Source organism: Schistocerca piceifrons, chromosome 2 (genome assembly GCF_021461385.2).
Source record: "Schistocerca piceifrons isolate TAMUIC-IGC-003096 chromosome 2, iqSchPice1.1, whole genome shotgun sequence".
Taxonomy (NCBI): domain Eukaryota; kingdom Metazoa; phylum Arthropoda; class Insecta; order Orthoptera; family Acrididae; genus Schistocerca; species Schistocerca piceifrons.
This window is the reverse complement of record NC_060139.1, coordinates 579,210,229-579,498,586: the sequence shown is the minus strand read 5'-3', so window position 1 is coordinate 579,498,586 and position 288,358 is coordinate 579,210,229. Positions and strand designations below refer to the sequence as shown.

Below are 288,358 nucleotides of genomic sequence, written 5' to 3'. Positions count from 1 at the left end.
CCTAGTAAATGCGCGCGACTAACTGAAGATTAAGGCTCAAAGTTGCAGACAGCGACATAGCGGTCCACTCCCGGAGCCGGTAGAAAAATCGTATTAAACGCTCTATTTTCTACGAAACCCTAAAATGTTAAATTCACGTGTGTCACAGAATTGAGTAGTGTCTCTAATCATCTCAAATGGTTCAAATGGCTCTAAGCACTATGGGACTTAAAAAATGGCTCTGAGCACTATGGGACTTAACATCCGAGGTCATCAGTCCCCTAGAACTTAGAACTACTGAAACCTAACTAACCTAAGGACATCACACACATTCATGCCAGAGGCAGGATTCGAACCTCCGAACGTAGCGGTCGCGTAGTTCCAGACTGAAGCGCCTAGAACCGCTCGGCCACCCCGGTCGGCAATAAGTACCAATTTCAAAGTGTGTACCTCCTACAAACATCATGTAATAATTCTTAAATTCGTGTATGGTATAGATTTCTGTAATGTCTATCTGAATGTGACAAATCTCTTTTTAAATTTAACTGCGGACAGAGTTACATTTTTCGTACAGCCGACATTTACGTGACCGGAAAAGATTCCTACCTGGGATTGGGTGGGGACGGTATCTTATCCCGTCGAGGTGTCAACACACTGGGCGCCGACAATAGGAGACTCCCATTGGTGAAATTGTGGTAGGAGCATAACAGTTCTCTAGCTGTCAATTACGAACTACTCTTTAAACCAGACTATATTCGAAACAGGGACTACTCTTCTACACAGTTGTGCTGACTTTTGGACATTGCTGCAAATCGGGATGGCGGATCGGGATTTGTATGAGGTATCCCTCGTTTTGAGAGGAGATTGAAAACAACGATTGTCCTGCAGCTCATCGAACGTTGTTCACCGATTACTCTACTGTCTTACAGTTTTAGCTTTTGAGTAGCATAGCTCTGAATTTTTCTACGAGCATTGCTTGTTGCATTAAACAAGCAGTCGTAGTGAAATGAGAGGTTAGATGTCACAACGTCTGTAGCAGGGCAGCACATGCGCAGCGCAGCCTGGCGTAGCGTGGGCGGCGGCCGGGCTGTTCCCCACAGCTGACGCCGCATATTAGGTGAGCCGCAGTTGCCTTCTCCAGGGGAAAGAAGCATTGCACTGCGGCAGGGTGCACCACTCGAAAGACTTACAAAGGCAAAGTTGTTTGGCGGTGATAAAGGATAAATATACTGACGGGAAAAAATCGCAACACCAAGAAGGTGCTGTGCGACATAAACGAAAGTTGGTAAGCGCGTTTCTATTCAGATTTTGCGCCAGTTGCATAATAGTGACACCAGTGGCGCCACTATGAGGATGCAAATCAGGTTTCCTTTAAATACATGTGGCAAAGATCGTGAGCATTAATTACATTCAAACTGGACATGACGAGTTGATGTTAGCTCACAATGCCTTTAAGGCGACAAAGATGCTATTATGCACACCTCACTGAGTTTGAACGATTCGTGTAAGAGGACTACGAGAAGCTGGATGTTCCTTCTGCGATACTGCAGAAAGATTTGGCGGGAATGTAGCCACTGTACATGACTGCAATGGTCATAAGAATGTACGGTCGCAAGAAGACCGGTCTCCGAACGACGACGAGGCACTACCGATAGGGAAGACCATCGTTTTCGGCGTGTGTCTCTGGCGCATCGTACTGCATCCGCAACAGCAAATTGAGCACCAGTTGGGACCACAGCGACACAACGAATTGTCACAACTCTGTTACTTCAGGGACAGATGCAAGCCAGACGCCCAGTAGATTTTATTCCACTTATCCCAAACGACTGTCATTTGTGACGTCAATGGTGTGAAATGGTCTGGTTCAAATGGCTCTGAGCACTATGCGACTTAACTTCTGAGGTCATCAGTCGCCTAGAACTTAGAACTAATTAAACCTAACTAACCTAAGGACATCACACACATCCATGCCCGAGACAGGATTCGAACCTGTGACCGTAGCTGTCGCTCGGCTCCAAACTGTAGCGCCTGGAACCGCACGGCCACTCCGGCCGGCGGGTTATGGTCTGGAGTGCGATTTCGTATGACAGCAGAGCCACCCTCGTGGTTATTCCACGCACCCTGAATTTTAAATTGTACATCTATGTGGGGATTCGGCCTGTTGTGCTGCCTTTCATGAGCATCAATCTAGTGGGAACATGCCGGCAAGCTAAGTTCGCCTACATAACTGTCACATCATTCTAAACGAGTGCTAGCATTCGTGGCCGGCAGGGAACAACTACTTGAAACGAGTTTGATAATTGTTGACTGCGAGTTTAAGTGCATGCAAGTTCTCGATAGCCCGCGGCAAAATTAAGACCTTTAGTCGCTACCTTTTAAATTACATTTTGATTTCCCATGGGCCATGCCCGGAGCGAGCGTTCGCGAAGTGTGGCGGACAAGCCTACCAGTATGACGTCACAAGTTCTTGTTGGCCCCCCAGAAAGCATTAACCGTCCCTCTGTTGACGAACAAGTCCAACAGTCATGGAACCCTATCCCACAAACTAACATTCGACATTTATACAACACAATGCATGTATGTTTGCATGCTTGGATCCAACATTCTGCCGTTTACACCGGTTATTAATGTACCAGATTTTTACATTTGGAATGGCGAATCTCGCGCTTTCATTAACCTGTGACCTTGCATTGTTAATCACTTAAATATCTTAGCTAGACAAATTTATTCCCAAAATTTCATTGCACTACATTACTTATCTTTTCGAGTTGCGATTTTTTTTTTCTTTCAGTGTATATAGAAAGACAGGGAAACTAACTCTTATTATCAGGCGGAAATGTTTTCCTTGTATGTTGTAAAGGTAATTCTTTACTGAGTGTTACCTTTCAGGGCCAATGGTAACACGATAACACGCTACCCATATGAATAATATTTTGGCAGCTTGCCTTCGCAATCAAATTTTATTACATTAAAATTGATTGAAACGATATTTATGAAATCAGTTACTGTCAAGCTTAATATAATTGTTAGTTTAACATGGCCATATTGAGATGAAAGTCTGATTCTCTGAAATTTTTGACGTTATTAATTAGACATTGGGAACGACTAAATATTTTTCTGCATTTTATTTCGATGGCTGATCTTATCGTCATTGTCAGGAACTGCCGCCTATTCCACTAGTCTGCTTTGACCCACAATGTCATCAAAGGGGCTGGCACAATCAACTCATCGAAATCCAATATGCGTAAAATTCGCCCCATAGCGAGAATTTTAGCTATTCTCATGACATCACAGTCGTTGCCTCCGCCAGTTCACAACCAGCTTTCAACCTAATCTATACGTTGCGCTACGCTATGTGTCACACAAATTACATTCCAGAAAATAATAGAAACGAAAACAAATATTTTGTATACTGCTCTATATGAAGGGGCAAGGCACATAATTATGTTTTTGGTCAAAGGCTACATCCGACAGTACGCTGAACCGGTTGAATGTGTGAAACGTGAGGTACTGGTGGCTCGAGTAGCTGTTTATATCTTAGTTCGATGCCTGACTCCTCATACGCCCTTTGTTGCACACTTATTTTTTAGCCGCCTCACTGGCGTTCTGTGAATTGTTCAGTCTCTTGGCGTGTCTGAATCTGAACGATCGCATGACTCGCAAGACCAAAATAAAATGAGAATGAGGCATAATTTATTCTGAAATTGAAATCGCTGTGCCCTATTTTTTAAGCTTTCCGAGTTTGACAGAACTCCTTAATTACGCTGACCTATAAACATGGAGCTTGGGATACCAGTAAATCGTAGTTAATCTCACGATAACAATTCACGCAGCCTTTTCGACTGCTAATTCGCATTGGTTCAGTGATTTGTCTGTGGGTAGAAGAAATACTGAGAAAAAATTTTAAAAAAATTCCTCGGCATGCCAAGTTTCACATCGGTAAATTTTAATGAAGAATTTTTGTCTTCCACGAAACGACCATCTGTCGCAAAACACATTAACGACTACTCCAAAGTGTACATTGTAGAATAATTAGAGCCACCATAACGCAATCTAAAGCTGATAAAAAATTCTGATATACACCTAATAGCCGGTATGTCCACCTTTGCCACCGATAACAGCGCAGACACGTCGTGGAGTGGAAGTAACGAGGCCATGGTCGGTCGCTGGAGAGAGTTGGCATCACACCTGTACACACAAGTCACCTAACTCCCATAAATACTGAATGAGATCTGATGCCGCGTTCAATCACATCCCAGATGTGTTCGATCGGGTTCAGATCTGACGAGTAGGGGGGCAAGCAGATCAATTGGAACTAGCCACAGTTTTCCTCGAGCCACTCCATCGCACTCCTGGCCTTGGGCTAAGGCGCATTATCTTGTTCAAAAATGCCACTGTCGTCGGGAAACAATTGTCATGAAGTGGTGTAAGATACCCCTTGGCCGTCACGGTGCATTTCACCAGCTCCACTGGACCCATCAATGCCCACCTGAAGGTTCCGAGAGCATAATGGAGACATCGGCAGCTTCTCTCCATCGCCCAGAACACGTGTCAAGGAGCTGTTGCCTTGGAAGACAACGGATTCGCGCCCTCCCATCGGCATGATGAAGAAGGTGAAACGTCCCCTTAGAAAAATTATGAATTACTGTGGTGGTAAACTTCTGTGTTATTTGATACAAAGACAGCTGAGTAAAACTGAACGTACTCAGACAGTTCTCTCTTTACTTATTCTGATCATCACTAAACTGACACAATTTTATTTTATTTATTTATTTTTTATTTTTTTTAGCGCAACGCAATCAATCCCTACAAAAGAATGGCGCTGACTAACAATAACCTATACCTTTTATGAATGATTTACCTCACAAAAATCTTTGTTACTCGAACTACTGCAATACAGCGAGCGCCAATACTGCCAGCTAAATAAAAGATTCTAACTACTGAAGGCACTACCTACTGATAGGCATAGTTAGCAAATGAAAGATTTTGATAGAGAACAAACAATGTATTTACCTTAATAGCGTTCAAAAGTCATTATATATAATTTTGTGACATCCAGTTAAACGAATTTCCTTTTTCTGACGGACACACGTCCAGACGCTCAAAACTCTGGGACCTCTCTCTCTCCACATCCACCACTGCTGGCGGCTCACCTTCAACTGCCCAACGCTATGCGCTGTTCACATCCAACTGTCCAACAATACGCAAGTGAATATTCCAACTATGAGTCCAACCAGCCACAGACTACACACAGCTCGTCAGTGATTTTGATACAGAGCGCTACGTGGCGTTACCAACATAAAACCTAAACAGCCTACTTACAAGGGTACCGATATTCCTCAGACTGCGAATCGCTCTACCATTGCGCCAAATTCCAGCGCCGATGGTCACGTGTCCATTTCAGTGGTAGTTACCGCTGTCGTGATGTTAACATTGGCACACGCTCGAGTCGTTGCCTGCAGAGGCCCATCGTTCGGAGTGTTCGGTGCACTGTGTGTTCATACACACTTGTTCTGTGCCCAGCATTAAAGTCTGACCTTAGTTACGCCACAGTTCGCCGCCTGCCCTGTTTTACCAGTCTTCCCAGTCTAAGACGTCCCACAAGGACGGCCGCCCAATCCGACGACGTCTGGACGTGATTCTGAAGACACTAACCATAGCACCCCTCGAATACCCAACAAGTCGTGCAGTTTCCGAGATGCTTCTGCCGATCCTTCGGCCCATCACAATCTGCTGTCGGTCAAACTCGTAGAGCCAGCGTTCTCCTTTCCATACACGGGGAGCACGCTCTCTGATACTGTACACACCTTACGTGTGTCTGAGTAGCTGTCACTCCTCGCCAGGTGACGCTGCTACCGCCTGGGCTGGGTTATATTGGCGGCAGGTCAGTGGTCATAATATTCTGGCTGATCAGTGTATATCAATGCGTCTGGATTTAAGTGTAACAGGCTTTTCAGAGAAAGAGGAATATATTTCTGTAGTGTGTGAGGCGTCAGGCAAATCCAACACCTTCCATGAGAACCCTGACATGATAAGCAAATCCGGCAGTATGTCACGTAGCTCCAAATAAATCCTGAGATTAAATTAACCAAAGTAATACGATCAACGAGTGAGCAAATGGAATACCACAGACCAACACAAGAACGCCTAAATGCATGTCATACCTTCCCACCGTGAAACAGACGCAGTTCTGAGGGGAGAAACGAGAACAGAAGCCGAGAGCAGAACCGTGTTCAGCTAGAAGGCCCTACGATAAGGGACGGACACCCACGTCACCAGCCGACTGCCAAGATCACCCCCAGCCAATGTTAAAAGATAGAGCCCTCCAGCCCATGTTAAAAGATAGAGCCCTCCAGAAGAACAGTATAGATCTTACGATAACACTAAAAGGGCCACACCAGCTGCAAGTTTTAGGGTGAGACTTTTTCGCGTCTCTGTTACGTTGCAAACGTTAAAAACATTTCCCCACCACGAAAAGTATAACGTTTCTCACTGGACAGGCAGAATTTTATAGGCGGAGCTTAAGGTTAACATTGAGACCGTGATTTGTCAGTTGAAAACACAGCCAGAGAGCTTTTTTAAACCAACTTCGGTAAATTGTAATAAGGAGAAGTTAGAGAGAGTTGCTTCCGAGACGGCGAGATGTGAGGAGCTGCGCCGCCCACCGCCCCCTGACGCTGCCTAAACACCAACGAGGTAATGAACGCACACGATGCCGCATTTTTGAGTGCATAAGGCTTCACTCAGAACTGCAGAAGTCTCATCTGTTACATCCCCTTTTTACGTAATACTAGTGTCGATCGTCAATTACAGCTCATGGTATTCACATTTGCTACATAAGTTAAAATCTGAAACGTGATGATTTTTCTGTTATATAATTATTGAGAAGCCACATCAGCCACTGCAATTTACGACAAGTTAGATAAGTAATTAAAGATAATTGAGGGTTACTGTAGACCATTTTGATAGTTTTCTCTTTTATGAAACTTAATTTAAACCTAGATTATAGATGTGATGCATAGGTTATCCTTCGATCCATTGTAGAACTTGGAAACCCATTCAGGGAATATTCGTCCACATTTCTGTTGAACGCAGTTGGTTTTTATCATCCCGTATTAAAATATTTCCTTTCATCAATAGCGCAATTTATAAACAATGTTTTGTGAGTAGAATAAAAATTCCAATGGTAAACTGAACTGCTTTTTCGACGTTATTTTACCAGCTAACTAAAAATAGGAAAGCCTTGAACCCCTTCCACTAAATTTAGTTAGTATTAAGATTCTAGCTAACTAAAAATAGGAAAGCCTTGAACCCCTTCCACTACATTTAGTTAGTATTAAGATTCTTTTACAGGGAGTGCAGTGGAGCTGACGCTGAAATCATTAAGTATTTGATTATATCGTCGCTAGTCTCAATGAACTCTTCTGAACTGTACATGTCATGTGTGATCTGGCGTCTCCTTACCAGCAACAGGTCCCAGGTTCAAACTAGTCAATTCCCTAAAAAACACGCTCAGAGCGTCGTTGCGCGAAAGTGGTAGGGAGACACGACTTAGAACTAACAGACACCATGCAGAATGTTAGAAGTGGTTACGTTTAATGAGAAATCTAAATACAGAAACCAATGAACTGACTTTTTATCGAAAATGAGACGTTTACACAACTAGCGATCTTCAAAACACTGCTATTTACAAGTTTCGCAGTGCCCAGTCAGTCCATAATGCGTTTATATAGAAACAAGAGTTGTTTCAAACCAGTAAAGGTCAACATTTGAGGAAAGGTGTATATCTAAATTAAAAATAAAATTTGGTGTTTTAAGCTAAGTTCGAACATGTGAACGAAGTTGGCTCAGCTATATTTTAAACCTCTGGGAAACTATGATACGAGATTCGTATCATTGCAAATTTCTGGCAAAATTTTGTGGTAGAGCTGATGGCCGAAAAAAACATGGAAATTAATGAGAATGTTTTCTGTTACAGATCTGTCATTTGCATTTATGTGAATGAGACCGCGGGCTCAGATGTAAAATTTCCTAGTTCGTTACGGCAGAGACTCCGATGAGGCCACTGATAACGGTGGACTACGCACAACTGACATAATGTAAGGAGAACAGAAGACTGAAAGAAGGAAGATGTCAGAATTGTTTCAATGTCTCATCTGATACTTTTATGAGTGATCTTTGTCAAAAAAAAAAAAAAAAATGGCTCTGAGCACTATGGGACTTCTGAGGTCATCAGTTCCCTAGAACTTAGAACTACTTAATCCTAACTAACCTGACATCACACACACCCATGCCCGAGGCAGGATTCGGGGCTGCGAACGTAGCGGTCGCGCGGTTCCAGACTGTAGCGCCTAGAACCGCTCGGCCACCCCGGCCGGCTGATCTTTGTCAGTTATTGGTTAGAGCTACATATCAACTTTTTGACTGAATTTTTTGTACATCACAATATTTTTATTGTTACTCCATTTACTTGTTCTTTCGAAAGTGTCGACTTTTTAGGCCACATGGTGACCGGGAGGAATAGAACTTTTCGCACTTCACAAGCAATAGAAACTCGACCTAACATATTCTCAAGAAAATCATATTGAACCTTGTGCGTTGTTACGGCACAATCAAGCTTCACAAGGAGACAGGGTAATTTCTGGAAGTGTGTGAAGTAGTATTTTGCCTAATCAGATTACACGCTAAAGTACGAACTTCAGAAGGGAACCTCCTCTAATAACGCCGTCGTCGGTGGGATATTAAGCCGTAATTTTCCTTCCTTCATGATGGGAAGTGCGATTTAGAAACACGTGCCTGAACCAATTACCGTTCTAATTCACCTATCGCCCACTTGACTTGCCACAAAGTCGCTATACACCTATGAAGTCTCGGCTAATTCTTAACTGTAAGGCAAGGTGCTCTATCGCGAGATAAATCAAGTTCCTTCACAAGTATTAATTGCTTTTGTAACAGTGCTCTGCTCTGTACAGCAACAGAAACTTTGTACATTAAGCTCAATCAAGAAGACAAGCTGCATCTCATTTTAATAGCGGAACTACATTGAGAAATAAGTGCAGCACTACACGCGAACAGAGTTACTGGTGGGAGCCTGATCTGCATTCTGTAGAGCCACCATTCGACTTTAGTTATCTACTTTTATGAACTGGGATTCCTCCTCGCAGTCAGATGAAGCCTTCAACTAAATAGGGTAAACGATCCTTTCTGCTTGCTATAGGATAGAGGCGTTGCCATTCTCATACATTTTCTTCATGTCTGTTCGCTTAAGATGTGAGACACTCTTCAGAGACTGCATAGGATTATTTACAACTTAATTCACAAAACTCATCTAGAGTTGATTCAGAAGTCTAGAAATCAGGTTACATTCCAGAATATGCATTCTATCAACATATTTGTTAATAAAGTGTGTTGCTTTTTGCCTGCACAGCTATTTACACTTGAACTGTAGTTTACTACGGTGCAGGAAGTAGTACATTTGTTTGCATCCTTCATTTTCGATAGACTGTCAAAAAGAACATTACCGTCAAGTCTTTCCTTCATCCACAACTTATATTAAATGAGATTATGCCTCATAGTGTGGCGTACCCCTCTCCCCCACCCCTACCCTGGCCACACACACACACACACACACACACACACACACACATATTTACGCCATATGGTCTCAGAAGGTTGACATTAATACATAACGACACGTAGAGCAAATCCAGACAAATTGGTCTCACTTCATAGACGGTGTCCCTCCTAAGAGTCATTAGGCCCGTTTCCTCTGGTGTATCGAAGATATTTGCAATTTAATTTTTATGCAATGCTCGGTGTCGACGGAAAGCATCTGTTTGTTTCCCGTCACAAGCAAAACTATTTTTAAAGTAGAATTTTACGTGCCCATTCGATAGATCGTCCCCAAGTTAGCCTAGTGGGCCATTTTTTTCTACAGTTATAAAAATAAAACACGAAGAATAATCAGTTCTCCAGCACCGACTGAACAGCGGTGCCGCATGGCGGTAGCACTCGGCATGGGCCAGCAAGGTGTTGTCACTGTAGGGGTACTGGCTACTGAGGACTACTCTATTGAATGCACACGTCAAATTCCGCTGTAGAAGTAATTTTTTTTTTCCAACGGGAAAGAATCTGACGCTTTCCGTTGACATTGGGCATCGCATGATATACGTGATAAGCAATGTTTATTTCGGCTGACCCCAGTTACACATTGCAAAAACGGATCTGCGAAAATCGGATGAAACATCAGAAAAATGCATTGACGACTTTTAACAGGGACTCCCACGCTGTACTTCCACAAGCAAATCGCTTGTACGAACACCACTCCTGTGTCTTAACCAGTGCGCCAAGTCACTGAATTTGGGATGTGACAACTTTTAGAGCACGGAGGATACGCAACGTGTATCAAAATCTCAATCGACGAAATTTCATGCGGTTGACAAAGTTCGAAAGCGGACCACTTGTGAAATGTACAATGCGGTTCTATAGATGGATTTTGAAGACTAAGGAATGAGAATCAGTGAGGACGTGTCGAAAATATTGACAAGCAGAAGAGAGAAAAAGATGCAACATCTGTTAAGATATAAAGGAATAACTTTCATGTTGCTGCAGGGAACAAAAATTGCAGGGGAAGACAGATTGGAGTACAACCAACAAATAATTGAGGACACTGGGTGCTAGTGCTACTCTGAGATGAAGAGGTTGGCACAGGGACGGAATTCGGGGCGGGCCGTGTCAATCCGGACAGTAGATTGATGACTCAGAAAAGAAGTGGTTGCTAGTACGGTGATATCGTCCGCCGCATTGGACGTTCAGACCAGACTGGGCGTGTAGGGGCCTGTCAACGTATGAGACGAACAGTTTCCAATTTCTCTAGGCACATTCGTCTGAGGACAGCAGTTCACACAGCTTGGCTTCCCACCGTCGTAGCGACAAGTGCAGATATTATTACGTGACCCAATCCACGCACACGACAGACACGCACATGGTGGACGGATATTTGGTGTTGTGTCACTACGTGCTTTATCACTGGCACCCAGTTACTAGTGCTTCTAGTGTCCCCGTTTGCTGCGCTTGCGTGCGATGTGCTCGAACAAGGTTATCTCTGTCATGTTTGACATATGATGACCACTGTCCCTGAACGTATGAGTTAGAAACACGACATACAGTTCCTAATGTTGGTGCTTCGGCCCAAGCTACCACTGAATGCAACAGGAAGTTACTCCTTGTTTTGACACGATGGTCGGCGACGTTTGTAAGAATATGGAAGGATACAGAACTGTAGATCATCTTTCGCAGTCTAGGTTAGGTGCAAAGTAATAGTTTGTGAGTTGGCGAACGAGTGTCACATCACGCGCTTGTTATGAATGGACTCAGGTGAGTGAGTTTTGCCCGTTTGCAAATAACGACATTTGTAAGAAAATGAAAGGAGACAGAACTGCAGGACATCTTTCGCAGCTTGAATGTTGTTTGTTAGGTTGCACCCTTCATCCACTGAAGATGCAATCGAAAAGGATGCTACCGCCTCATTGAAGTGTAATTTTACGCTGTAAACTGCTCATTTCCCGTGGTATTTTGACAATCGATTAGTATTTATAGCGTGCGAAAAGTGACGGAGCGTGACAAAGCGGCAAGTAAGTGATTGATCGTCTTGCAGGTGGCACTCTGCTCTTACCCCGCAGCGTTCGTGTTGCGAAGCGTCTACTCGACGGCGCGTGACCTTTACGTCAGCTCGGCTTGCCTCGTGCCTCAGTACACAGGAGGGACGATAAGCTGCTAGCGTAATTTACTAGGGAAGGGGGCTCTTGGCGGCCACAGTACAGCCCTTAAAATTAGAACTCGTTACTGAGGTAAGACTAAGAACGGAGTTCCACGGCGCCGGCCGGAGTGGCCGAGCGGTTAAAAGCGCCACAGTCTGGAACCGCGCGACCGCTACGGTCGCAGGTTCGAATCCTGCCTCGGGCATGGATGTGTGTGATGTCCTTAGGTTAGTTAGGTTTAAGTAGTACTAAGTTCTAGGGGACTGATGACCACAGCAGTTAAGTCCCATAGTGCTCAGAGCCATTTTTTTTTTTGGAGTTCCACGAATGTGTAATTATCTTGATGTTTATGTGAATACTTGCGGATGCATATATGACTTTGACGTTCAAGGTAGGTTAATATAGTGGTTTGATCCAAACGATAGTTGACACTGATTTTGATCCGTGGCGTAAAGTTGTGGCTTGTAACGCAGCTCAATGTCTAGGTTAGGTGCAACGTGACAGACTGTGAGTTGGCGAACGAATGTCAGGTTATGCGATTATTATGCCACATATTTTGCAGTGGAATGACTTTAGATGAGTGATTTATGTCCTTTTGGAAAGAGCGACATATGGGTCAGACCGGAAAAGAATGATTGTTCAAATCTTCATTTTGAAAGTATTTTATTTTTTAGTACAATCACACACAATTTAAACAAAAGATTACCGATTACGGGTGCATCGGCAAAATTCAGATCATAAGACGGATGCAGTAGTTTTCTCCAGCAACTGAGAAAGCCACATGGTCAAGTGGAGTCAACTACTGCAGGGTCAACTACTGCATCCGTCTTATAATCTGAATATTATTGGCGACGGCCGAATCAGGTAATCTCTTATTGATATTGCGTGTGATTGTGGCGGGAAATAAACGATTTTCAAAACAAGCGTGGTTTATGTCCATTTTAATGACGTCATCACCCAAAGCTGACGGGTGGTATCTGTAATTCGATAATTCCGGTAAAAGTGAGCCAGGTTGTGTTCTCATCAACAATAATTAAGTTCCTCTACTTGAGCCCCAGTTTCATTGACGGTTAATAATATCAATTTCCAGCGTTTGAAGAGACGAGACTGCTACAGTAGAAATTTTCTGTAACACTGTGGATGCCTTGGGCAGATGGAGGGAATATTTTGAAGAGTTGCTCAATGTAGGTGAAAATACGATCAGTAATGTTTCAGATTTCGAGGTAGAATGGGATAGGAATGATGATGGAAACAGGATCACATTTGAGGAAGTGGAAAAAATGGTCAATAGATTGCAGTGCAATAAAGCGGCTGGGGTGGATGAAATTAAGTCGGAACTCATCAAATACAGTGGAAAGTCAGGTCTTAAATGGCTACACAGGATAATTGAAATGGCCTGGGAGTCGGGTCAGGTTCCATCAGACTGGACAAAAGCAGTAATCACACCAATCTTTAAACATGGAAACAGAAAAGATTGTAACAACTACAGAGGTATCTCTTTAATCAGCGTTGTGGGTAAAATCTTCACAGGTATTGTTGAAAGGAAAGTGCGAGTATTAGTTGAGGACCAATTGGATGAAAATCAGTGTGGGTTTAGGCCTCTTAGAGGTTGTCAGGACTGGATCTTTAGCTTATGGCAAATAATGGAGAAGTCTTATGAGTGGAACAGGGAATTGTATCTATGCTTTATAGATCTAGAAAAGGCATATGACCGGGTTCCTAGGAGGAAGTTATTGTCTGTTCTACAAGATTATGGAATAGGAGGCAAACTTTTGCAAGCAATTAAAGGTCTTTACATGGATAGTCAGGCAGCAGTTAGAGTTGACGGTAAATTGAGTTCATGGTTCAGAGTAGTTTCAGGGATAAGACAAGGCTGCAACCTGTCTCCACTGTTTTTCATATTATTTATGGATCATATGTTGAAAACAATAGACTGGCTGGGTGAGATTAAGATATGTGAACACAAAATAAGCAGTCTTGCATATGCGGATGACTTAGTTGTGATGGCAGATTCGATTGAAAGTTGGCAAAGTAATATTTCAGAGCTAGATCAGAAATGTAAGGACTATGGTATGAAGATTAGCATCTCCAAAACGAAAGTAATGTCAGTGGGAAAGAAATATAAACGGATTGAGTGCCAAATAGGAGGAACAAAGTTAGAACAGGTGGACGGTTTCAAGTACTTAGGATGCATATTCTCACAGGATGGCAACATAGTGAAAGAACTGAAAGCGAGGTGTAGCAAAGCTAATGCAGTGAGCGCTCAGCTACGATCTACTCTCTTCTGCAAGAAGGAAGTCAGTACCAAGACTAAGTTATCTGTGCACCGTTCGATCTTTCGACCAACTTTGTTGTATGGGAGCGAAAGCTGGGTGGATTCAGGTTACCTTATCAACAAGGTTGAGGTTACAGATATGAAAGTAGCTAGGATGATTGCAGGTACTAGTAGATGGGAACAATGGCAGGAGGGTGTCCACAATGAGGAAATCAGAGAAAAACTGGGAATGAACTCTATAGATGTAGCAGTCAGGGCTAACAGGCTTAGATGGTGGGGTCATGTTACACGCATGGGAGAAGCAAGGTTACCCAAGAGACTCATGGATTCAGCAGTAGAGGGTAGGAGGAGTCGGGGCAGGCCGAGGAGATGGAACCTGGATTCGGTTAAGAATGATTTTGAAGTAATAGGTTTAACATCAGAAGAGGCACCAATGTTAGCACTGAATAGGGGATCATGGAGGAACTGTATAAGGGGGGCTATGCTCCAGACTGAACGCTGAAAGGCATAATCAGTCTTAAATGATGATGATGATGATGACTTCGAGAAAGATCTAAAGTGCAGAAATCAACGAAAAATCTGCGAAAATTTTTTTTCAGTGAACTTTACACAATGAGCCAGAGAAAACGACGCACCACGAAGGAACGATCTAAATGGGACGGTAGATCGATAGTGAAGTACATGTACAGACAAACAATTGATTATAATTTTAGAAAAAACTGGATAACTGATTCATGAGAAAGAAATTCACAAATTGACCATTTCAATAACGCGTTGAGCCCTGATTACCAGCGGAGACGTGTCCGGAGACACTCAAGGCAGCGTTGGGATACCAACCCGACTGTTTTGTCCACCATACACTCCTTTATGGGTGGTCTGGGGTGCTACTTATTTTGATAGCAGGACGCCTTTGGTTGTCATCCGCGGCACCCTTACAGCGCAATAGTGCGTCGACGATATTCTACGTCCAGTATTGCTGCCCTTCACCACGAGCCATGCTGGGCTTACATTTCAGCAAGACAGTTTCTACTGCTTGTCTTCGTGCTTGCCAAACCCTACATTGACCATCAAGGTCACCGTTACCAAATCGAAATTTTGAAGATCTAAAGCGCCGATTGGACAGGATTTCGCAAGATATTCATGCAGGATATCAAGGGCCAGAGTTGTACAAACGCTTTATTGACTTACTCAATTGGCCCCTCCCGCCGGAGGTTCGAGTCCTCCCTCGGGCACGGGCGTGTGTGTTGTTCTTAGCATAGGTTAGTTTAACTGAGTTTAAGTAGTGTGTGAGTATAGGGACCGATGATCTCAGCAGTTTGGTCCCTTAAGAACTCACACACATTTGAAAATTTTTTGAACTTGCTCAATTTGTGAAACTCTTTCCTTGAATCAATCATCCAGTTTGTCTGGCATTTTAATCGTCTGTTAGTCAGTCTATATACATCACATATATCGAATTCCGTCTCATTCGGATAATTCCTTCGCGTTGTATCTTTTTTGTCCTAGAGTATTTTAAACGAAATAGACGAATCATTTGGCAAATAAATAATAAACAGGAATGCCAGGAATGCCAAAGACTCGTCTACCATGCAATTTCATTCATTTTCGGTTATGAGACTCAAATGAAGATTATGAAAATGAATTAACTCTTCGAACTTCTACGTCTTATTATGTAGTCGTGCATATGCTGCATGCTTCTTCGATTTGTTTCATTTTTACATTTTTCAGCGTTCTGTAAAAACAGAAGTCTCAAGGAACGAAATAACAACTAAGTTGGATAAATATAGTGAAAGTCCGAGGATACGCCAGAGTACCACTCAATCAATAGCACGAGAAACTGCAAGAAACTTTCAAGAAAATTACTCCAGTGAAATTTAATGCAGCTCTTCACCAGAATGCGTTCAGTGTATTAATTGCTGCACCACCTCACTTGGTATTTTTCGCTACTAGGCAGCTATAAATCACTGAATATATCTCATTGGCATCTGGTGGAAAAAGTAGTATAATTCCACATAAAAAATACGAAGTTGGTACCTAATTCTCGGTGACTAACAATGTTGCGAGGATGCATTGTTATTTGTTTGACGAGCCCCTGGTCACTGTTCATCTAGGCGAAACAAGATTTCAAAATATTTGACGGGTGAAAGTCATTTGAGGGAAAAAGTTATGTGCCTCACAATGTATATGTAACTATCAGATTCGCCCTGTCATATACACAATTCAAAACTCAAAACACTGAAGATAGAATTACTCTTGTTCGTTTCAAGGCAAGCAATATACGTGCGAGCCTAAGATATGAGGTTCATTTCATGTTTCTAATCTAATTTTAATATCAGTTAATGTTCAGCAGAATGATATAAAATAGTAATAATAAATTCTTGCAATAGAAATATTATTCTTCAGTGTGATTGCGTCAGTTTTCCTGGAACTGGTTGTCAAGTTGCTTCTAGTACTGTGTCTGCATACGGGGATTAGAACAGCAGATTTAGGCTTAGTGCGCTGTGGAAGTACTTCTGAGAGGTCCAGACGTAAAGGAAACGGGCTGCTGGCGTGTTACCGATGAATTTGTTAGCGCTATATTCCATTACTCCATTCCACAAGCCATAGCTCTGCCTGTTGCGAAGAGACTTATTATTATTTCAACATAGGAATCACACAGCGAACCGGTTGCAAATAACTGTTTGGTACACTGACGTAGGTTTCGGCACCTCTAAGGATGTCTTCATCAGAAAGAAATTTTGAGAAACAGTATAAGATAATACATAGAAAATTAAATATGACAAAAAGCATTAACCAAGAAGACGATTGTCATGACGTAGAAAGAACGTTGCGAGAAAGCAATGGTCAGAATTAAGAGCGGATATGCTCGAGACAAAAAAAAATCGAATAAAATATGTTCCAGCCTCTGGCATGTGCGCCTAGCTAGGAATAACATCAAACTGACCGGCCTACTGCCACGAAAACAATACAAATTGTACCGCCTATCGGGCACGGACAGTGACAAGTACCCATTTCAAACATTAGAGCAGAAATAATTAAAAAAGAAAGTGAATTTTAAAAACAAAGTACAAAGGCAGAAAGATTAATGTATTTTTGACATACACAGTCGTCAAGAAGATGAAGTACAACTAAGAACCATCTATTAGGCTTTACAGAAATTACTATTACGTTAAGGACAGAACAATATAGAAAAAATAAACAAACAGCGGTACAATCCAAAAAATATCTGCATAAAGTAACTTTAGTAGCGGTATACATCTATGAGATTCGAAGAAAATGGTCTTTCTGAACCTCAGGCAGGAAAATATAGCAAAAAATAGAGGAATCAAAATTCTGGGAGTAGTGGGTTAGAGCCATTGAAAAAATTTTTGTTACCTAATTGTAACTATTCATTGAGAATGATGCCATCGTTCTTAGAAATATGCTTGAAAATCTTCAGCTATTCGAGTACGTAGAGTCTATTACCTTTCTTTTCTCTACGTAAAATGGAAATTTCTTCAACGCTTTTCGGGTTGTGACAGGAAATTAACCGATGATCAGCAAAAGTGGAATTGTATACATTAGTGCCTCTTTTTCCCAATAAATTTTCCTTTTATCTGACACTAATATATTTCCTGTTTGTCGTATATGGTGAATGTACACGTATCGTAAGTGATTTTATGCACTCCTGAATTATGTATAGGTGCGACTGTGGGTTTGAGATTGTGAATGAGATTTTTTGGCAGGTTACTGTCAGTGGAAAAGTTAGCTTGGCATCCATATTTTTTAATTAGACGAAGATGAATTTTGTACGAAATAGGGCCTAAAAATGGAATCGAGAAAACATTTTTGTACTCGTTACTGTCAGGTTACTTTAGCGTCAGCAGCTTTAATTTTGAATATCTTGTCAACTAACGTGGGATCGCAGTCGTTATAAACTGCAGTAGTTTTTATTATTTTCATCTCATTCTGGGATTTTATTAATGACGGGTTAGTTAACTATAAGAAATATATTGTAAAAAGACACAAGGAGAAACTGACTAATCTTAAGAGCATTTTACCTGTAAAAAAGCCTGTTAGTAGTTTTCAAAAGTCTGAGCATAAATTTTTCAATAGAATTGTGAATAAGACTGAAATAGTTTTTTTTACGCCAGAAGAAACTACCGTATTGGAAAAAGGACAAATACAGTGCATTGCATAACCTATCAGACAAAAATGTTGTAGAAAGTATGATTTCAGATCTTAAAACAGGCTCTGATAGCGTCAAAACAGATTGTCCTCGACAAACGAGGGTGGCTTATGATGCATGTAGTATTCTTGAGAAACATGCAGTTAAAAGCTTCTGTCAATGTGACTGTGAAAATAAATTTATTAAAAATATTGATATAAAAGTGAAAGAAAAGAATGCCCTTGTAACGAAATCTGACAAAGGGAATGCTGTGATTGTTGCATTCAGAACGAATCCGTGTCTAAAACATTAAGTTTTTGAGGAGACTCATGTTTCGGAGCTAGATGAGGAGCCGCCCCTATGATACAAAAAACAGCGCTACGCATTTGCGTAAACCGTTTCATAAAAAAAACAGGTTAGTATTGGTATTAATATGTGAATCCAAAGGCCCCAAATTGGGATACCTATTTAAAGTACATAAAATTCGCCGTCCGATACGCCCGATGGTGAATAGTATGAACAGTGCATATCATGAGTTAGCAAGGTTTCTTTACGAAAAAATAAAACATATGCTTTGTTTTTCGAAATAACTATTCTGTCGTCAGTAATCAGAATGTAGTCAGTAAAATCAAAGATCTGCAGCGTGATCAGGATACTAAATTGCTTTCATTAGATATTACGTACCGGTTCAAACAGCCATTGACAATGTTGGAAAAACCTATGTACTTTTAAAAAATATATTTCTGATGAGCAAATCATTGACTTAATTCGTTTGCTAAAAATAGTAGTGAAATACAACTACTTTCTTTTCAATGGCAAACTATACCATGAGCCTGACGGCCTGGCCATGGGAATGCCACTGGCATGCATATTGGACGATATTTTCATTAATTCAATGGAAGAGAAATTCAATAATTTTTCAGCTGCGGATTCTCCGGACGTAGACATTTGGATTATATATAGTGGTTCCCGGGAAGGAATTCAGCACTTATTTGAAATTTTTAATAGTCTTCATGTAAAAATCAGCTTCAAAAATGGTTCAAATGGCTCTGAGCACTATGAGACTTAACATATGAGGTCATCAGTCCCCTAGAATTTAGAACTACTTAAACCTAACTAGCCTAAGGACATCACACACATCCATACCCGAGGCAGGATTCGAACCTGCCACCCTAGCGGTCGTGCGGTTCCAGACTGAAGCGCCTAGAACCGCTCGGTCTCACCGGCTGGCAATCAGCTTCACTTGTGAATTAGAAAATAACGATAGTCAGCTAATTACTTGAACCTCAGTATTGCTATTGACAACGACAGACTTACTTTCGCCATTTTTCGAAAAGCCACTAATACAGACCTGCCCGCTAGTTCAGTGGATCCTCATTCCCATAAAAAAAGCATTTTTCCATTCATCGTGAAGTTTCTGTACCTTTGTCATCTGACAAGTTTAATGGAGAAATGAATATAACAAAAACTACTGCAGTTCATAACGCGTATTATCCTGCGTTAGTTGACAAGATCTTCAAAATTAGAACTGACGCTAAATTGACCACTGCAGGCATCAGTGCTGTTACTGACACCAACGAGTACAAAAATGTTTCCTCATTCCATTTTTAGGCCCTATTTCGTACTAAATTCGTAGTATTCTAATCGAAAAATATGGATGCCAAGTTAAATTTTCCACTGACAATAACTTGCAAAAAAATCTCATTCACAATCTCAGGTCCAGGTTGCTTCTACACACAGTTTAGGAGTGTATAAAATCTCTTGTGATACGTCTCCATTTATTATTTATTACAATCTGGGAGATCTATTAATGTAAGGTAAAAGGAACATTTATTAGGAAAAAGAGGCACTAATGTATACAACTCCACTTTTGCTGGCCATCGGTTAATTTTCGGTCACATTCCGAAAAGCGTTGAAAAAATTTCCATTTTACGTAGAGAAAAGAAAGGTAGTATGTTCGACGTACTCGAATCGCTGGAAATTTTCAAGCATATTTCTAAGAACGATGGCCTCATCCTCAATGAACAGTTACAATTCCGTAACAAAAACTTTTTCTATGGTTCTAATCTACCACTCGCAGAATTTAGATTCCTTTATTTTTTACTATATTTTCCTGCTGTGGTTCAGAAACATTTTCTTCGAATCTCATATATGTGTACTACTAAAGTTACCTTCATGCATATATTTTTGGGACGGTACAGCTGTTTGTATAAGTTTTATATATTATTCTGTCCTCAACGTAATAGTAATATCTGTAAAGCGTAATAGATGGCTCTTAGTTATACTTCATCTCCTTGGTTATTGTGCGTTTCAAACACGCATTAAGCTCTCTCCCTTTGTAGTTTGTTTATCAAATTAAATTTTTTCTTCAATTATTTCTGTCATAATTTTTCAAACGAGCAATGTCGTGGTCTGTGCCCGATAGGCGACGCAACATGTGTTGTTTTCGTGGCACTGGGCCGATCAATCCGATGTTCCTACCTAGGCACACGTGCCAAAGGGTGGAACATATTTCATTTTATCTTTTTGACCTGAGCATATTCACTCTTAATTCGGGCCATTGTTTCCCCGCAGTGCAATTTTACGTAAGCAAGCTCTGTGCGTCATGACAATCGTCATTTTGGTTAATGCTTTTTGTCATACTTGATTTACTATGTATTATCTTATAGGGTTTCTCAAAATTTCAAAATGATGAAGACATCCTTAGAGTTGTCGAAACCTAGGTCCACGTACCAAACAGTTATTTGCAACCGGTTCGCTGCGTTATTCCTATGTTGAAACTTATATACGGTTGCTGAGAAACAGCTATGTTTAAAACTGTACTTATTTTTTTTCCCTGTTGAATATCTCCCCCTTTGCTGCAGTATTGGTCGTGAGTGGATACATTATTCGCGTGCATGTAGTTGTATTTTCTGTATAATGGATACAATTCCTGTTTTTAGAACAAACAAGAATACGACTATACGCCCATTCATACTTATTAAATCGTCAGAAATATGGTGTCGGTTGCTAGTGACGCACATTTTCTCCTTTCTGTGAATGGAGCTGTGTCATTGCATTCTTCACTTACTATTTCGTTATCATGCTGTTTCGTATGGTAATTTGAGTTTCACATTGTTCGTGAAACGAGTGATGCAGTCAGATGAGCGTGGTAGCGGTGGGTTGCCGAATATCATTGCTCACGTCTGCAATGCAGGCATAGAGAAGCAAAGTCGGACTGACAATTGTCATCCTTGGTGCTCCGTTACCGTTGCGTATGTCGTGACAAAATGTTAACGACGCTGCTGTCACTGCTACCAGATTAAAATGTGAGTCTCTGGAGTGTAGGTACGCTATTCAATTTTCGCGGCAGTTGCACCACTGGTAACCTGACATTTTAGCTAGTCATTAACTGCCGTACACATGACAGATGTGGGCCTGGCCTCTACAACGAGGATGTTCGTATTTCGTCATTCGTGTTAACGATCCCCCTGTCTAGCAACAAGCAGGAATTATGTGACGTTACCCGCATCAGCTTAGGCCTATGGACAACTAATTTTCGCTTTATGTCAAAATTTTCAGTGTAAATTAATGTAGCTATTAGAAATACAGGGTGTAACGGGTATGAATTCAGGTATTTTTATATGTGGTACCTTAATGCCGGCCGGAGTGGCAGAGCGGTTCTAGGCGCTTCAGTCTGGAACCGCGCGACCGATACGGTCGCAGGTTCGAATCCTGCCTCGGGCATGGATGTGTGTGATGTCCTTAGGTTAGTTAGGTTTAAGTAGTTCTAGGGGACTGATGACCTCAGATATTAAATCCCATAGTGCTGAGAGCCATTTGAACCATTTTTTTAGGCTCCGGGCGTCGTTAATAATTGTACGGTAGGATTTGTGTGGAGTAGGGTCTGGTCTCAGGCAGGAGCAGTGGCTGTACGGGTGTGGGATTATTTTACCAAAACGTTTATTAATAGCAAAAATACTTTGCACAAACGAATTATAAGAGCAGAATGTTAAACGATAATGACAAATCAATGGTATATTACCCAGAGCTAGTACTTGTACACATTGGGCATCAAATAATCGCAAAATAAATTTAAGATTCTGTACCATCAACTTTATTTTAGATACAGACCTAGTGACACTTAAAGGAGCCATCAAACGAGGATAACAAATACAGAATAAAATATTCTCACTGTCAGCCCAGAGACGTTACACTCGGGCCCCAGCTCGTCATAGTAGAGTAAATGAATCAAATTAGAATAAGGTGTACCTCTGCTAGACAGCACCTTCACTAACTACTCGCTACTACTACAATCAACCATGCTACGAATGCACCTCTGCTATGAACAACAGTGTTCACTAAAAATTCAGAGTTAACAGGTGCTGTATATACAATATGTATTACTCTCTCAGCGTTACAAACAATGTACAGAACTCTCGTTTTGAGGAAAGTTAACATATATCAGTGGCGTGTGAAGAAACACCATAGAAGACAGAGAATTTTGCTCTTACGGCCGCGCCTTGTAATACGATAATAGTAATGAACCGTTGCACTCAAAACACATACACACTATCTTTCCCTGTACTCAGTACTCGCCGTACACAGCTCTGAATTTGACCACTTATTAACTGACATAGTATCACTGCAGGCCAGTGCATCACAATCCTACTGCCCCGCTTTTACAGTATTAGTAAAACTAGTCTTCTGCGTATCCTGCCATTCTCTCTTACTAGGGAAAGACACCGACTGCCTTTCTGGTCGACGATGTCCACAACTGCCCCACGTGCCCATTGGTTCATGAAACTGCGCGGCTGCAGGGGATCCCAGCTGACTCCGTCTTGGTTGCTGGATACAGTCCGCGCAAGCAAGCGCAAAATGCATGGTGGGCCGAGCATAGCCGAGCAGGATGCGATGCACGTACCAGCTATGGCGGCCGAGCATAGAAGCCATGATCGAATCCTAAGTAATATTTGTCTCCGCCCGCCCGGTTGGCCGTGCGGTCTAACGCACGGCTTTCCGGGCGGGAAGGAGCGCCTGGTCCCCGGCACTAATCCGCCCGGCGGATTTGTGTCGAGGTCCGGTGAACCGGCCAGTCGGTGGATGGTTTTTAGGCGGTTTTCCATCTGCCTCGGCGAATGCGGGCTGGTTCCCCTTATTCCGCCTCAGTTACACTATGTCGGCGATTGCTGCGCAAAGAAGTTCTCCACGTACGCGTACACCACCATTACTCTACCACGCAAACATAGGGGCTACACTCGTCTGGTGTGAGACGTTCCCTGGGGGGTCCACCGGGGGCCGAACCGCACAATAACCCTGGGTTCGGTGTGGGGTGGCGGATGGGTGAAGTGGACTGCGGTAGTCGTCGTGGGGTTGTGGACCACTGCGGCTGCGGCGGGGAAGGAGCCTCCCCGTCGTTTCTACAATACAATAAAGTATTTGATTCCACATACATTTAACATGTCTTTATCTGTGCGCAAATAGAGCCAGCTCAGGTTTGTCTGTCTATAGCAATGTAGCGTGAGGTAGCCAGTGTTATAAGAAAAGAACTGAAACCATTGCGTACACATGGAAACCGATGTGTGGAATAAATTTCTATCGGTTGTAGACGAAAACAGCAACTCCAATGATTACACACCGTGCGGAAACTGGTCTACATTATTTTGTTTCGAGTCGGGAACGAATCATTTAAAGAAACACAGTTTTCAGAAATCTCACACTGACACAGCTCCTTCAGGGATGCAGGCAGCAATAAAAAGTAGTATAACAACAAATGTGTTCCAATGTACGGTAAAGGTGTAAGACCCTTTAATGCTGTTTGTGGTGAAGGTTTAACTGAACTAGGTCAAGAATTAATAGATCTAGGTGCACGTTATGTAGCAATTAGCGTTTCAGATTTAATGCCACATCCCTCTAATATAAATAAATCAAGAACAAGATGCTGCAATTTGAAACGAATAATATCTTCTGTTACTGTGGAAGTTTTAATAAAAGTGAAAATTGAGAAAAGCTATTGCTGTAAATGTTATTCGTATATTTTCCTTACGAAGACAATCATGTCCTAGATTTCAAGGATAGTATTTACTTGATGTGTACATACTTTCCTATTAATGACAGACAGGATAAATCTTCAGTTTTAAAACGAGTTATCTTTTTTCTGTGATTCTACTTAAACATCAAATTATTTTCTACGTGCTGTGTGGTGTTAACTGTCTCACGTAACGGTTCCTGGAAACGTTTCTTTTGTATTAGAAAAGAGAGAAACACACACACGCGCAACACACACACACACACACACACACACACACACACACACACACACACACACACACAGAGAGAGAGAGAGAGAGAGAGAGGGAGAGAGAGAGAGAGAGAGAGAGAGAGAGAGAGAGAGAACAGGCATTGGTTTTGTGCAGCACATTGGAGTGAAGCGAGACAAGTTGAAACTTTTATCGAGGACCGGTCATGCTCGGATATGCGCATATCCGGAGTCCGGACAACAGACATGGGCGAGTGCGTGACCTATGAGAGTCATGTAGGACCGGCTACTGGATGCTCGGACCTCCTTCGAGTGGTAGTCAGTCAAACACAGAGCTGTGCAGCACTCTACAGATGACCACCAACCAAATCCGTCTTTCCCGCATTGCAGTGTTCTTGCTGCTCCAACAGCGGTACAATATGATCCTTTAGGCCCGTCACGTCCTTCCAAAACGAGTAGAGCCAATTTCCCGTACCAGGCCCAGCCATTAAGACCTCTGCTTGGCGCAGACGCTCTTGTAGTGGTCGCAGCATCTTCTCTTCCACGTTCCAACACCTGCAGACCAACAACCTCGGCTGTCGCCCCGAGCTTTTATCTTATATCGCTTACCGGTGACGGTACAGGTAACAGGGAAGGGAAGCACTTGTCTCTTCAAAAAATATAGCCCTATGATAAGAAGATGAAATGGGAGATATGATACTGCGTGAAGAGTTTGACAGAGCACTGAAAGACCTGAGTCGAAACAAGGCCCCCGGAGTAGACAATATTCCATTGGAACTACTGACGGCCGTGGGAGAGCCAGTCCTGACAAAACTCTACCATCTGGTGAGCAAGATGTATGAAACAGGCGAAATACCCTCAGACTTCAAGAAGAATATAATAATTCCAATCCCAAAGAAAGCAGGTGTTGACAGATGTGAAAATTACCGAACTATCAGCTTAATAAGTCACAGCTGCAAAATACTAACACGAATTCTTTACAGACGAATGGAAAAACTAGTAGAAGCCAACCTCGGGGAAGATCAGTTTGGATTCCGTAGAAACACTGGAACACGTGAGGCAATACTGACCTTACGACTTATCTTAGAAGAAAGATTAAGGAAAGGCAAACCTACGTTTCTAGCATTTGTAGACTTAGAGAAAGCTTTTGACAGTGTTGACTGGAATACTCTCTTTCAAATTCTAAAGGTGGTAGGGGTAAAATACAGGGAGCGAAAGGCTATTTACAATTTGTACAGAAACCAGATGGCAGTTATAAGAGTCGAGGGACATGAAAGGAAAGCAGTGGTTGGGAAGGGAGTAAGACAGGGTTGTAGCCTCTCCCCGATGTTGTTCAATATGTATATTGAGCAAGCAGTAAAGGAAACAAAAGAAAAATTCGGAGTAGGTATTAAAATTCATGGAGAAGAAATAAAAACTTTGAGGTTCGCCGATGACATTGTAATTCTGTCAGAGACAGCAAAGGACTTGGAAGAGCAGTTGAATGGAATGGACAGTGTCTTGAAAGGAGGATATAAGATGAACATCAACAAAAGCAAAACAAGGATAATGGAATGTAGTCTAATTAAGTCGGGTGATGCGGAGGGAATTAGATTAGGAAATGAGGCACTTAAAGTAGTAAAGGAGTTTTGCTATTTGGGGAGCAAAATAACTGATGATGGTCGAAGTAGAGAGGATATAAAATGTAGGCTGGCAATGGCAAGGAAAGCGTTTCTGAAGAAGAGAAATTTGTTAACATCCAGTATTGATTTAAGTGTCAGGAAGTCATTTCTGAAAGTATTCGTATGGAGTGTAGCCATGTATGGAAGTGAAACATGGACGATAAATAGTTTGGACAAGAAGAGAATAGAAGCTTTCGAAATGTGGTGCTACAGAAGAATGCTGAAGATTAGATGGGTAGATCACATAACTAATGAGGAAGTATTGAATAGGATTGGGGAGAAGAGAAGTTTGTGGCACAACTTGACCAGAAGAAGGGATCGGTTGGTAGGACATGTTCTGAGGCATCAAGGGATCACCAATTTAGTATTGGAGGGCAGCGTGGAGGGTAAAAATCGTAGAGGGAGACCAAGAGATGAATACACTAAGCAGATTCAGAAGGATGTAGGTTGCAGTAGGTACTGGGAGATGAAAAAGCTTGCACAGGATAGAGTAGCATGGAAAGCTGCATCAAACCAGTCTCAGGACTGAAGACCACAACAACAACAACATGATAAATGATGTCGTAAGCCTGCACCACACAGTGATCTTTTCAGGACGAAGTGCTACTGGCTGATTTGCGTGTGGATTTTCAGTTACCCATATTTGACAATTCTGTGTGCTGATATATCCTGTCAGATGGAAGTGGGGTTTGTCTGTCCACAAAATCTTCCACGGCCAATCATTGTCCACTTTCATGTGAGCAAGAAATTCTAAAGCTAGGGTCTCTCTCGCTGGCAGGTCAACAGGAAGCAACTCGTGCACATGGGTAATTTTGAATGTATAGCAAAGAAGGATGTTTCGTAGGATTTTACGCACCGTGTTCACACGTATGTCCAATGTTCGGGCCATTCTCCGTGCGCTACAGTTTGCACACCACCACTCGTCTCCTGCTGCACTGCTGTGGCCGCTGCTCCCACTGACGTCGAATCAATTCGCTTCCTCCCTCTACCAGGTTGCACACCAAAAGAACCCGTCTTTTCGAATTTCCGAATTATTTTCTCCAAACCCACGGCAGTAATCTGACTAACGCCTTCAGTGTCCGGAACTTCTGCAGAGCGACGTGTGCGCAGTCATCATTCCAGTTATATAGCTTTCCATGCAGAGCTCGATCCTGCATTGAGACAGTCATGGCGAACGTTGCCGACGCGAAAGTAGGAAAAACCGTGTACCTTGCATGTTTATACCAACTTCAATGGGTCGTGCGCATAACAGATGTTTTCATTTACGTTCAAAAATGGTTCAAATGGCTCTGAGCACTATGAGACTTAACTTCTGAGGTCATCAGTCACCTAGAACTTAGAACTAATTAAACCTAACTAACCTAAGGACATCACACACATTCATGCCCGAGGCAGGATTCGAACCTGCGACCGTAGCGGTCGCTCGGCTCCAGACTATAGCGCCTAGAACCAAACGGCCACTCCGGCCGGCTTTTCATTTACATATTCTGAGACATACAGCGCCATCTACTGATCAATTTGCACACTATTGTTTTCTTCTGGAATACGTTTTCTCCCTTCTCCGATAATATTCCGTTGAAATTCGACGTCATTCTGACCAGTGGTGTTATTTCTAAACCGTTTTAAAGTTTAACTTTAATTGTAATCACTCAGTATTTAACAAGTGATGCGCTATACAAATTACCAAACTGGGATCGTGATATACGTTACTCATTAACTGCACATTGGCAATGGATACAGAATTCTTAAATCCTGTAACACGAAAATGGCTATAAATTTCGCAATCGCGTGAACTGCACTGGATCCCGGTAATTATTCGTCGAAACAGAAAAATGGTTTGTAGGAAGAAGCGTTCTCTGAATGTCCACTTCCTTCGTATTGACCGTTACTCGTGACTCAATGGTCTTCTAAACAAACCACTCATGCAAATGAACGAAAGTGCTTATAAATGTCTGACTTGCTTATATCTGAACACTGAAACATCAATAAAAATATAGTCACTGAAAGAAAAAGCATTAAACAGCCTAACAACGCGCTAAGTTAAGAATGTGAGCATCGTCAGAGCACAAAATCTGTACTAGAACGGGTCTACCTATGTCTCACCTGATCCCTGGCCTTCAAGTTCCTCTCCAGGCGATTTCCACGCCACTCGCCGCTCGTGGCTGTGAAGCGAGATGTTCCACCAAGAAGTTTCCAGTGCCCTTACCAACTTTGCGTGAAAACAGCCGTTATCTACACACCGAACGAGCTGTACAGGTTGTCCAGGCGCTAATAATTTAGGATTGGCAAAGCTATGTTAGCGGACCCGCTATCTTTCACTCAAAGAACAAAAAATACATGATTTCCCCAGATAAACAAGGGACTGAAAGTAGAAACGAACATTTATGAACGCTGTCATTCACTCTAATTGACTTACAGAATGCGGAAGAACAGGAGTTACGCTGAAACACATTGACACACTTGTACTTCCTCGAGGTCTGCTTCAGACACCATAAATCAATGAAGAGCAGGAATGACATATGTTACGTATCTCGAAAGGGATATAATGGAAACATTTCACTGCAACCTTAGATCAATCGGCAGCAGGGAGGAAGGATTATGTATTTTGAAACAAAAAAAATGAACTTTGTTGGATGCAAAAACAAAACAATAACCAAAATATAAGCAATCCTTTGGAAAGCATCTTTAAAACTAAAATCTTCTGCTGAGTGGAATGCAGTACGTCGTTGCTGCATCGCGTGCATCGTAACAGGCTTGGATCCTCCTTGGCATGCTGTTCAGGTGATCGACATACAGCTCAAGCATGAAAGATTCAACTGGGCGCAAGTACGCTCATTTTGGTTCGTTTGAACAGAGACCTCAGGCCATTCCATTCATTTTCTTCCTGCCTCCTGGAAGAAAGTGTTCCCAAAGTTAGCGTCTTGTGCTCCTCTCCTCAAGGACGAGCCTATCGCCGAAATGTTGACTTTTGTGCTGCAAGATAGAGTGAACAATCCTGCCCCGATAATGCATAGGCCTCATTGCCCTCGGTATGCGTCCGACATCCGATATTAAAGTACGACTGACCGACCTACCTCATGAATCCGTATTACAGCCGTCGGAGACCCTCGTATTTGACGATCATTAGTCGTCAGACAAACCCTGCTGTCACTGCTGGAGAGAATCCAACGCCACTGATCTAGGTTACATCCAGATGTTCCCTTGCCCATATTCTTGACGAAACGCGGTATTGGAATATGTTCTGTGAACTGATATTCGTAAGGGAAGCTGTCAAGGCCAACCTAAAATGTTCGCATTTAAAGGGTTTTGTACTGGTTCGTAATGACGAGTGACATCGCTGTGGTTCGGTGGGCTACTTCCCGTGTTGAGATCCCATGTAGTCGTGTCGATGTGCGCAGGCCAGAGCTTAAAACAGTCCTTCGAATCATTCTAACAAATGGTTCAGATGGCTCTGAGCACTATGGGACTTAACATATGAGGTTATCAGTCCCCTATAACTTAGATTTACTTAAACCTAACTAACCTAAGGACATCAGACACATCCATGCCCGAGGGAGGATTCGAACCTGCGATCGTAGCGGTGGCGCGGTGGCGCGGTTCCAGACCGTAGCGCCTAGAACCACTCGGCCACCCCGGCCGGCTTCATTCTAACAGACTGAAAGGTCTGGAATTCGCGTTGTCCCGATCGGTGTTGGAGACAGTCTTTGCTCTGCTGAATTACACTATAACGCTGGTTTCCGTTTACCTCCATTAAGCAGGTGGCTGTGCATAGCGATTTCCTTTTGCTGAAAGGAAAGTGAGGAAAGGATAAATGATAAAAAAAGAAAAACCAAGAGGCTGGCGCAAAACGCATTATGAGCTAGAAGGAACAATAAAAATTAGCTGTTGTGTATAATACGATGGTGGATCTAAATTTATATAGCATAAATGACAATATAATCAAGTGGCCACCAAATTTCGTTATTTTATAGTGTGTTAGTCGCGAGGGATTAACTCGACATGTGGAATTCTGTAATCATCAATCAAATCGGCGATCGAGGACCCTGTAGATCATGCACCGACCTCACAATGCTGTTCCATAGATGGCGATCTTGTGCACTGTGGATCTGGTTGTCACGGACTCCCAGTTGGCAAAGTCTTTCTGTAGCTCATCTTCCCACCGCTTCCTGGGTCTTCCAATTGGAAGGGTATCATCAGATCTTCCCATAAGTACGGCTTTTGCCCGAGAGGTGACTGGTCTCCTAGCAATGTGGCCTGGCAAGCTTATTCTCCGCACGGGACTCTGTAATAAAAGAAGAAATTAAATTTGTTGTCTAGTTCAAAACCAATAAATCTGCAGTTGTATACTCGCCCTGTAACTTTATTCAAGCATACAAAAAGCAGGAACAAGAAAAGTAAATAAACATCATTACGTGTGTTGTGTACATAGTTCCACGTAGTCAGTGCTTACACAACTTTCCCACTAGAGCGCGCCCCGCTAAGCACAAGAGCGTCTCCGCACTACGAGATGGCGCTGCCTTAGAGATGGACCAAATTCTGCTTCCGCCGACCCGCGTATTAATATGTAACGCAGCCAATGAGATTGCTGCTAATGTAGAACCTTTTCTCCTTGCGGATCACACTCGCGCAGTGATACCTGAAAGCGCGAGGTATTATAACGAATGTACAGACCTCCGATCAGTCAGTCTCCATTTGTCTGCACCAGTCTGTACCAGTCTGCATTAGTCTGCACCAGTCTGCATTTGTCTGCACTAGTCTGTACCAGTCTATAGTCAAGTTTCAGTCTGCGCCTAATAAGATTATGATATTCCTGTACATAGCCATGAAAAGAAATGTATAGACACTTTGTCAAGTATCAGAGATATGTGAGAATAAGATTAACGTACCAAGACCAAAGGAACTTCAGATTGTCAATTGTAAATAGCATCCAGAATCAAGTTACGTAATGTCTATGTTTTTTATTATTTTAATAAATTTGTGTGAAAATTAATCAAGTTCTGTTTAAAGTTGGTCACCGTCAATCTGCTACTCTAAGCATGCAAGTGGCATTTCTATCGTCTGACCTAACGGCAGAAGATAAACACGCCACGATAAGACCGAGAGACATATTGCTGACACTCGCCTACTTCGTTAGAGCAACAAGTCAAATAATCTGATGGTGTGTGTACCGAAGGTCTTACAGTACGCACACCACAACGTGGCCTTTAGTATAGTTATCACAAGCGTATTTTGTATATTGTTATTTAAGTACGTAACCAGAGAGAGACGCCCTCAGTCACTCGAACCAACCAGGCAAATGGCTTTATATTCAAAACAAAGCAGTCCCGAACACGCATAAATCAACTGTCAGCGCCTGCTGCGGTTCTCTGTCAGTCAGAACAAAGCACATTTATGGGTTCGCGCGCACGCCGCACAGTGGGGGTTTGCGAATCTGCCCACATCAGAATTTAAATTACTTATTACGTGGGAAATCTGAATTTACAGGAAATGGCTAATTCACTAAATGTGCGGGATAGTGTGTGGCTATTTTACAAACTGACAGAAAAATTGTAGGGAAGGATGCGGAGCAAACACTACATTAATATATCAGCACTTTTCGGCAGTTTGATCTGAGGCAATATTGCAAGTGGAACAACATTTTATTTTAAACAGCAACCTATACACAACTTTTGAAATTGAAAACGTGATCCTATTTAACAGGTCTTTTCAGAAATCTCCGCTCTGACTGCAACTCACCTCGTTGCGAGATTCCAAGTTAAGCCTTCCTCACACGATACGGGGCAGCTAACGTTGTGACGTGTACGCGGACGGGACTTTCGACCTCACGAGAGACGGCGCCGTCGGCACGCGAGATGGGTTGGTTAACACGATTTGCACTCTCAGAGCTCTTCAGCGGACGTTGCCGGCTTAATCTGGCTCACAAACCACACAGTTTCCTTACGAAAACTGACGCGCGTAAAATAGCTGCGTTAACTCTGCTAGCGGTTGTCGAACAACAGTGGACAAAACTACGAAGAAGATACTAGATTCGTCGACGGCTTGAACAGTGACCTGCTGATACAGAAACACTGCATAATGCAGTACAACGATGTGAGGTGCTTACTGTTAGAAGTTATTCGTTAATTCGACTGAATTTGCGTCCCATTTCGGTTTTCAATTGAATATAAGCTCATGCTCAAAAATTAAGGATGGTGCTGATACATGGTGAAACAACGCTCTGGTGGGCGGTTTGCGTGTTTAAATCACTTCTGGGTATGACCATGCGGTGCATTTGACCTGCGGACGTCGCACGGTGGCGCTGACAGCAGTCCCCATATGCAGAGGTGTGGTTCAAATGGTTCAAATGGCTCTGAGTACTATGGGACTCAACTTCTAAGGCCATTAGTCCCCTAGAACTTAGAACTAGTTAAACCTAACTAACCTAAGGATATCACACACATCCATGCCCGGGACAGGATTCGAACCTGCGACCGAAGCGGTCTCGCGGTTCCAGACTGCAGCGCCTAGAACCACACGGCCACTTCGGCCGGCTGCAGAGGTGTGTTGGTGCATGTTAAAGTACGGTGAAGTCAGTAAATGTGCAGACGTTTTCAGACATGCTAATGATGACTGTGTGTTGAAAATGGCTCAAAGAAAACATACTGATGACGTTATGAGGGGTAGAATACTCGAGCGACTGGAGGCTGGTCAAACACAGCAGGTCGTAGCACGGCCCCTCCGTGTGCCACAAAGTGTGATCTCAAGATTACGGCAACGATTCCAGCAGACAGGAAAGGTGTCCAGACGCTACAGTACGGGACGTCCACAGTGTACAACACCAGAAGAAGACCGATCGATATCTCATCATCAGTGCCCGCAGACGGCCGCGGAGTACTGCAGGTAGCATTGCTCGGGACCTTACCGCAGAGCTGGAACAGTTGTCTCCAGACACACAGCCTACAGAAGATTGAACAGACATGGTTTATTCGGCCGGAGACCTGCAAGGTGCAGTCCACTGACCCCTGGTCACAGGAGAGCCGGTAAAGTCTGGTGTCAAGAACACAGTACATGGTTATTGGAGCAGTGCTCCCAGATCATGTTCACGGACAAGTCCTGGTATAGTCTGAACAGTGATTCTCACCGGGTTTTCATCTGGCGTGAACCAGGAACCAGATACCAACCCCTTAATGTCCTTGAAAGCGACATGTATGGAGGTCGTGGTTTGATTGTATGGGGTGGTATTATGATTGGTGCACGTACACCCCTACATGTCTTTGACAGAGGAACTGTAACAGGTCAGGTGTATAGGGACGTCATTTTCCACCAGTATGTCCGCCTTTTCAGGGGTGCAGTGGGTCCCACCTTCCTCCTCATGGATGATAACGCACGGCCCCACCGAACTGCCATCGTGGAGGAGAACCTAGAAACAGAAGATAGGGGAATGGAGTGGTCTGCCTGTACTCGAGACCTAAACCCCATCGAGCAATTCTGGGATGCTCTCGGTCGACGTGTCGCTGCACGTCTTCAAACCTCTACAACACTTTAGGAGCTCCGACAGACACTGGTGCAAGAATGGGAGGCAATACCCCAACAGTTGCTCGACCACCTGATCCAGAGTATGCCAACCCGTTGCGCAGCCTGTGTACGTGTGCGCGGTGATCATATCCCATATTGATGTCGGGGTACATCCGCAGGAAACAGTGGCATTTTGAAGCATATGTGTTTCGGGACGGTTTTCTCAACTTATCACCAATACCATGGACTTACAGATCTGTGTCGTGTGTGTTCCCTATGTGCCTATGCTGTTAGTGACAGTTTTGTGTAGTGCCACGTTGTGTTGCACCACATTTTGCAGTTATTATTAATTTATGAGCATGACTATAGTTAAGGTATAGCGTCTAATGTGCCAACGCCCTTGGCGCAGTGCTAATATCGGTTCCTGTCAGAGCACCGAAATTAAGCGCTGTCGTACTTGGCTAGCACTTGGGTGGGTCACCTTGCAGGTCTGCCTAGTACTGTTGACAAGCGGGGTGCACTCAGCCCTTGTGACGCCAGGTGGGGAGCTACGTGACTGATAACTGGCGACACCGGTCACAAAAACTGACAACGGCCGGGAGAGTGGGGGGCTGACCACACGCCCCTCCGTATCCACATCTGGTGACGGCATCGGCTGAGGATGACACGCTGGTCGGTCGGTACCGCTGGGTCTTCAAGGCCTGTTCAGTCGGTGTTAGTTTGTTTTTATAGCGACTAATATTAGTTTGTGCATTCATAGTATCCATATTCTCGATGTTGTCTTGACTATCAATACAATACAATAATGTGCTTCTTCACTAAGCTTTAAAGATCGAGATCCGTTTTGTAATTTCATTCGAATGGAAGAGAAGGTTTTTTTGAAGCTGCTCACCATAACTGAGAAAGATATTTACTGGCAAGACAGAAACATGAGCTAGTCCATAAACCCACAGACATCTACATCTACATCTACATTTATACTCCGCAAGCCACCCAACGGTGTGTGGCGGAGGGCACTTTACGTGCCAATGTCATTACCTCCCTTTCCTGTTCCAGTCGCGTATGGTTTGCGGGAAGAACGACTGTCTGAATGCCTCCGTGCGCGCTCTAATCTCTCTAATTTTACATTCGTGATCTCCTCGGGAGGTATAAGTAGGGGGAAGCAATATATTCGATACCTCATCCAGAAACGCACCCTCTCGAAACCTGGCGAGCAAGCTACACCGCGATGCAGAGCGCCTCTCTTGCAGAGTCTGCCACTTGAGTTTATTAAACATCTCCGTAACGCTATCACGGTTACCAAATAACCCAGTGACGAAACGCGCCGCTCTTCTTTGGATCTTCTCTATCTCCTCCGTCAAACCGATCTGGTACGGATCCCACACTGACGAGCAATACTCAAGTATAGGTCGAACGAGTATTTTGTAAGCCACCTCCTTTGTTGATGGACTACATTTTCTAAGCACTCTCCCAATGAATCTCAACCTGGTACCCGCCTTACCAACAATTAATTTTATATGATCATTCCACTTCAAATCGTTCCGCACGCATACTCCCAGATATTTTACAGAAGTAACTGCTACCAGTGTTTGTTCCGCTATCATATAATCATACAATAAAGGGTCCTTCTTTCTATGTATTCGCAATACATTACATTTGTCTATGTTAAGGGACAGTTGCCACTCCCTGCACCAAGTGCCTATCCGCTGCAGATCTTCCTGTATTTCGCTACAATTTTCTAATGCTGCAACTTCTCTGTATACTACAGCATCATCCGCGAAAAGCCGCATGGAACTTCCGACACTATCTACTAGGTCACTTATATATATTGTGAAAAGCAATGGTCCCATAACACTCCCCTGTGGCACGCCAGAGGTTACTTTAACGTCTGTAGACGTCTCTCCATTGATAACAACATGCTGTGTTCTGTTTGCTAAAAACTCTTCAATCCAGCCACACAGCTGGTCTGATATTCCGTAGGCTCTTACTTTGTTTATCAGGCGACAGTGAGGAACTGTATCGAACGCCTTCCGGAAGTCAAGAAAAATAGCATCTACCTGGGAGCCTGTATCTAATATTTTCTGGGTTTCATGAACAAATAAAGCGAGTTGGGTCTCACACGATCGCTGTTTCCGGAATCCATGTTGATTCCTACAGAGTAGGTTCTGGGTTTCCAAAAACGACATGATAATCGAGCAAAAAACATGTTCTAAAATTCTACAACAGATCGACGTCGTGATATAGGTCTATAGTTTTGCGCATCTGCTCGACGACCCTTCTTGAAGACTGGGACTACCTGTGCTCTTTTCCAATCATTTGGAACCCTCCGTTCCTCTAGAGACTTGCGGTACACGGCTGTTAAGAGGGGGGGAAGTTCTTTCGCGTACTCTGTGTAGAATCGAATTGGTATCCCGTCAGGTCGAGTGGACTTTCCTCTATTGAGTGATTGCAGTTGCTTTTCTATTCCTTGGACACTTATTTCGATGTCAGCCATTTTTTCGTTTGTGCGAGGATTTAGAGAAGGAACTGCAGTGCGGTCTTCCTCTGTGAAACAGCTTTGGAAAAAGGTGTTTAGTATTTCAGCTTTACGCGTGTCATCCTCTGTTTCAATGCCATCATCATCCCGGAGTGTATGGATATGCTGTTTCGAGCCACTTACTGATTTAACGTAAGACCAGAACTTCCTAGGATTTTCTGTCAAGTCGGTACAAAGAATTTTACTTTCGAATTCACTGAATGCTTCACGCATAGCCCTCCTTACGCTAACTTTGACATCGTTTAGCTTCTGTTTGTCTGAGAGGTTTTGGCTGCGTTTAAACTTGGAATGAAGCTCTCTTTGCTTTCGCAGTAAACTTTGTTGTTGTACCACGGTGGGTTTTTCCCGTCCCTCACAGTTTTACTCAGCACGTACCTGTCTAAAACGCATTTTACGATTGCCTTGAACTTTTTCCATAAACACTCAACATTGTCAGTGTCGGAACAGAAATTTTCGTTTTGATCTGTTAGGTAGTCTGAAATCTGCCTTCTATTACTCTTGCTAAACAGATAAACCTTCCTCCCTTTTTTTATATTCCTATTAACTTCCATATTCAGGGATGCTGCAACGGCCTTATGATCACTGATTCCCTGTTCTGCACTTACAGAGTCGAAAAGTTCGGGTCTGTTTGTTATCAGTAGGTCCAAGATGTTATCTCCACGAGTCGGTTCTCTGTTTCATTACTCGAGGTAATTTTCGGATAGTGCACTCAGTATAATGTCACTCGATGCTCTGTCCCTACCACCCGTCCTAAACATCTGAGTGTCCCAGTCTATATCTGGTAAATTGAAATCTCCACCTAAGACTATAACATGCTGAGAAAATTTATGTGAAATGTATTCCAAATTTTCTCTCAGTTGTTCTGCCACTAATGCTGCTGAGTCGGGAGGTCGGTAAAAGGAGCCAATTATTAACCTAGCTCGGTTGTTGAGTGTAACCTCCACCCATAATAATTCACAGGAACTATCCACTTCTACTTCACTACAGGATAAACTACTACTAACAGCGATGAACACTCCACCACCGGTTGCATGCAATCTATCCTTTCTAAACACCGTCTGTACCTTTGTAAAAATTTCGGCAGAATTTATCTCTGGCTTCAGCCAGCTGTCTGTACCTATAACGATTTCAGCTTCGGTGCTTTCTATCAGTGCTTGAAGTTCCGGTACTTCACCAACGCAGCTTCGACAGTTTACAATTACAATACCGATTGCTGCTTGGTCCCCGCATGTCCTGACTTTGCCCCGCACCCGTTGAGGCTGTTGCCCTTTCTGTACTTGCCCAAGGCCATCTAACCTAAAAAACCGCACAGCCCACGCCACACAACCCCTGCTACCCGTGTAGCCGCTTGTTGCGTGTAGTGGACTCCTGACCTATCCAGCGGAACCCGAAACCCCACCACCCTATGGCGCAAGTCGAGTAATCTGCAGCCCACTCGGTCGCAGAACCGTCTCAGCCTCTGATTCAGACCCTCCACTCGGCTCTATACCAAAGGTCCGCAGTCAGTCCCGTCGACGATGCTGCAGATGGTGAGCTCTGCTTTCATCCCGCTAGCGAGACTGGCAGTCTTCACCAAATCAGATAGCCGCCGGAAGCCAGAGAGGATTTCCTCCGATCCATAGCGACACACATCATTGGTGCCGACATGAGCGACCACCTGCAGATGGGTGCACCCTGTACCCTTCATGGCATCTGGAAGGACTCTTTCCACATCTGGAATGACTCCCCCCGGTATGCAGACGGAGTGCACATTGGTTTTCTTCCCCTTTCTTGCTGCCATTTCCCTAAGGGGCCCCATTACGCGCCTGACGTTGGAGCTCCCAACTACCACTAAGCCCACCCTCTGCGACCGCCCGGATCTTGCAGACTGAGGGGCAACCTCTGGAACAGGACAAGCAGCCATGTCAGGCCGAAGATCAGTATCAGCCTGAGACAGAGCCTGAAACCGGTTCGTCAGACAAACTGGAGAGGCCTTCCGTTCAGCCCTCCGGAATGTCTTTCGCCCCCTGCCACACCTTGAAACGACCTCCCACTCTACCACAGGTGAGGGATCAGCCTCAATGCGGGCAGTATCCCGGGCAACCACAGTCGTAGTCCGATCGGGGGATGCGTGGGACGAGCTGGCCGTCCCCGAGAAGCCCCCATCCGGACCCCCACAGTGATGCCCATTGGCAACAGCCTCAAGCTGTGTGACCGAAGCCAACACTGCCTTAAGCTGGGAGCGAAGGGATGCCAACTCAGCCTACATCCGAACACAGCAGTTGCAGTCCCTATCCATGCTAAAAACTGTTTTGCAAAGAACGTCTGAACTAATCTACAGAGAGCGCAAACAAATCGACAAAATTTAAAGTATTATTAAAATACAAGACTGCCTAGTAAATGCAGTAATGCTGCTACTTGCGCACTGCTGACACTGCTCGGCGGCGGACATGTATATATATATTCATTGGTATCCACAATTAAAACAAGAAACCGCTGTTTCCCCGTCCTGTGTTTAATTCACGATATAATCACACAAACTGTGAACAGACATTCGTACGGTCGTGTTCTGCACGGAAGATGGCATTTCGGTCAACGGAAAACCACGCCAACAACGACGTCAGGGCATCTATCAAACGGGGTAGTGTTTGTCGGATAGTGCCACATCCACAGTCGCTGTGTACATGGTCATAGCCTGCGCAGTATGGCACAGAGAAGACGCCTACTAGACTCTCTGCGAAGGAGGGTCATAGGAAGAATGGAAGCAGAACAGTCGTAAACTTAACGTGAGCTGTTCTGTTGTTTCTCGGATGTGGCGACAGTTAATAAAGATCGAAATCGTTCCCCGAAGACCAGCGCAGGGCCGACCACGTGTGACATCAGGAAGCGAGGACCATTATTTGGCTTTAAGGGCACGACGTTACGACCTTAGTAATGCGTAGCAACTGGCATCGGATCTCGCGGCATCCACTGGACGTGTTGTGTCGAGGCAAACGTATAGAGGAGGCTTCGACAGAGTGGACTTTATTGTCGGAGACTTGCTGTATGTGTGTCTCTTACGCGTCTTCACAGTAGGGAATGTATAGAGTGGAGTCGTCAAGATGCCACCTATACAGTTGATGAGTGGGGCATTAATCTTTTCACAGACGACTCCCGATTTGGTCTGGAGATTGATTCTCAATATTCGCATCTGAAGGAAATGTGGTAAACGATTTTGAGACCAAAACATTGTGGGAAGAGACCGATATCCAGGAGGATCGCTAATAATGTAGGCAGGGGTTATGTTCTCTACTCGAACACCTCTTCATGAAGTTGTATGGGTAATGTGACAAGGTCTTGGGACTCTAAGAACGGTTCTTGCGTCGTGCTATGCGACCAGACTTCGTATCGATGGAAGATGATTCTCGACCTCATAGAGCACGTGTAGTTGTTGCCAGAGATGGTCATACCCAACAGTGAACACATTAACCAACTGTCGGAAAGTGTGTTCAAATCTGTTAAGTTGGAAGAAACAAAGAACATTTTCGTCTATTGTTCTGCATGTTGCAGTTGTTTACGTTCTGTATTCTTTGCATTATTTCTGCTTTGCTTTCACCTGCTTATACTATTTTGTGTCAAAATAAAGGCAAACTTTGCAAAATTTCCTTTTGTTGCTTTAATTTTGCGCACCAGTGTATATAGTTTCAAAATAGCAGCAATTTACAGTGTGTAACTTGTGTTTACTTTCAGACAGACTGGCAATTCCGTACTAATCCCCCATCGGATCTCCAGGCGCGTACTGTCATTGGGGACGTGATCATTAGAAAAAGATTGAATAATCAACGTTCTACGAGTCGGGTCAATTGTCAGAAGTTTGAACACGGTAGGGAAGCCAGAAAATATGTAAAGGAACCAAGAGGGAACAATAAGACTGGAAGACGAAGTGCTCGGATTAAAAAGGGTGTAAGAGATAGATGCAGTCTCTCGCCCCTAGTGTTCAATCTATACACTGAAGAAGCAATGACAAAAATAAAAGAAAGTTTCAGGAGTGTGATTTCAATTCAAGGTGAATGGATATCAGTGATAAGATACGCTGATGACATTGCTATCCTTAGTGAAATTTAAGAATTACAGGATCTGTTGAATGGAATGAACAGACTAATAAGTATAGAATAAGATTTGCGAGGTGATGAGAAGTAGCAGATATGAGAACAGCGAGAAACTTAACATGAGTAATGGTGATAACGATGTAAATGAAGTTACGGAATTCTGCTGGCTCTAAGCACTATGGGACTTAACATCTGAGGTCATCAGTCCCCTAGGCTTAAAACTGCTTAAACCTAACTAACCTAAGGACATCACACACGTCCATGCCCGAGGCAAGATTCGAAACTGCGACAGTAGTAGCAGCGCAATTCCGGACTGAAGCGCCTAGAACCGCTGTCACAGCGGTCGGCGGAATTCTGCTGCCTCTGCTGCAAAATAACCCACAACGGGTGGAGCAAGGAGGATACAAAAAGCGGACAGCACAGGCAAAAATTGCATTCCCGGAAAAGAGAAGTCTACTGGTATCAAACATAGTCCTTAATTTGGTGATGAAATTTCTGAGAATGCACGTTTGGAGTACAGCACTGTATGGTAGTGAAACATGGACTATGGGATAATCAGAGCAGAAGAGAATCGAAGAATTTGAGATGTGATGCTGAAGAAGAATGTTGAAAATTAGGTGGACTGATAAAGTAAGGAATGAGGTGGTTCTCTGCAGAATCGGCAAGGAAAGGAATCTATAGAAAACACTAACAAGAACAAGGCACAGGATGATAGAACATCTGTTAAGACACCAGGGAATGACTTGCGTGGCTCTAGAGGGAACGGAAGCGCGTAAACGCTGTAGAGGACGACAGAGATTGGAATGCATTCAGTGAATAACTGAGAACGTAAGATGCAAATGTTACTCAGATGAGATGAAAAGGTTGTCACAGGAGAGGTATTCGTTGCGGGCTAATCAGAAGACTGATGACCAAAGCTCCTTTACAAGCACTTAAATTTCTTGGCAGGAAATGTAGCAAAGCTGCTAAATACAATCCTGGAAATGGAAAAAAGAACACATTGACACCGGTGTGTCAGACCCACCATACTTGCTCCGGACACTGCGAGAGGGCTGTACAAGCAATGATCACACGCACGGCACAGCGGACACACCAGGAACCGCGGTGTTGGCCGTCGAATGGCGCTAGCTGCGCAGCATTTGTGCACCGCCGCCGTCAGTGTCAGCCAGTTTGCCGTGGCATACGGAGCTCCATCGCAGTCTTTAACACTGGTAGCATGCCGCGACAGCGTGGACGTGAACCGTATGTGCAGTTGACGGACTTTGAGCGAGGGCATATAGTGGGCATGCGGGAGGCCGGGTGGACGTACCGCCGAATTGCTCAACACGTGGGGCGTGAGGTCTCCACAGTACATCGATGTTGTCGCCAGTGGTCGGCGGAAGGTGCACGTGCCCGTCGACCTGGGACCGGACCGCAGCGACGCACGGATGCACGCCAAGACCGTAGGATCCTACGCAGTGCCGTAGGGGACCGCACCGCCACATCCCAGCAAATTAGGGACACTGTTGCTCCTGGGGTATCGGCGAGGACCATTCGCAACCGTCTCCATGAAGCTGGGCTACGGTCCCGCACTCCGTTAGGCCGTCTTCCGCTCACGCCCCAACATCGTGCAGCCCGCCTCTAGTGGTGTCGCGACAGGCGTGAATGGAGGGACGAATGGAGACGTGTCGTCTTCAGCGATGAGAGTCGCTTCTGCCTTGGTGCCAATGATGGTCGTATGCGTGTTTGGCGCCATGCAGGTGAGCGCCACAATCAGGACTGCATACGACCGAGGCACACAGGGCCAACACCCGGCATCATGGTGTGGGGAGCGATCTTCTACACTGGCCGTACACCACTGGTGATCGTCGAGGGGACACTGAATAGTGCACGGTACATCCAAACCGTCATCGAACCCATCGTTCTACCATTCTTAGACCGGCAAGGGAACTTGCTGTTCCAACAGGACAATGCACGTCCGCATGTATCCCGTGCCACCCAACGTGCTCTAGAAGGTGTAAGTCAACTACCCTGGCCAGCAAGATCTCCGGATCTGTCCCCCATTGAGCATGTTTGGGACTGGATGAAGCGTCGTCTCACGCGGTCTGCACGTCCAGCATGAACGCTGGTCCAACTGAGGCGCCAGGTGGAAATGGCATGGCAAGCCGTTCCACAGGACTACATCCAGCATCTCTACGATCGTCTCCATGGGAGAATAGCAGCCTGCATTGCTGCGAAAGGTGGATATACACTGTACTAGTGCCGACATTGTGCATGCTCTGTTGCCTGTGTCTATGTGCCTGTGGTTCTGTCAGTGTGATCATGTGATGTATCTGACCCCAGGAATGTGTCAATAAAGTTTCCCCTTCCTGGGACAATGAATTCACGGTGTTCTTATTTCAATTTCCAGGAGTGTAGATTACGTACGACGCTCTCCTACGAAATACTTTTCGGTAGTGCTAGATCTGAACAAAAATGAAATAAACAGAGTAATTTAGTCGTTCGTAACTGTTATTTGTGCCTTGTAATAAGTGACCTAACTGGTAAACTCTTCAAAAAGAACCTTATAATTCAGGACTGTTGCAACAAACACTTAGGCTACGCAGCTACGTTATTAACACGGTAAGCATCCTGACAATGTGTTGCAGCTCACCTTGTTTAGTGGGAAGTACCGCTCTTCTGGATATCGGGCACAGAAGAATGAATTAAGCGTCACTGCGAGTATTTTGAAACAGGTCGTAATTTACAGGCCGCATGCGTGTGGTCGATTAGTGCCTCGTGCAATGTAGAAGTGCTGAGCACAGCCACAAAGAGCTACCGTCAGCAACACTCCAGGAGACCCTGCTCAGCGCGTGCAACTAACAGGACGCAGATATCGATTGCCCGCAGGCAGGATGCAAGCTGCATATTGCGTATTGTTGATTGAAGGAGTGTGCTACCTGTGAGTTGTGCAATAACGGTCTAATACCCAGAAAAACTACACACTTAGGCGTAGAGCTGTTGTGCATCACAACTTCCACAGAAAAATACTTCATAACAGATATTACACTCCGCCAAACAATGTACGCGATGACCATAGACTCGTTCTGAACACAACCTCTGCTGTGTAGTTTTGCAGTTTCTTCACCGTGTCTTTGTTTCATTACTCTAGAAAGATGTGGAGGAGAACACAAATTGCAAAGTAAAAGAGAGCGAGAGGGAGAGAGAGAGAGAGACGGAGAGAGAGACGAAACTGTGAGATGGGTCATGCCGTGTATCCATTCGGTCTAAGCACTGATCACGAAACGCAAAGGCACGAGATCGAGTCCCAATTCGGCTCGCAGTTTCAAGTTGTCAGGAAACTTGATAAAACTAGGTACACAATGGTAACTTAATAGCTTTTATGAAAATTTACTAAATAAAAAAATTTAAAAAAGCTACAAGTATCAAATTTCCTCTTTCCCTCTTAAAATAACAGAATTATTGTGAAACGTTCCTTGTTTCCTCAGTCCCGTAAAGCGGCTAGTTTATTACAAAATTCTTCTGATGACAATTTTTCTGTACAATCACAGTTTTCACGTTCACGTGTACTCAGTTAATAGGAATAGCAATATTCATTTAATACCTTACTTGCCGTTCACATCTTTCACATTAATACACAACACACGTTTGAAATCAAGGATGTTTACAATCTTGTGTAGATATCGTTTGCAGAATTCCTCGTGCCGTGGACAGCCATCAACTGATAGGTCCTGTACCTTCTGACAGTTGAATGGATATATACACATCTCGTGCAAGACTATTCACCCATTGGGGTTGGAGGTACTCGTTCCTTGGCTATGGATTGCACGCTTGCACTGGAGTTGTCCTCAATTCACTGCAACACAATTTCCCGCAAACTAAATAGTTCGCACAATGTAAGGTCTACCAGTTTCCCGTGGGTCTGGTCGAAGGAATCTTGTTTTATGAAGAAGGCCATCGAAACACGTTAGACATGTGCATCACCTCTTCAATTGTGAAGCTTTTATTTTTAAAATCGCCGCCGGTTTCTGGTAAAAAAAATGTCCGTCATTATGAGCAAGTAATCGTGCTCTGCGACTCCGAGTGCCACGAGGTTACGCAGAGCAGAGGCGGCGACCACGGAGTGCTGGTCGGACGTTATCGGAGAGGAAACGGAAAGTTCGTTGCTGTTTTAATAGACAATGCCGCAAATATGCTGGCTGCAGGCAACATTTTACTCCAGTGATGTCGGTATGTCGCCATAGTTCAGCTGTATCATTTTAAATTCCATCACGAACGCTGTGGCAATGTATCTTGGTAGCTTCTTAAAGAACGTGGAAACTATACTGGAAGTAATTGCATGTACCAAAGTGCAGTTCTACAAGACCGTCCTGCTAGTGGATGAGACACGGCATAAACTGGAAGAGGGTTACTGAAATGAAATGATCGTATGACATCTATTGGCCGGGATATCTACATCTACATCTACATACATACTCCACACTCCACCATACGGTGCATGGCGGAGGGTACCTCGTACCACAACTAGCATCTTTAGCATCTTCTCTCCCTGCTCCACTCCCAAACAGAATGAGGGAAAAATGACTGCCTGTATGCCTCTGTACGAGCCCTAATCTCTCTTATCTTATCTTTGTGGTCTTTCCGCGAAATGTAAGTTGGCGGCAGCAAACTTGTACTGCAGTTATCCTCAAATGCTGGTTCTCTAAATTTCCTCAGTAGCGATTCACGAAAAGAACGCCTCCTTTCCTCTAGAGACTCCCACCCGAGTTCCTGAACCATTTCCGTAACACTCGCGTGATGATCAAACCTACCAGTAACAAATCTAGCAGCCCGCCTCTGAATTGCTTCCATGTCCTCCCTCAATCCGACCTGATAGGGATCCCAAACGCTCGAGCAGTACTCAAGAATAGGTCGTATTAGTGTTTTATAAGCGGTCTCCTTTACAGATGAACCACGTCTTCTCAAAATTCTACCAATGAACCGAAGACGACTATCCACTTTCCCCACAACTGCCATTACATGCTTGTCCCACTTCATATCGATCTGCAATGTTACACCCAAATATTTAATCGACGTGACTGTATCAAGCGCTACACCACTAATGGAGTATTCAAACATTACGAACCCCTTCGGGGTTCGGCCGCCGTATTGCAAGTCGTTTTAGTTGACGCCACTTCGGTGACATGCATGTCAGTGATGATGAAGATGATGATGAAAGACACACAACACCCAGTCACATGCTGGGAATCGAACCCGGCCCACTTGTGTGGTAGGCGGTAACGCTACCGCTGCGCTACGGAGGCGGACAGAGGCTTACTGAAACTATGTACGACGCTATAACGCCAACAGAAGCGCAAATAAAATTTTGTCTGAAGTACATCTTTTTACGGAGATTTTAGCTAACGTAGACTAGATGCAAGGGTGCACGAGAGTAGAATATTTTCTACAGAAGACGAATCACATGCAAAAGCCACCGTGAAAAGTAGTAAAGAATTTAAGTGGAAAACTATCCACGTAGTGGAAAACCTTCCGGACCGACGGAGTAAGAGAGGAACTCTCTCTGCAAATGAGAAAAGTCAAGCAACGGCATATGTAGCAACACTACGTATTTCGCTTTAGCTTGATCCCGGAAATATTGCGGAATTTCGAGTTGGTGCTGCTTCCTCTTCGTACGCTTGCCTGTTGGGCCATCGAGCTGGTGCGGAGGACCGTTCACGAAGCAACGTTAGCGCCGTTCGGCATCCAGGATTTTAAATGTACCACCAGCATTATCGGCGGAAGAACGCAACAGGTCCGCTCATTGTCTGATTCTCACAAAATTTGGAAACAAGTTATCTGCAAAGAGGATCGAAAAACTGATGTCACTGCAGTTGGATCTCAGGTGTAATTTTGATGGAGCAGATATACAAGAGCCCCCAGAAAATTCTTCCATCGACTAAAGATTCAGTGTAATGACCTATGTACTGCAAACTCAATCAATAGCTTTGTGAATTTATTTGTCATATCAAGTGATCTCCAAATTCAAGCTCTGGGGAAGTACTATTATGTTTTGTTCGATGCAGTAATATATTTTAATATAAGTAAATTTTGTTGCCTTGCAAAAAGGAAGTAAGCCTTTTAAATAACAATATTGGATTAAAAATAGCAGCTTTACACAATAACTGTGAATTATGAGCTTGAAATACGGAACAATCTCCAGAAGTAATTATTTTTGATACATTTTTCACAGTCTATACTATTGTGCCATTGAAATCCGTTATTAAACTGTTTTAAATCAGCTCCTTATTTTAAACGATTGTTACTGAACTGTTTTAAACCAACGGTGTATCTCCATCACAGACTGACAGCTTAGTAAGTTACGCTTAGGACATCTGACATGCAAACACGAGAGTGGTGTCAGTTACAGAAGGCTTGCACTAAGCCGCGAGCCACACGGGCTTCTTCATTCATCGGAAAGCTTCCTATGTAACCATGTTTTCCTCATTTTGCGGACCAGGAACCTCCTCAGTAGGAATAAACACAGATTCATCTAACATTGAACCTGTGGACCTGTTTGTCCATGTGATCAGGAAGGCAGTAGGTAGCGACGATCAGGATGATTCCTTGTTCGGAAGACGCTGGATACTGCTCCATTCTATCACGTAGTGACCAAAATACGGGCTTACCATAAATAGGAGAAGCGTAGTGATTGGACAGAGAACTTCCTACCAGATAGAACGAAGCATGTCATTGTTAACGAAGCGATATTCGTCATATCTGCAAATTTGTGCTATTCAGGTGTGTTGCTGGGTTTCATTACAGTGGGTTTTCAATAAGTAATGCAACACATTTTCATTCTGAAAGCAGGCTGGATTTATACTGGATTCCAATAGATGATATTATTCCCCACTTTTGGCTACAAAAACCTGGTTTTCAACATAATCTCCATTCGACTGCCTTACGCCTGTATGCCCTCATGGTACCACTCTATAGGGTCGACGTCAGAGCCAACGTCCTGCTGCATCAATAACCTCCCCATTATCCCTCGAAATACATCCTTAATGAGGCAAACTGATGTCGAAAGGTGTGAGATCCGGTCTGTGGGATGGATCAGAAGGAACAATCCAGGGAAACATTGTAACTTCCTTTCGCGTATGCAAACCTGTGTGAGGCCTTGGGCTGTCTTGCAGAGGAAGAAGTTCGTTTCCATTCTTGTGGTGAACACTCTGGAGTCGTTTCTTCAATCGCCTGAGGGCAGCGCTGTAAACTTCCGAGTTGATCGTTGCACCACTAGAGAGGACGTCAGTTACCCCTTCAGAGTCCTAGAAGACTGTCGTCATGACTTCACCAGCTGAGGATGACGCTTTTTTCTTCGGAAGAGAAGTGGCGTGGCGCCAGTCCATGGACTGATATGCTATTTCTGGTAGATGAGTAACTGGATAGGTGAACCTATTTGTGGGAGCTACAGCGCTTCATTTCGAAAATGGTGACCATCGACTGGTTTACATGTAAATGGTTTCTTCCTTTCGCGGTGAGATAACTGATCTACAGTAACGCGCAAACAGTTCCGCACAGATGGTCCTCTGTCGCTCTCCATGGTCTTAGGCGGGCCCACACACCTCTGAATACCCCAAATGGTGGACTAGTCTCTCAGCACTACTAATAGAGACGTCTACTTGCGTAGCGAGATGTCTGAGTGTGATCCGTCGATAACGTCGAATGAGTCCTCAGACACTCTGAAAGCTCCTATGTGGTTCTCTGCTTGGAACGCAGCCATTTTGAAGGCTGTGCGTAGTGTAGTCACCTACCAGAACTTCATGAAACCACAGAGGCTGAAGCGGGAATATTCCGCGATGTCCCACAGCAAATTCCGCATTCGATATTGGCTGAGAAAGAATAATGTGTTGCATTAATGGACTGCCCCTCTAACTGCTTACATATGTTGCACCGGTGTAAAGACACCTTTGATGTTTTCCAATATGCTACATGAGTACGAGTGTTCAGGTGCTGCGCTACGCTACGGCTGACCCGTGTGACAGAACACGTGTTCTGCAGGTGCGTCGCTGGTGTACGTGACGCCCGCCGAGGTGACGGCGGCGCTGCCGCTGGACCTGGCAGCGGAGTCGCGGCTGCCGCTGACGCTGTTGCGGCTGCGGGCTCTGCCTGCCGACGGCTCCGCGGCCGCGCGTTTCCGGGCCAACAGCTCGCTGCCCTCCTGGCTGCAGCTCGACTCCAACTCTGGCCGCCTCTACCTGGTAGCCGCTCCCCAGTTCGCAACACCAGGTTTGTAATAACGACTATGGTTTTCGAAATATACCTCTCTTCTAGTTAGTCCCCTGGAGATGTGTACCTCTTTTGTTTTTTCTTTTCATTTTTTTTAAAATTACTGTCTGATTCAGCCTTGGGCCGTACAAACTGTTTTACTACCGATTACTTCCTCTTAAGAAGTCATGATCACATGTTCTGTTCAAAAAGAAAGAAAAAGGGGGAAAGTAAAATACCAACCTCGATATCTCGTAGTAGCAGTTGCATGCAAGACCTCAATTATTTGTAGGATATATTACGATCCTTGTCTTCAATTAGATTTTTACCTGTTCCATCAAGCACAATGGAAGTTATTATTTGATATCTTAACAAAGGTCCTGTCATCCTGCCCATTTTTCCTGCCAGTGTTCCCCAGCTTTTCCTCTCTGTGCTGTGTTCAATTTACATTAGGCTTTGGATTCACTTTACATTGTGCTTTGGTTATATTATTCTATTCAGATTACTTACTTACTTGAGTGGTCAGCGCAACAGACTGTCAATCCTAAGGGCCCGGATTCGATTCCCGGCTGGGTCGAAGATTTTCTCTGCTCAGGGACTGGGTGTTGTGTTGTCCTAATCATCATCATTTCATCCCCATCGACGCGCAAGTCGCCGAACTGGCGTCAAATCGAAAGACTTGCACTGGGCGAACGGTCTACCCGACGGGAGGCCCTAGTCACATGACTTACTTACTTCAGTTAATCGCAAGGACAACAAAATGAATTAATTCAAAAAGCAAATACAGAAAAAGAAACACGGAAGTAATCAGAAAAGGACCACAGAAACAAATGCTCAGGCTCTGTAGTGTTAGGTGCGTAAATAGGCCACCCAGAGGAAGCGAACCTTGAGTTGAAAAATTTGTTACATTAAACAAATAGAAAATTAATTAAGGATGCAAACCGACGAAATCAAAACGTTAAAACTCCGCCTCCATCAAAAGATTCTTGTTGTGGAAGCAACCAGCTACAAGCATTCACTGAATGCTAACACAGACTGCCTGACATCAGCTTTACACAAGACCTTGCAACAGCGTGGACAGAAATTCCTGAAAGAAACACATAAAATAAAACAATTGCCACACATGAAATGATTCAACAAGCCACTGAGACACCATGGATCACCTTTATAAAGAAAACTCACCAGAGCTCGGGACCATATGTGCATTTTGACCGACAAATGGATTAATAATTAACATCATTACGTGTGATAAAACACGTGACTGCCCAAACGCGCAGGGAGTAGCACGACCTTAAAAAATTAACAAATGAAGCCTTAAACTACACTGGCGAGGATAGTAAAGACTCAATCTAAAATTTTAAATAGCTGTACTAACTGTAGTCGTTCTGTTCCCAAACAATTACGAGTGGGCACAGTTCTGAATTAAATGAGCCAGAAGATGCTATAAAATAGTAGCAGACTAATCAAGAAATACGCGGTTTGGCACTGCTACTTTACGATTTCAAAAAGAAGAATACAATTTTGCAAAACTAGTACCATTGCACAACAAGGTGCCGCAACGTCACACGGAAGCGAGTTGCTAAACCCTAACACTGACGATCTTAAGGCAGAGCACCACTTTCAAGCAGTTATCTCACTGCGAAAGGAAGAAACCATTTACATGTAAACCAGTCGATGGTCACCATTTTCGAAATGAAGCGCTGTAGCTTCCACAAATAGGTTCACCTATCCAGTTACTCATCTACTGTGAGTGCTCGACAACCGAGAAGACAGTATTTAGGAGACGCCTCGACTTATCCAAACTGAACCCCCCTTCTCTTTTTACTTTAGACTGTGAACGCCACCGCATGCCGCGGCTATACCGGCTGGTGCCTTCTAAACTTCAGTGTGGCAATGCATAAGCAACATACTACGTCCCAGTGCAAGCGCTGTACCGCTGCGGGCCTGGTACGATTACATGAACTCAAAATGAAAGCACTGAAGAAGCCTAACACTTAAGCGAAGGCACAAGGCAGAGCGCGGCGGTGGACTAACTCTGCTCCTGCCCCCGTTCCAACTTCAACCATTGACGGTACGATTCGCCAGGTTCCTGGCCGACAGCGATAACATTCATCCACGAGGTGGAAGCAAACCTTTGGGGTCAAGTACGGGCTGGGTCACTCTCCTCATCTAATTTTCAGCACCCATCTATAACACCACATCTCAAATGCTTCGATTGTCATCTTTTCCGGGCTTTCCACAGACCATGATTCATTTCTATACGATGTTGTGCTCCCCAAAATTTCTCAGAAATTTCTTACTCAAATTAAGGCCAATGTTTGATGCTAATGGACTTCCCATGATTAAGAGCGCCCTCTTCACCTATGCTAGCTGGCTTTTTATGTCCTCTGTGCTCCGTCCGTCGCATATCTTTTGCTTCACTTTGATTACTTCGAGGTCCACAATTCCGACGTTAAATTCCGCAATCTCATCTCTGCCTCTCATAAGGATTTTCTTCTTTCTTCAGGTTCATCTAAATCCATAATCTGTCCTCATTAGTACAGATTATAGCATTCAGCAGGTCCTGTAATTCACCCTCAAGCTCGTTGAGGACAGTATTGGCATCTGCGAATCTTATCATCGATATCCTTTCACTCTGAATTGTAATCCCTCTCATGGACATTTCTTTAATTTCCGTTATTGTGTTCTTGAAGAATAGGCTAAACGATAGGACGAAAGACTACATCCATACTCTGAGCGCTTCGTTCTTGGTATTAAATTCTTACTTTTCTGTCTTCTTGTATATATTGTACCTTACTCTCCTTTCCCTATTGTCTACACCTATTTTTCAAAGAATTTATAACATATTGTACCATTTTACACTGTCGAACGCTGTTTCTATGTCAACAAATCCTATGAACGAGTCTTTATTTTTCTCAATCTTTCTTCGATTATCAATCACAACGTCAGAAATGATCTCTGGTGCCTTCACCTTTCCTAAAGCCAAGCTGGTCGTCATCTAACAGATCCATATTTCTCTTTCCACTCTTCTGTATATTATTCTTGCCAGAAACTTTGATGCATAAGATGTTATGCTCATTCTGTAAAAGATGTCTTACTTATGTGCCCTTGGTAGCTGCGGGATCGTGTTATCGTTCCGAATGTCTAAGACACGTCTCCATTCTCACAACTAAAATAGTCCATTCGTTGCAATTTCCTTAATGATTCCAGTAATTCTGAAGAAACGTTATCCACGCCTGCGGCCTCATTTTACTCCAAGTCTTCCAAAGGTCTGTTAAAATTTGGATCGCCTATCTCGACTCGCATTTCTTCTTTTGTCACGTCAGACAGTTCCTCCTCCTGTTCTTCGTAGTGCTCATCAGTATACTCTTTTCATCTATTCGCTCTCTCTCCTGCGGTAAACAGAGGGAGTCTTCACGCACTTTCAATGTTGACGCTCGTTTATCGAACGTTGTTTCGCCTTTTCTGTATGCCAAATCAATCCTTCCTACGACCATTTAGTTTTTGGTTTCTTCACGTTTTTCCAGCAGCCTTTTCAACTTAGATTCCTTATACTTCCTAATTATTTCGTCTGTCACTGACATACACTGCTATTCTGTTATTTTTTCATGAACATATTTGTACTCCTTTCTTTAGCCAATAAACTGAAGTTTTTTGTTACTGAAGATTTATTCGCAGTTAGCTTTCTTGTGCCCATATTTGTCTGTCCAGTTATTGTACTGGACCTGTTTAGAGATGTCCAGTCCTTTTCATCTGAACTGCCTACTTCGGGATTCATTATTACAGTATCTGGAAAGTTAGAGATCTTCAGATGCACCTTACCATTTCTCAGTACTTCAGTATCCCACTTCTTTCTGAAGTGGCCCACGCGAAATTCCACGTAGAAGTAGTAAATCCAAGGTAGACAATGAAAAGCAAGTTTATTGAAATGAACACAAAACTTCAATCTCCTTCTTCGGAACGCAAAGGCACAACACCAGAAATAGTTCACAATTAACAGGATGAGATATGTAAGCCCAGTGGACTGCAATCCACTGAAAACTGAACCGCAATTTTTAGAGTAAGTACTGGTTCACGAGCAACTGTCTCTAATTACACAAACACTGCACGGGCCAAATACCAAAGTCCCAGAAGTCTGCTGCTGTAGAGGCCAGGCGGAGATCCCAGGCATCAGACAACAGGTTGCGGGAGGATTTCAGGAGACCTTGTGAGGAGGAACTGCGGCAGTAATAGATGTAAAGCCCAGACAGCTAAACTACGGAGAACTACCTCACCATAGCCGCACACGCTCCTGAATACTGCCGAGGCACCAGGATAGGGTAAGGCCTGTTTCCGAGCACGTCATCCTGTGGAAGCGATTAGGTCTGCATTGAATACACCCTCTTTGAGTGATGCCATTGCTGCCTGTCGGCGAGATGTGTTCTCAGAGCTGTAGTAGCGGCCCCAAAACTTTTCGCGTAGGCCACCAATTGTGTAGTGTTGTTATGCTGGAGGACTATGAGCCATGACAAAGCATCCCACCTGCATCTCAGAAGAGAGACACATCTCTTGGTGTCGTGGGGAATCTGAGAACCTGGGGAGCTGGTGTCGATAGGCATAATAGTGGGTACCTGGCTCACTGGAAGGCAGTTGGAAACCTGCAGGCCCCATGTGTGAGGCAGCTAGCGGTCATGGTTCACTCTCCTGGGTGTTGTAGGGACTAAATATGGAACAGAAGATTTTGAGAGTTCTGTATGGCAGCCATCGCTCTGCAAGGGCCCACCTGGTTGATGAGCCTTCTACAGGCTGTTGGACTTGGATTATCGCTTTGCCCAACGGTGATGGCGACCCCTGGGAAAACAAGTACCCAGATTCCAACCTGAAGACTATTGCGTTGGTTCAAACGCTGTGTGTGTGTGTGTGTGTTCAGATCGTGATGTCGGAGCAAGTTTGCTAGTTCAGTTTTAAAAGTGTAGGCGAACCTATCTGCCAGTCATTTGGAATTGAGAGGAAATATGCCGTATGTGCCAAAGGTATGCCGTTCTTTTACAACAACTGCAAAATTGTGTTGACGTGAACTGAGGGCCATTACCTCCCCCAATGTTTTGTGGGAGCCCTTCAATTGAGAAGATGCGAGATAAGGATCCTTTTGTTGATAACAGGGAGTACCTGAAATGTACTGAAAACTTCTGCTGGGATCTATCACATTCAGTCAAGAGCTGTCCAGAAAAGGCCCTGCAAAATCTAGATTAATGCAAGACTATGGGAATGATATGTCAGGTCAAGAAAAATAACCAACAGACTGGTGGTGCCTTCTTGATTTGACATGTCAGTCACACCACAACCATGTGTTCTATATCTTCGTCGATGTGCCTCCAAAAATGATGTTGGCAGGGCATCAATTTGGTGAGAACCATGCCCCAGTCACCCTCATGAAGTAATTTCATGATGCAGCCTTGCAGCACTGGTGTTTGTGTCATCTCCTTGCAGCAAGAGGTGCCACTGAGAGTGATTTTTTATGCCAGCAGTACCAATAGACCTGAACATCCAGATGTTAAAATGTCTTGCCATCCACTGGCCAAACATACTTCACCAATCGTATGAGTTTCTTGGAGGACCAGCCCTTCCAGCAGGCGATGACTGCAGTGTCAGTGGGTAAAAAAAAATGGTTCAAATGGCTCTGAGCACTATGGGACTTACCATCTGAGGTCATCGGTCCCCTAGAACGTAGAACTACTTAAACCTAACTAACCTAAGGACATCACACACATCCATGCCCGAGGCAGGATTCGAACCTGCGACCGTAGCAGTCGCGCGGTTCCGGACTACAGCGCCTAGAACCGCATGGCCACCGCGGCCGGCTCAGTGGGTAAGATGGACACTACTTCCTCTCGTTGTGTGTCAGTATGAAAGCAAACTTCAGGAGCCATATAAAACTTGTGGTCTTATCCCACTTAAAGATGTGACAGGATGTCTCCATTGAAATACAGGGCTGTGAACAGATAATGAATGTCATAGTAATACTCCGAGATGAGCAGTGCCCTTCCATGTAGGGATTGGCATCTCCTGATTGGAATATTAGCACGGGCATAGGTCTGTGGAAAGAGGCTTACGATACGTTAACAGGATAAATCGCCATCTGTACATATAATCGTGAAATTTCTTCAATGCAAAAATGAAATCTAATATTTCCTTTTCGGTCCGACTGTAATTTCACTGTTCCTGCCTTAGCAATCTCAGAAGCAAATGGAATTGACGTTCAGCTCTGCCGACTTTGTGAGTAAGAATGGTCCCCAAGCCACAGTCAGATGCATCTGCGTCGCTATCAGGCACTTGGAAGGGTCATATGCCGTGAGGCACATTGGGCAGAGAAGAGTCGATTTGAGATATCGGAAAGCCTTGTCGCAAGTGGAGGCCCATTGCTGCTTAAGATTCTTGTGGAGCTGATGTAGTGGTTTGGTGATAGATGCCACGTGAGAAGCAAGTGTTCTATAATAGTGTAGTTGACCTAACAAGGATTTGAGTTGTTTGGCATCTGTAGGAGATGGTCGGCTTTGTACATCATTGATATGATGCAGATTGGATGATATTCCTGATGCAATGAATTCATGTTCCAGATATTCCAATGGCAACATTAAGAAACAACAACGTTCTTCATTGCATTTAAAATTAGCCCATTAGGGCACGCTGAACAAAGATTCCAAATTGATGGCTAGATCCTGTAAATTTTTGCCACTGTCAATGGAATGTGAATGGAATGTCCGATGTGAGGTGTTCCAGATAGCATTGGAATATGGCCAATATGCTGGCAATGTCGAAGGGCAGACAATTGTACCGAAAAAGGCTTAACTGCGTGCTGATGGCCAGGATGCAATGGGAGCTGCAAGTAAGCATCCCGTAAGTCAATATTTGCAAAAACTTTGCCTTTGGCAAGATATGCCATGATATCCACCTCTTTAGGAATATTGTATGCACCGATGACGGACTAGTGATTGATATTTGACTTAAAATCTCCATAAACACTTCTTCTTTCTCTTCTTCTTCTTCTTCTTGGGTTACGGCTTCTGTAAGACCACGAGTAGCCCCTTCGTGGACTGTATTTTCCTCTTCTTCTCCCCGAACCTCTTCCTTCTTTCTCTTCTTCTCTCCCGCTCTTCTTCCGAGCTCTTCAGTGTCCTTTTCTCCTGTCGGCTCCGCTAGTGACATTCTAATCTTTCCGTGTATTCTTCTCTGTCGTTGATCTCCGGCATATTGGTCGGTGTATATTTGTTCCTCCTATTTTCCTTTCCTTTGACCGTGATCCCCAATTCCAGTCAGTCCTTCCGAAGTTCAACAACCCACTTGGTTCCTGTCTTTCCCCTTGTCCTCCGTGTTGTTTTCCACTCTCTCTTCGTCATTCTGTCCATTTCCATCCTAATTACATGTCCAGCAAACCTTGCCCTTTTGAGTCTGATTTCCACGGATATTGTTCTCCATTTTCCGGTACAGTTCATCCCTAGGTCTTCGTATCCATCTGTCTCCACCTCTTTTTGGACCTAGTATTTTTCTCAGTATTTTTCTCTCTTCTTTCTCTAGTTGTTCTGCCCAATTTTTTCCTAGTGTCATCTTCTCAGCAGCATATAATACTGCAGTCCTCACCGTTGCCTTATAGCTTATCTTTGCATGTGTGGATATATCATTTTTATTGTATATCTCTCTCGTTACACAGCAGGCTGATCTCATCTTCTTTATCCTCTCCGTTATTCCCTCCTTGCTCCTGTTCCTTCCTGTTATGAGTTCTCCCAGGTATTTAAATCTGTCCACCATTTGCACAGTGCCTTCCAGTGTTTCCCAGTCTGCAGTGGTATTTAATGTCTTTGTCTTCTTATAGGCGATCCTCAGTCTCACCTTTATGGCTACCTTACTTAAGTTGTCGATTTGTGCTTTTGCGTCTTCTTCCGTCTCACTATTTCTATGTCGTCTGCAAAGGCTAGGCAGTCCACTTGAGCCCTATTGTCCTTTTTGTGCCCCACATTGGTCTTTGGTATTCCCATTTCCTCGTTTATTGCTCTCCACTGCCTTATCACTTCGTCCAGTGCTATACTGAACAACAATGGTGACAATCTATATCCCTGTTTAACACCAGTCTTGATCTCAAATTCTTCTGACAGTGCTCCTCTGAATCTCACCCTTGCTTTTGTGTCTATCAGAATTTCTTTTATAAGTTCTCATGTAGCTCCGTCTAATCCTCTGTTCATCAGGGTCCTAACAAGAGTCTGTCTGTCGATGGAGTCATATGCCTTTGTAAAGTCCACGAAGGTTATTGCTGGCTTTTTGTTTTTTAAGGTCCTATGCTCTATCAGTTGCTTCAGGATAAATATCTGTTCTATACATCCTTTTCCCTTCCTGAATCCCGCTTGGTAGTCGCCAACTGTACTTTCTACCTGTTCTTCTACTCTCTTGAGCAAGAGTTTTGACAGCAACTTGTATCCGACCTCTAGTAGCGATATACCTCTGTAGTTGTTTGCATCTCTCTCGTCTCCATAAACCCTCTGTGATCCCTCCGATTTTTCAATGGTCCCAGTAGGTATGGCCCTCTGACTGCTTGTAACGGGTGCCAGAGTTCCTTTCTCCTGTAGGTATTGCAGCTCAAGGTCAAGCTTGTAACACAGAGCAATGGGAACATTCTATGCTTTAAAAAATCTTTGGTTCACCAAAGGTAATAAAGAGACATGTGCTTCAAAATCTGTGACGCCGATTGATGGACGCAATATATTTGAGGTGTATTTTGAACGAAGGTCCACAGGTAGAAGCTTGGCACTAATGGTAGAATGCAGTTTGTTCGAGGGCATAGAACAGATCCAAACACACAATTTTCGTGGTCCACATTGTCGACCATGAGGAGGTGAAATGAGAGGGAAACTGCTTGATACTGGACCCGAACTCTGAACTGACCCTTTACCACCATGGTGTCGTTACAATAGATTTACAGCTGCTTAGAAGAAGGTTATAGTGAAGGGGAGCCCTTGTGGCAATATGTCTCCCAATAGACGATAGTGATTGAAGATCCAGTATCAAACTGAAAAACAACTGGGGTGGTGCTGATTTTAACTTTCAATTTTAATAACCTACAAGAGACCCGGAGGCAGGTCTAGACAAGGAGCACATCAGGAGTGTAGATGCAGATAACATCGTCCGAATCAGAATTCCTTTAGTCTAGTCAGGTATAACTGACAATCTTTATAGACTATCGGTACGCTTCAGTTTTGAGTCCGTTTTTACCACAGTCTGTGAATTTTGCCCTACGGAAGTAGCACTGTTGGCGCTGATGTGTTACAAAACAGTTATCACATGAAGGTTATTGGAGAGAGGTAGCTGCTCGGTGCACCATCCAACCATTATGTCTTTACCAGAGGTGGTCTTGGCCAGCGAAGTAGGCCAACTTGAGACGGGGCTGTGTCTGGTCAGGCGAGTTGGGCAGGTGCCAAGCACCTGCAATGGATCCTGCACTGCTGCCGATGAGGAGAAGGTATGTAGCTAAAGACAGGCCATTCCGGAGTCCTTCATCTGGAGAGTGAATGAGGATCATAGTCCTAACCAGCGATTCAGCCTAAGATTGTTTGCATTCACGATTAAAACACTGGAAACGGAAATCCCTAAGAAGGCCTTCCAAAAGGACTATCCACTCCCTACATTACTTTTTTTGTTTATTGCAGCTGAAAAGCTGTAGGCAGTAGCAACAAGCACTTGGGCATAAAAATAGCCCAGCAAACGAAATTTTAGCACTAGCCAAAGCGTGAAGTTCGACGTCAGGATTGAGCTAATGCAAGAGATGATAGATTTCTGCCCCTCTTAGGAGGGGAATAAAGTACCCGCCGCTAGGCATCTCGTGGAATCTCGTTGGTGATGAACAGGGCAGGCGACGTAGCTGGCATACGGCTCCAATTTTCTGTCGAACTCCTGGAATCCCTCTACCAGTAAGTCAATATGAGACGAAGGTGTGGAGATCTGTGGTAGAGTGGCGGTGATAGTTGCCGTTTTCTCTGATATCAACTTCTCAGCCTGTTCTATGTCTCAAATAAGTATATTAATACCGCAGTGGTCACGTCCATAGATGTAGATATACTACAATGAAGAGAAAATGTTAGTCTGTCAAAAGCTTGGAAAATGAACATGAAACTTTAATTCTTCTTCTTGAGAGCGTAATTACACAACACAAGAAATAATTCACAATAAAGTCCCTGCCTTTGAAGTGGGTGAGATACGCAACACTAGTAGACTGTCAGCCACTGAAAACTGCATCACAATTAGTAAACCTAAAGTATTGGTTCACGAAGAAGTGATCGTTTAAATGAAACATCCTTGCAGATTAAAACTGTGTGCCGGACCGAGACAAGAACTCGAGACCTGTGCCTTTCGAGGACAGGTCCACTACCGACTGAACTACGCAAGCACGACCGACGATCCCTCCTCACAGCTCCTCTTTCCCCAGTATCTCGTCTCCTGCCTTCCAAACTTCACTGAAGTTCTCCTGTGATCCTTGCAGAACTAGCACTCCTGGATGAAAGGATATGGGGAGACATTGCTTAACCACAGCCTGGGGGATGTTTCGAAAATGAAATTTTCATTCTGCAGCGGAGCGTGCGCTGATATGAAACTTCCTGGCAGATAAAAACAGTGTGCTAGACCGAGACTCGAACTAGGGATCTTTGACTTTCAAGAGCAAGTGCTCTACCTCCTTTCTTTCAGGAGTGCTAGTTCTAAAAGGTTCGTAGGAGAGCTTCTGTAAAATTTGGAAGGTAGGAGACGAGATACTGGCAGAAATGGAGCTATGGGGACGGGTCGTGAGTCGTGCTTGGGTAGCTCCATTGGTAGAGGATTGCCCGCAAAAGGCAAGGGTCCCGAGTTTTAATCTGCCAGGAAGTTTCATATCAGCACACATTCCCTGCAGAGTGAAACTTTCATTCTGATTGTTTCTAATTATACGAACATTGTGACGGGTCAAAATATCAAATACCAAGAGATCCGTGCTGTAGAAGCCAATCTGACGACGACCACGACGACGATGATGATGATCAATATTTAGTTTGTGGGGCGCTCAACTGCGCGGTCATCAGGGCCTTCCGAGTCCTGTCATAGCTCTTTGATGATTGCTGGCGGCTCCATTGCGTTGGAGGTGGAGATCCCAGGCAAGTAGCCTGGCGTCAGATGGCTGGTCAGGAGAGCTTCTGATTTAGGAACCGCGGTAAGAGTTGGCTGCAAAGCCCGTCGAGAACTCACCCGTTACAGTCGCGCGCCGACCTAGATACTGTGGAACAGCCAGGATACGGCGGATCTGTTTCCGAATACGTGATCCTGCGGAAGCGAGTATGTCCGCACTGACTGTCACTCTTGAAACGATGCCGCTACCGCCTGTCGGCGAGGCGTGCGCTCAGAACTGCTGCGGTGGTGTTCGCTGTTGTAGCCCCTGCAAATTTTGCCTTAGGCCACCCGTGGTGCAGCGTTGTTATGCTGGAGGGCTATGAGCCGCGGGACAGCACTTACCACCTTTATTCTTTCCTCCGATTCTCTTAAACTGTAGTCTACTATCTAGTAAAGAACTTGGAGGAAACTAGATTACAAATCAAACTAACTTCTATACACGACATCTGTGAAATTATGAGGTAGCACGTCCTTCAACACAGGGAGCGAAAGGCTGTCTACAACTTGTACAGAACCCAGATTACAGTTATTGGTGTTGGATATGAATGGCAATCAGTAGTCGAGAAGAGATTGAGACAGGGTTGTAGCCTATTCCCGGCTTGTATATTGAGAAAGATGTGAAAGAAACTAAAGAGAAATTTGGAAAGGTAATCAAAAGAATTTAAAACAATGAGATTTGTTGACAACTCTAATTCTATCAGAGAACAAGGAAGAGCAGTTGGATGGAGTGGATAGTGTCTTAAAGGGTTTAGAGAAGCAACATCAACAAAATTAAAACAAGTATGTAGTCGAATTAAGTCAGATGGTGAAGGAATAAGTTTAGGATATGATACACTAAAAGGATTTCTCAAGTTTTTTTTATTTGGCCAGAGAAATACATGGCGATGGCCGCAGTAGAGGTGATGTAAAATAATAAAAAGGCATTTCTGAAACAGAGAAACAGGGAAATGCCGGCTCAAGCGCCTATGCACAGTCGGTTGAGCCGTCATTTTAACACTGACTGTAACCACGACCTCTTAGACTTTGTATCCATTATGGGTAGAAGCAAAGGGAAAGTTTTGATACCGAGCATCAGTTTATTGTGTTTCTGGAGTGTAGCCTTCTGAAGAAAAAAAAAGATGTTTAACTTTTAAACTACGCAACAGGAGAATGCCGAAAAGTAGAAAGTTGACTAGATAACTGATAAGGTACCAAATCTAAATGGGGAGAAAAGTAATTTGTGGCACAGCTTAACTAAACGAAAGTAGATACTGAGATATCAAGGAACTGTCAATTTGGAAATGTGGGGATAAATATTGTAGAGTGTGATGAAAGTTTGAGTACAGTTAGCATGCTCAGATGGATGTAGGTTGCAGTAGTTATGTGGAGACGAAAACTTTTGCACAGGACAGACCATCGTGGAGAGGTGCATCAGATCAGTCTTCGGACTAATGACCACAACTACAGCATACACACTTACATGCACTTGAATATTTTACAAGGCAGTTCGTCAGCTAAACAGCCGAGGGGAGATAGAGACATTGAACATACCTAAGCTCTGTTTGTTGGGACTACACTTAACAGCGAAATAGTATAAAGCTGGTATATCTTAAATCGCAAAGCAAATGTAAGGTTAAAAACTTGGAACGTAGGTATTAATCACACAGCTTTTGGATCTATTTAAAAAAATGCTGACATGAAGTAGGATGTGTAAACCATTTGGACATCTGTCATCGAGTTCTTAAAGCACACAATTTGAATACTGTTCTACTCCCCAATGAATTAGGAGCCCAAGAAAGGTAGCAGGAAGCGAACCGCTATATCAAAGTGGCCTGCATGCGCTTACCACGCTTTACGTCACAAAGCAACATATCTAAAAGAGAGTAACTGCGGTAACACATGAGTTACGCGAACAGTCATTTATTTTAAAAATCTAGATTAAAATATACTCAGCTTTTGCGTTGTGAGAAGGCGCTGATGTAGAGTTCGGAGCACAATCTAACCAACACAATAGATGATAACTAACTGATCTACAAGGGGCAGCCAAATGAGAACTAGACAGATGGAAAAAAGTAAGTAAACTGTTTATTATTTCAAAAGATATCGTCGTACCTGTAAATGCACTTATCCCACAGTGAGTCAAGACGGTGAGTGCGTTCATGGAAAGGTGTCTGCGGTTGCCTACAGAACCATTATTGCGCAGAGGCATGCCCCTCATCGTCCGAAGCGAAGCGACGGCCACGAGTGTCTTGAGGGCTCCAAAAACATGGGAAGAGATCGGGATTGTAGGGAGAGCGTGGGAAGGCTCACATGTTGCCAAGATTGTTTCGACTACGCTGCAGAAATTTCGCTGGGAATCCCATGCACGTCCTTCATACGGTCCAGATACCTTCCCAGCTGATTTCCACGTTTTTGGAGCCCTGGTGAAAGACTTTCGTGGCAGACTGTTTACTTCGGGCAAATGGGCGTATACCTGGGTACGATATTATTCTTTAGCTAATCGCAAATGTTTTTGCATGAAGCATTGACCGCCTTATCTCACAGTGGGATAAACTGATTAACAGTTATACCGATTGTTGTTGAAATAGTGAAGAGTGTACTTACTTTTATTCTATCTGTCTCGCGTTCATTTTACTGCCCCTTAACATTGAAGTTCCGTCTGGATTGCAATAAGAGTGTTCCAGTTCAGTCTCTCACTAGATAAACACTGTCATTTCGTCTGATCTTTAACATTTGGCGTTAACTGTCCGATGACGGGAACTGGTTGGCACCTTTAGGTAACTTGCTGGCAACTGCTAAAGGGAACTGTCCGACAACTGTTGGAAGCTGAAAGCAAATATAGTTAACGAGAACTTGTCGATAGATGGAAATGGCCGAGTGTAGGCGTGCAGCTTCTTAAATATTGTGCTAAGCCTATTAATGTGCAACTGCGGTCTGCTTGGAGCATGCATCAGATAGTTCCTGAATTCGGCGCTCTCTGTGGTGACAGACGTAACTATTGCGGAATGAAGAGTCTATATTGATGTCTCATAGCGGAAGCATATATGCGCCATCTGGAAAGCGACTGACCATACTATGTGTGGCGCCGCACTGAGAGTGGTTGGAGTGTGGTGCTGTGTACCTACCCGTCTGGAATGTGTGTATGAATTCATAAGGGACCAAACTGCTGAGGTCTTACAAACAACTTAAACTAACTTCTGCTAAGAACAACACACACACCCATGCCCGAGGTAGGACTCGAACCTCCAGCCGGAGGAGCCGCGCAATCCGTGACATGGCGCCTCAAACCGCTCAGCCACTCAGCGCGACTCCTACAGCGTCTGGCTTAAACACAGCAGAAACACTTTAAGCTGACAAATTAACTTCAGGAAAGCGGTAAAGCAAAATAAAAAAGTATTTGCAACCGAATCTGAAGCTTATACTGAAATTCACTACTGGCCATTAAAATTGATACACCAAGAAGAAATGCAGATGATAAATGGGTATTCATTGGACAAAAATATATTATACTAGAACTGACATGTGATTACATTTTCACGCAATTTGGGTGCATAGATCTTGAGAAATCGGTACCCAGAACAACCACCTCTGGCCGTAATAACTGCCTTGATACGCCTGGGCATTGAGTCAAACAGAGCTTGGATGGCGTGTACAGGTAAAGCTGACCATGCAGCTTCAACACGATACCACAGTTCATCAAGGGTAGTGACTGGCGTATTATGACGAGCCAGTTGCTCGGCCACCATTGACCAGACGTTTTCAGTTGTTGAGAGATCTGGAGAATGTGCTGGCCAGGGCAACAGTCGAACATTTTCTGTATCCAGAAAGGCCCGTACAGGGCCTGCAACACGCGGTCGTGCATTATCCTGCTGAAATGTAGGGTTTCGCAGGAATCGAATGAAGGATAGAGCCAAGGGTCGTAACACATTTGAAATGTAACGTCCACTGTCCAAAGTGCAGTCAATGCGAACAAGAGGTGACCGAGACGTGTAACGAGTGGCACCCCATACCATCACGCCGGGTGATACGCCAGTATGGCGATGACGAATACACGCTTCCAATGTGCGTGCACCGCGATGTCGCCAAACACGGATGCGACCATCAAGATGCTGTAAACAGAACCTGGATTCATCCGAAAAAAATGACGTTTTACCATTCGTGCACCCAGGTTCGTCGTTGAGTACACCATCGCAGGCGCTCCTGTCTGTGATGCAGCGTCAAGGGTAACCGCAGCCATGGTCTCCGAGCTGATAGTCCATGCTGCTGCAAACGTCGTCGAACTGTTCGTGCAGATGGTTGTTGTCTTGCAAACGTCCCCATCTGTTGACTCAGGGATCGAGACGTGGCTGCACGATCCATTACAGCCATGCGGATACGATGCCTGTCATCTCGACTGCTAGTGATACGAGGCCGTTGGGATCCAGCACGGCATTCCGTATTACCCTCCTGAACCCACCGATTCCATATTCTGCTAACAGTCATTGGATCTTGACCAACGCGAGCAGCAATGTCGCGTTACGATAAACGGCAATCGCGATAGGCTACAATCCGACCTTTATCAAAGCCGGAAACGTGATGGTACGCATTTCTCCTCCTTACACGAGGCATCACAACAACGTTTCACCAGGCACCGCCGGTCAAATGCTGTTTGTGTATGAGAAATCGGTTGGAAACTTTCCTCATGTCAGCACGTTGTAGGTGTCGCCACCGGCGCCAACCTTGTGTGAATGCTCTGAAAAGCTAATCATTTGCATATCATACCATCTTCTTCCTGTCGGTTAAATTTCGCCTCTGTAGCACGTCATCTTCGTGGTGCAGCAATTTTAAAGGCCAGTGGTTTATTTGGGTGTCTCCCCGTTGTGTCGTCAGACACATTTTCTCTGGAGTTTCGGCAGATACTTGCAATTTCGTTTTTCTAACGTCTAGCTGGTGTCAGCCCAAACAAATTCTGTTCATCATGTCTTTTATACGACGCTCTACGTCGACGGAATGCTCCGGTTTATTTCCCGTTACAAACAAAATGATTCTTAAATCGGAATTTTAGTCTAATCAGACATTCATTTCACAGATATGTATTAACAGGAACAGTAAAACAAAGAATAATCAGTTCCCCAGCAGCGACCGAGCAGCGCTTCTGCGTGGCGGTGGCAGTCAGTGCGGGCCAGGGCGGGTCTGCTGGCGTACTCGATATTCCTGGTGTTTTACTGTCCATGTTAATGCACGTTGTTAAAGCGAATATTGCACTAGACTAATCTGGGACCGCTCTGTCGAATAGGCACGTAAAATGCCGCTTTTAAAAATAAAACAAACGGAAGCTTCCCATCGACGCTGGGTGTCGTATAAAAACATTATGAGCAGAATTTGTTTGGTCTGACACCAGCTAGAAGTTGGAAAAACGAAATTGCAAGTATCAGCCGAACCAGAAGAGAACATTCGCCTGTCGACTCTTAAGACAGAAACCCTGTATATTAAAGCCACTGAAAAATAACAACTATGAATAAAATAACACTCTAAGAGCTTGAAATTTTCTCTAATACACAAAATTTGTTAAATGCACCAAGCAATTTCACCAAAGCCTCTATCGAAGTGTTTTCTGACCAGTTATGATATCCGAATATTTTTGTCTTTTTATTTGTACCTTCATTTTACGCCAGCTTCAAGTCCTTTATCAGTAGCATGATGTAACAGTTGTTTTGCAGTTAGTATCGTTATGTGAAGACACGTCAACGCTAGCTACTAATATGCTACTCGCGTATCGTGCCTGCAGGTGATCATCTGTCTTGCATCTAGTATACGTCTGGCTGACTCAGACCAGTAGTTACGTAATTTTTTACTAGGTTTCATTCTGAGAACGGTTCGTATCATTGGTTTATATTGTTAATAATTTTTAATTTTCTATTTTCTATTTAAGCGTTGCACTGTTTCAGTCCCATTAGAGATCAAATCCGCTTTCACTGCGAGCGCCTATCCTGGGTTGGTTTGCTGACTAGTTAGCATGTAACGTTTTCAAGTACGTATGATTGTATATAACAGTTTGATTTGCAGTCATTTTCCTAGTATTTTACTAACCCGTTTTTCTTTCCTTTTAAACATTTCATTCGATGATGACTTGTCAAGAAGTCGAAATCAATGGTTACACTTTTTGAGACACGGGGCGGAGAACTGCAATAAAAGAATTTAGTTTCACGGCAGTCTCTATGTTCCGCTGCGTTTATGTGTCTTTTCTGTTCCATTTTCTCATACTTTTTTTGATTGCAACTTTCTTTCAACGCCTAGTACAATACAGAAACAGAAGTCGTCTAGGAATGAAATAAATAGGAAGTGCAGAGTAGCTAGTGTGAAATGGCTTCATGAAAAACGTGAGGAAATCGAAAAAGAAGTGATCGACAGAAGGACTGACAGCGTATAGGTCAAAACAACCTTCGGTGAAACTAAAAGCAAAGGTCTTAACGTTAAGATTGCAAAGGAAGTCCACTGTTAAATGCAGAGGAGAGAGAGGATAGGTGGAAAGAGTACATCGAGGGTCTTTACGAGGGGGGAGGACTTACCTGATGATGTGACAGAAGAAGAAACAGTAGTCGATAGAGAAGAGATAGGGGATCCAGTATTAGAATCAAAATTTAGAAGAGCTTTGTAAGACTTTAAGTAAAAATTAAATAAGGCAGAATGAATTGATAATATTCCATAGGAAATTCTAAAATCATTTGTTTAAGTGGCAACAAGAGGATTATTCACGTTGGTGCGTAGAGCGTATGATACTGGCGATATACCATTTTACTTTCTGAAAAACATCGTGCACAGAATTCCGAAGATTACAAGAGCTAGCACCCAAGTTACAGACAAGACTAACTTACAGAAGAATGGAAAAGAAAACTGAGAATGTGTCAGACGACGATATTTGGCTTTAGTAAAGGTAAAGGCACCAGAGGCAATTCTGACGTTGGAATTGATTATGGAAACAAGACTGAAGAAAAATCAAGACGCATTCATAGGATTTGCCGACCTGAAAAAAGCGTTCTATAGTGTAAAATGGTGCGAGAAGTTCGAAAGACTGAGAAAAATAGGGGTAAGCTCTAGGAAAAGACTAATAGTACACATTGTGTACAAGAACCAACAAAGAACAATAAAACTTTAAGACCAAGAACGATGTGTACGGGTTACAAAGTGTAATTCAGGGATGTAGCATTTCGCCCCTGCTGTTCGATCTATACGTCGAAGAAACACCGATGTAACTAAAAGAAAGGTTCAACAATGGGATTAAAATGAAAAGTGAAAGGATATCAGTGTTAAAATTCGCTGATGATATTGGTAACGTCAGTGAAAGTAAAAAAGGATTGCAGGATCTACTGAATGGAATGAACAGTCTAATGAGTACAGAGTATGGGTTGAGAGTGAATCGAAGAACTAGAGTAACAAGAAGTAGCAAAAACAGCGAGAAATTTAAAATTGGTGATCCGAAGTAGATAAATTTAAGGAATTCTGCTAACTAGCAGCAAAATAGCCTACGACGGACGGAGCAAGGAGGATATAAAAGACAAAATAGCACTGCTAAAAAGGGCATTCCTGGCCAAGGGAAGTCTGCTAGTATCAAACATTTCTTCATTTGAGGAAGAAATTTCTTAGAACGTACGTTTGGAGCACAGCCTTATATGGCAGGGAGACATGGGCTGTGGGAAAACAGGAACAGAAGTGAATAGCAACGTTTGAGATGTCGTGCTACAGACGAATGTTAAAAATTATGGGGACTGATAAGGTTAGGAATGAAGAGGTTTCTCCGTAAAATCGGCGAGAAGGAACATATGGAAAACAGAAGAGAAGACGGGGCAGGGTGATAGGACATCTGGTAAGGCATCAGGGAATAACTTCAATGGTACTAGAAGGAACAGCAGACGTAAAAGCAGAAGAGGAAGACAGAGATTGGAACACATCCAGCAAACAATTGAGGACGTGGATTGCAATAGCTATTCAGAGATGAAAAGGTAGAGGAATTCGTGGCGGTCTACATCAAACCAGTCAGAAGACTGATAAGAAAAGAACCAGTGGCATAAAATTATTGTCTAAGCTGATTGCGTTTCACAAAAGATAATTATATATGTAGCAAGATACAAATATAGCATGCTTCTGCACTCCTGCCTTTGCTCCTTCCCCCACAAAAGACACGTGTTTCTAGGAGCATATAATATATGATAATGTGTACGCAAGGGACGGGGGAAGCTGGTGGAGCTCTGTGGCATGATTTATTAGACTGTGCTCTATGCTACCTGTACTCCGACCAATCCAGTCCGTAAGCACTAGTCCGGGGAGGACTAGATGAGTCGTTCTAGTACCCTACAGAAAACAAGGAATACACATTCCAGCTGCAGAGCTGATTCTATACCGACTATCAATAGCGAGCAAACCAGAGAAGCCTCAGACAACGATACCCAGTCTGCAATAGGGAAGACATTAAAAAGGGTAGCAAAGTCTGGATGACCAGAAAGAAATTTGATGAGACCGTCACCGTTCACTCACAGTGTAGACAAGTAAGGCCACAGATTACCTCGGAAGGTACCTCAAGCAAATTACGGGCGATGAAATTCTATACAAGAACGCCAAGGATTTGGAGAATAGTTGAAAACCGCAAAAGAGTTGTACATGATATGAAAATGTGATATATGCCCGTAAAATATGACATAATTTTTTGATAAAATACCAACAAGCAATAACTGATCCAGTACCAACTACAAAAATTGCTGACATCTCTTCACTAGTATCCATGAAAAACTTCGTTTTCAATATTCACGACAGACCGATTCTTGAGTAGTGCTCGCCATTCTTGAAACTCAAGACAGCCGTATAGATGCTGGAGACAGTCAGCGAAAAACTGCGTGGCTGATCAGGCGCTTCTGGAGTCAGCGCGAAATTGTCTCAGAAATGCTTCGGAAAACGCTCGTTTGTGGTTGCTCTTAGGACCTTTCTTACTTTCTCACACATACATGTCGTTTATCGACTATGACGGTAAGACTGAAGATACGCAGACTCGTATGAAGATATCGTGATGGCTATTATTCCCGTCTAGTATCCGCAAATGAAATGAGAAGAGACAAATGGTATTGTATACACACTAACAAGACGACCACACCTACTCTTTATCACCGATTCGTTCAAATTTATAGTATATGTAGGATTTGGACAGAAATGAAAATGACAAAAGAGCTTCGTGGAGGGTGGCGCAGAGGAAAGAGTACAGAGCGGTAATCCGAAGGTCGTGGGTTCGAGTCTATATGCGGAAACTTTGTTTTTAGTTTTCGAGAGTAACACTCCATTTTTTTTATATTCATCTCGATCGTCAATTTCTTCGCACAAAATTGACTCATCGTCCCACTCAAACATGCAATCCGATAAAAGTTCCACTCTGCGACTTAACTTCTGAGGTCATCAGTCGCCTAGAACTCAGAACTAATTAAACCTAACTAACCTAAGGACATCACACACATCCATGCCCGAGGCAGGATTCGAACCTGCGACCGTAGCGGTCGCTCGGTTCCAGACTCGTGTATTTAACTTCCAATTTCGATGTGTTCTTCAGTTATTACAGCGGAACCTTCTGATGCGATCAGATCGCTTTCGGCCAAAAGATGTAAAATACCGGGTGATCAAAAAGTCAGTATAAATTTGAAAACTGAATAAATCACGGAATAATGTAGATAGAGAGGTACACATTGACACACATGCTTGGAATGACATGGGGTTTTATTAGAACCAAAAAAATACAAAAGTTCAAAAAATGTCCGACAGATGGCGCTCCATCTGTTCAGAATAGCAATAATTAGCATAACAAAGTAAGACAAAGCAAAGATGATGTTTTTTACAGGAAATAATCAATATGTCCACCATCATTCCTCAACAATAGCTGTAGTCGAGGAATAATGTTGTGAACAACACTGTAAAGCATGTCCGGAGTTATGGTGAGGCATTGGCGTCGGATGTCGTCTTTCAGCATCCCTAGAGATGTCGGTCGATCACGATGAACTTGCGACTTCAGGTAACCCCAAAACCAATAATCGCACGGACTGAGGTCTGGGGACCTGGGAGGCCAATCATGACGAAAGTGGCGGCTGAGATCACGATCATCACCAAACGACACGCGTAAGAGATCTTTCACGCCTCTAGCAATATGGGGTGTTTTTTCTTTGTTCTAATAAAACCCCATGTCATTCCAAGCATGTGTGTCAATTTTTACCTCTCTATCTACCCCATGAACCATGGACCTTGCCGTTGGTGGGGAGGCTTGCGTGCCTCAGCGATACAGATAGCCGTACCGTAGGTGCAACCACAACGGAGGGGTATCTGTTGAGAGGCCAGACAAACGTGTGGTTCCTGAAGAGGGGCAGCAGCCTTTTCAGTAGTTGCAAGGGCAACAGTCTGGATGATTGACTGATCTGGCCTTGTAACAATAACCAAAACGGCCTTGCTGTGCTGGTACTGCGAACGGCTGAAAGCAAGGGGAAACTACAGCTGTAATTTTTCCCGAGGGCATGCAGCTTTACTGTATGATTACATGATGATGGCGTCCTCTTGGGTAAAATATTCCGGAGGTAAAATAGTCCCCCATTCGGATCTCCGGGCGGGGACTACTCAGGAGGATGTTGTTATCAGGAGAAAGAAAACTGGCATTCTACGGATCGGAGCGTGGAATGTCAGATCCCTTAATCGGGCAGGTAGGTTAGAAAATTTAAAAAGGGAAATGGATAGGTTGAAGTTAGATATAGTGGGAATTAGTGAAGTTCGGTGGCAGGAGGAACAAGACTTCTGGTCAGGTGACTACAGGGTTATAAACACAAAATCAAATAGGGGTAATGCAGGAGTAGGTTTAATAATGAATAGGAAAATAGGAATGCGGGTAAGCTACTACAAACAGCATAGTGAACGCATTATTGTGGCCAAGATAGATACGAAGCCCACACCTACTACAGTAGTACAAGTTTATATGCCAACTAGCTCTGCAGATGACGAAGAAATTGAAGAAATGTATGATGAAATAAAAGAAATTATTCAGATTGTGAAGGGAGACGAAAATTTAATAGTCATGGGTGACTGGAATTCGAGTGTAGGAAAAGGGAGAGAAGGAAACATAGTAGGTGAATATGGATTGGGGGACAGAAATGAAAGAGGAAGCCGCCTGGTAGAATTTTGCACAGAGCACAACATAATCATAACTAACACTTGGTTTAAGAATCATGAAAGAAGGTTGTATACATGGAAGAACCCTGGAGATACTAAAAGGTATCAGATTATATAATGGTAAGACAGAGATTTAGGAACCAGGTTTTAAATTGTAAGACATTTCCAGGGGCAGATATGGACTCTGACCACAATCTATTGGTTATGACCTGTAGATTAAAACTGAAGAAACTGCAAAAAGGTGGGAATTTAAGGAGATGGGACCTGGATAAACTAAAAGAACCAGAGGTTGTACAGAGATTCAGGGAGAGCATAAGGGAGCAATTGACAGGAATGGGGGAAATAAATACAGTAGAAGAAGAATGGGTAGCTTTGAGGGATGAAGTAGTGAAGGCAGCAGAGGATCAAGTAGGTATAAAGACGAGGGCTAGTAGAAATCCTTGGGTAACAGAAGAAATATTGAATTTAATTGATGAAAGGAGAAAATATAAAAATGCAGTAAGTGAAACAGGCAAAAAGGAATACAAACGTCTCAAAAATGAGATCGACAGGAAGTGCAAAATGGCTAAGCAGGAATGGCTAGAGGACAAATGTAAGGATGTAGAGGCCTATCTCACTAGGGGTAAGATAGATACCGCCTACAGGAAAATTAAAGAGACCTTTGGAGATAAGAGAACGACTTGTATGAATATCAAGAGTTCAGATGGAAACCCAGTTCTAAGCAAAGAAGGGAAAGCAGAAAGGTGGAAGGAGTATATAGAGGGTCTATACAAGGGCGATGTACTTGAGGACAATATTATGGAAATGGAAAAGGATGTAGATGAAGATGAAATTGGAGATACGATACTGCGTGAAGAGTTTGACAGAGCACTGAAAGACCTGAGTCGAAACAAGGCCTCCGGAGTAGACAATATTCCATTGGAACTACTGACGGCCGTGGGAGAGCCAGTCCTGACAAAACTCTACCATCTGGTGAGCAAGATGTATGAAACAGGCGAAATACCCTCAGACTTCAAGAAGAATATAATAATTCCAATCCCAAAGAAAGCAGGTGTTGACAGATGTGAAAATTACCGAACTATCAGCTTAATAAGTCACAGCTGCAAAATACTAACACGAATTCTTTACAGACGAATGGAAAAACTAGTAGAAGCCAACCTCGGGGAAGATCAGTTTGGATTCCGTAGAAACACTGGAACACGTGAGGCAATACTGACCTTACGACTTATCTTAGAAGAAAGATTAAGGAAAGGCAAACCTACGTTTCTAGCATTTGTAGACTTAGAGAAAGCTTTTGACAATGTTGACGGGAATACTCTCTTTCAAATTCTAAAGGTGGCAGGGGTAAAATACAGGGAGCGAAAGGCTATTTACAATTTGTACAGAAACCAGATGGCAGTTATAAGAGTCGAGGGACATGAAAGGGAAGCAGTGGTTGGGAAGGGAGTAAGACAGGGTTGTAGCCTGTCCCCGATGTTGTTCAATCTGTATATTGAGCAAGCAGTAAAGGAAACAAAAGAAAAATTCGGAGTAGGTATTAAAATTCATGGAGAAGAAATAAAAACTTTGAGGTTCGCCGATGACATTGTAATTCTGTCAGAGACAGCAAAGGACTTGGAAGAGCAGTTGAATGGAATGGACAGTGTCTTGAAAGGAGGATATAAGATGAACATCAACAAAAGCAAAACAAGGATAATGGAATGTAGTCTAATTAAGTCGGGTGATGCTGAGGGAATTAGATTAGGAAATGAGGCACTTAAAGTAGTAAAGGAGTTTTGCTATTTGGGGAGCAAAATAACTGATGATGGTCGAAGTAGAGAGGATATAAAATGTAGGCTGGCAATGGCAAGGAAAGCGTTTCTGAAGAAGAGAAATTTGTTAACATCCAGTATTGATTTAAGTGTCAGGAAGTCATTTCTGAAAGTATTCGTATGGAGTGTAGCCATGTATGGAAGTGAAACATGGACGATAAATAGTTTGGACAAGAAGAGAATAGAAGCTTTCGAAATGTGGTGCTACAGAAGAATGCTGAAGATTAGATGGGTAGATCACATAACTAATGAGGAAGTATTGAATAGGATTGGGGAGAAGAGAAGTTTGTGGCACAACTTGACCAGAAGAAGGGATCGGTTGGTAGGACATGTTCTGAGGCATCAAGGGATCACCAATTTAGTATTGGAGGGCAGCGTGGAGGGTAAAAGTCGTAGGGGGAGACCAAGAGATGAATACACTAAGCAGATTCAGAAGGATGTAGGTTGCAGTAGGTATTGGGAGATGAAAAAGCTTGCACAGGATAGAGTAGCATGGAGAGCTGCATCAAACCAGTCTCAGGACTGAAGACCACAACAACAAAACATATCTACATTATTCCGTGTTTAATTAAGTTTTCAAATTTATACTGACTTTTTGATCACCCGGTATAATCCAGCGCCATTTTCAGTCGTCGCTTGGCTGTGTTAGCATTTCTGTTCTTTTTTCGATGTTCCATGTGCATCAATATTTGTACTTGTACACTCAGACATTTTCGGTCGACACAATATTTTCGACTACATTGTCACTGTGTTCTCTTAGTATTCTCGAAAAGTTCACGTTACTCCGTCGAGAACTAGCAATCGAAAGACCAACTCCAACGTCCGATAGTTCGTGCAGCTGCCGGGAACTGCTCGAAGATCAAAATGAAACTAGCGGAATACGCATGTAAGCTTTAATTACAACCATTCGTTGAAAGTTGCTTCCAGAGTAAGACGCGAACGCTGTAAATACAAACCTTTCTTGGAAATTTATTTGCAATTCCAAATTTCCCTTTGCCTCTCCTTTACATGGACATCATGAAAATACTAATAAATACAAAATAGTGAGCGTTATTTCGGTTTATTTGCATTGAAAGTAATGTAAAAAATGACAAAAATTTCCGCTTACGTACGCGACTCCACGACCCTTGAATCACCGTTCCGAACTCTTTCCACTTCCAGCCGCTGCCTGGAAATTGCGTCTCCCGCCAGCGTTATTAAACCCTTGACCATCTGAAGCTCCCACTTCTTTCACTTTCATTTCTGGCTTAGCCTGCACATACCGTTAATTTAGACAAAATCGGTGATGAGCAGTAGGCGCAGTCACCTTTTAAGTCTCTGTAACGCGGCTGGTGGGAGCTATTTACAAATCGAAAGACGTCGACCAATATTGTTTGCTTTGTGGTTGTTGCCAACATTAATTGGCAGACAATAAGTTGTACCCATCTGCCTCTACAGGAACTGAAGTGACACGCAGAGTTAACAATGCTATAGGTAACTGAGTTTGAAATAATCGTATTTATTGACGTTTAGACGCATTAATTACAGTGTTGTCAGTTAGCTGACCTAGTAACTAGGAGAGAGAAATCAATACCAGTCAATAACTTTAAATATCTATCGATCCAGCAGCTGTCACCAGCCAACTCGTCGAGAGCATTCTTATAGTCGGTGTGTTCCATCTACATCAAGTGTTGTGTTGTCACTAACACTAAAAGAAAAGTCATAATTTCAATGTGCGCTTAACGGCCAGGCGGAAATACTGTGTTGTCATAGGGAAGATGGCTAGTTCTTACTGAAACACGGCGTGCCGCTTGGTTGTCTTGCCGATGGAAGGACTGGACAAAAAGCACTTCTTGATAAATAAATTTTAAATACACTTTATTACAATGGCCTAATTCCTTGAGAAATATACATAAGTTCACAACACAATGAAAAATGTCAACTGAAGCCAAATCGAATAAGTTTCAATCCCTAGGCCATCGGCTAATTGGGACGCTTCATATGCTTGATTGGTCAGGCAAGAGCGACACCATTTCATTGTAAAACAGGCGTAAATTAGATGAAAGTGCGTGTGATGACTTATCAGATTTACACCTTAGATACTGCCAGTAACAATAAGAAAATCTTTTCTCTGAAAACTTAATTGAAATTGAATGTAATCAACTCCCAATAACCCCTAATGGTCATGTGTGTTCCAAACGGTGAGCAAACCGCGCACCCCCAAGGTAATAACCAACAAAATCAGATGGTACAGATGGACACGCACCAAAATTTGACAGCAAGATGTCCGAGATTTAACGGTCACACTCACGCTTAGACAAGAACTGAAACCCAGAATGAGATTTTCACACTGCAGCCGAGTGTGCGCTGATATGAAACTCCCTGGCAGATTAAAACTGTGTGCAGGACCGGGACACGAACTCGGGACCTAATCTGCCAGAAAGTTTCCTATCAGCGCACACTCCGCTGCAGAGTGAAAATCTCATTCTGGAAACATCCCCTAGGCTGTGGCTAAGCAATGTCTCCGCAGTATCCTTTCTTTCAGGAGTGCTAGTTCTGCTAGGTTCGCAGGAGAGCTTCTGTAAAGTTTGGAAGGTAGGAGGCGAGGTACTGGCTGAAGTAAAGCAGTGAGGACGGGGCGTGAGTCGTGGTTGGGTAGCTCAGTTGGTAGAGCGCTTGCCCGCGAAAGGCAAAGGTACCGAGTTCGAGTCTCGGTCCGGCACACAGTTTTAATCTGCCAGGAAGTTTCAAGAACTGAAAGCTTAACACTTGATATGAAATTTAGAAAAGTATTTAAGCTCCATTTGGACCCGAATGATTTAAATAAAAATAAATCCAAGTGCACTCGCACGTGGACTAGAGGACACAGGCTTAGTGTAGTACTCTAAAATCAACAATTCAATAGTCAGCGAACAGGCTTTCAAGTAACATTAGAATTAATAGCTTAATAAAAATAAAGTTCTTTAACAAGTGAGGTAAATGCCAACATCCGTTGCACCCGAACCGGCTCGGCCGTGTGAGCAATCATTAGGGCCTGCTGTACCGCGATTTACTGTGCCAAGCGAAAGGCAGCTAGCATCAGCTCACCAGAAAGGAGAAGGATTAATTCACAAATTCCTTTCAAAAATTACCCGAATCAGACAGCCTATTCAAACGAAGCACCAGTAGAGAGTGCATTGCAGAACTGTTTTATGAACCACAAATTTTAAAAGATAACAGTCCTTAAAACAGTTACAAAAAACAGAGATACTAAGGGAGCCTGAGTTGCACACCACGAAGTACTATTTAAAACTTGCTTGTTCGACCCCAGAAAATCAGATCTGTCCCAGCCAGCAACACGAGGAACAAAATACACAGCACCGTCGGTTAGAAGCACTGAAGAGATTGAAATAATTGGTCGCAGAGCAAACTTTCTTGCATCGAGACCAAAACTTGCGATACAACGACGTTTATTACCGGAAAAGTTTCAAAACGTGGTCAGCCCTAACAAAATCCGGCAAGCTGCCACAAAACGCAAGTTGACGTCGGTGTGAGAGCGACCTACAGTGATAGGACTCCTTCTCTGCTAGCCGTTGTCTACAAGAACGCTGCTACGGCGGTAAAAGGCAGGCGACTTGCTCTTTTCAGTCTGTTCCACTCTAATTCGTCCAAGTTGCCACGGCCAGCACGCCTCGCGTCCACTAGGAAGGACTGCGGTGACGAACCACGGATCGAGAATATGAGGCCACTCGAGCCAACACCGAGTGGATTTGCGACCCTACTCCCGCCTCTGCTGCTCGACCGAGCTCTCAGTCCACAACCGTACTTCAAGAGCGCGACGTCGCTGCCGGCGCGCCCTGTGACTCCGCCAATCACGCCCTCTCGCCAAAGATGAGTGTTACTGAGAGCGTGACACGACCTATCGATTCGCGGCACGGCTCAGTTACTTCCGTTCCATTCGGTGCTGGAACGTTGTCTTACTTCTGTCGTAAAGCATCAAGGCATCCGCCTAGTTAGACTATTATCAGCAACGTGTGAAGCAACTTTGCCTCAGAATTCATAAACCAGTCTCATAGACGGAATATCAAGAGCTGAAATTTGCCTACCCCTTCTCCTCCTCCTCTGTCATCGAATTCTCTACTCGGGTAATTCTTGCAGGTGTTCATGTTTAGACTGGTTACTGTCAGCTCAAGTGTCGCAATCATATGGTCCAAGAAAGTGAAAGCTGATGCAACAGAAATATTCAGCAAAAAAAAGCATAATTATGGGAGTCCCGTTATTAAAAAGATGGAAGACATTTTTCTTGCGACCGTGGGAAACTCAAGTAATATGACGCGGGAAAAATGTTGATTACGAGCATGATTGGAAACAGAAAAAACGAAGAAAAAATTAATGTTTATGTTTCTTAGTTATTCAAACGCAAAATTAAATAAGAACTTCTTTACGCTTTAGTCGTAAGTTTCCAGTCACACAGCAGCCTGCACCTCTGGTCTTTTTTTCTATTCGCTGTTCTCGGACTTTAATTTAAAAATTTTCTCCAGGGCTGGTAGATTGCGTTGCTCTTTTTTAATTCACTTTCGTGTTTGGACGTGGGCAGTAAATCACCTGACAACGGAAAGGCTCTTTTTCATATTTTTAAACTGTTTCCTTTTTTACCTGTTCACTCAGTATTAGCTATCTACTCTTTGTATTATGTCCATGTTTCGCTATCTGACGTCCTCTCGTCGACTAACGAAAAGTACGTTTGCGTTGTGAGAGGATCTCCCATCATAGATTCAGTCAATCGTAAGTATGGAGCATGAAAGATCACCTAGTAATCTACTCTAGTAGTCTTGTAAACAGACGATAAAAACAGATGTTTCGCTTTCTGCTGCCGGCAGTCTTCAGCAAGGTGCTCAATTCTGTATTCGGAAGACTTTATTATATCGGATTCCAAGCAAAGACCTATTACGTTCGCATAGAATGAGAATATTTATTAACTGACGGGACAGTTACTGATCTAAATTTTTCAAGTAATGTGTGGGAACGAAGGAAAATGACATGGGCATACTGTGGCAAAGCAGATGAAAGATTCGATTTGTGATAATTTCTGAAGAAAAACATTATGTCCAACATATATATCACAAATACATTTGAAAATAATAATAATGGTAATCGCTCTAAACCACTACAAAAAGTTTTTGAGCACTTCCACTGTACAACACACGTGGTGTTTCTTTCGTTAATTATCGTTCAGCCGTAAATTTTACAAAGATTGTTTCGATGATATCATCGAATGTTTACAGCTTAGCATAAACAATGTCCACACATAGGATGTTCATCTTCCCGAGCTGTATTTAATGGAACAAAATCTGTAATTTGAAGTTTTGAGGTGACCAAGTGTTTTCCTACTACTCGACAGACCATAGGTATTTCGAGGATAAACATTGTGTTTTTCATTAAAGGATAGCAGAAATTACATCAGTTCGGTCTATGGTGTACTGTTTTCATGAAAAATTGCAGTTTCGATAGATTTGGGACACGATGTATTAAGCTTTAACTTTCAGTTTTCTTCATTACGTTACATTACACTTGTTATTGCTTTTCATATCCAAAAATTCATTCGGTGCGACTGGCTATTCCGCAAGCTGTTGCCTACAGACTTATATTTCATCCACTCTCATGTTGGGATCAGTATTGCCTTTACCGGAGAAATATCTCCACTAAAAGTTGAGGGGGAGACCATCAATTGTCCTTAGCGACGAGGACGCTCTAAATTGTGCCCTAAGATCGATGCTCGTAATTACTGTCCCAGCCAGTAAACCCCCCAGAAGGCGGCCTCTCTTGCGATGGAATGCGTGGGGTGTAAAATACTGCACTTCCTTTGGCTTGCAAAGAGTCAAGATATCTCTGTAATGCACAGTTTATCTTAATTTGTAATTAAAGCAAATCTTCCAAATTGTCATCTCTTTTTACGTGTGTGTAATTTGCTCACAAATATATGCCTCTCTATTAGTTTCATAAATGTGTCGAAAGAGATTAACATGATTTGATGACATTCAAATGTAAACAGGCTTGTTAGGAATAAGTAGGAGATTTCTTAGAGCTGAGGAACTCCATTTCGCTGTTTCAATCTGTGAAATGAAAGATAATATAGCAGCTATTTGTACAATCGTTGAGATCTATAAGACGGTAATCAACAATTAAGCGCATAAACTCCACACGATGAAGTCTTGACATGGTAGAAAATACTCATGTGTCAATCAAAATGCCACCCCGTGAAAATGCCGTTTATATTATTTGTTAGTGAAAGAAGCAAGCAGATACAGCTCTGGCACGTTTAGTATTCTCCTAAATGGCGCTTGAACATCGTAGCGTACACGTTGCTGCGGGCTGAACTGCTTCGGTCTCCTGTTATAGGATGCCCATAGTTTCTGTAGGACCTTCGTAATAAGAGATATAAAACCCCCTCAACAAGTGTTCTACTTACTACGACGGCACGAAACAATCTAAATGAATGTGTAAATACGTGTACTTGATGTAAATGGTTTAACTTGAGAAATGTACAGGGTGTTTCAAAAATGACCGGTATATTTGAAACGGCAATAAAAACTAAACGAGCAGCGATAGAAATACACCGTTTGTTGCAATATGCTTGGGACAGCAGTACATTTTCAGACGGACAAACTTTCGAAATTACAGTAGTTACAATTTTCAACAACAGATGGCGCTGCAAGTGATGTGAAAGATATAGAAGACAACGCAGTCTGTGGGTGCGCTATTCTGTACGTCGTCTTTCTGCTGTAGGCGTGTGCTGTTCACAACGTGCAAGTGTGCTGTGGACAACATGGTTTATTCCTTAGAACAGAGGATTTTTCTGGTGTTGGAATTCCACCGCCTAGAACACACTGTTGTTGCAACAAGACGAAGTTTTCAACGGAGGTTTAATGTAACCAAAGGACCGAAAAGCGATACAATAAAAGATCTGTTTGAAAAATTTCAACGGACTGGGAACGTGACGGATGAACGTGCTGGAAAGGTAGGGCGACCGCGTACGGCAACCACAGAGGGCAACGCGCAGCTAGTGCAGCAGGTGATCCAACAGCGGCCTCGGGTTTCCGTTCGCCGTGTTGCAGCTGCGGTCCAAATGACGCCAACATCCACGTATCGTCTCATGCGCCAGAGTTTACACCTCTATCCATACAAAATTCAAACGCGGCAACCCCTCAGCGCCGCTACCATTGCTGCACGAGAGACATTCGCTAACGATATAGTGCACAGGATTGATGACGGCGATATGCATGTGGGCAGCATTTGGTTTACTGACGAAGCTTATTTTTACCTGGACGGCTTCGTCAATAAACAGAACCGGCGCATATGGGGAACCGAAAAGCCCCATGTTGCAGTCCCATCGTCCCTGCATCCTCAAAAAGTACTGGTCTGGGCCGCCATTTCTTCCAATGGAATCATTGGCCCATTTTTCAGATCCGAAACGATTACTGCATCACGCTATCTGGACATTCTTCGTGAATTTGTGGCGGTACAAACTGCCTTAGACGACACTGCGAACACCTCGTGGTTTATGCAAGATGGTGCCCGGCCACATCGTTTGGCCGACGTCTTTAATTTCCTGAATGAATATTTCGATGATCGTGTGATTGCTTTGAGCTATCCGAAACATACAGGAGGCGGCGTGGATTGGCCTCCCTATTCGCCAGACATGAACCCCTGTGACTTCTTTCTGTGGGGACACTTGAAAGACCAGGTGTACCGCCAGAATCCAGAAACAATTGAACAGCTGAAGCAGTACATCTCATCTGCATGTGAAGCCATTCCGCCAGACACGTTGTCAAAGGTTTCGGGTAATTTCATTCAGAGACTACGCCATATTATTGCTACGCATGGTGGATATGTGGAAAATATCGTACTATAGAGTTTCCCAGACCGCAGCGCCATCTGTTGTTGACAATTGTAACTACTGTAATTTCGAAAGTTTGTTTGCCTGAAAATGTACTGTTGTCCCAAGTATATTGCAACAAACGGTGTATTTCTATCGCTGCTCGTTTAGTTTGTATTGCCGTTTCAAATATACCGGTCATTTTTGAAACACCCTGTATATAGTTACCCTCATAGAATATTTAGGAATAGTGGCGAAGAGACGATCGGGAAGAATCTTCATGCAAGCTCGTAGCACACTCTTACCAGATTAATAGGTTAGTAGGTAACAATAGTTGGATCACAATCGGAAATGCATTTACCGTTGTTTGATATTTTACATGTTTCAGTTTTACATGTTTTATCCTGACAACCAAATCTTCCTTTTTTGAACCAATCTTTTCATATCTATGAATCGCCTACCATGCTTCATCGATAACCTGTTTAATGTATTACTCTTACTGAAATTAAGGGAAACAGTCATACAGAACTCGAAGCTCCTGCTAAATTTCGTAATATATGCAAATGTGTGTCAGAGCTGTCGATTTTGTACTAATTTACTTATACCTGACGTTGGTTCTCGAAAATACAGTATACAATACACAGTGGTTTGTACGCAGTCGACAATGAGAAAGCGATTGGATAACTCCTTCCAGGGACAAGTTAATTATTCCTGGATGCCATACGAGATTCCTCCTTATGTCTTTCATCGCTTTTCGCCAATTCTCTCCAGTAGCTCTTCGTTCCACACTTAATTTCATTTTACATTTACATTTACAGCACCACAAGTAAATTTCGTCCAGTTTATTATTCTCTGGTTTCCCGTTGATCCACATCCAATTTACATACAATGCTGCAATTCAGGGATATTTCCAAGAACTCCTTCCTTAATTCTATGTCGCTATTTGGTACCTGAAAATTTCTCTTGTTGACGGAAGCTTTATTTCATCTACATAAGTCTGCTTCTGAACATGCACTGCAGGACGTCACAGCGAATGTCTATTTCCTTGGCCGGCCGCGGTGGCTGTGCGGTTCTAGGCGCTTCAGACCGGAACCACGTTACTGCTACGGTCGCAGGTTCGAATCCTGTCTCGGGCAGGGATGTGTGTGGTGTCCTTAGGTTAGCTAGGTTTAAGTAGTTCTAAGTTCTAGGGGACTGATGACCTCAGATGTTGAGTCCCATAGTGCTCAGAGCCATTTTACTTCCTTGATGCAGTCAGCTTTTCGAGGTTTTACCTGTTGGATAAGAGATATTTTTGTGCCCAGTTCCCAGTAAGTAGAGGTTACGAAGTAAGCTACTTCTGATTACTTTCTCCCCTTGGATATCCTTTGTAAACCTGCTCATTAGTACTTTCTTTTCTAGGCCGTTCTTTGTAAACCTGTTCATTAGATAGATTTATTTCACTGCTACTGCAATTTTCGCAAGTCTGATGTTCAAATAGTACCAATTTTCTTCCCATTACTCTTGAACACTTCGCTTCAGCCTTTACTCTCAACCCATATTTTGGTCTAAGAATGTTGTTCACACAACTAAGTACGTCTAAGTCTTTACTTTTGGGTATGTTGCCCGTGAATTCAACAAAGACTCCTTTGTTGGAGCTTGCTTTCACGATATACAAGTTAAACAACAGGGTCGATTAACTATAATGCCGCCTTATACCCCTCCTGACACTGACATATCTTTTTTGAGTTTCGACTTTCATTAATATCACATTCTGAAATTTTAAGTTTCTCCTCTCAGTCTGTACTTTATTCCAATTTATCTCAAGACTACATCTTGTCATATCGAACATAGTGTTTGGTAAAGGACAGAACATGTGATCCTACAGTACGCAGCATGCAGGTGTTACTCTGAGATGATGAATACGTTGACACAATAAAGGGATTCGTGGCGGATCGCTAACTCTGTTATCCACATTATGATCAAATCTGTCTGCGACAGTGATTCGCCACGGAAACGAACATGTCAGAGGTGAAGGGTGTGGTACGAATATTCTCCCTAGTGTAGGTTTTATGTCACTGACCATCTGATGTCGATTGTCAATGTAATGATGATATAGCTTCAGTGTGTATGGGCTCGAGAGTGCAATATGGTGGCAGACGTTGTCAGGCACGGAAATAGGGTTCGGTTTGGTGGGGGGGGGGGGGGGGGGATGCGGGGAGCGTCCGTCATTCTCGCTTTTAATGAGCCGCAGAAGCCTTGGATTTTAAAACCAGTACCAATATATTATCATTATTGTATTAAAACATTTTATATAATACGTTTACGTCTGTGCTTAATACATCGCTTCAGCGTAAGTTCCAAGAAACCAAAGTTCAGATAAATACATAATGTGAAAAGCATTATTTTGAGAGAACCAAGTAGGATACCTTTTGAAAAAAGACGTTTTGAGATTTCAACGTCAAAAAATTCCCCATTCTTTTCTGTGTTAAATAATGTCCACTTTATTGTGTCTGTTTGCATAACTAGCAAAAGAAAAAAATTAATTTAGACACGCAAGCGTCACTTTAAATCACCTACTTACCACGCCCCTTTATTTAAATGGAATATCTCCGGCAATTCTTAAGATAAATTCAAGGGAGAAATCTGTTTTACGTCTCAGATGTGTGCCTAACCTGTCTTACGCATAACGACATTCGCTTGTTTTAATATGGCGTCTGAGCTTTTAAACAGAAGTTTGTTGTATTTGGAATCGTGCTGTGGCTTGTGTCCTCTGTGTAAATGTATTTAGTCTTTCATAACACCACGTGCTGAAAAATTGTTTCCTAAACAAAAATTTCAGGGAAATATGTACACGAGAGCGAAAGAACACGCAGCAACCAGTAAAGACTATGAAAATAAAAATACTAGTCTGTTACAAGAAACAGTTCTACACGTTATTGCTTCTCCACCAAGTACGTCGAGAATGAAGCATTGTAATTGGAATGAAATTGCAAATAGACCTACTGTGGAATCCCAGTCTGTAAATTGTGGTAATATTATTAGTATAGATATTATTTCCACATTTGTAAATAATAAGACTCGTTCTAAATATTGTTCAGCTGCCATAGTAGAAGATAAAAGTGTTAGGTTTGGTCAGTGTAGCAAGTTGGTGGTGAGTAAAGTTGCAGTGAATATAATTCAACAAGAACTTCAGAGCCTTCAAGACCCAACTACTATGATATAAATTTAAGAATGGTTTATGATATGAGATGTATTGCCAAAGGACAGGGTAGTACAGAATTATTTTGTGGAATGCTGGATTCGCCCTCACTACCATCCAAGTTTTTCAATTAATATGACGAAATTCTAAGAAACCTGAAAGACGTAAGTGAATTGTCACATAAGAGGCTGTGTCAACAAATGATGGAGTGAACGACATTAGTGTAGTTGTCCATGGGGCCTGGTAGAAATGGGACCACACCATTCATTTTGGTGTTGTTGCTGTCACACCATTCGATACCAGTAAAGTTATCGATGTAACAAACTGTTATAACAAGCTGTTGTCAAGGTTGTAACAATGACGTGCCTGCTCATAAATGTGACAAAAACTATGTTGTGTCTAGTGGAGGTATGGAGGTAAACTGATGTCACAAGTATTTGGGCAAAAATTAAAAATTTAGTGACAAATAAGCTTTGCGGGGCTGGCCGACTTAGAGATAAAGAAACAGATCTTTTGCAAATATGTCATGGTAATCCGACTAGAAGCAACGAAAGTGGCAGTATTGGCTTCCTTGTTGCATAAATTCGCAGGAGAAATGTGTTTTACATGTTAGATGTATGCTTAACCTTCAACAGGTGCCAAACATCAACATACGCTGTGCCCTATATGAAGTGAATCTTGATGTGGTTTTCCGAAAGCTATGCAAACTGGGTTGTATGATGCAGCTTTGCGCTTCAGTAGTGGTGCCATAACAAACGTTTCATATGGGCCTGGAATGAAGTCAGGAATGAACACCATCGAAGCTCTTCGTCAGACTGGTGAACAGCGAATGTCCTATGCAGATTGATCTGTAGAGGCTTTTTCAAAAGAGGCAAGAGTGGAGAAAAGACTTCAAAGAAGCCAAGAGCAACATCAGGTGCAAATTAAAATGATTGTGGAACTGGAATGTCCTGAGGCAACGAAACCAATAAAAATATTTCTTTAAATAAGTACTGTTAAGAACTACATTTTCGGTTATTTGAGAAACATTTTCTCAAAAACTACAAGAGATATAAAACTGGAATTTGACAAAACTATTTTCAATAACCCACACTATATTTTCTCCAACATTTACATGTTTAAAGTTCATGCTTTCGGTGTTACATGGTGCTTTGTGAGAAAAAAAAGCAAAATTTTCAAATAATTTCTTTGTTTCCCACGAATCTCAAGAATGTACCATAAAAACAACATGTAAAGTTTCATAAAATAGCATTTTACCTTTTGAAACAATCCTACATAAAAAGGACGATATTTTTATCTTTAAAATTAATATTTATTAACTAATTACTTTTACACTTAGAATTTGGCAACGAAGAACCACGATAATATGAAAAAGCAGCACCTAAATAGGACTATATTTTTAGATTTAATAAATTAATATTTACTAAAGAGACATCTTTTTTTAATTTGACAAACTAGAACCATTAAAATTTACACAAATGTTGCTTATGATATACACTACATGTAGTAAAATATTCACTGAAATTCACTGAGAATTTAAAGAGGTATAACCATTTTATGGAAGCTCGTGTCTCCTACCTGGTTCACTTAAAAACTACCATATAATAGCAGGAAACTTCCACAACTTTTTCAACATCGTAATGTATGCGGTATGAAATCGAAACGTGCACTCGCAGTTATTATTATTCCAATTAGGTCTAAGAGTGTGAATACACATCCGCAGCCTATGGGAAAACGACCATCTAAGGTGGGGGGATACTGCATCTTGCTGTCGTTTCCACAATGTTGGTGAAATTCAGTCTTTGTGTTATTTTCTTCTTAGGGGAACATCTTTCCCCTCCTACCCTGCCTTCCCTCAATTTCCTTTGAATTTTGCCAGTTCTACCTGTGTACTCACAAACGGCGTCAGATTTCTTGTTGGCAGCAGGTGTGATCGGCATTCTGTTGGCTGCAATGCTTTCTACTGCTAGTCCTGACGCAAACCATCCCACGTCAGCTGACAGTCAGGAACGCAACTGGAAAATAAGCTGTGTTTAACGAAGCTAGTAATTTTCTGGAATTTTTTGCCGTTTTCGAGACTCTTAGTCCTCATGATACTGTAATCTCCGAAAGTTGGCTGAAAAATTTGGAAATCAATACACGTAAATATATAAAACGTTTTAGTAAATTTTTGTTGTTGTGGTGTAAGTGTGTGTGTGTGGCGGGGGGGGGGGAAAGGGGGGGGAGGATGGATTATGACACTCTGGACCCGAGCTTGCACGTTATATAGTGTGGCTGATAGAACCCGTAGCATGCTCGACCAGTATCGCAACCCGAACATGTGCTGCGTGCCTCTGGTCAGTATTGCACATGTCCCAAAGGCCATTAGTTTTGTTCATCGTCTTTTATGGAACTCTTTCAGCTCTGCTGCTGGCTAAACAGTGCGGAGTACGGTAAATACATAAAGACGCGGGCACACTTTGAGCTGTAATGTACGAGGGTCGTTCAATAAGGAATGCCCCACATTTTTTTCCTCAGAAGATATGTATTGTTAAGAGTCAGAATTTATCACATTCACGAGAATGACATCATCACAATCCCAGAAGACTGTCACCATGACTTTTCCCGCAGCGGGGGTTGTCTTGAATTTCTTCCTTTGTGGTGAATGAGGATGATGTCACTCCATGGACTGCCGTTTTCTTTCCGGTGCAGAGAGGTGCACCCAGCTTTCGTCCCCCGTAACGATCCGTGACAGAAAGGCCTCTCCGTCCGTCTCAAAACCCACCAACAATACAGATGAAATGGCCTTTCTTTGAATCTTGTGGTCCGCTGTGAGCATTCGTGGACCCAGTCGTGAGCACCTCTTTGAATATGTGAGAGTCTCGATCATTGCTGTCGCACTTCCAATGCCGACCGGCAACTGTAGAGCCAACTGTCGAGTTGTGATGCGCCGCTCGGCACGAATAATGGAATCCGCGCGATTCTCATATCTGGAGCAATGGCTGTGACAGGACGTCCCGAGCGTGAATGATCATGGAATTCTGTTTCTGCATTTTCTGAGGCTGTAACTTTCTTTACCCATCTCTCAACTGTACTCCTATCAACTGCAACTTCAGCATACACTGCACACAGACATTTATGGATGTTCACCACGGTTTCTTTTTCTACACACAAGAATTCAATAATAGCACGCTGACAGTAACGTGAGTCGTATGTAGACGCCATTTTGACGCTATATGAAGGCTCTGTCATCTGCCAGAACGGTTCGAAACTTCACCGGGGCACAGCACAAACATCAAATGTGAAGCACAAACAAGGACGTTTGTCAATGTGTAGTTTCTGGCTGATCAGTGTATACGTTACCTAGAGTGACTACGTGTGTTAACGCCAAACTGTGATCTCCACTGTTGACTGGGATATCTTTCTCGCTTTGGTGCCAGGCATGATGCAGAAGAAGAATTTTTAAAAAATGTGGGACATTACTCATTACTTATTGAACGACCCTCGTACCTAAAGATCAACTGACTGTTGGTCCGTTTCACCTACTTGATTTATATCTGTTCTACTGTCGACACAGCGACAGAGCTGAAGTGCGTTCCGTACAAGCAGAGTAGGTTCAAAAGATTGGCAGGAGTCGCGAAAATGATAGTGTTTCACCCTCAAAATTACTTCGAGTCTACTTGGCAGAATATGTTTATTTTAAGTGCATTTCACAACTTCGCGTAAGTCTGCCGTAACAACATGTAACTCTGTCGCAAGAATACCTAAGGGGCGAGTACGACAGATGAATCAGCAGTATAAGTGGAACGAATGAGTTCATTACAAACGAGCATGACGTCAGGACTAGCCGGTCGGTGTGGCTGTGTGGTTCTAGGCGCTACAGTCTGGAACTGTGCGTCCGCTAAGGTCGCAGGTTCTACTCCTGCCTCGGGCATGGATGTGTGTGATGTCCTTAGGTTAGTTAGGTTTAAGTAGTTCTAGCTTCTAGGGGACTGATGACCTCAGCAGTTAAGTCCCATAGTGCTCAGAGCCATTTGAACCATTTTTTATATAAATCCGTTTAGGACACAACAGCTTCACCTGGCGAGGAATGACTGCTGGTCAGACACACGCACGGCGCGTGTAGTAAAAGTGACCGTGCTGTCCGTGTGTAGAATGGGGAAGACGCGCGATCTATCTGAGTCTGACCGAGGGCAGATTGTGACGGCCCGGAGGCTCGGCACGAGCATTTCGGAAACTGAACGACTTGTCGGGTGTTCGAGGAGTGCTGTGGTGAGTGTCTTCAGTACGTGGAGAAACCGAAGTGAAATGACGTCCAGAAGTCGAGGCGGCGAACTGTGTCTAAACTAGCATCAGACTTTTATTTAGGTAAAGTACGAGTGTATCTGAACACACAGTGCATTGAACATTGCTAATGATGGGTCTCCGCACCCGACGTCTCGTTCATGTGCCAATGTCAACACCACGACATTGTCATCTATGACTGAAATAGGCACGTGACCATCAGCACTGGACTTGGCGCAGTGGCAGAGCGTGCATGGTCCGATGGATCTCGATACCTCCTTCAATCTTCATCATGGCGATGGGAGGGCGCGATCCGTCGTCTTCCAGAGGAACAGCTCCTTGACTCATGTATCGCGGGGCGGAGACAAGCTGGTGGCGGCTCATTATGCTCTGGGGAACATTCATGTGGGCCAGTAGAGCTTGTGCAAGGTGGCATGGCGACCAAGGAATATCGTACACTGTTTGCAGATCACGTACACGCTTTCATGACGATCACGTTTCCCGATGGCTGTGGCATTTTTCGACAAGATAATACGCCACGTGAAGAGGCTAGGAGTGTGATGGAGTGATTCGAGGTACACAGTTGATGTCCTGGCCCCCAACTCGCCATATCTGAAACCGATCGAACACGTCTCGGCTGCGATTGAACGTGGCGTCACCGTTGACCGCCCCTCTCCCCTGAACTGACGGAAATTAGGTGATTTGTCTGTGTAGATACGGTGCCAAATCCCTCCAGTGACCTACAAAGGTCATTGCTGCCATGCCACAACGCGTCGCCGCTGTTACCTTTGCCAAAGGTGGACATACCGGCTATTAGGTCGGTGGTCATAACATTCTGGTTGATCGTTGTATACGACTCCGTACCGCCGCTGCTATTGTCATGTGAGGCTCATACACAGGATGTTTCAAAATTCTTACTACAGGCTTCCAGAGATTGTAGAAGGGACTTAGTAGATAAGGTTTTGGTATGGAACCCACGTCCGGAGACGTACTGTTTCGATATAAAATCAAGTTTGAAGATCGTATCACTTTAAGACCTCCAGCTTTGCGGTACGAACACAAACTGAAGAGAGGGTGCCGTCGTCGTTCATTGTTATGACACCACATGTCATTTGCGCCGCGCCCGGTAGCCGAGCGGTCTTGAGCGCCTTGTCACGGTTTGCGCTGCTCCCCCCGTCGGAGGTTCGAGTCCTTCCTCGGATATGGGTGTGTATGTTGTCCTTAGCGTAAGTTAGTTTAAGTTAGATTAAGTAGGGTGCAAGCTTAGGGACCGATGACCTCAGCAGTTTGGTGCCATAAGACCTTACCACAAATTTCCAAATTTGTCATTTTCATCCGATACGGCTACGAGAAAATGGTGCGTTCCCAACTAGAAGGGTTGACTGTGGTGTTACACGAACGCACTGAACTCGTCTTTGAAGAGCACGTCCTTCGGCAGGTAGAAGACAACCCGACGATGAGTCCTCGAAACACTGCCGATGCCGTGGACCTCTGTAGAGCGCAGAGGCCAGAGCTCATTCCCTGCTCTGTCTGCTTTACGTAAAGCCAGAGATTTGAAAGTAATCCGATTTTCAAATTTATTTTACTCCCAAACAGTACATTTCCGGATATTTATCCCTGATCAAAACTTTCTGTATTAACAAGGAGACTATCATCCCTGTTAGTCACGCATTTTGGTGAGCCTAATGTATGTTGTAGAAGGACGTGGCCTGAGTGACTGGCAAGCGGCTTTTCATGCGAAGGACCCTACTTCCCGAGATAATCAATATGTAAGTTTTATGCAAACGAGTTGCATCCATAATGTAAACGACTTTTCAACCAAGCGAGAGTAGCGGAGTGGCGAAGGCTCACAGCTACCACGATGGTGGTACGGGTACATATCCTGCCCATGCCCTTAATTTTTTTCTCGCTTCATGATACAGAATAACAGTAAATACCATGTCATTCAGGATTATTCAGAAGTAATCGTTTTAGACGTAATAATTTAATTACTAAAACAATCAATGCAGCTAACTTTATTCAAATGTGTATAGATTACAGAATCGTCTTACTCGCTATCACTTGCACCGCTTGCTGTGCTAGAATAGTATTTCTGATGGTAGGAAAAACTGAAACACAAATTTTCAGAGCACTACACACATTTAATGACGGCCACGGGCTCACAGGCGCACGGGTTTCTCGGAAGCGACACCGGAAACACAGTTAGTTTAAAGTAAAAAAGATTGTTCTCTATTCGATCATCTCCAGCAGGAAAAGCGAATATTTGCTCGTTCCTGTGAAAGCAGCTGTACTAAACTGATATAGAACTAAAGAATATATTTTTATGGAATCTTACTCGAAGTAAGGAACATTTAAAAAAATTTTCGAGGTAGTTTTAACTACCCTGCAAAAATAAACGTCACAGGGTTGGTAAAGTGGAGTAAATTTGAGTGGCATAACTTTTACGGTGCATGCTTTCGTGTCATCTATAGTGGATTGATCGTGAAGTGTCTGACCAGTCTGCCCTCCCTGTGAATCAGTAACTTACAGAAATTTTTCTTGTTGCACGTACATAAGAACGACAAATTTTAAAAACGCTTCATACAGTGCATTCACGAACTTCCCTGATTTCGTGCAGGTCAAAATCACATGTTTTAATTTATGAGTCAATTCGTCTACTCTTTTTTGAACAATTTGACCAAATATCCAGAATGGTTCTTGCACACATCAGAAAACGTAAAGGACCATCTTCCCTGACACAGCTATAGTATACTTTGCTGACCTTGTTCGTATCTTTTTTTCTGCACAGGGACGGTTTTTGCTACTTTTTCCGCAAGGGGTCTGTTGTACGTCGACTGGCACTGGCAGCTGGTTTTTACATAAGCGAGATAAAAATTAGAGATGAGATACTTTCACCAGTATCTGGAATGACATGCAGGCTACTATTTAATGATATTCTATAGGTTGAAGTTGAAAAGAAAGTACACAGGCATGATTTGAAAGCATACTATCAGTGTGATAGCCGAGAATCTTAGCCGCTGCTTTGCCGAACTAATGTTAGTGTTACAGGTACAGAAGGTGCGCATAAGACATAATCCATACTTCGAAAACTAGGGCCTGTCATATGAAAAGGCGCTGGCCAGGTTCTCAGGACAGGTCTCTGTATGACGTACCAAAGACTCATCAAAATATGTGATTAACAGGACTGACGGGTTCCCTTGTAAGTACGCTCTACAACCCACAGACACCTGCAATAGGAAGTATGAAACGTTCTGTATATGCAGCGCTAAATTGCCGGTTTGCTTGAACACTTTATCATTGATAAATTACAGTCACTGCGTTCACTTATTACAGGTAGTTGGCACTCGGGAACGTTATTATTATTAGGATGATTATTATTATTGTAAATGTTAGTTGCTAGACACGTAAAGTATTTTGACAGCACCTTACCTTCATGCTTGCAAAGAAAACATCCAACCTGGCAAAGTCTCCAATGCGATCCGGAGTTACTTGCTGCACCTACAAATGTGTGCTGTGCCGTTGCTGAGCGCCAGAACGACTATCAGACCCACAAAAATTCGTAAGGCAGGGGTTCCATTCCTGCTTATAAGCTGGACTTGTCCTGCTCTGGTGACGTAATTTTGATTATTCTCTTCACATAAAAACTGAGGGGAAAAAGGCTGCAGAGGGAGGTACTATCTTCATTTATTTATTTATTTATTTTTGTGGGAAATATATTCAACTGACGAGATGCTGGTGTTGGACATGGAGGAGTTTAATAAATGTATTACCTGCAAGCATACAGCTGAGGACTGTACCTATCGTTGTTTGACTTACGACTTCGCTACAGATGCCTTCTCGACAATCACCCTGCAACCCAGCTAATCGAAGCCAATACACGCTACCACAACTGATGGAAAATGATTCACTGCTCTAATTACACATCGAAATTGTCGTGAAGAAAAACCAGCACTCTTAATAAACAGGTCATACTGCAACATACGTACAGAGGAAAATCGTCGTCTCAAAAGACTGCAGAGTGGCGGTAGTTGAATGTGTGCTCTCCTCAATGTACGATCACAGATTGCTGAAATTAGAGGCCCTCTTACCTCCCCTCATCCCTTCGTCTCCTTCCCTCCCTCCAAATACAGGAGGACGCAGGCTTTTTCAAATGGTGTGCAGCGTATTTATCTGCAGCCTACCTCTCAGCCGACAGCAGACGAGCGGCACCCAGCCCGCCTTGAGTCAACAGCCCTCCAACACAAAAACAAGATTTAGCAGCACTTCCCTGCCCCACACGCTGCCTCCTGGTCGGGGGACAGCTGACAGCTGCCTTGGGGCGACCACACACACACACACACACACACACACACACACACACACACAGAGTCTGGACAGTCTCCACACTGCCTCCACAAATGCCCGCCATTCTGAGTGTGAGACACTGCACTGTAACAATTGTATTTAAAGTCAATGCATCTCTTATAATCGAGAATCTATTAAAAAGGAAAACACAATCGTAATGATAGTAAAGGTTCTCATTTCAAGAAAATGGGCGCAGTCCATTTTCTTTTAAGTATTTTCAGCTAATTCAGTATAGTCTTTATGTCTGACTGTAGGATACAATTAGCATCTCAATACTTTGCAACATCCAACGAAGTGCATCTCTGCCGATTACATATGATCAGAATTCACAGGTCAGGCTATACATCCCCTACAAACATTCATCTGCGTAAAACTGGGAAAAAAACTTCCACTGTTTTGATGTGAAAACTATCTATTACCACGGAATGCCCTAGTTATTCCGAAATTGTCATCAGAGTAAAGAAAAAGCGAGAATTTAAACTCTGAAGAAAAACATCTATCTTATGCAATTTCTCTCAGCTTGATGGACAAATTACTCGATCTGAGAGCGTCTCTCATGTTCAAATCATTGGCTGTAAATAAACTGCCATGTACGTTTGTATTACAAACATTTCAAACACATGAAATAACATTACAGAATACAATCTTTCATACCATTACTTCACTTTAGCTCAAACGTCGGAAAAAAAATCATTTTATGTTCAACAACGAGAACCTATAATTCAAGAGAACGTTGCTGTTTTTTATACTATGGCAAGTCCCATTGTATCAATACGAAGCTATATCACACTTCCGTTTATGAAACAAATTGTGAGAACCTGTTTTGACATTTTTACTCCATAACTCCCCTATGCCGACATGTCTGTAATTTTTGTCATACAGCAGATTCTTGCCTTATAGTTCTGTAAGCAATTTGATCATTACAGCCTGTTTCATGCAAACTACTCACATTTCGGGAAAAATACTACCATTCCTAGGTTCCACAATGAGCTATAATTCCGGTGGTGTCTACTTTATAATTAGAGGTTATGAATTACGAAATAGCACATGACTTGCGGTAACAGCTATTTTTTAAACACGCAATCATAACGATAATAATAAAAACACTCATGAATAGATACAGCTGATTTCTATTATAAGCAAAAGTGGCATAGTTTTGAGAGAACACCCAAACTTTAACCAGTTGTACCACTACTTGTAGTAGAACCTCATATAAGATTTTACCGCATTTATCTCTTCCAACATATCGAAAAACAAATACTGTCAGCATGTTGATACCGAGTGTATTACATACACACGTATCGCTCCACTGGAACAGGTCGCTAGGGCTCGAGGTTGCTTGCACAGATCTGCGTAAAGTTTTGTCGATTGTACTGAAGGAAGATCATACCCAACAGACTATCAACCACACGAGAGGGTTTCTGTATTGGTCCTTCATAAGTAATTTAATACATTGTTTTTTGGCTGGAACACATGCAAGCAGTGAACGACTACAGCTTTGTACACCACCATACACTTTGTTTTTCTACCAGTTCAAATGGTTCAAACGGCTCTGGGAGGATAGGATAGGAAAGACATTGTTGATGTGGGACGATTTACTATTTTGAAAGTACCATATACTAGATTGTGAATGCAGATAGATGACTGTGCAGTACGTCCATTCCACCATATACATCAAAGTATACTAGACGGTGTCCTATACCGGTGCAGTTAGCTTATATACATGTTTCCAGCGCATTGATCATAGTGCAGAATTTACGATTAAGATGGGCCATCTTTCCTTGGATGGATGGGTCTCACACAGTATTCTCGCTTTCGTAGGATGAAGTCGGATATTGACAGATCCCTCCCACATTGTCTTTGACGAATCCTCCCTGTAACACCAATCTCACGCAAGACACCCACCTAAATGCGCAAGATCTCTCCAAATGCATGCGTGTCGAGGAGGGTAGCACCTCTTATCGCTGTATAGACGACATGAGAGCACTGTGGTGATATAACAGACAGTTAAGAAGAAACGTGTGGTTTGTACATGATGGAGCTCCAGACAGATGGATTTTGAAACATTTCATGTAAATCAACAGTGCTATGAATTCTGAAGCATTATTCCACTGTCCGGAGACAGTACCAGGAACGCGCCAGCATGAGAGAAATGATCGTAGAGCATAAACCTCTATGGTTGCACGGTTCTGCACCTAAAAATGCTATATTGTTAAAGCCATATTGTTTCTGAAATATTAGTTGTGCAGAATGCAACGCTCTTAATACACTAACAGAGGATATATTTGTCCAACATCAGACATACAACCACCCCACAAGTTTCCTACCCCCATCACTGCGGTGACAAACTTTACAATGATATAAACTACTTCTTTCTGCACTATTCTGCTGTCCTAAGAAGGCATTGTCAGTGTATATCCACTGCTCGAGCTGCTTATAAACCAACTAGAACGGTCAGGAGACTGTTGTTCTGTCTCTTAGGAAATTAATGTATTTTATACAGCTTTATAAATCGGAAACGCTCGTACCCTCAATCACACTTCCCAGGTTAGTCATGCTTATTATTATTAGTATCAGTAGTATTGGTTTTGATGGGTGCGGCTGTGTCTCACTAGGAAATAGAGTGAGGAAAAGCTAAAATGCATATTTACGATAGCTGATACAATGAGGTATCACCCACGCCCTGCTGCGCGAATATGCACATGAACAAGCAGAAACTTCTTATGAGTGAGTAAGCACCACGATCAGTAGCCGAAGGAGATGTAACAGTCTTATTGCTGCTTACAGTAGCATCACCACAGCTCTGGTAGCATTCCTCTTGCACAAAGAAGTCCTAGTCTGATGTTAGGTAGCTTTGATCATGTGTACGATAATATAACAATTTCTTCCTAACGCTATATCTCTCGAGGACAGCCCTCTCACACTATTAACGGTGATATACGTGGCATAAGTCCACTCTCCTAGAAAACACTCTTGGGAATGGGTTAAGTCTGATTCTTCTGCTTAATATTTAAGGAATAACATGCTTGTGAGAACTAACCGTAATTCGGTAATATCTATATTCGAGTGCATGTATGATAACACAGTTATGGATTGGGATACGTAGGTTTTTACGTGCTTCGATATGGCGCCTCTATGTAATACTTATGTCGCCTTTGTTGAAGTATGTGTTACGAAAATCCACGTAGTTTACAGGAGGAGCGGGTGGGTTAAAAGTGAATGCAGCCAGAGCACAATTTTTAAGCTTTTCTCGGGATTGAGTATGTGGGAACCCCCAACTCACCTCATTCCCCGCATTTCATGGTACATTTCCTCTAATTTTATGATATCACACCTGGACCCGCGAGGGATAAATACTAGCGGCAGAAAGTCGACAGAAATGGTTCTAAGCACTATGGGACTTAACATCTGAGGTCATCAGTCCCCTAGACCTAGAACTACTTAAACCTAACTAACCTAAGGACATGACACACATCCATGCCCGAGGCTGGATTCGAACCTGCGACCGTAGCAGCAGCGCGGTTCCGGACTGAAGCACCTAGAACCGCTCGGCCACAGCGGCCCACTGAAATTGGAGAGATCATTGCATGAGTACCACCTGATGACGGCGGAACGGTGATATACCGAAATATCACGGGCATTCGACGATCGTATCCCGCTGGCCACCAGAGAACCCATCAAACGGCGCATACGCCGGGAAAGCCTCAGATTCAGTTGAAATTTTTAACTGAAAATGCCCACGTTGATTCCTGTGATTTCTGGACAACTGTCGGCACAGAAAATCATTTTTTCCAAATATTTATCGGCTGTAGATAACCACTTGAAGAAAGCTTTATCAACATATTTGATACTGAAGGTGTCGGTGCACACAATCAGGCTGCTTTTACTACGTGACTGCATGTAATACTGATGTCTGAGACCAAAACTGCCCCTTCGTATGCTGTTTTATCGCAGGAGACTATGCACAATGTATATTTTAGTCTGAAATACCAAAACAGTCAGATAATTTTTTTCTTAGGAAAAAAATTAAAACAGTAACGATGTATCCACGTCATTCCAAAGGTATTTGTGAAAGGAGTAGAGTGGCCGAAGGCTGAATAATAACTACAATTAAAAAGACGGGAGACGTCTAAGAGATTTTATACAGAAGTGCAAAGGCGGCTCCCCTAGTCTGTCCTCGCCGCTGCTCGTTCCGGAAATATGAAACGCCTTGTACGCCGCCGGCGAGCTTTGTGAACACGGCCTCGTGCCTAGCGGTTGCGTGTTTCCCATTATTTCCACACAGTTCTTAATTCTAACAAGGGAGCTTTCACCAGAAGAGTCATAATTAGACGTAAACAATGGTGCTCTGGTACACGGCGCTTCTCAAGTGTTGTCGAGGAATCAAGGTTCAAAGCTTTACTAGCCTGTTGAATCCATACAAGAGCGCAGGCTGCTGAGCACCGGCTTTAGTGCAGCCAAATAAGGCGACACACTACAAGCTTCCAGTACTGCGTTCGAGTTTTTCGTCATGTATTTAGTTTTTTTCCCTCCCAGGGGACGCCACCTTATCGTAGGCACCTTCAGTGCCGGGCGGGGTCGGAGGTTGGGCGTGAGGCTAACAAACCCATCCTGGAAAAAAGTGTTGTTGCGGATACTATACACATGCCTCGGAACGGAAAGGATTGCCTGTTGACGACCCAGCGAGAAACACGGTTAAAGAAAAGGAACATGGGTATTCGGATAGCCACCCGGAATGTGAGGACACTCAAGATGCCTGGCAAGCTACAAGAAATTGGGAATAAATTAGGTAGGCCTAAGTATCAAGTGAAAATTGCAGCACTACAAGAAACTGGATGGAAAGGGCAAGGAATAATAGCGTCGGGGGAACATTTAATGATGTATAGCGGTGGAGATACAGGTCTTTATGGCACTGGTTTCCTTGTACATAGGTCTATGAAGGCTAATGTAATTAGTTTTCGGCAATAAGTGACAGAATGTGTTCTCTTAGGATAAGAGCAAAATTTTTTAACGTTACAATATTGAATGTCTGTGACCCTACGAAGGAGGCAGACAAAAATGCAGAGGATATATTTTATGCCAAATTGGGAGAAGAAATTGGTAGAATTCAAAGGCACGATGTGAAAATACTACTTGGAGACCTAAATGCAAAAATAGGGAAAGAAGAGGTATATAGAAGTATAATAGGAAATGAAAGCCTCCACAATGACAGTAATGATAATGGGCTCAGACTGATAGTCTTCGCCAGAGGGAAGAACATGATAATAAAAAGCACTTACCACCCAAGGAAAGATATTAAGAAGTGTACATGGGTATCACCAGATGGAAACACAAGAAACCAAATAGATCACGTACTCATAGACAAAAGGCATGCATCAGATATTATGAAAGTTAGAAGCTGCAGAGGGGCAGATGGAATTAGGTATAGTGCGATACCACTACCCGAATTTACTGTATTATTATTAGACCATGCGGCATCGGACTTCCGGAAAGCGGCTCTCGCGTGTAATAGATTTGAATAGACACACTATGGTGATCCAACTACTACACGGAATTTTTGGAATAAATAATGATAATGGCGCATAAAAAATTTATTTTTACGTCTATATTTGATCATTAGTAGCACTGATAATCTCTTTGAAGTGACTGAACATGGAGCACTTAATTCTGTATGTTTGATATTGCCTAGCCGGAGGACATTATTCATTTACAACAATACCACAGCCTGAAACCGTTTCACAATACATAAACACATATGATAAACACGTGAGCTTGTTTTTGGTTAATGTAAACTACACAAATTGTAATTACTAAATTTAATGTTATTGAGCTTGCATTGTGTTGAAGGCACAATGTGTACTGTGGTGGCAGCAATTTCCTTGAACGCTTAATTAAAGAACAATATAGATCTGCTTGTCAATATAGTTACTGAAAACACTAATTGAGAAACACGTTGCTCGGACGGCACCGAGTAATTTTTGACTATGGCAATGTATTGAAAAGTCATCACATCGAGCTGGATAGTAATTAAAGTGGCACAGTACCTGGTATCTTCCATCCGTTGCATGAAGCGGCGTCTGCTGGCAATTTCGGCGTTAATTCCGACTATTTTCTCTTGTAATATAGCTATGCAGATACTCACGCACCATAACTTTTCACTGGTGCTGCAGCACATAGAAATCACTAGATATGGGATAGTAATGAGCTATTTCCTTTAAATAATTGCTTACACTCGGGGAATGTAATTTAAACCACAATATTATTATTGCCCCCAAACTTTACACACTGTAGAGAACTTGGTTTGACTCTTACACAAACTGATTCACAAAAATAAACGTACTGGTAATGGCGTCGGTATAACAACCACTGTTCATAATAATACTTTTGTTAGATAACTTCTATTTCGTTGCTACCGAAGTGAGCTCACCAATGGACTTCATCAGTTATTGAGATCACAATACGCTGTTGGATGCGGCTACTGGTTCCTTCACACCTCGCCGTTGGCACAATCAACTCGTCGCAATTAACACAGCATTGCACCATGCAGTGTCATGTAGCTCAGAGCGGGAAACCGTACTATTTTGAACTCACAGCCCATCTCCATCGAAATACCGCGTCTTACGAGCCTTAGTGTCCATTTAGCTTGTAGCTATAAGATAAACGAAGTCCATATCTGTTTTCAGATCACATCTAAATGATCTGTTAGCAACATTACCGTAGCACACACCGGCAGTCACCGAGCGAGGTGGCGCAGTGGTTAGCACACTGGACTCGCATTCGGGAGGACGACGGTTCAATCCCGTCTCCGGCCATCCTGATTTAGGTTTTCCGTGATTTCCCTAAATCGTTTCAGGCGAATGCTGAGATGGTTCCTTTGAAAGGGCACGGCCGATTTACTTCCCAATCCTTCCCTAACCCGAGCTTGCGCTCCGTCTCTAATGACCTCGTTGTCGACGGGACGTTAAACACTAACCACCACCACCACACCGACAGTCACTTTTACGCCACTTAACATTTGTTCTGCCTCAGAGATACACCAACTTACTTCTCCCGCTAATATTACGCGCCAATCTGTACACTGTTCTCATTCTCGGAGATTCCCCCCACACCTCAACATTATTTTACATTACGCCAAGTTCTCTATTTACAATTAAACATACCATAGCATATTAAGTCATTTTCATATATTAAAGTAATGTTACATTCATATTTTTACTACACATAACAATATTATTTAGTTTAATTCTTTTGTTATTTCGCTGTCAGAGTGCAGCACAAGTCAGACGCTGTCTCCCGCATAGCGTTCTTTAAATCAGCTGCGACCAGGCGGAAGCACTTCCGCTTTGCCTTCGGTTCTGGCCCACAGATGCCATAAGCGTCCACTTTCTCTACCGTTGCGCCTTGACTATACCTGGCATTCACTAGGCGGCACATTGGCACATTACAATAGGCAGATGATCAGAATGAAACACAAGATACAAAGACTCCAAACGAAGGAAACACAGGAAGAATATAGGAAGAAATTAGAAGAGAAGTTGGAAACAGGGAGAAACACAGGGAATGAAGATAATGTGGAAACTAAAAGGGAGTCGTTAAAACTGCCATTAGCGTAGCTGCAGAAGAGATACTGGGGAGAGTACAACGCAAAACGGTGGTTAAGTGGGTCGACGAGGAATGCTTAACGGTAATACAAGAGAGAAATGAAGCGAGACGGAGAATGTTGCAAAGGAACACGAGGTTAGTGGCAGAAGAACACAGAGATAAGAGAGAAAAAGCGGATAAGCTTTGTAGGTTAAAGAAGAGGCAGCACGAAAGGAGAAGGATAGAGTAGCTGGACGAAATGGGAGACAATAAAGAGATCAGAAGGTTCTATGGAAGAACAAGAGATTTGAAGAAAGGTTTCCAACCACGAGCAGTTTTCTATAAGGATAAGGACGGAAATCTAATTGGAGATAAAAGCAAAGTCCTAGAAAGGTTGCAAGAGTTTTTTATCGAACTGGAAAGAAGGGGTTGAAGAAGAAGGAACTGTGATTGAGAATGAAAGGAAACATGACTCTGAACAGGAATCAGATGTAGAGGATCAGGAAGAGGAAGCAGTACCAGAGCTACATGAAGTGATGAGTGTTATCAAGAGCCTAAAAATCATCAAGCAGCAGGAGAAGAGGGCATAGAGGCCGAATTATTAAAATACGGGGGAAAGAAAATGGAGGATGCAGTCCGGGAATTGACAGAGGAAATATGGGTAAATGAAGTAATGCCTAACGATTGGAACATGGGAATTATCTGCCCTTTACATAAAAAAGGCGAAAAGTCAGAATGTAGTAAATATCGCGGAATTACTCTCTTGGACGTAACATATAAGATACTTAGTAAAATTTCAGCTTCCAGACTTGAAGGGATGATAGAAGGAATTTTGGGGGACTATCAGGCTGGATTTAGGAGGTACATACACTCCTGGAAATGGAAAAAAGAACACCGTGAATTCATTGTCCCAGGAAGGGGAAACTTTATTGACACATTCCTGGGGTCAGATACATCACATGATCACACTGACAGAACCACAGGCACATAGACACAGGCAACAGAGCATGCACAATGTCGGCACTAGTACAGTGTATATCCACCTTTCGCAGCAATGCAGGCTGCTATTCTCCCATGGAGACGATCGTAGAGATGCTGGATGTAGTCCTGTGGAACGGCTTGCCATGCCATTTCCACCTGGCGCCTCAGTTGGACCAGCGTTCGTGCTGGACGTGCAGACCGCGTGAGACGACGCTTCATCCAGTCCCAAACATGCTCAATGGGGGACAGATCCGGAGATCTTGCTGGCCAGGGTAGTTGACTTACACCTTCTAGAGCACGTTGGGTGGCACGGGATACATGCGGACGTGCATTGTCCTGTTGGAACAGCAAGTTCCCTTGCCGGTCTAAGAATGGTAGAACGATGGGTTCGATGACGGTTTGGATGTACCGTGCACTATTCAGTGTCCCCTCGACGATCACCAGTGGTGTACGGCCAGTGTAGGAGACCGCTCCCCACACCATGATGCCGGGTGTTGGCCCTGTGTGCCTCGGTCGTATGCAGTCCTGATTGTGGCGCTCACCTGCACGGCGCCAAACACGCATACGACCATCATTGGCACCAAGGCAGAAGCGACTCTCATCGCTGAAGACGACACGTCTCCATTCGTCCCTCCATTCACGCCTGTCGCGACACCACTGGAGGCGGGCTGCACGATGTTGGGGCGTGAGCGGAAGACGGCCTAACGGTGTGCGGGACCGTAGCCCAGCTTCATGGAGACGGTTGCGAATGGTCCTCGCCGATACCCCAGGAGCAACAGTGTCCCTAATTTGCTGGGAAGTGGCAGTGCGGTCCCCTACGGCACTGCGTAGGATCCTACGGTCTTGGCGTGCGTCCGTGCGTCGCTGCGGTCCGGTCCCAGGTCGACGGGCACGTGCACCTTCCGCCGACAACTGGCGACAACATCGATGTACTGTGGAGACCTCACGCCCCACGTGTTGAGCAATTCGGCGGTACGTCCACCCGGCCTCCCGCATGCCCACTATACGCCCTCGCTCAAAGTCCGTCAACTGCACATACGGTTCACGTCCACGCTGTCGCGGCATGCTACCAGTGTTAAAGACTGCGATGGAGCTCCGTATGCCACGGCAAACTGGCTGACACTGACGGCGGCGGTGCACAAATGCTGCGCAGCTAGCGCCATTCGACGGCCAACACCGCGGTTCCTGGTGTGTCCGCTGTGCCGTGCGTGTGATCATTGCTTGTACAGCCCTCTCGCAGTGTCCGGAGCAAGTATGGTGGGTCTGACACACCGGTGTCAATGTGTTCTTTTTTCCATTTCCAGGAGTGTATTCACGATGGATCAGATATTTTTATTAAGACAAGTGCTAGAGAAGTTTTATGAGTATGACACGCAACTACATCAGTTGTACATTGATTTTAAGCAAGAGTACGACAGCCTACACAGGAAGAAACTTATACAGATCATGAAAGAATTTAGAATCCTACTAAAACTGGTCAATTTAAAGGAAATGACATTGAAAGCAACAATGTGTAAAGTAAGAACAGAGCAAGAACTGTCTGGAGAATTCCAAGTACAGACAGGGCTACGACAAGGGGATGTGATCTCTACAATGCTATTTAATTTAGTTTTAGAAAAGGTGATGCTACAAATGCCGATAAACCCAGGAGGAACAATACTTAGTCGGCAAGTTCAAGTGGTAGCATAGGCGAATGACGTAGCATTAATGGCAAGGAATGTAAGGGCACTAAAGGGGAACTACGATACGTTAGAGGAAGCAGCTAGAGAAGTAGGTTTTGAAATGAACAAAACAAAACAAAGTAGGCGGTGATGGGGGAGCACAATATAAACGGACAAAAGACTTCAATAGTAATGAATGGGAAAGAAAAATATTTAAATATTTAGGTTCTGTAATAACAGGGAAGAATAAGATGGGCAGGACATGTTCAGAGAATGCCAGAAACTCGGAATGTCAAGAAAGTTTTCATGGGAAAACCTTGGGCATTGCAGTAAGACCCGGGTAATGTTTGTATTATCAGTTCGCGTTCTCAACTTCGGTGTGGCACCGCTATCTCTGGACAATACTACACTTTGTATGAAAGTTTGGTTGATAATTTGAGGAATATAAATAAATAGAGGTCGATAATTCAAGGCAGTACGAAAAAAACAAGTATTCTGGTGACTTAGCCGGTTGCCCTAACGCCGCTTTTCGGCGGCTGGCGCTCTCGTATGGTATTCAACATGTTTGTAAAATTTTGAACTTCGACTTCTTGTCAATCCTTGAGAACTGTGTCCTACTAAACCAGCATGTAAAAGATGAGTAAAATCGTGGGCTCCTTGTGTGTATTCTACCCTTATGGGTTGTTCACTCACAGTTTTCGCTAACAACTTCCATGATTTAATTGGGTATGACACTTGTATTTAACGTTGCAATTTCCGTATAATTCGATATACGAGTACAAAAGTAAACCAGTGGTCGTCGTGTGTGTCCAAGTAATTGTGCGGGTAGCTGTTAATCTGTGGTGGCAGTGTGCTTGTTGTGATGACTAATGTTTGGTTACAGGCAACACTGAAGTCGTTGTGACGGTGACCGCCATGGAAGACGGCGTAGGCGACGCGGAGGTGGACGCGCCGCCGCCGCCGTGGGCTGTGGCGACCGTGCGTCTTGTGGCCGCCGGCAGCGGCGCCTGCAACGTACCGCCACAGGTGACGTACCCACTATCCAGCCATCACTGCGCTACCTCGTCTTTAAGCAGGTTACGCTCCCGGTCACCATTTTACACGGGGACGTTTGACTCCGAGCTAGGAGTCTCTCTCGAGAGGTTTCCGTTAGTAGAATTCGTTGTGAGCCAAACAACCAGTTTACTGTGCTTCGTGGTCAGAACACTCTTTTTGGTGGTCCTTCCTGCCGAAGAAGACGTTAAAATCGGGGGTGATTCGAAATCACTATTAATACAGTGTCTCGAAAGAGGTTCAACGAATTCGAAAATAAAATTCTGACCACCGACCTGACAGAAGGTCCTAAGAAGCTTTGGTCGTATGTTAAGTCGGTAAACGACTTGAGCGTTCTTTCCAGCCACTCTGTGACCATAATGGCAGTGAAACAGAGTACGACACAGAAAATGCTGGAATACTAAACGTCTTTTTCTAAAACTGTTTCGCAGAGGAAGACCGCACTGCAGTGCTTTTTTAAAGCGTCACAAGAACGACAAAACGGCTGAGTCGTGAGTCCTGCTTGGGTTGCTCAGTCGGTAGAGCACTTGCCCGCGAAAGCCGAAGGTCCCGAGATCGAGTCTCGGTCCGCCAAACAGTTTTAATCTGCCAGGAAGTTTCAAAACCGCTGATATCGAAAAGCAACTGACGGGATACCAATACGATTGTACATAGACTATGCGGAAGAACTTGCCCCTCTCGTAGCAGCAGAGTGTAGCTAAATTTTCCTGATGATTGGAAAAACCATAGGTCATTCCCGTTTTCAAGAAGTGGTCGAACAGCCTCACAAAGGTATAGCCCCATAACTCTGATGTCGGTCAGTAGTAGGATTTTGGAACATAGTTTACGCTCGTTTGTTGTCTTTGGGAGCCGAAAATCTCCTCTGTAGGAACCAACTTGGGTTCCGAGAACAACGATCGTGAGATCCAATCCATCTCGCTCTGTTCGCCCACGATAACTAGAAAGCGGTAGATACAGGTACCCTGCAAGATGCAGCATTCCTTAACTTTTGAAAGGTATGCTATACAGTTCCAGATTGGCGCCTAACGAAGCGTACGGAATATAAGACCAACTGTGTGACAGGACTGAAGAGTTTCTAGCATGTCATTCTGAATGAAGAGGAGTCTTCAGACGTAGAAGTAAATTCGGACGTGCCCCAGGATAGTGTTATAGGCTCATTACTTTTCGTTTTATTTAACCTAACAGATAACGTAGGAAGTTCCATGAGGCTTTTCGCGGCGATGCTGTTATATACAGATAAGTCACGACGCTAGAAAGTTGCAGCGAAATGAAGGATGACCGGCAGAGGATCGGCGCTTGGTGCAGGGAGTGGTAGTTGACCACTGACATAAACAAATGTGAAGTATTGCGAATGCAGAGGCAGAAAGACCCTTTATTGTATGATTACACAATTGCAGAACGATCACAGCAAGCAGTTATTTCCACAAAATACCAAGGAATATGCGTGCGAACCGATATAAAATGGAACGACCACATGAAACTAATCGTAAGTGATGAAGATCCTAGACTGAGATTCATTGGTAGAATCCTCCGGAAATTTGGTCCACCAATAAATGAAGCAGGTACAAAACGCTCGTTCTACTCATACCTGAATTCCGCTCGTTGGTACGGGATTCCATCTAGATATGATTGATAAAGGAAACAGACAAGATCCAAAGAAGAGCGGCGCGTTTCTTTACAGGTTCATTTAGTAAGCACGAACGCGTCACAGAGATGATCAACCAACTCCAGTGGCCGACTCTGCGAGAGAGGCGTTCTGTATCAAGGTGTTGAAGTTCCGAGAGCGTACGTAGCTAGAAGAGTCTGCAGATACACTGGCGGAAAAAAATCGGAACACCAAAATATAATTAATGAAGAATAATGTAATTTCAGGAATGCATTTGTCTAGGTAACAGGTGTAAGTGATTGTCGCCGCAAGATCACAGGTTAATGTAAGTGCGAAATAAGCCATTGCAAATTTGAATTGCTGGTACATTAATAATCGGCTGCTGGTACATTAATAACCGGCGTAACCGCTAGAACGTTCAATGAAAACTTGCAAAGGTGCATGCATTGTGTTGTACAGGTGCCAGATGTCAGTTTGTGGGATGGAATTCCATGCCTGTTACACTTGGCCATTCGATACAGGGATGGTTAATGTTGGTTGTGGATGACGCTGGAGTTGCAGTCCGATGATGTCGCACTGTGCTCGATGCGACACAGAGCTGGTGACTGAGCAGGCCAAGACAACATCTTGACACACTGTAGAGCATGTTGGGTTACAACGGCGGTAGGTGGACGAGCGTTATTCTGTTGGAAAACACCTCTGAAATGCTGTGCATAAATGGCAGCACAACAGGTAGAATCACCAGATTGACGTACAACTTTGCAGTCACGGCGCGTAAGATAACCAGTAAAGTGCTCCTACTGTCATAAGAAATCGCGCCCCAAACAATAAGGTCAGTTGTAGATCCAGTGTGTCTAGCACGCAGACAGGTTGGTCTCCGTCTAACTAACACGCGACCGTCATTGGCACCGAGGCAGAATCAGCTTTCATCAGAAAACATAACAGACCTCCACCCTGCTCTCCAGTGAGCTCTCGGTTGAAACTGCAAATGGCGGTTGTTTGGGTTCAGTTGAAGGCATGCTGTAAGGCATTTGGTTCGGAGCTATCCTTGAAGTTACCGATTTGCAACAGTTCTGTTTTGTCGCTGAGGTGCCAAATGCTGCTCGCTTGCTGCTGTAGATGCTGTACGATGCGCAAGAGCCATACGTAGAACATTATGGTCTTCCCTCTGTGCACGTGGCCCTCTGGAGCCCGGGCTTCTTGCGGCCGTACGTTCTCGTGACCATTGGTGCCAGTGGCTACAATCATGCCAGTTTTTTCTGCAATATCGCAGAAGGAGCATCCATCTTCTCGTAGTTACATTACACGACCCCATTCAAACTCACGTGTTGATAATGACGTCTTTGTCGCCTTAAGGGCATTTTTGACTAACATCATCTCACCATGTCCAGTCTCAAAGGTAACTAAAGCTCACGACCGTTCCAGCGGGTATTTAAAGCAAACCTGATTTGTATCCTCATAAAGGCGCTACTGGTGCCACTCTTACGCTACTAAGGTGAAATCTGAATAGACATCATCTCTCGAATGTAGAAACACGCGTACCAACATTCGTTTATGTCGCATAACTCCTTCTTGATATAGTGATTTTTCCGCCAGCTTATATTGCTTCCTCTTACGTATGTCTCGCGAAAAGGCAATGAAAATAAAATTAGATTGGAGCCCACACGAATGCTCACCGGCAACCGTTATTCCCGCGAACTATTCGTGACTGGAACAGAAACGGGGGAAATGGTACACAAAGTATCCTCCGCCACATACCACAAGGTGGCTTGCGGAGATAGCTGTAGATATAAGATTAATGTAAGCAACAGTAAACAAGGGTAATGGAATATGTAGTCCGCTTTCATTTGGCAATGCTGAGTGAATTATATTGGGAAATTAGCTCTAAAAATAATAGATGAGTTTTGTTACTTGATCGACAAAAGAAACTAAGGACTGTCGAAGCAGAAAGGGTATAAAATTCATTCTGGCAATAGCAGGAAACAAGTTTATGGAAAAGAGAAGTTTGTTGGAATCGAATATAAATTTCAGTGTTAGGAAGTATTTTCTGAAGGTATTTGTATGGCACCTAGCTTTGTGCAGAAGTGACATAAGACGTTGAACAATTTGGGAAAAAAACTAATAGACGTTTTTGAATCGTGGCGCTACAGAAAATGTGCTGAAGATCAGTGGCTAGATCGTATAAAAAATGTTTATGACACAACTTGGTTAAAAGAAGGGATCGGCTGATATGACACGCACAGAGGCGCCAAGGATTAGTCAGTGGGGTAGCAGAGTTGTGTGACGGGTACAATATGTCGAGGGAGACCACGGTTTGACTACAGTAAGCAGGTTCAAACTGATGTAAGCTGCGGTAGTTATGGGCAGATGAAGGACTTGCGCGGGATCGATTACAGTGGTGAGATACATCAAATCAGTCTTCGGATTGATGACCACTAAAACGACTAAAATATTAACACGTCGTACTGGACAAGCTCTCATCGAAGTATATCTCATGATAGTGGTACAATAAGATGAGTGAACCTACCGCAGGTATTCAGAATGGCGCTGAATGCACATGAAAACAACTTACGACATTCAACTTCGAAGTAAAGACTAAGCCATTCCGATTAACTTCTGACAACGGGAATCAACATTCGAAGTCATTCGAAAAATTTGTAGTTCATATGACGTAGTGTGCCTGTACTTCCTGCGTAATGGAGAGCTCGGATTTTTATGTTAATGTTATTACATTTTAATTTCGTCTTGAACCGTCTTGTCGTAATTATCAGGATACCGGTTTCTTGTCAATGACTATATTGTACGATAAGAGCAGAAAGTAAATTTTAGTAACAAGATCTTTAAAAATAGTGTATTCTACAACAAAAGTTTTCCTTTTTTAAATAACTCTTTAAAATCGATTTTAAAGATAGTCCGGCACGATTGTAAATACCTCCCTTTTCCATTTCTTTCGATCTCGTCGTGATGTGCCATCGTTATAAGCGATCCACAGTTTTCAAAAAGTATGTTCACTGCACGCCTTCTTTTTCTTGTTTTTCTTCTTCTTCTTCACCTCCGCTTTCTTTTGCAAAGGGATGTATGAAATGCACTTTCATACTATTGATTATGTTAGTCTTCTATTCCCGTGAAATTTATATTCATCCCTATGTTCATTCGTCATTCCTAGGTGTCTTATTACATTGTTTCCTTCTATCGCGGTACGGGATTGAAATGTAAACGTTAAAGAGACCGTTCGGTTTTGTCATGTTTATGCTGAACAAACTGAAATAATGCATGGTATCTCGGATATATTGAAAAACGTGTTCTAGTAAAGTTGAGAGGTAATATCGCACTGAACTGTTGGTCTTCATCGAGGATGCAGGGATCCCACACAATGTTGGCTGTCTGTTGAATGATTTATGTCGCGTCAAGTTTTTTATCTTCGGTTGCTAAAAGTCTACGTGGCTAAGTGTCAGATTGCAATTGGAGACGTCCGAGTTTTTTATCTTAGTGCCTAGTAAACCCTGAGTTTTTACAGAATCGAACTCTCATGTATAAAACAGCGTCAAACTTCTGATTTAAATATTTGATGTTAACCATGAAGCAAGAAAAAGTTTAGGAAAGTTTTGAAATCATGCTTAAAGTTTGTTGAAAGTTACTAAGTGCTCTCATAATGAAACACTGGATGAAAACAGCATAGGTAATTTGCACTTCATTTTAAGCAATATCAAGTTTTCTACGCATCTCAATGTTTATGAGGTCATATCCCCTGAACTGTGTGTCGTAGTATGATATAATTATGCTGGTACATTCAGTGATATATACAAAAACTATCTGCAAAGTATACTGCGAATAGAGTTAGTAGTAAAGTAGTAACAAATTAAAAGATGTCTGATGCTGAAGTTATACTGGGCGCCATTTGAAGCACAAACTGGTTTTTCACAGATCTAAATGTCTATAATGTCAAATCTTCAGAATTATGTGTCATAAAATGATATAATTTGGCAGGTGCATTCAGTGGTGTATGTGGATACTGTCTACAAATTTTGTTGCGAATGGAGTCATTGGTAAAGAAGCAATAAATTAAAACGTCGTGTCTGATGCTGAATTCTACTGCATGGACGGCGAAAATTTATTATGTGATTAACTTTGCTTTCCTTCATCGTTTGGTGGTGGTTGTGAACAAGAAAACGTTTCTTAACGATTGCTCTCATTCTAAAATACTGGATGAATTAAGTCCGGGTATTTGCGGGTCAGCTAGTCTGCCTCAAGATAGATACGCAGTTTGTAACTGTAATATTTGTGTTATCGTGTTAAATATTTAAAATATGATTACGCTTCTTAATAGTTTCCTTACGATAGCATTTAAAAATTTTATTTTCGGTCAATAACTATGAGATATATTGAAAATCTAACTTTTGTTACCCTGGAAGCCATTACAAGTTAGCTGCCGCCGCTTAGAGTTCCGAGTTCCAGGATATCCGCTTAGTAATAAAGAAGTTGTTTTCTCCTGTCACTTGTCGCTTCTTTTACTTTTGATAATCATTTCTAAGTGGAAAAATCTCAAATTGCAACCTGGCTCAGTGTTGTTACACTATAGGTTCCTCGATAAATGGCTGGGAAAGTCTGTTCAAAGTCCAGAGGGAAACAGGGAACGACCACCTCCAGTGTACTATTAAAACCAATCTTCGGTTGACGACTGCTTCATTGTGTGTCTTGGTTGCTAAGTGATGTCTGATTACAAATCACAAGGTCTAGGGTTGAGGATTAGATTTTTTTCTGTCACATATCGCATCTTTCACCTCTGGACATGACTCGTTGGTTTCATGAATGACAAGTTATGACGTCGTTCTGAGTTAAAGTGTAAATAACCCTGTAATAGCTAGTTAAATCAGTTCAAAGATCGTAGGAGGCAAGAGTATGCCGCTTCCAGAAAAACCTTGTCTGTTAAAGTAATTTCAAGTCGATGACAGCTTTATGTTCATTATACGAGACAACTACATGGAACCGGTGTTGAAGATTTTACTCAGTTGGGGTTCCAAACGTCAGATACTTCAGTGCCGCGTCTTGATGTCGCAGCTTAGTGCTGCTCGTCGGAAACGAAGATGCTTGCGAGTGACCGACAAGGTGTAGCATGCAGTCTTCGGCTACTGCCTACTTATTCACCAGTTTAGGCGACGGGTGCTACACGCAGCTAACATGTCGCTCAATTCTGTGTCGTGCGAATCTTCTGTTTCTCCCTTCATTGTCTCGGCACACATCCCTCGTCCTCTTTTACCGAAAATTCCAGCCACCCTAGATGAGCAGCCAACTAAGAAATGAAGTTGGCGCTCCACGAAATGGAAACTGTCCCCAATTAAAAAATAAAAGTTAACCGCTAAATTACTCCCTGGCTGCCGCTGCATTATGAATGCCTCGCCACAAATGAGTTTCTGTTGTACGGAATCCCCAGTACCATAAAAAATCCTCCAGAGAAAGATTCACCGAAAGGTCTCCCTGTTTAAACTGGCGGCGAATCACAAAAAAATAGCTCGACTCATATATCTGTTAGTCAAAGTATCTCGTTTTAAAGGAATGAATAACAATATTTATTAATTTTATGTGTTTTATCATCTATGTTTTATGTGCTCCACAGCACCAAGCCAAAATTAACAAGATACGTGTAATCGTTGCATGCTTACTTGAATAAGAGTCATCTGAACTGTTAAATGGAACCACATAACATAATGCAGCATGTGTCACGATTCCGCAAATTCTCTGTTACATTTTCTTTAAGAACTGATGTCGCTCTGACACTTTAATGACGCATTATCATAACATTATTTTCATGACAGGTGGAAGCTGAAGAGTTAACGAACATTTCTAAATTTGTTGCGTATATGCTAGTGTTTACGGTTACTCGGATAGAAATTCATAACCTGCAAGGTCCAACCATCCTGATTGTATATAAGTAGACGCTAATATGAGGACACTACAATCTACATAAATAAAAATTAAAAAGCTTTATAAACTTCCAGGACGCTTATTGGATGTCGGGATTTCCAAGAGTTCTAAAGGCAAAAATAAGTATAAATAAATCATTCACATCGTTAGATATTCTAGTAAGCGAAAATCCAACAAGTCAGTAAATGAACAGCAGTGATTTATGATAGTATGCAATACATCCTTTCCTTTCTTCGTGTCTACTATCTCCTTCGCAAATAAGTTACCCGTCCACAAAACGTTGATGATGTAGATACCCTGACGAATGGACTCGGGGTGGCGGCCGATAGCATGTTCGGTAGGCATTCATCAATGTCGAAATGCTGGCCGTTAAGGTAACATCCTCGACGTCTCCTTTCTGCGGGGAAGTAGACAGACGTTAAAAGCATATCCAGTTCCGAGCTTATGATAGTCACTCACTGTATGTATTTTTTTCAGACTCCTTCAGTCCAACAATTTATTCACTTTGTTTGTTACTTTAACTACAAATTGTCGCTAGCTTTAGTAACCACCGGCGTATGGTCCTTGGACTAGGAACTTCTATCAGCAGTGAAATGCGTGTCCTGGTGATTTAGTGGTAAAGCGCTTGTCTGGAAAACGGAAGGTCGCGGAATATTTCAATCTGCCTTCAACCCATCCTTCACCTCGCGATTATATGAAGATTCGTCTGGGCCGACACGTTGAACTTTAGGTACACTTTCCGCAGGAGGGTCACTGGGGTAGGTTAGAGACGCTAGTCGGCGAAATGGAGTCTAAACGCAGTAATTATTCCGAGCGTGAAATAATAATTTATCCTGAAGATCAGAGTTCAATTCCCGTACTCATCATATTAATTCGGGGATTCTGCGATTTACCGTCCTCGCTCCAGCTCCTTTTTATAGATCACCGATTATACCACCCTCATCCCTGTTAAGCTAAGCGTCTCTTCAATGATTACACTAATCGTGACCTTAAATCCTTTTTATCTACGCCTGCTACCGTGCTACTAAGGTGCTACCAGTGGCCTAAAAAGCCTGTAGCCATAGAATATGGTTTTATTGTACTTCTGGGTTCCTTAGATTTGCTTAAGTTACAAAAAGAAGTTGATTGAGCTCCGAGTTTACATTAAGTTCTGGATACGCATCACTAATTAATTCAGCGAATAGTAATACACAGCAGAATTTTTTTGATTCCATCTGCTCTTCCATCGTTCTCCAAGTCGTTGACGGAATGTCAAGTTTTAACCTTCCTTTTCTTTGTTTCTCCTCCGTCCGCAGGAGTCTCCCCTCTAAGTAACGTCAAAAATCTCAAAGCTCTAAAGGCACTGGAACAGTTCTACTTAGTTGGAGCTTTCTGATATGGTTCTTTCTCTTAACCCTTTGAGTCCCACCAATACGAAAAAAATATTATTTTAAATTTTTTCACAATATTAATCTTTACTATCATAGTAAGCAACGAATACAAGTAGAAATTAGAAAAAAGTAAATAATCAATTGTATTAAGGACGCGTTTTCACTTTAAGACCACTGGGACATAAGGCTCTCACGGTTTTCAATCGCCAATCATTTCATGTGATATATTTGAAGGCAATTTCGCACACAATCCCACATCTCGAAAGTCCCATTACCTCTTAATACCTAAAAGAATTGCAATCCTAAGTAACAAGCAAAAATGAACCTACAATTTAAAAAATTTGTGTCAAAAGTACGTACTGCCCCAGTGGTTTCATTTCGAAACCAGTCATAAAAGCAGCACTACAAACCGAAATTCGCGGTGCAATAACTTTAGCTGTGTTGGGCTCTCCCTGACTATGATTTCCTGAACATGGTCGCTACGGAAAGAAACACACGTCGCGATCTCGTACGATTACGTAGAACCTTGAACCTTGTAAATGACTGCTACAATGCAGTACATGAGTAGAAGTACCCAGGTATACACCTAGAGGTGTTTGTTACGCAATAACATCGGTGTTTTCATGCGAAAGCACTAGTAATTCAAATTAAAAAAATTAATAAAATGGTGCTTCGAGGCAGAAACCACTGCTATTCAAATGTTTAAAATTTCCAGTATATTCATTCTGTAATAACAGTAGATTTGCACATCAACAGATGAGAACATTATTTATTTCAGCTACTAGGCCAAGAGAGAATAAAGGGTAATGTTTGACAGTTATTACAACCAACTGGCAGCAGAGGGGAGGATGAGTACAGGGAGACGCAGTAAGCCACGGCAGCCGAAACAAGAAGCTGTTGGGAAGCCCGCCTCCTGCCATCTCTTATAATTATAAATCCTTACTCTTCGGTCGTCGGATCAGCTCCAGTGGTTAAACGCGTGCTGGAGAACTTAGCAACCGCGGAATCGATTCCCGGTCAAACCACCGACATTCTTTTGTCTACCTTTAACCTAATCTTTTCCTCTAACTGATGTGAAGAATCACCAGTAACTACGTGTGGTTCGGATTTCCAGTTAAACTGCGTACCATCTTTCCCAGGGAGGATTAATGTGGTACGTCAGGGACACACAAATCGCCGTAGTGGTGTCCAATTTGAAACACTTGCACCAGGCTGCAGAACCACACGAAATTATTATTATTATTATTATTATTATTATTATTATTATTATACCACTTGTTTACTCCAGCGGGAGTGCTTCAGTTTAGCCAGCTGCTACGTACGAAGTACAGTGTTTCCCATTTTAAGAGAATGTGTTATTACAGACGACATCTTTAAATTTAGATGTGGTATTGTCCTCTATTTTGAACTAACGATGTGTCTAGCATTCTCTCTTCATCTTTAGGACGAGGTTTCTCTTCTTAAAGTTGCTAGTAGATAAGCTTTCTCGTCGAGAGATAAGAACGATACGTATGTTAATTTATGTATGTCATTGTCTAATACGCTTAGCAGAGTTGCTTCTGTGATCTGTAGTAGAGGGTATTCCATGCACGATGGAAACGGTTTCCGGCGTTGCGCGGCTTCCAGTACCCCAGAAAGCCACCTCTGATGGCCGTATGATATTCCGGTGCGTTGCGCGGACACTTTGACAAGTGGCGTATTCGTTTCAACCGGGAAACTAACTAGACGAGCTAGGACGGATGAAGGAAAGAAATGTGAGAATTTGTTGCAATATTTAGAATTTCACAGCGGTATGTCAGCGGCAAGTGTCACTGACCTGGGCACAAACTCAAATCCACACCTTACAACGAACAGTAGGGCATCGACTGACCCATTCAGGTAGTGTTGTCCGACGTCGCTGCTGCAGCTACCTACTGAAATTTGTGCACGGAGGAAAGGTTAATTCACAACTGCTAGCCTTTTTTTCTGATGAAGCATGGCTGCGTTTATCGGAATATATTGAAATCGTGGAGCGATGGAAGTTGGTGTTTTGAAATCCTCATCACTTTTATAAAGAGCATAAGGAATGTTAGAAATCCTCATCAGTTATATAAAGAGCGTAGAGTCCCCCTCAGACAATGGGAAGAGGTTTAAAGTTTACGCCACGACACAGGCGTGTATCTGCTGGCTTGTAATTCATCCACCACCTTTGTTCCCGCTACATCTTTATGGTTACTCGGAAATTCATACTTAAGTGCTTGGCATATGATAACAGAATCACTTTCTATTTCTCGATCGTTTCGCTCTAGAATAGTGTGTGGGAAAAATGTAGTTTCTTATTTTATAGCGATACCCATTTCTCCCCATAAAGGTGTGAATGAAGAAAGCATTTTGGCATTCGGAGTAGAAAGTCGCTGACTGGAATTCCATGAAGAGATCTAGACGCATCCGAAAGAACTTTACGAATTCCCATCCGAACTCGCTTATCATATCCGCAACACTCTCTCCTCTATTTCATAATAATACAAGACGAGTTGACGTCCTTTGAAATTTTTCCTCTGTCAGTCCTACCTGATAAGAAAAATTTTTCCTCTGTCAGTCCTACCTGATAAGAATCCAATAACGCCTAGCGCGGTTTGGGAATAGAATGACAAGGATAGCATAGGAAGTCTCTGTAGAAGATTTTTCTGCCTCTTCTGTGGGTTCCACCAACAAAACGTAGTCTTTGTTTCACCGCTCCCACAAAGTTATCTACATAATTGTAAGCCGGCCGGAGTGGCCGAGCGGTTCTAGGCGCTATAGTCTGGAATCGCGCGACCGCTACGGTCGCAGGTTCGAATCCTGCCTCGGGCATGGATGAGTGTGGTTCCTTAGGTTAGTTAGATTTAAGTAGTTCTAAGTTCTAGGGGACTGATGACCCCAGAAGCTAAGTCCGATAGTGCTCAGAGTCATTTGAACCATAATTGTAATCCTAAGGTATTGTGCTGAATCAACAACATTTTAATTTGTATTGCTTATAGTGTAAACCAAATTCAAAAGAATGTATTTAGTTCTCATTTGGAGAACCTCACACTTTTATTGTTTAGGATCTACTGTCAATTTCCATATCAAGCAAATATCTTGTCTAAATCATTTTGTGTATCTTTTTAGTATTCTGATGAGTTTGCTAAAGGTTAAATGAGAGCATCATCTTCAAACAAACTAAGTGTATATAGGTTAAGAACCGAAGGCCTGTAACGCTCCTTTGGGAAAGTCAGATATCACTTACATTTCACTAGACGACTTGCCGTCAAAAACTACGAACTGTGAAATCACGAATGCAGTCGTACATTTGAGACTATACTCCAAAGGCACGCAATTTGATTAGAGGACGCTTGTGATGAACGATGTCCTTCTGGAAATCTAGAAATATGGAATCAAATTTAGATCCCTAGTTGATAGCACTCATTGTTTCTTGTGAATAAAGATCCAGTCATCCCTGAGTGGATCGAATTCTCACAAACGCGTGTCACCTGCCTCGAAGAGACAGGAAAATAATGTACAACGTTGTGCAAAATATAACGAGGAAAGTAGCTGTCTCATGATGTTTAATGGACACACTGGTCTCCAGATGTTTGGACGCGGTAAATTCACCAAAAAATGGTTCAAATGGCTCTGAGCGCTATGGGACTTAACTTCTGAGGTCATCCATCACTTATAACTTAGAGCTACTTAAACCTAACCAACCTAAGGACATCACCCACATCCATGCCTGAGGCAGGATTCGAACCTGCGACCGTAGCGGTCTCGCGGCTCCAGACTGTAGCGCCTAGAACCGCTCGGCCACTCCCGACGGCTCAACTCACCAGTCAGCGTTAGTGTGACACTGTACTGCTTTTCTATGTGAGTCTTTTCAGGGGTGCATTCGGCCCCTACGTCACTTTTGTGGATGACAATATGCGGCCGCATCCAACTGTGGAGATGGAAGACCTCTTGGTTCGAGAGGATATTCGGTGACTGGACTAGCATGCCCGTTCGCTTGCCTTAAATCCTACGGAACAAATGTATAATACGCTATTGAGACTTATTGCAACACGTTCACATGTATCAATGACCATCCGGCAATTGTCAGCCGCATTGGTGGAGGCATGAAACGCACTACTATAAGAATTCCTTACCCACCTTCTGGCCAGCATGGGAGCAAGTTGCAGAGTATGCATTTCCGCCCGTCATGATCACCCACCTTATTCAGGACCACGTCCCGCCTTTTGTAATGTTTAGGGGACCAAGGTGAATCGTGGTGACTTTATTGTAATTATTTCCTTTGAATAAAAGCGTCATTTCTGTTCGTCTTATTGCATATTTCTGTCAGCGACCTTCCGTACTATAACGTAGCAGTTGTTTTACTGTATGGTCCGAGTTTCATGGAGCTATGTTAGTTTGGAGTGACACATCTTGCAATAGTTACTTTTGTCCTTAAGTTTTGCACAACTGTGTAGTAGGTAGAGGGTGACAATTATGGAACCATATGAAATAAAACCGTCATAACTTCTGAACGGTTTGCGTTAGGACGTTAAAACTGCACAGTTGGCCGCGGGACACGATGGGTATTAGTATGCGCATGCTTGGTTTGGGTTAGCGGCGAATCTCAATTTCATTTGGATGGATTGTCAATAAGCAAAATTGGCGCATTTGGGGACTCAGAATCCGCATTTCGCGATCGAGAAGTGTCTTCACCCTCAACGGGTGCAGTGTCCACTCACGGAATAATCGGTGCAATATTCCTTGACGGCACGGTGACTGCCGAACGGTACGTGAAGGTTTCGGAAGATGATTATCCATAGTGACCCAGATTTCGACAAGATGTGGTCCATGCAAGACTTACGTCGACAACATCGAAGCAGGAGTGTGTTTGATGTCCTGGAGGGGCACTTTGGGGACCGCATTCTGGCTCTGGCATGGACCTCGACTGATCGTCATATCCTCCGGATCCGAACACATGCAATTCCTTTCTGTGGGGCTGTATTAAAGACATGGCGCTCAGTAACAAACTCAAAACCATTGCTGAGTTGAAAACAGCCGTTCAGGAGTCATCGATAGCATCGATGGTCCAACACATTAGCGGGTCATGCAGAATTTCGCCATTCGTCTGCGCCACATCATCGCCAATGATGGTAGGCATATCGAACATGTCATAACCTATATAAGAATATCTGTGGTGACGTTTAAATATTGAACAAAGTGTGCGCACGCCGTAGTTTGTAACTAATTTACGGTTCTTTTCATATTGCTCAACAATTGTAACCCCGTAAGAGTGAAGCACTAGTTGTGGAGTTGGTGTGTTGTGTGTTGCAGGAGGCGTGCCTGTGGCGGCAGGCGACGCTGCGGGTGCTGGAGAACTTGCCAGCCGGCGCGCCGCTCGGGACGCTGGGCCCGCCGCCTCTGTGTGCGCGTCTGGGGACGGGGCGCTGCCACCGAGTGTACGCCGGCCTCAACGGTACGTGTCCTGCAGCTGTAGCAGCGTGCAAGCTGCTGGCCCCTCTGCTAGGGGGAAGGCACCGGAGCCTGGCTAGGCGGAGAGCTCCTAAGCAGCACGGAAGAGTAGAACTGGAGAGCGAAAAAAGATCCGGTGGATAGCGCAGGAAGAAAGTGAAACTGGTGCTGCCGCACAGCGTTTCCTCTAGACTGGCACCTATGGCAACGACGAACTCTGCTTCCCTGTGCGTTTGAGTGATCACTACCAGCATTCCTCGTCACTACATGAGACACTGCGTAGACACACCGGACTAAATTTCTCTTACGCAATATTTGGTGAACTAGAACTGTGCTCTCATACACTTCTTACTCTTCACTGTCTAACTCACGACATGAAGATATTTCCAACGCAGGAATTCGAACCGTCTGCCTGTAAATTGGATACTGTTGCACAAACTTGTTTTGGTACCTTCCACCTTCGAGACACGTGTAGGACGCTACAAACCAGTACGATCGAAATTATACAGGCAGTATAGCGTCCTGACCTATTTTGACACGAGGAACCAATGGTCAGAAATGAATATTTCAGACGGGTGAAGTGTAGAATGAGCAGTGCATGTGAAACAAGTGTGTATACACGGTCCAGTTACATTAATGTAACCCCCGCCTATGTTCGATGTCAAAGTGCAATAAGCAACAGTAGAGGGGTATATAAAGCGTGTCGGCGGAATGCAGATAACAGTGCAGTCGTTGTCGCAATGAGGAAAAAAGGAGCGATCTATCTGATGTCCAAAAGGTCATGATCAGTGGCTTCAGGGCAAAGAGTGGAAGCATATCTGAAACGGCTAAGTTTGTAAGCTGTTGACTTGCCTCCGTGGTTAAAGTATACCGAACTTGGCCAACTGGCTTCATCCAGAACCTGCGTCAAGTCAACTAGGGTGCACCACAGGCCATAGATAACAGGGGTAAACGACGGCTGTGGAGATGCGAGCAAATAGACGCGCCACTGTTGACCGATTGCGAGCCCCAATGAACCAAGGGGCTACCCAAATCGTCTCCTCAACGACCGTTCAGCGAACGTTGCTGCGAGTGGGTCTCCGCAGCAGGTGCCTGGCTCACGCACCCATGCTGACTGCTGTTCACCGGCGACGAGTAGTGGAATTTACAGGCCAGTACCATAACTGGACAGGTAGCCTATCAGATGAATCACGTTTTATGTTCCTTCGGACAGTTGTCCATTGGCGTGTACGGCGTGAAACGTCTGAAAGCAAACACCCATCAACAATCGTCGGCAGGTTGCAGCCCGGAAGAGGGAGCGTTATTGTCTGCGGTATGTTTTCGTGGCGTTCCCTGGATGACCTCGTCATTCTGGAAGGCACAGTGGATCAACACAAGTATGCGTCTACTGCTGCAGACTATCTCCGCCTTATACGCAATTTGCTTTTCGTCGGCGCGATGGCATCTACCAGCAGGACAATGCAACATGCCGCATACCTCGCAGTGTACGTGCGTGATTCGTAGAGAACCAGGGTGAATTTACCGCTCCCCCTGGTCACCAAACTACCTGGATTTAAACAAAATCGAGAATCTTTGGGACATAATCGATCGGGATTTACGCGCAACGGATTCTCAACCGAGAAACCTATTGCACCTGGCCACGGCACTGCAGTCGACATGTCTTCAGATCCCTGTCTCTACCCATCAAACCTCACTCTCTTCCCTTACGTCCGCGCTGCAAAAGATGGTTATTCAGGCTCTTGACAAGTTGTCACATTAATGTGACTGGACAGTGTGTTCCTACATCGGCGTTCACGGTGAACTTGTTTCTACGGTGTTACGTGAATTCATTGGTGGGCCAAAACTCAATATAAACAAAATAGAAACTAGATGGTAGAGTCCTATTTGTCCTTCACATCGTACAACAGACAACGTGGATTTTAAGAGAGAGTGGCAGAATTTTGTGAGCCGTTGTAGTACATTCAGTGAGGTTGGCAATCGTCATTCCGAAGAGTTGCTGCGAGCTTGTTGCCATAAGGCGTAAGTTCCTTGTAACAATAAGAAACTAAAGTTTTCTTTCTGATAACTAGCTACTAATCCCAAAGTAATCAATTTAGAACGCTCAACGTTAGATGTAATATTTACCATGATGTCTGGAAATATTACGGGAAAGAGGCTGCGTGGCGTTTCAGACAGCTCAACTGCTTGGCCGCTTGTCAGGGGCCTCATATAATATATAACTTAAGTGCCTTTTCTTGGCGGCGAGTGTTTGTAGCTTAAACGTTATAAGCTGAGTTCTTCCAACATGTCATGTTCCAGAAATATGCTGAAAATGGCAGTATTCCAGGAACGAAAGTTATAATTTGGACTTTGAACAAAATGCTTGCCAATTAAGATGCCAGACTTACATTTCCAGTTTTTTTTTCCTTCTATGGCCTATTGGCAGGTTACCTAAACACATCAGGTGAATGTCAGAACTGTTCACAAATGAAGCGGTGATTGTTTTCTTCTGTTATCTTTGTCAATTCCGAACTTCAGTACAGTTCAAACGTTGGCCAAAGTCAATAAACGAGAGCAAATTTTCTGAAAAAGGTGACTGATGTGTTACTAGACACCATAAAACTGAACCACACCACATTTGACATGTAAAGATTGCCAAAACATGCGAAATCCGTTCGAATAATAAATGTAATTGTTTTTTTAAAAAAAACGTATATATTCCTCTTCGCCAACATTATCCTCTCCAAAATAGTTCGCATTAAATATTGCACGCTTATGTTAGCGCTTTTTCTAACGCTCAAGCCACTTCTGCCACCTGATCTTCGAGATAACTTTTAGCTCTCTCGTCGATGCGGTGTTAGTCTCATTTATGCCTGTAAAATGACACCCTTTAAGGTTTTATTTATATTTTGGAACAGCAAAAATCATATAGGACCATGTTTGGTGAATATAAAGGCTCAAGCATCATTACAATACTGTTTCCAGTCAAAAATTCTCTAACAAGTAACGAAGTGTAAACAGGTGCATTATCGTGGTTCAGAAGCTATGAAATGATTTGCCACAAATCGAGGGACACAACGCATGGAACTGACAGTGTGCTCTGCAGCTACAACGGATCTGAAAACGTTCAGAATATAACGATGTGGTGTCGTGGGTTTATCTGCTTTTCACATCGTGTAGAGCTTCATAATATAATTGTTGTTGGTAATGCACCGTGGACTGCTACCGCGAATGCTCAGTAGCGACGTCACTACTACTTATAATGAGGTCCCAGAGCTAGCCGTCGAATCCATTGCTACGGAAGAGCTCCCAAGAGGTCTGAAGGATCACTTGGTAACTGCTAAAGGGTTGCAGTTTGCCTGTCGAATGCATCCCCCGCGTGTCCTATAGGACTGATATTCAGGAACATTGTTCTCAATGAAATCGGTGTTTGTCACCTGCTAGATCAAATCGACTCGATAGAGAGGGGCATTGTCGTTTGTGAAAATGCTTTCTAGAGCAACAGTACGTCTCAAATTTGTACAAGCGCAGTTATTTTCTGTAACTTTTGGCATTAATAGTATTCCTCTGGCAACCAGAGGCACTCTGGATGTCAGTACGCCGATCCATACTGACGTTTACAACGCTAGGATCATACCATCAAACTGTTTTCATGTGATTGATACAGTTACCACTTATAGCCTAGACGATTGTTGGACAAAAATAATTCTCTAAAGTGATGCAGGATTCGACTGTGGAGAGAAAATTTCTCAATTAATGGTCCACAGTTGAGCACTGCAGGTGCGTGGCAAAGGCGACTGAGCGGTAATCGTTCCCCGTCTTTTACTACCTACGCGAGCTGGCCTCACTGGCTTTTACACGGACGAGCACTCGCCGACTGCGACTAACGTCGTGTGATTCCTTGCTTGCAGTTAAGAAATCGTGGCAGTTAATTACGTCACAACGCAGCGCTAGGTGCAGAGGAAACGCTTGGAGCCTGCAGACACTACGACTTCGTGGCTCATGCACATCAGCTTTAGCTCGGCGTGGCGATGCAAGTTGCGCAGGTGGCGAGATAGCGGTCGACTTCGGCAACATGCACGAAACTGTGCGAAGTTTATTCACCGTCTCTGCAGCAAGCCATAACCGACTGAACACCCCGTGAAATGGCCTGCAGACTGCTCTACTCCGAAGCAATGGGTCCCGCCTCTGCGGTCTGCACACTGCTGTAAGTTGAGCGTAAACAGCAGCTGCTCTGAGACTCGGAACCCTGTTTGCAGGGAAACAGCAACGTCTGTGGCAGGTGCTGGTTCTGCAGGCGTTTTCAGATTCCATCATCCACTTAATACTTGCTGTTGGTCCTGTATCAGAGTGTTTCATGTTGACCGACCTCGTACTAGTTTAGTACAGCCATTTATTGTGCCCCCCGCCCAAACCCTCGAAATACGACACGTAACGGAGCCTCTGAGACTACGATATGTTCTGACCTACTTCAGGGTGTCAAAGAAACAGATGTAAAATAAGACAGTTGTCACACTATGTGACGTACATCATTAAGAGACCTCTTTTCCTCGAAAAAGGTCAATAATCACGACAAAGATCTTACCAGAGTGAAAAACGCTCTTATCATAGCACAAAAAAGGCGAGTATGTCCTGGACAGAGCAGGGGTTATAAGAGAAGGGAAGTAGTTTTTCGGCTTTTCTGTCAGCTTAAAAGACGTTGAAATCAAAACATCTTGACACATTCGCGCTTTTAGTTCACTCCTAGGCTCTTTTAGCTATTACACGAATACTCTTAAACACTGTGATATTATACATATTTTTACTATGGTTGGCGAATCTTGTGGATTTTGCGCGAAGGATCTAGGCTATGAATCCATGAAGTTCAAGATGCAATTGTGCCAACACATTGGAGCTAGGAGAGCTGACTGCGCTGGGGAAACAAGGGCACTATGTGCTACATTTTTCATTCTGGTTCAAACTTTTACTCTACCGTAGTTTTAACATTAGACCGCAATAGCTTGGCAACTGATATAGATCTTAGTTGACTCGGGCCACGACTGATCCGGTGCAGCTTTGTTTTTATTATCTTTCGAACAATGTTGGTTATTTAGTGGTAACGGCTAAAGCTTTCACAAAACAATAGCGGACCATTAAGTACATGTATTCATCTACCGCGTTACAAAATTTTAAACGATTCGCACAAGTTTGAAACATAGAAGCGGAGCACGTAAAAACGCTGACAAGAATTTGTTTTCTGCACGTGAGATACGAATGGAGCTAGATTTTTGAAAGCGAGTTTTCAATTGCATCGTAAAAATACATTTTTTTGCATCTGAATCATTTTAAGCACTCTTCGCGCATTCAATTCACGTAATAATGAATTTGACGTGCGACATTTAGTTCGAGTTTAAGCCACCGTATGTCGACGATAGATAAATATTATTGAATAAAAAAGACATAGTTTTGACTTTATCCATTTATTTACCTTCGTGCAAAGTTTGAACCGATTCGTACAAATTTAAATTTTGGAAGTGACACGTTTCAAAATCCTCCCAGAAAACAAGTTTCTTTCTTTTTTTTTTCGCCAAAAATCCAAACGAGGGAAGATTGTTCTTAAACCTTTAGAATTTATCTTAGACCAAGGTCCGATACACCAGTGGACCAGATTTGAACCATCAGTGTCGTTATACCCCAGTGTTGTTTAAGGATGACTGTTTTTGCACGTAAAATCCGAAAGAGGGTGAGTGTTTCAGTACTTAAAATAGAAACGGTGCACATACAAGCGGTCCCATTTCCTGAACATTAATTTCAGCGCAATTAAAATCTTTTCGAAAACAAATTAATCGATTCGCGCAATTTGCCTGGGCGTCAGCTCGAATTCATCGTTCAAAACTTGCTTATATACTGTAACATCTCTACAGCAAGACAGATGTTCGAATGGCTAAACAAATGACAGCTGATCCGAGCTAAGCCGATAATAGGAACCGAGTACCGCCAACCCCTGCCCCCCCCTCCCCACCCGCCCAAACCGCGATTCTGCGCTTCCACACTGTGACGATACGCATGGTGCTCTGCTTTTCGGTATTTGCAGACGAGCCTACGCCTTGCAGACAGTACACCTTTGCTATGCAGGTGACAGAGTTTATGCGTGTGGGCGAATTTTGGCGATATGTGCAGTGACTGCTCACGTCTCACTTTCCATTTGCTGGTCTCATCTGGCAGCCTAGTGTACAGTAGTAGCTGTTGGCAGCCGTCAGCCGCACGTGTGTGGTGTGCGCAGCGTCACTGGACGGAGTTTCGGTGAGTCCGAGCCCGCCGGCACTGGGCGGCGCGCTGGAGGCTCTCACGTCGCGGCCGCTGGACCGGGAGGACCCACAGCTGGAGCAGCCACAGTGGCGGCGGATGGCGGCGGCCGGCGCCGCGATGTCCCTGGAGGTGCTGGACGCCGACGACAGCGCGCCCGCCACCATCAACGACGGACATCTCTACAGCAGCCGCCCTGGCGGACTCCTGCACAAGGTGAGGCCAGGTAGTGCCTAATAGCGGGGTCCGTACATCTGAATCACGAGTCTAGCCCTCAGGGTTGCTGATGAGTCTTCCAGCCTATACGGCGGTGGTCGAAGAGACTTTTCAGCTTCTGACGTTTCGTCCAGAGCTGCGCTGGGCGCTTGTGCAGGTGCACCTGGTGACGATGAGTCTTGCCAAGAGCACCTCCGACGACGTACAACACAGCTCTGGACGGAACGTCAGGAGATGAAAGGTTTATTCGACCCCGGCCGTACAGCCGACAAGACTCATCAGCAACTAAGACACCCGGTCGTGAAAGCCTTCATTGACAGCTCTCAGAGTTTTATTTTAGAGATCGGGCAACCGGAAAAAAACTGCACGTTGTGAATAAAATTTTCTGGCTGTTAAAAGGCTTTTATTAAAAAGTTGCTGCCGGTTTCATATCAACAGGGGTGGTAGCTTTTTAAAAAATCATGGCGCGGCTAAGTGGTTGCTTGTTGCCTAGACATGAACGATGGGACTTGACTGCAAGCATCTTCTTCACCGCGCCACGACTTTTTGAAAAGCTACCACATGAAGATGAATCTCTACTGATCCGAAACCGGCAGTGACTTTCTAACAAAAGTATTTTAACAACCACTGCGGAAGAGTTTATTCATCGTCTCAGAGCTTGGCTCACAGTGATGACTGGGTGTTGTGTGCTGTCCTTAGGTTAGTTAGGTTTAAGTAGTTCTAAGTTCTAGGGGACTGATGACCATAGCTGTTAAGTCCCATAGTGCTCAGAGCCATTTTTGTTTTGCTCACAGGAGGGGACAACATGGTAACTGGATTTTTGCAATTTTTTTACATTCATAGTACATGAAGTTCATAACAGAAATATCAATATTCCAAAGAAGTTCGATGCAACTCCCAAAAATTGTCAAGAAAATCGACTTTGAAGTTAAAGCTCCTTTTTTCGAAGTGCAGTGTGGCTATATGGCTTCGGATCGATTCATGACCAACGCAGATTTTTAAGTAGTGGTGCATTTTCCACAAGTATTTCCTCGAAACGTAAAATACATAAAAGATTGTAGAAAAACCGGTAGCGATCGAGACTGGTAATTGCTGGCTGGAATCTCGTTTCGGATATTTTTTTCGCTGCTTTTCCTTCAATTGAAACACCTATGTCATCAAATATATGCTGATCAACACGTATACAATTGTAATTTTTATGGTCTCATATCTCAGTCGGAAAAACGGAACTCTTGAAGGATCATTTTGTTGTCAGTATGTCTGTGCGTCTGTCTGTTCGATTTTTCAAAACCCTTTTTCTCAGGAACAGATAGACAGAACAAGATGACATTTATGTTTCTTGTTAAGGTCTATAGTCGCTTAGCCGCGTAAAAATGTGAAACACCTAAGTCTACCCAGTCAAAAGATACGATCATTTGTCTCAAATATTTTCTTACTCGCAAACTCACTCACCACAACCTACAGGGTTCTTCCCGATGACCTAGAATCATAAAAGTTCCCAATAGGCAAGATTTTACACTACAGCCGGCCACTGCGGCTGAGCAGTTCTAGGCGCTTCAGTGCGGAACTGCGCTGCTGCTACGGTCGCAGGTTCGAATCCTGCCACGGGCATGGATGTGTGTGATGTCCTTAGGTTAGCTAGGTTTAAGTAGCTCTAAGTCTAGGGGACTGATGACCTCAGATGTAAAGCCCCATAGCGCCTAGACCCATTTGAACCATTTTTTTTTACATTACAACCAAAGAGAAAATACGAAAACTGTCATTTGTAATTGTATCACACGAAAAACATTTTTGTCATTTGTTATCAAACTGTATGTCCGTCGGTCTGTTAAGACACCTATCTCTCAGGAATGGGTAAATTGAAATTTATGTCACATGCTGAGATCTATAGTCCTTTGGTGGTGTAAAAATTTCAGTCTTAAAAAGTCAATGCTATCAAATGATACTGCCATTTATGTCACATATTTTGATACTCGCAAAACTCACTCATTAAAAGCCATATCGTATGCAGAAACCCAGGTTTCATTACGAATATAAATTATTAATTACTAATCTTTTATAAAAGATTGTTTGTAAAGATAACTATCTTCATGCATTTTATGCTTCACGAAATTCGTCGTAGAACTTGGATCTTTGTTTAAAAATATGTCCTGTTTCCAGAATCGAATCCAGGACACCTACGCAGGAGGCGGACTTTCTACCATGGAGCCACACAGCCCCTTCGAAACAGCGATCTTATATTACGGTATCAAAGACGTTCGGAAAACTTCAGTTCCTCGAGAATTTTTGAGAGTTGCATCAAGTTGGTTTGGTAGTGTCGTATTTGAGCTCTGAACTTTGTGTGCTAAAAATATAAAAATACGATTACCGCGTAGTGACCTTGTCATATTAATTTAATTACACACACATCAGCATATTTACAGCTTTTCTTGTACATAGCGGTGGCCAGAATAAATTCACAGCAGCAAGTAGTAGGTGAAGCCTAATTAATGGTTTTAGTATGTGGTATAATCAAGAGAAAGTCTGCCCCTGGTAGCTGAGTGGTCAGCACGACGGAATGTCGTATCTAACGAAAGACTTGCACCAGGCGAACGGCCTAGCGGACGGGGGGCCCTAGCCACACGGTATATTTTATCCAGAGAAAAATGAATAGACGAGGACATGTGGCTTTGTACAACTTGCCCTATTTAAACAGGTTTTAAAACCTTGTTGCAGCTCCTTGTACCATACTTACTTCCTGTGTTGTAATAAGTTATAATTAATGCACTATGATATAGAAATATTCACATTTTAACTTAACAGTGTTGTTGTCCAGTTGTTCCTTCTTCTAAGTACTGTAGGCGCCTCGGTGGTTCAAATGGTTCAAATGGCTCTGAGCACTATGGGACTCAACTGCTGAGGTCATAAGTCCCCTAGAACTTAGAACTACTTAAACCTAACTAACCTAAGGACAACACACACATCCATGCCCGAGGCAGGATTCGAACCTGCGACCGTAGCGGTCGCGCGGTTCCAGACTGTAGCGCCAGAACCGCTCGGCCACCAGCGGCCGGCCGCCTCGGTGGTCCCGGTCGCCTACGGTGGACTGGATGGCCGAGCAGTGACCTCTCCAGTTGTCAGGATGCTAGGAAATGGCTGTAGAAGCGTCAGAAACGCCAAAGAAACATTATTAATTCATAACACCTTTATTCCTGCCGAGTACAATGTGGCATGGTGATATCAACGACCATTCCCGAGTCCTCGCTGACTCGTAGCGATGAGGGCCTAGGCCCCGCACGATCTCGACGACGGCTTCCTGATGTGGTCCGCATTGGCGGCGAGCGAGTCTGCCGCGAAGTCTGCTAATCCTGGGTTGATGATTGACAGCGGCAGCAGAGGAGAGGGGACCAGAGCTGGTACTGTCCCTTCACGTCTGCTGCTGGATGGGCCGCCCTTACTGCAACATCTCCTTAATAAAGATTAACATGTCGATCACCGAGCTGAGCGCTACGCAGCGACTCAGTACACATCTAACTGCAAGTCTAACTGCGAGTGCCTTGTTGCTATCAAAGCTGGCGTATTTAAATGAAGCACGAGCGACGTCCTGACGTAAAATGGTTCAAATGGCTCTGAGCCCTATGGGACTTAACATCTGAGGTCATCAGTCCCCTAGAACTTAGAACTACTTAAACCTAACTAACCTAAGGACATCACACACATCCATGCCCGAGGCAGGATTCGAACCTGCGACCGTAGCGGTCACGTGGTTCCAGACTGAAGCGCCTAGAACCGCATGGCCACACCGACCAGCTAGTCCTGATGTCATGCTCATTTGTAATGAACTCATTCGTTCCACTTATACTGCGGATTCATCTGTCGTACTCGCCCCTTAGGTGTTCTTGCGACAGAGTTACATGTTGTTACGGCAGACTTACGCGAAGTTGTGAAATGCAGTACAGCTGACGCTATACCTCTGTCTTGCACTCTACGAAAGTCTCCGTCTAACACAAACCCGTGTGCTAAGCAATTCTCTCTCGCCAGGCCATTGCCCCCTGCGTGACGACACATTCTGATACATGTGCAATCCTCTTAGCTCTTGACTAATGTACTGCCTCTGGCTCTCGGCATAGGCAACGAAACTTTGACAATATTCCACGTTTCCAACTCTTTACTATTCAGCAGCACTACAGTACTTTCAGCTGCTGCAGCTGTTTAATTAAAACAGATATTCTTTTGAGAGAATTTTGTATTCAGAGAGCACAGAAAATAACTTGTCCTGTGCCTGCGTGGATAGACTGTTAGGGGACGGGACAATGGCACTGGTGAGGATTTCACTGTATACGGCCACTGCGCGGTAGAGGAGTTAAAATTCAACAGCAAAAGCCTACTCAAAAGTAGAAGTTCTCAGTAACAGACTGCGTGTCTGCAAATGATCTTATTAACATGGTATGCCAGTTTGACCAGTAAATCGACAGTCAATTGCCTCTGAGTAGAATACTGGATAATATAATCAGAGTAGCTATTAACAACTGTGACAGCTGCTTATAACACACAAGCGCAAAGCTCACCAGGGGGCAGTAAAGAAATAATAGTAGTGGGGATAAACTCGCTTAGGACGGAGAATGAATATGCGTATCTACACATGTGCCAAATTATTTTGCGCGAGCACTGCACCGCAAACGAAAGATGGTAGAGTGCGAGCTAGTGGACTTTAGACTGTGTCATCTGAATTGACACTTCTGTTGCTTTCCCGAACTCAACGGAGCTGTTCTCCACATGATTTCAGAATAATGTCCACTTTAGTTACAAAATTAATCACCATAAAACGTTCTCTCTCTCTCTATTTCTCTTGCCCTCTCTGATACCCAGTTAGAATACTCTACTCCGCTGTGAAGTTTAAATCTTTCGTCATACTGTCTCTGTATGTCAATGGGATTAACTAAGCGCGTGACTGAATTTTAAGTTCGTTGGCGTCGAATATACGTCTAGGAGACGGCCCCACACCTATCGCATTAACAGTTATTGCTCTGTTAACTTCCTATAACTTTATGAAATTATAGGTGATGAAAGGAATGAACGTCGTTAGCTAAAGCTGGATATTGTTGAGTAATAAAAATATTTATTCAGCCCTTGATTAATACTGTGTGCATAAAGAAAGAGTGAGTTACTTACTTGACGAAGAATGCACTAAATCCGACCTCCAACGCTCCTGTTCGAAGTTAAAGTTCGAAAAATCGGTTGCGGATAGCTTTTCAAAGTCCACAAACCCGTGCTGAAATTTCACGTCTCTAAATACGACGCTGCAGTTCTGTGTTAATGTTCACGAACCTAATCACAAGTTTCATAATTCTAACGTTGCTCTGCTGTTCAGAGATAAACTCCAAAAGTGCAAATTTCGGAAACTTTTCTGAGTTCCCGAACTCTTGCAGAAATTCTACAGTTCCAAGAGTTGTCACCCGAAAATTTTTAAACGCTTTTAGTCGCATCTGACACGCGCTCATCGTCATACCTCCGACCTCTCAAAGCGAAGTGCCGCAGGCCAAACGGCCGTTGCCGTCGTATAGGCTCCATTTGTCGCTGCAAAATCCACAAAATTACACGCACTGTACATGCTACCATAAAAACTACACATGTAAAGCTCTACATGATTCGCGCTTGCACGGTGATTCAGCTATTGAATATAGCAGTTTCATTGTCTTTGTATAAGACAGTATACCGTAATGTCTATCGTTAAAAAAACATTCTCTGGTTTTAAGCTGTGTCAAGTGGTGTACTGCCCACGAGCTTTCGGCAGAGATCTCTTCTGCCGTTGTCAAGTCATCCACTTAACAATGGCGGAGGAGATCTCTGCCAAAAGCTCGTGAGCAGTAAACCACTTGACGCGGCTTGAAACCAGAGAATGTTTTACTAACGGATATCCCCGCGAAAACATGCATTCGTAAATGTCTGTCGTTGGTTGCATACGATCTTATAACGAATAAAATTACATGAAATTTAGCGCTAAAGTATTATGGATGGATTTGGGCTGGAATTCCTGCTTTTCCGAGGTGACATTAATTTTCTTTGGAATGTCTTTGTTTTTGGGGATATTTGCATCTAATTCGGCGAAATAGTCAACATTACCATCATTTAAATCTACTGAGAATTAAATGTCTACAGATGACTATAGTCTGTTATGTAGCACTGTCGCTAAATTTTTCTTGTTTTGCAATTTATTTTACTACTTGGGGGTAAAGTGAAATTCGGACAGTTAGTAGCCGAAATGAAAGGTTCATTCAAATCCCTTGACCTAGGTTTCGACGTCTTTAAAAAAATCTTCTTCAAAATTATCAGAGGCTACGCTGGTTACATAATGTTGCGGAGGTACGTTAAAGTTGTAGAGAACTAGATACACTTGTGAAATACTGGCTAATGACGTCAGCATGATTTGCACTCTTTTACTATTATGGAGGTGAATTTTATCTTTGATTGATGCATCGTGGCTACAATTTTAACGTACCTCCACAATATTATTTAACCATTATAAGCACAGATTCTTTTGAAGAAGGCATTTTTCAAAGACGTCGAAACCTAGGTCAAGGGTATGAATAAACCTTTCATTTTTGCAAATGACTGGTTATATTTCACTTCACCATCACAAAGATTCCACTCTACGGTTGCTGCATCCAGCCATTTTCAAGGTTTTAAAATTTATTTTGCACCAAAATTAGTTTTTTAACGCTCTGAATCAACATTCCAGCTCATAACTCAAATTTTATTGCTTTAATAAAAAGTCTGAAACTATTTTTCGGTGGTGCTCTCCAACCATTACCTGTTGACGTTTTATCTTGAAGAGCTCGTTAAGCGTTTGCTATTAACGTTTAAAATTGGGATCTACATTCATGTCTTTCACAATATCTAAAGTGAGTGGATGTTTAGACGACTTCCTAGGAAGTACGTCTGTCATTGTCCGTTCTGTATATTGATATGGCTTTTACTTTTGCGGCGGCCGTGTACAATTTGCAGGCTCTGAATTTGGATGATGGTGGCACCGTCACATCACGTGCGGATTAACAGCAGACACTCGGCCGAGGACCACCTTCAAACTGCTTGCTGCCCTTTTGACACTCGGCTAACTTCGTGTTCCCCGCATCTTCCGACCACATCAGAGGTTGATGTGTCGTCTGCTGGTCAAAAAGACAGCTCCACGCACTACTTCCTCGCGAGCTACTCTTGCCTGTGTCCGGACTCGCACCACGCTGCGCTACCTATCAAACCAGTGCATGTGTACCTGCTCCTGTCTGTCATTTCTCACTACGAACCTCTTATATAACCGGCAGTTTTCGGAATTATCGTACAAAGCGCGTAAAATACAGTATTGTCAACGCATGAATGATCCGTTCTCATGGAGACTGTTGTATCACCTTCGCCGTATCACTACTCATTATGTGCAGAGCATGGCGCGTAGATAAGTGAGTCTAGCTACGGACTGTCCACGCACGTACGAGCCAACAGCGCGCCGTCCGGTGGCTGAGTCGCACGTAAAGCCACGGCGAGACGCACTGGACTCAGCAAGCTCAAACCGCCCCGCGGCCCCCCGCATACAGCCGAGTTAAGCCAAGCGTAAACGTGATAGCGTGTGCTGCTATGCCTCGTCGATGTCAAAGGGGCAAAATGAGCACGTGAGTTCTAGAGCGACAGAACGTTTTGTCATGTCGTGGCACTTTGGCTCTAATACGGCACGCTGATAATACAGTGAGACACGTGTTGGAATCACTTAACAGAAGGGGGTTGTACTCTACAACCACTGAATTTGAGAATGGCAAAGGATAACCGCCATCGAGTCCACACAGCCGTAACGGAACAGCAGCCGAATGGGACTAGCGAGACTGTCTCTTGTTTGTAGACCTACAGGCAGACCTCTCCATCCACTGTACCACCTCGGTCAGCCAGGAATACACCTCGTTCTATGCTTTACCTTTGTCTATCAACTCCTAACGATACAATAAATAATAATAGTTTTCCAGCTTTTCAAGGACAGAAGCGAATCTTAACATAATCTGATATTTTTACAAAGCGCCAAAACATAAAAGTATTGATTTAAACAATGAAATGCAAAATATAGAAAAAATTGTTTTTAGTACAGATCACGATAGAATAATCTACACCTTAGCCTTGATGAAGTCTTTTAATTCACTTGCATTCGCAGATTAAGTTATAAACAGAGGTAAATTCAAAATGAATAAATTAGATTCTTCTGCAAATTTACCTTCTCTGCTGAATTGTATAGCAGTTAACTGACTTAAAGATTTCGCGTTTAAAGGACAGAACCATGTTATAAGAATAATGTCTGGTGTCTGATGTTAGTACTAGATCGTTCTGAAAAGAACTATTTTGAAAGTGAGCTTGCCAACTTTTTCACATTACATATAGTCTTTTATATCCCTTGTCGATACCAGCATTTGTTTTCTCTCAAAAATTAGCACATAGTTCATATAACAGGAATCTGTGCGAGATATCTGCCACGGAGTATTGTTTATCTTGTAGGTAATACAGTGGAATCCAGGAGTACATCAAATAGCTTTGTATTTGTCAGTTTCTTTTATTCCAGTGAATAGTTACCTGAGCAGGACTCGTAAAATAACATTCATCCAAGACGGAGCTCGACCTCATCGAAGAGGGAGAGTATTTGATGTCCTGGAGTAGCAGTTTGCGGACCACATTCTCTCTCTGGGATACCCAGAGGCCACTGGCATAAGCCTCGATTGGCCGCCATATTCTCCGGGTCTGAACACATGTGACTCCTTTTTGTGGGGCTGTCTTAAACACAAAGTGCATGGTAGCAAACCCAAAACCATTGCTGAGCTGAAAATAGCAATTCAGGAGGTCATCGGCAGCATCGATGTTCCGACACTTCGGCAGATCACGTAGAATTTCGCTTTTCGTTTGCGCCACTTCATCGCCGATGATTTCAAACATATGGGACATGTCATAACGTAAATCCGAATACCTGCAGTGCTGTAATGACTTTTATGTGTTGAATAAAGTGTGAGCACGCCGTAGTTTGTAACTAATTTATGTTTTTTTTTCATATAGTTCAATAACTGTCACCCTGTAAACAACATGTATTAAGCAGCGTTTAATAAACTTTCATACCACGTAATTTTTTCGAATCACGAACCGTTTTTCATGCCAATTATAAGCTCAGATTTCTGAAACTGAGTGCTTCATATCCCATTGATACAGAGTTGCAAGTGATACGTGGTATTCATTGCGTCATGAATGAAGTATATCGTCATATCAAGCCATCTCCAGACTTCTGCAGGCATAAACGTCGTTTTTGCTTCAGCGTGTTTTCATATGACTTTACACCTTCCATAAGAGTGACGTGTTAATCTCGTGGAATCCACCAGAGAACTTGTTTGATCCCTCCACTACTCTTTCACTTGGCTACGTCAGCTGACCACATCTGTTTCACTTTCTCTTCTGTCGTTTACTACAGCTTGTTGCGTAGTCCATTTATTTGTCTGCCTTTTCCTCCCAATAATTCTAAAAGTGTATGTCTACAATTTTCAAGAGTAGCGCTGAACTTTTGAATGTTTTTCTCATTAAAAATCCATGTCTCACTGGCATAACTTGGAGCTAGTTAGTAAATTTTATTCCAGGGCTGCTTTAATTTTTGTATTGCCTTTTTCGCAAACGTATATATGGTAAATTGCAGTAGTTAAAAGAAAAAACATCTTTTGTATGCTGCACACTAAGTCTTTTATTTAACTTGTGCACCCAGACACGTTTCGCCTTACTTGTAAGATATCTTCAGTGAAGGTCCTCAAATATTACACGATTTTTTCGTCTGCACATATAGGTTTTAGACACCAGTTCACTGAAGTTTTTATAATGAAACTGAAGGTATTTACAGACCAGCGTCTAATTCATTATTTTTAGATCAGACAGCTTTCTCTCTGTGGCTTTTGCCATATGGTTTTTCGTTTTCTCCGTTATTCAGCAATCAATCTGGCCATCACCGTAACATCTAGTAGGAAAGACTGCAGTTGTGTTGTTAAATTTTGTGTTTCACGGTAGGTTGCTGTATAAGTGTTTTGTGAAAGTTTCAACCGCGACGCGCTCTAATTACCTTTTTTTTTTCTTTTTCCGTTTCCAAGGACGACGGGCCAATTTGATGCATGCTCCTTTGTGCTTCTTTCTTCTTCCTCCAGTATTCTTTCATCTTCTCACTATGTATCCTTTATCTCTTCTTATACCATTTTCAATCTGTGTTCTTCGTCCTCCTGCCTTTGAATCTTTCAATTTTTAACACTTTCTTCTTAAAAATATCTCTTGCCATGGCGTCTTCTTCTCTTATGTTGTTTCTTTCCAAATATTTCCTAACTTTTTGAATTCCAAGCTGTTTCTGACTTCTTGTTCCAAAGAATTTAAATATCTGTTTGGTTAATCTGTCGCCGTTCATTCCGCACAAGTGCCCAAAAAAATAGCAGTCGCTTCTTCCGTAGCGTTTCAGTTACGTTTTCTATGTTACGATATACTTCTTCATTACTTCACAATTTCCATAGCCCTGTATTTCTTAGCAGAACAAGTATTTTTCGAATGATTCTTCTTCTAATTAATTTATTATTAACGGATACTGAAATAAGCTGTAAAATCCTACCTTCGAGTATAGAATTGCATGTAAACCGAACTACTACTTTTAGTGTCTCGTTTCCTAATCTAGTTGCGTCGGCGTCGCCTGGTTTAATTTATCTTTATCCTTTTACCATTGTTTTGATTTTGCTTATTTTTATGTTTCAGTCTGTTTTCAACACAGTACTCATTCCGTTCAATTGCTGTACCAAGTCCTTTGTCTCCGACAAAATTACACTGTCATCGGCATATTACAAGGTTTTTGTTTTACCTCCCTGAACATTAATTCCTTTTCTAAATTGCCCTTGGTTTCCTTTGCTGCTTGCTCAGTGCACTAATTGAATAACACTGGAGTAAACTACAACACTGTGTCACTCCCCTCTGAACCATTGCTTCCCTTTCATGTCCTTCAGCCCTTGTAACCGCAGTATTATTTCTGTAAAAGTTGGATGTAACATATCGTTAAATTTTGTAAGTGGGCTGCTTGTGTGTTGGCAGCGCTGTGTAGCGCTTAGCATTGGATCTCTGACTGCGCTTTCTTTGTAAGAGACTCTGTGGCTGGTTCGGCATGTTGTTGGAAGTCAATCGCCAGTAGTGTTGGGTAGTTGGAAGTTAGTCGCCAGCAGTGATGTATGTCCTATTGGGTAATTGAAGGTGAACAGCCAGCAGTGATTGATGTTAGAAGTTAGCGTTGATGGAGGGTAGAGGTCTGAAGTGTTAGTGTAGGCTACCGATCTGTACATGTTCGACTTGGAGACTGAATATTATCCATGATTATATACCTTTGTACTAGATGTCAATGACGATTTATATTCGTGTCTGAACTGGTTGTGACATTATTAAGGTAAAAAAAAAGTACATTATTTGGTTTGCAACAAAATCTGTCCTTTGCTAACCAAATGCCTATTAGTAGTTAGTGGCTTTAGAAGCTAGAATCTTTTATTTAGCTGGCAGTATTGTCACTTGCTGTATTGCAGTAGTTCGCTTAATAAAGATTTTTGTGAGGTAAGTGCATAATGAAATGTATAGGTTATTGTTAGGATTTCTTTTTAGTCAGGGCCATTCTTTTGAATTAATTATATGAAGGAAGGTTACCATTTTTTGAGCAGTCAGATTGCGTTGCGCTATGACATTGTGGGTCTCAGTCATTCAGAAATTTAAGTACAGACTCATACATTTAAATAAAGAAGTTTGAATTTATTTTATTCCTGCTACCTACAGAATTTCAAAGAATCTTTTCTAATCAACGTTGTCAAAAGCTTTCTATAAGTATACTAATGATACGAGCGTAAGTGTGGGTTTGCCTTTCTTCAACTTTCTACGGTAAATCGTAGGGTCAGTATTGCCTTGTGTGTTTCTACATTTCTGCGGAAACGGAACTGTTTTTCCCTGAGGTCAACTTCTACTAGTTTTTTTTCCTATTTTACTGCAAATAATTCGTGTCACTACTTTGCAGCCATGATTTATTAAGATGATGGTTCGTGCAAGTGACCGACGAGAATTTCAGTCTCTGTTGATACATTGTGGACATGGAACAGCGGCTGGTCAAATATTTAACAATGAAATTCGTCAAACAGCCGTGCAATTGACAAGTTATTCTATTTTATTTCCGCTATCAGTTTGGGCAGTTCTTTATGCCATCTTCAGGCCCGATACTCACCTCTCAAAAATAATCGATACTGGCATACTGGGGCCATATGTTTCTGGATGTCGTGAATTCGTACTTCAAGTGCTTCCTACGAAGTCTTCACTGCAACTCAAGTCAAGACTTGCAGTCAAGTATTCGAAGGAAACACTTGAAGTACGAATTCATAGCATCCAGAAACATACGGCCCCAGTATGCCAATATCGATTATTTTTGCGATGTGCATATGGGGCCTGAATATGGCAGAATGAATTACCGAAACTGGTAGCGGAAATAAAATAAAGTGAAATAATTTCTCAATTGCACGGCTGTTTGACGAATTTCATTGTTAAATAGATGAGAACAAAGAGGACACAGAAATAACCGAGCACAGTTACCGCTGTGCGTGGAGGGCGAGATACTGGTGGCGACGTGGCGATGCCGTCCTTTGTTGCAGGGCGAGCTGCTGGGCACGGTGGTGCTGCAGGACGCCGACTCTCCCGCGGTCAACCGCTACAGCTGGCGCTTCCTCAACGACTCGCGGGGCCTGCTGGCCGCCAACTGCTCCTCCAGCGCCATCAACGGCACATTCGTCACGACGATCATCAGCTGCAGTACGTATCGTCGCCTTCCGTATTATGCACTCGTATTAAGGTAACGTGACAAACGCATAGTACAGAAACTCTCTCACTGTGCGGAACTATGCCGCAACATTATCCGAATCTGATAATTGACAAGTTGTGCGGAGGTTTCTGCGTTGTTATCCTTTCTTTGCAGAACGTAGAAGCAGACAAGTAAAAAGAAAAAGAAAGAAAGACAAGAAAGACAGCCAGTTTCTTTTTCAGATCCGTTGACTGACACCACTGACTCAAAAATGCCGAGTCTTATCCTCATTGATGTCCTTGTGCATTAGCTGTGTTGCGTCATGAATACATCTGTTCATACTGATTTCAGAGCGTTCCATTATGTGTACCCCGTTGTTCATACACTGTTTGATCAGAAGTATCCGGACACCCGTGTTTGCCGGCCGGTGTGGCCGAGCGATTCTAGGCGATACAGTCCGGAACCGCGCGACCGCTACGGTCGCAGGTTGGAATCCTGCCTCGGGTATGGATGTGTGTGATGTCCTTAGGTTAGTTAGGTTTAAGTAGTTCTAAGTTCCAGGGGACTGATGACCTCAGATGTTAAGTCCCATAGTGCTCAAAACACTAGTACAATACCAGGGAAGGCGTATTCTGTGGTCAGCGGAGAAGCAGTAGCAGAAGAATGGGTTCGTCAAGAGAGTTCCGCGACTTCTAACGTGAACTAGCCATTGGATGTCACTAAACAAATCCATCAAGGACATTTCAATCCTTCTAAAGATACCCAAGACGACTCTTGAAGATGTGACTCTGAAGTGGAAACACGAACGAACAAACACATTTAAATGAAGACCAAGCAGACCTCACGTTCTGACAGAGAACATGGAGCATTGCGGTGGATGGAGACAAAAAAATCACGTAAAATCAGCTTATGGAATTACTCGTGTATTACAAAGTATTCCCAACAGTCCAGTTAGCACAGTGCCTGTGCACAGGGAGTTAAAAAGACTGGGGTACAGTGGCCGAGCAGCTGCTCGTAAGCCATACATACCTGTAGTCAGTGCTAGGCGACGCTCAATATGATGTAAAGATGACTGTAAACGAGTAATTTGGGATGATGAATCACACTGCACCCTGTGGCAATCCGGTGGAAGAGTTTGAGTTTGGCGAATCCCTGAAGAACTTTACCTGCCATCTTGTGTAGTGGCCAACGGCCTTGCCGCAGTGATAACACCGGTTCCCGTCAGATCACCAAAGTTAAGCGCTGTCGGACTGGACTAGCACTAGGATGGGTGACCATCCGGTCTGCCGAGCGCTGTTGGCAAGCGGAGTGCACTCAGCCCTTGTGAGGCAAACTGAGAAGCTACTTGATTGAGAAGCAGCGGCTCCGCTCTCGGATACTGACATACGGCCGGGAGAGCGGTGTCCTGACCACATGCCCCTCCATATTCGCATCCAGTGATGCATGTGGGCTGAGGATGACACGGCAGCCGTCGGTACCGTTTGGTCTTCATGGCCTGTTCGGACGGAGTGTAGTGTAGTGTATCTTGCGTAGTCCCAACAGTGAAGTAGGAGGAGGTACTGTTACGATATGGGCGTGTTTTCCCGATTGGAATGTGGTCCCTGATGCTTATTAGAAAAAAACGCTAATTTCGGTAGGATATGAGCACGTTTTACAGTATTTTGTACAGCGCACAATTAAAAAAAGTTTGGAAACGAAGATCGTTTCTAGCAGCATGACAGTGCACCCTGCCAAAGAGCACATAAGTCAGTCAATGGTTCGTGGACAATAATATTCATGATATGAACACCTTTTGACCCCAGTGTCCAACATCATTCAGACGTGTTCCCAGCAGAGCTCAAGCCGTCATAAATGCTTAGGTTGGACACACCTCATATTAATGTCCACTAATAGGTGTCACTCTTTTGATCAGATAATGTATGCACCAAGGAGGAAATGTCAAAAGTGATCCGTTTTCTGTACTCTGAAGTGTTAAAGCTGCGGAGATTATTCCTAGAACGCAGCTGCAGTATGGGACTAGCTGACATAGTTGACGTTGTAACGGAGAAAATTCTTTTCTGCTTCTGATCCAATGCATTTTTCTGGAGACAATACCGTTTACGAAATTAACTGTATATTTCCCGCCATGTCTCGCAACGACAAAAGTGTCGCATGCTGAAGCTTTATTTTTTCGCGAAGGATCCGAATCTACAAAAAACGGGATGTATGCAGAGAGTGGGGGGGGGGGGGGGGGGGGGGGCTCGAAGCCAGCATTAGTATCGTTGGTCAGCATTGGTATAGTTGGATACAATTTGTAAAAATACTGAATACATGTTTTGTCTTTCTTTCATTCGATGGGCAGTTTTTGAGATATTTGTTGACTCGAGGCAAAAAAGCTCATTGAATAAAACAGGGAAAAGTCTGTAACATTGTTTAACTCCTTGGCTGGTCATAACGCTATTCTTACTTATTTTGTTCCCTTGTTTTATTACAACTGCATTGTATTTCTTAGGGCCCTTGTCAAGTGTCGCGGAATTCCATTTTTCTCCATTGTTTTTTTCCGGATTTGAAAATAATACAATCCATTTTGTGTGCCAGTTTGCTATTGTCGCTGAAACGTAAATATTCCACTTTACGCAAAAAAAAGGCGTTGGTGGTGACTGGTGGCTGTGAACGCCAAAATTAGTTACATCCACTGGAAAGGCTGTGGCCTACGTTTACGGGGATGCAAGTGACATTCCAGTTGTTGATTATGTTATAATCGATGGAACAATAAATAGCGACTATTGTACAAGCCTTCTTGGTAACCAGATGAAGAAGTTGGGGACGAGGGGACTGGATTGCAGTTCCGCACCATCACCTGACAAATAAAAGTTGTAACCGCGGTGCCGCGCGGGATTAGCCGAGCGAGCTAAGGCGCTGGAGTCATGATCTGTGCGGCTGGTCCCGGCGGAGGATCGAGTCCTCCCTCGGGCATTGGTGTGTGTGTTTGTCCTTAGGATAATTTAGGTTACGTAGTGTGTAAGCTTAGGGACTGATGACCTTAGCAGTTAAGTCCCATAAGATTTCACACACATTTGAACATTTTTTTGTACCCACGGTATATCAAAATAGTTGTGCGACCGGGTTGATAATTTTATAGGTAACAGAGCCAGCAAACCGTCTTATAGAGGAGAGTCAGCCACAACGTAAGTGCTTTCCAGTACTTTTCAAGGAATTATGACACTAACTTCGCTGTTCACGGTATGTACCATGTTAACGACCTGGCAGGTATGATATATAGTAAAAAGTGAGGAAACTGTCTCGTAACGCAGCTAGTACTGGAGGTGACAAGGACGTGATGCAATGAGAAGCAGATGTACATCAACGTGAATGAATGCAAGCAGACGAAACGATCTGACATAGTTTTACTAAACAATGGGCGGTCAGCCACTGGAATCAATCACAACCGCCAGTTATCTAGGAGTGCTGGTTGGTTCAAATGGCTCTGAGCACTAAGGGGCTTAACATCTGAGGTCATCAGTCCCCTAGAACTTAGAACTACTTAAACCTAACTAACCTTAGGACATCACACACATCCATGCCCGAGGCAGGATTCGAACCTGCGACCGTAGCGGTCGCACGGTTCCAGACTGTAGCGCCTAGAACCGCTCGGCCACTCCAGCCGGCAAGAGTGCTGGGATAGAGCGACAAGTTGGAGTGAGAACATAAGATTATTAATAAAACCTTCTGTTGTTATGAGCCGTGTTTGTCGGTCCGGGAATCTTACCGTGTTGGGTCACTGGAAATGTCACAAATTTATTCATTCAAAGCGAGTGCCACTGAAATGCCAAAAGAACTGTTGAGGAAGACGTTACAGCCGGCCGGAGTGGCCGAGCGGTTCTAGACGCTACAGTCTGGAACCGCGCGACCGCTACGGTCGCAGGTTCGAATCCTGCCTCGGGCATGGATGTGTGTGATGTCCTTAGGTTAGTTAGATTTAAGTCGTTCTAAGTTCTAGGGGACTGATGACCTCAGAAGTTAAGTCCCATACTGCTCAGAGTCATTTGAACCATTTGAGGAAGACGTTACTAAGTAACGCCCCTAGCTTCTCAAAATTCCTCCCTCAAAAACGTATTTCACAAAATGACTTCAGTACAAAAGCTAGATTTGTTCACATAGAGAGCGGGAGCAATAACCTTTCTTCCCGTGAACAGTCCGCAGAGAGACAGATGGAGGGGATACGATTCTGCTGTGCCAAGCACTCTGCAGACAGGCACCGAACGGCGGCTTCAGCAGCGGTAATGCATATGTTGGTGCAGAAGAAAAGAGAGAAAGTTAATCATGTTTCATTAGGAACCTGTCCACGTTGATGTTTTAGAAATGGAAAAACAAAGACATTTTAAACACAACTGGATGGGACTTGAAGCCAGTTCACCAGATTTGGTACTCTTAGAACTTCCACCTACATTATCTCTAAGGAAATTGATGTTTGGGAACATGATATTTTGCAGAGCTTGCAGAGCTGTGCTTCAGGATGGAATGTATTTACTGTGTAAACCAATTGTAACGAAGCGAAAGAGGACTACTTGATAAGTACACCATCTCCTCAAAAAATCCGGTCACACATTACTAGGTGGTGTGTCCATACTTCGCCTTCATGACAGCTTGAACGCTGCTGGGAACACTTTCGATGATGTGTCAGAATGATTCTGGAGAAATTGCAGCTCACGTTTCTTCAAGAGCTGAAACCAGAGAATATTGGGCGCTGGGATCTGGAGCGAAGAATACTTTGTACCTCATTCCGAAGGTGTTTCGTTGGGATAAGGTCGGGACTCCAGGACGGCCAGTCCATTTCAGGAGAGTTACTGTTCACAAACCTTTGCTTCACAGATACTGCTTTATGACAGTGTGCATCCGCATGCTGCTATAATCATCGTGTCCGAACTGTCCCTTTACTGTATGCAGTACACAGTACTGTGAATATGTTTATACAGTCATACTCATAAATTAAGGATAATGCAGATACATGGTGGGTGAAACAATGCTCAGGTGGACGGTTTGTGGGTTGATGACGTTATGAGGGGTAGTATCCTAGGGCGACTGGAGGCTGATCAAACACAGCAGGTCGTAGCACGGGCCCTCCGTGTGCCACAAAGTGTGATCTCAATATTATGGCAACGATTCCAGCAGACAGGAAATGTGTCCAGGCGCTACAGTACGGGACGTCCACAGTGTGCAACACCTCAAGAAGACCGATATCTCACCATCAGTGCCCGCAGACGGCCACGAAGTACTGTAGGTAGCCTTGCTCTGGACCTTACCGCAGCCACTGGAACAGTTGTCTCTAGACACACAGTCTACAGACGACTGAACAGACATGCTTTATTCGCCCGGATACCTGAAAGGTGCATTCCACTGACCCCTGGTCAGGAGAGCCCGTAAAACTTGGTGTCAAGAACACAGTACATGGTCATTGGAACAGTGGTCCAAGGTTATGTTCACAGACGAGTCCAAGTACAGTCTGAACAGTGATTCTCGCCGAGTTTTCATCTGGCGTGAACCAGGAACAAGATACCAACTCATTAATGTCCTTGAAAGGTACCTGTATGGAGATCATGGTTTGATGGTGTATGGTGGGATTATGATTGGTTCACGTACACCCCTGTATGTCTTTTACAGAGGAACTGTAGCAGGTCAGGTGTATAGGGACGTTATTTTGCACCAGTATGTCCACCTTTTCAGGGGTGCAGTGGGCCCCACGTTCCTCCTGATGGATGATAACGCACGGCCCCACTGAGCTGCATCGTGGAGGAGTACCTTGAAACAGAAGATATCAGGCGAAAGGAGTGGCCTGCCTGTTCTGCAGACGTAAACCCCATAGAGCACGTCTAGGATGCTCTCGGTCAACGTATCGCTGCACGTCTTCAAACCCCTACGACACTTCAGGAGCTCCGACAGGCACTGGTGCAAGAATGGAAGGCTATACCCCAGCAGCTGCTCGACCACCTGATCCAGAGTATGCCAACCCGTTGTGCGCCCCGTGTACGTGTGCATGGTGATCACATCCCATATTGGTGTCGGTGTACATGTGCAAGAAACAGTGGCATTTTGGAGCACATGTGTTTTGGGACGGTTTTCTCAACTTATCACCAATACCGTGGACTTACAGATCTGTGTCGTGTTTTACATATGTACCTATGCTGTTAGCGCCAGTTTTGTGTAGTGCCACGTTGTGTGGCACCACATTCTGCAATTATCCTCAATTTATGAGCATGAGTGTATATTTCCACATTTAGCATTTTCTTAAGAGTGATAAAATGATCACACCGGTACCACGGGAAGCATCTCCACCTCCAACGTCCTTCACTGTTGGTACTACACATTATAGCAGGTAAACTTCTCCAGGTATTCGCCTAATCCACACCTTCCCATCGGGTTACCACAGGGTATAATGTGATTCATCACTCCAAATCAAACGTTTTCAGTCGTCCACTGTCCAGTGGCTTCGCTGTTTATACTTACCTCAAGCGTCTCTCAGCGTTGACTGCACACATGCGCGGTTTATGGGGAACTGCTCGAGCATTGTATCCCATAGTTTTCAATTCCCTGTGTATATTCACTGTGCTAGCTGAACTGCTGGTAGCACTCCAGAACTCACCATTGATTATTTCCGCTGATTTCGTGCGAATTTTTTTTACAGCCAGTCGCCGGTATTCTCCACGTTCTATGTCTGTCAGTACATGAGGTGGGCCTGTTGTTAGTTTAGCTGTAGTTGTTCCCGCACAATCAGACTACCAACAGTTGAGATGGGCAGCCTGTAGAAGGAATGAAACATTCTTGTAGTAATAATTCAAAAGCCAAGATCGCTTAAATACTGTTTACTGGATAACCGGTTTCAACTCAAGGTGCTATCATCGGATGTGTGAAGACATGACAGGTTTGAGTGAGGGCTTACATGAGTTACACTATATACATTACTATTAGTACAGTACCACATATCTGAATGTAGATTAACATTTATAGCCCATTTGGATAACGATACATGAGGCAGACCAGCTAATATAAAATTCATCGTCACAAAAAATAAAGAACAACTGCTCTCGTGGTCACTCTCTCCCATAATATATGTAAAACGGCAGCCACAGGATAAAACTATTTGGTACATGACCGCTGCTCGACTGACAACGGTCGGCATCACACTACCCTATTCCGCGCAGGTATACCTGTGCATACACTTACTGTACATACTATACATAGTGCATAATAACGGTAAATTATAATAGTAGGTTTGTAAGGCGCTAATATGGATAATGCCTTTGCTCCAGATGTTTTTACTCTGTAATTAATGTACTTTATAGTATGTATAGTATGCACAGTATGTATAGCATGTACAGTAAGTTATGCGAAAGTGTTCTTTGCATGGGTATTCTTTTAGCAGTAACAGTAAAGTGGTAAAGTAATAGTAATGAGTGGTTATACCGTGGGACTGTGTGTGCACTGCTGGGACAGCGCTATCTAGTGGCCGGTTGTGAACCACTAAAATCGCAGCAGGTATACCTGCGCGGAATAGGGTAGTGTGATGCCGACCGTTGTTAGTCGAGCAGCGGTCATGTACCGAATAGTTTTATCTTGTGGCTGCCGTTTTACATATCTGATGGAAAAGAATGACCACGAGAGAAGTTGTTCTTTATTTTTTGTGACAATGAATTTTATATCAGCTGGTCTGCCTCATGTATCGTTATATCCAAATGGTTTATAAAAGTTATGCTCATTCAGGTATGTGGTACTGTACTAATAGTAAGCCCTCACTCAAACCTGTCATGTTATATCTTCACAGACCCTATGATGGCACCTTTAGTGTGTTGAAACCAGTTATCCAGTAAACAGTATTTAAGCGATCTTGGCTTTTGAATTATTTCTACAACACTGTGATCGCCCCACTACGCACTGTGTGTTCACTGTGAAATATTCTTGTTGGATCTGTTACTCAGGTGGGTAGTGTACTTTCGGAGCCACTGAGATCTTCAGACTGACAACTCCCCCTGCATCTCATTCTGACGGGACCACATCTAGTGGCCCCCTTTACGTGGGGGTGTCCGAATACTTTGGTCGTGTAGTGTAAGCGCATTTCAACGTAAGCAGGCCAAGTCTTTCAGTGCCAGGCTGAGAGCCATCCACCTCGGCCTGTTGCGCGCCCTCTGTCAGGATGCGAGCCCCTCCCCACTCGTCTCACGGCTGTCTGTCGGCAGGTGTGTTCGCGGCGCGGGACGAGCAGCTGGCGGGCGGCGACTACCGGACCGTGCTGCGGCTGCTGGACGCCGCAAACCCAGACGTTTACGTGAGTACCGCCATGCCGCTGCCCGGTAGTCGTGCACACCCTCTTCCATTACTCACACTGTGTCACTTTCACAATCATTTTAATGCACTGATCTCCGAGAGCTAAGCATAGACGGGAAAAAGCAGGGGAAGAGGAGTGCTATAACTGTAAATGACCCTCGAGATTTCCTCACAAACAAGAACTGTGCCATCAATACCGAAAGGCAAACTATCACGTCAGTAATGCTTACTGAATACGTTACGGTGAACAGGACAGTAAAATAAATATATATCTGGTTTCTGTCTCTTTCGAACACGTCCGAAAGAACAGACACCATTTCGATCGTGCAAGATTAAAGACATTTGCGGCCAGTAGGCATTCATTTATATTAAAGGCGCAAGTTCAAGATTTGTGCTATACTGGGATTCGAAATGGGCCTAGCCGGCCTTATGGCCGAGCGGTTCTAGGCGCTTCAGTCTGGAACCACGCGACTGCTACGGTCGCAGGTTCGAAACCTGCCTCGGGCATGGATGTGTGTGATGTCCTTAGGTTAGTTAGGTTAAGTAGTTCTAAGTCTAGGGGACTGATGACCTCAGATGTTAAGTCCGATAGTGCTAAGAGCCATTTGAACCTTTTGAAATGGGCCTAATGCTTAGTACACAGTGGGTTGCTGCAATCATTCGAATGTCCGAAAGAACAGACAGCGCGTTTATAATTAAGGTGATTAGATTTGATTAGATTAGTACTTGTTCCATAGATCATGAATACGACACTTCGTAATGATATGGAACGTGTCAGGTTAATAAAAGGTGTCTATACAAGATATTACATTAGACAAAATATTACATGACACTCAATTTTTTGAATTTTTTTATTTTTTTAACGATCGTTTCAGTGCAGACGCACATGCTCGAACTCTTACGAGAATCGGTGAGATTCCGCGAGTAATGAGGCTAATGAGCAGGGGCACTACATCAGCAGTGTGTTGTATAAGTTGAGAATCCTGGTCTGATGGGATGCATGCTAGAGTAGTGCGTGCATTTGTAGTGACCCCTGCGTCTCGATAGCATTGTGCTCAGCGCATCTGCGTAGTATGAAGGAGATCTGAGTTCGAATGCGGTCTGACACATATTTTCAACTCGCCCCGTTGATATAAATCAACACTCACTGGCAGCTAATATCTATAATTACTTTATGTCTTGAATTATATTTATTTTATTTTTATTTGTTTGTCAGGTTCCGTGGGACTGTGTGTCCCAGTGCTACTGCATACTTTGAAAAAGTTCCGAGAAGGGGATCTCATTTCATCGCGGAATAGGCGCGACAGTGTCACGGATATGATAAACGAGCTGCCGTAGCAGTCTTTAAAGCAGAGACGTTCTTCTCTGTGTTAGGATGTTTCCACAAGGTCTGAACCACCAATTTTCTCCTCCGAAAGAGTATACGAATAAAATACATTACAGAGGAAAGTTCTCACTAGTGTACAGGATAGAAGGGCAAGGAAACCTTGAAACTCAGATTTGAAGACCTGGAGGTTACCAAAGATATTTTTCAGTTCTGCTGGAATCGTGCAGAATATGAAACGTGCAGAACAGTGTACACTTTGCTGTACTAACTTTAGGAAGTGATATGTGAGTTTAATCAGTTTTACGTCTAGTGCTCACTGAATGAATATTGCAGTTTTCCAAATTGATTCAGTATTGTCAACACTAATTGGTTCAAATGGTTCTGAGCACTATGGGACTTAACTTCTAAGGTCATCAGTCCCCTAGAACTTAGAACTACTTAATCCTAACCAACCTAAGGACATCACACACATCCATGCCCGAGGCAGGATTCGAACCTGTGATCGTAGCGGTCGCGCGGTTCCAGACTGCAGCGCCTAGAACCGCTCGTTCACTCCGGCCGGCTCAAACTAACTCCCGTGATAGAGTACATGTAGAGGGATGGGGAAGGCAGAATTCCGAGGCACATTAAGAACGTCCGACACGAAGTTTGTGAACTGACGCCGCGGATCAGCCTGAACACCCTTTTGTGGTGTAACAGTATTCATGATTGAAAAGCGTCCACCGGGCGTGATCCCTGGACGTAACACTTCTTATGTTCTGTTTTCCGCAGTACCTTGCGTGCCAATCATGTATGCCTTAAGTGTGACTTACATAGTTTATCGCTTCCTCTGTGTTCTGATAGTTTTTGAACATAGATCTTTGTATGTGCGATTTTTCCCATGTATAGCGGATGCAGGGGCTAGTTGGCATAGGGTTTGGTTTTTGATTTTTCTATCTTTTTATGCAACACTTGGACAGATTCTGGCGATTGCTTCCGATTGCTTAACTTTTTAACTACAAAATCATGTTGCTTCCATTAAGTAAATACGTATTTAGATAGCCACAAAAACACTTTTCCTGGAATCTTGCAACTGTGCCAGCTAAACGAAGGTGAGTGGTTCGTAGGGATACCACTAGGAGTGAGTTGGTTTAAACTGATGTGGACTGGGATATTTCGACATAACACGGGTATTTTTGAGAAAAAACATTTTAACTCTGTGTAACTTCTTTCTGAAAGGATAAATTTCTAAGAAATAACACTTGAACAAAAGTAATTTCTGCCTAAATTTATAAATAACAATATGAACTAAAGACCATGAACAGGCAATGAATTCTTCAAGAAAATATAATTTCTGTTTATTATTATAGCTACCCGTACTTTATGAAATAGAATTAGTTCAATATTTTAAATCAACCATGGATTTTGGAGTTGAGCACTCGTTTATTCGAACAAGTGGATTCAATTTTCGACATTTTTCTTTTGTTGTACGAAACTGAAACATCCTTATCTGGCCATTTCCAGTTTTCCCGTTTTCATCAGTGACGGTCACGCGTATCTCGTTGCCATCGGTGTCGAAATCTTCGCAGGGTACTGGCGGGTACTGTAGTTAAAAAAAATTCATTGAAATGTATTCAGGGCGATCAGAAGGTCCTTGAGATTGTGCGGTATTCGTTGTTCGTCTTATTCTATGTGACCTGTTGGTATTTTTTGAGGTTTTCTAAGGTTCGTGGCAAGTGTCGAATGAGAATCTTCACAGTCGTCTTAGTAGGAGGTCGAGGGTGAAAGCTCTTCGCCACGGAGAGGTTCTTCAGCCTCTGAACCATTGTTAAGGAAGGCTGAGCTGTCGTCATTTTCGACATAGTTAATGTCCCACACCCTGTCATCTGAATCCGTACAACAAAATTCGATCTGTCCTTTTGACGTCCTTGGGACGTGTTTCACATTTGCAAAGACCGTAATTCTCAGGACTAAGTTTTGTAATTTCGTAAAAAAACTGCAGCACTAAAAAGTGACTTACATAATTTAAAATGGTATACGAAAACATATTAAATTTCTATTACAGGGTTGGCTAGAGACGTCAGTGTGAAATCTTTACTAAGGTATAATACTCTTCCTTATCACTACTAGTCGTTTACATTTCCGTTCCACTCGCGAATGGACCAAAGGAAAAACCACTTACTATATGTCTCCGTTCCAGTCCTAATTTCTGTTCTCATCGTGATCCTTAGGCGAAATGTATGTTGGCGCCAACAGACTTGTCCTGCAGTCAGCTGCAAACGCCTGTTCTCTAAATTTCCTCAATACAGTTTCGCGGAGAGAACGTCTTCCTTCCAGGGATTCCCGTTTGAGTTCACGGAGCATCTCCATAATATTCGAATGTTGATCGAACCTGCCGGAAACAAATCTAGCAACATGTCTCTTTAATGCTACGATGTCTTCCTTTAATCAAGAATGTGTCGCATTACTGTTCTGTATGCGTTCTCCGTTATAAAGAGGTTACACTTTCCTAAAATTCTCGCAATAAACCGAAATCGACCATTCGTCTTCCCTTCTACCTACGTGCTCGTTCCATTTCACATGGCTTTGCAACCTTACGCCTGGATATTTAATCGAAGTGACTGTGTCAAGCAGCAGATCACTAATACTGTATCCGAACATTACAGGGTTGTCAACTAGAGATTTTGTTAAAGTCATTTTGTATCCGTCTACAGACACTCAACGACACTTCCCATATACCACAGCGCCATCAGCAAACAGTCGCAGATTGCTGCTCACCCTATCCTTCACATCATTTACGTATAAGGAGCGATCGAAAGTTTCCGATCGAAAGCCATACAATTCTGAATCGCTATGCCAGTCAGGCAAAATAGCCGTGAACATTGAGGCAATCATCCTACCGACGCGCAAGGTTGAAGACATCTGTTTGGTAAAACACCGGTCCTGCTGCGTGAAGAAGTCCGTACTTGCCTGTTGTACATCTTCTTCGACCCTTCACGACTTTTTTGAAGGGACCGAAGGTGTGATAATCGCATGGGCAATCAGAATTATAGGGCGGGTGCACGAATGTCTCGCACATGAGTTGGCATAACTTCTGCATTAAGACATTTCTACACAGGAACGTGTGTTATCATGAAGCAGCAGCCCCCGTTGATGCGAACCATTTTGGTATTCGACAGATATGCTGCGCTATGTATGTTCTTTATTATCCAGTGGATGTCTAACGGTGTTGCCTACATGTCAGTGCTTATATAGCCGCATTGAGTCGTGCTACGCTGCAGCAACACCCTCAAACCGAAACTTTTTTTCGGTCCTTAGATAAAAAGAACAAGAGCGTTCATATTTCCCTGGGTTACTCCTGACAATACCGTTGTGCCTGATGAACACTCACCATCTAGGACAACGGACTGGGTTCTGCTAATAAAATAGTCTTCGAGCCACTAACATCTCTGGGTACATATTCCTTATGACCAGACATTCGTTATCAGCCCGCAGTGGGGCTCCGTGTCAAACGCTTTCAAGAAATCTCGTTTGAAGAGCACGTCACATTCATCACAATCGTATTGAGGAATAGCACATCAAGTAGTCAAACAAGTGCTTCGTGTGTTTGCAGTATCTCGTCAGCAACGTTGTGAATATTCAGGTGTCCACAACTGACAGCATCGCTGCACTATAGACGTGTCACGTCGTACAACTGTGGCGGTTTTCTGGAACAACTGTCCCACCACTCGGAAGGTCGCATTTTGACCTTTCTCAAATTCTCTCAACTGTCTGTAGGAAGCGCGAGTGCTTGCTCCACACGTTTGCGCCACAATGAGCCTTACGGCCACGCGCATTCCTTGTTAAAAGGCAGACTCCGAAGGCGCTCTGATGGCTACGCAACTACACCATCTACTGGTGGATGGCGTGGAAGCCATTATAAGAACATGCACTATCCTCCAGGTGGCATCTGCTGTGATCAGATCAAAATCTGCATTTTATTTGCAAGAATTTTAATTTTTTTTCGTGGTCTATACAGAAGGGCAGTATTGCATAACACAGTAGAAAATAAAAGATGAGTTACACCAGCAGGTCAACAATTCAAATCTATAAAGAACCACGTTTTCATACTTCCTGGTGGTCCCCAGATAACACTCATCGTAATGGCTGAAACTGGCTGCTGCCGACCATAGTTGGTACAGCGCTGCGTTGTAGTGGCTGGCTTGGTATGAGGTGCTGTCGATTCGAATTCACTACCTGTGCCAGCGGGATTGAATCGTATGCCGTCACCTATAGAAGAACTTCCTGTTACAAATAGGACATGATTCAAAAGTAAATAAAAACAATTCATTTGACCAACAGCGTGTCAGTCATGTTTGCACTTTGTCGGCAGCAGTAGACAGTTTATTAGCAAAGCATACAACACGGAATGACAAAGAGAACCATTTTCTCTGGGGTAGGACCTCCGAAACTCTGATGCCGGTCATAAACACAACATTGTCGGCAAAGTATCGAACTTGCAGAAAGTGTCATACGAAGGCATTGACGACGGAGTCGAGGTACAGGAGCGTTTGCACTAATAACATAATAGACCAAGGAATGCCGTTCTAAAACAACACTCATGTATCACCTTAACTGCACAACGAAATCTAACGTCTATATGACAATAGCCTGCAGCTCTTAACGCTGCCTAAGGAGTTGTACAGTCCCCCTCCCAAACCTGAGACCCGGAGCAGACAGTAGATGTATACTGCGAATGTTAACCAGTCCCGTTCATATCTATATAGAGGTAATCTCGTTTATTGAGGGTTCTGAGTTATCGAGGCAAGTCACAAATGGGAATTGTTCATCGCAGATAAATCCCGCTTCAATTTCCACAATGACAGCAGGCGTACATTCGTCTGGAGGGAAAGTGGTAGCCGATAGGTTAATTCAAAATTCGTTAAACTCACTGATTAATGATGGTGGGGTCCTGGCCAGAGAAGTATAGTTGAGAATCGAGGGTGTATTGAACTGAGAAGCGATTTTTGGTATACATTTCCTGTTCCTGATTCATGATGGCCATCTGGCAGGCGATTTTTTTACGGGTTCTAAGACTGACTTCCACGAGGACAAGCAGTGGCCGACTAACTGAAACACGCGTATGAATACTGGCAAGGAAGGTCAACGAGAGTGGGAGTACAAGAGATTGTATTCTCCGTGACCTCAAAATGCCCTCTAAGATTGTTAGTACTCTTTAGTACTATACAGAAGACAAATACATTCATAAATGATGCAATAACGTGAGAATCCGAAAAGTAGATTTAACTCATTTTAAATCCTGACATGTACTTTGAAGTATTATCACATTCGGAATTATTCTATCCTTATTCACTTGTGTATCTCGGTGTTTGTGACAACGAAGTTCAAAAACTTTTGTCTCATGAAACAACACTGTTAACCACAATTAAAGGATCACTTTTTAGAAACCCCGTGATTGACTCCCATTGCAACGCAGAAGTTTGCTATTCGGCTCAGAGCTGCCTACAATTTTCCTCCTTAACATTGAAAAAAGCGTGCCGTCCTGTGTTGCCACACTCGGGTTCAGTGATGCTTCAAACAGCAAGGTGTCGCTACATGGGAAAAAAGGTCAGACACCAGAAGTTCATGTAAAGTGTAAGCAGTGTTAATGATGACAGTTTGTTCAAGACCCGATCTCAAACCCATCAACTTATCGGTATCATTTCGTTAACTTGACAAAAAACGTGAAGACCTCTAAAGCGAATAGGAAGCGAAATGAAACTTCATGAGTGCTGTTACTTCCTTGATTTAAAAAAATGGAATCACACTGTAGAAAATGATGCAACCAGCCTGAAGTTTTTTGAGATGCTTTTATTGTACCGTTACTAGTTTCGGGCCTGAGAACACAGTCGCACGGTAGCACTGATTTCTTTGCAAGTTTTACATTTGTGTCCAAAAATATAACAAAGTTTTTGTGACTGAATAAATTACAATAGATTTCACGTTTGCGTCCTAAAATATAACAAAGTTTTTATGATCACATAGTTTTACACACTTTTACATTTATACATGCTCTATACAATGTGTTTACTTCGTGAAAATCTCTCCTTTACGTATTATAAGACAAAGATTTGGATTTATTTTACAATCCAAGCTGAGCAGCGAACTGAACTAAACGCAATATGGTGGATACATCTGTTTATACCGGCTGCTAATTTGATGTGCCAAAGAACGTGATATGTGCACACATATGGCACACTTCTGGAATTAATGCAAAGATACTGCTTCGTAATACAGATAATTTTTATGCTTATATATTTAATTATTAAGGCTTGAAAGATGCTAGTAATGGCCAATGAAGAATTTTTTCTCTGACAGTTAATTATTAGTTCTATCATTTCAAATTATAGGTGTTGTATGGAAGCTTGTAGCTACATTTGATCTGTAGTTAGTTGGTCATTAACGATACTGTCAGGTTTACTGTGAATGTGGCTGTTTATTTCTAATTCGTCCCACAAATTTCGATGCTTATCTCTGTTTTTCCATGTTGGCCAAAGTGAGCAGCGAATGTTGACTAATTTAGGTTGTTGAGTCTGAGAGTATCGACGTATTCACGGTATCATACGTTGAAAGTGCTACCAACTTGGCCAATGTAAAATCTGGGGTAACCAGAAAAAAACTGTTTATAAATGACAGACCTGTGGTGTACTTCATTTTTTAAACTTTAAATTGTGAACAATTTTGTCTTTCATTTTATTGTTTGAGGAAAAACTAATTTTGATGTTTTTGGCACGAACAAATTCGCAATCTGTTATGACACTTCACCAAAAAAAGACACATGTCACCGAGTTTTGAGGAGCTGTTTGTGCTAAACTGCTGTGTGATTTGGAGTTAAAGCTATCTTTGTTACTGAATTTGTTTTTAATGTATTGTGAAGTTTAGTGATGCTGTCAGAGCTGTAACCATTATTGTGGGCTATTAGTTTGGCTGCTTTCAGCTCTTGTAGTTTATCTTCAATGTCCAAAGGGATTTTTACCATTCTGTTGAGCATAGCCCTATAATATGCCGTTTCGTGTTGCATGGGGTGGCAGGATGAGCTGTCAATTGTGACGTCCATTGTAGTGTACTTGCTGTATATTTTACATTTATCTTTACCATTGTATTTACTAATATTTATACCCAAGAAATTTCTGCCATTATCGGTTTCATTCTCAACAGTAAATTTTTAGTTTTGGTAGAGTTTATTAAGCTCTGTTGCAAATTGATCAATTTATACTGTTCCATTAAATAAGATCAGTGTGTATATCATTCTTGTTTACTTTTTTCTTTATTGTCATATTGATATTGAAAAAGGATGTTTGTAAATAATTTGCGTAAATTAATTCCAGAAGTGTGCCATATTTGTACACATATCACGTGCTTTGCACATCAAATCAGCAGCCTATGTAAACAAATGTTCCCGTCGTCTTGTATTTATCTCAGATCATAAATCAGCATGGATTGTAAAAGAAAACCAAACCTCTGTCTTATAATACGAGCGTGTAAAGGAGAGGTACAATTTGTAGAGCGTATACACTGCCCCCGCCTCGTTGGATGCCTCCTGGTGGTATTGCGGGCACGCGACGCTATGGCAAAAGTATGTAAGCGACCAGACACGGACGGAGGATCACCATAGAAAAGATTTGGGATGAAATGGGGAAATTCAAGGAGATAAGAGACTTTGACAAAGGGTACATTATTATACGCAGAACCTGTGATCGAGTATCTCGAAAACGGCGAGTTGGTCGAATGTTGACGTGCTATTGTCGTGAGCAACTACAGATAAATGTACAAGGACAGTGAAACTAAAACTAGCCGCTAAATGGTTGGACGTCCACGACTGTTCACAGAGCGTAGGGTTCGGAGGCTTGTCTGCTCTGTAAAGTAGGATACATGTTGATCTGTGGCATCTCTGGCGAAAGAGCACAATGCTGGTGCACGCACAAGTGTTTCAGAGTACACAGTTCAACGTACATTGTTGAATATGGAGCCCTGCAGTGGAGCATCCCTACGTGATCACATGTAGACAAAACGACATCGTCAGTTACGGTTACGGTAGGCAGGGGGCCATCGGGTTTTGACCATCGATCAATGGGAACTTGTAGGGCCTTCGGTTGAACCACACTTTTATTCTGGAACCGCATGTTGGCTACATTAGGTCGCAGGTCGTTTCCACAAACGCCGTCATTGAGGTGAACGGCGGCTCGAAATGTTCAACATGCCGCGGACACAGGCTGGTGGGAGCAGTATTATGCTATAGGACACATTCTCCTGCACTTGCATGGGACGTGTGGTAATAATCGACGACACGCTGACATCTGAGAATCACCTGCATTCCTTCACGTTTGATATCTTCCCCGACGTCGATGTCATCTTCCGTGACGCGGACCCAGAACCGTGCTACAGTGGTTTGAGGATCATTATAGCGAGTTCACTTTGATGTCTTGGCGAGCAAATTCGTCTCATTTAAATCGTATGGAACCCGCCTGGGTCGGTATCGGGCGCCATCACCGCATACGCAACTATGCTGTTACTTGGGAGGTAACACTAAACGACGCAGCATGTTCGTGACGTACAGTTGTGTCATCAGAGGCCCCATAATCGTTACCAGACATGACATGAAGCCATACTCAATGGATCCCCACACCACGATGCCAACGGTAACACAGCTGCCCCTATCCAAAACAATGCAAAAATGGGACATCTCCCCAGATCTCTGGCATGGTCGACAATGACGGTTATCGATTGTAGTGTAGAACCGCAATTAATTATTGAACACAACGCGACGCTATTCATCAGCTGCGTGTGCTTCCCGGTAATGGCACCACTTTAGTGGCAGCCATTTGTCTTATGATGTTTGAACCGTGATTTATTTTCAAAGAATCTTCTTATGAAATTTATTTTATTTACTAGCGATTCATCAAGAACATTAACACATTTAATCACACTATGTAAGCGTGGAAGTAGTTGCCAGGGAGTAACTGATGAAATCATAACCAACTTCCTTTTGACAAATGGGAATTTTATTCCTAAAAGCATTTTTTAAAGAAACAGATTTAAAATTATAATCAGAAAGCACCCACTAAATATCAAGGTCACAATTTATTCAGAGGCAGAAAGAAACAAGTGTTGACTGTATGAGCTTTCGGGCAGAGAACCTTGCCGCTCCCTTTTGACACGGCCGTAGTTACGACCGCTCACAACAGCCTCTGAAAGACTAAAGTGGTGCAATTCTACAACACACCAGATTACTTTAAACTAAAAGTTTTAGCAATTTACTCAAGCACACAGACTGTGCACCCCCGTAGGAGGGATGGAAATGGTACAAAACACTAACAGTTAAAAAATATTAACTTTGCCACCGACGGTGCAGCTTGATTTTAACTTCTAAGAAAAGTCTTACGGTGAAAGGGTGGCAACTTTATATGCTAAAATGGTCATTTAAATAAAAGCCCATGAAATGCAATCTTATATAAAATTCTATAAGGTTGGCCAAACAAGTTAAAGTGCTCTATAGTACACAGATACCGCCTCTCAAGATGATAGGCAAGATCAAAACATACTTCAGGAATTAGGCCGTTACACTCCAAGCAATAAATTCGTTAACACACCAAATCCGACAAACATGACAGAGGCAGCTCCGAACGACAGACAGACACTAACTGCCTAACAAATGCGGACGAGAGACAGACGAGCAAGCTCGGGACGAGAGACTGACCAAGAAAACAAATAGAATTTAACAAGAGTAAATCACACAACATATCACCAATCACTTAACTTGTAATAAACTGCGATTTCTGGAGAAGACCTGGCGCAGCACCCCCAAATCGCTCTCCCGAACCGTCCGCTGCCAGCCGCAGGAAGGCGCGCCGACCTCCCGTCTTTCCTGGTCCGCACCAACCCACAGACTGCCAGCTGTTCCGTCCGCGACTGCTGCTCCGTCGCGACTGCACTGCTGGTGCGTCTACCACTCACTTCCAGACACACGACGGTGGAAATACTGGCTCGGGCCCAACCATGCAGAGGAAACACGCCCACTGGCAAAACGACATCCCTGCACCAGGAAAGGACCGAGCCAAGCTCCACAAGATGGTAACTGAAGGGGCCCAGGAGCGCTGGGAGAACCAGTTACACCACGGTGTCGCAGCTCGCACCGGCCAGACTGATGTCGTGGGTTTACTCCTCGTGCTCTCGTGTCGATCGCGAAGCCACTACCCCTCGCTATACGGCGTGGCCCACTGGACTCACTTGGCGACCTCACATGCGCCGACGCTCAAGATGGACAAGTCATCTTGCGTCTCAGGGCGCGACAGACCAACCGATCGATCCAACCGCCAATGACCATTGCCTGAGCAAACTCGAGCAGACTGGTGGCCTAACGCGCAAACTCAGATGCAGGATCTAAGCCCCGACCGGGCGACCACTCGCTGCGTTATCTTACTGGCGGAGTGGAAAGACTCTCATTTTGCTGGCGTTAAAGGTTGACCCGAACGACAGACATACTAGCACTCCGGACGACAGACAGACACTAACTGCCTCACAAATGCGGACGAGAGACAGACTAGCAAGCTGGGGACGAGAGACTGGCCCAGACTGGTCCTCGGACTGACTACTGGCGAGCTCATAGCGCCCCTTAAATGCACGTGAACAGGCAACATTTCCCCTTTCCAACCAGAGGGAGACACCAAAGCTGCGGCTGCCACAGCAGTGCCTCCGCCAGAAGCGGAGGGCGACTGCTTCACACTACGCGGTGCGGCGCGCTGTTCAAAACAGCAGTTTTTACCACGGCTCAGTGTTAACGGCAGTGTAAGCACGAGGAAATAATTTCATAGTTTGGCTGTTGGTAGTCTCCGACCAATAGCGTGGGATGAGAGAGAATGTTGCAGGGAGTCCGTTATTCGTTCTCGGATAGTGGGCTGAGTTGTGAAGGGTTTCTGATGCACGATACGGCGATCATCCTTTGCGGTGGTCAGACCTGATCGACCGGAAGGCTGACGACGAGTATGCCTGCTCTCACGTTCCCATGCAATCCAACAATGGATCACTGTCAATTTCGAATCTTCCATAAATCGGCACGATTCGACCAGCCATCAAAGGGTGACGGACAACGAGGCGTTTTTCAAACCACGTCAGGTGCTGATAACGCTGCCTTACACGAGTACGCGGAATCTATATGTCCTCCACACTGCTTTCTCAACAGCTCACGCCGTTTACAACCCATTTATACTGTTTGTGCCAGGTACCAACGCTAAACACAGACAACACTAATGCTCTCTGGAGGCCGTTCTACCTAAGACAAAGAACTGCAGCTCTAATCACTTAGATACCTGCTGATGGCGTGCACGTGTACAAAGTTACACTGACATCCGACCATGTCTTCTGGGTACTTCACTTTCTTTTTGTCTAGCTACGTACAGGGTGATTTGGCTCATCGGATATACAACAAGGATCAGTAATTACATAGGAACTGGAGATCGCAAAGGCCATCTGGGGCTACTAAATGTTTCAGTTATTTAGTCACATGCTACAAATAAGAGGAGATGCTCAAAGTTTTGTCGAAATTCATCAAGAAACGCCTCCTTCAGATATCTCAATAGGAAAAGATCGATTGCAGTCATATTGGGTCATCGTGGTGGCCATGCGATTGCCCTACCTCAACCAGTCGAACGACCCGGAGAGGTTACGTGCTGATGTACCCTGATCTGTCTGCTGAAATGCTCGGGGACTCTGTCGTACTGGAATCGAATGCGTCGGCGAATAGGCATGGTGACATCATTTAGCATATCCAAAAGAGCCTCTCGCAGGAATAAGAGATACGCGCGTCCGTAGTCTCCGACGATGCTAGCCAGCACGTTACGGGTAAATTTGCATTGTTACGTGTAGCATGTGAGTTCACGTCCACCCACGCATGCAGGTTGTAAACGTCGTCTCACCATCGAGGGAGAACGCAGCCGCATCGGTGAAGAGGACACTGTCTGTGAAGCCTCGATCTCGTGATCGTACCCTATTCTCGTGACGATTACGACCCACGGTTCCTGTGTGATCACTGATCCTTGAGCAACGTGTGTAAATTTTTTTTTGGATCAGCCTGTATACGGGCGTTTGAAGGAAGAGGCTGCTGACAGGCAGGGACTGTTGCAGGCGGATTCCGAGGTGCGCGTGCGCGCAGAGGGCCCGCAGGCGGCGGCGCAGCGGGTGCCGGCGCCCGCCGTGTCGTACCCCGCGGAGGCGGCCGTGCTGGCCGGCGCCAACGCGTACGCGCGCCTCGCGCAGCCCGCCAACCTGCGGCAGCTGGCCGCCGCGCCGCGCCTCGCCTTCCGCCTGGCCGCCGTCTCGCCGCAGCCGCCGGACGGCGACTCGTCGCCCTTCGGCGTCACCAGGGTCGCCGGGATCATCTTCCTCAAGAACCCGGACAAGCTCGATCCCAACACTACTGTCTACAAGTAAGTCGCTAATCTGCAATTTATACTGTAAATTCTTCATATGTGCGAACGTTGTCTCCGTATTTGCTTTACTACACTGAAGCGCCAAATAAACTGGTATAGGCATGCGTATTCAAATACAGATATATGTAAAGAGGCAGAACACGGCGCTGCAGTCGGAAACGCCTATATAAGACAACAAGTGTCTAGCGCATTTCCCCTGATTGCTCCTCTCCCGTCCCCGCCCCCTGCCACACCTTCACTGTTGTGTCTTCATCTCCTTTCCCAAGGTGGCTTCCGTCAACTCCCCCTCCCGGACGATACCCTCTCTCCCTCCATTTATCCCTCCTATCAGCTCTGATCCTCACTCCCCCCCCCCCCCCTCCTTTCCACCATCCTTTCCCTGGGCTCCCTCTTCACCCCCCTTCCATCCTGTGTTTCTCCCCACCTAACCTCTCCCTACCTCCATTCTCCCCCCCCTCCCCCCGAGTCCTTTTGTATTCCCCTCCTCTGCCTTCCCCACTCCCTGTTGCATCTGCCCAGCACCCCTCACTCCTCTTATGGGTCCTCATCCTCCATTGACTCTTTTACCCCTCCCCCCCTTCGCTTTTCCTCTCCTTCCCCCCTTTTTTATTTTCCCATCATCTGTCCAGTTTTCCCCCACCTGCTCTCAGCTGTGGTATCTCATATTTGCCAACCTTTTAGTGCAGTGTTCCAGTAGCTGTTCAGTGTTGTTTCGTCTTTCCAAGTGTTACGAACAGAAACCATGCTGTCGCTGGGTGTGAATTTTATGTCTTTTGCGAACAGAAACCAGACTGTCGCCATGTTTTTTTAATTGTCTGTCTATTATTTTACCTGTCAGCTTCATATGTATTTTATTAGCATCATCACCCCTTTGTTCTATGTTTTAAGTTCCACATTTTTTCGCCATGTTACCATTTAAGTCTCGGATTTTATCGCCTGTTTTTATTATATATTATTTTCCCCTTTTTAAAACAAAGTCTGTAGGCTGAAGAGCGGCATACTAAGCTGCTGCCAGCCCGCCCCCTTGGGGGGGGGGGGGGGGAGGGGGGGGATTGAAATTCAATAAAGAAAGAAAATAGCGCGTTTATTAGATCGGTTACTGCTGCCACAATGGCACGCTATCAAGATTTAAGTGAGTTCGAACGTGATGTTGTATTCAGCGCACGAGGGATGGTACACAACCTCTCCAAGGTAGCGATGAAGTGGGGATTTTCCTGTCTGACCATTTCACGAGTGTACCGTGACTATCAGGAATCCGGTGAAAAATCAAATCTCCAACATCGCTGCGACCCGAATAACATCCTGCACCGACTACTGAAGAGAATCATTCAACGTGACAGAAGTGCAACCCTTCCGCAAATTGCCGCAAATTTCAATGCTGGGCCATCAGCAAGTGTCAGCGTGAGAACCATTCAATGAAACATCATCGGTATGGGTATTCGGAGCCGAAACCCCGCACGGAAACGTTGATGACTGCACTACACAAACTTTTATGCCTCGCTTGGGCCCGTCAACACCGACATTGAACTGTTGATGACTGGAAACATGTTGCCTGGTCGGACGAGTCTCTCAGTCTGGAACCGCCCGACAGCTACCGTCGCAGGTTTGAATCCTGCCCCTGGCATGGATGTGTGTGAAGTCCTTAAGTTACTTAGGTTTAAGTAGTTCTAAGTTCTACGGCACTATGAACTCAGAAGTTAAGTTCCATAGTGCTCAGAGCCATTTGAACCATTTGAACCTCTGATGTTAAGTCCCTAGTGCTCAGAGCCTTTTGAACGATTTGGACGAGTCTCGTTTCAAATTGTATCGAGCGGATGGACGTGTAGGAGTACGCAGACAACCCGATGAATTCATGGACCGTGCTTGTCAGCAGGCAACTGTTAAAGCAGGTCGAGGCTCTGTAATGGTGTGGTGCACGAGCAGTTGGAGTAAGATTGGACCCCTGATACGTCTAGATACGACTCTGACAGGTGACACGTACGCAAGCATCCTGTCTGATCACCTGCATCCATTCACGTCCATCGTGCATTCCGCTAGCCACCAAACTCCGCAGACATGAACATTATTGAGCATGTCTCGTATGCCTTGCAACGTGCTGTTCAGAAGAGATCTCCACCCCCTCGTATTCTTATGGATTCATGGACAGCCCTGGAGGATTCATGGTGTCAGTTGCCGCCAGCACTATTTCAGACATTAGTCGAGTTCATGCCACGTCGTGTTGCGGTACTTCTGCGTGCTCGAGGGGGCCCTACACGATATTACGCAGATGTACCAGTTTCTCTGCCTCTTCAGTGTGTTAGTGTGTTAAGTATATATTTGCAACTACAAGTAAATGCCTGTTTATATCACCATACGCGTGTAGTTTTATTAGCATTAAAGGTCGTTAGTGGTCTGGTATGAAACAAATTTACGGTATTGATTTGTTTTCCAGATTTAATACAATTTCCCGGAAAAGCTCTTTTCACGTGTGATTGCTATTACATCGTTTCGTTCCTGACTACTGTTTAAATCTGGAAGAATCATCTGTTTGCACATTTCCCATGTATTCCTTATGTTCATTGGCACAATTTGCTGTTGGTTTACAGCCCACCTCCTCACAGCCACTCATCATCTATGTCTACAACACACACTAATCCATCACACTCATATATTAAATGAGTATTGTGAGTGTTACGCCTTGTCAATGACAACTAGACAGGAATTGTTAATGTTAATAAATGCTGAGCTATCTCACCAGTTACAGAGCTAACATTGCGAAGGGGACTGCAAGGAATGAACGAACATCGGAAGTAGTGTATCTAGCAAAAGGCCATTGCTTGCAGCGGCAATAGAGTTGCGCCTCTTCAATGGGCCAAACGACACAGAAACTGGACTGCAGTGGAATGGAGGCGTGGACTGTGGCCCGAAGAGTCGGATTTTGCCTGTTTTTCAAATACATTCTAAGACAAAAGAGAACGACGCGCCACGAAGGAATTATCCTAATGGGATGGAAACGGGTAAATGTGATATACATGTGCAGACAAACAAATGATTACAATTTCAGAAAAATTGGATAAGTGATTCAAGAGAAAGACCTTTACAAATTGTGCAAGTCAGTAATATGGTGATCCACCTGTGACCCTTGTGCGTGCAGTGTTTTGGCTTGGCATTGATTGATATAGTCGGATGTCTTCCTGAGGGATATTATGCTAAATTGTGTCCGATTGATGCGTTAAAATTCCCGAGCTGGTTGTAGGTCGCATCTCATAATGCTCCAAAGCGGTCCTGCTATGAAAAGAAATGGCACCACAAACCATCTGTTCTTCTTGTCGGGCCGTATGTCGGGCGACAGTCAGGTTGGTAGCTCACTGCTGTCCATCTCGTCTCCAGGCACGTCCTCGGTGGTGATTGGGGATCTGTTCGAAACGGGCCTCATCATTAAATCCTATTCCAATCAGTGAGATTTCATGCTTTAGACGTATGTGAAGACGCCTCAGACAGCGCTGGATACCAACATTGCTGTCGCCCGTCGTGCGGCCCGACAGCCGCATGATGGTCTGGGGCACCATTTCTTCCCGTAGCAGGATCCCTCTGAAATGTTATGCGCAGGGCCTTCCAACCGGCTCGCGATTTTGACAATCTAACGTGCTAATTGGACAGAATTTGGCACGATATCCCTCAGGATGACATCCAACAACTTTGTCAATCAGTGCCAAGCCGAATAACTGCCAGCATAAATCATCCAATTTTTCTGAAATTGTAATCATTTGCTTGTTTTCACATGTACATCATATCTACCGATTTCCATCCCATTCGAATAACTCACTCATGGTGCGTTAAGAACGCGTCGTGTGAGTAGGGTGTCACATTTATAGTGATTGACAATTCGATCCTTCTGCTGGCATCTTCTTCAGGATTTCACTGGTGTCATTGAATGGCTGAAGAACAAAAATGGCTCTGAGCACTATGGGACTTAACTTCTAAGGTCATCAGTCCCCTAGAACTTAGAACTACTTAAACCTAACTAACCTAAGGACATCACACACATCCATGCCTGAAGCAGGATTCGAACCTGCGTCCGTAGCGGTCGCGCGGTTCCAGACTGTAGCGCTTAGAACCGCTCGGCCACTCCGGCCAGCGGCTGAAGAACAGCGAAAGGCAATGTTCCTGGGGGTGTCCTCGTAACATGACTTGGGCCCACTAGTTCGTATTACCGTGAACACGAACAAGGATGAATATTTAAACATTTTCGGTGAAACAGTGTTGCCCTTTCTTCCACGTCTTCATGATAAGTATGCTGTGGACTCTCTTGTACTCCGAGGTGATCGATCAGTTTACATGACCTATTGCCTGGATGCCTGCAGCAGGTGTTTTAGGCGCTTATTGTGATATTAAAGTACAATTATATGTAGTACAATTATTAGAATTTTATAATATTTTCAGCATAGTAATAATCGTAATAATAATAACAAAAAAAAGATTAATTATTGAAAAAGTAAAAAAAAAGTTAAAATTTCTATCGTTATAACCCAATCATAATGTACTAATTCTCAGAATAAATTCTAGCTTAAAACTTCTGTTACACAGTAGTTTGGATCCGTGCCAGTCTCTGCAAAAGTGGAATCACAACACGCTCTTTACCGTTAGACGTGCTTTTGTGGAACTCGGGCGAATTCTAGTCGCCAGATCCTATGTGGGTTTCCAGGTGTTTGGTTATGTCGTTCATAACTGCCCAGAAATCACGAGGCACACACCACGTACTGTTTACTAACTCAATCTGTAGCAACAATAAATAACATACATCTTCCAGTTGCACTTTTGCGCAGAGGTACGGCAAGAGAATTAACCTTTCTGAGCCTATTTGTGGGCAGCTTCTTGAAATTTCTATAGCTAGGTAAGAAACATCCAGTGCCGGGTATTATTGCACGGCACGGGAGTAAAGGTGCAAAACAGAAGACGTGACTTTCCAGTGACGAATATGATGGAGACCATTCAGAAAGAAATAGAAGGGAAATCACCCGAAGGAAACGTGTGGGCACGCGGATAACCACATTCTGCGCTTGTAACTAGCCGCAGCAGTAAATCTTTGTAGTCCTGGGAGTAAGTTAAAATTTACTTCAGTTTCATTGAGGTAGATGATGTAGAATTGAGAAATGGGATGAGTCTTTTTGAAACAACTGTATTGCTGACGCTACGAGAACACCGCTGTCCTTCCCGTGACAAGATTTCTTTAGAGTTAAATCCCTGCCATGAAGTTTCATACCAGAGCACACTCCGCTGTAGAGTCAAATTTTCACTCTAGGAACATCCCACATGCTGTGGCTAAGCCATGTCTCCGCAATATCCTTTCTTCCAGGAGTGCTAGTTCTGCAAGGTTCGCAGGAGAGCTTCTGTGAAGTTTGGAAGGTAGGAGACGAGGTACTGGCGGAATTAAAGCTGTGAGGAGGGGGCGTGAGTCGTGCTTGGGTATTTCAGTTGGTAGAGCACTTGCCCACGAAAGGTAAAGGTGCCGAGTTCGAGTTTCGATCCGGCACACAGTTTTAACCTGCCAGTAAGTTTCAAGATTTCTTTATTCTGATTTTTGGAATGCAGACCAAGACTGACCTAGCAGCCATACATTTACCACAAGGTATTTAAAGTCTATCTTTGCAACTGCTAAAAAATTGTTTTTTATATCACTACATGCGTTTAGGTTTATTCATATAAAATTTAAAACATAGTTTTGTGATCTGGAATAGTTTACTCTCTAGATCTAAAACAATTCGCTATAAGAGACACTGGCGTTTGTTTACGTTATCCATGTTACACGGACGCCTGAGTGTGTGTGTGTGTGTGTGTTCACACACAATCGACCTGCACATATTCACCACTTCAATACCATGAAATGCGTCAGCAATGGAGGGTCACATGATCGCCTGGTACCAGTTCTACGCCATTACCACACTCAAAAGTGATCAGTATGCTCGTGTCATCTACATTTACAGGGTGTTTCAAAAATGACCGGTATATTTGAAACGGCAATAAAAACTAAACGAGCAGCGATAGAAATACACCGTTTGTTGCAATATGCTTGGGACAACAGTATATTTTCAGGCAGACAAACTTTAGAAATTACAGTAGTTACAATTGTCAACAACAGATGGCGCTGCGGTCTGGGAAACTCTATAGTACGATATTTTCCACATATCCACCATGCGTAGCAATAATATGGCGTAGTCTCTGAATGAAATTACCCGAAACCTTTGACAACGTGTCTGGCGGAATGGCTTCACATGCAGATGAGATGTACTGCTTCAGCTGTTCAATTGTTTCTGGATTCTGGCGGTACACCTGGTCTTTCAAGTGTCCCCACAGAAAGAAGTCACAGGGGTTCATGTCTGTGGAATAGGGAGGCCAATCCACGCCGCCTCCTGTATGTTTCGGATAGCCCAAAGCAATCACACGATCATCGAAATATTCATTCAGGAAATTAAAGACGTCGGCCGTGCGATGTGGCCGGGCACCATCTTGCATAAACCACGAGGTGTTCGCAGTGCCGTCTAAGGCAGTTTGTACCGCCACAAATTCACGAAGAATGTCCAGATAGCGTGATGCAGTAATCGTTTCGAATCTGAAAAATGAGCCAATGATTCCTTTGGAAGAAATGGCGGCCCAGACCAGTACTTTTTGAGGATGCAGGGACGATGGGACTGCAACATGGGGCTTTTCGGTTCCCCATATGCGCCAGTTCTGTTTATTGACGAAGGCGTCCAGGTAAAAATAAGCTTCGTCAGTAAACCAAATGCTGCCCACATGCATATCGCTGTCATCAATCCTGTGCACTATATCGTTAGCGAATGTCTCTCGTGCAGCAATGGTAGCGGCGCTGAGGGGTTGCCACGTTTGAATTTTGTATGGATAGAGGTGTAAACTCTGGCGCATGAGACGATACGTGGACGTTGGCGTCATTTGGACCGCAGCTGCAACATGGCGAACGGAAACCCGAGGCCACTGTTGGATCACCTGCTGCACTAGCTGCGCGTTGCCCTCTGTGGTTGCCGTACGCGGTCGCCCTACCTTTCCAGCACGTTCATCCGTCACGTTCCCAGTCCGTTGAAATTTTTCAAACAGATCCTTTATTGTATCGCTTTTCGGTCCTTTGGTTACATTAAACCTCCGTTGAAAACTTTGTCTTGTTGCAACAACACTGTGTTCTAGGCGGTGGAATTCCAACACCAGAAAAATCCTCTGTTCTAAGGAATAAACCATGTTGTCTACAGCACACTTGCACGTTGTGAACAGCACACGCTTACAGCAGAAAGACGACGTACAGAATGACGCACCCACAGACTGCGTTGTCTTCTATATCCTTCACATCACTTGCAGCGCCATCTGTTGTTGAAAATTGTAACTACTGTAATTTCGAAAGTTTGTCCGCCTGAAAATGTACTGTTGTCCCAAGCATATTGCAACAAACGGTGTATTTCTATCGCTGCTCGTTTAGTTTTTATTGCCGTTTCAAATATACCGGTCATTTTTGAAACACCCTGTACATCTACAAACATACTTCGCAAACTATCGTATAGTGCATGGCGGAGGGTACCTTGTTCCACTGCTAGTTATTCCCTTTCCTGTTTCATTAAAAATCGAAGCGAGGTAACACCGAATGTCTATACGCCTCCTTACGAGCTCTAATTTCTCTTGTCTTGTCATCGTGGTCCTTAGGCGAAATATACATCGGCCTGAGTAGAATCGGTTCTGCAGCCTTCTGTGAATTCCGGTTCTCTAAATTTTCACAACAGTGTTTCGCGAAAAGAGCGTCGTCTTCCCTCCAGGGATCAGATTCTACGAAGCTTATGCTTAATAGCCGCGTGCTGTAGTTCGGCGCTAGCGGCCGTGCGAAGCGGAGGTCCGATACTTCCGCCTGTGCGTCGTGTGCGACTGTTTGTTTACTAGTGGACTTAGTCTGCGCGCGGGCTAGTAACAACGATCATGGTGAACAAGTACAGGAAAACTACATTACGATTCAATTTCTGCAAAGACTACGAACGACCAAAGGCTTTAGCAGTGGAACGATTCATTCGAGAGGACGTCAAGATAACGCCAAACGATATTGTCGGAATTCACCTGTCCATCGTTAGTCCCACGGTGTATTTTAAGATGGTAAATGACGCGGCGTGTGAGAGAATTCTACAGGCGACAAAAGCAGGTCTCCGATTTTGCCATAGTGACGGGAATGTCGGTACGGTAACTGTAGAACATGCTGGTCTGGGTGTACGGACAATACGTGTTTTTGAGCTGCCATTTGAGCTCCCGGCTGACGAAGTTATCGAGTCTTTTAAGCCATACGGCACGGTACATGGTCACACAGCAGAACGCTGGACACAATTCGCCACGTACCCCGTCCTTAACGGAGTGCGACAGATCACTATTGATCTTCAGAAGCATGTACCGTCCTATCTGACAGTTGGTGGTTGTCGGGCGGTGGTGATTTACGATGGTCAACCACGTACATGTTCTGGCTGTGGCCAGGAGGGACACCTCAGGTCGAACTGTATGCTACGGCGGATTATGCAACTGCCTTCAGATGTGCGGGAGCCGTCGCCGGCGATGACAGTACTACCGATCACCTATGCCAAAGCCCTCACTGCGTCCGCTGTGACCGAAAGGACACAGCCCCGATGGAAGATCAGGATGGCGCTCTCCGAAACCTTGTAGCAGACGTCGGGATGACAGAGGATGCTGCTCCATCGAGCATACAATCTACGGCGACAACATCAGATGAGACCGAACTCCCACCAAGCACACCGACAGTACACGAAGCAGTTCCAGCCACTACGGATGCTGTTCCGTCTGGAACGCACTCTGTGACGACAACATCAGTTTCGACCGAACTCCCACGAAGTACAACGATGGGACTCGAAACACTTCCAGTTCCTACGGATGCTTTTCTGTCGGGCAGCCGTGATTCCCTACAATCTGAGGACACGGGAGGAAGATCACGCAAACAACGTTCCCCGAAAAGGAGGAAACGGCGCCGTCGCACTACATCTCCTAGGAATGACTTCCCTTGCCCCGACGACGATGTGCCTGTGGACCAAGTCGACACAACAGCCTCTACGAAACAGGATGAGGCAATGGAAAATGTTCGATCAGACCCGCAGCGGTCTGTCACATTGACGGTACCGGGACGTGGTGATGCTGAAGAGCAATCACAACCAGTTGGCTCTCCAGACGCAGATGCTGTGGCAATGGACACGAATATATCACTGCCTGCAAAGATGTGGTATGACGATATTGAGGAGGCGCCGGACGTCATACAGAGGCAGCCGGCACTCACGAAGACAGCCTAATAATTGCTGAAGGTGAAGGGAGAGGGGCGAGAGAACATCTTCTAACTCAGCCCCCAGCGCCGATGCAGGGAGATGTTGTTGCGCCTCGACAGAGTGGGATTCAACGCCATGCGAACCGTATTGCGACATTAAATATAAATGACGTTCGTTCACCGGCCAAAATACACCTACTGAAGGAAACGATTTGGGCATCTGATGTGGATATTGCTTTGCTGCAGGAAGTCCACATAGCTGCACTCCCATACATCGCAGGCTACCAATCCTATTCGTCACATGGAGATCACAATGGGAGTGGGGTGGCAGTCTACGTGCGAGATGGCTTCCCAGTGGAAAACGTGTGTTACCTTCCGTCGGCCAGGGGAATGGCATTCACGACGTTTGGGACACGCATCATCAATCTTTATGCACCGTCGGGAAACAATCGGCGGCGGGAAAGAGCGCGATTTTATGCAGAAGACATTGCCCCACTATTCCATGGACGTTATGAATGTGTAATAATTTGTAGAGATTTCAACTGTGTTCTCAGCCAGAAAGACCAAACAAACATCAGCCAGGAGTTGCGAATCGTTGTCAACGACCTTGTACTTAGTGACACGTGGGAATTGCGACATAGAGATGCACCGGGATACACCTATGTGACAGGTCATTCGGCGAGCAGGTTAGATCGCATTTATATCTCACGGGCTCATGCAAATGATGTCCAGGACACGGAACGCTGGCCATTGGCATTTTCCGATCACAGCGCTTACATCTGTACGGTGCTTCTTCCCCGTAGAGAGGTGTGGAACAGTTAAGGCCCCGTGGAAATTAAACATTCAACATCTACATGATCCTGAATGCCGTCAACGGATCCTTGAGACATGGACGATGTGCGAGCGAAGGGTTGGAAGGTATGCGACGAAGCTTGATTGGTGGCTGACTTGTGCTAAACCGGCGCTTCGCCGTACGTTCATCTCATATAGCAGGGAGATGGCAGAATGGTGCCGCCGTACGACCGACTTTTATTTTGCAGCGTTGCGCGACCTGGATGATGGTCCGCCGGGACAGGACATCTGGATCGAACGCAAAAGGATAAAAGCTAAACTAGTGGCTTTAGCTCGGAAACATCTTCAGGGAACCATGGTGCCCGCCAGATGTCACGATACGATAATGCACGAGATTCCTTCCATGCACCACGTTATGAATGAACGAAAGCACCGACGACGCGTTTTGGTACGGGAATTAATTACCCGCGAAGACTGAAGGGTGACGCGTCAAGCGGACATTGTCTCTGTATTCGTCGACCATTACCAACACATCTATCGGGAAGAAACAGCCCCTGTCGATGACCTCGAACGTATAGCCACGTACGTCTCCCGTACACTGACGGTGGAAGCCGCGGGAACCTTACTGGAAGCCATTAGCTGTGAGGACGTACATGATGCGATCGCAAAGGGTGCGTTGAATCGGTCCCCAGGCATTGATGGACTTCCTGCTGAATTTTATCGAGAATTTCGCAACGAAATGGCACCGCGATGGACGGAAATGTACAACGAGATGTTAAATTCCGATGCGCCTATTCCACCGGCTTTTATGGAAGGCCTCTTGGTGCCAGTACATAAACCGAAGCCAGGAATTACGGTCACACATTATCGCCCCATCACCCTGCTTAATGCCGACTATAAGATCTTTGCACGTTTGCTAGCGTCCCGATGTATGTTAATTCGTAGCGTTCTCTCTCCAGATCAGACGACACCGGGTGGATCGGTGAATGTGCAAACAGTTACTGGCGAATGCCGTGATGTGATAGCGCTGGCGGAGGAGTGCCGGCTTAAAGCGGCGATGGTGGCGGTTGATTTTGACAGTGCTGTTGATAATGTGCGCCACAACTATCTGTACGCTCTACTGGAACAAATGGGATTTACAGACCGTTTTACTGGTGTCATTAGAAGGATTTATGGGGGCGCACAATCCTTGGTACAGGTTAATGGGCGTATAGCAGGGCCCATTCAAATTCGACGATCCATTCGCCAGGGCTGCCCTCTTTCGATGCTGCTGTTCGCGATAGCGTTGGAACCATTAATTGGGAGGCTAACAAATTCTCTTTCTGGGATGGAACTGTGGGGCTACACCTTCAAATGTCGTGCCTATGCGGACGATCTCCTGCTGCTCGTTCGTTCTGAGGAAGAGGTGAAGACGGTCCTTGAACTGTTGTTGGACCACAGTGTGACGGCGGGTAGTGCAGTGAACATGAACAAATCAGCAGCAATGCCGGTTGGAAGGGGCCTTACGCCGGAAGAAATGTCCGTTTCCTTATCTGCAACGATTCCGCTATCTCGGCATAGACTTTACCTCATCTGTAAAACATACTGCGGCAGTTAACTACCGACGTATTTTACAGACAACACGTACCATGGTCCGACAACATCTCCTACGGCGCCTTGATCCTTTGCAGCGAGTCGAATATCTGAACACTTATGTGGTTTCTCGAATGGTGCATATTTCGCAGATCCTGCCCCTACCACTCACACTCGGACGTCGACTTCAATCAGCACTAGGCTATTTTGTGATGATTGGGTCGCCCCTCAAGGTGCGATACGTAACGCTCAAGCTCCCTACGGACAAGGGGGGACTCGGACTTACGAATGTTCACTGCCGAGCGACGGCGCTCCTTCTAGCCACGATGTACAAGCAATGGCGTACCGGGCGTGATTCCCTTACATCCCGCCTACTGGATCTCCTAGTTCCAGCGTCCCTCACACCTCCGGTGGCTGTGGGCAACATTATGCCACATTTTGCGTATGTATCAACATTTATCGTGGAACTTAGTTATATCAGAGACGAGCTTCCACGCACGAGACCGCCATGCGCGAAGGATTTTTATGTTTGGCTGCTACGACGGATAAGTCGTAATGCCATTGAACTCAAACACCCCAAGTTGCATTGGCCGAAGATTTGGAGACATGTGCACCGAAAATGCCTTCCTACCTTCGTTCGGGCACTGTGGTTCTCTGTCGCCTGTGGCAAGTTCAACACCAACCAACGGCTCCATGCAATTGGACTAGTGGACACTCCACTATGCCCGAAATGTCGCCAAGTGGATGACGACCATCACCGCTTAACTTGTATCGCGGTGGAGGACGTATGGCTCCTAGGAAGACAGATGGTGGCTTGCTACCTCCGTGTGACCCCGCAACATATTACACCTGCTTCCTTCTTACATCCGGAGAGTGACTACTTTCCGGCGACTAAATCACAATCGATCATCTGGGTCAAAGGTTGGACGATCGCGTACCTCTATGGGGATGCTGCCAAGTCGCGACTTGACTTTTGGTACTTCTTTCAGCAAGCCCACAATGAGGTTCATCGATGGTCACACTATAGGAAAACCTTTGCCAACTATCTTCAGGCAGTCTTCCTCGACCCCCCACGTAGTTGGGATGTGCCGGGTGCAGTCGGTGTGCACATTTGACAGCTGATAAAGAACCTCACGCTTCTCTCACCTTCAATATGTAATGCACATACTATACCATGAAATGTTCTACATGTTTCTTTTAACAGAGTGATCTTTATGGAAAATAAATAAATATATAAATAAATAAATAAGTGGTCAGCGCGACAGAATGTCACTCCTAAGGGCCCGGGTTCGATTCCGGGCTGGCTCGGAGATTTTTTCCGTTAAGGGACAGGGTGTTGTGTTGTCCTAATCATCATCATTTCATCCACATCGAAACGCAAGTCGCCGAAGTGGCGTCAAATCGAAAGACTTGCACCTGGCGAACGGTCTACCCGACGGGAGGCCCTGGTCACACGACATTTACATTTACCTATACCGTATGCCCAGACCTTCTTTAAGAGTCTGCAATAGGCCATCGTGTTAAACGCCCTGCGGAAACCCAGAAATATTGAATCTGCCTGTTCCCTTACATCCATGCATCGCAGAATATCATGAGAGAAAAGTGCAAGCTGAGTTTGTAGGTGGGTGACTGATATTTTGTCCTGTTAGTTTGTGTGAAGATGACACCATACAGAGGTGAGGTAATATCGCTGTATTATGTTTCATTTTCGCCTGTTTGTCTTTCTTTAGTGATGGTTCACTGTTTTAGAGAAACTGGCCAGTGTAAAAGGTTCACAGTGTTTTACGTGTCCATTTGCTGTTGCAGCGTGACGGTGACGTGGGGGTCAGAGGGGCGAGCGACGGTGAGGGTTTACGTGTTGGAGGGCGCCTCCGAAGCCTGCCAGAACGGCTCGAGGCAGGGCAGGCCCTGCGCCACCAGGAAGTCGCTCGCCGAGTGCAACGCCTTCTGCGGCCTGGGCACCGGCGCCCGCAACTACACCGTCAACCACCTGCAGTGAGTAGCCTCTCTCCGGGCACAGCATCCGACTTATGTGGATATGGGGTCTGTTCCTTCGGAAATGTCCGAAGGAACAGACACCATTGATGACCTGTAGCCGTCTAGAAAGAAATTAGAATTATATTAATACCGTCAGATGCTGACGGGCGTTGATATATATAAACGGGGACATGTGAAAATGTGTGCCCCGAACGGGAGTCGAACCCAGGGTGTCCTGCTCACACGGCAGACGCTCTATCTATCTGAGCCACCAAGGGCGCAGAGGATAGTGCGACTGTAAGGACTATCTCGCGCACGCCTCCCGCGAGACCCACATTCTCAGCTTGTATGTCCATACACTACATTCGTAGTGTCTCACCCCATCACACTCATAACTCGTGGAAGACACTCTTACCATACCATGTCCATATAGTCCTGGCAGTACTCGCCATGACCTTCTTCTTCTGTGCGGTTGCACACATATTCCCCGAACTCTTACGGGACTTGGTAAAAATGTCTTCCACGAGTAATGAGTGTGCTGAGGTGGGACACTACGAATGTAGTGTGTGGACATAAGAAGTGAGAATGTGGGTCTCGCGGGAGGCGTGCATGAGATGGTCCTTGCAGTCGCACTATCCTCTGTGCCCTCAGTGGCTGAGATGGATAGAGCGTCTGCCATGTAAGCAGGAGATCCCGGGTTCGAGTCCCGGTCAGGGCACATATTTTCACCTGTCCCCGCTGATATATATCAACGCCAGTCAGCAGCTAAGGGTATTGGTTCAAATGGCTCTGAGCATTATGCGACTTAACTTCTGAGGTCATCAGTCGCCTAGAACTTAGAACTAATTAAACTTAACTAACCTAAGGACATCACACACATCCATACCCGAGGCAGGATTAGAACCTGCGACCGTAGCGGTCACTCGGCTCCTTCCGGCCGGCGCTGAAGGTATTAATATAATTCTAAAAGTAACGGTGGTGACGCGCCTTCGAAGCCCCTTGGGGTGCAGGCGATATTGTTTGGCTGCTACTGCGTGGATGCGATGCCATCTTCGGTGGGGATGGTGTGCTGCTTGCTACCAATGCGTTCAAGAAGTGGAAATTTGGGATTGGCCAGCAATACGCCACCAGGTTCATCTCATTGACAAGAGTACTGCCATTGAATATGTTGATGGAAGCGAATATGTGGCCTCGTCGTGCATCGTCTGGAGCTGGAGTTCGGCGATTATGGCGCGTCCGACCATGCGAGCAGGGCGAGGAAACGGACCGTCACGTTTCAGGTGGAAATTTAATTGACGGTGTGTGGCTCCCCTGGGCACGACTGACGATCGTACGACATTGCTGTAGTGCTGACAGCTGTGGCTTGCGTGACCCCAAACATGGGACCTCGGAGGGGTGGCGAAATAGGCCCGCAGCGGGAACGCAACCCATAGGGGGTGAATATGTCCGTGAGATGCACGCGAGTTTTCCTATCTTCGTTTTCCTCTCACGTGCCTACAACAAGAAGTCTGGCCCTCGACTAGCGACAGTGAACGCACGCTGGTGTCACATTGTCATTTATACAGTGTCGTTTTGTCCAACTTGCATCATAAGGAAGCGAATGTTCCGAACTGTCGTCAGTGACTAACACGGGGTATGTGGCAACAGTGTGCTTGGTTCAGAGAGATGCCGCCTCCAAACCTGTCTCAGGTTCACCAATGATGTTCTTGCTGCCACTTGGCAATGGTATTTTACAGTATCACAGGTCGGCTTTTGCTGCTCCCAAGTTTCGGTTGGTACAGTCTGCTGCGAAAGTAAAAAAGAAAATCTGCTGTGTGAATAAGAGAGAATTGAGGAGTGAGTCCTCTGTGACTGAGCAGTATTCGTCGTTGTGTCTATAGATAGCTATAATCTGTTCATTTAACTCGAAAGAAGTGAAATCAGTGTAAGATTCAGTTATTTTGTCGATATAATACGACACAGCTGCTAATTTGAGTTCAATGAAATAATCGATAAGTCTGCTTCGCTCAAAGCAAGAAAATACTAAGTAAAATCATTAAAAATCCGCAATACCTCGAAAAGGGATATTTCAGCAGTTTTTCATTATATCCCTTTCTTGTAATTAATAATTTATGCTTTGTGCTTCTTAAGACAGTGAATCAATAACCACATTAATAATCAATAAATCGGTCGCAATCCACTCTGCCTACAGTGTACTGATAAAAAAAAACAAAAAAAACAAAAAAAAAACGATGGGATCTGTAGGAAAATACTTGCGAAGATGAAAATAATTGTGAGAATAAGGCAGTCAGACAATTTTAATTACCGCATTCTGAAAGGGAAAATGGGAGAGAAAGTCATTTCCGGCTTTGTGAAGCTGCGGCTATAGCAACACTTCTTTAAGGGAGCGAAATAATGAGGAAGTCCAAAAAGGCAGAAGATACGTAGAGCTAAAAATAACTATTGACAATAAGCCAGTCAAACAATTTTGCAATTTTATTTACCATAAGCAGCTGAAATTAAACATATTCCAAGCTAAGTGAGGAACGACTAAAAGCAGTGTGAAACGGAAAACTAGAATAGAACCTCACTCACGTTTTATCAAGTTATGACTGTAACAGTTCTTCTTTGTGGGAGCGAAGATGGCCAATAAAGCACAAAATCTACTTAGAGGGGGCAGAGATGAAATTCGTTAGATATATAAATGATAACATTTTAGCAAGTAGGAAAGTGTGAACTAATGAAGGAAGTAGACGGATCAGGTAAGTAGGACGGGATATAGCAGAAGAACGAAAACAGTTCACAGTGGTGGGAATGTGCATTTCAAGAGTTCGAAAGAAATGGGAACTGGCCAAAATACCTTAAAATGAAAGAATAATCAGTAATCATAAGAACAAATTGATTGTAATTTAACTGAAAGATTACGTGAAAACTAGATGATGAAGGCTCCACTTTTGAACGCCCAAAATTCAGTTTGCTAGTGCAAAGAATGAAACGAAATGTGCATGAAGCACTCTTAGCCGGGACTTCCCTTCTGGGGAGTTGAAGCGACTGGTGCAAATCTTTTTATTTGGCTTGTGCATCGTCGATCATGAAGACAAAACACACACACACACACACAGTCTCAAGCAGTGATACCCTGGACCCGATGGGAATCGAACACGGGGCCTTGTGATCGCGAGTCAGTTACACTAACAAGAAGACTAGTAGTTGCTGACGGATGAAAACACTTACGAAGCTACAACGGGCTATGCCTTACTTTTGAAACTATTTTTGTTAAACCTTGACGCCTGTAATGGTGGCACCCATCGCAACTTGGCAGTACGGGGGGTTGTCTTCCATTCAGCGTGAAGTGCTACGATGGCAAAATGAGTATTCGGTCGCAAACAGGCAGTAGGTTGTACAATGCAACACTTAAAGTCGCTCAGCTGAAGAGGCCTGAAGCATCTCACCCGAATACTGCCATGATGTATACGTTTTTACGTATGATGGCTACATGATATTTCTTAATTTTTTCTACATACAGAACTAAAAAACGTTAATTTTGAAGTGAAACAACATAAAAAGACGCATGAGACATAAATAAATCATAAATACACCTAATTTTAATATTCGACTGTCTTCCTATGAGCAAATAAAATCTCGTTTACAGAAATAAAACTATTAATACTTTGTTTGGCATATTATTCATTATATAGGCCGAGGCAGCTAAGACAAGCCATCCCAAATATATCCAGGATTAATAAATATGTCGAGGCATGGTTTTCACCAAGTTATAACGGAAAATATGGTCCTGATATTCGCAAGTAATTTTTATCTTTTATAGTCGATTTTTTCTAATAAAACAATGTACTTCTTTCTGTGGCATCTGAAAGATGAGACCTTCAGCGACATAACATGCATGGGACTTGATCAAATATTATTAAGTTAACAGCACCGCATATCACTGTCCTGCCGTCAGGAGAAGAGATTCCACAAACGTCTGCCCCATTATAGCAACTGTAATCAAACACCTAATTGAGGTACAGTTCTTGTGTTTACCTGTGCTCTTGAAACCCATCAGCCTGTGTTCTGCTTCTGTAGCAATCAGATAACTTACTAGTAAAGCTATTGGGACGTCCACAACGTATACGACAATCGAGAAAGTGAATATCGTTAAAGGCGAATATCGCCAAACTATTAGATCAGCTGTATGACTGTGTACTGAAATGTACCCAAACCGTTCCAAGCACTCACAATCTGTCTTTGCAAACATTATAAAAAAATTCGCAAACTATACACTATAAAAATTACCTTCGAACTTCAGGAAACTGTCCGTTATAACTTGAGGGAAACTGCAAGTTGATATATTTATCCATTATAGATGTATCTGGGGTGGTCTGTTTTAGCTGACTCATACTGCATTGCTTCTTTTTGATGGGATAGCTACTGCTGGGCTGTTCCTTCTTTACTCTCCTCTCGTGACAAAAGTGATGCTTCTCATGTTCCTATGTTCATAGCCAATAACATTGATAGATCGTGACAGTATAGATTTTTCGCGGCCTTTAGGTCTGCAGATCGTGGTCCAATGGTTAGCGTCACTGCCTGTAGATTGCGGAGTTCCAGGTTCGATTCTCACCCGTGTCGGAGATTTCCTTCACTTGGGAACTGGGTGTTTATGTTGTCCTAGTCATTTAATCTCATCTTCAACGACTCGCCGATTTGGCGTCAAATAGAAAGATATGCACCACGCTTCCGAATCACCCCAGACACCGTATCCCGACCAGTGGTGCCATCTGATCATTTCAGTAGATCTAGAGCAGCTGTAAAGTAATCACAGGCATAGTACATGGACATCTTATCTTTCATGTCGTTATTATCGAAGAATTTGAGCCTCGATCAGATTGCACCCTTTTAAGATAATCAGGTAACTGCCTTTAATCATACTTCACCGTTGTAAGTTGATCCACTGCAACAGAACGTTGACCTGCACACCATAACATACACTGATAAGCCGCAACATTATGACCACTGCCTGCCGCGACGACGGGTGCAGCCTGGTGGTGTGCCGGGCACGTGACGCGGTAACATGGTACACTACTGGCCATTAAAATTGCTACACCACGAAGATGATGTGCTACAGACGCGAAATTTAACCGACAGGAAGAAGATGCTGTGATATGCAAATGATCAGCTTTCCAGAGCATTCACACAAGGCTGGCGGCGGTGATGACACCTACAACGTGCTGACATGAGAAAAGTTTCCAACCGATTTCTCATACACATACAGCAGTTGACCGGCGTTGCCTGGTGAAACGTTGTGATGCCTCGTATAAGGAGGAGAAATGCGTACCATCACGTTTACGACTTTGATAAAGGTCGGGTTGTAGCCTATCGCGATTGCGGTTTATCGTATCGCAACATTGCTGGTCGCGTTGGTCGAGATCCAATGACTGTTAGCAGAATATGGAATCGGTAGGTTCAGGAGGGTAGTACGGAACCCTGTGCTGGATCCCAATGGCCTCGCATCACTAGAAGTCGAGATGACAGGCATCTTATCCGCATGCCTATAACGGATCGTTCAGCCACGTCTCGATCCCTGAGTCCACAGATGGGGACGTTTGCAAGACAACAACCATCTGCACGAACAGTTCGACGACGTTTGCAGCAGCATGGAATATCAGCTCGGAGACCGTGGCTACGGTTACCCTTGACGCTGCGTCACAGACAGGAGCGCCTGCGATGGTGTACTCAACGACGAATCTCGGTGCGCGAATAGCAAAACGTCATTTTTTCGGATGAATCCAGGTTCTGTTTACAGCATCATGATGGTCGCATCCGTTTTTGGCGACATCGCGGTGAGCGCACATTGGAAGCGTGTATTCGTCATCGCCATACTGGCGTATCACCCGGCGTGATGGTATGGGTGCCATTGGTTACACGTCTCGGTCACCTCTTGTTCGCATTGACGGCACTTTGAACAGATGTGTTACGAACCGTGGCTCTACCCTTCATTCGATCCCTGCGGAAGCCTACATTTCAGCAGGATAATGCACGACCGCATGTTTCAAGCCCTGTATGGGCCTTTCTGGATACATATAATGTTCGACTGCTGCCCTGTCCAGCACATTCTCCAGATCTCTCACCAATTGAAAACGTCTGGTCAATGGTGGCCGAGCAACTGGCTCGTCACAATACGCCAGTCACTACTCTGGATGAACTGTGGTATCGTGTTGAAGCTGCATGGGCAGCTATACCTGTACACGCCATCCAAGCTCTGTGTGACTCAATGCCCAGGCGTATCAAGGCCGTTATTGCGGCCAGGAGTGGTTGTTCTGGGAACTGATTTCTCAGGATCTATGCACCCAAATTGCTTGAAAATGTAATCATATGTGAGTTCTAGTGTAATATATTTATCCCATGAATACCCGTTTATCATCTGCATTTCTCCTTGGTGTAGCAATTTTAATGGCCAGTAGTGTATGTAAGCGGACCAGACACTGACGGGGGTCACCCTACCGAAGATGTTGGCTGAAAATGTAGAAATCCATTGAGATAAGCAACTCTGACAAAGGGCAGATTATTATTACGCAGAACCTGTGAACGAGTATCTCGAAAACGGCGAAGTTGGTGGAATTTTCACGTGCTACTATCGTGAGCATCTGCGGAAAGAGATAAAACGTCAGTGATACTACCAGTAGGCGTTAAAAGGTTGGACATTTATGACTCTCACAGTACGTAGGGTTCGGAGGGTTGTCTGCTCTGTAAAATAGGTTATATGTTGATTTGTGGCACCTCTACCAAAAGGGCATAATGCTGGGGCATGCACAAGTGTTTGGAGCACACCGTTCATCGTACATTGTTGAACGTGGTGCTCTTCAGCAGACCACCCCTATGTAAGTACATGTTGACAAAACGACATCGTCAGTTAAGATTGCAGTGGGAAAGGGACCATCGGGATTTGACCGTCGATCAATAGAGACGTGTAGGCTCTTCGGGTGAATCACATTTTTGCTACAGTAGGTCGCTGGTCTCCACAAATGCCGTCATCTAGATGAACGGCGGCACGAACGTTCAACGCGCCACGAACGCAGGCTGGTGGCAGCAGTATTATGTTAGAGGATATATTCTTCTGCACTTGAATGTGACCTGTAGTAGCGCAGCTGATACCTCCGAACTACCTGCACCCCGTCACACTTTCTGTTTTTCCCGACGGCGATGTGATCTTTCAGCCGTATAACTGTCCGTGTCTCGGAGCCAGAACTGTGGTACAGTGGTTTGAGGAAAATACAGTGAACTCACATTGAGGTCTCAGTGCCCAAGTTCGCCTGATGTAACTGTTATGGAACCCATCTGGGTCGCTGTCGGGTGCCATCACCACGTACGCAAATGCGCGGTCCATTATTTATGTAGATTACATGACCCATGCGTAGACATGCAATGCCAAATACCTCCACAAACCTACCAACAAACTGTCGAGTCCCTGATACGCAGAATCAGTGATGTATTACGTTCGAAAGGCGGACAAACAAGCTTCTAAGTAGGCGATCATAATGTTTTGGCTCATTAGTGTACACGTCTTGTGTTTATTATAGTATGGAGATTTTTATTTAACAATTCTTCAGTAACCTTGGATCATCTCTTCGAATCATCCTTTTAATGACGACAGATAACCCGATGCGTGAGGGTGGTAACTATAGACGGCAAGGCAATAAATGAGGGTTATTTGTGATATTTCTAAATGCAGAATCGTTTGTGTCATGAAAATACTGCTAGAAGTTGTAAATTACTATTTCTGAAACTGCGAACTAAACAATTTGAACATATACTTTCTTTGTGTAATTATGTTACTGTCAGAATTAAAATGTGAGCGTGTTATTGGCATAAACACTGAGTGCCACCACACTGCGTTCGGTTCAAAGCATTGTGAGTGAGTGTCCGTAGTAATCGAGCACATACACAGAAAAACTGGAGTGAAGGGTGATTTTTCTTAAGAGTTCTTCATACACTCGAGATTCACAATCCACAAAATATCCAATGAGAGGCCAGATCCATTAGCGGGATAATAGTAGCTTTACACCTGTATGCGGATGATGAAGGTTTCATAAATTGCAAAGGGCTTCCTGCCCGTGACTGCGCCGTTGATTAGTACTTTATTTTAATTTGATTAGAGTTTTTTAACTTCTGGTTGTATGTCATACAACCATCTATAGTATTTTGGTGTTTTCAAGGAGTTTTCAGGACAAGGTTGGATTTATTTAAAAAAATTATTATTGTTTTTACAATGTAATGCAGGATGAAGGGTGTTGACGTATTAGTGTGTAATTGTCGATAACATCTGATTAATTGTTCTAAGAATTAAATTTTCTGGTTTGGACACTACATATATGCAAGGAAAATGTGATTACATTTCTTCTGCGACATCCACAGAAGGGACTACTTCATAGGTGTATTCGGAATAGATAACGTGGAACTATCAGTGGTTAAATCTGTTGCGGTTTATGAAATTTAAAACTTTTTAACTCTTTTAATCTCTGATACCAAGACTTCGAAAGAACTTTCAGCAGTAATTGTCCACAATATTTCTGTTTACTGCGTTCCAGTAGTTCATATTCATCTTTTCTTTGGTGTTCTGACGTTATACGAGTATATAGTGTGCTCTTTATGAAATATTCTCTGTAGTGTAATACTACTAAGTGTGTCCTTTTGAAGGGCCATCTTCGCTTATTTGTCGTCTAGTTCAATGTTTTTAATCGTAATATGTCCCTTGCTGGGTAAATACCTTACCCAATATTATTGTTGTGCGTCGTGGCTTTCACTAAGTCTAATTGCAGTCCATTAGATAGCAGAAAAACTGGAAGTCTTACTGAGGAGCGAACCAGCACAGTTTTTTTGGTAACTGATGTGTTCCAACGAATGACTTTGGCGTAGAGTAGAAAACATTGTTTGCTGCATTTATTTTATTTTACTAATAATCCGCCGGATGATATAGTCACATTTTTCGGAGGGTAGGAGCGCGATCAAAGGTTTAGACCACGGCACCCGCTGTGGCTGACTCTTTGCGGGCATTGTGAAAGATGTGCCAGTCCAACGGCATCTGCTCGGATAATGACCTGGTTGCAATTTACCGGAAATACAACAGTAACAGTCTTTACGTCTTCTCCATGTAAAGCAGCACCATCATGGGAAGGGCAATCATACAGTTTTAATTATCGCCTTTATTTGCGAGTGGAACAGGAATGGAAACAATCAGTAGTGGTACGGGTTGTCCTCCGACAGCGCCGTAAGGTGAATTGCGGAGTATCGCTGTAGATGTAGACCAAATGACGTTATTAATTTATTCTCTTCTGAGTGAGCACCACAGCTTCGATGAATTTGAAGAAGACGTAAGTCCATAGGTCTGTATTTTAAAAATGTATCTTTCTATCACTGTTATCTTGGAGCATAGCCCAGTTTCAAGAGCATCTATAACAGATGTGGGTGCAACGTCCTCGTATCTTCATACAAAAATCGCGTGCCATGAGTAATTGTACATCGTCGTCAAAAATGATTTAAAAAATAAAGTGCACGGAATGTTAATGGTGGCGAGAACTGTAACTTTAAAACAATATTAAAAGGTTAATTCTAACTAGTAACAACAAGAAGGCAAACCTGATGTGTATTTTTTAGCTGTGTCTTTCCCGAAAATTAATTTATTGTGTATTTGCATGTACGTACTGGAGTTCCCGTAAAAACTGTAATTTCCGCGCAACACTAGCAGCCAAAACAAAATCGAACAGCCCATTGATAAAGCGGAGTCTTGTGTGATAATATGTTTTCTCCATTTGAAGAGGAACAACGCTGCAACAACTTACGCTAAGCTGTCAGAAGTGTACCGTAACAATGCAGCGTCATTCTGACACAGTGACGAGGTGGCCCAGACGCTTCCAGTCTGGACGATGAAAACGAAGTGGCGGACTGCCTCTCCGTGAAGAGCTCGAAATCGCAAAAGAAGAGGATGCCCTGATGCTCGAGGACTGGTGTATCGCAATCAAAGCCATAGTCAAAAAGAAGCAGTTTTCAGCAACCTTCTCGACGATCTGGACGTGATTAAGGTGGACGCCCACTAGTTTTCGGGACGGCTCATACCTATTCAAAAGGTTCCTCGAACTGAGGCAACAGCGGAAATGTTGCAGGCGCTTGAGACCAGTCTAGATTAATACTTTATCCTCCTAATCTCCATGAATGAGAGCTGACAAAAAATGCAGATTCAGCCATCATCGGGGAACGTCGTGCTACTGTTTGGGACTGCCATCGTGTTGCGGTAAAAGATTATTCTCTTAAGGAGTAAACCGTCGCATGAGAATATTACCAAATTTTCCTGAAGAGGTTATGGGTAAGTTGAAGATGAAGCGTCGCAGCGAGGTGTTCAAGGCAGTGCTTCTCCTCCACGACAACGCCCCCTGCCCATTCTATACAGGGCATACATAAATTTATTGCTCCTATGCTTTATGCTTTTTTTCGCCAGACCCCTTTTTCTCCAGCCATGACACCAAGTGCCTATTTGATATTTCCCCGTATGAATAAACCATTTCGTGACAGTCATTTCTAGAACGACGACGAGTTGATTTTTCGATGTGGAGTGTACAGTGAAGAGTCAAAATGCAGACTTCTACAACCAATGTCTCCGCCAAATCAATGATTGGGAAAAATGTGTCACATCGAAGGCTGACACAATCAAGAAATTCCAAGGCGGCAGCGTAATTTCTTTCGAGGTGATAATTAAAAAATTTTGACTACCCCCCGTACGTAACTAGGTGTGACACAGAATGTGAGTCACTATAGCCAGTTTGCAGCAGTGATTAGTTTTCAATGAGAGAATACGATGTCCCAGTGTGCACAGTCTGGGTTCGTGTTTCATCTGCCTCGGTCTTTGCTTTGTCAACGATCTTGCTGACGCGTAAACACCGGTTCCCGTCAGATTACCGAAGTTGGGCAGCATCGGGCGCAGCCGGTAATTGGACGGGTGACTGTCCGGGTACGCCGCATGTTGTTGACATTTTCCGCTTTGCCTTAACGGCAGAGGAGTGTTGGAGTAAACGCCCTGATCGCCAGTCTTCGCGCCAACGTCCTGGATTAAATACCAAACATCTCCGCAGTGTTTCTTGAAGTGAAGGCAAGCGACACTTTTGGCGGGATCCATCTGTCGGACGGCAACGTTAAGCTCCGTGGCCCTCTAGGTGATCTCGAGAGGAGTGGGCTGTGTGCCCGCAACAGTTTTCACCCTCTTCCTTATTTCATCATCTGCAACACGGGCACAATACTGCGCTTTATCCAACCCAATTGCAGACACTTACACTTAACAGAAACACCTACACGGATCTCATATTAGAAGAGTGCAATAAGTAATGCAACACACATTTTTGCTGAAAGAACGTTGGTTTTAGTCAGGATTCCAATACCCCATGTTATTCCCGAATCTTTTGCCCTCAAAGCTCTATTTTTCAACGTAATCTCCGTTCAATGCGACGGCCGTAGGCCACCTTACTGGGAGAGCCTCTGTGCCTGCACGGTGCCACTCTACTGGTCGAGCCGGCCGCTGTGGCCGAGCGATTCTAGGCGCTTCAGTCCGGAACCGTCCGACTGCTACGGTCGCAGTTTCGAATACTGCCTCGGTCATGGATGTGTGTGATGTCCTTAGGTTAGTTAGGTTTGAGTAGTTCTAAGTACTAGGGGACTGATGACCTCAGATGTTAAGATCCATGGTGCTCAGACCCGTTTGAACCATTTACTGGTCGACGTCGGAGTCAACGTCTTTCTGCATCAGTAACCTCCCCACCATCCACGTACTGCTTCTCGCGGAGTGCACTGGGCCAATCAGATGAAAGTCGTCTATTAGATGGCGAGGAACACAGCGGCAACACAACTTTGAGTACCCCCAACTGGTGGACAAGTGTGTTAGCACTACCAACAGATACGACCAGTTGAGCATCGAGGTGTCTGATTGTATTCGCCGGCCGCGGTGGTCTAGTGGTTCTAGGCGCGCAGTCCGGAACCGCGGGACTGCTACGGTCGCAGGTTCGAATCCTGCCTCGGGCATGGATGTGTGTGATGTCCTTAGGTTAGTTAGGTGTAATTAGTTCTAAGTTCTAGGCGACTGATGACCTCAGAAGTTAAGTCGCATGGTGCTCAGAGCCATTTGAACCATTTTTTGATTGTATTCCGCCGATCATCTCGAATGAGTGTCTACACGTTCCAACACTACAGGAGACACAGCTGTGTGCAGCCAGCCGGCACGGGGGAGATCGGAGAGGTTTGGCCGACTTCGTTGCGATGTTGACATATGCATCGCTCAACGACTCGCCCTGTTTTTGTTAGATGGCGGATCCCCGTAGAGATCCTGCGAGCACCTATGAACGTCTGCCATCCTCTGGTTTTCTGCCAAAGGAAATTCAATAACTGCTCTGTGCTAAGGAAGCACCTCCGTTGCAGACGCCACGTTGGAGCCTACGTATAGAGCCACTACGTATCAGAACTTTGTGAAAGTATAGGAATTACCAGCTATACCCGGCGAACTTCGTTCCGCCTCTGAAAATCTTTATATGTTATATCTGACCCGGCAAACGTTGTTTTGTCATATAAATTATCTCTAGTCTATAAGAATAATGTATACATGTAACACAATGTATACCGGCGAACTTCGTTCCTCCTCTGAGAATCTTTATATGTTATAGCTGACCCGGCAAATGTTGTTTTGCGATATAAATTATCTCTAGTCTATAAGAATAGTATATACGTGTAACACAATGTAAACGTGTAACACAATAGCCGTTGTTGGTGGGAGCTCATGACACAAACAATAATAATGGCCCAAAACTGTCTAAGGAGTGAGAATAGGGTTAGGGGGAAGTCCGGCAGTATCGGCCACTATTAGATTGGGCGGATTTAACAATTGCAGCCGATACACGGCTCGTCCATGAGCATACAAACATAGCGGCAATTTCGTGTCGAAACGTGTTCGCCAGCATTATGAATACGGCCAAGCGCATCGATTTTTATCGTGCGTAAAAATAATGTACGGTTAAATTCTTTTAGAGGAACAGAGGAGAGCATAGGAACTTCTTTGTTTCACTAAAAGAATTTGATTGTACGATATATTTCCGTACGATAAAAATCGATGCGTGTGCGCTAGGCCTAAATGTCGGCTTGGCGAATGACGCGTGCTACCTAGTTAAACTTCTCGGTCTAGTTACCTCGATTCAAACAGGGATATTCGAGTCGTTGCTTTTGGTACGTTTTCATCAATTACCTATCTATCGAATAGTGAATGACTATCAAAGGTAGACACCTGGCGGCGATAACTGATCAAGTTATAATTGATCAGTTGTCGACCGGGGTTGAAAATTATTAAATTACTAAAAGCGCTATTAAAAAATAGGGGTTGGTGGTAGAAGGGTGAAAATTTAGGGTTGCGTGTATTCTTTAATGCCACATCATAAAAACATAAAAAATTCTGTCCAAAAAATAAGAAAAAGATTTTGGGGTGGACCAACCTTATCACTTAGGGGTATGAAAAATAGGTTACGACCGATTCTCAGACGTACCGAACATACATGCAAAATTTCATCAGAATAAATCGAGCCATTGATCAAGTGATAATTGATCAGTTATCGACCGGGACTGAAAATTGTTAAATTACTAAAATCGCTATTAAAAATAGGGGTTGGTGGTAGAAGGGTGAAAATTTAGGGTTGTGTGTGTTCTTTAATGCCACATCATAAAAAAATACAAATAAAAAGTTCTGTCCAAAAAATAAGAAAAAGTTTTTTGGGGTGGACCACCCTATCACTTGGGGGTATGAAAAATAGATTACGACCGATTCTCAGACCTACTGAATATACATGTAAAATTTCATCAGAATCGATCGAGCCGTTTCGGAGGAGTATGGCAACTAACACTTTTTCTTTATTGTAATTTTGCACCTTATACAAGGTGGGATGGCAGCGACAATTTTGCGCCACTCTTCAGCCTCAGGCAGTACAAATAGAGATAGACAATGAAGACACATAAGTAACAGAACATAATGTTGGTCAAAATAACGGTAGACACAGGAATTAAAAAACACGAAGCCGTTTCACGCGAAGAAAACAAAAGACCATCAGCACTGTGCACGAAAACTGATGGTGACGATACACGTGAACGATGGAGCGTGGGCGGCGAAAAACACTAAAGCACAAACACGACGGCACACTCACAAAACTGATGGCGACGATCTCTCGCGCGCTAACGTTCACGAGGCGTGTGCGAGTCCGGGGACCCGCCAAAAGAGGAGAAGAGGGTGGGGGAGAAGGGAGAGTTTAGATGCCAGGGGCAGAGGAGATGGGGGGAGGAAAGAAGGTATGGGGGGGTAGGGGAAGCCCGGGGGGAGGAGGCGGGAGGATGGGAGGAGGGAGAGAAGGGAGGGAGGGTGCTCTGAGGAAAAACCACAGAAAGTGGAAGAGGAGGATCAAAGCTGATAGGAGGGTAGATGGAGGGGATGAGGGCATCATAAGGCAGGGGGAGCTAGTGGAAGCCACCTTGATAGAGGGCAAGGAGCGTGGAGAGATGGAGAGCAGGTGGGACGTGGGAATACAGGTGCGGCAGCGGATGGGGGTGGGAGAGAATGGGAACGACAAGTGGGTGAGGGGGATCTAGTTCATGGGTGGTGTAGAGGATCCGTATCCGTTCGAGGAAAAGGAGGAGGTGTGGGAACGGAATAAGGCCGTACAGGATCTGCATGGGGGAGGGGAGACGGATGCGATAGGCGAGGTGGAGAGCATGGCGTTCGAAGACTTGAAGGGATTTGTAAAAGGTAGGAGGGGTGGAGATCCAGGCAGGGTGGGCGTAACAGCGGATAGGGCGGATGAGGGATTTATAGGTGTGGAGGATGGTGGAGGGGTCCAGACCCCATGTGCAGCCAGAAAGGAGCTTGAGGAGACGGAGTCGGGAGCGTGTCTTGGCTTGGATTGTCTGGAGATGGGGGGTCCAGGAGAGGCAACGGTCAAGGGTAACGCCAAGGTACTTAAGGGTGGGGGTGAGGGCGATAGGACGGCCATGAATGATGGCATAGAAGTCAAGGAGACGGAGGGAAGGTGTGGTTTTGCCTACAATGATCGCCTGGGTCTTGGAAGGATTGACCTTGAGCAACCACTGGTTGCACCAAGCGGTGAACCGGTCAACTAACACTGTGACACGAGAATTTTATATATAGGATAGGGATAGGGACTGAAGCGGGAATATTCTACGATGTCTCACAACAAATGTCTTTTTTTGTTTCAGCCGAAGTTTACCGAGAAAAAAAGTCTTACATTACTAATTGAATGCCCCTCATAATTCACGAAAGAAAGGTACATGCGGGCAGGAAGGAACCTTTCGAATTCGGCAGCTGCACCTGTCCTTTCGGGTCTCCCAGCCGTTAATGGCCTCCCCGCAGACTTTACTTACTTGACTACTTTATGTTCCAGCGAGGGCAGGAACTCGACGGCGCGTCCCGAGGTGGCGCCGCTGGGCGGCTGTGCGTGGCGTGGCGCGGAGGCCAACTTCTCGACGGACCTGATCGCACACTACGCCACCTGCACGCCGGACGTCCGCCACTGCCCGGACGGCTTCTGCGACCCACTGGAGCAGATCTCTGCCCTGTGTCCCCAGGACTGTGTCAGTGAGTACCTACAAACGTTCACTTACTGCTGTCCCTGACGACTGTCTACAAACGGGATGCCTTTTTTTCGTCTAGATGTATTCGCTCCGCTATTACTGACTTCTTGTGCCAGCTTACAGGGGGGTCTGCCAGCTCATTAATAAACTGTAACTGTGTAGGCTTCCGAAGCCAGAGTCCGCTGGCGTAAAAGTTTTCTGAGCCAACCAGTAGACCGAGAAGAATGCCACTGCAACCCTGGCCGAAAGGTTGATTCCTCCACTATAGGTTTTTACATTATGAGGCTGTACGATACTCAGAAAACTTTTATGTAATTTGTTAACAATCTGACAGTAGCGCAAAGCCACTTATTTGTCGATTTTGCGCCACCTCGCTCACAAATTGAAAGTCTCTGGTGTGTGTCGTTTTGCACCTTCGTTGCCAATCTGTAACACATAATTAGTGAATACTGTATATGCAAGACAAACAGCAGCAAATCTGTTGTTTGATGTTTTAGAGACGGCGTTACTGCATGCAGTACTTTTCGTTCCTGTATTGTTATTTCGTCCCCCTCGCCCTATATGGACTGGGGATGGGTTGCTAACAGTACAATATTCCCTCTTCAGCCGCGAGCACTTTTGAAACTAACAGAGACGATAAGAAATGTTTTTGAAGGAGAAACGTTACACATGGTTAACAATAAACAAGATGTAAAAACGCGGGAATGTTTTCTTTTTTAAATTAAAAAATCAAAGGATGAACAGCTAAAAAGTCGAAAATACAGTATACAGTACATTTTAAAACAACACAGCAGGAAGGTTCAATTCTTTAAAAAAAACCTGCATTTCACTTAAAATCTGAAGGACCTCCAGTGGGAGAGAAGGGTTTCGGGATGAGAGAATACGTTCTAAAGTGGTTGAGGGATGTGTATAGAAAAGATAGGGGTCTGTTAGGTAAGAAACTATGGAGATGAAATTAGATGTTGGTGGGGAGAGCGATGATAGTGAGAAGGCAAAGGTAAGAAAGAAGAGGGTGAAGAAGAGTGTGGTGTGTGGGTAGTGCAGTGGCATTAAGAGAAAAGAGGTAGGGATGCACAGGGCGGAAAAGTAGGCCTGATGTGGAGTGGGATAGGTAGAGAAGAGTTAAAGTCGGTGGGAGGGACATGTATCGGGGCAGATCTCATTGTCTGGGAGAGGGAGTTGATTGACATTTCTCTGGGAGAGTACGCGGAGAGTGTGTAGGCGTGGGGCTGGTGGGGTGTGTCAGTAGAAGCGCAGCAGCGCATGACGATTGGAAGATCGAGGGGAAACTATACGATTATTGGAGCCGAGTTTGCGCATGGTGTAGGTCGTTCAGAGGTGTTCAATGTGTGTGAGGAGAGGAGCGATATTGATGCGTTGGTAAATGATCCTTTTGGGGGAAGGTAAACGGATGCGGGAAGCGAGGCTAAGTGCACTTCGTTTCATGCTCTGGAGGGACATATAGAACTTGGGTGGGACGGATATCCAAGTAACATTTGCATAGCAAGGGGTGTAAATGTGTGGAGGCCTGTAGAGGGGTGTAATCCCCAAGTTAGGCCAGTTATTAATTTTAGTCTATTGTGGGGTTTCTGTTGCGTTGTTAATAGGTGAGGTGTCCACGTCAGTTGCCGGGCAATGGTTGTTGTTGTTGTTGTTGTTGTGGTCTTCAGTCCTGAGACTGGTTTGATGCAGCTCTCCATGCTACTCTATCCCGTGCAAGTTTCTTCATCTCCCGGTACCTACTGCAACCTACATCCTTCTGAATCTGCTTAGTGTATTCGTCTCTTGGTCTCCCCGTATGATTTTTACCCTCCACGCTGCCCTCCAATACTAAATTGGTGATCCCTTGATGCCTCAGAACATGTCCTACCAACCGATCCCTTCTTCTGGTCAAGTTGTGCCACAAACTTCTCTTCTCCCCAATCCTATTCAATACTTCCTCATTAGTTATGTGATCTACCCATCTAATCTTCAGCATTCTTCTGTAGCACCACATTTCGAAAGCTTCTATTCTCTTCTTGTCCAAACTATTTACCGTCCATGTTTCACTTCCATACATGGCTACACTCCATACAAATACTTTCAGAAATAACTTCCTGACACTTAAATCTATACTCGATGTTAACAAATTTCTCTTCTTCAGAAACGCTTTCCTTGCCATTGCCAGTCTACATTTTATATCCTCTCTACTTCGTCCATCATCAGTTATTTTGCTCCCCAAATAGCAAAACTCCTTTACTACTTTAAGTGTCTCATTTCCTAATCTAATACCCTCAGCATCACCCGACTTAACTCGACTACATTCCATTATCCTCGTTTTGCTTTTGTTGATGTTCATCTTATATCTTCCCTTCAAGACACCATCCATTCCGTTCAACTGCTCTTCCAAGTCCTTTGCTGTCTCTGACAGAATTACAATGTCATCGGCGAACCTCAAAGTTTTTATTTCTTCTCCATGGATTTTAATACCTACTCCAAATTTTTCTTTTGTTTCCTTTACTGCTTGCTCAATATAGAGATTGAATAACATCGGGGAGAGGTACAACCCTGTCTTACTCCCTTCCCAACCACTGCTTCCCTTTCATGTCCCTCAACTCTTATAACTGCCATCTGGTTTCTGTACAAGTTGTAAATAGCCTTTCGCTCCCTGTACTTTACCCCTGCCACCTTTAGAATTTGAAAGAGAGTATTCCAGTCAACATTGTCAAAAGCATTCTCTAAGTCTACAAATGCTAGAAACGTAGGTTTGCCTTTCCTTAATCTTTCTTCTAAGATAAGTCGTAGGGTCAGTATTGCCTCACGTGTTCCAGTATTTCTACAGAATCCAAACTGATCTTCGCCGAGGTCGGCTTCTACTAGTTTTTCCATTCGTCTGTAAAGAATTCGTGCTAGTACTTTGCAGCTGTGGCTTATTAAACTGATTGTTCGGTAATTTTCACATCTGTCAACACCTGCTTTCTTTGGGATTGGAATTAGTATATTCTTCTTGAAGTCTGAGGGTATTTCGCCTGTTTCATACATCTTGCTCACCAGATGGTAGAGTTTTGTCAGGACTGGCTCTCCCAAGGCCGTCAGTAGTTCCAATGGTATGTTGTCTACTCCGGGGGCCTTGTTTCGACTCAGGTCCTTCAGTGCTCTGTTAAACTCTTCACGCAGTATCGTATCTCCCATTTCATCTTCATCTACATCCTCTTCCATTTCCATAATATTGTCCTCAAGTGCTTCGCCCTTGTATAGACCCTCTATATACTCCTTCCACCTTTCTGCTTTCCCTTATTTGCTTAGAACTGGGTTTCCATCTGAGCTCTTGATGTTCATACATGTGGTTCTCTTATCTCCAAAGGTCTCTTTAATTTTCCTGTAGGCAGTATCTATCTTACCCCTAGTGAGATAAGCCTCTACATCCTTACATTTGTCCTCTAGCCATCCCTGCTTATCCATTTTGCACTTCCTGTCGATCTCATTTTTGAGACGTTTGTATTCCTTTTTGCCTGCTTCATTTACTACATTTTTATATTTTCTCCTTTCATCAATTAAATTCAATATTTCTTCTGTTACCCAAGGATTTCTACTAACCCTCTTCTTTTTACCTACTTGATCGTCTGCTGCCTTCACTACTTCATCCCTCAGAGCTACCCACTCTTCTTCTACTGTATTTCTTTCCCCCATTCCTGTCAATTGTTCCCTTATGCTCTCCCTGAAACTCTGTACAACCTCTGGTTCTTTCAGTTTATCCAGGTCCCATCTCCTTAAATTCCCACCTTTTTGCAGTTTCTTCAGTTTTAATCTACAGGTCATAACCAATAGATTGTGGTCAGAGTCCACATCTGGCCCTGGAAATGTCTTACAATTTAAAACCTGGTTCCTAAATCTCTGTCTTACCATTATATAATCTATCTGATACCTTTTAGTATCTCCAGGGTTCTTCCATGTATACAACCTTCTATCATGATTCTTAAACCAAGTGTTAGCTATGATTAAGTTGTGCTCTGTGCAAAATTCTATCAGGCGGCTTCCTCTTTCATTTCTTAGCCCCAATCCATATTCACCTACTACGTTTCCTTCTCTCCCTTTTCCTACACTCGAATTCCAGTCACCCATGACTATTAAATTTTCGTCTCCCTTCACTATCTGAATAATTTCTTTTATTTCATCATACATTTCTTCAATTTCTTCGTCATCTGCAGAGCTAGTTGGCATATAAACTTGTACTACTGTAGTAGGTGTGGGCTTCGTGTCTATCTTGGCCACAATAATGCGTTCACTATGCTGTTTGTAGTAGCTTACCCGCATTCCTATTTTCCTATTCATTATTAAACCTACTCCTGCATTACCCCTATTTGATTTGGTATTTATAACCCTGTAGTCACCTGACCAGAAGTCTTATTCCTCCTGGCACCGAACTTCACTAATTCTAACAATATCTAACTTTAACCTATCCATTTCCCTTTTTAAATTTTCTAACCTACCTGGCCAATTAAGGGATCTCACATTCCACGCTCCGATCCGTAGAACGCCAGTTTTCTTTCTCCTGATAACGACATCCTCTTGAGTAGTCCCCGCCCGGAGATACGAATGGGGGACTATTTTACCTCCGGAATATTTTACCCAAGAGGACGCCATCATCATTTAATCATACAGTAAAGCTGCATGCCCTCGGGAAAAATTACGGCCGTAGTTTCCCCTTGCTTTCAGCCGTTCGCAGTACCAGCACAGCAAGGCCGTTTTGGTTATTGTTGCAAGGCCAGATCAGTCAATCATCCAGTCTGTTGCCCTTGCAACTACTGAAAAGGCTGCTGCCCCTCTTCAGGAACCACACGTTTGTCTGGTCTCTCAACAGATACCCCTCCGTTGTGGTTGTACCTACGGTACGGCTATCTGTATCGCTGAGGCACGCAAGCCTCCCCACCAACGGCAAGGTCCATGGTTCATGGGGGGGGGGGGGGGGCAATGGTTACTCCAAGATATTCTAGTTCATTAGTTAACTGGATGGGATGATCGTAAATTGCCAGGTAGAAGTCATGGAGGGATCATTGGAATTTCTCGAGCGTAGGGTAGAGAGCTAGGAAAGCAGTGTCATCAGCAAACTGAAGGAGATAGACTGGTTTATGTGGTTTGGGCTTTCTGCAGTGTAGAGCAGATGAAGGAGAGGACGGAACCTTGGGTCCTGAAGTGAGACGGAAGGTACAGGAATTGGTTTTGTTAATGCTAATAAAGGATGAGTGTTTAAAGAGGAAGGACGCAAATGAGACGGACACAACCAAATGGAAATAAGTCTAGAGTCTAGAGCCTAGAGTCTGAAAAGGAGACCGGAATGCCATACACGGTCGCAGGCTTTCTCTAGGTCGAGGGAGACAAAAATAGGTGAGGCACAGTAGTTGGTCATCAGACGAGACGGTGGACGTATGCAGTACGTGATGTGCAAGTCTATATTTGCAGATTATCACGCGCACGCTTGTGTGTGTGTGTGTGTGTGTGTGTGTGTGTGTGAAAACAAGTCTCTGTTCCAGCATAGCACTAAACTGTTTTTTAATACAACGCATAGCCTTCACCGACTCAATTGCAATTGAAAATGGCCACAGGCCTAAACTGTCAGTAATATAATGTAATACATGATCCAATAAATTTCATCTCCATAAGTACATTGACAGCTTACGGTAGACATTTAAAATGGGCTAAACATTCAGAATATGATCGACACATACGATCGTTTGAAACATCGTTTTCTTATTTCTGAATCAGTCTGTCTCTGCTATTCACATAAAAAAGGTTTGACTAGTCTTTATTGTCTTAAACAGCAACACACACTTTCACCTGCTGCTTCCCTTTCCACCAACGCATTGTTCACTCTCTCCCCGATAAGCCTAGCCTCACCCCCGAATCCACAAAAATGTTGTTCTTGAGAGCTCTTGACTTGCTACAGGTGGAAAGTATCGATAAAGTATGCTTAAAATTCTTTTCCTTGACTATTACCGAGATTTACACAAAACAAAGTGAATAATAATAACAGCAGGCCAAATTTTGGCCAAAGTAATAGAAAAAGAAGTAATGATGAAAGAAAAGATGAATAATCACTATTAATTACCGTCAAGGTTTCCTCACGAATCGGACTTATGCTGCTAGTGTATGAAAGAAGTGTTCTTTGCATCGAACAGGCAAATGATACCATGATAACGGGAGGAAGGAGGATGAAAGTTTAGCGTCCCATCGACAATTAGGTCATTAGAGACGGAGCGCAAGCTCGGATTCGGGAAGGATGGGGACGGACATCGGTGTTGCCCTTTCAAAATAACCAACGGGAATTTCCTTTAAGCGATTTATGGAAATCACGGAATACTTCGGTCTGGATGATCGGACGGTGATTTGAACCGTCGTCCACCCGAAGGAAGATCCAGTGTCATTGCACCACCGCGTTCGGTCATAATAACTGAAAGCACTGATCAATCTACACACACTGCAAATCACTCGGAAGTGCATGTGAAGTGCATGGTAGAGGGTATTTAGCATGATGCGATATATTAGAGGTTTTTTTCCTGTCCCATTGTGGTGTAGAGCGCGGGGCGAATGACTACTGATATGCCCCTCTGGTTGCTGTAAGTAGTCTAGTTTTGCCTCACGGTCATCACGTAATTTTGTTGTCAGCTGACGGTTGTCTCTTGGCTGTAGGTCACTACTTATTGTCACAAAGAGTCCATATGGGTCTGAAATTCTCGCACACAGATAGTACTCTCAGCAACGATAGATATGGCACGAAGTGTCACTTCAACCAATGTCTTCTTCGTAGCTCAGTACATCATATGGAGTAGCCACTACGTAACTAGAACGATATTTGGCTGAGATCCAACTATGTTCACAGAGCTACGGTTGTTGTATTAGGCGTCTCAGTATATGAACAAGCAGAGTTTTGCACTCACAGTCGTTGGTCTGAATTCCAGACGTGAGGTATTATATTTTCCGCCAATAACAACAGAGACGAACTCTTTTGCTGTGAAGCAGCTCTCATATTTTAAATTAATGGATTTATGCGAATTATCCGTCAGTTAACAGATGAATTTTGCCCTTTGTTTCCCTTTAGGGTAGGTGACTGTCAATGCAGCATCAGAAATACCATAGAAAGAGACAGTTTTAGTGGTGAACCGATCTGGTATGGGGAGGCGTCCAGCCTGGTGGGCAGGTAGAGAAATACTTATTGGTGATAGTGATCAGAAGAATATTCTGAACGCCGAGAGGTACACAAATGAAGTACTGCAACTATAGCAAAATAGGCCTTTTCTCTTTAACTAACACACGCAGTACATTGTATACGACCTACATAGACCCGTTAACACCACTAACGCGACAACAAAATGGAATCTGCGGAACAGAAAAGCACTTTGAAATTAATCTCACGTGTAAATAGACTTGCAATTCAAATTTAGCAGCTTTCGCACGGATTATGGGAAGATCAAATGATCAATCGTTAGAGAGGGGATTACTTAACACAATGAAGCGTCATTGAGCACTGCGATTGGGGGCTGCTTGGCAAAGCAGCCAATTCAAAAAGCACAGTTAAATGATATCATCTCGAAAGCAGTGAATGTAAGCAGAAGAAATACATTCACTTACAAAATGTGTCAGCAAACCCATCCTGCCTAGCCGGCCGCGGTGGCTGTGCGGTTCTAGGCGCTCCAGTCCGGAGCCACGCTGCTGCTACGGTCGCAGGTTCAAATCCTGCTTCGGGCATGGGTGTGTGTGATGTCCTTAGGTTAGTTAGGTTTAAGTAGTTCTAAGTTCTAGGGGACTGATGACCACAGCAGTTGAGTCCCATAGTGCTCAGAGCCATTTGAACCATTTGGACCATCCTGCCTACAGACAAATCCACATAACATAATATAGTTTAAAGAAGGTACTCAGTGCAACGCTTCTTGCATCAGTATTTTTTTTAAAAAAAGTGGCGTTTACGTAAAGGCAGCACAAACTTTCAAGTTTAACTCTGTACGTTTTTAGATTTAGTTATTTATGTTAAATTAATCAGCACAGGGGAAATGATTTTTAATTAGTAGGGGAAACGTAATGAGGTTGAAAACATAGTTTCAACGAAATATCATCTCTGTTGAGCCAGGCGAAGTGGTTCAAGTTTACAAATACGCTAGCTCCTGAAAGAAGCTGCAAAAGATAACGCCAACCTGTTACCAATTCAAATGCCGTGAAGTAGCTACAGTTGGTACCTTCAGTCTTGTGATTATGAGCTAGCTGTCGTTCTTTTACAAAATGTGGAAAATGCGTGTGTAACAGCTGAAGGCAACAATACTACTTACTTACTTACTGCGTTGGCCACACAAACCGAAGTCGGTCTTTGGCCTCACCAATCAGCCTCCTCCAGCGCCCTCGGTCCATGTATTCTTCTTCAGACAGCCCCAGCGTTCTCATATCCTCTCTGATCTGACCAATCCATCTGAGTCGTCGTCTTCCCTGTGGTCTTTTGCCTCTAATATCTTCCTCCACTACCTGCCTGATGATCTGGCCTTCTCGACGCATTACGTATCCATACTACTTCAGTATTATTTCTTTGATAACTGCCAGGGTGTCCATCGACTTGTATAGCTCCTGCAATTCACAGTTCTTTCTTTTCCTCCATTCATCTGCTTCCGTCACTGGCCCAAAAATCTGTCTGAGAACGGCATTCTCAAATGTCAAGAGTTTTATTTCCATCTTTTGGGTGATGGCCCAGGTCTCTGTTCCATATAAGACTACAGGTTGTATTATTGTCTAGTAGATTTTGATCTTTGAGAATCTCGATAGAAGCCGGGACTTCAACAGCTTTTCCAGAGCAAACCATGACCTGTTTCCTGCCTGTATTCGTGCAGTAATTCCCTGGTCTATCTCGTTCCTTTCATTGGGTATAGCCCCAAGATATTTAAAATCTTTTACCCTTTCAAGATCTTTGTCCTCCACCTTCAGGCGCCTGACATTATTTGCTCTGGTAACTACGAGGTATTTTGTCTTATCGGTATTCACCTTCAGGCCTGCTCTCGTTGCCTCTTCCATTAATGTTCTTGTCATCTGAACCAGGTCTTATTCTGTCTCTGCTATTAAAATTATATCATCGGCATAGGCCAGAGTGTTGATCCTTCTTCCCAGCTGTATTCCTGTCTCTAGGCTTGCTACTTTGGTTCAAATGGCTCTGAGCACTATGAGACTTAACTTCTAAGGTCATCAGTCCCCTAGAACTTAGAACTACATAAACCTAACTAACCTAAGGACATCACACACATCCATGCCCGAGGCAGGATTCGAACCTGCGGCCGTAGTTGTCGCCCTGTTCCAGACTGTAGCGCCTAGAACGCTCGGCCACTCCGGCCGGCGCTTGCTACTTTTCTCAGGACTCTCTCCAGTACGAGGTTAAACAGGAGAGGGGGGAGGCAGTCTCCTTGTCGCACTCCAGTCCTCACCTTGAACTTCTTTGATATGTTTCCATTTACTTTCATCTTTCATGTTGTCTCCTGGGTGCATATCTGTGTCGGTTTTAGACACATTGATACGGTGAAAACAGGCATCTAATTGCAGTGTCACGTCTTTGGGGCACTCGTCCACATAGCAGCAAAATCTGTAACTTTATTGTTCAAGGCATTATTAGGACCTCGATGGAGGTGTTCAGCGCAGTCTGTAACTCAATATAAGTGAGTGAAATGGTGATGTCACACTCTTGCTCCTCCCCTTCTCTTAACAAGTGCTATATACTGTCACTCAAGTGATCACATCGTAGCACGGAGCGGGAAAAAGAACTCCGTAAACTGAGATACGCGACGGCACGTGTGTCGACAGACCTGACGTTCGGCACGGGCAAGCTCGGCATGGGGAGGCGCGGCCTGTACAGCTGCGTGGGCGTCGGCGTGTGCAACCGCGCCGCCTGCTGGTGCCACACCAGGGCCGGCCGCGACGAGCCGGGGGCGGCAGGGGCGGCGGAGGTGGCGCGCAGCGCCAGCCAGCGCCAGGGGCAGGGCCAGGGCGCGCCCACCACCACGGCGGCGCCGTCCTCAGGTAGGCCGCCTGCGCTGCAGCCACTGTGCACTCTCATCGCACTCCGGTATTTCCGACTCTCTAAAACATGTTTAAAGTGTAAATTTAACGTTATATACACATATTACACATGAATTTGGACGTACATTTCATCAGCTTATCAATGCTGCTCTTTGTTTTTGTGTACCTTAACTGGTTTGTCAGGAATAGTATTTTTGTTCATGTGGCTGCTGTTTTGTGTCGTAATACCACTAATAAATATTAAACAATTGAACTCGATCACAATCATAATCTCTAATTACCTCTATTTACTAATTCTGCCGCCTCTTACACTTTTCCATTTTTATTTTCCAGAAAATTCACTTTTACATGCGCGGAATATACATTCCGGCCTGTGGTTTGAAATACGAAATAGTTACATTAAATCCATTAGAACAGTTCGATATTGCCCACTCAGCCGTATCTATTGATACTAAGTTACTGTAAATCGCTTAAGGAGTTAGCGAGTTATTCATTTTTGTAGATCATTTTATACTCCAAACATTTAACATTTAATAGCTGGTACATTAAATCTTGTAGCTAGGGCACATCTTCACTCTCGCATTCGTCTAATTTTTGTCTTCAAAACCGTGTGACTAGTTTGACTCAGTGTTTATTTAGAGTTTCCCTTATCTATATTTTCTTTATTCAGTTGATTCGATCATGGCGGCTACCGCCACTGGTCAATAGAAATGGTCAGGTTTTCTCCACCACATTTTCAGAGCGTCAGGCTAGCTGACCTGTAGTCAGGATTTCTCACACCTTGGGCTCCACCAGCCATCGCCTAATGTGGCCCTGTCAAACTACGCTCTACTGGCCTCAGAACAGCTGTTGACTCATCTGCCAGTGTTGCCGTCTGATGATAAAATTTTTCATAAGCATTTTCAGGATGTACCATCTCAGGATGTACATGCAGATGAGGCGAGACAATAGGCAAATTATGCAATTTTAAAATCATATCGAATGTGCCCTTGCAATCCACACCGAGCTTTCCAAACGGGGTGTTCCGACACCCTAGGGTCTCGAGTAGTAGCATCAAGTGTGTCGCGGGAGCAGCGCATTCAGAAAGCAAAGCGAATGAAAAACTTGTGATAAAATAATACAAAACATCCTCCTCTTTGTTCAATGTAACCATCATCAAACGTCGTGCTCATTGTTGAGTGTCGTGGTCCCATGAACTAAGCATCTCCATCCCGGACAGTTATCAGCTTCTCATAAAGCCTCCCGAAGAGGTAGACCTGAGATCTTCATGATGCGACCTATCCACCTGCTCGCTGCTTGGTCTCTTGCACTCGATGTTCTCTTCCATGATTATTTTCTGTAGATTTTCTCCGTCTCTTCTCACAATATGGCCAAAGAAATGGAGAACTTTTTGGTTAACATGAAAAGAAAGACACCCAGACATACTAAGTTGTTAAAAATTTGGTATTTTTTCGGTCCATTTTATGCGCAGCATCCTGCGCCAGCACCAGATTTCAAGTGCACCAATATGATGCTCGTCTCTCGCCTTAAGGATCCATGTATCGCAGCCGTAAAAAAAGATGAAAAACGCGAGTATTTCAAGAAGCCGGGTCTCTATGTTGTTCTTTATCGCTCTGTTCTGCCAGATATTTTATGAACCTTTTCACAGCCACTCGTTACAGCATGATCCGTCTCCTTATCTCATCTTCACAGGCTCCTGTGCCGCAGATAGATGACCAAAGTTAGATGAAAGAATGCACTACTTACATTTCCTTTAACCGACCTGTTAATTGGACCTGTGATCCTCAAGCATTTATCATGAGTTTGGACTTCATGAGATTGACATCTGATCCACACGATGGACTAATGTCGTTTACTATTGTTAGTAGCTCAGAAAGTTCATGTGCATACCGATAGATCAAGCATTAAACGAGCGATCGCTATGTTGAATTGCAATGCTTATGAACTTTAACTTGCTGAAGACGAGTAACTGAAGAACAACCACACTCTAGAACTTAAGTGGCAAGAACCAAATGTAGGTAGCTTCTGGGTTTCTATTCAGAGAGATGACTCTCTCTTACGTAAAAGAGCAGGTTTCTGCAACATAGTCGCATGAAAGTGCATTTTTTTGTATGACCAATATAAACACGGGAGTTTGAGAAACATAGATGAAGGTATGTACGTGAATTTGTCCATCATCCGGGCAAATATAAACCACATTCATAATGCTCATCAACCCCACATGAGTCATTGAATTTCTAATAGCACTAGAAAATCTTGCATCTCCGAAGAAGTGTTTAATGTAGAATTATATTGTACTTAAAAAATAAATACAAAAACGAATATTTCTGCAGTAGATTATTCGTTACAACGGAATCTCTTTTACTAATATTGGCGAAAGAGTGTCTCGTGAAACTTTATATATTAGAATGGTGTGTCCTTGAGAAAAAGTTTGGAAATCTCTGGTCTATCTGTATTAGTACATTAGCAGAAACTGCTCATCTCAAAAGATACTGCCTGACATAAAAACTGAAGCACCAGAAGGGGAGGAGGAAACGCAATGAAATTTCATGCGTTGGGAGGGTAGGTGATGCAACTGTAGTAATTAAAAAATCAGGTGAAATTAACTATAACTTGTTAGTACGAGTCTATTTATGAGTATGATGTTGCACCACCTCTAGTCTGGAGGCATGCACTTGTTGGAAAAGGTGTTATAAAGCCGTTCTATCCTCTCCTCTGGCAAGCTGGCCCAAAAGTTTTGTGCAACTGGTCCTTCATGTCTCGGATACTGACACTGGGGCGGAGTTAAAGTCCGAGCTATCCCCACACATGTTCTACAGGGATTAGATCTGGGGATTTTACTGGCCGCGGGAGTATCTCAAAACCGTACAGACAGTTCATACAGGCATGTGTGACGCTTGGAAAAGCGTTGTCCAGTTGAAGAGAGACGCCACGATACTGACGCATGATAGGTAACACTTGAGGACGCATCATGTTCATATTGTACCGTTATGCCGTCATAATTTTCTCAGTCACTACCAGCAGTGACTTGAAGTCGTAACCGATGGCTTTCCACACCATGATCCCAAGAGTAATACTGCTGTGCCTCTCCAAAACATTGGGAGAATGGGATCTCTCCTCATGCCGCTACTGTATTCGCTTATGATGGCCAACCGCAATAGTGCAGAACCACACCCATCACTTAAGACAGTACGACACCATTCATCAGCGGCCCATTCTTCTCGTTCACAGCACTACATCGGACACACAGGTTTATGTTGTGTGTTAATGGCATCTCATATGTGGAACGGTATTTTCTAGTCTGGCTGCTGCAAGTCCATGAACAATGGAACAGATGACAGAATGTTCCAAGGGTATCCATTACTTGTTCTCAAACGGCAGGCGCAGATATGAAGGGGTTATGATGTGCTTGGTGTGCAGTCCGTTGGTCAGATGTGGTCGACTGGAGTCTTAACCCCGAGTATACCTTCCCTCACGTTCTCATGCAGTCTCAGGCCACTGTCACATCCAAATACCTCATAAATCTTGATATTGCACGACTGGACCAGTTGGCAAAATGGAAATCCATGATGAGGCTCATTTCAAACTCTGTCAGGCGTTGATAACGTTATCTCACAAGACTATGCGGCACCTCCGTTCACAGTTCACCTCTCCTTTCCTATGTAACCTTTCCTTTACTTGTTGTTGCTGTCAATTTAACCCTGATAGTATTCGCACCTGTTCAGTTAAAGCGGCAACAGTCTCACCCGTAGTAGCGGAAAGTGTGTCTAGCATTTTACGTAAGTTACTGCTGTCGTTTACAACAACAAAACAAAAAGGGAAATGGAAAAAGTGTACCTCAACATACCAACACTGACTACATACTAATACTTCCAGCGCATCGCTGCCCAAGTCAATTCAGAACAATCCTGTACCGTATGTCCAAACCTCCAACAAATGTCTTAAGTGAGTGGCACAGCCTAGTACATGGTAGCTCATGCGCAGAAAGTTTACAAAATTTACACTGAACTGGCACCAGATATGTTTCTCTAACTCGCCTTTAAACAGTGACAATACAACAGGCTCCTCTGGTTTAACAAATGACAACTTAAGAGAGCTATCATATCTCTAAGAATTGACACAGCCCACAGTAACACAACACTCTAGGAAGAAGGTCTTTAATGAAGAAACAGATTTCACTCACCACAGTACATAGTGCTGGCACTGCTAGACGGCGCTGTAGACGTAGCTCCACTACCACCGAAGAGTTGAGGTGACAGCTACTCTGACACCAACATTACGTGTCAGAGCCACTTCTTGACACCACGTTACGACTCGGCCCTGGGGTTATCATTAAGTCTAGTTAAGTGTAAAATGGGTGGTCCAGTGCAGGCCTGGAGGCGTCAGTGAGATAGCGTCATCTGTAAACACATTTCAAAATAATTGCCAACCAATGCTGTACAATCGCAATAAAGTCATGAAATGTTCAGTTATGTTATTGGACACTTTCTTTGAGTTGTCAAGGCTGTACGCCTAGTTGGTTAGGAAGGAATTGAATTTTGTGATTTCTGAAGATGGGCGGAATCCCGAAACGCGTAACATGTTCTAATAAAAGAGTCAATTGAACATTTCATGACTTAATTGCGATTGTACAGCATTGGTTGTCAATTATTAAGATAAAAATGATCGCAGGTCTCAGACGGGCTTTTATGTCCTGTATATCAGAGTTTACAAAGGTTATAGGTTTTTCGGAACCGCAGCGCAGCTGGGCACAGGCGCGTGTGCCTCAAAGGAATGCTGACGCCTCATCAGAGAGGTGAGATTTTGCTACCGTAGGTGAGTGCCTCACTGGCGTGTAGAGCGGGCGTCGACATCGGGCGAAGCAGGCGCGGTCCGCTTGACACGATCCGATGACTGCTGTCCGGCTCGCACTCTGCGTTCTCGGTCTTGTGCTCAGGTAGTGTCTGCCGGCAGTGGTCCAAGATGCCGGTAATCGTGCAGAGAGGTCATGGTCATCCACCATGGACCGATCGAGATTGCAGAAGATGTTCACAAGTCGCCCACGAGATTGCGGGGACGCTCCATGCCTGGTCTGTGCGAAAAAGGCAGGTTGTAAATCATTTGCGATGACCCAGTGGAGGAGGAGGGTTAGCTGCTCACCAGTATTCTCATCCACGATGAGCCAGCAGGCAGCAATGGCAGACCACTTCTTTGGTATACATCAGGTTTGGCTGCCCAGTGCTGAGGTCAGCAAACAGGCAGCAGGCTGGCCATCATTCAACAACTCAGCATGGTTTGACTGAAACTCATTAGACAGTCATTCTCCCTGATCCTTCGTAACACGTACGGAATGGCAGCACGTCAGAATGCTCTTGTCCGTCGAAAGCTGCGTTATTTATGGGCTAAGCCTTAACCTTTGACGCAGTGACTCTGAGTACATGACTGTATTAGTCCCCTTTTATCGGACCTTTCAGCGATCCTTGCCTCGCTGTAGTAGCTTTTAGAGTGGTTCTAGGCCGTCGAGCTCGGCTTTCCTGTCGATTTTTGACTTTGTAGCGGGGCTAGGGTGCATAATTAGATAGTGTTACCTCACAGTGCCTTGCTAAGTAGTACAGTGGTGGTTAATTTCTGTCTGCCCCAGTCCCGTTGCATTGGCTGTACGCCATATTGACATAATTGGCACATTGGGTCAGCTCAATCTTTGCGATTACGAGCTCGCGTGATGTACTTGAATCAAAATTTTCAGCTTGCACAATAAATTTTTCCTGCTGTGCGACGTATTTAATAGAGGTGACTGTATTAAGCACTACACTAGTAATGTTGTATGATAAAAGTACGGTATTTTTTCCTAATCATATTCATTAATTCACAGTTCTCTACATTTAGAACAAACTGCCATTTATCAAACTAACTACAAATATTGTCTACGTCATCTTGTATCCTCCTACAGTCTATGAGAGACGACACCTTGCCGTACACCACAGCACCATCAGAAAAGGGCCGCAGATTGCTGTTCAGGCTGTCCGCCAGATGTTATAGCACCTAACCTGTAAGACTGTGCCATTAATAATAATAACACACCCTATCAGGCTTTGTGCCATCTGTCGTCATACAGCGCCACACCTTCCTCACAGCTTGGAGTGGCAAGTATTCCGTCGGGAAAAATACCGTAGCTGTTTCTTTCATCTGTCTCCCACATACGGTCTCAATCCCTGCAATTTACTATTAGCTGAAATTCCCATTAAATCAATGTCTGAGCGCGATTTTTCTGAGGGTCCACATATTTTCCCGAAGTAATAGCAATAAGAAAATTTATGCAACTAAGTATTAAAGGGTACAATTTAAATGCGTCGCTTTCTGCCCTTCTTGAGCAGAGAATGGAGGTCCCTCCGGACTCTGTCAGGTGGCCGTGGTAATCTAACTAGACTGAGTATACAGGCAACGCTGCGCAGCCACGCGGCTTATGCTGGTAAAAATCAGAAACTGAATGAAGATTTTGTATAGATTGTATACCAATGGGTGGAAACGCGAGATAAAAAGCGGGCATCGGTCGCTGGTTGCAGAGTCCCCGGTGGCGCTGGTGTCTGCGTCCGGCAGCCGCGCCAGCTGCGGCGCCGTCTGCGTGATGGCCGTCGTGGCGGGCAGCGCCCTGCTGCTGTCCGCCGCCGTCGCCACCCTCTACTGGAGGTACAGGTCAGTGCGACAGCCTGGCTCTCAGCCACGCTCAGCTGCCATCACGACTTCCTTACAACTGTGTGTGTCGGTGGAGCCGGGTGATTATAATTAAAGTGCAGCTACTGAAGGTGGTCCAGTGTTGATTGTAATTGTCGTCTGGCAACGAAACTTGGTAGATACTCTAAGGCGTTAACGCGGAAGCGATTTACGATGGAAAAAATTTAGTTCCAATTTTGGCCACCGGCTGCGCTACAGGAGATAAGATGGCCGGGACGAGGTATGCACAGGGAGAAAAACTGCACGATCATACACAGCGGAAACAAGCGTGGTCGCCATATATCTCCGACAGGATTTGCGCTTCTTAATAAAATAATGGCCAATGTGATAACACTACGAAATGTCAATGAAAGAACAAGCTACATCAGAATTAAAGGCAAATATAGAAATATCTCATTAATGAATGTCCAAGCCCCAACTGAGGACAAGAAGGAAGACATAAAAGACGAATTCTATGACACCTTAGACCAGATGTATTCCAGTTTACCACAGTATGACATCAAAATTGTGCTGGGAGACTTAAATGCCAAAATAGGACAAGAACAGCAAAGGCAACCATATATAGACATGTTCATCCTTCACACCGAATCAAATAACAATGGTATAAGGCTTATCAACTTCGCCACAGCCTGAAACATGTTCAAAATGTTCAAATGTGTGTGAAATCTTATGGGAATTAGCTGCTAAGGTCATCAGTCCCTAAGCTTACACACTACGTAACCTAAATTATCCTAAGGACAAACACACAGACCAATGCCCGAGGGAGGACTCGAACCTCCGCCGGGACCAGCCGCACAGTCCATGACTGCAGCGCCTCAGGCCGCTCGGCTAATCCCGCGCGGCTGAAACATGAAAATAGCAAGTACTGTACATCATTCCGCCATAAAGACATACATAAAGTAACGTTGATGTCACCGGATGGATTAACTGGAACCAAATAGACCATGTTTTGACAGAGAAAAAACATAAAAGGGCAATAACATATGTTAGGACAATGAGAGGGGCTGAGATAGCATCAGACTATTCTCTTGTGCTAATAAAGATGAAACAATCATTACCAAAACCACCAAGTAAGAACAACGGTGGCAAAAGAACCCAAAGAGTAGATGTGAGTAAGATAAAAGAGGAAGAGGTAAATGAACAGTTTAAGATTAAGCTTAAAAATAGATTCGCTGAATTTGAGAGTGACAACAATAGAAAAGAAGATGAAGATATCAACATAAAACGGAAGAAGATGACAACAGTGGTGAGGGAGACAGCACATGAACCATTAGGAGATAATAATAATAGCAATATAAAGCGCAAATCATGGTCCAATGACACATGTAGAAAAGTAGTACAGGACAGGAAGAGAGCCAGACGCGCAATGATGAACAATAACTACCATGAAAACCAAACAACATAGAGGAAAGCCACGAAAGAAATGAAGAGTATAATAAGGTGAGAGAAAAGAGCATTCATGTATAAACAGATAGAGAAGGCTAAGGAAGACTATAACCAAAACATTGGTAACAGTTTTACAGGACAATGAATAGCTATAGAAAAGAGTACAGAGTATGTATGTTTGTGATAATGAAGGACGAGAATGGAAAACTGATCACTACGAATGAAGGAAATTTAGAGAAGTGAAGGAAATACTTCGAAGATCTGCTGAACAACAGAGTAGATACCTACAACAATGAAAACAAGGCAGAAAACTATCAGAACGTACAACCATTAGTCGAAGAACCAACTCTGATGGAGGTGAAGGAGGCAATAAAAAGACTTAAAAATGGGAAGGCACCTGGCATAGACATGATATCAGCAGAGTTCATCAAAGAAGGGGGAGTGAAGATACATGAATGGTTAGCCAAACTGATAAAAGAGGTGCGGCGAAAAGAAGTAACGCCGGAGGAAATGAAAACTGCTGCTGTATGTCCCACATACAAGAAAGGAGACAAAATGCTGACACAGTACTACAGAGGGATAGCTCTCTTATGCTATAAAGTAATATCAATAATTATACTGAACAGGCCCAACCTATACATTGAGGAAATATTAGACAGAGCACAAGCATTGTTCAGAAAAGGTAAATCAACAATCGACCCAATATTCACACTAAGACAAATATTAGATAAGAACTGGGAGCACAATCAGCATGACTTTTGCCTGTTTATAGATTTCAACAAAGCACATGACAGCATAGTACATAGTAAGAGAGGAAATGTGGAGGATAATGGCAGAGTATGGGATACCTGAAAAGCTGATAAAGCTAACTAAAATGTGTGTGATTGAATCAAATTGTAAAGTGTAAGTACAGGGGGAGTTCTGAGAAGCATTTGAAGTAAAAACAGGAGTGAGACAGTGAGATATTATATCACCAATCCTGTCCAATTTGGTCCCCAACAACACCCCGAGGAGAGTAACATGTGAAAGTGCAGGAGTCACCACAGGAAAAAATATTAATGTCCTAACTTTTGCGGATGTATTGTGCTGATAGGAAAGAACACGTAAGACCTGGAGAAAATGGGGACTGTGCTATTGGAAGAAACTAAGGAAGGGGGGCTAAGCATAAATGAATGTAAAACAAAGTTCATGGTAGTAGGAAGAAGAGCTCATTTAAGACCAAACCATCTAAAAATCGAAAATCTAGCAATACTGAAGGCAAACATATTAACGTGTCAACATCAACCAACAAAACCTTATAGAACAAGTGATAGTAACAAGAATTCAAGCTGTGGGAAGATGTCTAGGAGCTATGGAAAATGGCATAAGATCGAAGTTACTATCTAGGCAGGCAAAAATAAGAATGTATCAGACCATCACCAAGCCAATAGTGTGCTATGCAAGAGAGACATGAACCCTTACAAAGAAAACAGACGAAAAACTCATCACTTCTGAAAATAAAGTACTGAGAAAAATACGAGTATATGGAAGAGTGAAGAAAATGAACAGTGGAGAAAAAGAAAAAAACAGAGAACTCTTACATTTATACACACTGCCAAACGTCGCAGCGAGTGTGAAAAAAATGTGTGTGTGAAATCTTATGGGACTTAACTGCTAAGGTCATCAGTCCTTAAGCTTACACACTACTTAACCTAAATTATCTTAAGGACAAACACACACACACACCCATGCCCGAAGAAGGACTCGAACCTCTGCCGGGACCAGCCGCACAGTCCATGACTGCAGCGCCTAAGACCACTCGGCTAATTCCGCGCGGCAGTGTGAAAATTAAGAGACTAAGATGGTCGGACATGTGAGAAGGAGAGGGGAGAACACGGTAGTGAAGTCTGTGATGGATGGAGAACGTGAAGGGAAGAGATCACTGGGACCGCCGAGAATGAGATGGAAGGATGATACCTTTGGAGACATGCAGATACTGGGTCTGGGAGATGCAGATGACAGGAAAATGTGGAAAGCCAAGGACCGGCTGCCGTTTGTGTGGCCAGTATAAGTAAGTAAGTAGGTAAGCAAGTAAGGGTGCAAATCTCTCTACTGCTCATACTGAACAAACTGTGGAAGCAGCGGTTAATAATAAAATCGACATTACTCCTATCTCACTTCATTGATCTTTTCTGCCCACGTCCCATTCCTAATTCATTATGTATAGAAACACTTCTCTGTCTTTCTTATATTCACAGCGCCAGATTTGCGCCTGGTGGTCAAAATTGGAACTGTTATTTTTCTAGCGTTAATCGGTTCCGCTTTAACGCAGTAGAATATCTACCAAGTTTCACTGTCATACGTTAATTGCAGCCCACACTGGGCCTCTGTGAGTAGCCGCACTTCAATTATTTATAACCACCCTGTACGAGATACCGGCCATAACAACAGCCCACATAACAATAGCTCTTTGTAAAATCTTTCAGTAGAAATATATTGCACACAAGAAATAGTAACTTAGAAACAGGTTTCATAAATAGCAGACGCCAACAAATTAATTAGAAATTTTGAACAATGTTTACAGTGTCAGAGATTTGTTGAATAATGCAGGATGCACGGGGTGGACAGAACTGTGGAGACTACAAAAAAACAACACATTACTATCCATAATCTAGATATAGCAGGGGTCAGTGAAGTGAAGTGGAAGGAAGAAAAGGATTTCTGGTCAGATGAGTATCGGGTAATATCAACAGCAGCAGAAAATGGTATAACAGGTGTAGGATTCGTTATGAATAGGGAGGTACGGCAGAGGGTGTGTTACGGTGAACAGTACAGTGACCGGGTTGTCCTAATCAGAATCGACAGCAGACCAACACCGACAACGATAGTTCAGGTATACATGCCGACGTCGCAAGCTGAAGATGAACAGATAGAGAAAGTGTATGAGGATATTGAAAGGGTAATGCAGTATGTAAAGGGGGACGAAAATCTAATAGTCATGGGCGACTGGAATGCAGTTGTAGGGGAAGGAGTAGAAGAAAAGGTTACAGGAGAATATGGGCTTGGGACAAGGAATGAAAGAGGAGAAAGGCTAATTGAGTTCTCTAACAAGTTTCAGCTAGTAACAGCGAATACCCTGTTCAAGAATCACAAGAGGAGGAGGTATACTTGGAAAAGGCCGGGAGATACGCGAAGATTTCAATTAGATTACATCATGGTCAGACAGAGATTCCGAAATCAGATACTGGATTCTAAGGCGTACCCAGGAGCAGATATAGACTCAGATCACAATATAGTAGTGATGAAGAGTAGGCTGAAGTTCAAGACATTAGTCAGGAAGAATCAATACGCAAAGAAGTGGGATACGGAAGTACTAAGGAATGACGAGATACGTTTGAAGTTCTCTAACGCTATAGATACAGCAATAAGGAATAGCGCAGAAGGCAGTACAGTTGAAGAGGAATGGACATCTCTAAAAAGGGCCATCACAGAAGTTGGGAAGGAAAACATAGGTACAAAGAAGGTAGCTGCGAAGAAACCGTGGGTAACAGAAGAAATACTTCAGTTGATTGATGAAAGGAGGAAGTACAAACATGTTCCGGGAAAATCAGGAATACAGAAAACAAGTCGCTGAGGAATGAAATAAATAGGAAGTGCAGGGAAGCTAAGACGAAATAGCTGCAGGAAAAATGTGAAGACATCGAAAAAGATGTGATTGTCGGAAGGACAGACTCAGCATACAGGAAAGTCAAAACAACCTTTGGTGACATTAAAAGCAACGGTGGTAACATTAAGAGTGCAACGGGAATTCCACTGTTAAATGCAGAGGAGAGAGCAGATAGGTGGAAAGAATACATTGAAAGCCTCTACGTGGGTGAAGATTTGTCTGATGTGATAGAAGAAGAAACAGGAGTCGATTTAGAAGAGATAGGGGATCCAGTATTAGAATCGGAATTAAAAAGAGCTTTGGAGGAATTACGGTCAAATAAGGCAGAAGGGATAGATAACATTCCATCAGAATTTCTAAAATCATTGGGGGAAGTGGCAACAAAACGACTATTCACGTTGGTGTGTAGAATATATGAGTCTGGCGATATACCATCTGACTTTCGGAAAAGCATCATCCACACAATTCCGAAGACGGCAAGAGCTGACAAGTGCGAGAATTATCGCACAATCAGCTTAACAGCTCATGCATCGAAGCTGCTTACAAGAATAATATACAGATGAATGGAAAAGAAAATTGAGAATGCGCTAGGTGACGATCAGTTTGGCTTTAGGAAAAATAAAGGGACGAGAGAGGCAATTCTGATGTTACGGCTAATAATGGAGGCAAGGCTAAAGAAAAATCAAGACACTTTCATAGGATTTGTCGACCTGGAAAAAGCGTTCAACAATATAAAATGGTGCAAGCTGTCCGAGATTCTGAAAAAAGTAGGGGTAAGCTATAGGGAGAGACGGGCCATATACAATATGTACAACAACCAAGAGGGAATAATAAGAGTGGACGATCAAGAACGAAGTGCTCGTATTAAGAAGGGTGTAAGACAAGGCTGTAGCCTTTCGCCCTACTCTTCAATCTGTACATCGAGGAAGCAATGATGGAAATAAAAGAAAGGTTCAGGAGTGGAATTAAAATACAAGGTGAAAGGATATCAATGATGCGATTCGCTGATGACGTTGCTATCCTGAGTGAAAGTGAAGAAGAATTAAATGATCTGCTGAACGGAATGAACAGTCTAATGAGTACACAGTATGGTTTGAGAGTAAATCGGAGAAAGACGAAGGTAATGAGAAGTAGTAGAAATGAGAACAGCGAGAAACTTAAAATCAGGATTGATGGTCACGAAGTCAATGAAGTTAAGGAATGCTGCTACCTAGGCAGTAAAATAACCAATGACGGACGGAGCGAGGAGGACATCAAAAGCAGACTCGCTATGGCAAAAAAGGCCTTTCTGGCCAAGAGAAGTCTACTAATATCAAATACCGGCCTTAATTTGAGGAAGAAATTTCTGAGGATGTACGTCTGGAGTACAGCATTGTATGGTAGTGAAACATGGACTGTGGGAAAACCGGAACAGAAGAGAATCGAAGCATTTGAGATGTGGTGCTATAGACGAATGTTGAAAATTAGGTGGACTGATAAGGTAAGGAATGAGGAGGTTCTACGCAGAATCGGAGAGGATAGGAATATGTGGAAAACACTGATAAGGAGAAGGGACAGGATGATAGGACATCTGCTAAGACATGAGGGAATGACTTCTATGGTACTAGAGGGAGCTGTAGAGGGTAAAAACTGTAGAGGAAGACAGAGATTGGAATACGTCAAGCAAATAATTGAGGACGTAGGTTGCAAGTGCTACTCTGAGATGAAGAGGTTAGCACAGGAAAGGAATTCGTGGCGGGGCGCATCAAACCAGTCAGTAGACTGATGACAAAAAAAAAAAAAAAAAAAAAAAAAAATCCATAATACTGTGTAGGAAAACGACCTTCAAAACAGATTACAGTCGCGTCGGAATGAACAAAGTAGTCTCTTTGTGCATCCCGCAAAATAGTGGCAAGTTCAGGGAACGATGATAGAGGCGGATACCGACGATGCACCCTTCTCTCATAAGCAGGCCGCAAAGGCTCATAAACATTGAGATCTGGTGACTGTGGTGGCTGAGGAAGATGCGATAAACCATCCTCGTTCTTACAAAACCAGTTCTGGACTACGCGAGCTGTGTGAACAGGGTTTGTGTCATTTTGGAACATAGCATCACCATTGAGGAACAAACATTTTACCGTGCGATGGACCTGATCAGCCAATATGGTCACACAATCGTTGGCAGTAATGCGACATCGCAGAGTATTCATTGAGTTCACGGAATATAACGATATGACTGCTCAAATTATCGCTGAACGCCACCATGTTTCAGTCTTGGGACGTAAACTGGCCCAACCAAATGATTTCCTTCAATTGCTCCATTAGACGGCATAGACAGTACACTTTTCTGTTACGAGGATTTGCATCACTGACTAGTGGTTTTGGAATTCCATCTCGCCCTGGAATTTCTTGCTTCTGCAGCTCCCTTCGTGTTATTTTGCAGATGTCAGGGTTTGCGAGTGCGACATTCACTTCTGCAGTGATGTTTGCAGCTGTCGTCTTCTTACTTTTCAGCACGATTCTTTTCACTGACCGTCCGCCACAATCACATAACACACACTTGCGCCCGCCTTGTGTCTTGGCCTATGATTTTTTTCCGGTTTCCTTCTATGCAGTATAAATCTTCGATACGGTGCCTACTTAAACACAAAACACTTCGGCTCCCTTGGTTATGGAAGCATCCACCAATTCGTCACGGCTGAATTCACTTAGCTCCGACATGGTGAGCTTACAACTACTCAGAACACTGTTCTGGCCACGACTGAAACTTGCAACGTATTGAGAAGATTCAAATACAACAGCGCAACCTGCAGGTTGAATTTTCTCATTTTGAGAGTACTGAAGGGCGAGTTGTTTAATTGTTAAAAACCATTAACAAGCCAAGATAGCATAAAATATTTCTTTATTTAAGATGACTGGTTTCAGCAGACTGTGCTGTCATCTTCAGGTCTTAAAATCTTTTCGTTGTAAAACGTGTTCATTTTACGCTGACCTCTTGTGCGTGAAGTCAGCGTAAAATGAACGTGTTTTACAACGAAAAGATTTTAGCTGAAGATGACAGAATAGTCTGTTGAAACCGGGTGTCTTAAACAAAGAAATATTTTATGCGATCTTGGCTGTTGTATGGTTTTTGGCAACCTACAAGCTTTATTTACGTTCAAGCATGCATTTGTCACAGTGCTTCCACGTTTCTGTCGAACAGCAGTAGTACAACCGCAGTAGTACAACCGTGTGGCTCCCGATGTTTCGATCGATAAAGCCATCAGGAAGGAAGGAGACAAACTGTTTTCACCCAGAAAATGTAGAACGCCTACAAAAGCTTTTTTCAGGAACCAAATCGGTCTTATAGACGATAGTATCAACATGGATCTCAAGCCCTAATTAATCGGATTCAGTCGAAATATTTTTATTTTATTATAATTTATCAATTTATTTATAAGCCACTAGTAAGATCAGAGCCATCGAATCCTCTCTTACATATAATATGGCGCTCTGTTTTACATAATGTTCACACAACGACATAGATGTTATATAAAGATTTATATTTAATATCGGATACATCATTAAATAGGTCGCCCGGTTAGCGTTAAAACGTCCGTAACGGTGTTTGAGCAGGCGAACCCGAATCGGTGGATTGACGACGAGAGTATATGTGTCTGCCAGTCTGGTTGAGATTTTTCAGATGGTTTCCCACAGCCGAATACCTGAATTCTAGGGCTCCCGTATCGCTACTCAGTTACACGATTCGCAAATACTTAGAAAACTTCCGCGCACACTTTCGCGTGGTATAGCACTAGACGCAGAAAAAGAGGAATAACACTTAAAACAAACTGTAACATAAAAAGTGGAAAGGAGTTGAACCTACAATAGAAAAATCAGAGCTTATAATAATTCATAAAAGTACAAGAACAAAGGCAGACGACGGTTACGTAGACTTAAACAAAGAGCACTAGCAATAATTAGCATGACAGAAGGAGTGATAGACGACGAAGATTTAACAGAAAAACAACCAATGGAGAGAAGAAAGGAAATGACGAGACTCAGCGAAAAATTATAAAAGGAAGAGGAATAACTGGAAGAAGAAAAATAAACTTGCTGTAATGTTTGACAGAGAAAAACTTTAGGAAGAAAAGAGTCCCCACTTACAAGGGGAAAGCGCCTACTTGTCGTCACCGATTTAGTTCAGATCTATAGTATATGGAGGGCTTGGCTTAGAGCAAACAGCATTTTTTTGGCTCAGGTTGGGCTAGGCTTGAGCTGTCCATGCTAGCGTAGCTGTCACGCAACGAGACACAGCGGAAAGAGAACAAAACGGCGATGTGAGGACGAGGCGTCGAGTCCTTATGCGGAAACAGTTTGTGTTCAATTTTTGTGTTACTTACAGAGCAAAAAAAAAAAAAAAAAAAAAAATCGAAATAATGCTCAGTATATTGTATTTATTAATATTTTCATAAAAAGACATGAAAACACAAGGTAAAGGAAATTTTGTGATTCGAAACAAAGTTCCAAGAAGGGATATAAGGTGTGCACTATAATTTTGTATATAAAAGTAGATACTTCTTTTACCTTATAGTTGACGATTTACTTACACGTGCTGGGGAGGGGGGGATGTTCATCGTTAAAAACAGGGGAAGGAGTATTTTTCTCGACATCTTGCACACGTTATAAATGCCGCACTTTTACAATTACGTTTTGAAGTTTTTTTAAAGTTTCTATAGAAAAACAAACTTGAATTGCATTCATAGAAGGCATCTAACCACGCGTAACGCATCATTTCGTCAAGCAATGGAGAAGACAGCTGATGGTGTATAATGGAATGTATTTTTATGCAATCTCCTTGGGATGTGACTTCTTTTTCTCTCTCGATGAGCGGTTTTAAAGCTTTTTGATCAAGTTCTTTAACTGACAATAAACATAGACGTCGCAGGGCAGCAGTAGATGAGTGCATTTCGAGGGAATCATTTTAATACTACATGACAGCAATCCTTCGTCTTGAAAAATCTCGTCGGATAATAGTGGATTTGTTTGTCTTCCCCACGAGACAATTAACAGAAGAATTATGTTCTGCACGTAGGGTTTCATCATATGAGTCAAAAAACTTTATATAAGGCTGTTGTAAGTTTCCCTGGGGTTGCCGAAGTAAAGACGACAATCCTATATTTTACCGCGTACTTACCCACGGTGTTTTAAATCCGCTGTACAAAAGAATCAGTACAGCCATACACAGATTGTAGGCAATAATTTTGCAGAAAGGGCTATAGCCTACTGAGCTGCAGACGAGCAAGTTACCTTGTTAATTTTCGTTTTATTTGTAGTGTAAGTAACGTAAAAAGTGAAAAAAGAAGAATATTTCGCATACGGACTCGACCTCACGACCCTCTGATTACCCCACGGATCTCGGATTACCGTCCCATTGCCGGGAATCAACACTAACGCAAATGGCTGACGCCTCGCCAACCCGCGCCATAAACGCTATTTTTTTATTTGTTTTTTTTTTTTTTTTTTTTTTTTTTTATAAACGCTTGATGATATGGTGCTCCCACTTGCATTACTTTCATTTCTGGCCAAGACCTGCGTGACCTGCTTATGACATAAATTTGGATGAAATCGGTAATGGCGAGTAGGCACTATCCCCTTATTAATCAAAATGGCATGATTCAAATCACTGAGATTAAAAATTTGCCTATTTGTTAATATACAGTGGTGATAATACATGCTGCATATTGCTTTATTGTCAAAATGGACATAATAGGAAAGATAGGTAATTTTTTCTGTAAGGAACAGTCATAAGAAAACAAAAATAATGAAGATAAACACATTTCCATTTGATAAACACAAACAAGGCCCTACAAAAGATTCCAGTGCAAACGCTACAGAATTGTTTCACTGTCATCTTGCTTACCACATTCTTTTTGAGCTAATTGGTCCTCCTCATAATTGGAGACACTTTTGAATGCGGTTAGGCATACTCTTACCAAGTTGTCCAGGTTGACCTGTGGAATATTGTCCCATTCCTCCACAGCGACCGGTGATGCACTGTAAGGTCTCTGGTAGGATAGAAGATTACAAACCGCTTGTTTCAACATGATCCATACATTACCAATGCAACTGAGATATGGAGAACATGGAGGCCATTCCATCGAACCGATTCTGTGCTCCACTAGGAAGGTGTTCACAAGGCTGTCACGAGGGGTGGGGGAGGCTTGCATTGTCGTCCATAAGCGTTAATGCTGCTCCAATATGTTCACCAAATGGAGCCACAATCCGTGCAAGGATGTCGTCTCAGTACTTCACACCGGTCATTCTCGCTTGTAGTGGCGCAAGGGAGTGTCCTGCTTTTGTACATGATTCTGCCCCAAAACTTAACTGGAAATGTCGTGTGACTAGGGCCTCCCGTCACGTAGACCGTTCGCCGGGTGCAAATCTTTAGATTTGACGCCACTTCGGCGACTTGCGCGTCGTTGGGGATGAAATGGTGATGACTAGGACAACACAACACCCAGTCCCTGAGCGGAGCAAATCTCCGACCCAGACGGGAATCGAACGCGGGCCCTTGGGATTGACATTCTGTCGCTCTGACCACTCAGCTACCGGTTGTGGACAAAACTTAACTGAACCACCTTGATAAGGTGGCGATCTAAGATACAGTTAGAGAGTAAATTTTGTCCTCGTTTCTCCACATAGGAATATCAGTGTTCCCAGGGCGGAGAATGATACGGATCTCGCCATAAAAGCCCGTTGTGTCCCACTTATGCCTAAACCATGAAGAGTGGTTTCGTAACCATGCGACACGAGCCCCTCTTCGAACACTATTCAGGTAAGGATCCTTGAGAGGTATTCTTGGGCGTAATCTCTGCTTATGGAGCCTATTTTATGTAGCTTGTGTTGACACCTGATCTCCTGTATCTGTTTGGAACTATCGTCGTAGAAGTGTGGCATTGTGTTGAGCGTTCCTGCTTTCTGTTGCAGACTTTCAGACTACTACGCACCCTCCGACTCTGAGTTGAAATATTAAAAGTTTTGGCTGGTTTCATTGTCTAGGGGCTGGGATACGTAGTTGCCGCATTACAGACCAAATACTGCTGATTGTTCAGTTTACGATAGGAATACACACATGAATCGAATGGTCGAAGGTTTCTATTACTCGGCAATTGCGAATTATGAATGTAACATATAAATTTATAAATGAAAGATTGCAATTAAATAAAATCTGCAGGTACTGTCTTAACGACTTAAAATGATGAGTGCGATAGTAGGAGTACTTTTGAGAACTGGTATATTTCTGCAAAACCCTTACTGGTGTCGGTGGTCCAGCAGTTGAATAAAACATCAGTTGAATAACAGGGAAACAATAGATTCCTACTGCACGTGATTAGTTATGTACAACAACTTAGCCCGCGAGATATTCACTTCTAAACGCACACTACGTCTTCACTGCAGAAGCCACGGAAATCTCACAAGTGCTCAAGTTGGCACTCCGAAGTATTTCTATCTGACGCGACCACGCGAACGGCTCCACACTCTCCGAGTCTCTGCCGCGACTCCGCGTCCGTCGCGCCGTCGCGTCCAGCACTTTCCGTGTCGTGTGCCATCTTCTCCAGAACTCCCTCTCCTCTTTCTAAACGACGCTCTTCCCCGCTTCCATCCAGTCTCCTCCCCATTCACGAGCGCTGTGACTGGCTAGAGCGCTCGCGCCATGTCTTCGAACTAACGCACCCACAAACATGTTTAAGTACATACGAAATACTAGATTTACATTTAAATAACTTGAAATTAAATAACTATTCTCACGGCTAGACCATAAACACGCTCTAACACACATTATTAAATACATAAACAATTAAATAAACATATATCAAACGAAAAGAAGCAAAAGGTAGGCCAGGAGCCTAATGTCTCCGTGCTTTCTAAAACACAGTAAATATTTAACCAATTTCTTCATGAATAGTATATATCAGATATAAACAAAGACATAGATGAATAAATATATTTATAAGCATGCTGCTACCGGTTTTTCGTGTAGCTGTGGTGTACTTATGGCCTGACGCGGTCGATAGTAATCGGCCACGGTGACCTCCTATAACTCATGTACTATTCAAGTTACATGCCTGTAATTTATACCAATTTAGGTTTACACTAATAGCTTCCTAAAGACACGTCGATCCACAAAATCGGATGAAGTGTTTACATTTTGGAAATTCGTTGCTGGGTGTTACTTGTCTAATTTACAGTCAGATACTAAACTTTAAAGTAATAAAGATATTGAATATCTGATTACACCATCAGAATCGTCGTGCAAATAATGGTAATGTACATGTTTCTTTTTGAGGAATCATGATTCCTCTGGCTACTATTAATTTAAGGTCTCTCAAAGTACGCCATCTTTGGCACTCCCGGAATAGGCATCTCCTTCATCGACACAAAGCACCGTCCTCGTCACAGCGGAATTCCCAGCCACGCGGTTGGACCATGCGCTGAGGCTACCCCTCTCGTCCGGCTAACGTATGCCACCAAATGTTTGCTGCCGGGCCGCGGCTGGCCGAGCGGCCACTCCAACTCCGAACATATAATATTTCCAGGACGCCACAACTCGCCCGTTACCTCACACTGTAATACGCAGACATGGTTCCCACACACCTGTTGTTTTTATTCTGCGGCCACTTCTTTGACGATCCTCAACTGATCCTGTCGCTAGGAACTTGCTCCATATTCTAGAGACATCAATTTAATTCACAGCGATGTCTACCTGTTTCATTCCCCGCTCCATCAGAGTGACTGTATGAAGCCTCCGATTGTTGTCCGAACCATCCTGAAGCAACACAACACTTGTAATTACACACAACGCAGGTAGTGCAATGTTTAAAGGTGACACGGTTGGCACATACTACACAACTGCCCTCTCACGGTAGGAACATGGGCTAGAATTACATTGCAAACCAACCAATCTACTGAGATCATCTTTCTGGGCCGCAGCGTGCAGTGTTAAAGTTTCGGCCATATGCATCATTTATTTTTACCACTATAGAACAATGTCGTCCGAGTAGCGGATGCGCTGCGGACGTTGCTGTGAAGCATTTTGACGCGACGCACTGCGTCTGGTGTCGCAGGCTGTGCAGACGCGCCCAGTGCGAGCGGAAGCTGGCGGCGGCGGGCGCCGCGGCCGCCTCTGCCTCGGACTACGTGCAGCGCGCGCACTGCCTGCTGCCGCACGACGCCAGGCCGCCGGTGAGTACCCACTGACTACTGGAGGCAGCCCCAGCCAGCAGCAGCTGAAGCAGCAGCACCTCTGGTGAGGCGCACAACTTGCGTCTTCGTCTTTCACTTCTGCCGCGAGCGGAGAAATTTGGCAGAAACGTTTCAGGCCGGTTTTTTAAAAATTATTTACGAGACCAGAATGAGATTTTCACTCTGCAGTTGAGAGTGCGCTGATATGAAACTTCCTGGCAGATTAAAACTGTGTGCCGGACCGAGACTCAAACTCAGGACCTTTGCCTTTCGCGGGCAAGTGCTCTACCAAATGAGCTACCCAAGCACGACTCACGCCCCGTCCTCACAGCTTTACTTCCGTCAGTACGTCGTCTCCTACCTTCCAAACTTAACAGAAGCTCTTCTGCGAACCCTGCAGAACTAGCACTCCTGAAATAAAGGATATTGGGGGGGGGTACATGGCTTAACCACAGCCTGGGGGTTGTTTCCAGAATGAGATGTTCACTCTGCAGCGGAGTGTGCGCTCATATGAAACTCCCTGACAGATTAAAACAGTGTGCCGCGCAGAGACTCGAACTCGGGACCTGAGCCTTTCGCGGGCAAGTGCTCTACCAACTGAGCTACGCAAGCCCGACTCACTACCAGTCAGTTTTGACCTGCCAGGAAGTTTCATATCAGCGCACACTCCTCTGCAGAGTGAAAATCTCATTCTGGAAACATCCCCCAGGCTGTGGCTATGCCATGTCTCTGCAATATCCTTTCTTTCAGGAGTACTAGTTCTGCAATGTTCGCAGGAGAGCTTCTGTTAAGTTTGGAAAGTAAGACACGAGGTACTGGCAGAAGTAAAGCTGTGAGGACGACTCGCAGTTGGTAGAGCACTTGCCCACAAATGGTAAACGTCCCGAGTTCGAGTCTCGGTCCGACACGCAGTTTCAATTATTTACGAGTTTGCTACACTAAAAAGGAAAAGAAATTGTTTTTATGTTACCTGGTGTATGTGCGTCCTCGTAATGCCCTTGGCCACGTTCCCGCGCAAACTCTCTAGGTGGCAGGGCTGTGCTTAGCAACACACTGTTTGGGTTGTTGGCGCATTAATTACGGTGACGCAATGTATGCTGAGTGTGAGCAAAGAGTTCTGCGTTAAGCTCGGGAAAACCGCTAGTGAAACGTGGACAATGATTAGGCAAGCATGTGCAGACGAGGCACTTTCAAGAAGTCGTGCTTTCGAGTGGCACTAAAGGTTTCGTCGAGGCAGAGAATCGCTCCAAAACTATCCCAGGGCTCGTCGCCCATCTACAGCACATACCGCGGAGCGTGTAAGTCAGTTATTCCAAGAAGACCGTCATGCAATTGTGCGTGAGATACCAGAATAACTTAATTTGAATAATGATATGTGTCATAAGATTTTACGCGAAGATTTAGGGAAACGGAAACTTAATGCAAAACTCATCTCTCACACACTAACAGACGAACAGAAAGAGGAAATACGAAGAATTGTTTAGTGGTGGAGATGAAAGTTGGTGCTACCAGTATGACCCTCACACGAAGCGTTATATTGCTGAATGGCGGAATTTCGCATCGCCAGTCTCGAGCAAACTCAAACGACAACCTACGGTAACAAAGACAATGTTGATCGCATTCTTTGATAATAAAGGATTAGTTCACCATGATTACATTCGTCTCGGTCAAACAGTGAACCAAACTCTTTACATCGAAGTCCTGAAATGTTTGTGACAGGCAATCCAACGTTGCCGCCAGACATTCCGTGATTACCAACCCACATCATCTGTACTCGCCTGACTTCTCGCGCCTTGCGATTTTTTCTTGTTTCCACAAGTTAAAGGGCGGCTGACAGAAAAGCTTCAGCAAGGCATCCCAGAGATCCAGCGTGCTATAACAAATGAGCTCAGAGGCATCGCAGTTGAAAATTCCCTTGCTTGCTTCCAAGACCTCCAGAAACGTTGGCAACTGTAAATAGGTGGCCGAGGGGACTACTTCGATAGGAGTAAATGCAATTACTTGGTAAATGCAATTTTCTATTTTTTTTTTAAAAAGCCTGTCCTGGAAATTTTCTGACATAGGGACATGTGAATCGCTCAATGACTGGCTAATAGCACCCAGTAAGTTATACTGAGCAGTGAACGTTCGAAGCAGTTAATAGAGAGAAGGCGCGAATGTAATACAGGAACGCATTTACTCTTTATAGATTAAGTAAAACCCTTCGATTGTGTAAATAACTGCGGGCATCGGAGATTTGTCGATCTTTCCCGCGTCATTAAAATGGATGCGCTGCTCAAGTGACTTGAGAGGTCACTCCCGCGTGGTTATTACAGATACATATGCCTGCGATGGTCCAGTGTTGCGCCGTCATCAGAGATATATGTGGATGAATTGAGGACTCTTCATAATAAAGATTAGTTTTTTGTTATACCTCACTCAGACAAATATGAAAAGCACCTTGCGTTATCAGTGGAGTCAAGCGTGGCGAACCCACAAAAGTCCAAGAACTGCAGTGAAATTGAGCTTCATATGGAAATAACGAACACTTATTTGATATAGAAAACTTCGTAAGGGCCAATATCGCAGCTGCCTAAATATCGACATTCAAATGGTTCAAATGGCTCTGAGCACTATGGGACTCAACTGCTGTGGTCATTAGTCCCCTAGAACTTAGAACTACTTAAACCTAACTAACCTAAGGACATCGCACACACCCATGCCCGAGGCAGGATTCGAACCTGCGATCGTAGCAGCAGCGCGGCTCTGGACTGGAGCATCGACATTCACTTTTCTTGGGCACCACTGATAAATAAACTGCTTGTTTAATCAGACGAAACACGCTAACATAGGTGACGTCTTTCTTAATAAGAGTACGGCACATACATTAAGAAGAATTTTTGTTTCGCCGATGGAGTCTTCTAAGTATGCATTCATTTATGGTGTAGATTTGTGCAAGCTGCTGGCTGCAGCTATTAAATATTACATTCCTAAAATATTGGAAGACTTTTTCAAGACTTCTTTTTTATTCCTTCCATTAAAAATGCCTATCCTGTCCTCTAATCTATCGTCTTATAGAGAAAAATTCAGTATCTCGATCTTACTGACGATTACCGTCAGAACGAAGATTTAAGACTTCACCTCAGCATTTGTGCAGCGCTGGCATTTGTAAAACCAGCGGACGTAAGTAATGGCTGAGTTGAGATTCATGCGCAAGCTCCTGACAACGAAAGGCTCCCTCAGTTTTTTGTCTTCTTTGTGTATACCTGCCTACAGAACGGTGATATTCTCATCGCAATGTGGAAATGATACGGAAAAATCCACCCAACGGCGGATGCCACTGAAGCGTGGCACAACGAAGTAAATAATATTATGGGAGACCACACAAAAAAAAGACTGCTTAGTGGTATGCTTGAAGAAGGAACAGGAGCTCATAATCTGCATCTGCGTCTGCATGAAATGGAAAAGAATCTTCACGGAAAGAAGAGGAAGAAGAAGTACTTGAAGATGGACAACAGGACAGAGAGAGCTGTAAAAAATTATGAAGTGTGTGGCAACCTTAGGTCTTACTTTAAAGCTGTTGCCCCGATTCGGTCACTGGACTAAAATCTGTTCACATGAACTATATTAAAAAATTGTGAAAGCTACCAATTCTTCTCTGATTACTTGGTTAAAATTGTTAATTATACTGAAAAAACATTATCAACTTTAATATTAATTTATATTAATAAATAAAATGAAATTCAGTTCTAGCATAAAAACGATGAATAATATGCAACAGAACTGTGAATTATTGGTCGTTGATACCGGTAATTTCCCAGAGTAAGTAAAGAGTTTAAAAAATAAAGATGATATAATACTTACAAAAAAGAGTTTCTTTACTGTTTACCTTAAATATAATCTATACTTGAAGTGATCTATCCTTTAACCATCTTTTATACTTCTCGTATTTTTCGAGGTTCACAATAATTTTTTATATGGATGTGTACAGTTTTTGTGTCTCTGTTTAATTTTTATTGCACTTATACTTGTTTCGTTCAGATACTTTTCTGAAATTATCTACCATATTAGGTAAGTCGAAAGAAGCATTACCACCACGAAACTGACACCGAAAAAGACATGGTGGTGTTTAACACGAAAAAGGTAAAGTGTTTTGTAGTACATAAGCAAGTAGAAAGCATTGTTTCGCCTCAGAATTTCGCTGAAATAACGGTTCATGCATCCCTGCATGTCTTCGTCTATACATTTATAAGAAAACAAAAATCTTCTCCCTTAAACAGAATTTATTGAACAGTAGTTTAACACAGCACTCTTAGGTAGCATAAGTCTATGGAGTAATAATTATACAGGGTGATTTAGCTGCCCCTACCGATTTCATTTGATGCAGCCTGCAATGTTATTTCTGGTCTTCAAAAAACACGCGCGAAATTTCATATTCCCACGCTCGCGAAGCGAAAACTATCAGTTCTTCATAAAAAAAATGAAGAGGACCTTTTTGTAGAAAATGTACCGTGGTTAAAATTTGTTCTAGGACACGTTTCAGCTGGTGGTCGTAGTTTTCGACTTACTCAAGAAAAGTTACTAAAGTGGCCCCACACTCAACCTCCACCGATCAAAATCTCTTATAGTATGTTGTTGATGGTACTCCCTCCTACGAATGTACAAAAATTTGGGACTGTACCAATTATTACGAATTATTTCCCGCATTTGACCTTTCTGGCCTTCATTGACTGACCTTATTATGACATCAGCTTAGTTGAGCTCTTAGAAATTATAAAATTGACGTTTTTGTAAATTTTACCCAACAATTTTGTGAGTTTTTAACAGCATAAAATAAACAATGACATTATTGTATTCGTCACGCACTCTCACTACGAAACTACTGTGCTTGTAAAGGTTAAGTTTGGATCGAATTGTCAACGTAATTAGTTTTAGTGTAAATCTTACAAAAGTCTTTTCTCTTTCATTACCCGGGAACGTTCAAATTAATAGCGATAAAGAAATAGCCGACTATGCCGATAGCCAATAAATAGAGACAAAAACGGTCGAATATCGGGAATGGTTCGCGTAGTCGGATATTTTCGTACAATGTTAGGAGGAAAGGCTTCGAGCAAGATATAGACTGGTGAAGAATGAGTATAGGCGTGAAGGCGCATTTAAAGGTCACTTTTGACATTTTTCTTGAATAGCTTCAGCAAAACGTATTCTCGTACAAAATTTAACTACATTTTCTAAAAAAAGATCCTATTCATTTTTTCTGTACTCTAATCGTTTGAGCATAGCGAGGGACAGAATATGAAAAATTTACGTATGGTTAATTAACATTGCGGGTTGCATGAAAGGACAGCGACAGTGGCAGCTGAGTCACCTTCTATATACACTGAGGTGACAAAAGCCATGGGTTAGCGATATGCACACATAAAAATTGCTGGACTATCGCGTGAACAAGGTGTCAAAGGGAAGTTCTTTGGTGGAGCTGCCATTTGTATTCAGGTGACTCATGTGAAAAGGCTTCCGACGTGATTACGGCCGCACGACGGGAATTAACAACTCTGAACGCGGAATGGTAGTTGAAGCTAGACACATGGGACATTCCATTTCGGAAATCGTTAGGCGGTTCAGTATTCCGAGGTCCACAGTATCAAGAGTGCGTCGACAATACCAAATTTCAGGCATTACCTCTCACCATGGACAATGCAGAGGCCGACGACCTTCACTTAACGACCAAGAGCAGCAGTGTTTGCGTACAGTTTTCAGTGCTAAGAGACAAGCAAAAAGGTGTGAAATAACCGCAGAAACCACTGTGGGACGTACGACGAACGTATCCGTTATGCTAGTGCGGGGTAATTTGTCGTTAATGGGCTACGGAAGCAGACGACAACGTGAGTGGCTTTGCTAATGGCACGACATCGCTTTCAGAGTGTCTCTTGGGCTCGTGAACAAATCGATTGGACCCTAGCAGACTGAAAAACCCTGACCTCTTCAGATGAGTTTGGATTACAGTTGTGAAGAATTGATGGTAGGGTTCGAGAGTGGCGCAGACCCCACGAAGTCTTGGATCCAAGTTGTCAACAAGGCACTGTGCAAGCTGGTGATGGCTCCATAACGGTGTGGGATGTGTTGACATGGAATGTACTGGATCGTCTGGTTGTTCAGCTACTTGGAGACCATTTATAGGTATCATGTACTTAAACAACAATGGAATTTTTATGGATGACAATGCGCTATGTCACTGGGCCACAAGTTTTTGCGACTGGTTTGAAGAACATTCTGAACAATTTGAGCGAATGGTTTGGCCACCCAGAACGCCCGTCATGAATCCCATCGAATATCTATTGGACGTGATCGAAAGGTCAGTTCGTGCACAAAATCCTGCACCGGTAATAATTTCGCAGTTATGGACAGCTCTAGAGCTGTATTTTCCCATACGACCATTTCACCAGTGTACCGGGAATATCACGAATTCAGTAAAACATCAAATCCCCGACATCTTTGCAGCCGGAAAAAGATTCTGCAACAATGGGACCAACGACGACTGAAGAGAATCATTAACGTAAAAGAAGTGCAACCCTTCCGCAAATTGCTGCAGATTTCAATGCTGGGCCATCTAAAAGTGTCAGCGTGCGAACCATTCAGCGAAACATCATCGATATCGACTTTCAGGGCCGAAGGCCCACTCGTGTACCCTTGATGACTGCACGACACAAACCCTTCACGCTTTGCCTGGGCTCGTCAACACCGACATTGGATTGTTGATGACTGATCGGACGAGTCTCGTTTCGAATTGTATCGAACGGATGTACGTGTACGGGTATGGAGACAACCTCATGAATCCATGGACCCTGAATGTCAGCAGGGGACTGTTCAAGCTGGTACAGGCTCTGTAATGGTATGAGGTGTGCGCAGCTGGAGTGACTTGGGACCCATGATACGTCTAGATACGACTCTGACAGGAGACACGTACGTAAGCATCCTGTCTGATCACCTGTATCCATTCATGTTCATTGTGCATTCCGACGGACTTGGAAAATTCCAGTAGGACAATGAGACACCCCCACATGTCCAGAATTGCTACAGAGTGACTCCAGGAACACTCTTCTGAGTTTAAACACTTCTGCTGGCCACCAAACGCCTCAGACATGAGCATTATTGAGCATAGAAGTCTGTGTCTGGAACCTTCATACACGAAGGTAACAGAGCATCACATTCATAGATGTCAATGCCTGTCTATGCAGCAACTAGCTCCATCTTCTCCACTGTCAATCACGGCAATCAGTCGCAATCGCTGAATAACAAACATTGAGAGATGTTTCGCCTACAATCCGTCAGCGTACAAAGTCACTTTTGCTGGCGAAAGGGTGGCCTAGTGACAGGCGTCGACGCCTATAACTTAGGCGCACTGTAGCGTCGTTGGATGTCCTCAAGGCGCCATCTACAACCCCTCGACTTTTGTCGCAACATTTCTGGGGCACTTTGTATATGCAGGGTGTCTTTTCTAAGGGTTGTCAGACGCATTTTCTCTGGTGTTTCGGTAGATGTTTTGTGAGTCAGCCGAAACAAATACTGCTCGTCTTACATGTGACGTCCAGCGCGCACTGAATGTGTCGGTTTGACACGTAAAATTCCGCTTTAAAAATAATTTTGTTTAAAACGGGAAACAAACCAACGATTTCCGTCAACACTGGCAGTCGCATGAGAGATGCGATGAGCAGTGTTTGTTTGGGCTGATTCCAGATACACACAGAAAAAACGAAATTGAAAATATGTGTCAAAAAATGAGAGGAAAAGCGCCTCAGGCCTCTTAGGAGAGACAGTCTGTATATTTCAAACTAATAGTAATACCTAAATATACGAATAAACTACATAAAGTTTAAATACTTCGCTCTAGAAAGACGTCTGCTATCCAAGAACATACGTTTCCATTAACTTTCCAGCAGCTATAAAAAGTTTATTTTTTCATAAATTCAATTTAAACAAAAGCCAAAAATTTTTATTGCTGACCAGCTCGTTCGAAACCATATTGCAGTAGAACTTAATTACGTATATAATATTGATAATATCAGACGACGTGAGTGTTACGTAAAATGTGACTTTATGACCATCTTTACATTCGTAATGTGATGAGTGAAAATAGGTGTGGTAAAGTAATTTTCTATTTGATGACGCATGGCTTCGTTAGCCCAAGAATTATCATATGTATCTTACTGCTTTATACATTTACATGTTTATGACAGGTTTATTATTCCATCTCAGATGAAATAACTTCAAGCTTCTTTTACTTATTCATATCCATGAGGGCCGTTTAACTAAGGATGGAAGGTACTTAAACATATATATCTTTTACTGTAAATACGTGCTATGTATTAAACTTCGTGGCAGATTAAAACAGTGTACCGAGCCGAAAGTCGAACTTGGAGCTTTTGCCTCTCGTCGGCATGCGCTCTACCAACTGAGCTACCCAAGCACGGCACACGTCCCGTCTTTACAACTTTCCTCCCACCAGTACCTCATATTCTATCTTCCAAACTTCACAGAAGTTCTCTTGCGAATCTTCCAGGACTACCACTCGTGGAAGAAAGGATGCTGCGGAGATATGTATTATGTAACCTGTGTTGTTGTTTTATGAATTGTTGTATATTCTTGCGTCTAAATATCCTCTCAGTCATGCGACTGGACTCGTGATTTCCTGTCAGTGAGGTCACAGTTAGTAGTAATTGATGGAAAGTCACTTAGTAAAACGGAAGTGATATCTGGCGTTCCCCAGGGTAGTGTTATAGGGTCTCTGTTGTTACATATCTATATAAATGATTTATGAGACAATCTGAGCAGCTGGCTTAGGTTATTTGCAGATGATGCTGTCTTGTATCTTCTAGTAAAGTCATCAGAAGATAAAAAATGCAAAACGAGTATAAAAATATATCTGCGTGGGGGTAAAACTGGCAATTAACCCTAAATAATGAAAAGGGCGAGATCGTGGACATGTGTTAAAAGGAATCTTTTAAACTTCGATTACACGATAAATCAACCAAATCTCATGGCCATACATTCACTAAATACCTAGGAATTACAATCATTAACAATTTAAATAGGAAAGGGCACACAGAAAATGTTGTGGGGAAGGCGAACCAAATACTGCACTTTATTGGCAGAACACTTAGAAGGTGCGCCATATCTACTAAACAGACTGCCTACCCTACGCTTGTCCGTCGCTTTTTGGAATACTGCTTCATAGTGTGGATCCTTACCGGATAGAGTTAACGGAGTACATCGAGAAAATTCAAAGAAGACCAGCACGTTTAATATAATCGAGAAATAGGTGAGAGATCGTGACGGACATGATACAGAATTTGGGGTGGACGTCATTAAAACGTAGGCGTGGTTGCTAATGTTGTTCAGATGGTTTCAGTTAAACGTCCGTGTTCGGTTTGTATGAGCAATAAATAGTATATAGCTTAGGGCATAGCCTACAGTTACTGTAATTAGTTATAATACGACTATAGTATAGTCATGTAGCGGGATCTTCTCAAGAAATTTCGATCACCAGTTTTCTCCTATGAAGGTGAAAATACTTTGTTGAGGCCGACCTACATAGGAAGAAACGATCATCGTAATAAAACAAGGAAAATAAGAGCTCGCACGGAAAGAGATAAGTGTTCATTTTTTCTGCACGCTGTTGGAGAGTGGAATAATACACAGTTATTGTGAAGGTGGATCGATGAACCATCTGACAGGTACTTAAGTGTGACTTACAGAGAATCGATGCAGATGTAGATCCGTTCACAATGGTTCTATGGAACAAAAAGTACATCGAATGTATTGGTTACCAATATTTGAGTTTAAAATACATCACTATGCACTTTTGTCAGCTTCATAGGAAGTATATGCAGATCAAAATTATGTAGTTAACATCTTATTTCTTCCACTGTGCTGTAAGAGCTAATAAATATCGTATTGGCGAGAGTAAAGCCAGTAATTCTGTTTCATTATCACTGTTATTTACATCTAACTGACTTTATGCGTGTTATACATGTGGAAGTGTGTGAGATGATTACAAGGCAGCAGCCTGCATTAAGTGTGACGGCTGTGCTGCAGGTGGACCCGCAGTGGGAGTTCCCGCGCTCTCGCCTGCTGCTGGAGAAGACGCTGGGAGAGGGAGAGTTCGGCCGCGTGTTGCGCGCCAGGGCCATCGACATCGCCGGCGTCACGGGTGAGGACAACGTCTGCAGCAGCTCACTAACCGATCAAACAACGTTTACAGCGCCTGTATAACTTAGAACAGGGGAGGACGTTCACGGGCAAGAGTGCGAATGCGCCCAGCCTCGCTTCACCTTTTCCCCACCGCCACGTCACGCTCTCTGACCGCGAGGAGGAGGAAGAGGGGAAAACTGCGAACGCGTAACATTTAATCGGCAGACCACTTGCACTGCATACTACTTCGTTTTACATTTCACATTTCTCAACAACATAGGCCACAAACAAAACAAATTGCCAGTATTATTTAATTATTTTTGGCGCGCTGAAGACATAATATAATTTTTACCTGGTACAGACCGTTGGTACACAAAAAAACGCAGACAGTTTCATTGATTTTCGCACTCATGTTACCACAAAATTTTGATTTATTTAGTTTCATAGTCGAGAAACTGTATTTCACACAAATATTTCGATCGAAATATTGTAGCACTTTTGCAGCCTCATTATGGACATTGGAAACTCTACCTGAGGAAAGCAATGTAGACGTTCTGGACAGTTTTAAGGTAAAAGAATTTGTCATTAAGACGGGAATTACCTCGCAGATCAGTCAGCTACATCTGAACATGCATAGCGACTCTTTCAACTGAAACGGCAAACGGTCTCGGAAACAGCTGGGAAACTGGTAAGGTTGACAGTGTGCTCAAAATCTGTGTGGAATTTTTCTTTCAAGACGACAACAAATTCTCCAGACTTCGCGTGTTCGTTAACGCCATTGAACTTAGCAAACAAGACTGTCTTTGTCAGAATGTGTCCTTTGTAAAACGCGATTTTCTTGTTAAATATGTCCACATCAAATCAGAAAGGAGTTACCTTGCGATTTCTTACTGTGGGCAGTGTGCAGTCAAAAATTGTTCAAGGCACTAAGGGACTTAACTTTAGAGGTCATCAGTCTCCTAGAACTACTAAAGCCTAACTATTTCTATGTTCTAGGGGACAGATGACCCCAGAGGTTGAGTCCCATAGTCCTCAGAGCCATTTGAACCATTTTGAACCTAACTAACGTAAGGACATCACACACATCCTTGCCCGAGGCAGGATTCGAACCTGCGACCGTAGCGGTCACGCGGTTCCAGGCTGTAGCGCCTAGAACCGCTCGGCCACTCCAGCCGGCCGTGTGCAGCCAAGCGCACTTAAAATGCGAAATCTGCACTCTATCTTGGATGTCCTAGTTTTCGTTCCTGCGCTCTTTTTTCGTTCATAATTTTTCAGTCGAAAAATCGTTCCAGACATGCCCCTTGACGTTACAGTAATATGTGGAATCTCCATTCTCTTCGCTCAGTTCCACTGTAAACTGTTGCAATTGACAATGGAATAATGCATACCACGTCAGAAATTTCACTATTCGTACCGTCAATTTCTTCACGTCCTCCACGCCTACAAATTGAGCTCGAAGTGCTTTGTGATATACAGAACAATGAATCCTATCTGTCGATCATTGTAAGTTTCTGGTCTTTCATTTTCAATTAAATCATAAATTCTTTCTGTTTGATACTGTAACGTCATTTCATAGCAAATACGCAGTACCCGCCGTTTATCCTCTTCCTCTGTTATTCCCATGCATCTCTAAGGATTACCTGCGGCCCACATACACTGAACGCATGAGGTTTAGTACGCTGCGGCTGGTCCTGCCTTAGAACGTGCGTGAGCTTAGACTCAAGGGAATCAGAAAATGATAGACAAAGCCTTACGAAGCTAAACAGAAACCTGGAGAGGAATTCCGTCATGAGCAAGACACTGTTTCATAGTTTTGTTTCACCTAGACATGTTTCAGCAATTTATGTAATATGTACAGGGGTTTTTTCACAATTGTTGTTACATGTTAACCTCACATGTCGGTTATACAGCTCAAAAATATTTATATTTGAAAACGGAACGATTATTAAGTGCTAAGTATGTTACAGTGGTTTCCACAGCACTAGAAAGTTAAGACATATGTCACGGAGTTTAGACATTACATGTAGTCCATGTACGATATGTTTAAAGATTTTAGTTTGTTTACATACCTCACATAACGTGTATGGAAGTAGCTTTAAACCTATCATGCAGTCTGCGGCTTGGTACCTACAAACAACGAAATGTAATTGATGAATTCTTCTCGGGTTATCAGCTGAGTGGTGGCGTCGTCTTCGCCGGAAGATGATGGGTACGAAACTCATCGAAACCCTGCGACAAGACTACGGCACCACTCAGCTGGTAACCCGAGAAGAATTCATCTGTAGAACACGCCGAGAAAGACCGAAATCGCAACGAAACGTAATTTGTTTTTCTGTTTATTGTACATTTCCGACTGGGAATCGCTATATATCGCGTTATTTAGTGTGTTAGTTGCGATTTTTGATATTGTGTTTTTTATTTGCTTGTGTCCCGTTAACAAGGTTTTTCTGCTGTCGTTACACACACATTTTCTGTGGTTTGTCAACCAAGCACAGAGTTTCTGCCGCCATTTCACGTGTTGTTGTGTCTATGTGGTGTTCATTTGTTTCGTGTCGTGTTTATCTGTGGTGTGCAAGGGGCGAATTGAAAGTGTTGTTGGCGTTAGCACGCGCGCTCCGAGTTCTCTCCAGTAAACAGCGCGTAGTGCTGCTGCAATCTGCTCGGGTACGCAATTTGCAGGCAGCGGTGATCTGCAAGTGTTGGTGATGACGGACGAACACTACGAGACAGATCTTCAGAGTGTTTCAACTAAACCCGCGAGACGTCGCGAATGAACACAGCAGTGAAAATCGAAAATGATATATTTGCAGTATTTAGCTATACCTGGCAGCTACTTTTCTACATAGTAGACGTTTGTCGTAGCGTGGTACCAACTTTCCAATATCCTCATCATAGAGGCCAGTCGCCTGGGCTTTCATTGATTTCTCTAAGCTGGTCTGTACATTGTTGTCTATGTCAAAATGCTGTCCCCGTAACTAGTGTTTCATGTGAGCAAAGGATTGAAAATATGAGCGACCCATGTTCGTGCTGCGTGTTGGGTTATCAGACACTTCCCTACGAAAACGCTTGAGGTGCGTCTTTGTTGCAGCTGCTGTGTGCGGCCGAACATTGCCAAGAACAAGGACAATGCCTAATGACAACATTCCTCTTCGCTTCTTCTAAAGAGTCGCGCTGTGTGAGGCTGCAGCGATGGTCGAGCGACGTTCGATGAATCTCATCAACAAAACTCCTTTTCAGTCCCAGAACATACTGGCCATACAATTTCTGACGAACAAGGTTCGCTTGCATTTCTTTATTTACTCGGGAAGTGAGAATGTACCCACTTTTTTAATTGATCTTCTGTTTTTCCATTTCCGAAGTGGACCTACGTCTCGTCCCCTGTAATTATTCTGTTCAAAAAATCTGCTCCTTCATCATTGGTAGCGCTGGAGAACCGTTAAGACAGTGCCCACTCGCTTTGTTTTGTGATTGTCGGTCACCAGCTTGGGAAGCCATCTGGCATAGAGTTTTCGGTACTGAAATCTCTCACTCACGGTAATATAGAGAGCAGACCTTGAAATTTTGGAAAACGAATCATCAACACAAACATTATGAACCGACGTTTCTTTCGAATCGCCTGATCCGCTCGCCGAATAAGTTGTCCCATTCCTGACCCCCTGCAACGTGAATGTCATGTACGTCATGCTTCCAGGTTCCTGTACTATTACCGCACTTTGCTGTCATTCATGAAAGTTTCACCGTCCACATTACTCATTCATCTACGATTTTCAGCTGCGTTGCACTCCTCCACATAAAGCAATCAAATTGCAGCACGCACTTCACACTTGTCTGGAGGCGCTATTTTTCTAGTCATGTATACGTTCTCAGAACGGACAAGTGCCACGAGACGCGATGGACGGGCGTACTAGAGACACTACGCAAAACGCAAAAATGAGATTTTCACTATGGTTCTGTGTTTGCGACTTCAAAAGGCGCTCACATAATCCCTATGCAATAAAGAAGTGTTTACGTGTCACGATGAATTTTAAACCACCTTTCATGCAAATTACATTGCGTTAAAAGTGTGCATGATATAAAAAACTGCAGTCAGATGTGGAATGTGCCCAAAAAACAATGAAATTGAGCTATTGCTAACGAAAAGTCATAAATTTTTTTAGGCTGGTGTGTAACTGTCCATCTATATTCAATGCTGTTTGCTTACTTACTTAGTGCCTAGGGTCGGAGGGGAGAATGGAGAGGGGAACTAGAGTTTAACGCCCGTCGACAATGAGATAATTAGAGATGGAGCACATTCGCGGATTACGGAAGGAAGGAGTAGTCCTATTAAAAGGAACTGTCCTGGCATTTGCCTTAAGCGATTTAGGGAAACCACGGGAAACCTAAGTCTGGCTTGCACGGGGCTTTGAACCATCGTTTTCCCGAATGCGAGTCCAGTCTGCTAACCACTGCACCACCTCTCTCGGTGCTTAGTCTCCTCATCCCAAAAACTACGTCGGTTTTTGGCCAATTCAAATAGCCCCCTCCCTCTCCTTGGCATCTTCTTCCCTCGCTCAAACTATATGAACATCCTTGGCCATCTCTTCTCTCCATCTTTCTTCTCTCTCAATCTTGATCTTTCCTTCTCCTATAGCCACGGACGGCCCTTCTCAGTCTCCTTGTCGTAGCTTCCGCAACAGCATCTGGCTCACTGTATATTTACCGGCCTGAGTGGCCGAGCGGTTCTAGGTGCTTCAGTCTGGAACCGCGAGACAGCTACGGTCACAAGTTCGAATCCTGCCTCGGGCATGGATGTGTGTGATGTCCTGAGGTTGGTTAGCTTTAAGTAATTCTAAGTTCTAGGGGACTGATGACCTCCGGTGTTAAGTCCCATAGTGCTCAGAGCAATTTTTTTCATTGTGTATTTCAGTGACCGCTATGTTCTTTCTCCTTCGCCATTCTTCACCTTCATAGGCTACTCAAAATATTTTTCACAGGATTTTATTTTCAAAATCCTCTATCTTTCTCTCTGTAGACTATTCTTCATAGTTCTGTCCGATAGAGTAATACACACATCAGAAAAAGTTTTACATCACCCCAGTTTCCAGAACTCCTGAAGATAGTCGTTGACTGTGGCAGACACAGTCCCTTTGACTGTTCAGAGATGTCAATAAACCCGCCCAAAGACGTAAACAACCATGGATGATCTGCACCTATTAGACGGAGGGGTCCGACAGCCGACCAGTTCCAGTCATTCCACCAGGAAGGAGGTACACGGCTTGTGTTGTCTGTAGTTCAACCATGCCTAGACGGTCAATACCGCGGTCCGATCGCGTCCGCATTGTTACTTTGTGCCAGGAGGGGCTCTTAACAAGGGAAGTGTCTAGGCGTCTGGGAGTGAACCAACGCGAATTTTTTCGGAACTGGAGGAGATACAGAGAGACAGGAACTGCCGATGACATTCCTCGCTCACGCCGCCCACGCTACTGCAGTGGATGACCCTACTTACGAATTATGGTTCGGAGGAACCCTGACAGCAACGCCACCATGTTGAATAATGCTTTTCGTGCAGCCACAGGACGTCATATTACGACTCAAACTGTGCGCAATAGGCTGCAAGATGCGCAGCTTCACTGCCGACGTCCATGGCGAGGTCCAACTTTGCAACCACGACGCCATGCAGCGCGATACAGTTGGCCCCAACAACATGCCGAATGGACCGCTCAGGATGGCATCACGTTCTCTTCACCGGTGAGTGTATGTCTTCAACCAGACAATCGTCGGAGTCGTGTTTGGAGACAACCCGGTCAGGTTGAACGCCTTAGATACACTGCCCAGCGAGTGCAGCAAGGTGGAGGTTCCCTGCTGTTTTGGGGTGGCATTATGTGGGACCAACGTACGCCGCTGATGGTCATGTAAGGCGCCGTAACGGCTGTACGATACGTGAATGTAATCCTCCGACCGATAGTGCAACCATATCGGTAGCATATTGGCGAGGCATTCGTCTTCATGGACGAAAATTCGTGCCCCCATCGTGCACATCTTGTGAATGACTTCCTTCAGAGTAACGACATCGCTCGACTAAATTGGCCAGCGTTTTATCCAGACATGAACCCTATCGAACATGCCTGGGATTGATTGAAAAGGGCTGTTTATGGGTGACGTGACCCACCAACAACTCTGAGAGATCTACGTCGAATCGCCGTTGAGGAGTGGGACACGTGGACCAACAGTGCCTCAATGAACTTGTGGATAGTATGCCACGACGAATACAGGCATGCATCAATGCAAGAGGACCTGCTACTGGGTATTAGAGGTACTAGTGTGTGAGCAATGTGGACCACCACCTCTGGAGGTCTCACTGTATGGTGGTACAACATACAATGTGTGGTTTTCATGAGCAATAAAAAGGGCGGAAATGATGTTTATGTTCATCTCTATTCCAATTTTCTGTACAGGTTCCGAAACTCTCGGAGCCTAGGTGATGCAAAACTTTTTTTGATGTGTGTACTTGTTTGATTAGAGTTTTATATATCCTTATTTCGGTTGCTCTTGAAAAAATTTTGAATAACAGTAAATTTTTGAGTGAGTATGATACTCTCTATGTCGCTTTGCTCCTCGCTTCTATTTCTTGGCTCTCATAATTTCTGTTGTTTGCAAGCGCGGCCAGATATTTAAGTTCACCTATTACTTCAAACATATAGTTATGAATCTTAACCGTTTCACGCCTTTTTTTCTAGTTTATTTCTGCCTTCATGAATTCTATTTACTCGTTATTTAACTCTAATCCATCGTCCTTTGATTTTTTTTTAGCTAGCTTTCTTGCTAGTATTTTGAGGTCACTAGATTTTCAACGATTTGTAATACATTATCTGCAAAGGCTAGTGAACTTATATTTATTCCTAAACTGTCTCTTCTGCCTTTCTTGCTGAAGCAAGTGCTTACTGTATTATAATGTTGAATAAGAGGGATAACATACCATCTCCTTAACAGACTCCTGTTTTTATATGGGAAGCCTTGCAGTGTTCTTCATCCATTTCCACTATCCTTTTCGAGCCTTCCAGTGTAACGTTTACAATGTTTGTAATCTTCTTTGCTTTTCTAACGTTTAGCATTTTCTCTCACAGCATTTTTCTGTATGCTAATCTAGGTTTTCTTGAGATCAACAAAGAATATCGCCAATATTTTGTTGGTTTTGCAGTGTTTTGATACGGCTTGTTTCAGTACAAATATCTGGTCAGTGGTGTATCTGTTCTTCACAAATCCCGCGCGTTTTTCATCCATTACTTTTTTAAAAAATGTTTCCAATTTTTTCTAGAGAATTCTGGAATATACTTTGTTGGCTGCGCTGATTAATGAGATGCTTTTATAAGTACTGCATTGCTGTTTATCGCCCTTTTTATGGACCGGTACCATGACCGCTTCTGCCCATCCAGTCTAAAGTCTGAAATTCTTTCTTCGACCCAAATATTGGTCACTAATTCGTGTATTTGTTTCCAAACTGTATCTCCTCCCTTGTTAAGTAGTTTAGTTCCTGTTACATCTCACCCTAGAGCTTTGTTGTTGTTTAGTATTTACAGTGCTTTTACTGTCTCTGATTGTCGACAATACAACTAAAGAACCTACGTTCTGGTATTTACGCCGTCCCTCCATTTCTGTACTTTCATCTTAAATATTTAGAAGCTCCTCAAAATATTCCTTCCAAATTTCCGTACCCTTTGTTCTTTTCAAATCTGTATTTCTATAACATGCACTACTGGCCATTAAAACTGCTACGCCACAAAGACGACGTGCTACAGACGAGAAATTTAACCGACCGAAAGAAGATGCTGTGATATGCAAATGATTAGCTTTTCCGAGCATTCACACAAGGTTGGCGCCGGTGGCGACACCTACAACGTGCTGACACGAGGAAAGTTTCCAACCGATTTCTTATACACAAACGGCAGTTGACTGGCGTTGCCTGGTGAAACGTTGTTGTGATGCCTCGTGTAAGGAGAAGAAATGCGTACCATCAAGTTTCCTACTTTGATAAAGGTCGGATTGTAGCCTATCGCGATTGCAGTTTATCGTATCGCGACATTGCTGCTCGCGTTGGCCTAGGTCCAATGACTGTTTAGGAGAATATGGAATCGTTGGGTTCAGGAGGGTAATACGGAACGCCGTGCTGGATCCCAACGGCCTCGTATCACTAGCAGTCGAGACGACACGCATCTTATCCGCATGGCTGAAACGGCTCGTGCAGCCACGTATCGATCCCTGAGTCAAGAGATGGGGACGTTTGCAAGACAACAACCATGTGCACGAACAGTTCGACGACGTTTGCAGCAGCATGGACTATCAGCTCGGAGACCATGGCTACGGTTACCCTTGACGCTGCATCACAGACAGGAGCGCCTGCGGTGGTGTACTCAACGACGAACCTGGGTGCACGAATGGCAAAACGTCATTTTTTCGGATGAATCTGGGTTCTGTTTACAGCATCATGATGGTCGCATCCGTGTTTGGCGACATCGCGGTGAACGCACATTGTAAGCGTGTATTCGTCATCTACATAATGGCGTATCACCCGGCGTGATGGTATGGGGTGCCATTGGTTAAACGTCTCGGTCACCTCTTGTTCTCATTGACGGCACTTTAAACAGAGTAGGTTACATTTCAGATGTGTTACGACACGTGGCTCTACCCTTCATTCGATACCTGCGAAACCCTACGTTTCAGCAGGATAATGCACGACCGCATGTTGCAGGTCCTGTATGGGCCTTTCTGGATACAGAAAATGTTCGACTGCTGCCCTGGCCAGCACATCCTCCAGATCCCTCACGAACTGAAAACGTCTGGTCAATGGTGGCCAACTGGCTCGTCACAATACGCCACTCACTACTCTTTATGAACTATGGTATCGTGTTGTAGCTGCACGGTCAGCTGTACCTGTACGCGCCATCCATGCTCTGTTTGACTGAATACCCAGGCGTATCAAGGCCGTTATTACGGCCAGAGGTGGTTGTTCTGGGATGCATGCATACAAATTGCGTGAAAATGTAATCACATGTCAGTTCTAGTATAATATATTTGTGCAATGAATACCCGTTCATCATCTGCATTTCTTCTTGGTGTAGCAATTTTAATGGCCAGTAGTGTACACCTGTAATATATATGATATATCGTTTTCTGAAGAACGTGGCTGATTTGTAGAAATCTCTTGGATTCCATGTAGTTTTATCCTCTCCTGCTCTTTTAATTAGTCCACATGTTCTCTCTTTTTTTCTTCTGAGAACATATTTGGCTTGTCTATTAGCATTTTTATTTGCTTCTTTGGTTGGAATCTTCCCGTTGTTTGAGTTTCAGTAATTTGGAAACAAGTAATTGATGTCGGCCTGCCAGGTGCGACGACGGTGGCGGTGAAGACGCTGAAGGAGGGCGCGGGCGCCAGCGAGCAGCAGGCGCTGCTGTCGGAGTACGAGCTGCTGAAGGCGGTGTCGCACCCGCACGTGGTGCGCCTGCTGGGCGCCTGCACCTCGCCCGCCGGCCCGCTCTACCTCATCATCGAGTTCGCCGAGCACGGCTCCCTCAGGTACGCGCCGGCTGCGCAGCGCTGTTCCTCCGCTCGCTCAATCGGCGGGGCTACGGCCGACTCAGGGGCCGTTCTGGCTCTCGTAAAAGCTGATTGCGGGGCTCGTCCAATTTCCTCACGGACGCTGCCAGCGTCAGACCTGACGAGGGCTAGGGAGGGCAGAAATCCGTGACGTCAGTGTTGTGCAGAGGCACCGACGAAGGTGTTTCAGGACGGTCGTGCGAATGTCCAACATTATGTGACAAAAAAACTTTTCGAATACTTAGCTATCCGGCTCCAAAGTAGACTGATGTTGCTAAACATTTCACTGGCTTGTTCCTTCCATAAAGCCACAATCAACCCACATTTCCTACATTTATCCTCATCCCAGTGTAAATGAGCTAACGTATTGTCTCCAACGATCTGTTGATCAATAGTCCCAAAACTTTTTCTCTCCTTCTGTGCTTGGTATTCTTTCCACGGATGAGTAATAATAAGCGTCATCTGTCATTAGGCCCATCGACTCTAATCAACTTCTAGATAATCGAAATGTTTCGGATTTTGTTTCAGTTATTCCTAAGCGTTTGCATAAGATCTGTGGGATGTGACAACTGAAAACTTCTGGCACAACGTACGAATATGATTTTGTCAACGGCTTTCTAAAAAAGACGGCGGATGATTATAGATCGCTGCAGGGCTCCCTCTTCCCTCGAGGTAGGAAACTGCTCCTAAACATAGAAAAATAAGCAGTGCTGAATGTTGGTGCGAAAACTCTTTCACTAACGACAAAAGAATGTGTACACATATGATGTGCTGTCGTCAAAATAATCTCGTGACAATCCCCTATTTTTAAAAACTTCCGTAGGTTATCAGCCACCAGTTCAGATATACAAGTACTGATTGATTCCGTCAGGCTTTGAGGAAGAGGTTGACGAATTATGTTCGCGACTCGAAATATTAGAATCTTGAAGACTGTGAGAAAACATTGTGAAGTATGAAAAAAGAGATTGAGAGGCCAGGAGTAGAGATTAATGACACAAAGTAAGAAAAACCATATAGGAAAGTGGATAACAGTACCAGAGAATATAAGCAATATAGTGTCTACACTGATGAGCCAAAACATTATGGCCACCGCCCACCGCGAGGTGGAATGCCTCCTGGTGGTGTTGCAGGCACATGACGCCGTAAGGAAAGAATGTAAACGGAAGAGAGAGGAATGGGCAGTGATAGCCAAGATACGAGCCGCAAATGCGGAAATACACTGATATAAGCAGTTTTGACAAAGGATTAATTTTGTGGCTCTACGACTGGAAACGAGAATCTCTGAAACGGTGAAGTTGGTCGGCTGTTTGCGTACTACTGTCGTGAGCACCTATCGAAAGTGGTTGAAGGATGGTCAAATAACGAGTTGGCCGTATGGAACTGGACGTGCACTTCTCATCACAAAACGTAGAAGTCGGTTCCCACACTGTGTAAGCCAGAATAGGCAGCGATCTGTGGTAGATCTGACGCCAGACTACAGTGCTGGTGTAGGCATAAGTGTTTCGGGGCACACCATTCAAACGCCATTGTTGAACATAGAGCTCCACATCACATAATCCCCACGTGTTGTGTGCTGACCCAACAACATCATCAGTTACCATTGTAGTGGGCACTGCATCGAGTTTACACCGTGGAGTAATAAAGGAATTGCATTTCTTGTTACACCAAGTGGATGCCTGTGTCCTTAAACGCCGTCATCCACTCAGTCGACCCCATTGTATAATAATCACACATGTGATCGCTCTAAGTTTGTGGTTATAGCTTGATACCAGTGCCTACCAATTTTAATTGTATATCACAGCACTGAGGATGGTCATTAAGTGGCGGAAAATCGATTTTGCTGACAATAAAACAACAAAATACGGCCAGTGCTGATTTTCCTTCCAAGCTTATCCACTATTTGGTCGTGGTACACACAACACTCCATGGAGTCGCCAATCAACTTACAATCTTGTTATATGAGTGTATTGAAAAAGGGTAAGGGAGATGAGTCGATGAAAATCAGTTAGCCTTAAGCGATCACCACGTAGCAATAGATTATAATATATCAGCGGTTGTCAAGAAGATAATCACTAAAGGACATTAACGAATGAAATACTAGACTTCACATCACGTCCACTTGGTGATGGGAATTCGGATGATGACATACTAGTGATTAACAAGGTGAAGGTGCAAATTTGTCCTCTCGAACAACGCCTTTGGAAAGCGCATTATGCTGGGCATTGGAACCCCTTGATTGCACACCCAACAGATGCAGTTTTTCTCCAAGGATCCCAGAAAATAGTACATAATCTTTGTTTTGTAATGCTCTCATTTGGGTTACGATGAATCCACTAAGTTGCATTTCTATGATGCTGAGCCTTTAGAGACATGAATAAAATTCTGTCTACAAGTGTAGTGTGTGGTTGGTTCAAATGGCTCTGAGCACTATGGGACTCAACTGCTGAGGTCATTAGTCCCCTAGAACTTAGAACTAGTTAAACCTAACTAACCTAAGGACATCACAAACATCCATGCCCGAGGCAGGATTCGAACCTGCGACCGTAGCGGTCTTGCGGTTCCAGACTGCAGCGCCTTTAACCGCACGGCCACTTCGGCCGGCGTAGTGTGTGGATGCAATCCCAAAAGTTCTATGCCATATTCCCGAAAATACTCTACAACATCCAAGCTGGTATGGCTGCCATGGTTGTCAATAATAAAAGCTGTAATACTACTCACTGGTTTTGCATTTCGTAAAGTGCGAAGCCAGATCAGAAACAGTTCTTCAGTAATGTACCTCGATTGACTCATCTCTGTAATGGAACCAGCATGTAACTTTACCATGCAGAGTGCTGAAAGGAATGTTGTGTAATTCTGATGCAACTCGAAGGTTCCAATGTCCATCCATAACACTCTTTATTGCTTCATGCAATACAGAGAAACTCTTATTTATTGTAGATGCATCTTTTTTTGAGGCATCTAAGATAAAAAAATATAAGGATTTTCTTTAAAAATTTGTTTAAATTACTTATAGTAATTGTATATAAAATGTTTACAGTAACCAGCCTTGACGGACTAAATCAAAAAATTGCATCGATCGAAGTTGTTCTACGTTATCGAAATTCTACTTTTTTTCTTATCTAAAATGTGCTGTTGGTGAGAGTGAAATCACGAGTAAATAGTACTGAACTGTGCCAAGCGATGACAGCGTATGTCACACAGTCTTTCTCTGTAAATGTCTCGGAACAGGCGGGAACGGAAGGCAAGTTTCTAACCTCACTAATATAGATTTTACAAGCACATTTAAACTAGTCACTTTATAAGAGCGCATAAAACTTCACTTCTCAACAAGAACAAATTTATACGTGTATAGACGAAATAAATATTCCAGAATTCGAAACCAAAACAGCTGTTAGCATGAGTGACATAAAAGTAGATATCCTAGGTGTTGCGAAACAACTCAAATCACTTAAGAAAGGCAAGTCTTCCGGTGCAGATGGTATACCAATCAGGTTCCTCTCAGAGTATGCAGCCACAATAGCGCCTTTCTTAGAAACCATATACAACCGCTCACTTGATGAATGGTCTGTTCCTAAAGACTGGAAAGTAGCACAGGTCACACCAATATTCAAGAAAGGAAATAGGAGTAATCCATTGAAATACAGACCCACATCACTGACCTCAATTTGCCGTAAGATTTTGGAGCATGTACTGTACTCGAACATTATGAATCACCTTGAAGAAAATTTATTGATACATAATCAACACGGATTCAGAAAATGTAGTTCTTTTGCAACACAGCTAGCTCTTTATTCCCATGAAGTAATGAGCGCTGTCGACAAGGGATCTCATATCGATTCCATATTCCTAGATTTCCAGAAGGCTTTTGATACCATTCCTCACACTCGACTATTAATCAAATTGCCATGGAATATCGTCTCAGTTGTGTGACTGGATTCATGATTTCCTCTCAGAGACGTCACAGTTCGTTGTAATAGACGGTAAACCATCGAGTAGAACAGAAGTGATATCTGGCGTTCCGCAAGATAGTGTCATAGACCCTCTGATGTTCCTGATTTACACAGATGATCTAGGTGATAATCTGAGCAGCCCCCTTAGATTGTGTGCAGATGACGCTGTAATTTACCATCTAGTAAAATCATTAGACGATCAATTCCAATTACAAAATGATCTAGAGAGAATTTCTGTATAGTGCGAAAAGTGGCAATAAGCACTAAAGAAAGAAAAGTGGGAGGTCATCCACATGGGTACTAAAAGAAATCCGATAAATTTTGGGTATACGATAAATCGCACAAATCTAAAAGCTGTCATTTCGACTAAATTCCTGGGAATTACAATTACGAGCAACTTAAATTGGAAAGACCACATAGATAATAAAGTGGGGAAGGCGAAACAAAGACTACGCTTTGTTGGCAGAACACTTAGAAGATGCGACAAACCCTACATTACCCTTGTCCGTCCTCTGCTGGAATATTTCTGCGCGGTATGGGATCCTTACCAGGTAGGATTGACGGAGGACATCGAAAAAGTGCAAAGAAGGGCAGCTCGTTTCGTGTTACCGCGCAGTAGGGGTGAGAATGTCACTGATATGATAAGCGAGTTGGGTTGGCAGTCACTGAAACAAAGGCTGTTTTCTCTGCGGCGAGATCTATTTACGAAATTTCAATCACCAACTTCCTCTTCCAAATGAGAAAATATTTTGTTGACACCCACCTACGTAGGGAGAAATGAGTATCATAATAAATTAAGAGAAATCAGAGCTAGAACGGAAAGATTTACGTGTTCCTTTCTCCCAACCGCCATTCGAAAGTGGAATAGCAGGTAAGTAGTATGAAAATGGTATGATGAATCCTCTGCCAGGCACTTAAGTGTGAATTGCAGAGTAATCATGTAGATGTAGATGTAGATGTAGATGTAGAGCACAAACTGGTGTGTTCTGGAAAAGACAGGAGGAGCTGCAGAAACCTTCCTCATTGCAACGCCACACAAAGGCGAGTGCTACCATCACTACGGAAATGACAAATGACGTGAAACCCTGTGTTAATCAGAATTATACCTATATCGAAATTGTACCACCCTAGCACAAAACCTGGTGAAGAATTCTCTTACTTGTTGTTGTTGTTGTTGTTGTCATCAGTCCTGAGACTGGTTTGATGCAGCTCTCCAAGCTTCTTCATCTCCCAGTACTTATTGCAACCTACATCCTTCTGAATCTGCTTAGTGTATTCATCTCTTGGTCTCTCTCTACGATTTTTACCCTCCACGATGCCCTCCAATGCTAAATTGGCGATACCTTGATGCCTCAGAACATGTCCTACCAACCGGTCCCTTCTTCTGGTCAAGTTGTGCCACAAACTCCTCTTCTCCCCAATTCTATTCAATACCTCCTCATTACTTATGTGATCTACCCATCTGATCTTCAGCATTCTTCTGTAGCACCACATTTCGAAAGCTTCTGTTCTCTTCTTGTCCAAACTAATTATCGTCCATGTTTCACTTCCATACATGGCTACACTCCGTACAAATACTTTCAGAAACGACTTCCTGACACTTAAATCTATACTCGATGTTAACAAATTTCTCTTCTTCAGAAACGCTTTCCTTGCCATTGCCAGTCTACATTTTATATCCCCTCTACTTCGACCATCATCAGTTATTTTGCTCCCCAAATAGCAAAACTCCTTTACTACTTTAAGTGTCTCGTTTCCTAATCTAATTCCCTCAGCATCACCCGACTTAATTCGACTACATTCCATTATCCTCGTTTTGCTTTTGTTGATGTTCGTCTTATATCCTCCTTTCAAGACACTGTCAATTCCGTTCAACTGCTCTTCCAAGTCCTTTGCTGTCTCTGACAGAATTACAATGTCATCGGCGAACCTCAACGTTTCTATTTCTTCTCCATTGACTTTAATACCTACTCCGAATTTTTCATTTGTTTCCTTTACTGCTTGCTCAATATACAGATTGAATAACATCGGGGACAGGCTACAACCCTGTCCTACTCCCTTCCCAACAACTGCTTCCCTTTCATGCCCCTCGACTCTTATAACTGCCATCTGGTTTCTGTACAAATTGTAAATAGCCTTTCGCTTCCTGTATTTTACCCCTGCCACCTTTATAATTTGAAAGAGGGTATTCCAGTCAATATTGTCAAAAGTTTTCTCTAAGTCTACAAATGCTAGAAATGTATGTTTGCCTTTCCTTAATCTATTTTATACAATAAGTCGTAGGGTCAGTTTTGCCTCATATGTTCCAGCATTTCTGCGGAATCCAAACTGACCTTCGCCGAGGTCGGCTTCTACCAGTTTTTCCATTCGCCTGTAAATAATTCGCGTTAGTATTTTGCAGCTGTGACTTATTAAACTGATAGTTCGGTAATTTTCACATCTGTCAACACCTGCTTTCTTGGGATTGGAATTGTTATATTCTTCTTGAAGTCTGAGGGTATTTGTCTGTCTCATACATCTTGCTCACCAGATGGTAGAGTTTTGTCAGGACTGGCTCTCCCAAGGCCGTTAGTAGTTCCAATGGAATGTTGTCTACTCCCGGGGCCTTGTTTCGACTCAGGTCTTTCAGTGCTCTGTCAAACTCTTCACGCAGTATCGTATCTCCCATTTCATCTTCATCTACATCCTCTTCCATTTCCATAATATTGTCCTCAAGTACATCGCCCTTGTATAGACCCTCTATATACTCCTTCCACCTCTCTGCTTTCCCTTCTTTGCTTATAACTGGGTTTCCATCTGAGCTGTTGATATTTACACAAGTGGCTCTCTTTTCTCCAAAGGTCTCTCTAATTTTCCTGTAGGCAGTATCTGTCTTACCCATAGTGAGATAAGCCTCTACATCCTTACATTTGTCCTCTAGCCATCCCTGCTCAGCCATTTTGCACTTCCTGTCGATCTCATTTTTGCGACGTTTGTATTCCTTTTTGCCAGCTTCATTTACTGCGTTTTTGTATTTTCTCCTTTCATCAATTAAATTCAATATTTCTTCTGTTACCCAAGGATTTCTAGTAGCCCTCGTCTTCTTACCTACTTGATCCTCTGCTGCCTTCACTACTTCATCCCTCAGAGCTACCCATTCTTCTTCTACTGTATTTCTTTCCCCCATTCCTGTCAATTGTTCCCTTATGCTCTCCCTGAAACTCTGTACAACCTCTGGTTTAGTCAGTTTATCCAGGTCCCATCTCCTTAAATTCCCACCTTTTTTGCTACTTAAGAAAAAAAAGGAAGGAAAACGCGAATAGTCGGACCCCACTCCACGTATCCAGTCTACTAATGTCCAGTTTCCTTGTAGCTTGCCCAATTGAAAAGACGTCCAGTTTTATGAGCTTCTGTAAGCAATGGCTTTCTTTGGGGTACAGAACGCCATCGCAATGTTGACCTGGAGACTGGTTTGCAACAGATTGTCAATGACAGTGCGTGGCACAGTGACACACGCCTGTTGCCACTGTCTGTGAGGATCTTTTTACGGTCACTGTGCTTACGCCGAGTTACGGGGATGCGGTGTGCGCCATTCCATGGACCAGTGCTCTTTGATAACCAACAAACAGGATACCTTGATTCGCGATGAGGTCATGGCCGTAACAAAGAACAAATGGGAAGCAAATTGACGTTAATATAACATCACACTTGCTACCACTAATGATCAATTAATAATATGTTTAGTCTGAATAACAAAATATCGGACTTCGTTAATACCTATTAACTTGAGTTGACTTATTAAGTATGTTAAAAGCAAGGAAGGGAGTGTAGGGTTAATATCCTTTCGACAATGATGTCATTACAGACGGAGCACGAGATCGGATTGGATGCGCACTGTGCTATGTCCCTCACAAAGAATCGACTTGTTATTTGTTTATTTGAATACCAGAAATCCTATACTGTGTGACCACAAAGGTATGGGGTTGATGTTAGTTACATTTTTACATATTATTTTTGCAAACAACAGAGGATGTTTAGTAATGACAGCAACAACCTAACATTTATCTTAAACGGCTAAGTATATTAAAATATACATGAAAATTCAGCGCACATATTGTGCAAAATACAATGGTAGCTAGATAGCATGAATGCCTAGGTCTCGGCATCTGTTTCAATATATTAAAATATAGAATGGTTCAAATGGCCCTGAGCACTATGGGGCTTATCTTCTGAGGTCATCAGTCCCCTAGAACGTAGAACTACTTAAACCTAACTAACCTAAGGACATCACACACATCCATGCCCGAGGCAGGATTCGAACCTGCGACCGTAGCGGTCACGCAGTTCCAAACTGAAGCGCTTAGAATCGCACGACCACATCGGCCGGCTAAAATATAGAAAATACACGCTAATATTTTAACAGATCTTGTTGCAATCGTATTATTTTTATATAACTCTACGAAACCCTGACAAATAGAAATTCTGCCGAAAGCGGAAGGCTGACGTAAAAAGTAATTATAAGCACTGTTGAGCACTGTGAAGTAGACTAAAAGGTCAAGTACTTAATGAAAGTTTACCTTAAAGTACTCATCAACAGAATATACAATATGTTTCATTAATAATTCCTTAACTTTCTTCCGCAACGGCCTTGCCGCAGTGGCTTCACCGGTTCCCGTGAGATCGCCGAAGTTAAGCGCTGTCGGCCGTGGTCGGCAATTGGATGGGTGACCATCTAGGCCGCCATGCGCTGTTCCCATTTTTAGGGGTGCATTCAGTCTCGGCCTCCCACCATGAACCATGGACCTTGCCGTTGGCGGGGAGGCTTGCGTGCCTCAGTGATACAGATAGCCGTACCGTAGGTGCAACCACAACGGAGGGATATCTGTTGAGAGGCCAGACAAACGTGTGGTTCCTGAAGAGGGGCAGCAGCCTTTTCAGTAGTTGCAAAGGCAACAGTCTGGATGATTGACTGATCTGGCCTTGTAACAATAACCAAAACGGCCTTGCTGTGCTGGTACTGCGAACGGCTGAAAGCAAGGGGAAACTACAGCCGTAATTTTTCCCGAGGCCATGCAGCTTTACTGTATGATTAAATGATGATGGCGCCCTCTTGGGTAAAATATTCCGGAGGTAAAATAGTCCCCCATTCGGATCTCCGGGCGGGGACTACTCAAGAGGATGTCGTTATCAGGAGAAAGAAAACTGGCGTTCTACGGATCGGAGCGTGGAATGTCAGATCCCTTAATCGGGCAGGTAGGTTAGAAAATGTAAAAAGGGAAATGGATAGGTTAAAGTTAGATATAGTGGGAATTAGTGAAGTTCGGTGGCAGGAGGAACAAGACTTCTGGTCGGGTGACTACAGGGTTATAAACACAAAATGAAATAGGGGTAATGCAGGAGTAGGTTTAATAATGAATAGGAAAACAGGAATGCGGGTAAGCTACTACAAACAGCATTGTGAACGCATTATTGTGGCCAAGATAGATACGAAGCCCACACCTACTACAGTAGTACAACTTTATATGCCAGCTAGTTCTGCAGATGACGAAGAAATTGAAGAAATGTATGATGACATAAAAGAAATGATTCAGAAAGTGAAGGGTGACGAAAACTAAATAGTCATGGGTGACTGGAATTCGAGAGTAGGAAAAGGGAGAGAAGGAAACGTAGTGGGTGAATATGGATTGGGGGAGAGAAATGAAAGAGGAAGCCGTCTGGTAGAATATTGCACAGAGCATAACTTAATTATAGCTAACACTTGGTTTAAGAATCATGAAAGAAGGTTGTATACATGGAAGAACCCTGGAGATACTAAAAGGTATCAGATAGATTATATAATGGTAAGACAGAGATTTAGGAACCAGGTTTTAAATTGTAAGACATTTCCAGGGGCAGATGTGGACTCTGACCACAATCTATTGGTTGTGACCTGTAGATTAAAACTGAAGAAACTGCAAAAAGGTGGGAACTTAAGGAGATGGGACCTGGATAAACTGAAAGAACCAGAGGTTGTACAGAGTTTCAGGGAGAGCATAAGGGAACAATTGACAGGAATGGGGGAAAGAAATACAGTAGAAGAAGAATGGATAGCTTTGAGGGATGAAGTAGTGAAGGCAGGAGAGGATCAATTAGGTAAAAAGACGAGGGCTAGTAGAAATCCTTGGGTAACAGAAGAAATATTGAATTTAATTGATGAATGGAGAAAATATAAAAATGCAGTAAATGAAGCTGGCAAAAAGGAATACAAACGTCTCAAAAATGAGATCGACAGGAAGTGCAAAACGGCTAAGCAAGGATGGCTAGAGGACAAATGTAAGGATTCAGAGGCTTATCTCACTAGGGGTAAGATAGATACTGCCTACAGGAAAATTAAAGAGACCTTTGGAGATAAGAGAACCACTTGTATGAACATCAAGAGCTCAGATGGAAACCCAGTTCTAAGCAAAGAAGGGAAAGCAGAAAGGTGGAAGGAGTATATAGAGGGTCTATACAAGGGCGATGTACTTGAGGACAATATTATGGAAATGGAAGAGGATGTAGATGAAGATGGAATGGGAGATACGATACTACGTGAAGAGTTTGACGGAGCACTGAAAGACCTGAGTCGAAACAAGGCCCCGGGAATAGGCAACATTCCATTGGAACTATTGACGGTCTTGGGAGATCCAGTCCTGACAAAACTCTACCATCTGGTGAGCAAGATGTATGAAACAGACGAAATACCCTCAGACTTCAAGAAGAATATAATAATTCCAATCCCAAAGAAAGCAGGTGCAGACAGATGTGAAAATTACCGTACAGTCAGTTTAATAAGCCACAGCTGCAAAATACTAACACGAATTCTTTACAGACGAATGGAAAAACTAGTAGAAGCCGACCTCGGGGAAGATCAGTTTGGATTCCTTAGAAATACTGGAACACGTGAGGCAATACTGACCTCACGACTTATCTTAGAAGAAAGATTAATGAAAGGCAAACCTACGTTTCTAGCGTTTGTAGACTTAGAGAAAGCTTTTGACAATGTTGACTGGAATACTCTCTTTCAAATTCTGAAGGTGGCAGGGGTAAAATACAGGGAGCGAAAGGCTATTTACAATTTGTACAGAAACCAGATGGCACTTATAAGAGTCGAGGGACACGAAAGGGAAGCAGTTGTTGGGAAGAGTGTAAGACAGGGTTGTAGCCTCTCCCCGATGTTATTCAATCTGTATATTGAGCAAGCAGTAAAGGAAACAAAAGAAAAATCCGGAGTAGGTATTAAAATCCATGGAGAAGAAATAAAAACGTTGAGGTTCGCCGATGACATTGTAATTCTGTCAGAGACAGCAAAGGACTTGGAAGAGCAGTTGAACGGAATGGATAGCGTCTTGAAAGGAGGATATAAGATGAACAACAACAAAAGCAAAACGAGGATAATGGAATGTAGTCAAATTAAGTCGGGTGATGCTGAGGGAATTAGATTAGGAAACGAGACACTTAAAGTAGTAAAGGAGTTTTGCTATTTGGGGAGCAAAATAACTGATGATGGTCGAAGTAGAGGGGATATAAAATGTAGACTGGCAATGGCAAGGAAAGCGTTTCTGAAGAAGAGAAATTTGTTAACATCGAGTATAGATTTAAGTGTCAGGAAGTCGTTTCTGAAAGTATTTGTATGGAGTGTAGCCATGTATGGAAGTGAAACATGGACGATAATTAGTTTGGACAAGAAGAGAACAGAAGCTTTCGAAATGTGGTGCTACAGAAGAATGCTGAAGATTAGGTGGGTAGATCACATAAGTAATGAGGAGGTATTGAATAGAATTGGGGAGAAGAGGAGTTTGTGGCACAACTTGACAAGAAGAAGGGACCGGTTGGTAGGACATGTTCTGAGGCATCAAGGGATCACCAATTTAGTATTGGAGGGCAGCGTGGAGGGTAAAAATCGTAGAGGGAGACCAAGAGATGAATACACTAAGCAGATTCAGAAGGATGTAGGTTGCAGTAGGTACTGGGAGATGAAGAAGCTTGCACAGAATAGAGTAGCATGGAGAGCTGCATCAAACCAGTCTCAGGACTGAAGACCACAACAACAACAACATTCAGTCTCGTGATGCCAATTGAGGAGCTACTCCACTGAACAGTAGCGGCTTCGGTCAAGAATACCATCATAACGACCGGGAGAGCAGTGTGCTGACCCCACGCCTCTCCTATCGTCATCCTCCTGTGAGGATGACACGGCGGTCGGATGGTCCCGGAAGGCCACTCGTGGCCTGAAGACGGAGTGCTTTCTTCCAGAAGGTATTGCTTTAGTTTCTGATTGAGAAGGGTAGTTTGTTGGACTCATGTATTGCCGTTCACCGATTTAGAAAAATCGGGGGAAGTTCAATCCGGATGCACAGACAAGGATCTGGACCCTGTAGTTACTGAAGATGTGCCCAAAACACTGCGCCACCTCACTCTGTTACGGATTATAAAAAAAATATCACACCATAGTGACAGACAGATGGAGGCATCAAGTCAGTAGAAACACTGAAAAATCAGAGAAAATACAACCCGAGCTTCCAGCCAGTACGACGTCGACGATTGCCTGCAGGTACTTCTTACATTGTTAGACTTTTCGAAGGTGAGTGGCCGCAGATGTGTTTCACCACCCACCCCTCCAGCCGCCTCAGCAGCTCATTGAGAGGGACGTTCCTCCCTTTCCAGCCCCGAGATTAGCCCGAACGCTGGCTGTTTATGCTTGAGACTGAACGGAGGAAAATTCGTCGAGGTAAATCGTCGTTAATGGAAACGCACGTAATGGCAGTCGCATTATCCTCAAGAACCTTCGAAAAAAATGTCCTAATCTCTTCCAAATGCCGTTGGCAATATAGCAGTACAGTTTACTGACCATTTAAGTGTCTTCTGAAACGCTCTGTCCTCTTTCTTCAGAAATGGTAACTCCAAGGGCTCTAAAACTTAAATCCTTGCATTCTCTGTGAATGTGTTGTCCTCAGTCTTCCCTGGCGCGCATTGCAACTGTACTACGACAAAACACTTATTCTTACTGTGCGTGAATTTGAAAAACTACATTTTGCCTTATAGTAAATCAAATTGAATACGAACACTATGAGAGAATATATAGTCGTCTACCACTACTGAATCCATTTTACCTCTAGTGTTCGCTGAAACATGTTTTTCATCATAGATATTTTCTGGTGTATTTTGATCGGTAGTCAGTAAGAGAAAGCTTCAGATACTAATTACACCATTTCTTTTAGCTACATTTTTTTCACTTTCATCACGCCGTCAATAAAGGTCATTAGAGGCAATTGGCCAGGTTAAAATATGAATTGTTTAGTCTTTGCCAGAGATATGATGAAATACAAAAGTATTGCTAATCTCATCATCGTCCATGCGAAATAATCAAATCTACAAAGAAGTGGAACATAACTCATAGAAATTTACTCAACAGCTTTCCAATTGATGTTAAGCTTATTGTCCTTGAAAATTGCATAATATAAAATAAAATTTGTTAACATAATGCAGAAGACGATACAGTAATGTCCACTGTTCTCGTAACTTATCTTTGTTTCGTAGATCTTTAATCCATTTTTTTCTCTGTCCCGTACTTCTGGACTGTGAGGATTCATGGCCTTGTTAGTCTTAGCAACACATTTCTGCAAAGTGTGTCGCGTTATTAGACAGTGTGCAATTTGAGTTCGTCGAAGCTACATTTACGTGCAGCTGGCGGCATTTCACAGCGTCGACGTGTTTTATCCACATAACACCGTAAGAAAGAGTTCTACGAAGTAAGTAAATGCTTGAAGAAAAAAATTCAAGAGAAAATATTTTATGAAACAATATGAGGAAATTTGTTTAAAGGAGAAATTGAAGAAATAATATTTTATTAGCTAAGACATCTTAAAGAAATGATGAAATTATTTCGTTTCTAGTTTTAAGAACCACAAACAAAATAAATGGAAAATGCTGTCTCACTGCAATTATTTCGTTTTTTTCTAAATTAGCATTGCGTTGAAGCCCTACGATCATGGATGCAAGTACTGCGGCCTCGGTTGTAACGTCATTGTTTCAGTTTTGTGAAATGTAAAGAACGGACTGCCTTTTATTGAATGGCTTCTATGAGGATGCGACTGCCGGCCGGAGTGGCCGAGCGGTTCTAGGCGCTACAGTCTGGAGCCGCGCGACCGCTACGGTCGCAGGCTCGAATCCTGCCTCGGACATGGATGTGTGTGATGTCCTTAGGTTAGTTAGGTTTAAGTAGTTCTAAGTTCTAGGGGGACTGATAATCTCAGAAGTTAAGTCCCATAGTGCTTAGAGCCATTTGAACCATTTTTTGAATATGCGACTGCCATTGTAAAAAAATATGGCGAGAGTGTCAAAATCGCTTCTTTTGCAGTGCATATCTTTCAAACTAAGTAGAAAGGATCGTGGTCCACTGCGAATACACTGATGGGACAAAGGTCATGGGATAACGACATATACGTGTACAAATGGCGGGAATATCGCGTACACATAATATAAAATGGCAATGCATTGGTGGAGCTGTCATTTGTACTCAGGTGATCCATGTGAAAAGACTTACCAGGTGATTATGGCTGCACCACGGTAATTAACAGACTTTGATCGCTGAGTGACAGTTGGAGCTTCACGCATGGGACACTCTATTTCGGACATCGTTAGAGAAAGCCATATTCCGCGAGCCGCAGCGTCAAGTGTGTGAGAGAACATCCAATTTCAGACATTATCTTTCACCACGGACAACTCAGTGGCCGACGGCTTTCACTTAACGACAGAGAGCAGTGGAGTATGCGTAAACTTGTCATTGCTAAAAGGCAACCAACACTACGTGAAATAACTGCAGAAATCGATGTGGGACCTACGACGAACGTATCCGTTACGACAGAGCGGCAAAATTCGGCGTTAATGGGCTACGGCAGCAGACTACCGATGCGAGTGCCTTTGCTAACAGCACGACGTCATCTGTAGCGTCTCTCTTGGACTCGTGACCATATCGGGTGGACCCTAGACGACTGGAAAACCGTGGTCTGCTCAGATCAGCATGATTTCAGTTGGTAAGAGCTGATGGTAGGGTTCGAGAGTGGCGCAGGTCCCACGACGCCATGGACCCAAGTTGTCAACAAGGCACTGTGGAAGCTGGTCGTGGCTCTATAATGGTGTGGGCTGTGTTTGCATGGAATGAACTGGGCCCTTCGGTCCAACTGAACCTATCACTGACTGGAAATGGTTATGTTCGACCACTTGGAGACCATTTGCAGCCATTAATGGCCTTCATGTTGCCAGCCAATGAAGGAATTTTTATGGATGACAGAGCGCCATGTCACACGAAGAAAATTCTGGACTGTTCGAGAGAGTGGTTTGACCATCCAGATTGTCCGACATGAATCCTATCGAACCTTTATGGGACGCTATCGAGAGGTCAGCTGGTGCACCGGCGTCAATTTCGCAATTATGGACGGCTATGGAGGCAGCATGGCTCAATATTTCTGCAGAGGACTTCCAATGACTTGTGGGACCCATGTCACGTCGAGTTGCTGCACTGCTCCGGACAAAAGGAGGTGCGTCTCTATAGTAGGAGGTATCCCATGACTTTGCCAGCCCAGTGTATATTCCCGTATAGAAGACATGTCCGATACATAGTGCGTGCATCAACAAATGAATTCACACGGATGTACATGCACTTTAGATTCTTGTAGTTCCCAGAAATTAAGAAGGAAAACCTCTTTAGCCCCTACCGGCTCTCACATTACGCGATACTAGTACCTTGTTAAAGCATTGGAATTGCAAACGACGCCCCCCCCCCCCCCAATATCTGGCTCACTATCTTAGATTCCTTGCTGAAAACCACGTCGACTAATGGAATTTTGTTAACGGAAAATTGAAACGGATGCACTACAAAAAATTTAACAAATTTATTGTAAACTCTGCAGTAATGAGCTGGTCTCAGGTCTAAGCGTATGCATTCCACGGACACTTAATTACAATAATCTACTTCATATAATGTAGAGTCTCCCTTACCTCTTCGCTCAACATCTGTCCGAAGTGGCTGTGTAGTAAAGAGTACTATCGTTATATACCAATCACGAATGAAAATGTGTGCTTTCGAATCCCGAGTCCTCTTCGCAGAAACCATTCCATCATTTTCCTCAAGCGATTCAGAGCAACCAAAGAGAGCCCAAATGTGGATCGCCTGGTATGAAGGCCACTGCAGTTCACAGCATGTCCAGTACCTTAATCAGTGAGATAGCTCGCCCGGTCACAGAATCGATGAGGATGTTGCGAGACATCGATTGACTGGAGCTAGTCCGAGCGCTGCGCGATAAGACTGAGATCTGGTAATTGTGAAAGACGTTAAAAACATTAAGCGCTCACTCTCTGCATCGACGACCTGTATGTTACTGATTCATCCAGATACCTGGGAATCACGCGTCTGAGTTTACGGTCAGGTGGAATAGCATTTCCGTGATAATGTGAACTTAAACATTCCATAGACACCTGACAGCAAAGAGTGTCCTATGATGAAGGTACAGCGTATTCTCAAAGACTCTAGAAGAAAAAAAAAACAATAGAGCCACCAAACACTGGGCTGTTGCGTTTACTCCAAACGGCCAGCCTCCCCACTTAGACACACTGTTACAGATGTGTGTCTGGATATCCTTCGAAAAATCTAAATGCGTTCTTTTGATTTTTACCTTGCTCGAATTCTCTGGACTGTCTTTGATGTTCAGCGTGAACAGGTAATGCATAGACTCAAGTCCGTCACGACCAAAGTGTTTCTTTTTCCATATAAAAAGAATTATTGAAATACAGTGTAATTTTTCTTCAGGCCCTCGAGAAGTCAGACGACTGTTCTCTCCTGGCTGTCAGTTTGATTTATATCGCCTGTTATGATACGTCAAAGGAAACTTTCCTTTTGGATTTCAGTATAAAAGAGCGTTATTTCTGTATAGTCGATGATAATTACTTGTGAAACAAGAACGAAGCCACATTCAAACTCTATACGCACTCACTCCAGCTACATAATTGCACAGTACTGGAACCCGGCGGTGTCCATCTTTTGTAATTTTGTTATTGCCCATCGCATCTGCTTTTATGTGACAAAATACATGGTCGCTGCGCGGTGTTATTTGTCTGGGTTCTACGAATTTGTGAAAACGTGATGTGGACCACATTTTAAATTAATTGATGCGATAATCCTTATAAGCAACTAAAGGACTGAAATAATTTTGAATTTTAGCAGCTTTAAGAGCAGTCAAATAAAATTGTTTCTGACGAAAAGAGAATTACTCTGCAATATAATCCGATTAATTATCTGTTACCTACAGGAACTACTTACGGAAGATTCGACATCTGGAACTGCGTTCCGCCCCTGTGAGCCGAATCACCCCTCGGGACATCCTCAACTTTGCCTGGCAGATCGCTAAAGGCATGGCTTACCTCAGCGACATGAAGGTATATAGAATTATTATACAACGCGTAAAATATGTAATTACTTCTTTTATAGATTTATTACTATGAAATTTTGCAAAGAAAGACCATTTCAGACGAGCAGTGTCTTTGTTATTGTTATTATCCGTGGACTTTTCTTTGGAAAAAAAGTCGTGGTAAGCGGTGGTTGTATGCAAAATGAAGAATCATTTTTGATAGAATTTCAGCATGTTGTCGTGCAGCAAATATTGTACTTGTGAAGTTACTGAAGCATTTCTACATCATTTTTCATTCATCTTTAGGAGAAAATCATTATCAATAGGACTTATGTCAGAGACGTACTGAGGAATTCTAGTACTTGCTAACCTCTTCTCGCCATTTTGCTCGGCATTTCATGTAAGAGATTGATCTGGAGTTGAGCTCCCTACGTTAGCCACGAAGCAGTGAGTACAGGAGACATTCTTTCACTTGACAGTAAGGCATAAATGGTATTCCACGTATTGAGAACTAGGCTGTAGGCTGCATTTGGAGATGTATCACTGTTATCTGTCGCATACTGCACTATATTTTTCGTCGGCCATTTGATGGTCGCCTTGAAATGCAGTTGCCAACATTACGCGGTGAGTCGATAAAAAATTTCAACTCTTCTTGAAATTTCACACCCATTCAAAATGAAAATCATAGGTATTTGCTGTAGACACATTTGCTCAGACGTATTCACGAACATGAACTAAAGAGCCGCTCATTCGCTAGAAAAAAAGGAAAATAATTGCTAGCCACAGTATAAACATCTTTTTAGAGTTATTAAGAACGTAATATGCTCGTCATATTATTACAATCCATCTGACGAACTTTGTCTCTCATTTGTAAAAGAATTGACAACCGGGTTGTTGTGTTGTTGTTTGATAAGGGACAGAATTAAATGACTGAAGTTTCAAAGGAATATAGTTCACGCTATTGCCATAGAATGTATTCTGAATCCAAGCTAAGCTCTAGTAGAAACTAATGTAAGTTGTTGTATCGAATAAAATGAGTGTTCCCTGCTTGCTATACTGCATCGGCTCAAGTCCACAATTCCTGTCTGGAAAACTCAGAAGACAGAGAGGATTCATTTAAGAAATGAAGATACCTAATATAAAATAACAATAGTTCACTTGTCTGAATGTACGCGAATGTCGCTTATTTGGTCTTCCCTCCCGATTGCCACTTTCTTATCGGGATGTGTCCTAACATTGAAAAAAAAAAAAAAAAAAACCTGTAAAACAGATATACAGCGCCAAAAATTATTTAAACTATGAATGAGGCAAAATGATGTAAAATGAAATACTAGTAGAAGTAATAGTAATAGTAACAGGAAAGTGACGTTTACATAAGAAAAATAAGTATCTTTCGAGAGTTGCGCTATGGTAGGAGGTTAAACTAAGGATAAACAATTGATAAGCTAATTATGTAGAAAACGTGCTCATTTAATACGAAGTGGGGACTAACTGTACTCCATTTCGTTTGCTTGACTTCTGTCGTCTCAATCCTGATATGTATCAAGAATGTGCAGAACATATTTCAGAATTTCTTCAGTTTCAAATCATTTAATGCAAGGCTAAACTCTAATAACTTTGAGATAACCGCAAGCTTCACAATATTGCATGTTGTGCATAAGACTACAGAAAAAATGGTTGTATGTAGTTTTAATAAACGTTCCTTCTGTCAGCTGGTTCATCGTGATTTGGCTGCACGTAACGTCCTGGTGGCCTCGGGCGGCGTCTGCAAGATATCGGATTTTGGGCTCACCAGAGACGTCTACGAAGACGACGCCTACCTGAAGAAGAGCAAAGGGAGAGGTATGAATAGCCATTACCACTGTATTTAATGTTGTATATGTGAAATGTACAAAGAGGCGCGTAACAAAGAAGGGCAAAATGTATATATGCTGAAGCAGTGGAAAACTTACAGTAAAACTGTTGTTTGAAACAAACATTATGTCAAATTCTGCTTAAGTTAAGGTCATTTTTTTGCCTTAACAGGAAAACTGTAGAAAAATTTGGTGCTTTCCGAATAACCGAAGAATGCAGAAGTAATTAATAAAACTTTCTCGGGCTTCCAGCCGCGTCTGGTGGTTAAAATCCCACGAGCTTTCGACCGAGCTCTCCTCAGTCATTGTCAAGTGGTAAGACTGACTGCTGTGTCACCGTGACCGCGTCGTTATATAGCAGCGCTGCTGGCTGTGACGTCACTAGTGCTCTCTTCCTCGCTGCTCGTGAGATTTTAACCACCTGACGCAGTTGGAAGCTCGAGAAAATTTTATAAATTCATATCGCCGCGAAACCATGCATTCATGCAGAAGTAATATTTCTAAGCCAAAAAAAATATATATCATATATAATACTTGGATAAGATCTCCTGCAGTAAAATTATGATTAGAAACATTTTATAAGTCCGCAGCTCGTGGTCGTGCGATAGCGTTCTCGCTTCCCGCGCCCGGGTTCCCGGGTTCGATTCCCGGCGGGGTCAGGGATTTTCTCTGCCTCGTGATGACTGGGTGTTGTGTGATGTACTTAGGTTAGTTAGGTTTAAGTAGTTCTAAGTTCTCGGGGACTGATGACCATAGCTGTAAGTCCCATGGTGCTCAGAGCCATTTGAACATTTTATAAATGCTAGTGGAATATAATTCTCAGTAGTAAATCCTTTAATAATTTGGCATTCAGATTCTTTCAACGAATGTAAATTGGTGTCTGTGTGAGAATTCAATTAATTTGGTCTAATGACTTTATTCAAAGTCACAGTCGCATATGATTTATCTGAGCATAACAGATTCTGACATTTTAGCTACAGGGACCGATGACCTCAGCAGTTTGGTCCCGTAGGAACTTACCACCATCATGTTAGCTACTCGCTGTACGCTACTCCGGTAGACGAGATGTCAGTTAACGGACGATTTCACAAGAAGACTGTTTCGGACGGATTACTGGGTATATAACATCAAGAACAAGGCTAAGAATGAATAAGACGTCGACATCGTTTATAAGTGAATAAATCATATGTACATCACTGCGACTCTTTAAAGTTACTATGCAATAATTAGTAGTCGCTGTGGACAATACACGTCAGCTAATTTAAGTTGTTTTCCCCTATATTCCACGGGATCAGCAATTAGGATCATAGGTGTGATAGTTCCCATGAAGATCACCGTGGTAGAGTTGTCCTCGGAATTCTTTGCTGGTGTCCGGTTAAGTGCAGGTGGAAGTTAGCCCAGCATCTCAGCTAGGTGACTGACAAGTTTGTTGCACAGATATCCATAGGCAACACTAAGTCAGTCATAGCACGTGCTAATACATGCTTTTTCAGTATCACTACCTGCAGGGGCACAACTGCTGCCTGAAATTCTGCAGTGGACAATTGGAGAATAGATAACCCAGTAAGAATCGGTAATATACAGGGTGGCATTTATTGAACTATATGAAAAAAAACGTAAGTTTGTTACAAATTATGGAATGCACACACTTTATTCAACATGTAAACGTCAATGTAGATATTCGGATTTAGGTTATGACATGTTCGATATGTCTGCCATCATTGGCGATGATGTGGCGCAGACGAATAACGACATTCTGCGCGTGTCGTTGAAGTGTCGGAACATCGATGCTGCCTTTGACCTCCTGAATGGCTGTTTCCAGCTCAGAAACGGATTTAGTTTTATTGCTGTATACCTTGTATTTAATATAGAATGGAAAATGGAATCGCAAGTGTTCCGATCCGGAGAATATGGCGGCCAATCTAGGCCCACGCCAGTGGCCTCTGGGTACCCCAGAGCAAGAATGCGGTCCCCAAAGTTCTCCTCCAGGACATCAAACACTCTCCTGCTTCGATGAGTTTGAGCTTCGTCTTGCGTGCCCACATCGTGTGGAAGTCAGGGGCACTTTGAATAATGGGGATGAAATCATCTTCCAAATCCTTCACGTACCATTCGGTAGTCATCGTGACATCAAGGAATATCGCATCGATTATTCCGTGACTGGACATTGCACACCACACAGTCACCCGTTGAGGATGAAGAGACTTCTCGATCGCGAAATGTTGATTCTCAGTCCCTAAATGCGCCAATTTTGCTTATTGACGAACTCATCCAAATGAAAGTGGGCTTCTTCACTAAACCAAACTATGCATGCGCAGACTAATTCCAATCATGCCCCGCGGACAACAGTACAGTTTGAAAGTTATAATGCAAACGGTTTAGAAGATATGAGGATTGTATTTCATATAGTTCAAAAATTGTCACCTTGTACCTTCGGAGTTACTAAACCGGGAGGTGTAAAAACTAAGTTCCTCCATATGATGTTCATAACGCGTTAACAGCAGTAAAAGAATCGCCACTCTTACGAAAAAATAGTGATTTCAGTGCCTAATCAACAAAGACCGAACGTTGGCCCAGATGAAGAAAATGTGGGATGTAACAGCCAGTGGCCTTGTTCATGAAATGCCACGTTATTAATTCGAAGCAGCGTAGGAAAACCATGGAAATTCTAGATGAGAGGTGTTTGTCGTGGACTTGTCGTTGAATCTTGCTCACTACAATAACACACAGAAACATAACGCAAAACTGAAGAGGTATTGAATCACTACAGCTTCAGGAAAAGTATTGTCAATGAAATATCTGTAAATCTTTCAAATATGAAATTGTGGAAAGTAATTGTGAAACTAAAGGTCCAGTGGATATGTCCTTGCGGAATTGATATGTGTAATAGGGTAACGCAGAGAAATCTACGCAGGCTGCTTTTGAAATGCGGTTCTAAAGAGGTATCCCCATAATGCAAAATATAATTAGAAATGAGAAGCTACCACACGAAGAAACGAGTTTAGGAAAAGATTACCAAATAAGGGGAAGTGTTAGTGCGACATATGCTTTGGTAACTAGAAGTAATCAAGTTAGTGTTGAAAATGACAACGGAGAGGAAGAGGAGTATATGAGTTTCTGTGAGGCTAAAACTTTGCTTTTTGCCATAATTTCTCTGTCGATCCGATAAATCTTTTTTCCTTTTTCTTTTTTCCCTCTCCAGTTATGTATTCATCAGTGACCTTCTCCGCCATATTTTCCAAAAATAATTTCCGGTATATAATTTCAGTAATTTTTTTCTCAATTATCTGTTTTCCTTTAGAAATGGTATTTATAAAGAAAATGAGTACTTCTTCGTGGAGTGAATGATATGTAACATATCCTGATAAACCTAAAATCCTGCGTTTTTGTTAGTTTTACAACTATATTATAAAATGAAGCAAAATTTCTTTTCTCACACCAATAAATTAAACTGCTTTTCTCTTCCATTAATACAAATTACACATTCTAAAGCGCAAAAGAAATTTAAAAGAAACGAAAATATAAAATTGACTTCCTCTTGACGAGCTGAGTTTTATATCTAAACTTTTTGTTAAAAGCTTAGTGTAAGCGATAAAAAACGTTAAGAGAATAGAAACTGTAAACGATAACGGAGTCTTAAAGGGTATGCCTCACCTCAATTGCCACTTTTTTGTGTTTTTAGGTTGTAATGTAAAATGCCTTTTGCGATTAGGTGAGATTTATGTGTCTTAAAGGTGCAACTCATTTTAGAAATTAGTTGAAGAAAAGTTTCGTTAGGATGTTAGAACTACCAATGATTTGACTTTCTTCCTGGTTCTATGTTACGACGTATAGGTGTGGTTTATATTACGGTCACAATTTCTGATTTGTTAGTGTTTCTCATATTTCTTTCATTATTTTGTCGTGGAAATCACAGCCTTTCGTTTCATTATTTCTTATCATCTACAGTATGTAATTACACATCAACTATGTTAATGCTCTCACTTTCGCGCACGGAGAGACTCGAACGTCCAACATCCAACCATTATTTGTATGATGGTGTCTCTCATATGGAAACGTTTCCGGGCTATGTGAATCCTGTGCCGCATCTATCCAAGTACGATTGACGATCCGCCATCGCAGAGTCACTTCTAGCGGAACGTCCACCCTTCATTCACGACTCGTGCTTGCATAACTCATTCGGTAGAACGTTTGCCCGTGAAAGGAAAATGTCTCAGGATCGGATCACGGTCCAGAACACAGTTTTAGTCTGACAGGAAGGTTCAAATGAAAGCACAAGCCGGCCACTGTTTTCGAGCGGCTCTAGGCGCTTCAGTCCGGAACCACGCAGCTGCTACGGTCGCAGGTTCGAATTCTGTCTCGGGCATGGATGTGTGTGATGTCATTAGGTTAGTTAGGTTTAAGTAGTTCCAAGTCTAGGGAACTGATGACCTCGGATGTTAAGTCCCATAGTGCTTGGAGCCATTTTTTGAGAGCACAATCCATTACAGAGTAAAAATTCATTCTGGTTCACGGCGGATTTGCTTTCAGAATATACACTCCTGGAAATGGAAAAAAGAACACATTGACACCGGTGTGTCAGACCCACCATACTTGCTCCGGACACTGCGAGAGGGCTGTACAAGCAATGATCACACGCACGGTACAGCGGACACACCAGGAACCGCGGTGTTGGCCGTCGAATGGCGCTAGCTGCGCAGCATTTGTGCACCGCCGCCGTCAGTGTCAGCCAGTTTGCCGTGGCATACGGAGCTCCATCGCAGTCTTTAACACTGGTAGCATGCCGCGACAGCGTGGACGTGAACCGTATGTGCAGTTGACGGACTTTGAGCGAGGGCGTATAGTGGGCATGCGGGAGGCCGGGTGGACGTACCGCCGAATTGCTCAACACGTGGGGCGTGAGGTCTCCACAGTACATCGATGTTGTCGCCAGTGGTCGGCGGAAGGTGCACGTGCCCGTCGACCTGGGACCGGACCGCAGCGACGCACGGATGCTCGCCAAGACCGTAGGATCCTACGCAGTGCCGTAGGGGACCGCACCGCCACTTCCCAGCAAATTAAGGACACTGTTGCTCCTGGGGTATCGGCGAGGACCATTCGCAACCGTCTCCATGAAGCTGGGCTACGGTCCCGCACACCGTTAGGCCGTCTTCCGCTCACGCCCCAACATCGTGCAGCCCGCCTCCAGTGGTGTCGCGACAGGCGTGAATGGAGGGACGAATGGAGACGTGTCGTCTTCAGCGATGAGAGTCGCTTCTGCCTTGGTGCCAATGATGGTCGTATGCGTGTTTGGCGCCGTGCAGGTGAGCGCCACAATCAGGACTGCATACGACCGAGGCACACAGGGCCAACACCCGGCATCATGGTGTGGGGAGCGATCTCTTACACTGGCCGTACACCACTGGTGATCGTCGAGGGGACACTGAATAGTGCACGGTACATCCAAACCGTCATCGAACCCATCGTTCTACCATTCCTAGACCGGCAAGGGAACTTGCTGTTCCAACAGGACAACGCACGTCTGCATGTATCCCGTGCCACCCAACGTGCTCTAGAAGGTGTAAGTCAACTACCCTGGCCAGCAAGATCTCCGGATCTGTCCCCCATTGAGAATGTTTGGGACTGGATGAAGCGTCGTCTCACGCGGTCTGCACGTCCAGCACGAACGCTGGTCCAACTGAGGCGCCAGGTGGAAATGGCATGGCAAGCCGTTCCACAGGACTACATCCAGCATCTCTACGATCGTCTCAATGGGAGAATACCAGCCTGCATTGCTGCGAAAGGTGGATATACACTGTACTAGTGCCGACATTGTGCATGCTCTGTTGCCTGTGTCTATGTGACTGTGGTTCTGTCAGTGTGATCATGTGATGTATCTGACCCCAGGAATGTGTCAATAAAGTTTCCCCTTCCTGGGACAATGAATTCACGGTGTTCCTATTTCAATTTCCGGGAGTGTAGATGATCAGTCCAGGCAACTAAAGCCAGAGTCCACCTCCACATTCTAACATACGAACAGCTGGGTGGAGCAGATGGAAAGAATGAAATCAAATGCAGCGAGCATTGCATACAGCTTTACGATCCGAAATATCAACACAACGTGTGCATACCCATATTCTAATGCTGTTGATTCCACACTAACAGGATGCTGTACTGCCTGAGGGACTTGTTAGGAGAAATTTCAGGAAGGGGCATACACCGAACTAAGCCGTGTTTTTATCTGTATTGTCACAAATTCACGACGAGCTTGGTAACCAACGATTTTACAGCTGAGGAAACATTCGACAGGGGAAAACTGCGCAGTTGTTCGCGGAATATTTGAGTGTGGCAGTGTCAGTCTCACAGGATCTTCATATCTCCCGAATGTTAACGTGTAGAATCACATTCCTCCAACCTTATATTCTGCATCGGGTTGATACCATTGACGACTGTTTCCTTTTTTGTAGAGGACAGTGTTTGTTGCCATAAAGCTAACCATGCTACCAGGTTAAGCCGCCTCTTTGGCTTACCGCGAACAGCATGCTCCCCGTAACTGATTGTGCGTGAACAAGTCCCAGAGTCATTTGGACCTTGTATTATGCCTCCTCTGACGTAGAAGAGCTGATAATTTTCCTTTTTGGAGAGATACATGGCTTCCTTGAATCTACGTGACTCAATCCCAGTCACGACCACAGTGCGTATTACCCGACAGCAGTAATGTTTCTGCTGACATGTGTTTACTCTACAGCAGAAAACACAGTATGATTAGCTCTTGTAACAACTTACAACCGTTTGCCAAGCCGGGACTGGAAAACGTATCAATTTCGCTGCCGAATACGTACTCAAACGTTCAGTTGCCAAAAATTCGTTTCCATACTTTCCAGATCTCTAACAACAGCACATTTGGCGGTAGGTTGGCCGTAAAAGACTGGTAACAATTTGAACATGTCACGAAGGTTCGATAGCTGTGCTTGCTTGGGGTCGGGCAAGACTTTTCGTTTCATATTTTGAATCTTTAGACAGGATTACACTGTATAGGCAATAGTGTATTGAAGAATCTTATAAGTGAATGGAAAGTATGTTATGATCTTTATGAAATCACGTTTACGACTGATTGTAGTACAGTATCCGCTCTTATGGTATAAGGGACAACCAGAAAGTCATACAATCGCTAATCGGTATGCCAATAACGGCAAATGCCGTGAGCACTGAGACAATCATTGCACGGAGGCACTAGGTGAAGGATATCCGTTTGGTAAAACATCGTGTCCTGCTACGTGAAGAGGGCCGTAACTGCTGGCTACACATCCTCATCTGAGAGGAATCTTCGACGCTTCATGGCCTTTTTTAAGACAGAGAAAGAGTTGTAATCGCGTGGAGAGAGTTCAGGACTGTAGGGCGGGTGCTCGAGTTGTTCCAACTTGAGTTAGCATGACTTCTGTGTTATGGCATTTGCTACATGCGGAGTGCGTTATTATGAAGCAGCGTAGTTTTCGCGAACGTTTCCCCTTAACTGCACGCCGTAATGTCTCTGGCGTCGCGCAGTACTGTTCTCCAGCGATGGAGACAGCAGGTTCCTCGAAATCAATAAGCAAGGGGCTCCGGTAATCAAAGAACAGAGGGAGCATTACCTTTGCAGCAGATGGCTGGCTCCTGAACTTCTTGAAAGGAGGGGATGGTTGATGACACCACTGCACCATCGGTCCTTTCGACTTTGGTTCCCAGCGGTGGTACCAGCTTTCGCCGCCTGTGACAAAGCGCTCAAGGAACGTGCATTGAAAAGCATCAAGCGCTTCACACGAACAGCCATCCGGTTTGCTTTCCCTTCGTCATTCAGCGTCGGAGTTATCCACTGGTTACAGACCTTACGCTAGCGTGTTTCCTGTCGGATAATGTACTGCACGCTACCGAAGCTGATGTGGAGATCCTTTGCTAGTGCGGGATTGGTTATGGGCCGGTGCACCGTAATCGTGTCATCAACCGCCCGCTTGTTGGCCGTAATGGATGAGGCTGGCCTCTTAGATCGACCGGCGTCCTGTGGCGAATCACGACCAATTCGGAAATTGGCGCACCATCGACAGATATGCTGCCCACACACATTGTTCATTCTCCGATGGATGTCTACCGGTATTTGCCCTTCGGCAACCAAGAAAAGAATAACAGGACGTTGGTTCCGTATGGACGCATGTGGTAGCAACGTTGCCGTAGTTCACATTTCTGCATTTACTTCACGCATGTAGCAAAGGCACGAATGCCGCAATGATTCCTTGCCTATACGTCGGTGCTTATACACCCACGACGGAATAGCGCTAGATAGCATACATACTGCAGCAGTGCCCTGAAACAGAAACGTTTTGATCGTGAGTTATATAAATGTTTGACGAATTGTGCTTATTCGTGTGGTATACATTATGTTCCAAGATTTCGCTGAGAATCTATCAAGAAAGGTACGTTATGAACAGAGAATTAACTTTTGGTAAGGACCATATCCCTTTCAATCTGTCGTTAATTAGTTATGCTTACGAGTCAGGTGCACTGTGATCAGCTCAAAGTTGAAATAGTTTCGTGTCCGACCACAATTGATGCTGTCGAGCACTTCATAGTAGTTGTTCTGCTTTCTAAGCCTTTAGTGTGCTTTACTAGTAGTTATCTACATGCGAGGTTCTGAGCGCAGCAAAGATTACGCGTTCTTTGAGGTCACTGACTGATTGTGTGTTATAGTGAAACAAGGGGCAACGGAACATATCTTTGTCGTACCAGTGAATATTGCAGCTCTAAAATTAGGCATTCACAATACGCATTACTGAACCCACGCCTTCGAAGGAAAGGGAGTCTTCTTTTGCGGATGTTGGCGGTGGAAAGCATGACGTAAAAAAACTAGAGACTGAGAATATGGTGATAGAGAGGTTTAGTAGTCCAGTGTCAACCAGTACTCACGCTATAGCACGTGTGTGCTATGGCATGTGCCGTGGGCACATGTCATGTACAGTTTTGGAGGGTTCTGTAGGGTTACACGCGTACCACCTGTAGGAAGCGCCACCGTTAGGGCAACCGTACTTCACAACTCGAATGATATTAGGAAATCTTATTTATGTATTAAAAGGGTGGTTATGCTGAGTCCAATGTACACGTCTATTCAGAAATGTTGCTTGCTTTAAATGTGCCAGTTATTTTAGCAATAGTAACAGTCACATTTGAAGAAATGAGAATTCACATGTGACTGATGTTACGTATTGTTAACAAACATGCTATGTGAAACATGGGTTGGAATGATTGATTATCAATTTCTAGGAGCTGTATATCAACCAGTACACTTAAATGCAACAGGCTGCCATGAAACTGTACGTACCACCCTTACTGAACTACTGGACATAGAAAAGCTTGCTGTGAACGGCAAGTGGTGGATTCAATATGATGGGACTTCTGCACCTTTTAACGTTGACTGGCAAGCAAGCTGCCGGGATTGAAATTTTTTTTCTTAGGGTGCATTGAGGCATGTTAAATCATTATTTTCGTTGCCATTAGAGTTTAGCTGGTTTTCGAATAAATTATATGCTTCACGACGTAAAGAAGAATCCTGCCATATTCGACAGCACTGGACAACCATACCGCGAAAATATGCAGCATGTTATGAGGCTCACCGCAAAACGTTTGTACACTGCTCCTGAATTTTATTACCTGCTGCCTTTACCAAATACAATGTACGTGGGTCATAAAATAGGCATCGGTCTTTCGATTACAGAATGATGGCTTTCACGACTGGGTGTCTTAGTTGATGAGAAACCTTTCGGGTTGCATGGTCGTTGTCCATGAAACTTTTCCATTGCTAACGTTCCGTCCGCAGCTGAGCTGCAGATATGCAGAGTTGTCCTTGGTCCCTTTGAGTCTTTCCCACTGATGAGACGGACGTCGGAGGGGATAGTGGGTCCAAAACCGACTATATTGAGATAGGGAATCTTTTGTCGGAAAAGCATATTTATCGTGTTATGGGCATACACAAACGACACCTATCTATTCCATTGTACAACAGACACCCTGGGTGAGTGCGGCAGAACTGCATGCGCCGTCCCAATACGTTCACTGAGATTGACGGTTGTCCCTTTGAACAATTACTATGAGCTGCGTTGTTATGAGGTGTACTCTGTGTATGTCCATAACATAATAAATATGCACTTTCGACCATTGGTTCTCCATCTCAATATAATCGGTTGTGGACCCACTATCGGCTGTTTCAGTTGACTCAAAAGGTCTAAGACACTCTGTGTACTGTGAAAAAGGGGCATGGTACAAGTTTACACGCGGTCACCAGAGATAATCCTTTTCAGAAAGAAAGAAGAAAGAGGGGAAATATGTCCAGCCCATCTCTGGACGAAAAGTTAGCAATGTAAAAGTTTCATGGAGCACGACCACACAACCTGGAAGATATATCAGCACTCCTTATGTTGGTTTGATGCTATCCTCAATCTTTTCCTGCAATGCGCTAATCTTGGTGTTTCTACGTAGAGGGGTTGGACAGTAGTTTGGAAACATTGCGAAAAATGAACATACATGCAGATGCCACCCAAACTTGCAGTGTGCGCTGTTGTGTTTGACTATGGATGACACCTGTCCAATGTCGTCATACGTTAAAACTGCCAGATATGGTCAGAATAGTGTTGTGTATAGCTGTGAGAGCATTATGTCGGAGATAAGTGAAGTCGAGCGCAGGCAAGTTGTTGATGATGGTACTGTGCGTGCTTCCACAAGAAGCGCCTTGTCGAAGATTTACACCGTAAACAGGAAAAGCCGAAATGATCATCCACTGCATCACAACGCAGACGAAAGTGTATGTTGAGTGATCGTTACGGGTGGTCACTGAAGACAATTGTGACGGAAACTGAGAGGAAGACAACATCAAAAGTCAATGCAGAACTGAATGTCGCTTTCGAGGACCCTGTCAGCACCGAAACAACACGTAGGGAGTTCCAGAAGCAGGGAATTGCACGGAGAGCTGGAATCCAAAAACCATACATCAATGATGCAAATACCAATAATAAGAAAACGTGGTGCCGAAGCCGCAAAACCTGGACTACGGAGCAATGGAGGAATGTCGTTTTGGTCGAGTCTTGTATCACACTGTTTCCAACTTCTGGCCGAGTTTACGTCCTAAGAGTTAAACGTGGCGTGGGCTCAGCAATGGTATGGGCAGCCAAATAGTGGTATTCCATGGGTCGCATGGTTACTCTTCAGGGTCGCATTATTGCCAAGGATTATGTGGTCATTCTGGCTAATCAGATCCGTCCCATGATACAAATGTTTGCTCCCCAATGGTGACGCTGTGCTCCACAGGGAACCTATTCAGACAGGTCGCATAGTCCAAGACTGGTTTTGTAACCACGAGGATGAATTTTCTTATCCTAGCCGTCAATGTCACGAGGTCTCAGTATTATTGATTGCTGAGCCTTTGTGGTCTGTTTTGGAGAGAAAGGTGAGTGATTGCGATCCAACTACATGATCGAACTTCCAAATATTTAGCAGGAATAACGGTATTAGATTCCTTTGAAAACTATACAGGACTTGTATTTACCTATTCCGAGACGACTGAGACCAGTTTTGTGTGGCAAGGCTTGCTACACCGTGTAGGGCACGGTAATGTATTTTTGTGCTTACATACACTACTGGCCATTAAAATTGCTACACCAAGAAGAAATGCAGATGATAAACGGGTATTCATTGGACAAATATATTATACTAGAACTGACATGTGATTACATTTTCACGCAATTTGGTTGCATAGATCCTGAGAAATCAGTACCCAGAACAACCATCTCTGGCCGTAAAAACGGCCTTGATACGCCTGGGCATTGACTCAAACAGACCTTGGATGGCGTGTACAGGTACAGCTGCCCATGCAGCTTCACCACGATGCCACAGTTCATCAAGATTAGTGACTGGTGTATTGTGACGAACCATTTGCTCGGCCACTATTGACCAGACGTTTTCAATTGGTGAGAGATGTGGAGAATGTGCTGGCCAGGTCAGCAGTCGAACATTTTCTGTATCCAGAAATGCCCGTACAGTCCCTGCAACATGCGGTCGTGCATTATCCTGCTGAAATGTAGGGTTCCGCAGGGATCGAATGAAGGGTAGACCCACGGGTCGTAATACATCTGAAATGTAACGTCCACTATTCAAAGTGCAGTCAATGCGAACAAGAGGTGACGGAGACGTGTAGCCAATGGCACCCCATACCATCACGCCGGGTGATACGCCAGTATGGCGATGACGAATACACGCTTCCAATGTGCGTTCACTGCGATGTCGCCAAACAGGGATGCTGTAAAATGAACCTGGATTCATCCGAAAAAATGACGTTTTGCCATTCGTGCACCCAGGTTCGTCGTTGAATACACCATCGCAGGCGCTCCTGTCTGTGATTCAGCGTCAAGGGTAACCGCAGCCATGGTCTCCGAGCTGATAGTCCATGCTGCTGCAAACGTCGTCGAACTGTTCGTGCAGATAGTTGTTGTCTTGCAAACGTCCCCATCTGTTGACTGAGGTATCGAGACCTGGCTGCACGATCCGTTACAGCGATGCGGATAAGATGCCCGTCATTTCGACTGCTAGTGATACGAGGCCGTTGGGATCCAGCACGGCGTTCCGTATTACTCTCCTGAACCCACCGATTCCATATTCTGCTAACAGTCATTGGATCTCGACAAACGCGAACAGCAATGTCGCGATAAGATAAACCGCAATCGCGATATGCTACAGTCCGACCTTTATCAAAGTCGGAAACGTGATGGTACGCATTTCTCCTCCTTACACGAGGCATCACAACAACGTTTCACCAGGCAACGCCGGTCAACTGCTGTTTGTGTATGAGAAATCGGTTGGGATCTTTGCTCATGTCAGCACGTTGTAGGTGTCATCACCGGCGCCAGCCTTGTGTGAATGCTCGGAAAAGCTGATCATTTGCATATCACAGCATCTTCTTTCGGTCCGTTAAATTTCGCGTCTGTAGCACGTCATCTTCGTGATGTAGCAATTTTAATGGCCAGTAGTGAATTTCCGTCTACTTCCTGTAACTAATGTACATAGCCTCCTCTATAGTCTGATTTGCACATTCAGGTAGTGCTCTGCCTCAGCTTTCCTTTTCCCCTTCAGTGCTCGTACTAGAGCCAAATTAGTTATTTCAGGATGTCTTAGCAGATGCCCACTGACCTGACGATTCTCAAAGTTTATAGGTGAGATGCTGTAAAATGTTGTAAGTCTTTTTCCAGTTTACTCGGACGTGAGGTAACGCTCGCCTTTGTGTCGGTAGTGCCGGTGAAGTGGATGGCGCCCGAGTCGCTGTCGGACCACGTGTACACGAGCAAGTCGGACGTGTGGGGGTTCGGCGTGCTGCTGTGGGAGCTGGTGACGCTGGGCGCCTCGCCCTACCCCGGCGTCGCGCTGCACAAGCTCTTCAGCCTGCTCAGGGCCGGCTACCGCATGGAGCGGCCCAACAGCTGCTCGCCCGCACTGTGAGTATCCTAGCTGCACGTTTGACTCCCGCTATTACTCAAGGAGACCTTTCAATACATATAGCTAGATACACACTATCTGATCAAATGTATACGGACACCAACTAGCGCAGATTAATGTGGGGCCCCGTCTACCCTTCGCTTTTATTTAGAGTTTGAACTGTGCTGGGGACACTTTCAATGAATGTCTGTGGTGGTCTTTCTCAAGAGCTTAAACCGGAGAGGATAGTGTTCACGGACGCTGCTGTCTCGAGCCAAGGTGTTCGATTCGGTTCATGTAGGGACGCTGCGCAATCCAGTCCAGTACCTCATGGACCATTATTTATGACAGCTGCATTCTCATGCTGATACAAATAACCATCGTCTCCGAACTGTTCCTCTGCTCTACAAATATACGAGAGTAATCCCAAAAGTAAGGTCTCCTATTTTTTTATAAGTACATAGACCTGTTTATTTCTACAATAGTTTACATCAGTTTACAGCTTGAACGTTTAGCTATTTTTCGACATAATCACCGTTTCTTCGATGCATTTTTGTAGATGCTGTGGCAGTTTTTGTACGTCCATGTCATACCAACTCGTCGCCATGCTGTTCAGAAAGTTATGAACCTCTTCTTTCACCTCGTCGTCGGAGCTGAATCGCTTTCCGGCCAAATGTTCTTTTAACCCAGGGAACAGGTCATAGTCACTGGGCGCCAAGTCAGGAATATAGGATAGGTGGGTGATCATGTTCCACTCAAACTGTTGCAGGGGAGCAACGGTTTGCCAGGTGAAGTGTGGGCGAGCGTTGTCATGGAGAATGTGTACGCCTTTGCTCAACATTCCTCTTCTCCGGTTCTGAATTGCCCGTTTGAGTTTTTTCAGAGTCTCACAGTACCTGTCAGCGTTAACTGAGGTCCAGTGGCTCAACCTTCAACACTGTCTCCTCAGATATTGACGGTCTTCCGCTCCTTTGTTCCTCGTGAATTTCTGTCCGAACAACTGCAAACTCTCTACACCACTTACGAACATTTTTGACATCCATGCACGACTCACCATACACTTCAGTCAATAGGCGATGGATTTCAATCGGTGCAGTGCCCTTTGCGTTCAAAAACCGAATTACTGCTCGCAATGCGCACTTGGCGGTAACATACAGCGGGAGCTCTATTCTCAACGGCTGCCAAGCCAAGACTGAGCGCCTAAGCGCGGCTTGTGCATGTTTACGCATAGCGCGTGAAGCACTCTTCATAACAGTGTGACCAACTGCCACAAAAACAGAGTTCTGTACTTATTAAAAAAAAAATAGGAGACCTTACTTTTGGGGCCGGCCAGTGTGGCCGAGCGGTTCTAGGCGCTTCAGTCTGGAACCGCGCGACCGATACGGTCGCAGGTTCGAATCCTGCCTCGGGCATGGATGCGTGTGATGTCTTTAGGTTAGTTAGGTTTGAGTAGTTCTAAATTATAGAGGACTGATGACCTCAGATGTTAAGTCCCATAGTGCTCAGAGCCAAACTACCTTACTTTTGGGATTACCCTCGTAGAATGCTATAAAATGTGTTAATATCCTTTGCCATTTAGCGTTTTCTGAAGTTGTAAAAGGGATTACATCGTTAAAAATCCCACATAGTAGCACCTTTTCTCTGTTCTTTACTGTCGGCTCTACACGTGATGGCAGGTGACGTTCTCCAGGCAGTTGCCAAATTCAAATCCTTCCATCGGATTACCACGTGCTGTACTGTGGTTCATCACTCCAAATCGCTCATTTCCAGTCATTTACTGTCCAATGGCGTCGATCTTTACCTCATCTCAACCGTCGCTTAGCACTGACTACAGAAATGCGTGGATTATGAGGAGCTCTATCTCATTCCTGTCCTGCTGGTAAAATTTTGGAACTCACGTGTGATTACTTCCCCCGAGTTCATACGATTTTATTACAACCACCCTTCGCAATGCTCAACCGTCCCCGTCCGTCGACAGACGAGGTAGTTCCTCTGCGTTTCCATTTCACAATCACGTCACCAACAGTCTGCTTTAGAAGGGTTAAAATGACCTGATGGATCTGTTCCTCAGGTGACATCCACTGAATAGTCCAAATTCGAATTCACTGAGGTCTTCTGACCAACCCATTCTGTTGCTACTGTTTCTCTACTCACAACCCAATACTTCCCGCCTCCTTTTACACTGTCGGGTTCGCATCTCGTAACATCTAGCGCTCAGTTCCGTATAGGGGTGTCTGGATACTTTGATCATATAGTGTAATTGTGTAACGTCATGCTAGGCATAAGGTTTGACAATGATACGAAAAACATTTAAACATTGACATGTCATGTTAAGCAGAGAGCAAAAGCGACCACACACTTTGACAACAACTTTATTACAGTCAAAAAGCCTGTAAAGAGTTTTGTGAGTACACTGACTGAAATTGAGTAGTCCGATATTCATCACACCTTCTAGAGATTCATCACATAATGGATACTTGATGATTTAACTTCCATTCCATTTGTAACTGATGTCGACGATGATCAGTATGAGCTGTCACCTGCACGGACACGAACCCACTTTTGCTTTGGTTGTGGCATGGATGGAAACGGCCTGTGAAAGTCGTCTTGAGGAATATTTCGTGTAGACTTTAATGGAAAGCTTTCAAGAAAGTAAATAACTGCATTATAAAATACATAGCTGTGCCAATATTTTTTTAATTGAAGAAAGGAGATTTCCGTAAAATACTCGTATCAGACCAATCTCTGGTCTCAAAAGATTAGTTTAGTTGCTCGTGACACCCGGAGATGTCTTCAGTTAAAATTTATTGGTACGGCAACACATGCTGAGTCAGTTCATAAAAATCGTTGCCTGGAGCCTACTATGAAAGTAATTGTCTTCTCATCACGTCCAGTCGTGTTCTGTAAGTGACAGACAAGCCATTCAAGGTCCGTACATTCCTGAAGGCGTCTGCGGTGTGATCTGCAGTGGGGGGGGGGGGGGGTCTTACATTATCCTGTTAGAATATGCTATTTGGTATCCTGGTCATGTGACCCTGTACGAGTAGCTACAGGGTGATAATTATTGAACTATATGAAAAAAGTAAATTAGTTACAAACTACGGCTTCCACACATTAGTCTACATGGTACCGTCACTACAGATATTCGAATTTAGGTTATGACATGTTCGATATGCCTACCATCATTGACGATGATGTGATACAGACGAATAGCGAAATTCTACAAGACCCCGAGAAGTGTCGAAACTCCGATAATGTCGATGACGTCCTGAATGGCTGTTTTCAGCCCAGTAATGGTTTTGAGGTTATTGCTGTACACCTTGACTTTAAAACAGCTCACAAAAAGGAGTCGCATGTGTTCAAATCCGCAGAATATGGCGGCCAATCGAGGCATCCATATTCTGGGTACCCCAGAGCCAGAATTCTGTACCCAGAGTGCTCCTCCAGGACATCAAACACTCTCCTTCTTCGATGGGGTCGAGCTCCGTCTTGCATGAACCAGATCTTGTAGAAGTCAAAGTCACTTCACCTACCGTTCTGTATTCACTGCACCGTCAAGGAATATCGCACCGGTTATTCCGTGGCTGGATACTGCACACCACACAGTCACCCGTTGTGGGTGAAGAGATTTCTTGATCGCGAAATGTGGATTCTCAGCCCTCCAAATGCGCCAATTTTGCATATTGACGAACCCATCCAAATGAAAGTGGGCTTCGTCTCTAAACCAAACTATGCGTGCGCATATTAATTACCACCATGCCCCGCGGTCAAACGTGCAGTTTGATCGTCTTAACGCAAACCGTTCAGACGTTACGACGATTTTATTTCATATAGTTCAGCAATTGTCTCCCTTTATTTGGCGACACGATACTCGTCGCTACACGCGCATGCAAGTCTCTCTCTCGTTCTTTCTCTCTCCTCTCTCACGTTGCTCACTGTCCCACCTATACACGCTGTGAACATTCCATTACGCTCTTTCCATCTCTTATACATCCATAAACACCTCGAACAGCATCCAAGGATTTTTTTGTTTCGCTAGATACGCTTGAGCACCTAGGGCTCTATAAACCTGTGCCATGCAGCACAGAATACAGTTCCTACTCGAGTTCGCGGTCGCAATGCGAATCCAATTCAGCGCGGTGACTCTGCGTTACCACCCTCGGCTCACCGATATTCTATTAGCGTTTGTTGTGGGCTACAGTTGTAAAATTCTGTATCTTGTGGTGATATTATCCTGTGTTTGTTCTATTTTAAATTTAAAACTGTTGATTTTAAAGATAGAATGGAGCGTTGGCTTAAAGGTGTTGTAACAAAATCTTTCATCGAAAATTCAAAGGTGGTTTGCCTGGAAGATACGGTACGAACATCAAAAATTTCTGATCGAGTCTATGTGATTCAAAAAGATGATGCAACCGCTTCAAACTTAGTGTTTGCCTACAATACGGTATCTAAAGACTTACTAAATGTGAAAAAAGAAAAGGTCTTACGTCAACCCTGGATTTAGTTTCTAACGGTACACCTCACTGAATGTTACGCAGAAAGCACCTTCCGAATACTTCCATGGTATCTACTAAGATGCGCCGACATTTAGAAACTGTTTCAAAGACCAAAATGAAGAAATTTTTACACGTAAGAAAGAACAAATATTAAGTAGTCAAAATACTATTAAGAATGTGACTCAAACTGTGAGTCAAGACGCCACAGATGCATCATATTTGATCAGCTATCGCACTGCACATGCAGCTGGATTGCATATTATCGCTGAAAACTTACGAAAACCGCATGTGGCAAGCATAACACAATTTATGCTAAATGAAAGATCTAAGAAGCATCTTCCTGCAGTGCCACATTCAAACGACATTGTTTCGTTTCGAATTAATGATCTCGTAGGCTGTATCAAACGAGGTCCAATTGGTTCCTTCAACACAACAAATTCGTCTTGCAGTTGGATGAGTCGGCAGATGTTGCCGGACTGGCTGTCCGGCTGATAATTGTACGAAACCCATATCAACATTCACGGGAAGACGGCTTACTTACGTTCGCATCACTGACAACTAAAACTACCCAAAAATAAATTTGTAACACGATTTGGAGATTTTGTAAAAAATAACTATCTCGATTGGAAAGATTGTATAGATATTTGAACAGATAGGGCCGAGCGATGGCTGGTGAAAGAGCAGGAGCGGTATCGCCAATTAAAAGGAATGAGCCAAACTGCAGTTCCAGGCATTGTATCCCGCATACACAAGCACTTGTATTAAAGAAGATACTGGCAGATCTAAAACTGGTTCTCAACGAATCAGTGAAAATAATCAGCTACGTTAAATCCCCCTCTCTGCAGTGACGACTGTTGTCAATATTGTGCGAAGGTTATAGGAACAGACATAAAACACTACCCTACTGCCTCACACCGAGGTTAGATGGTTATCTCGGGGCAAGATCTCAACAAGATTATTCGAACTAAGAGCTGAATTACAAACGTCCATAGGTGGCATTTCTTTTAAATCAAAAGACCGTTTGAGCAATGTGACTTGATTGTTCAGACTAGCTTCTTAGGCGGACATACTTCGAAAAATTGATGAAATAAATATATGTTTATATGGGAAACAAACAACAGTATCAATACTAATTACAAAATAACCGCCTTAAAAACCAGATTTATGGATTGTTTGCGTTGTAAAGAGAGAAACAAGAAAGCTTTTTCACACTTAATGTGTTCGTTGGTAAGACTGCAGAAGTACCAAATGAAATATTTGAAGAATCAGTCCACTGTCTCTATGGTACGTGCGCATATTTTGAGATGTATTTTTCTGAAGAACAGAATTCATGGGGCCAGAATCCTTCTGTGAGAAATTAACAGAAGCTAGAAAACACATAAAATTACATCTATGAATGCTTTTTAGAGATGATATCAGAGTCAAGCATGGAACCATTGCTCAAGACGAGGTCATTTGATGAGTTTTGGTGAACAGTTCGTGATGAATATCCACAACTTGCTACACTGGGTCCAACTGTTCTTTTCCCGTTCCCAGCAACACACTTGTGCGAAACGGGATTCTCAGCATATATAGCTACAGAGATAAAATACAGCAATAGAAGGGATGCTGAATCTGACTTGCATCTTCAACTTTCGGTCAGGCGTTACATTAAGCAGTTGGTCAACAATTAAAATAATTTGATGTTTTTGTTGTTGTGGTCTTCAGTCCGAAGACTGGTTTGATGCAGCTCTCCATGCTTCTCTATCCTGTGCAAGCCTCTTCATCTCCGAGTAACTACTGTAACCTATCTCCTTACTGTATTCTTATCCTGGTTTCTCTCTAAGTTTTTACGTCCCACGCTTCCCTTCAGTACTAAATTGGTGATCCCTTGATGCCTCGGAATGTGTCCCATCAACAAATCCCTTCTTGTAGTCAGGATGTACCACAAATTTCTCTTCTCCCCAATTCTATTCAGTACCTCATAAGATACGTGATCTATCCACCTAATCTTCTGCATTGTTCTTTAGCATCACATCTCAAAACCTTCTGTTCTCTTCTTGTCTAAGCCGTTTATCGTCCATGTTTCACTTCCATACACTGCAACATTCCATTCCAATATTTTGAGAATGGGCTTCCTGACACTTCAATCTATATTCGATGTTAATAAAATTCTCTTCTAGAGAAACGCTTTTCTCGCCATTGCCAGTCTACGTTTTACATCCTCCCTACTTCTACCATCATCAGTTATTTTGCTGCTCAAATAGCAAAACTCATCTACTTCTTTAAGTGTCTCATTTTTTAATTTAATTCCTTCAGAATCACCTGATTTAATTCGACGACATTCCATACTCTCATACCTTCCATTAAATGGAAACAATTTTATCAATTTACACTATAATCAATACAGCGTTATTTTGTGTATTGTATTATTTTATGATTTGTATATTGTTGTAGAAGAGAAAATGTATAATGCATCTCTTTTTGGATGATGTAAGTGATTATAATTAAATGACGAACATAAAACCATGGTTTGCGTATTTTAGGACTTCGCAAAATATTTAGTATTTCAAAAGTGTTTAGTCAAAAAAAAAAAAAAAAAAAAAAACTGAAAACCATTGGTATGTAGCACCGCTGCTTCCTGTGACATTTAATCAGTTTGGGGACATTTAGCGTCGGCCTGAGCACCATACGTAGAAGTGAGAGTCATCGCTGAACACCACAGAATGCCACTCAGTAACCCAGTTGACAATTATTCTACACCATCTATACCAGACCAGTCCTTGTTGTTTTTGGTATGGTGTCGGTGTTGGACGACGCATGCCAACTCGAGATTTCAACACAGCTCACAATAATCTGGTCGCGATTCGTGGTTACACACTGCCTGTAACCTCTGCTTGGATCTCAGCTGTTGTTATCCGTGTTTCGTCAGAGCCGGTGGAACCCTACTAGCATTTTCTCGTAGTGTAGTTCTTCTGGAAGGACTGCGTCTGCTCTCCTTGCCACACTGTTGTCTAGAGTCCATCTACAGCCAACTTCCTGTACGATCTGTCATTGCTGCGTTGGAACCGGCATTGTGAAATGACCGACGGAGGAGAAGGAAGACACCAGCGGCAATATGCTCCTCTCGGAGCACCAAAAATGCCAATATATTCCTGTTTATTTAAAAGACTCTGACTGAAAAGTGGGATACCAGCTGCCTCATTCTACCTTCCTCAGTATCTTTAAAATTTTTTCCAAAAATTTCGGCATGCGAACATATTCGGCCCTTTTTTTATCATGCAACTCACCTCAAACTTCCTCAAGCTCCCCTAGCTGTAACTCACTCCCACCCACTAGTCAATTACCACGTCGCTCATAGCCATCCACTCCCCTTTGCCCTTTCTCACTCGCTCACTCAGCGCAACTGAATGTCAGTATCTCTTTCTGTCTCTGTGTCATATTTCCTGTGTCACAGCCACAGTCCCCTTGGGTTTGTTCTACTTCTACCGTCTCCTTTCATTGTCATTATATACCTCATGCTCTCTCTTACTGCTAATATCTCATTCCTTTCTTCCTACTGCTGCTGTCTCTTCTCACTGTCACCACTTCTCTCCTCCTTTTTGTCTTTATTATACACTCTGTCTCTCATTATCACTGGCTCTCACCTACTTCCGGTTTTTCCTTCTCTTTATTCCCGCCTCCCTCTCACCTACCCATTCCACCCTTCCCCCCTTCCCCCCCCCCCTCTCCACGCCACTGACACTGTCTCCTTCACTCTTTTCCTGGCACTGTTCCGTTATTGTCAACTACGTTCTACTGCGACTGTGTCCCTCTCTCTCTCTCTCTCTCTCACTCCTGGTGTCCCATTTGCTCTTTCTACAACACAACCATAGTATAGTAGCTTCTAGATTCATTACTTTTCCGTCTCCTTGCCACTGCCACTGTCTTCTTCTCTCTCAGCATAAAAAGCGGAAATATGTTCGCATGCCAAAAATTTTGGGAGAATTTTAAGGAAGCTAAGGAAGGTAGAATGAAACAGGTGGTATCCCACTTTTCAGATAGTCTTTTAAATAAACAGGAAAGTATTAGCAAATTTCGAGCTCCGATAGGAGCATTTTCCCGCTTGTTCCCTTTTTTCCCTTACTGCACCAGGACATGTCACTCATTTGAAAAGAAATGTATTGGTCATTAACATTTAGGCAGTTTACTTACATGAAACAGGGGTGACGCAAAACCAATTTTACACTGCAGATCTGATTTAATGTGCAAAATATTTTGCATGTGCTTCATTTCTACTACATGAGGTTCCCAAATGATAACGGAGGCACTTTAAATCTTATTTCTCTGTGATACGTCACTTTATAAACTCCGTTTTTGCTTCACACCGGATCTTATGTACGTATTTTATGTGCTCAAGTACAGTAAATTTGAACCTCTGTATTTCGAAAACCGATAAAGATACCAAGAAAATTTTCAAATTTGTTAGAGATCAGGATCTTAGAAATATATCGTAAAAAAATTACAGCCATTTGTTGTACACAGCCGTCTCGGAATCCGCGGCTGAATTTTCGTAACCAAAAAATAATTTTTTGGCGTGCTTCTCAATAATGGATAAAGAACTTTAAAAACGTAGAAATGGCTTTTCTAGTAAAATGCCTAAAGAATATACCTTTAAAATTGGAGCAATTTTCTGCACTTATTTATTCTTTAGATTTCGCATCTTACTGGATTTTACATGTAGAAGTGGGGTTAACTTTGAACCTATGTATCTCGAAAACGGACAAAGATATCAAGAAAATTTTCAAGTCTGGTCGAGATCGGTATGTAAGGAATACATCACAAAAATTTCAGCCTTTTTCTGTGTGTAGCCCTGTTGGAATCCTCAGCTGGGTTTTAGTCCGTTGGTGACGGCGAAAATATAGTAGAAAAAACCTTTTGTGGTTTTCCGATGAACCGCCCATGAACTAATGGTGCCTCCCATCAAGCCCACCGTCGCCCACATCAAATGCAAAAAGAATTAACTGATTAGTTACATTTGCCTAATCAGGAGGAAGAGTTTAATATTCATACTTTGATCCTGTACTTAAGGATAGTGACACTAAAATGATCCTTCTGGTGTTGAATGCATACAGATTAAGCTCATGTACGGGATCAGTCACGGTGTTCTCACACCATCTACATCTACATCATACTCCGCAAGCCACCTAACGGTGTGTGGCGAATGGTACTTCTGGTACCGCTAACTGATCCACGCTTCCATTTTCCACTCGCGAATGTCGGTAAGCCTCTGTGTTAGCTCTAATTTCTCGTCGTGGTCGTTTCGCGAAATGTATTTGGGAAGAAGTAATATGTTGCCCGACTCTTCCGGGAAAGTGCTCTCTCGTAATTTCAACAGTAAACCTCTCGTGCTGCAAAGTGATATTGATGTGAATTTCCGGAAAATCTGTGCGTAGTGGGCTCCCAACAGTCTGGCAGAGGAGATATATGAACAAATTAGCGACATCACTGCAGCACGTGGAACGATATGACGATGAAGAATATCCATTCCTATCCCGTTTTGTCGCGGAAGATATAACACCGTGTCGTGATTCTGAGCCGGTGAGCAAATGTCAGAGCCAACAAAGGAAGCACGTGGTTTCATGTTCACCTAAAGAACGCGAAACCGTGCACGACAACTCCGGGAAAGCTATGATGACCATCCTCTTTGACTGCACGGGTCCGCTGCTCATTGACTCCCTGGAACACGGCACCACAATTCACGCACAGCGGTACGTGGTCGATCTGCAAAAACTGAAGCGTCTCTTCGAGTCCAAACGCCCAGGAATGTTTAGAGCCGGCATCATTCTGTTGCAGGATAATGTCCACCCACATGTTGCCAGAAATGTTTCGACTACAGTGTAGAACTTCCGCAGGGAAGGTCTTACACATCTTCCATACAGTTCCGAACTCTTCCGAGACGATTTGTATATTTTTGGAGACCTGAAGAAAGACATTCGCGGCCGTCGATTTGCTTCGAAAGAAGAGTTACACGCCAGGGTACAATCATGGTCCGTAGGCAACTGCAAATATTTTTCAGTGAAGGCACGGACCGTCTTGTCTCACAGTGGGCTGTACGTATTAAGGCGATTACTTTCGAAATGATAAATAGTTTACTTACATTTTAGGGGTCCGTGACCCAATCGATGAAAACGGAATCCTTATAGGATCACTTCGTTGTTCGTCCGTCCGTCCGTTTGTTAAGACGCCTTTTTCTCAGGAATGAGTTGACGTATCAAGTTGAAATTTATGTCAAATACTAAGGTCTACGGTTCGTTGGCGGTGTAAAAAATTTAAGTTTCAAATTCAATCCAGTCAAAAGAACGGCCATTTATGTCACATATTTTGGAACTCTGGAACTCACTCATCGAAACCTATAGCATAACATCTATACACATGTTTAAGTTTGTCTGGAATCCTCAGAGCACAAGTCCTACTTGCACCTGTCGGGTTTTTTCCCAACTGTCTAGCTTTTTATTTTATTTTTATTTTTTTTACTATCGCTTACACAATTCGAAGCTCCTGGCAATAGCTATGTCGAAGCCTTGAGCCAAGACGCATATCAATGATTGTTAAAAATTACAATCCAGTCGAAACCAGTATAGGCACAAATCTGTTTACACCAGTAGACTATATTACGTTCTGTCGAGTTCTCAGGAAAACAGGTTGACATCGCAGTTATTGAAACAGTATAAAGCGTGCAAATGCCTTTAACATTTATTACACTGCTAATGTACTGGGTCCACAAATATTAAGTACTGATACTAAAGTAACATTACGCCCTCCTCCTATACAGAGTCTTTTTGCACAAAACATGACGCTCCAGACCTCGTGATCAGTACTGTCTCGTAGCTAACGCGGGGAACGGAGTGAACACAATGTACCAGCTCTTAGTCGTAGGAGTCCTACATATTCTTCCAAAAAATATCTAATTTCTTTTGAGTCTCCAGAAGCATTTATATTATTTGAGAATTTTATGTGGAACGTCTCCAAAGAGCCACCACTGCACCACTTATTTCTGCCATAACTACTTTTGAGCATCCACATCTGATTCTCATGTCTCTCCTGTATAACAAACTAACGGATCAGAACTAAAGGTAACTAACATATGTAACAAACCAAATCGTCAAAACCCAAAAATTACTAAGATTAGTTGATGTATAATCATTAAGAAAAAAGTTCCAAAAGCATTCACTATAATTAATCGTCTAAATAGCGAAAAATTAACTGTAAACAGGACCATACATAACTGTTAAATTACTTTATAGATCAGGTAATCCGTTATCTTGTCTATTATAAAACGTATTAATAATCACATGTTACATTTAGGACGTAACCTAATTAATAAAGCTGACGACATAGGCTGGGAAAACCGGAAAACATAGTCGTGTGTACAAAAAGCTACGTCCCCAAAGAACCAAGTTTCACTGTTACGTATCTGGCTACTACATTTTTCAGTTTCCTTCCGTTGTGGATGAGTACTTGTACCACTGATGGTGACCAACTTTTCAGGTACAAAGTGATGAGGCGCTGCTGGCTGGAAGAGCCGTCCGATCGTCCTTCATTCAAGGAACTGACGTACACGTTTGAGAAGATGCTAGAGGACTCAGTGGAATACCTGAACCTGGATGCCCTTGTAGTTCAAAACTACGCTTACTTCAACTCAACGACTCTCTCACAAGATAAACTAAGTAAGTCCATAATGCTGTTTGCAGGAATGTGCGCGCGCGCGCGAGTGTGTGTGTGTGTGTGTGTGTGTGTGTGTGTGTGTGTGTGTGTGTGTGTGTGTGTGTGTCCGTCCGTGTCTGGAATGAAGGAGCACAAAATAAATTACAGTTTGAAAGTTTCACTGAATTTTCGTATACTGTTCAACATCATAAACGATTTCCATTTTTCTTACGTCACTGCAAGCTACAAGGGCTATTCGGAAAGTAAGGTTCGATCAGTCGCGACATGGAAACCACAACGAAAGTCCGTTGAAGCTTTGCACAGATGCGTTAATCAGTGTCTCTAGTGCGCCCGTCGATCGCGTCACGTCGCTCTTTTCAGTTCTGAGCACACAGTGAGCACGTGAAGATGCCCAGAAGATAGCGTCTCCCACCAAGTACGACTGCTTGGTGAGAGATTTTGCCTGATTTCATTCAGCCCACGTAACATAACTGTCACGCATTTCCTTTTTCATGACAGTTACCGGCCGCACACTGTAGGGACGCTGGAAACGCTCCTGCAGCATTTTTGATCGGAAGTGAGTGGCCAGCAACCATAAAATCCGGACTTGGCTCCCTCTGCGTTTCATCTCCGCTCACGTGAACCAGTGGCTACAGGGCAACTTTTTAGCGCAGACAACGAGCTGCAGGCCAGCGTAGAGCATTTCCGGAAAGCACAGGCGGCTACCTTCTATGATGAGGGTAGAGGAATGTTGGTACGAAAGTACGACAAAAGTCTGAGTCGGAGCGGCGTCTATGTAGTGAAGTAGCTAAAGATGTAGCTACATGCTGCAAATAAAACATTTTTGGCTTTCATCGTGGTTTCCATTTCGCAACCAATCGGAACTTACTTTCCGAATAGCTCTTGTAGAATTAGCAGTTACAACATTTGCTACTGATGGATATTTATTTAATTTTCTGTTCGTACATATGATGTATTTAGTAACACTGCATTACGTGTATCTAATACTATATTTTCATGTCTGTTCAGGTACAGATGGCTTAGAGCACGGAACAATGATGACAGTACCACTGGATGTGATCAAAGACATTATGCCTCCCAGTGATTCCTGGCAACAAACTGAATTCCATGAAGGCCTGTTGCCCAGTTTGACCGAAAAGCAGGAAGAGTCTTCACTTTTCAGTACTGTGGGGAACAGTTATTTGAGTCCTGTACGAATAGTCAAGAGTAAAGCGCGCTTGTCACCTTACATGAACATGGTTGGAAGAAGTGAAGCAGAAAAATCAAAGTCAGATGCTGGGAAGAGTGCCGTCTCCTATGCGGCTGTGAGTGAGGCTTCCAGCCCTTCCTCCTCTAATATGACGACTTTGTAGAGGGAAAGAACACGAAATAGGAGCTCTAGAAACGATTCGGGTGACATCAGTCAAAGTGTAATACAATCGTTTTATGCCGTCATAAGGATTCTTTACAACCTTATTCTTTTAAAGGCTGCGTCTATTCCATTTTATTGCGTGTTAGTTGCTATTCCTGAATGTCTGTGTACCTGTGTGTGACCTATTGGACAACATACTGCCCTTACACATGCGAAGAACATTTTTTTAAATAAAGTTTTACATATCAGAAGACTGCGTTTTTTTATTGAAACATTCCTTCACTTTTTTGCGATTATCATAACTGTATACAGTATAAATGCTGTTTCCCATGACATATAATGAAATATATCTATTGTAAGTATCTCCTGTCAGTAACTGTTACATGTGAAAATCTGTTCATTCCCAAAGGAAAAACAGCATATGTGATGTTTTCTACGTCAAATAAACACTCATTGGATACTGGTATTTCATACTCACAGGCATACGATGTAAGTAAACTTTCAACGAAGAGCTTACGATTTTGTGCTTTCTAAGGAGAAAATCATGTAGTACATCTTGTACGCTTTAGGAAAAAAAAAAAAGAACGGAAATTGGTCAGCCTGGCACAGTGACGGTGTGGTTATTAATAAAAACGTGTGTTACAAATAAAGGAAAAATAGTTTTGTTTTTAAAGTAATCGTATTTTTTTCTTTTCCTCACATTTTTCTAGTTTGGAGTGTGTTCTTAGGTTGTGAGAATTTTCTTAAAACTCTGGTACCTGTAGCTGTGGGGGAGCACTTTACTACGAAAGTGCTCTTCAGCTTAAATGTAGGACGCTTGATGTGACGCAAAAAATATGGAAATATGCTGTTTTGTCTAAAACTGACATGGTGAGACCGTGGCTGTGTATAATTAATGTAGGTTAATTCTTATAAAGAAGAAAACAGCAACCAGCCACTATTAATAGTGCTATTTACCTAAGTAAATAGCAGTATTAATAGTGGCTGGTTGCTGTTTTCTTCTTTGTAAGAATCAACCTACATTATAGAAATATGTTTCAAATTGATGTGCTTAGCAACTATATTCAATTAGTGGAGGTCACGTTCAAAGTAGAATCTCGACATACGCCTGTTTCTCCCTTCCACCACTCAAAAAACTTGTCCATTTCCCTTTATACTTGAAATTACACGGGAGAGTCAGTAATTTTGTCTTTCGGTGGGAAGCAAGAAAATGTTGAAAAACAGTCGCACAATAGTAAGCTCCAGCAAAAAGACACTATTTAGCGAACGGTCCTATTTTTTTTATTACGTGACGGTTATAGTCTTAGCTAAGTCTAGGAAATTGAAAGTAAATGGAATTGAGACTCTTCATCATAAAGTAGACTTCTACTGCTTGAGAACTGTGTAGGTCTTGTAATAGCTTTCAGGCAACCATTACTATTCTGGTCTACCACTGCATGGTTGCTGATCATACTATTTCGTTCATGGTGCACTGAAATGACAAACCCCTTTTTTAGTTGCGCAGCATTATGCTAATTACACACATCAAAAATGTTTTGCATCACCTCGGTTCTAAGAGTTCCGAAACCTGTACAGAAAATTGGAATAGAGATCAACATAAACATCATTTCATCCCTTTTATTGCTCATGAAACCCACAAATTACATGCTGTACCACCACACAACGAGACCTGCGGGGGTAGTGGTCCACATTACTGTACAAACCAGTATCTCAACGGCGATTAGACGTAGATATCTCAGAGTTGTTCGTGGGTCACGTCGTCCATAAACAGCCCTTTTCAATCTATCCCAGGCATGTTCGATAGGATTCACGTCTGGAGAACATGCTGGCCACTCTAGTCGAGCGATGTCGTTATCCTGAAGGAAATCATTCACAAGATGTGCACGATGGGGGCGCTGTCGATATGGTTGCACTATCGGTCGGACGATGGCATTCACGTATCGTATAGCCGTTACGGTGCCTTCCATGGCGACCAGCAGCGTACGTCGGCCCCACGTATTAACACCCCAAAACAGCAGGAAACCTCCACCTTGCTGCACTCGCTGGACAGTGTGTCTAAGTATTCAGCCTGACCGGGTTGCCTCCAAACATGTCTTCGACGATTGTCTGGTTGAAGGCATATGCGACACTCATCGGTGAAGAGAACGTGATGCAATCCTGAGCGGTCTGTTCGGCCTGTTGTTGGGCTCATCTGTACCGCGCTGCATGGTGTCGTGGTTGCAAAGACGGACCCCGCCATGGACGTCGGGAATGAAGTTGCGCATCATGTAGCCTACTGCGCACAGTTTGAATCGTAACACGACGTCCTGTGGCTGCACGTAAAGCATTATTCAACATGGTGGCGTTGCTGACAGGGTTCCTCCGAGCCGTAATTCGTAAGTAGCGGTCATCCACTGCAACAGTAGCACTTTGACGGCCTGAGCGAGGCTTGTCGTCAACAGTTCCTGTCTCTCTTTGTCTCCTCCATGTCCAAACAACATCGCTTTGGTTCACTCCGAGACGCCTGGATACTTCTCTTATTGAGAGCCCTTCCTGGCACACAGTAACAATGCGGACGCGGTCGAATCGCGGTATTGACCGTCTAGGCATGGTTGAACAACAGACAACACGAGCCGTGTACCCCCTTGCTGGTGGAATGACTGGAACCTGTCGGACGCCTCCGTCTAATAGGCGCTGCTCATGTATGGTTGTTTACATTTTTGGCGGGTTCACTGACCCCTCTGAACAGTCAAAGGGACTGTGTCTGTGATACAATATCCGCAGTCAACGTCATCAGGAGTTCTGGGAACTAGGCTGATGAAAATTTTTTTTTTGTTGTGTGTATGGATCTCGGCTAAACTCGAGTTTTCACAGGTGTTAGGCTGTCCAGAATATAATCCATTAGCCTTGCAGTATATTGAAGCGCTACGGTGCCGAAATGAAGCAACTTCGTGAAGGACTGTATTCAATGGCACGAGGGTATAACAGAATATGTGGATACTGAAGAACTGTAGGGTTAGTGATCCATTTGACACGGTCATCGGGGGTCAGATGGCGCTCAGGAGGCCTGTCTGAGCACCCTCTGTTTTGACTCTGCAGCTATTAACTTA

At 43.6% G+C, this 288,358-nt stretch overlaps 1 protein-coding gene and 1 pseudogene across 1 annotated transcript; both read left to right on the top strand.

The window, feature by feature from the left end:
• Positions 1-48,100: 48,100 nt before the first annotated feature.
• On the top strand, positions 48,101-285,483 carry LOC124775607. The gene is made up of 20 exons (XM_047250436.1): positions 48,101-48,169; positions 48,238-48,397; positions 103,218-103,360; positions 117,599-117,740; positions 123,978-124,216; positions 136,894-137,050; positions 145,250-145,338; positions 158,803-159,104; positions 172,561-172,749; positions 188,172-188,365; positions 198,166-198,296; positions 204,893-205,053; positions 219,211-219,328; positions 229,400-229,514; positions 238,856-239,045; positions 256,321-256,447; positions 258,132-258,261; positions 271,555-271,756; positions 283,742-283,920; positions 284,927-285,483. The coding sequence occupies exons 1-20, from the start codon at positions 48,101-48,103 to the stop codon at positions 285,268-285,270; spliced, it is 3,381 nt and encodes a 1,126-aa protein (XP_047106392.1). The 3' UTR covers positions 285,271-285,483.
• LOC124778507 lies at positions 138,224-138,341 on the top strand (annotated as a pseudogene).
• Positions 285,484-288,358: the final 2,875 nt, after the last annotated feature.

Coding starts and splice junctions, on each gene's coding strand:
- LOC124775607 (XM_047250436.1), top strand. CDS start 48,101: ATGAGTACGAGTGTTCAGGTGCTGCGCTACGCTACGGCTGACCCGTGT. Junction 229,515..238,855: donor CGACATCGCCGGCGTCACGG/GTGAGGACAACG, acceptor TCGGCCTGCCAG/GTGCGACGACGGTGGCGGTG. Junction 258,262..271,554: donor GAAGAAGAGCAAAGGGAGAG/GTATGAATAGCC, acceptor TTGTGTCGGTAG/TGCCGGTGAAGTGGATGGCG.